We start from the raw sequence: 288,358 nt of genomic DNA, 5'->3' as shown, positions 1-288,358 counted from the left end.
TAATCATTGCTTATGCCATCCATGACAGTGGGGTTACTTGGCTTGGCAATGTCAATTGGTCATTGTCAACTACATGTTCAACAATGTCATTAACAATATCAACAGCAGGAGTTTCATGTTCTTGAGTTGGTGGAACGATCTCCATGTTACTGCAAATTTGATCATGATTATACTGTGTTTCACATACGGTTTCATCATCTTCATCATATAAGTGTCATTGAGAGAGGGAAATCATATTGCCAACTGCAACCACATCATCTTGGTCATCTACTTCTTGCACTTCAACACCTGTTCGGGCATTCCCTTCTTCCTGGCCATCCACATGAAACGCCTGGCTACAACTAATATCATGCATAAGAGCCTCATAATTCAGTGTCCATATTCCTGTCCTCCTAAAGCCAACCTTGATATTTGATGATGTCAAAGCCCTTTTAAAATCTTTAGTTGCAAGCTCTGCTAGCTCGAACCTTTTCACCTCAACCCCTGGATTCTTTGCCATCCATGCAGCACGCTTCGACCTGAAATAGTTCTTGAAAATAGTTCTTAAAGGGCCAAACGCACTAACATCAAGGGGTTGCAGTCTATGAGTGGTATGAGCGGGCAATGTCAACAAGTCGATGCCTAAATTGTTTTATTTCCTCAATTGTTTGTACAGCCATGTGGCTCCCATGGCCATCGAATATCAATAGGTTTATGTTATTAGGTGAGACACCACCTAGTATTGATGTAGCAAAGTGGAAAAGCCAACTTAAAAACAGATCTTTAGTCATCCATGCATGGGGATGTGTAGCCATGCATGCACCTAGTTCACAGTTCTGTATATAGTTTTTTAGTTGATTCTTACCTTTGAATATATAAAATCCTGGGATTGAAGTACCAATTACATTGACACAACATAAAATAGTTATCCACTCCCTACTCTTAGGCAAAATCTTTGGCACATATCGGCTCCCTCTCTTGGAAATTACCCGCATGCCACAATTCCTCCCTACCTGTAAACATGTTTCATCACGGTTCCATATATGGTCTGCTCCATAAGAATGTCTATCATAAGCACTAGAAAGTGTGTCATAGAACTTCTGCACAACTGCAGGGGCAAATTTAATGCTTTGTCTCTGTCAAGGCCCTCAGCAGTATGCAATACAAATTCAGGATACCTTTTTTTAAACCCAAACCACCATGATTTCCCAAGAAACACATCTTTGAATGGGTTTGGCCTCCCTTGACAGATTTGAGCAACTGGGGATTTGAGTTGTATCAAATCTAACCCATGTCCCAATTGGGCCATCTCTTTACACCACTCAACCACCTCGGCCTCCTCCTCCTTAGTCATAACTGTAAGAGGCCCTCTACGTTTTGTATGAGTCTGTCCATTTATCCAATAATGTATTGATGAGGGAGGAATACCATGTTTTTTTGCAGATGCCCGAACTGAGTATACATTAAACTCTATGTCGTCAATTGCAGCTAACATTTCTTCTTTTTTCATCCTCTTATAGTGCTGATATTTTTAGTTGAACTTACCCCTTGGACTGTTGTTGACGATGGTTCTGTGGGTGATGTTGTGATAACATCAGCTTCAGTCGCATGGTCATCCTCAACAACGTTCCTTGGGGCATTGTTGACATTGACATCACCTATCCTATCCTCATCTGACGATGGGCATCGCAGCTGTGCACTCCTTGTCACTCTCCTGCCACTTCTCCTTGTACGAGAAACATAACTAAATCTTGCCATAGATGCAACAACCTATAGAATTATTGCATGCATTTAGATAAGAATATTTGTAAATTATGCTTTCATACAAGGAAAAAATACTTCTGCTTTATTACAGGAAACTATCAGCATGTATGTTAGTATCATTGAAAAATCAAATATATAAAATCATTTTGTTGTATGTCTTCAAAATTATCAGTGGTTGTTGTTTTGATAACTTGTCTTTACACTTAAATTACCATGATTGTATTGATCGGTTTTGTTATGCATTTCCCAAGAGTGCCTCTTGTTCGGTTTGACTACTTCAAATATCATTTTGTTGCTTTGATAACTTGTCTTTACACTTAAGATACCATGAGAAGATCTCGTAGTTACTGTTGTTTGAATTAATTTGTTTAGACTCCTATATGTTATCGCAATTGAATTCATTCACGACCCCTCGTTGTCTCACCAAGTGGACTTGCATAATGCCTTCTAGGTCTGTTCTAGGTCTGTTATTCGATCTTCAAGAAGACTCTTTGCGGGTTCACAAAATACACAGAGAGACTCTTTGCTGTTACTAACTCCTTGATTAGGATTTCGGCTTTCATGCCCAACATTTGATTTAATGTCTTAAGGAGCTTGGTCCTGGGAATGCTTATGATTTTTGAAGAAATGAAGCCAAAGCAGGACTTCTCCTTGATTAGGATTTCGGCTTTCATGCCCAGCATTTGATTTAATGTCTCAAGGAGCTTGGTCCTGGGAATACTTATGATTTTTTATTTATGATTTTTTGATGTGTTATGCTTATGATTTTTTATTTATGATTTTTTGATGTGTTACACTGCTCTAGTATTGATCTGATATTTCAAACATATATATTGCATTCATAGAAACTTTAATCTCTTTGTCAATTGCAGAATAATTGTTTTATGCATCTTCCCATGTTCTTGAAATAAACTAGGTGATTTCTTATTTAGGTTTAGCATTTTTATTTCTCACATGTTTTAGTACTACTCCCCATCCAATATTGCTTGCATATATTTCCACAAGTTTGGGTAAACCATCATCTACAACATGTAAAATTGGAAGTGTTTTTTACCTTTGTTTTGATGTTTTACACCACTCTGGTATGTACTAGAGTCCATGGAGGAGGATCCCTTTTTATCCTATCATTTAAAAAATTTCTATCATTATCATGGTCCTTGTAGAAGTGGCCCACATAGTTAGACTATCTATAATTTTTGGATTTGTGTTTTGTCTGTGATCTTGTTAGGGAAATTGTCAGTAAATTCTCCAACATGTTGTAGTATCAATTGACCATTTAAGATTGTATGACCAAGAAACCTGATCGAGGTTTTAAATTATTCCATCTTCTTTTTTGAGACAACCAATCCATCAACCTAAAATCTTGAATTTATTCCATTATTAATTTAATGTCTCATAGATAGTTCACACGGGGTGGACTATTGTTGTATTGTCTTGACAATGAGACACTTCTTCCATTCTCTTGTGTATTCAAGCCTCTAACAATGCTTCTAGTTAACATGTGGATTTTATACAATGCACTCAAATTTTCTTCATTAATTTCGATTGTTTGGACATGCATGCCACCAATAAGCAATGCTCACTGCATGCCTTACATTTATCACTAGCCTCAAATTTCCTCCCACTACAACCTACCCATCTTAACATTCATTATCTAATTTTTTTTCTATAAGGATGCGCTTCTCCATCAATGGATCTCTGGTCCTCAAGGAGTTATCATTGGCCAAAACAAGCATGGTATTTAATTTGACCAAGGCTCCAACTTGGGACCCCCTGAAGCACTCTTGATCACAAAATGAAACTGAAAGAACTGAAACTGTGAGAACTGTGAGAAATGAAAATAGAACTGTAAGAAAAATGTGTTGTAATTGAAATAACTAACCTAGATATGCTAGCAATTGTTCTGTGATGTTTTTTCTCCAAGATTGGTGAATAGTTTGAAAGCATAACATGAAACTTCAGCAGTGATTGAACTTCTTTTATAGTTTTTGGCACTTGAATTTAATTGGTGGTAAGGATGGACATGGATTGCAATGGCTTCATTTTGAATGTGTGATCTGGATTTAATTTGATGTGATCCAATGGTTGGGAATCTTTTATTTGTTGATCCATGTGCTTTGATCTATTTTAATGAGCAATAGAATGGGTTGGGTGCCATTTATTGAAGTTATTGGGTTGGGTGTCGTTTATTGAACAAAGTGGGTTTAAATTTTATTGGGTTGGATGTCATTTATTGAACATAGGGGGTTTAAATGTTGAACAAAACAACAATTATGCTTGTCATACATTCACTTTTATTATGTGCAGGTATGGATATTTATTTGGGATACATAGCTTCAGTTCTGATGAGTGGGGGCTAAAGTGACTGCAACTTTGTACTTCTTGAATGGACCATTTTGGAAGGATTTATGGTTTTATCTGTTTTCTAGTTGGGTCAATATGGTTTGCACTCTTAAGTAGTAAGATACTATTTATGGACAATTGTGGGCCCAGTCAATGTTTTGGGAAATTTTGGACATAAATTAATACTTATTTGCACTTAATGTTATTTATTTTTGTTTAATATTGGTTGCAAAAGTCTCAATTTCTGGTGGTTTGGTGGGACCAGTACTATATTTGTTTTGGAGAATTTGGTATCTATGGATAAATACCAATTCCCTAGATAAGTAGCCATATCTAGAACAATAGTTTAAAGTGTTTTAGTCTTTTCCTATAAGAAATAAATAAGATGAGAAGATGAGAAGACCTACTTGTAGTTCCACTTTCCTCTCGTCTCCTTTGTATCAATCATGTCACTCCTTCCCGTACTTAATACACTTGAGAAGTACCTGTAAACAAAACAGAAAAGAAAAGAATTGATCAAAGCAAAAGATCTATTGAATATAAGTGAATGGAATCAGATACATTTCACACATATAAGCATTATAAACAATACAAACATATGGGAGAAAGGTTCAAACACTTTATTGTATAGAAGAAGGAATTACAACCATTTGTGTCTGATTCAAAACCATTCCTACAGCTTGGATCCCAACCACATCACATCAAAAGCATGACAAACTTGTAGCATTACAATACTTGCTTCAAAGCCAAATCTCATAGCAACATTATCTCCTTACAATTCAACATAATCCAGCCCCTGATCACTTAGATGAGTGGTCAATTTATAGGAAGATGAAGGAGGTTTTGTCATAAATGGTGGCATTGAATGGCCTTCCATACTTAGAATTAGTTCCATGGAGGAAAGGATGAGAGGATAGGATGCATCTTAGCTCATTCCTCATCCATTTTCGAGCTCATAGGATTTGATAAGTGAGGGAACCTTCTAGATGACTCCAAAAGATAAGAATATTCCCCAAACCCTATGTGAATTTCACTCAATCTCGCCCAGTGCAGGAGAAATGAAGCCTAAGTGCTCTGCAGATCACCCTGCCATGGACTTAACTGCTCTGCAGCGCACCCTTACATGGGCCTACCTGTGTTGGTCCCTCTAGAGGCTATTTCTGGATGTCTTCAAGTCATGAAACTATCTGGGAAGGAGGCATTCAAAAATGTGACTTGTTTAGGGCATGTAGCAACTGAAATTAGGGTTTGATGAGCCCTAAAACACTAATCTAGATGATGGGATTGATGTGCCCAAATGGATCTGTAACAGCTACCCCCCTGAAGAATGAAGTTGGAAAAATGCCAATGTCAAATGAAATGCTTTACGATGTGATGAGGAGGTATCGAAGTGGAAGGTGACCTGCATCAATTACAATACATATATCATGATATTTGATTTTACGTGAATTTCTAAGGGAAGGCATACCCATGCTCAGCTTATAAACTTTCATTACATGTACATAAACAGTCATCTATAGATATAGACCCATGATCGAAATGACCATCAATGTAAAGCCATTGTACATATGATTTAGTACTCCTAAAATCACAGCCCGGATGGATGAAACTAGATCTGGGGTCTTCTATCTCGTTCAATCGTTCGCTCAAGTACGAGTCTAACCATGTGAATATGTGATTTGAAGTCGAACATGGGAAGACACCATCTGATTACCAGCCAATGATGTAATTTGTTAACAGATGTGAGAGAAATCACCGATAATGATAATGATCCTCAAGGTACTACAGTACATTTTGTATGGTGTGAATGGATGATTTGATGTCGAACACCATACAAAGTCTTTCGTTCAAAGGCCATTGATGTTAACCTATTGTCGGAAGCGAGAAACTTGCGATTGATGCATGCAAGCCTCAAGGTACCTAAAGGGTGTTTCTAAGTCAACTTCTTGGATAATGTGCCGATGTCAACAAGAAGCGACTCATCGCATGAGGACCTTGATGTATCCCACATCAATGACACGAAACGAGTGTAGTGATTTTGGAGATGGAATTTGACTGATGACACAAGGTTCAGGAATGGCGGTCATGAAAATGAAGGTTTATGGTATTGCAAAGGATGAATTTTGACTAAATGACTTCTCTTGAACATGACGGCGACACTGAAATGAATTGGTAGCATTGACCCAAAATAAAGTGATGGATTGTATGATAGACCAACAGTATGATAACCATCAAGCTAATAACCCAACCCAAATAGTCATGGTGATGGAGTGAAAGTGTCATGTTCAAGAGCGACCTGCTACCATAAATTGGTTTTCCCCTTTTTCCCATTTTCCCCAGTCATTATTGACCAGTACCTCTTTATTTTTATCAAGATTGAGGAGGATAACATATGCTTGTTGTATAATTCCACCATTCAGGTGAATCCATCACATTTGATGTTTTAACGAGTCTAGCGAAAGTGAAACTCGGTCTTGTCTAGATGGACAAGTTTGTCGCTAGTTGATGTTTTTAACGAGTTTAACGACAAAGATAACTCAGTCCTTTCATGTTTAGAGAGTTTAAAAAGGGACACAAAGAAAACTCCACAAGTTCTTTTTCGTAAATTAATCTCTCAAGCCCGAAAAAGCGTAAAATAATACAAGAGAGATATCGTTTCCAATCCATTAACGAGCTGGAAAGGACAAGTGCTCGAAGATATTTTCATGTTTAGAGAGTCTCAAAAGAGCTTAAAGAGGACTCCAAGGGGGTTATTTTTCGTTTTTAACAGAGCTCTAAAAAGAGATAAAAGTGTGCTTTGTGGTCAAAGGTACAATTTACAATCGAGCACGTTGAATTATGTAAGTCATTTCCAAAGCCTACTCAAAATACCACCAAAAGGATTAAAACTACCTGTTTCATAGGCAAAAATAGGCAAATACTAATGTTTACTCGATTAATGAACATGAAATAAACATAAAACAAGTTTTTACCATGAAATTTTTACCATTTGGAACTTACCATTCAGTTTTGTGCTCTGAGCTAGTTTTTTACCTCGAACTTCATTAGCTGATTGCGAGAGATTCTGTGGACCATTTCTCGAGTCATTTGGACCAGGTAGGAGTTAAACCTCTCTTCTTTCTTTTTAGGTCATTCTTTTTTCATTTAATGCAAGTTTTAGGGTTTTTTGGGGCCCCTGGGGTTTCATTTTTTCGCCCTGGGATCAGCGCAGGCTTTCACATTGAAAACTACGCTAAAGAGCACCCAGATAGAAGGTTGCATGCTCTACAGTGCACTGTCTTTGTGCCTGGGCTGCGCTGGGTGATTTTCCCAAGTTTGATTTAGCTGTTTGCTCCAAAATTTGTCATGTTTTTTGCATGGAAAGGATCTTAACTAAGCTTATGATTGTGTTTCGGGCTTTCATCGGATTAGAATGTCAATTACATGCCAAGAAAGAGAGCACAAAGAACAAGACATGGATGCCCTAAACTATCTGGGTATAGTTGAGGCCTTAAAAAACTATGGGTTACTCAAATACTTCAAGTAGTCTGGAATGAGGCAACAAATAGAACTACTTCAGTTCCTTGTTCATGCATGGGATCTGACAAATCAGAATTTTCACATTAGGGAAAAGATGGTCCCTATTACCATTGATGATATTTACTTTCTTACCAGACTGTCAAGGTGAGGTGCCCCCATCTCACTTTCTAGATTTGCCCGTGGAGGTGAATTGGTGAGAGATTATATTAGACAGTTTTGTCAGCCAGGTACATAGCCTAACAAGGATGGGAAAATAAACATCAGGGATGTAGGTGATTTTCCTTTGAGAACGATCCTCTTCACAATCGCAAAATTGGCTGGCAATGTGACACTACATCTGGCGAACAGATCATATATGCAGTATGCATTGGAGTGTCTAGAGCCAAAATTTTTCAATTGGTGCGAGGTTGTGATTTCTTCACTGAAAGAACAACTGACCAAGGTAAAAAGTGGTAAGACGAAGAATTTTTGCTATGGTTCGATCTTAATCACTTTTACCTTAGATAGAATCCCATTGATGCAACCACAGCATGTATCACTGGGTGTAGCTGGTCCTAGAGATCCACGTATGCAAAGGTGGGTTGAATTGATGGCTCAACATGCGGGTCAGTCAACAATCATTTTTTCCACTGCATTCTTCAGTTGGCTCGAGCAACAACACCTTGTCATCGAGGAGCATCCATACTTAGGGATGGATTTCCATGGAGATCCAGATTTGATTCTACCAGTTGGAGCACAATGGGGTGTTATGGGTAAATTGTTTGACCAAAAGTGTTTTTTTTTTTTTTCAAGTTTCTACATGTTTTTTGTGTTTTTAATGTTTCCAAGACTAAACTAAAATCATTCTTATGCATGCATATGTGGGTACTATTCGACCTGTGGGGCACCAACAGGTTGCAGGTGGGCCAGCGTGGAGAAACATTGGGAGAGCAGTTCTCCAGGACTTATATTTGGCCAAGACCTTAGCAGAGTTGCAGGATCACATAGAGGGATTAACCCTTGGTATTCTGGATGTATGGACCGAGGAGTTACGTATGAGGCCGCAACGCCATACTATTGGTGTTCCTAGCCGTTGGACGAGGCTTTTGTGCATGATAGCACAGGTTGTGACCTGTTACCATGAGCACCACTAGATCTACTTAGGATTTTTTGCATGCATTTTGAGTTTTTTGGGTCAGATGACCAAACGTGTCTTAGACACAAATTTTGTAAAAAAAATTAAAACACCTATCTATTTTACTTTCAGAGTTTTCTATGATTATATGCAATCCTATTCAACTGATGATGTGAATTGAAAATATTACTTTTACATGTGTCGCAAATGTCTATTTAACACATAATCCGCTAGAGAATCAGTTAATGTGTTAATATTTTTGGAAATATGTTGATATTGAATGTGTTCAAAATGCCTTTCCAAAATATGAACTCTCAAGAACATACGAAAATTGTTGGATTTCAGACAGTATAAATGTTGTTAGTTGTAGTACAACGAGTTGCGAGTCCATCCTAACGATGAATCGGCAAATGCCAAGTGAAATGGCATCAGAGAGAAGTTCAATCAACGCGCTATACTCAGCGATGTTGTTCGTCACAAATCCCTTGAAAACTCACTAACTCGCCACTTGGAGCGAAAATAGCCCATGCTGCAGAAGACAAGTTCTGTGTACTACGACTAGCACCATCGGCATAACCAACAAAAGGTTCTGAAGACTCTGACATCTGCAACAAATGCAAAGTGGATTACTAACCAGATAAAAACTCTAAAAGATACACACACACATGCAATGAAAGCATATATACAGTGAGTTTTACTACACTCAATCAAGCATAGTAACGTTTGAGGTACAGCCCGTTTCGGGGCTGCGACAATGGAATCCCATCATAATCTACTAACTCGTAGGCACCTTTTTCCATAACACGCTTGACAATATAAGGACCCATCCACATTGGTTCAAATTTCCCTGCTCCAAGTTTATCAACTTCCTGATCGTAAAGCAAGACCAGGTCTCCTTCTAAGAAGATACGAGGCTTGACATTTCTATCATATTATGCCTTGATTTGTTTCTTATGCGCTTTGTTAGCCAATGAGGCATCATGCTGGGTTTCATCCAAATGGATTAATTCCAAGAAACTCGCTTCTTCTTCAGAAGTGTCAGGTAACGGTCAATTGCGAGTTTGAGAGATGAAATTTCGCATTGTATCAGTAAGATTGCTTCCAAATCATTAACCAACTGAAAGGGCGTGAATCCAGTTGCATTTCTTACCGAGGTTCGATATGCCCACAAGGCAAAGTAGAGGATTAAGTGCCAATTTCGCTTATGAACCCTTATCATTCTCTGCAACATCCGCTTCAAGACTTTGTTGATGGCCTCAACTTGTCCATTCGCTTGCGAGAAATAAGGGGTAGAACTATCATGTGACAGTCCTAACTTAGCATTCAACTCAGCTATCATGTGATTGCGAAAATGCGACCCATGATATGTAACTATGGCTTGTGGTACACCAAACCGGGCAACCACATGGTTAAAAAAGAAAAGAGCAGTGGTTTCGCCACTATTGTTCAATGTTGGCATCGCCTCGGCCCATTTGGTAAAATAGTCAATGGCGACTATAATATACCCATTCCCCCCAGCCAAGGTGGAGTTACATGTCATGAAGTAAATGCCCCATTTGGCGAATTGTCCAACAGCAACGACTAGATGCAATGGTGCAGGTGGCAATCAGGTTTTTTAGTCATATATCTGACATGCATGACAGCTTCAGACAGCAATAATACAATCTTTGAATATTGTTGGCGAGAAGTAACCAGCACGGAGAATTCTCTGTGCGGTTTCATATCTAGATAAGTGTCCATCGCAGGCACCTAAATGGAAATCAATCAATGCTTTCTCGACTTCCTCATGCGTGAGGCACCTCTATAAAATTGTATCGATACCACGATGGTAAAGAGTGTTGCTAATGATCAGATAATCTTTGGCTTGGTATCAAATACATCGTTGTTGCGAGCGAGAGGTATCAAGTCGGAAAGTTTGGGTCTAGAGATAGATCAGTGTATCTCCATACCATGCGTCAGATGACGATATGAGAAACAGAGACTCATCCAAAATCAATGGTTCAAATGTTGAATCAATGGAGTTCGAGGGAAGGTCGCAAAGTAACTCTGCGAAAACTAGATATTTCTTTGATTTGGACTTGATGAATTCCAAATCAAACTCCTGCAAAATGACCATCCATTTTGAGTATTTGTGATCTAGGATGTTTTTGCTTATAGATGTATAGAAAAGAATTACATGTAAAATTGCAGCTTAACACACCAATGTTCACATGATGAAGGAAGAAGTAAACACATACAAGGCACAAAAAGAAGACACCAAGGCTTGATAACGGAGTTCTTCCAATTCGGACTATGTCTCCAAGCCTAGCTCAACAATGGGGAGTCCTTTCTTATTAAATGGCATGAAAGAAACAAATTACATTCATCAAATTGTCCACAAAGAGGCTTATACCTCCAATTTGCAAGATGGCTATGAAATGAATGCCTGATGATGGAGAGGTAAGCAACACCAAAGCGTCTTGCAGCAAAGAAAAGGGATGGATTATGTAAACTGTCCAAAATAGGGCCTCCTGCGAAACAACGTGCTGCCACCAAAATTTTGCCCCCGTTCTCTTTCCATCGACTGTGTTTTATAATGGGTTCTTTAGACAGAATCCCATTCAAATCGGGGTTGTCTGGTTAATAAGAGAGGTCGGTAAAGTGGAAGGATCGGCGGGTGCAACCGCCTCTCAAAATGGCCCTTTTATCGTTGCATTGATAAGGCTTCAAAATCTTGAAAACACTAAGAAATCTGCCTAAAAACCATATACTTCGACTTCATAAGTCATTAAATCAAGCTTATAATATGTATCGAGTCCACGATGGGGTCGCAAATCAGCATATCGGGGTGTATCTGTCCTGGTTATCGGGAATGACCGATCGTTGATCTTCAATCGCCAATATCAACGTCGATCGATCGCATTGGCATCCCCACATATGTCACCCCGGGTGACCAATAAGGGTTCCACCGATCTGGTTAATCGTCGATCGCACTTCTCGCTCGCCGATATACATGTAAGTCCTCCAATTGCGATTGCCTCCGATCCACCAATTTGATCTAATCGGAGATCGGCAATCGGGGGTTCTATGTCCCAAAGCTTAAATCTGCCCATATGCAACCTCCGATTGCAATTTGGCCTTAAAGTCTTAAGACTCCTTTTCAAAGGAAATTCCTAATTTTCTTAAGGATTAAAGCATCCTTCTTCGAGCGATAACTTCATCATCCGGAGTCAGATTGAAGTACCGTTTGCATCGTTGGAATCGAGAAGATTAGATCCCTGCTCTGGTCCTGGGTTGACTTCATTCTGCCCACTTGGATTTCTGAGTTTTTCCATGCCCGTGTATCTGAAGATCCACCTGGATCAATCCTCCCCATTGAGGAGCTTTTGGACCACCAAAAGCTTTTCATTAGTCAATTGGAAAGTGAGGGAATTGTTCCCTCACTTTCTCTTTCTCCTACCATCTGGCCTTGCTAGGATGCATTCCCTTGAATCCAAGTCGAAGGTATTCTACATCTCCTCGCCGTGAAGTCCAGGTTCTTCTATCAAGGATGATGTCTTCAGGCAACTCATCGTGATATTCTGGTGCAAAATCATCGATGGTAGGAACTGTGCCCACCTCATCATTGTCCATGATCAAAGGTGGTTCATACAACTCCAGGTTCTCCACATTCACTACTGAGTACATATGCATATATACGGGCAAGTCAAGACGAAAGCCATTGTTCCCAGTCTTCTCCAATATGGTGAATGGTCCATACTGGATTGGCCGCAACTTCTTTCTTTCTCCCTTCAATCCTGTCTTTGCTGATGTGGAACCATACCTTATCGCCCACTTGGAATTGATGGTCGACCCGGTGTTTATCATGTCGAGCCTTATAACGGGCTCGACTTTTTTCCAACTGCTCTTACACTACTTAGTTAATCAATTGGATTCGCAGAATGAACTGGTGAGCTTTGTCCTTATTATTAGGTCCACTAGAGCCATCCTCCCTTCCAAAGACCATATCAAAAGGGTCTTTTGGCAAGTAACCAAAGCATGTCTCGAATGGTGAACGCTGCGTCGATGAATGCACTGCTCAGTTATAGGAATGTTGTATATAGGGGAGATTTTCATCCCACAACTTGGGATGTTTCCCACAATAGCCTCGTAATAAGTGTATCACAGTACAGTTAACAACCTCTGTCTGTCTTCGGTCTGTGGGTGAAATGGCGTGCTTCTTTTCAATTTGGTGTTTATCATCCACCACAAGTTGGTCTAGAACTCCCTAAGGAAGCGAGAGTCTCTATCTAACACAATTGATGTGGGTAATCCAAAGTGGACCCAAACATGCTGAAAGAAAAGAGAAGCAGTCTGCACTGCAGTAATCTGCATTTTACAAGGCATAAGAATACACATTTTGCTAAAACGGTCAAAAACGACATACAAATAGTCGTGACCCTTCTTAGACAAAGGTAAACCTCCTAAAAAGTCCATTGACACATTTTCCCATGGACGACTCAGAATAGGGAATGGTGTGTAGAGCCCAAGTTTTATATTAGAGGGCTTTGAAATAGAACACATCACACACCCCTTTACATAGCAAGTCACAATTTTTTTCATATGAGGCCAAAAACAAAATCTTTGTACATGACATAAAGCCTTCTCAACGCCAAAGTGTCCAGACATAAGAGAGGTGTGGGCCTCTCGAATTACATGCACTCTTTCTCCTGTGGGAATACACAATTTACTAAGGTGATACAACAATTTCCCCTGCAAGTGATAGTTGTCCACCTGTGAACCATGGGTTAGTTTTGCATAAACCTCCTCAAAGTCATCATTGTTAGCATATTGTTCAGCATAACTTTCAAAGGACAATGAAGCATTATGCAAAATAACCGAAGCAGAAATAGGAGGGCGAGATAGCATATTGGCCACTTTATTGCTAGTGCCCTTCTTACACTTTATTACCAGATGAAATTGTTCAAGAAAGCCCATCCACTTTAAATGACGAGTTTGCTGCAACTTGGTTTGTGAGTGAAGGTACTGCAAGGGCTGATGATCTGTATGGATGATGGTCTCCTTGCCGATCAAGTAGTGTTTCCACTTTTTCACACTCTGCACCAAGGCATAAAGCTCCTTGTCATAGGTGGGATAGTTTATCACAGCTTGAGAAAAATTCTTAGAATGGTAACAAATTGGCTTCTTTTGTTGCATCAGTACAACTCCCATGGCATAACCGCTGGTATCGGTTTCAATCTCAATGGCTGTTGGAGATCGGGTAAGGCTAAGACTAGCGTGGTGCTAATTTTTTCCTTCAATGTTTCGAAAGATCTTCCTCCCCACTGGAAGACCTGTTTCACACTTGTCAATGTGTGCAAAGGTGCTACAATAACAGAGAAATTAGCAATAAATCTCCTCCAATATTGGACTGCACCTAGAAAGCTGCGAACCTCATTTACGCTAGTAGGCTTAGGCCAATTTACAATTGCTTCAACTTTAGCGGGATCAATTTTTAACTGACCATGACCAACAATATGACCTAGGTAACCCAAATAGGATTTCCCAAACTCACACTTTGACAATTTTACGAAGAGTTTTTCCTTTTTCAGCACATCAAGCACTTTCATTACATGGATCATATGTTCAAACCAACTTTTGCTAAAAACTAGTATATCATCTAAATATACGAGAACAAACTCATCAATGAAAGGCTGAAATATATTATTCATAACCCCATAAAGGTGGTTGGAGCGTTGCAAAGCCTGAATGGCATCACCATCCATTCAAACAGCCCCTACTTGGTTTTGAAAGCGGTCTTCCACACGTCCTGCTCCGTAATTCTAACCTGGTGATACCCACTGCGCAAATCCAAAATTTTGAAATATAATCATTTTTTAATTGATCCAATAAATCATCTATGCGTGGGAGGGGATAGCGATTTTTCACTGATATTTTCTTAAGTGCACGGTAGTCCACGCACATCCTCCAGGTGTCGTCTTTCTTTGGCACTAGAACAATCAGTGAACCACATGGAGAAAAGCTCGATCTGATTACGCCTTGGTCCAGTAATTCCTGCACTTGCCACTTGATCTGCTCCATTTCAACTATCGACATCTTGTACATGCCGATATTTGGCAGCGGGGCGTCATGCAACAGTTGGATTTCGTGTTGGATTTCCCTCTTTGGAGGTAGTCCCCGCGGCTCCTGAAACAATTCAGTATAATCAGAAATTAATTGCATTAATTCCTGTTTAAGCTCCCCATCGCAGCCCTGGAACGCGTCCGCGAATTTGGCCTCCTTCTCCCTTACAACCATAAGCATGCATGTCTTGCTAGAATTCACTAGCCGTTTCATCTGCCTAGCGCTTACGAGGCTGGCGTTAATCTTGTTTTGATGAGCCTGCACTATGTATTCTACCCCATCCTTCGTGATGTGATATTTATTCTCATGGCAGAAAAAGACAGGTTTTCTGTCATACAGGTAGGGGCTCCCCAATACCATGCCACAGATGTCCAGCGGTATAACATCCATCTCTACTTCATCTACCAGCTTAGACGCAATCACAAATTTTACGTTGCACTGATGGGTTACATTCAAATTAGCTTTATCATGTATCCATACCAGCGGGTAAGGCTTTGGGTGTGGTTTTGTTTCTAAGCCAAGCTTCTTTACCAAGGATTCTGCAATTAAGTTTGCTTGGGACCCCGTATCAAGCAGACTTTCTACTTTGGTATGATTCACTACAACTCTGATATGAAATAATTCAATTCTTTTTCTATCATTCGAAAGGGACTCATCTACAAAACTAGTGCTTCCCTATGATTTAGAATCAACAGGAGGTGTAAGGGTACCTTTTGTTCCTGCTACTGTAACCAGCACTTCATCTCCCGAATCTGATCCAAGGTTTTGTTGTGTTGCTGCCATTGTTTTTTGCTTCCCTTTTCCTCCATACTTCTTTGGGCGTTTTTCTGGGTGCTGCTTCCAACAGTGATCATCATCGTGGCCTTCTTTCTTGCAATGATTGCAATAAGGCCGCTCTCCCTCTTTGGTTGCTACTATTTTCTTCTCCCTTTCCATTTCGCTTTGGATTTTCCATTGATAGGTCTAAACAATGGCTTGTTGGGTTGGTCCTCTCTTTCATTCTTGCCCCTGTTCTCAATATGAATTGCTTTCACACTAGCTGCGTCAATAGTGGTTGGTTCAAACAACAATAATGAATTCTGAATATAACTATGCAGTGGGCCAATATACTTAATTACAATTTCAGGTGTATCAGTACAATACCCAAATTCAGTGCTTGCTTCCTAAATTCTTATGTAAAACTCTGAACATCCTACCCTTTGCGTTGCCTTAAATATTGCTAATTCATCAAAGCTTTTTGTTTGTATCCTAAGGGATAGAATTGTTCCTTTAATGCAGAAGTAAAATCAGACCATGAGGAAAAGAGCTTACCCACATTTTTACTGCTCTGCAATTTACTCTCCCACCAAACAAGAGCTGCGTTGCCTAGCCGTAGAGAGGCCAGCTGGATTTTCGCCTCATCCTCTATGATTTGTTGAATCCTACAATAAACCTCAATATGCCTGATCCAATTGTTAAGCTTTTCTACGTTACTTTAACCATTAAACACAGGAAGGTCAAATTTAACATCTAATTTAAAAAAGGGTTTCTTAGATGCGTCCTTTGGATTTCTCTGATTATGGTGGTGAGGGGAAGAAGAACCTTCACCACTAGAAGAAGAAGGAGGGGGTTCTTCTCCATCATTCCCATATGCCGAACCTTGTGCTTCTGGATTCCTCTCTTCAGCTTTTTCCAGTCTTATAACCAGCTGACTGATATTCTCTGCCATTGAATAGAAAGTCTTTCTGAAATTGCGCTCCTCTTCAATACGAGCTTCCTCTTCAGCCATGTCTCTTCTTCAAGGTGCACGCCTTGCATCTGGATCGAAAGTTTCTAGATTCCCTTCATCTCTTTGAATCCTGCCTCTTGTTAGCATGCAAACATGCAATTCACATCTAAAAAGCCCTGCTCTGATACCACTTGATCCAGGATGTTTTCGCTTATAGATGTATAGAAAAGAATTACATGTAAAATTGCAGCTTAACACACCAATGTGCACATGATGAAGGAAGAAGTAAACACATACAAGGCACAAAAAGAAGATACCAAGGCTTGATAACGGAGTTCGTCCAATTCAGACTACGTCTTCGGGCCTAGCTCAACAATGGGGAGGCCTTTCTTATTAAATGGCATGAAAGAAACGAATTACATTCATCAAACTATCCACAAAGAGGCTTATACCTCCAATCTACAAGATGGCTATGAAATGAATGCCTGATGATGGAGAGGTAAGCAACACCAAAGCATCCCGTAGCAAAGAAAAGGGCTGGAGTATGTAAACTGTCCAAAACAGACCAACATGTGCTCTCAGCCTCCTGCGAAACAGCGTGCTGCCACCAAAATTGCCTCCCCCGTGCTCTTTCCATTGACTATGTTTTATAATGGGTTCTTTGGATAGAATCTCATTCAAATCGAGGTTGTCTGGTTAATAAGAGAGGTTGGTAAAGCGGAAGGATCAGTGGTAAATGGCCCTTTTATCGTTGCATTGATAAGGCTTCAAAATCCTGAAAACACTAAGAAATCCGCCCAAAAACCATATACCCGGACTTCATAATTCATTAAATCAGGCTTATAATCCGTATCGTGTCCTCGCTGGGGTCGCAAATCAGCATATCGGGGTGTCTCTATCCTAGTTATCAGGAATGACCGATCGCTGATTGCCGATATCGACGTCAGCCGATCGCGTCGGCATCCCCCACATATGTCACCTCGGGGGACCGATAAGGGTTTTGTCGATCCGGTTAATCACCGATCGCACTGCCCGCTCGCCGATATACATGTAAGTCCTCCAATTGTGATTGCCTCCGATCCGCCGATCCAATCTGATTGGAGATCGGTGATCGAGGGTTCCATGTCCCAAAGCTTAAATCCGCCCATATGCAACCTCTGATTATGATTTGGCCTTAAAGGCTTAAGACCCCTTTCAAAGGAAATTCCTAATTTTCTTAAGGATTAAAGCATCCTTCTTCAGGCGATAACTTCATCATCTGGACTCGGATTGAAGTACCATTGGCATCGTTGGAATCAGAAGACGAGATCTCTGCTCTAGTCCTAGGTTGACTTCATTTTTCCCACTTGGATTTCTGAGTTTTTCCATGCCATTGTCTCTGAAGATCCACCTAGATCAATTTTCCCCCCAGAAATTGACGTGACAAAATGTATGTCATAGGGTTGCAATCTGAAATGACAGTAGTTTTCCAGAGCAGGATGTAATGGCGAAATCTTTGAACAGATTGCACAGCTGCCAAAGCTAGTTTCTCGACATAAGAGTATTTACTTTCTGTATCATTGAGATTATGGCTCAAATAATAAATTGGATATTCAATCCCAATTTCCTCTTGGACTAAAACCATGCCAACAGTTGTATCTGCAGCAGCGAGATATAGGTAATAGTCGTTTTGATAATTTGGAAAATACATTAATGAAGCTCTAATCAAGGTATCTTTAAGAGCATCAAAGGAAGCTTGCGCAACCTGATCCCAATGGAAGGGTATCTTCTTTTTCAAAAGACGCGTAAAACCTTTAACCATCTTAACATAATTAGGAATGAACCTCCTCATAAAGTTAGCCTTCCCTTGGAGTCTATGTAACTGTAAAAGATTGGAAGGTGGAGGCAAATCAAGAATTGCTTGAACCTTTAATGGATCGAGTCGAATCCCCTCTCTAGACACTAAAAATCCAAGCAATCGACCAGAACCAACACAAAACACACATTTTTGTGGATTGAGTCGTATCTTGTAGTGTCAACACCGTAAATATATTGCTCTCAAATGTTGTGGGTGATCAGTCCGCTTTCGTGAATCAGGAAGTAAATCATCAAGGCAAGGTTGAACAATGTGCTTGATTTCATGGAAGGCATAGTTCATTTCCCTCTGAAATGTTTCCCCTACATTCTTCAAACCGAATTGGAGTTTCATATATGTGAATGTGCCCCATGGACAAATAAAAGTTGTTTTAGATTGGTCCTGTGGGCGAATATTGATTTGATTGTAGTTGGAAAAACCATCCCTAAATGAGAATATTTGGCATCCGGCACATTTGTCAATAATCTGGATGATAAAAGGAGTAGGATAATTGTCCTTTGGGCATGCCTGATTTACATCCCTATAATCGACACACACTCGAATTGTCCCTTGTTTCTTTATGATAAGAACAATGTTGGACACCCAGTCAGTAAGAGGTACAAGGTAAATGAAACCAGCGCGCAAAATTTTTTCAACTTCTGCTTTAATTGCAGCGGATTTCTTTGGATGAATAGGTCGAAGCCGCTGTCGTACTGGCTTGACATCAGGGTACATTTTGATTTCGTGTTCAACAATACTAGAGTCAATGCCTAGCATCTCCTCGTAAGACCATGCAAATATATCTCTAAATTCACAAAAGAGAGTACGGTAACTATCGAGTTCTAATGGAGAACAAGATTTGTTGACATGAATGTTCTCTACAACATTAGGCTTGGTCGAAATATTAATAGAAATCATTTCTTCAATATTTGACAGGTTTTGCTCAGATTCTACTATGTCTATGAAAACTGAATTCGAAAGGAAATCAACAACTGAAGGGTGGTTTAGTTCATTTGAATAATCTTTGATGTCATCTGGAAGATGGGAACGATGATGATAATCTTCCCAAGGTTCTTCTCCTATCATCATTGATTAGACGATTCCTTCATCCGTAGAATGTATACGTGAGAAAGGATCTGAAGAAGTACCATATTCTAACGAACGGTTTACCCATACAATTGGTGAATGCGAATTTGGGTTTACCGCACAAGCCCGAAAAATTGATTGCTATGCTAGCTCAATGGGGCTTAGCGGCATGACCTCAATATTAATATCAACTTCAGAATTTTTGGAAATCCTCCTTAAATCAGATGAGGTGGAGGAAATCATGTTGTAAGTCTCTACTCTTGCTACTTACGCCAAATCAGATGGCAAAGATAGTGTAAAAGTACCCATTAGGGAAGGATCTTTAAAGAGACCTACTCCAACACTTTGAAGTGACAATGGGGGTCCGTGTACCAACGGAATGCTTCTTGTGGTCTGTGAACTATTGGCAAAGAAGGCAAGTTGATCGATCATTGTGATTCCACCCTTATGAGGAAATGCAATAGTATGAAAGTACGTGGAAACCACAGTGGCCATAGCATATACCCAAGACCTTCCTAGTAAAATGTTGTAATCGAGGGGTCCATCAACTACCTCAACTTCAACAGTAATTGTTTTTCCCCCTAGTTCGATTTGCAGGTTACTCAAAATCCCACAAGGAGTATATGTTCGTCCGTCAAAAGCTTTTAATGTGGTTGGTGATCATGACAATGGCGGTGAACCAAGTGTTTTCCAGCAGCTCATTGACATAATGCAAGTAGATTCCCCCTCATCAATAATAGTTCGGTGAACATTCTTATTGAGAGCTTTTACTTGAATTAGGAAAGCTAATTGCACCGGTAACTGTGGTGTATATCCCGCATGGTTAAAAACCACAAGATTGGAATCCGTAGGGTCTATTCTGCCAATTGCTGACAGTAAAGCCTGCTTCTGGGAGGGATAGTTTTGTAACACCTCGAGTGTCGACATAGCAGAAGGTGATTGAGCAAGATCTTCCACTATGTTATAGTTCTGAGTTGCTCGAGCTCGAGGGTTAAATGTTGATTTATGCACAACTCCCTTTGGTGGTTTTATTGTCAATTTTGGTGCAATAGGTGGTGGAATATTTTCAGATGAAGTCGAAGTCGAAGGATTAGGTTGATCAATGGCCTGATTATTCGACGATGACGGTGGATTTCTGTAATATTTATTTCTCATTGACACCAAAACTTCATTTTGTGGCTTTGTGATGGATAACATGAGTACTTGGGATGTGGAAGCATGGTCTGTCGCAACCAAATGTGTCTCCGGGTTTGGAAACGGATCAGTTAACACTGCAGATGTGTTAGAAGTCTTTAGAAGTTTAGAGACCTCTGAGCGATGTGGACAATCTCTTGTAAAATTCTCATCATTACAGATTAGACATGGATAACGAGGTTTCCTTTCCGAAGTAGAGGAATCAGATGATTTCTCTTGAGGGGAATTATCTTGTTTCTTCTTGTTTTCCCCTTCTTCTTGCCCCCTGGTTGCTTTTGACTTTTGCCTTTGTCAGATGACACGGCATTAACTTCAGAAGCAAGAGTGTTTTCTGATGCATTGGTAGTTTGATTTGTGATAGAAAGAGTTTTACTAGATGGTATTCCTATCATTTACGTGCTCGAAGAACTGATCACACCATTGTCGGCATGAGAGTCCTTAATCGATTGTGGAGGAGGAGGAACAGTGAAAGTTGGTCTAGGTGCATTGGGAATCTTTTCGTAGAGTGTGTCAGATTGTGTGTAAATCAAATCCAAGTATTGGGCACAAGAAATTACTTTCTCTTCTGTGACAATTCCACCTTTTGCCACATCCTCGGTGATTGATGGCAACAAGGGTTTTATGAACCACTCAGCCAAAAGTTGTTCAAGAACATATGTCATAACCATTCGACGACGACGCCGCCACTCATGAATATGATTTGATATATGGGTAGCAGTAGTTTGTTTAAAGTTGGTTAGGAGTTCCGTTCTAGTCTCATATATGATAGGTAACTAGAAGTGGGTCAGAAATGTGGTGGCTAAAGTCGTAAAGTTGTCGAAAGAAGCTCTTGGTAACTCAATGTACCATTTAGCAGCCATACTAGTAAGTGTTCTTTGGAAAAGACGAAATCTAACTGAATCATCATTTAAGGAGTTTGATGAACACCACAAATGAAAGGTCATGACATGATTTGATGGGTCTTCTTCGAGATTTCCATTGAATTTCGGAATGTTAGAAGGTAACTTATGTGGAATCACCGGCCACCAAGGTGCATATAATATTGGATCATTAGTGAGCCGATATAAATCTGGTAATTCTGAAGTTGCTACAAATGGCAACTATCAATTCAGGTCAGGTTGAGCATACCCAGGATATGATGGAATTTCCTGAGCAATAGGTCTTTGCATACCAACATAGGGCATCTACATTTGGTAACCTTGATAAGGTTGTTGTTGAAAAAATCCGGCATAAGGTGGTTGTTGATAACCAGGTTGAATTTGTGGTTGTCCATAACCTGCAAAGCCTTGTTGACCAGGACCTTAGTAAGATTGATATTGTCCAAACCCAGGTTGAGCCTGTTGGGCAAGTCCAAATTGGGGTTGGAATTGTTGGAATTGAGGTTGTTGAAATTGGGGCTGCCACGATTGTTGAATCAATTGTTGTTGTTGTTGGTACAATTGTTGTTGATTTAACGGTTGTTGTTGCCAACAATGAAAGGTTGGCCAAGTTGTGAATAAACTATACCAGTGTAAGCTTGGGTCAGTCCAGATAAGGGTATACTAACCTAAGGTTGTTGAACCCCGTACACAAGCAGTTGTTGTACAACAGCCTAAGAAACTTGAACTTCTTGACCCGAAATTTGTGGTTGCATGGTAGAAGGACTAGTTTGTACCGGTTGAGATACAACAGTTTGAACTTGTGACTATGGTACAGTAGTAACAACAAGTGTAGTAGGAATAGTTGACACAGCTTGCATTGGTTGTGTTGGATACACAAGCCTTGGTTGAATTGGCATTGTTGGTTGCCATTGACAAACTCGAATTCCAGGCTGACCTGAATACTGCAGGATATTACCATATGATGATCCTCCGTAGGGAGGATAAGGTGAATAAGCATATTTCTCTCCATATAGAGGCAATACAATATTTAATGGATATGTAGGTCTTTGTTGACTAGATTTCCTAGCTTGATATTGATATGCAGGATCAAACTATTGAGTTCCCGTTAAATAAGAACCGGGTAGAATTCTGGTTGAGGACACGGGTGATGAGCATGGTGTAGAAGCAACCCCTGAGTGGGTTCCAGATAAAGATTGGTAACCAACCGGGACGAACGATTCACCATACAGGTGCGACTCAGGTGTGGTAGAAAACATCGAAGAGATTGCAATAGAAGATTTTGTTGCATCTGCATCAAATAATACAAGCTAGGATGTTGACGGTTGTTCAACCATAGTTAACTAACCCAAAAGTTGTCCTAAAGAATCGATGGGTACTTGGAAATGAGCAAGATCAAACGAAGCAGTAAAATGAGGAGTATGAGGGTAAAGATAAAGCCCAGTTCCAAAGCAGAATGGGGTTATAGGTGTAGAATCTTCTTCCAATTCTTCCTCAACGACAATTAAACCAGGTGGAAGAACTTCACCGTCTAGTCTGTAAAAGATTTTTGGTGTTGATAAAGTGGAAGTTTCAATAGTTACTAATGTATGAGGGGTAACCGGTTGATCGTCTTCTGGTAAAGTAACAACTTCTGAATGTTCAAATTCGAAGTCCAGATGTTCAGGTAAAAGAACAACAGTTTCAGAAAGAGGTTCCTGAACAACTTCAGGTTCAGATGTAACTTCTGTTTGAATTGTGATAGGTTCTGGATTAACTTCTGGTTGAACTGATTCAAGTTCAGAAGTAATTTCTTGTTGAGCAACTTCAAGTTGAGGATCAACTTGTTGTTGAACAACTTCGGTTACTGTTTCACTAGGATCCGTGCTAATGTCCTCAAGTAATTGTGAAACTTCTTCCTCAAAAACAGATATACCAAAAATAGTTGGAGTAACTGGAGTCTCAGTACTTACCGAAATAGATGATTCGTGTAATTCAGATGAAGAACTAGGAGTTCTTGATGGACTTGACTTAGTTAAGCGAGACCGCTTTGACCGAATAGGTGTAGCTTCGGGCTGCAAAGGCAGTTTACTCGCTATTCTCCGTGAACGACAGGGTAAAGGTTGATGTTCCTCCACGATTGCTAATTAATTTTATTATCAAAAAAGAAATAAACAAAAAGAGGTAAGCTAGGCAAAAAGTTTACCAAGCAACTGTGAACTGCAAAATACCTCCTAACTACCAAGAAGTACAGGCAGGCAATCTCCTCGAATGATGTGTTCAATGTATCACAGTGTACAAGGCAGTTGACTCGGTTACCTAAGGATGGATAGCAACCTAGTGTTGTCCTCCCATATATACCTGAAGGTACGTGGAGGCCCAGTCCGTATAAGCATTGTCTAATGCAAAACCGCACAGTGAGAGCATTCCCATATACTTTACGTACTGTAACACCGCCTTATATACCCGAAGGTATGTGGACGAGCTATGATATACTCACGTACATGGAATGAGGTATCACACTCGAGATGTATTGCAGACAAGTTAGAGACATTTGCTTTGTTTTACGATGCCGGAACACGTCTCTAGCCTAGAACCACTAAATGTTTTCGTTAATGACAATGCTCCATTAGGTAAATTGATGTTAGTTTTAAGTTGATCTTGCTTAGGAATTTGCCTTTCAAGTTCACCACGTGATGTATTCTGAAATTCTTTGGAATGCAACTATCATGATAAGCATTCTTTCCATTCAATTTAACGATGAAAATCCTAGCTACTTAGGGATAGAGCAATCAGATTTCTTTCGATCAAAGAGTAAAGAGCACAATCTAATGCAATTTCCCTACACTATTCCTATGAACACACACAAACTTTTTCAATGCAACATGCATATATTTCTTTTCTATTTCCTTAATGTGAATATGAACAAAAAGAAATATGCACATACAATCAATCAATCTTTGATAAGAACGAAGACTTTTATGACAGTTATGTTTCGAAGAAAAAGAAGAGTTTACAACACTTTCTTTCAAACAAAGATTAATCAATTATATTCTAACTTTGACTATAGATTGATAATGACAAAGAAAACATTAATCAATCAACTCAAAGTAAGGCTAGACAAGGAGATAAAAACTTTTTCTCTAAGACATAACATTCATTGATCAATCAATAAACAAACAAACAGAAAAAAGTTGGCAAAAACACTTTCCAAAGGTGGGAAACTGATCCTAGGAGGATCAACACAGCCCTGAATGGGAGATAGTGCGCTTCAGAGCACTGTCCCTAAGCCAGGGGTGCTCTGCAGTGCACTGTGTCCCTTACAAGCCTGCGCTGGTGACAAGGAGCCATTTTAAGAGGAACTTTGACACAATTTTGACCAAATTTTCAATGCAATGAGTTGAATTATAATCTATGAACACAAGTAAGGTCTACAAGGATACCCTAGGAGGTGGATAAGCTACTAGGAAAGAGGATATTCCCCAGTGGAGTCACCAATTTGTTTTGGAGAATTTGGTATCTACGGATAAATACTAATTCCCTAGATAAGTAGCCATATCAAGAACAATAGTTTAAAGTGTTTTAATATTTTCCTATAAGCAATAGATAAGATGAGAAGATGAGTCATCATACGCAGATTCATGAGGCCATCGCCACCGCACAAGAGCTCCTACATACTCTCCATACCAAAAAACAAAAGGGCCTGATATTAAAGGTTGACCTGTCTAAAGCTTTTGATAGAGCCAACCGGCTCTACATCAGGCTTCTCCTGACTCACCTAGGCTTTCCCTATAGCTACACTAAATGGATAATGAGCTGCATAACTGATGTTCCCTACAGTATTCTTCTCAATGGTGAAGCCACATCCTTCTTTACCTCAGAAAGAGGGCTCAGGCAAGGATGCCCATCATCTCCACTTCTATTCCTCCTTATCATGGAAGGATTGAGTCGGCTTATCACATCTGCCCGAGATAGGAATCATCTCAATGGCATCAATATCTCCGAGAATTTTTATCTTACACACCTCTTGTTTGTTGATGACATTCTCATTTTTCTTAATGGTTGCACAGGTGACACGACTTCTCTCCAGAATATATTTGCTCTCTTTCAACAGGCCACAGGCATGCAGATAAATGAAAGCAAATCTACAATAACGGTTGTAGGCTGCTCTCATCATGAATATTCCATTGCACTACAGTGCTTCCCTTTCATCTCATTATCATTAGCTGACGGCATCAAATATCTAGGGTACAGATTAAAACCTCTTGGCTATCGGATTGCAGATTGGTCTTGGTTAATAGCAAAGGTGGAGAAAAGACTGCAGGTTTGGTATCACAGATATCTTTTCAGAGCTTGTAGATTGACTCTAATAAAAGCAGTCATTGAAGCCACTCCAGTATACTGGATGACCTTGGCATGGATACCCCGCGGCATCCTGAACAAATTACAAAACATATGTGCCAGATTTTTATGGAAAGGGCATCACACTGGCAAGCAATTTGCCTGGGTGAAATGGGCTACCATAGCAAGACCCAAACGATGGGGCGGATGGGGCATTAAGAACCTCGACCACTTTGCCAAGAAGCTGGCTGCCAACTTGGGTGGAACCTCTTGACCACAGATAGCCTATGGTCTTGTGTCGCCCACGTAAAATATATCAAGCCAATGCACCTTATGGATTGGTTCCGCCTTCAACACAACCCTGGCCGCAACATATCAAATATCTGGAAAGTTATCCTCCAATCTTTGCCGCTTTTGAGGGAAGGCATCACCTGGTGCATCAATGAAGGAAACTGTGTTAGGATTGGGGTGGATCCGTGGGTCGGGTGCGGCAATTCGCACAGGTTATCTGATGAATTATTAGCACACCTCCATAACAAAGGCATCACGCATATCAAGCATATCGGAGACAGGGCAAACACCACCTTTCTGCAACAAGCGTGGGCAACCCCCCGTACCTAAGAGATACCTGAACAATGGCATCCAGAATGGCGGGCTTATATTGATGCTCTCTCGCAGGCGCACATACGACTCACTAAAGGCCCCGATGGCATTATCTGGGCAATCACATCCCATGGTATCTATGCTCCTAGGTTGGGATATATAACCCTTATGGAGCCTTACAAGCCCACGGAAATTCTCCCCATCTGGAAAGAGCTCTGGAAGCTGGATGCAGCCCCTCGCACTCGACTCCTTATGTGGAACATTCTTTTTGATAAAATTCCAACAGGTACCAACCTCATGAAACGAGCATTCCACGGTCCGTTCAGATGCCACCTATGCTGTTTAGGTGAGGAAAGCACAGCGCATCTGTTCCTATTTTGTCAGGTCACTAAATCATTTTGGCAAAGCATTGCTTCACATTATCCATCCCTCAAAGTCTGGCAGGGACAGAATCTCATGGAAGCGTGGAGCGAATGGTGCCGATCTCACACAGGCAAATCCATCAACATGCCTTTGCTTGTTTGCTGGGCAATATGGATTGCTCGAAACCAGGTTATATTTCAGAATAAGGCGCCTCATTGGCCTGTCATCCTGAGCCACACCATTGCAGATTTCGAATTACTCCCTACAGCTATTCCAAAAAATCCTACGCGCACCTTCAGGCATATTAATCTGGATAAATCGATACCTTGGGCTTTCTTCGACGGCTCAGCCCAAGAAACAGGTTGTGGTGGAGGAGCGCTGCTATATCTCAGTGATGATCATTACTATAAAATTCAGATTAATCTTGGTCGTGGCACCAACAATTTTTCTTAATTATGCACAGCAAAGCATATCATCCATTTTGCCATACAGAAACATTACAGTCATCTTCAGTTATTTGAGGATTCACAAATTGTATGCAACTGGTTGAACGATGCAACACACTACTATACTTTCTCTCTGAGTCACATTCTCCAAGAGACAAAAAGGCTGATCGCATCACTTGAATCCTTCAAATGCAGCCACATATACAGGGAACAGAACACTGAGGCGGACCAGCTATCCAAAGCAGCAGCGCAAATTCAAAGGGATGACTGGCTAATTCAAGAGGTGATTGATGGATCATCCCATCAATACTACCACAGACCATTTCATGATTTACCTTAGGATTGGGCTTTAGACCCACATATAATCAGTGCACATTTCTTGTAGTTTTCTTGATTATTGTTTTTTTTTGTATAACATCTATGTAGCTGAATCAGCAACTGCTGGGCTCTCTGCGCAGAGCCGGAATGTAAGCTGTTATTTCAGGCATATTCAGCCTTAGCTGTTAGGACTCCCTATCAGAAGACATGATAAACGAGGCACCTACAGAATGGTTACCGTCCCACAATTATGAATGCAAATGCATCTATAAAATGTAATTTCTCCATTAATAGAAATTACGACTTTTTCCTTATGAAAAAAAAAAAGATGAGAAGATGAGAATACCTACTTGTAGTTGCGCTTTCCTCTTGTCTCCTTTGTATCAATCTTGTCGCTCCTTCCCGTACTTAATACACTTGATAAGTACCTGTAAACACAACAGAAAACAAAGAATCGATCAAAGCAAAAGATCTATTGAATATAAGTGAATGGAATCAGATACATTTCACACATATAAGCATTATAAACAATAAAAACATATGGGAGAAAGGTTCAAACACTTTATTGAATAGAAGAAGGAATTACAACATGTTAGGTCCCTATAATACTAGTGATTCCCCCATTACTAGCGTCGTTGTATCCCTTATTATTATTGTTGTGCCCCTATTGTCCCCATGTTGTTATTATTGTGCCCCATAGAATCCCTATATTTTTATTTTTGTGCCTTTATATTATTATTTTTAGGTTGGATTGGTTATATTGTGATCCCTTAGACTCCTATATATAGAAAAGAGGTTTTGTCATTTGAATCATCCAATAATTGTTCATTTGTGTAATGTAAACGAGGTTTCCCCCTTTAAGAGGCTGAATTCCAAGGCGTTGATATATCTTTTCTATCTTTTTGTGAGCTGGTTTCATAACATTTGGTATCAGAGCTTTCGATTCTAGGGTTTCGTTGCACCAAACAGGTCATCGTGGAATTTTTGCTATAACTTTTTTTTTTGCGACATTTCAGAAGCTAAAAAGAAAACCCCATTTGTGACTAAATTGCGTTGAACCTTAGGTCCAAATTTCAGATTTTGTCACTATATTTTCGGAGATATGATATGAGGAAGTTAGGGTTTTTGCAACCTCTAGAATTTCATCTAAAATAGGTCATCGTGGACTTTTCCCTATAACTCTTTCACTACGAAGTTTCAGAAGCCAAAAAAAAAATCATTTGAGAAGAAATTGGTCTGAACCTCAGCTCCAAATTTCAGATTCTGTCTCACTATATTTTCGGAGATATAATCTGAGGAAGTTAGGGTTTTTGCAGACCCTCGAATTACATTCCAAACAAGTCACCTTGGGAAAATCGTCATAACTTTCGCTCTGAGCATCAGATTGAATTTTCGTAAGAAGTTACAGAAAGAGGACAGACTGTAGTTTTTTTGGGTATCATTTTTAGAATCTAAGGTTGAAACAATGACCCGCGGCACGTCGTGCAAGTTCTCTCTACTGAACCAGTCTATACTCAGGGTCATCGTGGGGGATTTGGCATAAATCTTCATTGGAGAATCCAATCTTGATCAAACTTGTGGGGTTAGAAAGATTACTTAGAGGGTTACTGCAGGAAGAAATTTCAGACCTGGGAGATCGAAAATTACAGAGATATATCAGATTCAATATCGAGCTCCTACAAAGTGAAAAAAGGTGTGTAGTTTTTTTTAAATTTTTGCATAAGTTTGGTTTGAAAAATTAGTTTGAAGGAATTCAAAGGGCATAGTGAAGCATTATTATCGGTAATTGATGCCCTGGAGAAAGAAAATGGAAACACCTAGTAAGAAACCTGAAAGCTCTAGCATGACTCATGAAGAAGAGGAAGAAATGCAACATGATATATCAAAATTACGAGACCAAGTGCAACAAATTTCACTCGCACAAAAAGTAATAGAAAATAAGATGGATGGTTTAAAGAAAGATGTAGAAGCTAAGATGGATGGTTTAAAGGAAGCTAAGATGGATGGTTTAAAGAAAGGTGTAGAAGTTAAGATGAATGACGTGGAAGCTAAGATGGACGGCGTGGAAGCTAAGATGGATGACGTGGAAGCTAAGATAGACAGCGTGGAAGCTAAGATGGATGATTTAAAGAAAGACATGGAAGATTTGAAGACAGATTTGACAAAGTTTCTACAAGAAATGCTTACTAATGGTGAAAGGGTAGTAAAGGAAACTCGTGATGAGAATAAAATAAATTTTAATCATGATTTCATAGACTCTAATGTTGGATCGAAGAACCACCATGTTCCAAAGATAGATATGAAGAATTTTGATGGCAAGGATCCTGGAACGTGGATAATGCAGATGGAGAAATTTTTCGATCTCCATAATGTGCAAAACACACAAGAGGTACACATTGCAACTTTATATTTGGAACCAACTCAGTTTCTATGGTATACATGGCTTTGCTCTTATAAACAAATTGTCACTTGGGCTATTTTTACGGATGAAATGATAGCACATTATGAGGATATAAAAAGAAACACTTTTTTTAGCCAATTGATAAAACTCAAACAAAAGATTCTTAGGGAATTCCACACCTCTCCCTTAGGAGGGCACCCAGGATTTCTAAAAACCTACCACAGTGTTAAGAAGGATTTTTTTTGGGATGGCCTTAAATCGGATATTCAAAAGTTTGTGGCGGAATGTTTGGTTTGACAACAAAATAAATTTGAAACAATTAAGACCTCGGGACTATTACAACCTTTATCCATTCCAAGCCAACGTTGGGAGGAGGTTTCAATGGATTTTATTACAAGTTTACCCAAGTCCGAAGGAAAGAGTGTTATCATTGTGGTAGTTGACAGACTTACCAAGTATGCACACTTTTGTGCATTATCTCATCCATTTAAAGCGAGTACAGTTTCTACTACATTTATGGAAACAATTCAAAAGCTACATGGAAACCCAAAGATTATTGTAAGTAACAGAGATCAAATGGGTCAAATGGTTGCCTCTCGCTGAATGGTGGTATAACACTTCCTTCCATACTACAACAAAAATTACTCCATTTATGGCACTTTATGGATATCATCCACCATCCATGACATCATATTTAAGAGAAAATTCTAAGGTTCAAGCAATGGAAGATCACATCGAGCATCAACAACAAGTTCTCCAACTCTTAAAGGATAACCGCACCTTGGCGCATAATAGAATGAAATAGCAGGTAGATCAATATCGCAGCGAAAGAAGTTTTGATGTAGGTGATTGGGTATTTCTACGGCTACAACCATATAAACAAATGTCCCTCAAGCAAGTTAAGAAGGATAATAAATTATCCCCAAAGTATTATGGTCCATACAAGGTGTTGGAAAAGATAGGTACTATGGCATACAAATTGGAGCTTCTTGCAGCTTCCCGAGTGCACCCAGTTTTCCATGTTCCATGCTTAAAGAAGGTTATAGGTGACAAGCTTCCAGTTCAAACAATATTGCCAGAGCTTGATGAGGAAGGAAAAATCATATTGGAACCTAAAGCAGTCAAAGAAACAAGAACTCGACAACTATGAAATCGATCAATTTCAGAGTATCTCATCAAGTGGAAGAACTTACCCATTGAAGATTCCACATGGGAGGATGAGAATTTTATACATAAGCATCTAGAACTACTCAAGCGTTGAGGACAACGCTTTTTTGAAGGAGAGGGGCATGTTAGGTCCATATAATACTAGTGGTTCCCCCATTACCAGTGTCGTTGTACCCCTTATTATTATTGTTGTGCCCCTATTGTCCCCATATTGTTATTATTGTGCCCCATAGAATCTCTCTATTGTTATTTTTGTGCCTTTATATTATTATTGTTAGGTCGGCTTGGTTATATTGTGACCTCTTATACTCCTATATATAGAAAGGAGGTTTTTTCATTTAAATCATCCAAGAATTGTTCATTTGTGTAATGTAAAGGAGGTTGCCCCCTCGAAGAGGCTGAATTCTAAGGCGTTGATCTATCTTTTCTATCCTTTTTTAAGCCGGTTTTGTAACACAACCATTTGTGTCTGATTCAATGCCATTCCTCCAGCTTGGATCCCATACACATCACATCAAAATCATGACAAACTTGTAGCATTACAATACGTGCTTCAAAGCCAAATCTCATAGCAACATTATCTCCTTACAATTCAACATATTCCAAATCTTGATCACTTAGATGAGTGGTCAATCTATAGGAAGATGAAGGAGGTTTTGTCATAAATGGTGGCAGTGAATGGCATTCCATACTTGAATTAGTTCCATGGAGGAAGGGATGAGAGGATAGGATGCATCTTAACTCATTCCTCATCCATTTTTGAGCTCATAGGAGTTGATAAGTGAGGGAACCTTCTAGATGACTCCAAAATATAAGAATATTCCCCAAACCCTATGTGAATTTCGCTCAATCTCGCCCAGTGTAGGTGAAAGGAAGCCTAAGTGCTCTGCAGAGCACCCTGTCATGGACTTAACTGCTCTGCATCGCACCCTTACATGGGCCTACCTGCGCTGGTCCCTCTAGAGGTTATTTCTGGATGTCTTCAAGTCATGAAAGTGTCTGGGAAGGAGGCATTCAAAGGGGTGACTTGTTTAGGGCATATAGCAACTGAAATTAGGGTTTGATGAGCCCTAAAACATTGATCTGGATGATGGGATTGGTGTGCCCAAATGGATCTGTAACAATATCAATTACTAGTCCCTGCACAACATTAGACATCTCTCCCCTAATCGATTCTACATTGCAAAAACATTGGATTTTAACATTTGTATAAAGATGTGTCTTTTTCAAACTTTAGCCACCACAAAAGGCTTATGCTTATTTTGTACCAACTCCATAACATCTGATAACTACACATCGAATTTTTCATTAATATAATTAAAATTTTCTTCAATAGATTTACAGTTTGTCGGTTCCAATTACTTTTCCATGTCGAGCCAGCGCACTAGCTTGGGTGAATCGAGTGTCTCGCCTTCATACGAGAACCAAATATTTTCCATTTTGGAGTGTGTGTATATATATAAACAAGGTGGCACAGTTAGAGTTCGAAATTTGAAGTTAGCCAATTAAATGTTTTTTAATGTATATTTTTTGTATTTTATAAATTGAATATTGTTTATGGTTTTCTGGGATCATAGATGATGAACACATGAATACTTTTAAATTTCCTTGTAATCTAATTTCCATTTAACCATATAAACTTGTAAACACACAAACAACAAATAACTTAAATGTCTTATAGGTAATTGTTTAGAATAATTAGATTAATTCGACAAAATAAAGTAAAGCATGCCACATTTCTAAGAAATGCTTATTGAAGAATTGGACAAGATTGTAGAATTGGTTTTGTAAAAAAAATGGTATTATTATATTAGAAAGAATCATACTATCAACACTAAAATGACATTGCCCTTTATTGTAACATTTTCTTGTCAAAGGAAATGCTACAAAAATATTTCAAAATTTCCATTTTGTTTAGTGGCTAGTGTTCTAGGCATATGCAAAATTTTATTACTTTTGTAAAAAAATTGCATTTTTTTGGGTCTAAAAATTGGTCCATAATGGTCCTCATGTATGCACACAGGAGGCATCTTAAATTTATAGAAGAAGAGTAGATTGAAATTAACTTATTTATTTTAAAACTTATTCCATTGTTATATGCATTTCTCCCTTAGCATTAAATATCACAATCATTATTTATTACTATGTGTCTCACTTTCAACAGAAGTTTGAATTCGTTAACAAACATTGTAGGGTTCGTTTTTGTTGATAACCTAAACACCATATGAGGAGAGTCTTTGGCTTAAACATAGTGCACACTTTAATAATTAGAACGAACTTTGAACATTTTGAAGCTTTTAAATATGCGAGCACAGTTTAATTCCAAATAAACTTTGACAACAATATAATTATAAACTCTTGAGTTATTTGGTTTTTTTTTATTAAACTTTGACAACAATATAATTATAAACTCTTGAGTTATTTGGTTTTTTTTAATTTAATAATTACAAAGTTATATAAAATTGGAAAGATATAAATAAATTAAAAAGGTTCATGACGTGTTCATAATGAACAATATTTTTTTGATATTTTCTGATTGACCCAAATTCACATTAAATATTGTTGAACCATGTGAGAACTTTTACGATGTATTATGTAGCAGTTCGAGGGTTGTTGGGTGTCATATGAATAAGCTTTCATTAATTCCTGTGAAAATCGAGATATTTACATCCACAAATCACTAGAAATATCCCTGTAAAACCAATGCATCTTCTTAAATGTTGACATCGATGAACATCGATCAAAACTTTTTTTTGTAGTGATATAGGGATTTGTCTTATTTATTAAACTACAATATGTTGTACTAATCTATTCATTGGAAAGTTAATTGGAAATATTTCCAGACAGTGTGGATGATATTTGGTACTTCTTACAGGCAAACCTACGTACGATCCGGCGGCGGTATCATCATTGCCAAATAAGAGTCGAGTGCTCTGCACCAATCATAATGTAAATAAATAAAAATATTCTTTTATAAAAAAATAAATTATTTATGTTTTCTAATGTAAACTTTATATAGTATTAGTTTAATTTTTAGTCAACCCTACTTAATAGCAGGGTCAACGCATTACCAAATGCGTTGTACCCTGCTTCCGCATAGATAATAAGGTGGGTTGTGGGGCAACAAGTCCCTACCTTAAGTAGTTGACTGCAACCCGTATGCTTATTTGTCACTACCACGGCCCAATACATAGCTTGTTGGCCGAATGAAAGCAATTGATCCGCGCAACTTTAATTGAAGCACTTGATCCTTAACCAATTGATTTAGTTGACTAAGTAATTGATCCAACAGCAGCATAGTTCCCAGAAAAGGCAAATACAAGTATAACTAAGTAAATCCCAAGAGAGATTATTTTGCACTTGTGGGCATAGTAAACAACTAAATTCACCGAGTCGACATGAGCTAAGCAATTGATCCAGTAGCTTTAATTGAAGCGCTTGATCCTTAACCAATTGATTCGGTTGACTAAGTAATTGATCCAATAGTAGCATAGTTCCCAGCAAAGGCAAATACAAGTATAACTAAGCAAATGTCAAGAGAGATTATTTTTCACTTGTGGGCATAGTAAACAACCAAATTCACTTGTGTTAAAGAGAGAGTCCATACAGGTTGGTAGAATTTTATGTTTGTGGAAAGACTTGTGAACAATTTTTGAAACCAACGTTTCGGACTAGCTTAGTGAGTCCATCATCAAGGCAATGTGATTTTTATTTTGAGAAGAGAGAGCGTGAAATTATGGAGCTAAAAATAGTTATTTGAAAATTATTTGATGTCTTTTTTAATGTCGACCTTGAAAATTATCTGATGTCTTTTTTATTTTCTAGGTCGACATTAAAAAAGACATCAAATAATTTTCAAATAACTATTAATAGCTCCATAATTTCACGCTCTCTCTTCTCAAAATACAAATCACATCGCCCTGATGATGGACTCACTAAGCTAGTCTGAAACGTTGGTTTCAAAAACTGTTCACAGGTCTTTCCACAAACATTAAATTCACTTGGTCGACATGAGCCAATTATATTGAACTTTGCCAACTTACAAAGCACTGATGGAGCTATTGTATTTCCACTTCTGCAGTTGTCGCTATCTGCCATACACACCCAAGTAAGAAATAGTCCATAACATAGAATTATACTGAGAAATTCTCTAACAAGCCCTCTGCAGAGTATCACGCTTAATTTGTTGGGTGTTAATACTCCTACAGACAAAAAAAAATCAGCATAAAGTCCATATACACATGGGGTCATTTCCTAGCATCAATTGAGTTAAAATAGGCAAATTTCATTTACTTAATTCACATCATTTGCCTATTCCTTTAAAATAGACAGACCCAAATTTGATTATTGTTTAACCTTTTAGCTCTTTCTTCTTAAATGTAGTCGATCACCCATTTCAAATATCTTGCAGATTGATACCTAGTATATAATATATATGACAATAATTATGCAAATTACCAAGAGGTGGAGGTTTGCGTGAAGTGACCCTAGACTACTATACACAACAAAATAAAATGCAGGGGAAGCTTACTTGGATTGTGGCCCATTGGAAATGTGCGGGAGACTCTGAAACAACTCAATTTTTCTTTTCTAGATAATGGTATAAAAAGTTTCATGGGATAAATCTTAGAATTTGAATAGGAATGTAAGCAGAAGATAGGAAAAATATTCAAAAAGTTATGGATGGACCCCCTTGAGGCCATGAATACTCCACATTTCACGTCTAAGAATTTTTTTGGCACCATTCTAAGTGTATAAGTAAGGAATTGTGAAAGGGAAACTACCAAGGGTCGAGTAGAAAATTGTTCCAAAATGATCATTATCCCACCCGGAGATATCCTCGCCAATTGTGTAGAAATATTCTTCCGAGCTAATGCAGGGGAGCATATGTAATGCTTGAGGTGTGTCGTTGGCTCTCTTGAATGATCGAGGTGTGCCATAGGCTTTTCAGTCTTGAGGGACAAAGCTACTCTCAAGTGACCTTTCTGGGGTTGCAGGGTAGAGGGTTTAAGCAAGAACACTAGGGTTTAACATGCAGGTGGTAGAATGAAAAGGAAAATAACGTAGCATATTAGTGTTGGATCTAGATCATCTTGAGATGGAAGGTATGTTGATGACCTAGTTGGCTTTGGTTGGCTGGTAGTTGGCTTTCTAGTTGTCAGTTTGTTAGGCTCACTAGCTACTGGTGTCGTTGGTACTATTACTGGAGCTTACAAAATAAACTTATGACGCTATAAGCCTGTGCTTACTTTGCCCAGGTAACTACCGAGTGATCCCACATAGATGGCAACTACTGTTATAGAGAGAGATGCCTAGATTGCTACTTGAAAATCCCATAGCTTACCTAGTCAAAGAACATGATTCATACTCTGGCAGAGTCTTTTGTTCAAGTTCACTAGCTTAGGCAATTGTGGTAAAGCTCGCAAACCCGCAGGTGCTTATTGTGAGGCCTTCGTTCCTAGGTGTTTATTATATGTGGTCTGCGTGCTCATATAGATATGTTATATATTGTGGGGCCATCATGCACAGGCATATTTTCCAATGTGGGTTAAGTGGCTGGAGGGCCCATATTATAAATACAATATAATTTGTATATAGTCTAATAAAAATAAAAATAGATTAGTTGATAATCCCACTCCATGGTAAGAGTATGGGGGACACGTGACTCCACTGTGAAACGAGGAATGGAATTGGAAACAAGTGTCAGTGAGAAAGGGCGCTTGGGGCCCATGTGGCTTCAAGAGCACCACATGGTAGAGAGAGCTATGCAATGCAAAAAGTATATATATACTTCCCCAAGCCTTATGGTTATTATTGAGATGAACGTTACTCTGAGGGAGATGATGGTTTTGGACTTTGATCTTGAGTAACTTGTTGGAAAGCCCTAAGCTTAGGTTCTAGACCAACTATAAGTTTTGTCTGTTAGGTGGCTTGGAGGGTTCCTGGAACCTTGCAACAACATTTATGTTGGGTTGGCACCTTGGAAGTTGGTTTGGAGGGTGCCTAGAGCCCTTGAGCAGCATGTCTATTGGGTTGGCACCTTGGTAGTTGGCTTGAAGGGTGTATGGAGCCTCAAATTAGCATGTTTGTTGAGTTGGCACATTGGCAGTTGGGTTGGAGGGTGCTTGGATCCCTAGAGCAACATGATTGTTGGGTTGGCACCTCGGCTATGGATATATGGATGTTTTCAATAATCATTTCTCATGGAGTTGTAACCCTGACTCGGGGGTGACCAATGGTTGAAATTATTGAACCATGTGGTTTATGGTAGGGCGGAATGTAGAGAGTCTGTAACTAGTTTCTCTTCTATTTAATATAAGTACCCTATGTGTGATATATGTGCCTTCTCTATCTTTATGAATTCTAACGGTAAACCCTAGTTTCATTCAATGTCGTTTTTACTGAATGTAATATGAGGAATATTTTTATATAAATGCATATGTGAATTGTAGTTAGGGTTTGGACCTATTGTGCTTAAATATGAAGAATTAACTATAATCTTGTTGTGCACATTGTTATTGTTTCATTACATGACAATTCTACCATAATTGTGTGTGAATGCATTATTCTATGGTGTCAATATTTAATCGATATATATATGCACAATTGATAAGTAAGTATGTGTGCATTTTTATGTATTTATGTACTCGTTGGGTATGTTTGTTGGGCATATAACTAAACGTAATTATCTCATAATACTTTGAATTAGTGTATGAAGCTCTAATTATTGTGTGAAAATTAATGGGTGAAGAAATGCTCTAATGAAACATTAATTATACATGATTTTAATGGATTTAAGTTAGGATTAATGCCTAGGTTGAAAATTACCAGGACTTTGGCCATGAACCAGGGTTTAGTAAATGATAATTATGAATTATATGTGCTTACGTAGGAAAATTTGGTAAATTAATTGGTGGAACCTAGGTTGTGGTTATGTAGTGTTGCTCGACTAGAGGTCAAGGACATTACATATGTGCTCGTAAGGGTGAGCAATTGAAGTTAATCATAGAGGCTCACACCTCTAGGGTTGTAGGGGATTTTGGTGTAGGGAAGACAATGACTAACTTACAGAGGTATGTGTACCAGTCCAAAATTTACATGTAGCTAAGTTCATAAGAGGATGTTTTCTTTATTGTACCAACAAGACTAATAATAGGAAACAAGGTAATAACATCCCTTATATGTATCCACTTATCATTGGGAAATAATTTCCATGGACTTGGTGGGGGGTTTACTAACAATTAGAAAGGGACACGACCACCTATTTGTGGTAGTTGAAAGATTCAACAAAATGTGTTTTCTCATGCCTTATAAAAAGACCGTGAGAGGAAAAAAGGAATAACCTTATTCTTTGCACAAGTCTTGGTGCACATTGCGATACAAAGGAACATCATTTCAAATAGGGGCACTAAATTTCTCAATGCATTTTGGACTACACTGCAAGAGAAAATAGACACCATTTTGAAAAGGTATACAACACTCCATCCACAGATAGATTGGATAACATAAGTAGTTAGGGGGGATTTTATGCAACTTTTGAGGGGTTACAGTCAGAAGCATATGAAGAGCTGGGGTGAACATCTAGTATATATACAACACTCTTATAACAAAGAAATACACACTTCTATTAGTAAGTCTCCATTTGAAACTTGGTTTGGATATTTGTTAAGGCCTTCACCTTTTCATATTGCATTTGGAAAATAATAAGGAGTGAGGGAGGATCTCATAGGGAGACACTTGAAGTATAGATTTTTTTTTAGAAAATTAAGCAAGTCCATTTGCAAGTACAAAAGAGGATAAATAAGTCATAGGAAAAGTACAAGGTTGTGCATGATCAACATTGAACAGAGAATTCATTCAATGTGGGAAACAAAGTATGGTTGTAGTTGAATAAGGGGAGGCTAAAGGATCCTGGTAAGGAATCAAGGCTTTACGATATGGTCCTTTCAATATATTCAAAAAGGTGGGAGATAATTCCTACAGACTCAATCTACTCCCATACATGTAAATTTACTCGGTAACGAAAGTGAAAAATCTCATATTGTATGAGCCTTCCATGTTAGATTAAGAAGAGGAGTGGGTCCTGTCTTCCATAGAGGATCTAAATCCGAATGCTCATTTAGAGTTAGCAGAGGTCCAAAACTAGAAGAGAGGGGTGGCATGACCTTTGGAAGATTCGGTTGAAAGGATAGCTTCCAAGCAAGGTTAAATGGTATTCTAAGGAGAAGGTAGAGAAAAAATTTCATCACCTCATTTAAAATCTTTTGGGGACCAAAGTATCCCAAAATGGGGAGGTATGATTGATATATGATCATTATATTATTTTTCATCCATGTTGATCCTTTTAGAGTGGAAATATTTGAGGAATCAACTTATTGTAGTAGTTTTTTTTGGCAGGATCCAATTTGGAGAATTGGGTTATGAAATATTTTAGGGGTCATTTTGACACCTTAAATAACACTTTTTGGGGGTAAAACTTTCTTTCAAAAGTGTTGGGCCCCACGATACCATTCTACACTTAGATACCTCTCTAGGAGTGCAATAAATACATTAATTGGAGTTCATATGCAAGAGTTACGTGTCCCGGAAGTTGAATCATCATGATTAATCATCATAATTTGAGAGGATGCCACATTAGCCATTGTTACTCATGGAAAAGGGGATAGTCACATAAAGACTATGGTTAAGACTCTTAAAGGGTCAAAGTTGTAACGCTAGTTGAGACTTGGAGTCAAACTTAAGCCCTAGTTGGATATCAGGCTATTTTACAACAAGATCATTAGGAGAGAAAGGGGTTGCATTCATTTTGAGTATATATTATTCCACATTAGAGAAAAACAACTTGGGAGTAGGAGTGAGAGATCATAACAAAGGGGTTTTAGTGTATGTAGTAGTCTATTAGGTCACAAGTCTCATGTAACTCCACAGATTGTCTCCTCCTTTGTAGTTGCATTATTTACATTCTAGAGAAAGAGAAAGTAGAGTAGGCACACCTTTTAGTTGGGTTTTTTCTTGTAAGAGTTTCCTAGAGCATATCTTGTGTTCATTGTGGTTGGTGTGTGATTGTATTTATTGTTCTCTATGTTTCACATTTTATTTATTACACACATAAGTAGAAAATAATAGTTAATAGATGTAGAATTTAAGGAAAATAATCCTCATATTATAAATTTCAATCTATTTTTATTATATCTATTATGACAAATTGTCTAGTGGAATATCCAAAAAAAATGTCGATCAATATCTAAGAAACAAGAATTACCAAAGAGGTTGATGCTAGAGATGATGCAGAATGTTAGTGAAGAAGGTAGAAGCTAGAAAGGAAGCCAAGATTGATGTAGAAGCTAAGAAGAAAATGAAGAGAGAGGTTGAACACAAAAGGAAATAAGGAATAAAGAAGAAGTATGAGGAAAATGTTAAAACTAAGAGAAAGAGATTCGAAGTTGAAAAGGAGAAAGGTGGAAAAAGAGAAGAAGAATTGGGAGTTGAAGTTGAAACATAATAAATAAAGCAATAGAAACTAGCTAAAAGAGATGTTGAAGATAAAGTTAGAAGAGAATAGAAGAAAAAAAGTATGCCACTCAAGTTGAAGAATGAGAAGAATTAGTTGTTAAGACCAAAGCCAATGACTTACATATGTAGCAACAAGATTCTTCACCGATGAATGAAATATTCACTACTAAATCCTTTGCAACTAACTTTAGTCCCGGCATGGTCGTAGTGGGTGACGGCCCTTTACCAACACTAATTGATGAAGTTTCAAATCTGGAATTGTTTATATTTGATAAGCAAATGAAGCAAGTAATAAGGAAGAATCACAAACGTAGGGTAATTTCATTGGATTATGAAATAATGCTCATTATTTAGACCATGGTGATGGACACAAATAAATTGAACCTGTTTTGTTTTCAACTACTAGTTTAGCTATTGTCCAAGCTAATGTTCATAAGGATAGTGACATTGAGAATAAGATAAAGGATTATGAGTGCAAAATCACCTTGCTAGAAATTTAGGTAGACATATATAAATCTAACAAATATATAGCTTCTAATTTCATTGATTATGCTTTGAGGATGCAAACTAATTTAAACAATATACAAAGATATTTTATGATAGAGCATAATATCTATAGGATCAAGGCCAAGAGATAGTTGAGTTCATGCCATATCCAGGCATGAGAACTTTCCTATTAACAAGCTCAGTGAAAAAGTTAAAGACTGGGAATGCTCCCTACAAAAAGTCTCTCATGAATTCTCTATTTTCACTTCAAAATCCATATAAGAAATGAATTTCGTCCTAATATACCATAAGTAGATAACACATAATGCCCTCAATGGCATTTAACATGAAATAAAATTCTTTTGTAATGTGACGGGTCATAGAAAATATGGCAAACAATTTCCATTCACCCTCTTTTGGACCCAAAGATAATTTCTTTGCACAAGCATAAATATCATATATGAAAATGGAGGATTGTATTAGCACAAGGAGAAAAGATAATATACCTCTCTGTCGGGTTCATTAAGAAATTATCCAAATGTTTAAACCCCCCAGTAAGGATATAACATTTATCAAGACTTTATCGCTTAAGTTGGAGAAATTTGAGAAAAGAATAAAACAGAGTATTACAAAATATGAAGCCTCCTTTAAACAACATAACTATCCTTAGGGGAATGCTCTCAATAAAAATTTTTGGGCATGGACAACTCATGTATGAAAATGGAGAAAGCAAAGAAGAGGAGCTTCATCGATCCATGTGCACCATTCTCCTAAAAGAGGGGATTCAAACAACTTGGAGAGGTGGGGGGTGGTGTGAGAGATTTGAGAAAGAAAGAGGAATTGAACTCTCAAATGGGACAAAATGACAGTTTGTTAGGAGAACACAATGATCTGAATTTAAACAGGAACACAACAAATTATAGATATAACCATAAACATAGAGATGTAGCAAAAATAAAACCGCATTTCATTAATATCAAGGAACTAAAATATGCTTACATATAGAATGGAAATAAACTAGCTCGGGCGATGGTAGCTTATTTTTGAGAAGAGATGTGGCAGCTACATGCCTTTGAACTCTGTTACAATGAGGCTTGAGGGCCTATTTATTATTGAGAAACAATGGAAAACCCAAAACATTCAAAAACCTACCCCTAGGAGATGAAACGCCAAACTATGGGCCCTGTTGGGGTAAATTGGTACATCAACTCCCCGGGGTCGTAACTTTGGCATACGATCTCCGTTTGACGCATACGATACCTCACTAGAAAGATCTATCCGAGGACTACAACTGCTGACAATGAATAACAAGTTATGTTATTATATTTTCTACCTGTGATTTTCCAACAACAAAAAAAGTTGTTTAGGGACTGAAAATGGCTCCGGAAGTTCACAACCCGAAAAACTGCCAAAAATAGTAAATTATGCTACAATTAAGGAAACTGAAAAACTAAAAGAAATAATGATGGGGTTCCAAGTGGAATAGGCGAGTGGCCACCAATATCCACTTGGATCATTCCTCCCCCCTTAGGAAGAAATGGTCCCCATTGCGTTGAGTTCCTCCATGAGATGAGGAAATTTTTGTTGAACTTGGTCCCTGGTGAGCCACTTGCCTTGGTGAAGGAGTTGGCCTGCTTTGACAACTCGATATAGTTGTATCCTTTGTTGTTGGGTGTTCTTAATCTGTGTGTTTATGATCCAATCAATTGTGGTTTGTTCCATGCAGTCTGGATTTAACTCTGTAGGTGTGATCTGTTCTACAATGTCTGATGTGTCCAACAATGGTGGGAAGTACGGTTGAAGGCAATCCACACTGAACATTGGGTGCAGGACAAGGAATGGGGGAATGTTGAGCTCAAATGCATTGTCTCCCACAGGCTTGGTGATGGTGTAAGGACCATATCGGAGTGGTCTAAGTTTTCGATAGGCTCTGGTAAGTTGTTCTTTCTGCAAATGCAACCAGACTTTGTCTCCCACCTAGAACTTGTGTGGCAGCCAATGTTGATCATGTCGTTGCTTGTACTTAGCATTGTCTCTGTCCAATATGTCATGGACCTGTTGGAGGATGTGTTGAAAGTGCTTAATGAAGTTTTTTGCCTTGTCGGCTTCGGACTGGACATGAGCCAAATCTGTCTGAGTAGCCGCAAATGGTATGGCCACATCAATGGGACATAGTGGTTGGAATCCCATGCCCACCTGAAAAGGGTTGTGGCCAGTCGAGTTGTGGAGAGTCTGGTTATAGCTGTGCTAGACATAGGGGAGGCTCTCATCCCATGTGTGTTGATACTTTGAGTTGTACATGCACAAAATGTGTACGATCATCCTGTTGATGACCTCTATTTGGCCATCAATTTGGGGATGGAAAGTTGTGGACTTAGTGAGCTTGGTGTCTAGCATCGACTAGATACTGGACCAAAATGTACTAAGGAACCTGTTTTTTTGATATGAGATGATAGACTGTGGGATCCCAAAGTGTACCCATACTCATTCAAAGAAGAGTTTAACAGTGGCTTCTGCTGTGATATTCTTCTTGCAGTGCACCATAATGGCCATCTTCGAGAATCTGTAGATGACCACAAAACACAATCGTTTCCATGCTTAGTAGAAGGAAAGCCTGACATGTAATCCATGGAGATGGATTCCAGAGGTCTGCTAGGGGTAGGAAACAAAGTATAGAAGCCTTACTTCTTGATGGTTGGTTTGGCAATGGCACAGGTAGTGCAGGATCTGATGTACTTCCTGACATCATGTCGAAGATTCAGCCAATAGAAAGACTTATGCAATACTACCACTATTTTCTTGACCCTGAAATGACCAGCTACCATACTGTAGTGTGCTTCCCAAATCATCTTGGCATGCTCGCTTGAAGGAACACAAAGGTGTCCTAGGTAGCATAACAGTGCATCCTGGAGGTGAAAATCTGAAACTTGTTGACCCTCCGAGAGTGTCTTGTATGTGTGGCCTAATTCTGGGTCACTTTTGAAAAGAAGTGGCCAATCAGATGTCTCATGCCCACAAGAGTTGAGGACAGTGGTTAATGCCATGATCGGTGGTTGGCTGAGGCGGTTTGCAACATTATTGGTGTTTTCCTTCTTGTACTTTATATTCAAATGGAATTGTTGTAGGTATGTGGACCATTTCTGATGGCGATCATTATGCAACTTCCCTTGCGTCTTTATGAACTTTAGGGGTCGGTGATCTATGTGGATGATCATTTCCTTCCCCAAAATGTAATGCTTCCATTGTCAGCATGCCTGCACAATGGAATACATATCTTTGTCATAAGTGGGATACTTCTGGACTGTGTCCGAAAGTGATTCATTGTGATATGCCACTAGATGTCCCTCTTGAGTAAGGACTGCCCCAATATCATAGTCAGAGGCATATGTCTAGATCTCAAATGATTGTTGTAAGTATGGTAATGTGAGAACTAGTGTAGAGTAGAGGCGATGTTTCAACTCTGTGAATGCCTTCTGTTGAGATTCAGACCAAAAGAATTTTTCTTTCGCTCCTCCCTCGGTGATCAGGTGCTCAAGTTTATGCTCAAAAATCAAATTGTCATAATCTTGTTAAACTCGGCTTCAAATCGAAGATCTCGTCATTTCGAATCCAACGGTGCGAACAAGACTCAAATTCGAACTCGTATACAGAATTTAGAGCAAGTCAAAGTTCAAGTTTGACTTGTCTACATCACAGGATTGGATGGCATGGTAAAATCCTTCAACGAATGAGGAGGCACCAAGTGGTAGGCTTCCATTGGCCCCCACATATCACAAATTGCAGTCGCAGGCAGAAAGGTGTTTGAAATCTGCCCTGGCACAGACAGGTTGCGATGTGATCTAATCGTAATCACATATCGCAGGTGGACGATTATTACAGAATTGGCTCCCGATGAAACCCGGTTGCGATGCGATTTATCGCATATTGCAATCATAGAAAAGGGTTGTATTTGCGATGGTTTTGGCAGTAATTGTCGAATTTCGATTTGCGATGGACTACCTAGACACGATATTTTATATATTCCAGTTAATACTCTCGTCGGGTCTGCAATATCATTATCACAACATCGTCGCCGTGTTAACAAGACCTTTAGCCCACCAAACTTTGTCGTTGGCGATTTTCAATACAACCGACACAATATAGCCCGCCACACAGTGAAATATTCACTTAGTTGGTGGATTTTGGAGCAAATTTGCGGAATTATGTTGGTTTTGGAGCAATTTGTGGAACAAATAGTGGGAGAACTAGGAGAAGTCATAACTTCTTTAGTTCTTATCCAAATTGGATGCAAAAAGAGGCTTGATGGCCATTTTTTAGCATTCAGAACTCATTGAGACAATTTTTAGAGGCATTTGAGCATTGTAAACACACTTTTGTTGTCATTTTGAGCATAATAGAGAGGCCCAAGTATTGGAAGCTGGACCAAGGAGACGTAGCCCAAGAGGGGTGAACTCCTAATCAAATCTCTGTGTTTTGTGTTGTATTTTGATGTTCTTTGCTGTTATTTTGTTGTTCAACATATGTTTTATTTAAATTTCTTATAACATTTACATAAGAAACTCTCATGGGAATCAATTAATTAAGCAAACATGGTGAATCCTTAAGCACTTTATAAGAAAATGATAAGCATCTTGGGTTTTATTCTGAATGGGGAATTAGCACAACATTACTAATCTCCATTTTAGATCAAGTTGGTATCAAAGCATTGGTTTTTTCTTACTAGGTTTTGCTTTATGAAAGAAGTATTTAATTGTTTGCGAGTTTATGTCATGCTAACAAGGTTAAAACTCAAAATAGGAGAAGGGAAGTTGATTGAAAGCCCTATAGTTGGCTCAAGGGGAAGAAGAGCAGGGTTGTTAAAGTCCTCTATGCCAGTACATCCTCAAGTTGCAAAAGTTGCAGTTGAGTCTTCAGAGACCATGTGTCATGAAGGATAACCTATCATGACAGAAGATGAGAAGACCTTCAGAAAGGCTTTCTTTGATATGACAGATATGGTGAAGGTCCTCTGTGAAGAGAGGAATATTAGGTTGCAAGGAGAAAGTTCCAAACCTCCCAAAGGAGAAGGCTCTTCAGGAGGAGGTAATGGAAAAGGAGGTAATGGGAATGGAGACAAGCCTCCACCCTCTCCACCATCTTCTTCATCTTCTACTTCACAAGCATCTTCACACTCTTCCACTAAAACAACCCTTACTCATACTCATCATCATTCTGCAAAAGGAACTAGTAAATCACCTTTTCTAAAGCTTGATGTTAAATTCAAGTTGCCTATGTACAATGGAGAAGTTAATGCAAAAAAGTTGGATAATTGGATTCGTTAGTTGGAGGTGTATTGTAGAATTCAGAACCTTCAAGAGGATGATATCAAAATTCAGTTGGCTTCATTGAGAATGGAGGGTGCAACACTCATTTGGTGGGAAGCAAGGACTCAAGACGAGATCAAAAAACATGGTAAGATCTCTATTACTTGGTTTGATTTCATTGCTATTATAAAAAGACAATTCTACTCTTTAGCCCATATGCAAAAAGCTATCATGAATTGGAAAAATTTTAGACAGTTAAAAGGTCAAAATGTGCAAGAGTATACTCAAGAGTTTAGGAGAAGAGCTCTTATGCTAGGAGTAGACTTGCAGTCACAAGATACTTTGCTGAAATATATAGGAGGTTTGCATAGCTATCTTTGACACACCATTCTTACGTTTAATCCCACGAATCTTGATGAGGCCTGTGTTCAAGCTACACACCTCAAAGCAAGAGGAAAAAATGCACAAAAAGAAGGTAAGAAGAACCCATTCCAGAGTGGTGAAAAAGGTAAGAAACTTAAATGAAAGCAGAAGAAAAACGCTTTTGTTAAGAAAGAAGGGGAGAAACCCATGTGCAAGAATTGTTCCAAAGAGGACCATGATGAAGCACATTGCTGGAAGATTCATCCTGAATTATGACTGAATAAATTTAACAATAACAAAAGACCAACGTTGTTGTACAACAAGACTTGGGTTCTAACTCAAGTGATGAAACCAAGATTGCAACCATAGTCACTAAAGGAAAAGTCATGGCAAAAGCAAGCAAAGAGGAAGCCATGGCATGCACCAGCGCAACAAATAACTCCAACAATGTTTTAAATGAGGAAAAGAGAATTGAGTTGTTCCACATCCGAGTTATTTCTAAACACACCAAGATTGATACGTTGTTTGACAGTGGATCCCAGGAAAATTTAATTTCTACAGATTTGGTCAAGAAATTGGATCTGGAAATCGTGCCTCATCACAAGTCGTATCCGTTGGGTTGGATAACCAAGGATGCCAATCTTCAAGTCACACGGAAATGCGTTTTTAGGTTTGCAATTACTGTCAATTTCGTTGATGAAGTCGAATTAGACGTAGTGCCGCTAGATATTTCTAAAATTGTGTTGGGAAGCCCGTATTTGTATGACAAGAAAGTCATTTTCCATAGATTTGAGAACAAATATCATTTGTTCAAAGATGGAGTGGAGTATATTGTGAGAGCCCATCGTAGGAAGCTTAATATGTCTTTGCTGGGCAAATGAAGCGATTGGTCAATTCCAGCAAGAGTCTTGTGCTCCTTATGATCAAGCAGAAGAATGACACGGAGCATGAATCCTTTGCAGGTTGTGACGTGAAGTTGAAAGCTTAATTGGTTGATGTGGTCAATCAATATGGTGACATGTTTCATGAACCAAAGGGGTTGCCACCAAAAAGGGGAATTCAGCATGAAATTCAGCTACAACAAGATTGTCCACTCCCAAACATCCGTATGTATCAAATGTCAATTCTGGAATGTTTAGAAGTTAAGAAACAAGTCCAAGAATTGTTAAATAAAGGTGTAATTCGTCCCTCTACTTCGCCATGTGGTTCACCAATTGTTTTGGTACCCAAGAAAGATGGAACCTAGCGCATGTGTGTAGATTATCGAGCTTTGAATAAAATTACCATAAAGAATCAATACCCACTGCCCAGAATATATGATTTTCTAGATCAGTTGAAGAATGCAAAATATTTCACTAAATTATACTTGAGAAGTGGATATCATCAAGTTAGCATAGCTGAGGAGGATATTTGGAAGACTACTTTTAAAACCAAGCAAGGATTGTTTGAGTGGCTAGTTATGCCTTTCGGTCTTTGCAACGCTCCAGCTACATTCATGAGAGTTATGAATGATGTTTTAAGATCCTTTCTTGATGAGTTTGTAATTGTTTATTTAAATAATATTTTGATATTCAACGAATCACAAGAAGAGCATGTCAAACATGCGAGGAAAGTGTTGGATGTCTTGAAAAAAGAACAATTATTTCTAAAGATGTCTAAATGTGAATTCGGGAAAACTTCCTTAGTGTATTTGGGCCACATAGTTGGAGGAGGTGAGCTGAATATTGACCCCTCTAAAGTTTCAATCATTGTGAATTGGCCAATACCCAAATCAGTCACAGAAGTAAGGAGTTTTCTGGGAGCAGCACAGTATTGGAGGAAGTTCATTGCCAATTTCTCCTCCATAGCAGCTCCACTACATGCTTTGACCAGCGTGAAGGTTGTCTTCCAGTGGGGAGGCAAACAACAAAAAGCATTCGATGCTTTAAAACAAAATATCAGTTCAACCCCAGTTTTAGCATTGTCGGATTTGAAACAACCATTTGAAATACAAACAAATGCAAGTGACTACACCATGGGTGGAGTTCTTTTACAGCATGGTAAGTCCATTTCATTTCATTCTGAGATTTGTAATGGCAATGTTATTAATTATCATACATATGATAAAGATATTTACGCATTGGTCCAAAGTGTGAAGAAATGTAAGCATTAATTGATGGGAAAAGAAACCATTATTCACACCGATCATCAACCTTTGCAATATTTACAATATCAAACAAAATTGCAACAATTAAGGCACTTTCTTTGGATGGGATTCTTACAGAAAGTCCACTTGGTAATCAGGTACAAGAAAGGTATTTATAACAGAGTTGTTGATATGCTTTCTAGACCGGTTGTTAGTGTAGCCATTTTACTCAAGAATAATTTTGTTTTGCCTGAAATTTATGTTGAACAATACGCACATGATGCTGACTTTCAAGAGGTATATTCAAACTTGAGTCAATGCCACCAAGTTGAGGAATTAGACTACCATGTACATGATAATATGTTGTATCATTTAGGGAAACTTTGTGTTCCACACGGAGAGAGAGTAAATGTCACAAGGGAAGTGCACACTTCTCTTATTGTTGGACATTTTGGTGTAAGTAAAACATTGGAAAATCTTCAAAGGTATTTTTACTGGCTTCGTACACTTGAAAGTGTGTCACGTTTTATCAGAGGTTGTTCATTGTGTGCAGTCAGTAAGCCTAGTAATAGGAAACTAGGATTGTACACACCACTTCCAATGCCTTCACGTCCATGGGAGAGTGTTTTTATGGATTTTGAGTCTTCCTTTATCAAGAAAAGGTCATGATTATTTGTATGTAGTTGTGGATAGGTTCAGCAACATGTGCATGTTAATGCCTTGTAAAAAACAAATTACAGCTGAACAAATAGCTTAACTTTTCTTTCAAAATGTATGGGTTCATTTTGGATTACCTACTTCCATTGTAAGTGATCGTGATTCCCGATTTGTTGGGAATTTTTTGTCAAGCTTATGGAACTTTATGAACACCAAGTTGAAGAAAAGTATAGCCTTCCATCTGTAAACATATGGTCAAACTGAACTGGTTAATAGGACAAGTATTCATTTGCTAAGAAGATATTGCAATAAACATCCTAAGTTGTGGGATGAACAATTGCATTATATTAAGCATGCTTATAATCGAGCAAAACACTCTTCTACTCTAACTTCACCTTTTGAGGCATGTCTTGGTTATTTTCATAAATCGCCTTTAGATTTCATCTTTGAGAAAGATGTAGTCGTAGATGGAAATAACAACATAGAAAAAGCAAAGAAATTCATTGAGCAAATTCAGTTGATTCACCAAACAGTTCAAGAACAACTAGAAAAGAGTCAAGGCATGATAAGCATCATGTGGATCATCAGTTTCAAGTAGGTGATGAAGTTTGGCTCTACATTAACAAGGAAAGGCTTCAAGGTGAAGGTAAAAAACTGAAACCAAATCGTTATGGTCCATTTAAAATTCTAGAAAAGATTGGTAATAATGCTTTCAAACTTGATTTGCCTTCATATATGTAAATTTATTCTGTTGTTAATGTTGAAAATTTGAGATTGTATGAGCCTCCTTTGATTGAAGATCAAAGAGAAAGTGTACAGATTCCATCAATTGAAGATTTTTCTCCATAATTTCTTGATGAGCTTCAAAAAGACACCATACTTGACAAGAAGAACAAGGTCATCAAAGAGGGGAAATTTTGATTATCTTCGAGTGGGTCTCAAACGTATAAATCCATCACAGGCCAAATGGATTGAAGAGGGGAAGGTGAAGGAAAAGTACCCTCATTTGTTCAATAACTGAATATAATCTTTTAGGGTCCAAAAGGCTTCCAATGGGGAGGAGTGATAAGGTTATTAAGTTTATGGTCAAAAGTAAAATTGTTAGAATGTTGTTAAACTTAGCTTTATATCAAAGAGCTTGTCATTCTTAATCCAATGGTGCAAACGACACTCAAATATGAGCTCGTATGCAGAAGTTAGAGCAAGTCAAAGTTCAAGTTTGACTTGTCTACATCGCAGGATTGGATGACATGGCAAAGGCCTTCAACGAATGAGGAGGTGCCAAGTGGTAGGCTGCCATTATCCCTCTCATATCGCAAATCGCAGTTGCAGGCAGAAAGGTGTTTGAAATCGGCCCTGGCGCAGACAGGTTGTGATGTGATCTAATCGTAATCACATATCGCAGGTGGATGAGTATTACAGAATTGACCCTTGGCGAAGTTCAGTTGCGATGCGATTTATTGCATATCGCAATCATAGAAAAGGGTTGTATTTGCGATGGTTTCGGCAGTAATCACTGAATTTCGATCTGCAATGCACTGCCAAGACGCGGTATTTTATATATTCCAGTTAATACTCTCGTCGGGTCCGCGATATCGCTATCGCAACATCATCGTCGTGTTAACAAGACCTTTAGCCTGCCAAACTTCTTTGATTGTGATTTGTGACACAGCCAACACAATAAAGCCTTCCGCGTGGCAAAATATTCACTTGTTAGTGGATTTTGGAGCGAATTTGTGGGATTATGTCGGTTTTGAAGCAATTTGTGGAACACACTGTGGGGGAACTAGGAGAAATCATAACTTCTTCAGTTCTTATCCAAATTGGATGCAAAAAGAGGCTAGATGGACATTTTTGAGCATTTGGAACTCATTGAGATAGTTTTCAGAGGCATTTGAGTATTGTAAACACACTTTTGTTGTAATTTTGAGCATAATAGAGAGGCCCAAGCATTAGAAGCTTGACCAAGGAGACGTAGCCCAGGAGGGGTGGACTCCTCATCAAATCTTTGTGTTGTGTGTTGTCTTTTGATGTTCTTTTTTGTTATCTTGCTATTGTTTAGCATATGTTTTATGTTAAATTGTTTATAACATTTACATAAGAAACTCTCATGGGAATCCGTTAATTAAGAAAACATGGTGAATCCTTAAGCACTTTATAAGAAAATGATAAGCATCTTGGGTTTTATTCTAAATGGGGAATTAACACATCATTACTAATCTGCTCCATTTTAGATCACTCGGTGAATTGACTAAAGGGCCAAGTGATATGAGAGAACCCCAACACGAACCTGCGGTAGAAATTGGTAAGACCCAGAAAGTTGCGGAGTTCTGTTAGAGTGGTTGTGGCTGGCCAATCCTGAATGACTTGGATCTTGGTTGGATCCACATGCACCCCCTATTCATCAATAATGTATCCCAGATACTGAAACTGGGTCATGCCAAAATTGCATTTCTCCAAATTGGCACACAGTTTGTGTTGTCGCAGTGTTTGGAGAACCTGTCAGATGTGGTGGAGGTGCTCTTCCCAACTATGGCTGAAGATCAAGATGTCATCCAAGTATACGACTACAAATGAGTTGGTCAATGGCCACAATATGTCATCCATCAGCCTTAAGAAAGTTGCAGGAGCATTTGTCAACTCGAAAGGCATAACCAACCATTCGAAAAGGCCCTCCTTGGCTTTGAAGGCAGTCTTCCACACGTCAGAGGGTTCGATTGGTACCTGGTGATATCTAGACTTCAAGTCAATCTTGCTGAAATATTTTTCCCCTTTGAGTTGGTCCACAAGGTCATCAATCTAAGGGTTCGGGTACCTATTCCTAACAGTGATCTTGTTCAACGCTTGATAGTCAATACAAAGTCTCCAAGTCCCATCCTTCTTCTGTACCAATATGATCGGGCTCCCATAGGGCGATGAACTCAGTCGGATCTGACCTTTTTGCAACAGCTCCTGAATCTTCCTCTTGATTTCATTGTTCTCCAAAATAGAGCGCCGATAGATTGGTCCATTAGGAAACGACACACCTAGGGTTAGATCGATGGAGTGCTTGACCTGACAATACAGAGGCAACCCTGTGGGGGAGGTGAATATTTCCTCGTACTCCTCCACGACCTTGTCCATATGTTGTTGTCGTGCGGAGGGGCCTTATTTGGAGGTCGTAGCCACCGTCTTCTTCTTTCCCTAAGGGCGTATCATCAAGAAAACAAATTTCTCGGTTTTGGAAATGAGCGTACTGCATTGTTTTGTAGTAACCAAAGAGATGGCGGTAGGCGGTGCTACCTCCGGTATCATGTACAACTTATTTCCCAGGGCAATAATAACAGTGCGATGCCTTGACTCATACACAACATGTGGCTTCCACAAGTATGGTTAGCCTAATAATACATCACAAACATCAAGAGGAGAAACATCACATAATACCTCATTCGTGAAGAGGTTGATGTTGTATGGAAGGCGACACTATTGGCTGACATGAAGATCCCGTCCTTGGTGAAGCCACCCGATGGTGTACGGTTGTGGGTGTGTTGTGGTAGGTAAGCCTAGCCGCTTCATGACCTCTGCTGAAATGAGGTTCTTTTGGCTCCCGCTGTCACCAATGAACTATAGCAGGGAACCCTTTATCCACATCTAAGAGTGGAAGAGACGCTCCTCCTCCTATGGATCTTCGGGTTCCTCCTTCTGGATCTTCGTGGTGGCAATGGTGGCATTAGGCTTTGCATCGATAATATGCTTCCCTTTCCAATTCCCCTTGTCGGGTTTTGACTCAGGGTCGGAACATGCATCTGATTCAGAAGCCTTCAACTCGTCCACCAGTGACTGCTTAGCCCGACACTCACTTGAGTTGTGAGTGGAGCTCTTATGGAACTCACACCACTTTCACGTGTACTTCTTTGGCTTTGCAGTCTGTTCTTTACTTGCGGCTTTCGTGGGTTGTCTTAGGACGCCTCGCCTTGGCATTGTCCTTTGTTCTACGATTCAGGGGCACCTTTCCCTTGGTTCAGATTCGCAAATCCAAAGTCTTGCTTTTTCTGTTTAAGCTTATGCTCAATCTTGACAGTGTATCAGTACGCTGCACTAAGCTAGGCAATGTCTAGGAACTCCATCTCATCTTGGATGTACCTGTGTGGGCAACCACGGTACTTGAGTACCAAATGTTTCTCAAAATCCTTTTTACCCAACTTCGTGTGAAGGGTATGAAAATCATTGATAAACTCTGACATGTCTTGGTCCCTTCCCTGCTGTAGCATGGTCGACTTTATGTATTTATCCTCATAGCTCCCAACAAGGTAGTACTGCTCCTTGATGGCATCCTAGAACGAATTCCAAGTGGGTGCAGTTGAAAACAGTGATGACGTACTTTCATCCTTCCGCTCAGAGTAGGTTTCCCACCGGTCCTTGACATGGGGGGTGACTTTAAGAAGAGCAAAAGTAATCTTTTCCCAGCTGGAAAAATCATGAACATAAAAATATTCTTCTAGAAGATTTAACCATTTATCTATGACTTTTACATCTATTTGGCCCTCAAATATGATAATGTCAAAGTTTATTTGTACCATAAAAGGAGTGGCGCCTCTAGAGTGGGTGCTGGATGTGGATGCGCCGCTGGTAGGCAATTGTTGAAGGATCTGGACAAAGTTATCAATCATTGCATTCATTTGTTTCTCGAGGGCCTCCTCGAGCAATACTTTGATAGGATCTCCTCCTCCCTCATCTTTCTTTTTCCCCTATGGGCGGACGTCAGGGTTTGCGAGGCTGATCTTGCAAAGGTTCATGATGCAGGTCTACCCTGCAAACCCAGAATCTTTACTCTTCTCATGCATATAAAAACGCATTCCCAAATTCAACATCCCGCCTATGACTCGAAGTCTGGCAACCTCATCATTGTTATATGCGGAAGCTTCTTTTTAAATCCCTCATTATGGTTATAAACCCATTGCATAGCAAAATCATGTATCAAACTCTCAATCCAATCAACATTCATATATGGCTGGATTTTAAAATCAAAGTTCAATAAAAAGGAATGTGCCCATGCTTTAAAAACTCAACCTGGCAAATTCATACCCCACACATCGACCTTTGGCTTCTCGTCATCTCCATTGGACGCTCTCTGGCTCTGCACCGAAACAGAGTTCTGCAAACTCACCACAGAATCGCTCAGTAGCTAAGACCTTCACTGTTCAACGCCTTCGATTTGACAATCAAACTGGGTTTTAAAACCTCACTGTCCTTTGTTTCAGACCTGTGCTCTACGCATTGGTTTATTCCAGCGTTTGGGCAACTGCATCTACAATCATTTGAATGGAGGAAACTGATGGTCAAACTCCATAACGACCAATCCAACAAACGATCGATGGCTATACATACTCATTTATCACAGCAAAGAACCAAACCCCATATCAATCAACACAACAAACAATCGATGGCTATCACATACACATCGATTTCTTTTGCCAAAACGATTATGTTCAGCTTATAACAAAATCGGTCACAGATTTTTTTAACCAGTGCTATTCTCCGATACACCACCAATTTTGAATGTATAACCACTGACTATACTCACACCAATCAACGATTCTACGCAGGGAAAAAAAAACACTTACAGTTTACAGATGAAACATATACTGTTAAGAACCGATTCACTCAGAGGTTACTCCTGCGTACATTCCAGAACTAACTCCATGTGCAGAATCACATCACAAAGGTTATTAAAACCAAGCATATTCATACAAAATCGAATTCAACAATGTGCATATGACTCAAAAGTCAAATTCTACAGAGATAAAAACAACAATTACAAAGAGCCTCTTGTTCATGGCCAGATATTCAAAATCCATGGCCCTTTCAGCTGTTCATAGATTTACAGGAAAACCCCTGTCTCCTACCTCTCTCCCCCCGTTCTATTCTACCAAAAAGGGAGTTATACATCAGTCACACCTAACTACTTCTTTCCACACAAGAAAGAATTAGTTATTCAGTTATAACTCAACATTTAACTAAACTAGACCACTTTTAATTACCTACCCTTATTGAAATTAACACAAACTTAACAACTAAGTCTTCCTCAAGTCTTGCATTTAGCCACAACATGTGACCACCCCGTCACATTGCTGGCGCAAGTCTAGATGCTCATGCATCAGTTCAACCAGATTGAGCCCTAACTCCTTACACCCCGACCTCGTTGGGGAAATCCAAAGAAGGATCGAGAAAGAGAAGACCGCTCTGATATCGCTGGTCCAAGAGGAATGCAACAAATTACAAATATAACCATAAACATAGAGATGCAAAAAAAATAAAACTTTATTTCATTAATATCAAAGAACTAAAATATGCTTACATATAGAATGGAAATAAAGTAGCTTGGATGATGGTAGTTTATCTTTGAGAAGAGATGTGGAGGCTACATGCCTTTGAACTCTGTTACAATGAGGCTTGAGGGCCTATTTATTATTGAGAAACAACGGAAAACCTCAAACATGCAAAAACCTAACCCTAGGGGATGAAACACCAAAGTATGGGCCCTGTTGGGGTAAATTGATACATCAACTTCCCGGGGTCATAACTTTGACATATGATCTCCGTTTGACACATACAATACCTTGTTAGAAATATCTATTTGAGGACTACAACTGCTGACAATGAATATTGAGTTGAAAACTCATATTCATCACTTATGATTTTCCAAAATAAATGTCGTTTAGGGCTTCAAAACAACTCCAGAAATTCAGGACCCGAAAAACTACCAAAAATAGTAAATTGTGCTACTATTAAGGAAACTGAACAATTGAAAGAAACAACAGTGGGGGTCCAAGTGGAATAGGCAGGTGGCCACCAATATCCACCTTGATCATTCCTCCCCTTTAGGAAGTAATGGTCCCCATTGCGTTGAGTTCCTCCATAAGATGAAGAAACTTTTGCTGAACTTGGTCCCTAGTGAGCCACTTGCCCTGGTGAAGGAGTTGGCCTGATTTGACAACTCGATATAGTTGGATCCTTTGTTGTTGGGTGTTCTTGATCTGTTTTTCTATGATCCGATCAGTTGTGGCTTGTTCCATGCAGTCTGGATTTAACCATGTAGGTGTGAGTTGTTGTACAATGTTTGATGTGTCCAACAATGGTGGGAAGTATGGTCGAAGGCAATCCACATTGAACATTGGGTGTAGGCCAAGGAATGGGGGAATGTTGAGCTCAAATGCATTGTCTCCCACAACCTTGGTAATGGTTTAAGGACAATATCAGAGTGGTATGAGTTTCTGATAGGCTCCGGTAAGGCGTTCTTTCTGCAAATGCAACTAGACTTTGTCGTCCACCTGGAACTTGTGTGGCACCCGATGCTTATCATGCCGCTACTTGTACTTAGCATTTGATCTATCCAATATGTCATGGACCTATTGGAAGTTGTGCTGAATGTGCTCAATGAATTTGTTTGCCTTGTTGACTTCGGACTGCACATGAGCCGAATCTGCCTAAGTAGCTGCAAATGGTATGGCCACATCAATGGGACATAGTGGCTGGAACCCCAAGCCCACCTGAAAGGGGTTGTGGCCAGTCGAGCTATGGAGAGCCTGGTTATAGCTGTGTTGGACATAGGGGATGCTCTCATCCCATGTGTGTGGATGCTTTGAGTTGTACATGCGCAGAATGTGTACGATCATCCTGTTAACGACCTCTGTTTGGCCATCAATTTGGGGATGGAAAGTTGTGGACTTAGTGAGTATGTTGTCCAACATCTACCAAAGACTGAACCAAAATGTACAAAGGAACCTGTTGTTATGATATGAGATGATAGACTATGGGATCCCAAAGTGTACCCACACTCATTAAAAGAAGAGTTTAGCAGTGGCTTCTGCCGTGATATTCTTCTTATAGGGCACCATAATGGCCATCTTCAAGAATCTGTCGACGACCACAAAACACAATTGTTGCCATGCTTAGTAGAAGGAAGGCACAACATGTAATCCATGGAGATGGATTTCCAAGGTTGGCTAGGGGTAGGCAATGGAGTATATAGGCCTTGCTTCTTAATGGTTGGTTTGAAAATGGCGCAAGTAGTGCAAGATCTAGTGTACTTCCTGGCATCCTGTCGAAGATTCGGCCAATAGAAATACTTTTGTAGTATTGTCACTATTTTCTTGACCCCGAAATGTCCAGTGATCCTAATGTAGTGTGCTTCCCAAATCATCTTGGCACACTCGCTTGAAGGAACACAAAGGTATCCCAGGTGGCATAATAGTGCATCCTGGAGGTGAAAATTTAGAAATTTTTGACCCTCTAAGAGCGTTTGGTATGTGTGATTGAATTCTGGGTTTCTTTTGTAGAGAAGTGGCCAATCAGAAGTCTCGTGCTCACCAGTCCTTGACATGGGGGGCGACTTTGAGAAGAGAAAAAGTAATATTTTCCTGGATAGAAAAATCATGAACATAAAAATATCCTTCTACTAGATTTAACCATTTATTTACGACGTCTGCATCTATTTGGCCCTCAAATATGGGAATGCCAAAGTTTACTTGTACCTTAAAAGGAGTGGCACCTTTAGAGTGGTTGTTGGATGTGGATGCACCGTCGGTGGGCAACCGTTGAAGGATCTGGGAAAAGTTACCCATCATCGCATTTCTTTGTTTTTTGAGGGCCTCCTCAAGCATATTTTGATAGGATCTCCTGCTCCCTCATCTTTCTTTTCTTCCCCCATGGGCGGTCGTTGGGGTTTGTGAGGCTGATCTTGCAAAGGTTCAACCAAATCTAGCTCTAACTCCCTATACCCCAACCTCATTGGGGACATGCAAAGAAGGATTGAGAAATAGTAGATCACTCTAATACCACTGATTCGAATTTAAACAGGAACACAACAAGTTACATATATAACCATAAACACAGAGATGCAACAAAAATAAAACTTCATTTCATTAATATCAAAGAACTAAAATATGCTTACATACAAAATGGAAATAAACTAGCTCGGGCGATGGTAGCTTATCTCTGAGAAGAGATGTGGCGGCTACATGCCTCTGAACTGTGTTACAATGAGGCTTGAGGGCCTATTTATTATTGAGAAACAATGGAAAACCCCAAACATCCAAAAACCTAACCCTAGGAGATGAAACACCAGACTATGGGCCCTGTTGGGGTAAATTGGTACATCAACTTCCCTGGGTCATAAATTTGGCATACGATATTCGTTTGATGCATACGATACCTCGTTAGAAAGATCTATTTGAGGACTACAACTATTGACAACAAATACTAGGTTGAAAACACATCGTTGCCACGGTGACTTTCCAAAAAAAATGTCGTTCAGGGCCGCAAAACGGCTTTGGATGTTCGAACCCGAAAACCTACCAAAACTAGTAAACTGTGCTATAATTAAGGAAATTGAAACATTGAAAGAAACAATGTTGGGGGTCCAAGTGGAATAGGCGGGTGGCCACCAATATCCACGCGGATCACCCAACAACTAGGAAGGATACTTCCCTCATGTATGAGCAATATGACTTAATTTGCTCGTCTATAGCCTTAAACATAATACTCTAATCAATTGTTTGTTTTTAAACATTTTCTAGGTTGTATCTATTATTATACTTACGGATACACATGTTATATTGTAATCATTTTATAGTAAAAAAAAGTTTGACCTTCAATCAGTTTTGAAAATTTTAAACAATTTTTATAAAGTTTATTAAAGTTTTGAAAAACATAAATATTAAACTGAATATTTTGAAAATTAAAAATAATTTTTGAAGTTTAAATTTTTATTTTCTTATTGACTCATATAGATGAAATGACTAATTTTACAGGGTTATAAATAGATTTTGTCAAAGATATAATTTATTTCAAATATAAAAAATAAAAAAGTTCCGATATGCCACCACAGTGTCATAACAATAAACACATCAATTCACAATATCTTTGAAAAACAATACACACACCAAATCTCAAATCTTAGTTTTTTTGCAAATTTCATTTCTATATAAGTGCGTCATTAATTGAAATGAGATTTTTCTTCTTCTTTTTTAAATTGTCAACTCACCATGCTTTCCAACAACTTTTGGGAAAAAAATACTCCTTAACTTTATAATGTAGAGATGCAGGGCATCGATCCCCGTACCTCTTGCATACGGAGGCAATAAACTTTCTCAAGAAAAGCGTGTCCAGCCGTTTAAAAGAATTTATAAAGTTAGCTCATATAAATAATTATGCTACGTGTTTGTTTTATTCTTTACGTGCACAATGATGAGTTAAATAAAGATGAACATTATTCATTAGGGGAATTTTGAGGTCTAAAATGGGCCTCCTAAGGAAATTATAGTATAATAGTGGAAATAATAAAATAAGATTAGATTGCATCATCAAATTTTAAAGGGAAAAAAGAAAAAACTATTTTTTCAACTTATCTTCCAATGGGTTTACTCAAATTTTGAGCAGCAACACTCATTGGATGCAGAATTTGATTACTCATCCAAGGAGTACCCATGATGCATACATTTGATGGACCCTACTACACAAAAAATGAGAAATACATGAAAAACGTGATTGCAATCACGTTTTTTTCATGTATTTCTCATTTTTCATGTAGCACAGTCCATCAAAAGTATGCAACATGGGCACTCCTTGGCTTAAGAATTAAATTTTGCATCCAATGACTACTCCCACTCAAAACTTGAGTAAAACTTTAGAGAGATAAGTTTAAAATACAACTTGAAAAAGTAGTTTTATTATTTTATTATTTTTTAATCTTTTTACTTTTTTACTCCAAAAATGGTGAATCATCCCCCATGGTTGACATCATCATCTTGAATTCTATTGGTTCTTATAAAGTTTATTTTAGTTGTACATTTTTCTTAGGAGACCCATCTTAGGCCTCAAAATTTCCCTTATGTTTAAACAATTTTTTTTTATAGGGAATTAGCAACATCTCTAGATATATGCAAAAACATGCAAGCCACATATATCAAGAACTCATAGTTCAACCTAGGACTGAGACGTCTAGAGACCATCAGAACTGGAGTCGGGATCCCAGACTCCAATAGGACGCATATCTTTCCATCTTTAGTGTATGTGGCCTTTTTATATTAAATATCATTCGAGCCTCCAAAGTTGTAAAAACCTAATAATGTGATGGTTTGGGAGAGGGATCAAGTTTCTCGATGTGCAAATCTTTTTCCAAGTTTTGCACTTAGAAAATATGTTTTCACCTTGAGAGATTTGATCCCTCTTGGCGCTTGATAGATCTAGAGTTAAGATCCCTCTTGACGCATAGAGAGAAAAAAAAGTGACTAACAATGATAGAGAAAAGATAGTGCATGATTCTTTTAAGTTTTTTATCTTTGTATTTTCTTTGACATGATTGATCCAAAATACAAGTTTAATATTTTACAACCAAGTGTGTTTTTTTAATTTAGATACTTCCTTAAATACAATACAATGGGATCGAATTTAAGAGACAGAGAGAGAGTGAGATGGAGGGGGAATAGAGTAGTGGAGAGAGAGGAAAGAAGAGAGATGGGAGGGGAGAGAGAGAAGGAGAGATGGCAGGAGAGAGAGATGAATTTGGAGGGGGAAAGAGAGGGAGGGAAGAACAAATACATTGAGAGATAGAGGTGGAGAGGGAGGGAGTGAGAAGGGAGAGATGAAGACGGAATGAGGGAAGAGAGAGAAAACGAGAGGATAAAGATAGGGAAAGAAGGGGAAGAGAGAGAGATGGAGACATAGATATGGGGGGGGGGAGAGAGGGGGAGAGGGAGAAGGAGAGAGGGAGGGATATAGTGATAGATTTGGAGAGTGGAGAGAGAGAGTGTGATGTGGGGAGAGACAGGGGGAGGTGGGAGACAAAGGGATACAAATGAAGGAAGAGAGAGAGATGGAGTTGGAGGGGATGAGAGAGGAAGGGAAGAAGAAAGACATAGAGAGGGAGAGGGAGTGAAAAGGGAGAGATGGAGAGACGGTGGGGGAGATAGGAGAGCAGGAGGGAAGAGAGAGAGAGAGAGAGAGAGAGAGAGAGAGGGAGGGATAGAAGGGCAAGAGAGAGATGGAGAGGAAGAGGGACGGAGATAGAGATAAATAGATATGGAGAGAGATTGTGTATGCTTTAGGGGTGAGAAGGAGAGACAGGGGGAGATAAAGATATAGATGGAGGGGAGAGAGAGGGAATGTGAAAATTCTATCACTGCAGCAACTGATTTACTTTTCCTACTTATTTCATCATAAGTTATTCATGAAATTACTTCAACAAATATTAAAATAAATACTGCTACAAATATCACATCATAATATAGGAACAAAAATATGCACACATTGACACAGTTTTTTTTTACTAATGTCCCCTGAAAAACCCAATGTGGGAAAACTGGTGCAGCAAGGGAGGATTTTATTATTCAACAATTTTCTTGTACAACAGGGTGCCAAACTGGCTTACCCACAGATAGAAAAACTTCCAGCACTTTCCTAAACTTGACGTAGGTCCTACTGACCTATGCTATAGCCTGAAACCCTCTGTGTCAGCCTACTGAGGCTTTGCGCAGCCTCTCTGGGCTTCTGCGTCACTCCTGCAGCCTCTGCGTGGATGACGCAGACCCTTCCCGCTCTGCACAGTCTCTACTGGCTCTGCTTGGCTTCCTCTGGCTCTGCATCTACCTCTTCTACACTGATCACCCATCTCTTTGTTCCATACTTGCTACCTCTTGACTGCTCTCCAGACCACTTGGTTCAATTTCTCAGCAAACCCCTCTCCAGAAATTGAACTGATTGGTCTCCTTCAGTGTGTTTACCAAGTGCCCCTTAAGCCTCCTCTTATACTTTTTCTATTGACATCTTAACGGCTGAGATTATGTCCCTAATCAATGACTAAGATTAGATCTGGCTTGACCCATGTCTTTTGGACCATTCTAACACATATTCATATTAATACACATTAAGATTTTATTTTCCCTAAGTTTAGACTTAGGGATTCCATTAAAAATATTAATTATTTTAATATCTCTTGATATATTTAGAATCTACCCAAACACTTTTTGGGTATTGGATATCTCATGTGCCCCAACCTCTCCACCAAATTTCGTGGCTAGAGCACATCCGATGCTACCCCAAATCAACACTCCCTCTTAGCGAGGACTGTGCTCTAGCAATACTCCTCACTGAGTATTACTCTGATCATCCGGCATTGGTACCTGTGCTGATGCTAGGCCTCCCTGCCCAACATCCTCTTCATTGTTGCATCCTGTATTGCTGCCCATGGTTCTGCCATTGCCACTGCTGCATCTGTATGACAACTCCCTCTACATCGGTGCTGCTACTGGTCCTTTCTCCTAGCACTGCATTCGCACTGCACCTTCCTCTGCATCTGTGTTGTTGTTGGTCCTTTCTCCCAACACTACATCTGCACTACAACTCCCTCTGCATATGTGCTGTTGTTGGTCCTTTCTCCCAACACTGCATCTGCACTGCAACTCCCTCTTCATTCATGCTACTAACACACTACTTCTAAAAGGGGTTCTTTACCATCCCCATCTTTTCCCTAAAGCAGTCAAATTTTGACTTTCCAAGGGCCTTGGTGAGGATATCTGCCACTTGTTCCCCTGTAGGAGTGTAGCTCAATTGTACAGCTCCACGTTGGACACAATCTATGACAAAGTGACACCGGATATCAATATGCTTTGACCTATCATGAAATACTGGATTCTCAGAGAGTTTGATGCAACTCTGATTATCACACATGATCCTAGTCACCTCCATATTTCTTTTGAATAGGTTTACCAATAGTTTTCTAAGCCATATGGCGTCACACAAAGCAATGCTTGCTACCATATATTCTACCTTAGACGAGCTCAGAGCCACAAACTTCTGTTTCCTACTACACCAGGAGGTTTTTCCTAATTCAATGTTGAAACGGTATCTAGAGGTACTTTTCTGATCCACTGAACTTCCTGCCCAATCTGCATCAGTAAATCCACTCAACCTGATATCCTTCCCCTTGTTGTACAAGAGCCCATAATCAACTATTCCCTGTAAATACTTGAGAACGTGACGTAGCAAATATCTGGCCTGGTATTGACTAGATACATCAGGGATCCTATGAGTTGTCGGTATAGGGTGGGATTGACATCCTTGTCTTATAATGCATCAATCTTCTTCCAATTGGGGATCAATGGCGTAGCCATAGGTCTACAGTTTCCCATCTCGAACCTTTTCAAAACTTTTGTAGCATACCTTCCTTGCCCAAAGAAGATTTCTCCTTTATGCTGCCAAACTTCCAACCCTAGAAAATAGCACATTCGTCCCAAATCCTTCATATCGAACTCTGTGGCTAGATTCTTCTTGCATTCTTCAATGAGTCTGGGTGATCATGTCAGGAAGAGATCATTCACATATAATACTAAGATAAGTGTCTCGCTTTCTACGACCAGATAGTAGAGATTCAGATTCGCGTCACTCTTAACAAACCCCATCTTTTGCAAGTTGCCATCTATTCGTCCTTACCATGCTCTTGGTGCCTGCTTCAGCCCATACAAGGCTTTCTTCAGTTTGCATACATGAGACTTCTTCTCATGAGTTTCAAAGCCCTCTGGTTGTTCAATGTATGCTTCTTTTTCTATTACCCTGTTCAAAAATGTTGTCTTAACATCCATCTTATGGATCTCCCATCCCATCTAGACTGCAAGAGATATCATGGTCCTAATAGATGTATACCTGGCTACTGGGGCGAAGTTTTCCTCATAATCAATCCCTTCCTTTTGAGCATACCCCTTAGCCACAAACCTGGCCTTGTATTTTTCAATACTGTCGTCCGCAACATATTTGATCTTGTAGATCCATCTTAAACCTACCACATATCTGCCTTGAGGCCTTGACACCACCTCCGAGACATCGTTTACCATTATGGAGTTATACTCCTCCACCATCACATCTAGCCAGACTTGATGTTGAGCTGACTCCTTGAAGTTGGCAGGCTCTCCATCCTGAGCTACTAACACCTGATACCCGTCTGGCTGTTTTCGCTCCCTTTTACTGTTCCTTGGCTCTCCGATGAAGTTCTCTACATCACGCAGAATCTGACAAAGTTCCCTGTTGGTTCTTCCTCTACCAACAGGGGCTTCTGTTTGCTCCTCTTTCTCATCCTGAGAATCTTCCTGATCTGAGGAAGGATTCTTCACTTTCATTGGTTGAAGAGGCATGACCAACAGATCCTCTTTCAACTACTCCTTGGAAGGCATTTCATGAGATCTTCTGAAAGCTTTGTCCTCCATGAACTTTACATCTCATCGTACTACTACCTTCCTGCTCCCTGGAAGATAGATCTTGTATGCCTTAGCATTCTCGCTATATCCTACCAGATACCCCTTTTTTGCAGCTTGATCCAGCTTCTTCCTCTTTTCTTTGGGTATGCAATAATATGCCAAACTCCCAAATATCCGGAAATGACCGACTTCAGGTATCTTCCTAGTGAAGACTTTCTCTGGAGTAATCTTGCCGAATGCCCGATGAGGAGTCCTGTTCTGAATGTAGACAGTTGTGTTGCATGATTCTGCCCACACGAATTTTGGCATATCTTGATCATACAACATGGCCCTAGTTGCTTCTATATTAGTCTTGTTTTTCCTTTCCGCTCCCGATTGTAGGGAGCTGTCCACTCTCTTATGATGCCCTCCTTAGTGCAATAATCAATGAAGTCCCGATCGACATATTCTCCACCATTATCTGAGTGTAAGACTTTTATTTTCTTCCCTGTCAGATTCTCCACGAGAACCTTGAACTCCTTGAATCGACATAAAACCTCATCCTTGGTTTTTTAAAAAATAGATCCAAGTTTTCCTTGAGTGGTCATCAATGAAGGTAAGGAAATACTCGGCACCGCTAAGAGCTTTTATGGACACAGGTCCGCAGATATCTGAGTGTATCAATCCTAGTACACTCTTGGCCCTGTGGTTGCTCCTAGGAAATGTCGCCTTGGCATACTTTCCTAGAGCGCATCCCCTGCATACATCATCTTGTTCCGTACTCAGATCCAGAACTCTTGTTACAGTGCTCCTAATAATTATCAGAGCTCCATGGTGCAAGTGACCCATCCTTCTGTTCCATAGTTTATTCAAATCTTTGTCCCCGTGAATACCTATTAGTGCCATTGTAGATTCTAGTTGTAATCTATATAACTGATTAATTTTGATCCTGATCTGTACTTTCTTTTTCTAGCTCGGGTGTTTGACGTATACCTTTTCCTTGATGAAGTAGAAGTCATAGCCCTTGCCTTGTAGTTGAGACACAGAAAGTAAGTTCATCCTCAATCCTGGCACATGTAGCACATTTGTGGCACATAATCGCTCTCCCGATTATGTCTAAAAAACTATGGTACCCTTTCCTACTGGAGTACACTTTGCCTTGTTCCCCATGGTGATCTGAAAGTTCATCTTCTCTTCTCAATATTTTGAGAAACACTCCTTGATTCCCGTCATATTCCACAAGGCTCCACTATCTATATACCATACTTTTGATGATGCAACACTAGTCATGCACACCACTTCTTCTTCCAACCTGGAAGCCAACATAGAGAAATCGAAATCTCTCTCTCTTATGCAATCTTCTAAAAATCCGCATGAGTCCCCTGAGGTGGATGCCTCTGCATTGTGTTCTCGACGCATAACTGATTTTCCCTTTCTATCTCTGATTACTTGCTCCGATACCATGTGAAAAATCTATCACTGCAGCAACTAATTTACTTTTCCTACTTATTTCATCATAAGTTATTCTTGAAATTACCTCAACAAATATTAAAATAAATACTCGTGCAGATATCACATCATAATACAGAAACAAAAATATGCACACGTTGACACAGTTATTTTGGATTAATGTCCTCGGAAAAACCCAATGTGGGAAAACTGGTGCAGCAAGGGAGGATTTTATTATTCAGTAATTTTCTTGTATAACAGGGTGCCAAACTGGCTTACCCACAAATAAACAAACTTCTAGCACTTTCCTAAACCCAATGTAGGCCCTATTGACCTATGCTACAGCCTGAAACCCTCTGCGTTAGCCTATTGAGGCTCTGCGCAACCTCTTTGGGCTTCTGCGTCACTCCTGCAGCCTTTGCGTGGATGACGCAGGCCCTTATGGCTCTGCGCAGTCTCTGCTGCCTCTGCGTGGCTTCCTCTGGCTCTGCGTCTGCCTCTTCTGCGTTGATCTCCCGTCTCTCTGTTCTGTACTTGCTGCCTCCTATCTGCTCTCCAGACCACTTGGTTCAATTTCTCAGCAAACGCCGCTCCAAAAATTGAACTGACTGGTCTCCCTCAGTGTGTTCTCCAAGTGCCCCTCAAGCCTCCTCTTATACTTTTTTCTGTTGACATCTCAATGGCCGAGATTAAGTCCCTAATCAGTGGCTAAGATTAGATCTGGCTTGATCCATGTCTTTTGGACCATTCTAACACAAATTCATATTAATACACATTAATATTTTATTTTCCCTAAGTTTAGACTTAGGGACTCCATTAAAAATATTATTTATTTTAATATCTCCTGATCTGTTTAAAATCTGCCCAAACCCTTTCTGGGTATTAGAGATCTCATGTGTTGGAACCTCTCCACCTAATTTCATGGCTAGAGCACACCCGCTGCTACCCCAAATCAACAAGGAAAAAGAGAGAGGCAAAGATAGGGAGGGGGGAAGAGAGATATATATGGAGAGAGAGAGAGAGAGAGAGTATGTTCGGGGTGTGAGATAGAGAGACAAAGGAGGGATAATGGGATATAGAGATATAGATGGAGGGAGTAGAGAGGGAAGAAGAGAGAGACAAAGAGAGGGAGGGAGGAAGAGAGATCGATATGGGGGGAGAGAGAGAGTGTGTATGTTTGTGGGCTAATATAGAGAGATAAAGAAGGAGAGATAGAGGGAGATAGATATATAGATGGAGGGGGTGTGAGAGAGAGAGAGAGAGAGATGTGTTTAAGGGGGTGAGATAGAGAGACAAATAAGGAGAGATGGATGGAGGTATCGATATAGATGGCAGGGGGAGAGGGAGAAGAAGAGAGAGATAGAGAGAGGGAAAGAAAGGTGGAGAGAGAGAGATGGGGGAGAGAGAAGGAGAGATGAAGGGAGATAGACACAGAGATGGAAGGTGGAAAGAGAGGGAAGAAAAAAGAGACACATAGAGACAAATACATACATAGAAGTTAGACCTAGAAATTCATGAATATTATGTGTTTTCACTAAAATAAATGTATTGATTAGTGTAGTCGTTGATTTCTAATCCTATTTGATTGCTTGCATTAGATGCATTGATTTCAATGTAGATGTCGATTTCTAATCCTATTTGATAACTTGCACTAGATGCATTGATTTCAATGTAGATGTTGGTTTCTACTTATATTTGATTTATTGCACTAGATGCATTGGTTTCAATGTATATATTGATTTCTAATCCTATTTGATTGCTTGCACTAGATGCATCGATTTCAGTATAAATGTTGATTTCTAATCCTATTAGATTGTTTGCACTATATGCATTGATTTCAATGTAGACATTGATTTCTGATTTGATGCAACTAGATGTATGATGTACATTAATTTCAAAGTAATTAGATTATTATTGTGCATTGATTTAAGTGTAAGCACATAAAAATTATTGATGACGTGCATTGACTTCTATGTTACAATAATTCAACCATAAATATAATACTTGAATTTTCATCCTAAATAAAATGTTCACTTACCCAAAATGATTGCTTCCTGGAATTATAAAATATTTGTAATTGACTTATTTCTTATTATTCCCATTTTCCATCATTCAACATTGTTAATCACTTTGCATTCTAATGAGGTAATAGAAAACAACTTATTTTCCATCATTCAACATTGTTAATCACTTTGCATTCAAATGAGGTAATAGAAAACAACTACCATTGAAAATTATTTGGGGTTTAACACTCCATAAGTCACAATGATTGACTTTGGAGAAAGCTACTATTAATATTGGAGAGCAAGAGAGACAAGGTATGTTTACTACAATAACTCGAGTTAAATATTTGAATGGTTTATGATTTCAAGTGCCCTTTTCATATATTTGATATGAAAAGATGACAAAACTAATAGGTGTGACAATAAGAATAGTAGAAGAAAACAGTTTGAGATTGATCACAATGAAGATTGTTTGTAATTGACTACATTCTTATTATTCATATTTTCTATCATTCAACATTGTTACATTGTCACTTTGTATTCAAAATTTTTTATTTCATCATTAAGTTATTAAGAGTCTCTCTCATCTCAACAAATTGAGGTAATTAAGCAAATTTAAAATTAAATTGGCCAAATTAATCTTAGACATATTTAAAATATTTAAAATAATCAGAATAATTAGATGTTCAACAAATTTTGTATGACCACGTACGACTGAAGCCAACGTAGATCCATCTTAAGCCCAGAGCTATCAAGCGTTGAGAGGGATCAAAACTCTCGAGGTGCAAACCTTTCCTCGAGTTTTGTATTAAAAAAAGAGGTTTGCACCTCAAGAGATTTGATCCCTCTCGACACTTGATAGATTTAGGGTTAAGATGGATCTAGGCTTGATAGATCCGAGGTTAAGATGGATCATTGGTTGCTATCCGCTAATGTAGATTGACTCATCACTGTTATTTAAGGAAAACCATGCCACATGTAATTACTTGCTAGTGGTCAGTAAGGGGGTAAGATTTCACTCTTGCCATATGACTCTGAGTCTTGGGTAGTTACTTACATCCTTAGGAGACGAGCTCTTAGCCAAACAAAAGTAGTTGTAGGACATACTCATAAAAAACAACAACCATAACTTATATTTGAAGATATGTTCATATAACAGTACTTTTTTTAATTAGTTTATTCAATTAAAATGGTATAGCTATTTAAAAAAAAACTCAACCTTTTTGGTTTGTAAGAGCACGTACTATCCCTTGAGCATTTTTGTAGAAGGGTGGGGATGCAAGTCAATATTAGCAAAATGAAAGTAGTAGTTTTCTTTAAAAAAGAAAACATAACGATCATAAGTTCTTTGAAGGCAACATTCTGGAAGAAGTTGTGGATTAAAAATACCTCAGAATTGACTTCAACAAAAATGTACGCTAGGATGACTGTAGAAAGAAAATAACTTTGGGGGGTTGGAAAGCATTTTATGCTTTTCAAAATAGGTGTAGAGAGGTAGAGTTATGGGATTAGAAAACCACTCAAACTCTTTTTGGGCTTCTAGTGATTCCGATGATTCTCTATGGTTGTGAATTGTGGGCCAACAATACATCCAACAAGCAGCGGAAACAAATTGAGAAAATCCAGAAGCGTTTGATTACAAACAAATCCAAAATTAAAAGTACAGTTCCTTATGCTATCTTATTAAGTGAAACATGGGCAAGTCCTATTGAAGCAATTGTTATGGTGCGAGTCATAAGGTTTTTAAAAAATTGAGCAAATGGAAGAGGGTAGATGACCTGAGGTTCTCTTTAATGACATACTGTGTAAAAGAAGACTTGGATGCATCAAAATAATAAATGGTTTAGTAAATGGGGTATTTGCTTGAACACGTGTCCCATGAACATTAAAGAGATAAAAGCTTTTATTATGGATAAGTTCCACATGCATATTTGGGATAAGGAGCTAGGGAGAAAGAAAAAGTACTATATTGAAGTGTTTAATCCCACTCACAATCATCAACAAAAGTGTACATAGAGGCCAATATTTATTGGAGAGACAAAATTCTTATAACTTAGTTAAAGACTAATTCTCATCAACTCCGTTGTGAAACAAGGCACTGGAAAAGGCCAAAAGAAGTGCGGGAGGAAAGAGTATGTATTTTTTGTTCTTCTGAAAAAGTGGAAACAGAAAAGCATTTCATTTTAGAATGCGAAGCCTTAAAAGACAACATAGAAAGTTATGCAGATATTCTGACATCTAGCTCTTGGGATAATCTATTTAGCGAGGGGTTTGTCGAGAAGCTAGGAGCGTTTATTGTGAGGCTTCACAGGGAAATAACCAAATACATCAACCATACAAAAAAGCAATCTGTCCCATAGACTATCTTTAGCCTCATAAATATTCAAATACCTTCTTTCTTTATAAATATTATTAAACAAATTCTAAAATATGTAGAGATTAAATCCTTATCATCTATCTAATAATCATTCGTAATTAAATAAATTATTCGTAATTAAATAAATTATTTATTTTAATCATTCGTAATTAAATAATTTTTTTATTTCAAAATAAATAGTCCTATTAATCCATTTTCTAAATGTCCTTGTAATAATTTATTCAACCCAATTCACTCATTCAAAACCTCCAAAATGAACTAAAATGTAGAGTGATTCATAAAATTTGACCATAGCCGGGCGGCACATTTTCCCTACACTACCATACAATATATAGTAAATCTTTAAACGTAATAAGAAAATTCCAGTATATGGAAGATGAAAGTGGTTAAAAAGGCATTAAAACAAAATTTATAAAAAAATCGTTTTCATTAAGGAGATCGCAGTGTTCACTATTTTCTCGATGTTGTCTCAGGCCTGAATTTTAATGCTGCCACAAGGGAATTATACTGATTTGCTAAATCTGCTGCCTGCCCAAGCAACGAAGGAATTGCTGCTTGCACAACTCACGGAATCGCTTGCCTTTAAATTGCTGCTTGCGTGCCTGAAATCGCTTGAAGATACCAGCAATCTTGTGAGCCCTGGCGAAAGCTTGCTGGTGGATGTGTATTGAGTGGGTTGAAGATTTGAAAAACTGAAGCCGAACAACAACCAGAGATCTCAAAGGTGTTCTCGGATTTTGCATTGCCATCTTTCTGTCTTCTTTAAGGTGAGTAGAAGAATTGCCAGAATATATTTTAAATTCTTAGGAAGAGGTCAGTGCTGGAGTTAAATGTTTTGCACAAGCATCCCTTTAGAACAGGGCATTTAAAGCCGTATTCATGTTTCTTGGATCATTTTGGCATCGGTTTTGGCTGATGTTATGACCCATATTATTATTAAACCTCAGATTGCCAGAATAACTAATAAATATGCAATTTTTTATGTGACTTGCACCGTATCTCTGTACAAATTATGGCTAAAAATGGCTGGATTTTTCACATAGTATTCATGCCTTTTTGGGACTGTATTGTGATACTTGTAGTTTTCGGAACATACTGCGGAATTTTGTCATATCATTTTGCACTGCCGAATTTTATTGGAATTTCGTTAACCTAGAATTTGAATTCGAACACGAACTCTAAACAGGTGTAGGGTAAAGGAATCCAGAGCAGAAGGATAAATAGCAGAAACTTCAAACAAGGGCAATAGGACAAGGAGGATAATTGTCTCAAACGCGAAATACAACTACAGTCTACCACACTTTAATCCTGAATTCAGCAAAAAGGCCCACATTTGGATAGTTCAGCTAGACGAATATATTGACCAAAAGATTGCACAAATGACACTAAAATGTTAATGATGATTGCCAACTACATGGAATGGTGCACAGAGAGAAGTCAGGGCAGGTTGGGGAAGATCCCCATTACTTCATGTTTGTTTTTATGTAACTCTTTGTGTTATATACCAGCCCGCGCATAGAGGGGGATCAAAAAGAAATTGAGATACAAATATCTTGCTGCTTAAAAGATCCCGAGTTTAAGATGCATCTACGCTGAGTGTTTATGTTACATACCTCATCATACTCACTGCTGTTTTTTAATTTCTTAAAAATATTATATTGGGTCAATATATTTCATGTGTCATGTCCGCGTGAGGCACAGACATTACGGATTTTCCTTATATGGGGCTGTACAATGCGTCTTGCTTCTCTTGGTGCAATTAATTTGTCTTTTTGTGTAATGCTTTGTGTTACATGTAGGACAAATTTCAAATCATTGTCACTGTGAATGAAGAAGAACTAACTTGTGCAAATACTTCTTACGTGGGTTAAAGCCTCTTAACTCAAAAACAATGATTTTTGCCCTTTTCAAGCGAGTAAATTTTGTAGGAAAGGTGGATGGCAATGCAATAAGCGCTGAAGGAACAAGAGTCAGAACACAGTAACCCCAGGACTATGCCAACTTTTGCCAATACCTGGACATAAATGGCAAGAGATATCAATGCTTATCATTGACTCCCTCAACAAGAAGAGATGAATGTGATTTTATGATTTTCATAATTGTAGTTAGACTTGCAAAGCATGCTCATTTTCGAGGAATCTCACCAGTGGTAACAGATAGTAAATAACATAAATATATGGCAAGGATAGGTTTGTCGGTTTACGAAAGCAAAATATGATTCAGTTTTGTAAACCCAGCAACTAACAGCTAAAAAGGAAGATTCTATCGAGAACTCTGAAGAACTTTATTGGTTCCAGTAAATAAAGAAGAAGAGAGAAGGCAAATAGATCCAGACCTCTATTCACTGGTATTGCACTGCTTTTGAGTCCATTCCTTCCTTTCCCTTCTTTGTGATTTCTACTCTGCTTATCCAAGATGCTTCTGACTTGATCTCATCCTTTATCCTTCTCCTTTGAGTTGTCATAGGCCGTGACAATTTCATTTTTTTTGTCTCACATATTTCGTAGAGATAGCTGGAGCTTGCGGGAGTTAGAGGATCCAGAGTTCTTGGTCTCATTCATCCCATGGTCTGCTGGCAACAGGCACTTCGATTGGGCTGAATGTTTCCTTTTCTGCCTGAAGCTGTTTATTGTCATCTAATTTTTGCCTTGTCTTTGAATACCCGAGGAAGCATATTACCATATTTTGGACAATTAAAGTTTATATTTTGGACTTTAGTTCTTTGAAGCATGGGATATGGACCCGAGCCAGAGCTCTATAAGATTGTTATGTGACCATGTTATTTCACCTTGTGCTACTTCTTCGTGGTTCATACTATTGAATATGTTTGGATATCAGTGCTGATTCATATGAGCATCCTTTTTCGATTATCCATTGAAGGAATTGCATGTGTTTTATTACTATGCTGATTATGGCATCGTCTATTCACTGCAAATTCCTTTAAATTTCCAATGGATTGTGTAGAAGATTTTCAAGATTGTCATAACATTAGAAATTGAATTTGAGCTTCATGAATCCTTCTCTTTGGGGATTTCATGATGTTGTTGTTTTTTTTTTCCTTAAAAGAAAAAAGCTTGTAATTTTATTAAGAAACAAAATTACATTTTACATGTGCTTAATGCATGCATAGCTTAGCTGTTTGCACTAAAAAAGTCTACTAAAAACTCAAAACCAGAAATTACATTTACCCAGACAAACTGAGCTTCTCTTTTTTACTTTTTCTTTTTTGAACTTTTTGCCATCTCCCATAATTTGGGTTGGCAGTTACTATTGCCATTTCTTCTCCTTTAGACTTTGATGGCACATCTTTATCCAAATGGGAACTCTCAGATGTATGTGTTCTTTTTGTTCCGGCCGTTCCTTGACTACTGCATGTTTCCTCATGCTGTTTTTCTGGAGCCTGGATCACTGCTAACTCAATGCCTTTCTCGACTTGTCTTTCGAGTTCATTCTACTTCTTTTCCCCCTCCTCCACTTGGGAATCTTCTTGGTTTTGTTCTTCCTCTGTTTGACTTTTGGAATTTTTTCTTTGTCCTTTTTTTTCTTGGGGGCATGTATTCTGTAAATGCCCTGTCTAAAGACAAATCCGACATCTGAAAGCCATGTTTTCAAAGTCCAATAACTGGGTCCACTTAAAATCTTTATGAACCAGATGGATGCGATTTGGTAGACCTTTACTAAGGTCTATTTCTACGCAAATCCTGGCAAAAGTAAAAATATCTTTTTCCATTCTTTCTTGATCTATCTTCAGAAACTTCCCCAGTGTGTTTCCAATACCTTCTAAAACTTGGTGATGCCAGAAAGGGAGAGGGAGATTGTGAAGTCTCACCCATACCAACATCTTCGTAACCACCATTGTTGTAGCATCAAAAGATGGAAACCATGGAGTTACGAAGAGGCCCGCCCTTCCCCAAAACCATGGTCCCTCATTTAAAACAAAATCTAGATCTTCTTGATTATCAAATTGTACCACAAAAAACCCCTTTGAACACAGGTAAATATCACATTTATTGGTCCAAGTTGTGAAGATCCACTGATGTAGATCTTCAGACTTGTGCCAAAAACCATTATATCTACAAATAAGAGCCTTGCCTTGAAGAAATGTGAAAAGACCACTTATTTCAAATAAATTTATTGATAGATCTGGTGTGTTTTCCATATGCTCAACTAGGTAAGGGCCTGGGGTTGATAGGTTTGGGATCTGTTTGTCTGGTGTAGTAGCTTTCCCTTTCACGACATTCTTGAACGAAGTTGGACCCTTAATGTTTTTGGCAAAAGAAGTCGATCTAGATGGATTGCCCATTCTTGGAACTCCACCCTACAACCTCAAGTTTATAATAATTGTGGAGTTAAGCTGTATGCCGTAGTCTTTCAACTCAATGGCATCTTGTAATAATTTGCCTTCATTAAGTACATTTTGTATATTTCCCAGAATGCCCAATTTTTTCTTCAACCTTCTCTTTAAGATCTTTCACTAGATCTAAGGTCCAAACCCCTAAAAGGAATGATTTCCCATTTAGGGATTTTACAAAATTTCGAAAATGCTTCTCTCGATCCAAATTCTGAAGATCATGCCTCTGGATTAAAAAGGGGTCCATAACACAAAACTGGGGCGAATTTGATTCGAAATCCTACGTTTCAAACCATCCAACAATTGCATGGTGTAGCGATCCAATACCAGGGCAACTGAAACATGTGTAAAAACCCTGACGGATCTTCCTTCCTTGTCACACATCAGAACTGTGCATCGCCAAGCAAATAACCAGAGATCCAGGTCGGCATTTAAAAAATACACCAATGATTTTATGGAGATCTGATCAACATTTATTATATCTGTGGGAAAGTTGGGTGAATCGAAGCCCCGAGTGTTTGATCTTTGTTGACAAGGCTCCTCAAGATAAAGATCCCACACAATGTCTGCCACCACGTCCCCCACATGCTTCAGAAACTTTGTGAGCCAGAATAGTGGCTCTCAAGAAACCTTGCCGTAAAAAATCGTTGAAACGAATTGCAACTCGACGACGACTACAGAGGATTCATAATCTCCCTAGCCATTGCCTCATGGTGTCATCTCTAATTTGTAGCCTCGCTCGTGTCTCCAACTCTCTATCCAAGAATTTCATGATGTTATTTATATGCTGCTATAATTGATAAAGAGAGAGTACCACCCTTTATAAATAAATGAAAGAAAGCTACTTAAACTTCTCATTTATGTTGGTCCCAAACTGGTCTCTAAACCAGACTGTTCACTTAGTTCTCAAAGTGAACTAGTCATGTGGGACAGTGTGTCTTCTAAAGCCAAACCAAAAAGAATTGAAGGAAAGAAAAGACCCCACTTCCCAAACCCTAAAAGCATTCTATATAATGACCTCCCTCGTATCTATCCCTCACGTCTCCCTCATTGAGTCATTGTAAAGTTGTGGTGAAGACTCAAGAGACTTGATACTTGATTTGGAGTGAGCATTGAGAGGATTTGGCATCTACATCAATGGTCTAGTTATCATCTACAAGGTTAGAGGAGATTCGAGACTGGATTGTTCTGCCAATTCAAAGGTATGTCAAGAACATTTCTAACCCTCATTGTCTTGTTAGAACAACAAGTTCATCGCACCTTTGGATCTTTTTGAGACAACGAGTTGATAATCGAGTAGGAGAGTCAACTGAGAGGTCATCCGGGCATTCTGTCTGTTGGTTGACCATGGTAGTGGATCGTTGCACAGGTAGAGGTGAAATCAAGGAGTTTGGTGCATGCCGTAGCCCATCAAAGTTAACCATGTCTTCCTCACTTCAAGGGATTGAGTTAGACTTCAATGCTATATATAAATGGTCTTATGGATTGATCTACAATGATTTTTTTTTTGTGTTTTATGTATGTTGAGCTATGCTTACTTGTGTTTTAATGTTATAATGAGGTCTTTAGACACCACCTCTTCTTAGAATCTATAACTTATCGACCTACTATTTCCTTGGCTCCCCAACATCGTATCAAAGCGATTGTGAGACTTACCTTGTTGTTACAAGTTGTTTGGAGGTTGTTGCTTCCACGTGCTCTTGTTGAGTTGGACACCTCTGGTAGATTGAATGAAGGCTTTCACTTGAAGACTGAATTAGGGTTTAGTTCTCTATATCAAGATCATGAGTTCCAAGTAAGAATTTATGGGTTTGAATGACCACAATTATGGTATGTGGGCACAAGATATGGAATGTTATTGAAGAGTAATATGCTTTGGAAATTTACCAATACTGTGATTCTAGTTCTAACGAAGGATTAACATAAGTTTCTTGTCAACGGGAATAAGGTCAAGGCTATGGAAGTTGTAATGACCTACATCTTTCGGGAGATTCACTTTAATACAAAGTTGTAATGACCTACATCTTGTAACGACCCATCTAAACTGATCCGCTATGTAAAATTTTAAACTTTATGATAAAACAAATATGATGAATTTTTAACAATAAATATGTTACGTTTTATAAATATAATTAAATTTTATAAACATATATAAATTATATTTTATAAAATATAAAATTTAAACTTTATAAACATATATAAATTATATTTTATAAAATATAAAATTTAAACTTTATAAACATATATAAATTAAATTTTATAAATTAAACTTTATAAACTTATATAAATTAAAACTTTAAAACTAAACTATATGCTAAAAACCAAAAATCATAAAGGACCCTTTTAAAAGGGGGCGCTTAAGATCAACAGAACATTTATAGCAGAGCGCTATGTCAGCAGGGAAATATCTGAGAGCCATAAGTGCATGGAGGCGTGTCGGGAGGAGGAAAGGTGGTGGCTGCAGGTAGGAGGGCGGCCACCGCCAGACTCGTAGATAAAACGGGAGGCTTGAACCGAGAGAAGGGGGAAAAAAACAAGAGAGGAGCAGAAGGAACCAGAAGAAGAAATTCACCAGGAGAAAACCAGGAGAAGATAATTACCCATTGGAAGAGCTTTAAGCCGTCTGAGGTTCTGGGCACGGAGGGACAGAGAGCTTCTGTTGAGAAGCTTTCTGGATTGAGCAGCTAGGTTTGCTCAGTCTGGTTGGGTGGTATTGGTCTCCCGAAGATTGGATCAAATGGCCACGACATCACCAACAGAATCAACAGTTCAGTAGCAGAATCAGCAGCAGTTAAGGTAAGTACAAATTTAAATTCTTCAGGCTTTCTGTATTTCAGATTCTAGTTACTGTGTTTCAGGTTGGGACAGGTTAGAAGATCGAGTGATAATAGGACCAGAATTAATCCATGAAATGGAAGCTCAGGTCAGACAAATTAGACAACGATTAAAGGAAGCACAGGATAGACAAAAGAGTTATGCTGATACCCACCGAACTGATAGGAGGTATGAAGTAGGGGATCAGGTCTTCATCCGTATCAAACCAAATAAAAGTACTATTCGATTCGGAAAAGGGACAAAGTTGTCACCCCGATTTATAGGACCATTTAAAGTCGTGGAAAGAGTTGGACCTGTTGCCTATCGTCTTGCCCTGCCACCTCACCTGCATAGAATTCATAATGTATTTCATGTTTCTGTATTAAGACATTATATAGCTGATCTATCTCATAACCTCCAGTGGAAAGAATTGCAGGTATCGGACGAGGGAGTCATAACGGTCGAACCGTTACGTATACTGGAGCGTAGAGTTCGACAGCTGAGGAACCGCCTGGTGGACCAAGTTAAGGTCCAATGGGACAAGTATAGTCCTGGATCAGTAACTTGGGAGAATACAGACGACATATGTCAGAGATACCCTAATTTATGTCCATTTTGAAGAACTTTACACTATGTTTAGTATATATTTACTTCACTACAATCAGAGACTCAGAAACATTTTGAATGATTATGGATAAACATGGAAATTTGTGACATAATATATGTTTAATTCCTGCTGGTACATGGATACCAAAACAATATATGTGGTTCATTTTTTTTATAGTTGCCGAAGTAAAGTTAAGACAGTTGAATAATTTTTCTTCTGATAGAAATTAAGATATTATAGATCCGATTTACTTATTTATGTCAATATGATCAAAGGGATAGCAATCAGGGAGTGAATGCATTCTAGATGAACGTCAGAAGACATGCATGGGATATGGCAAAATATGTTGTACTGTAGTATCATAGATGAATTCATAAAGGAATAAAATGTGAGTTATTTTGAATATGCTGATGCACATTTTACAGATGCATGGATAAGTGTATGATTGCAGGTAATAAGCAGTTACCGGGATGACCACGTGATGACAGAACCTCAGAACAATTAAAGCTCCAAGTGATTCTATGATAGGGTATTAACCCTAAATTCTACTAGGAGGGGTGGAGGTGTTGCCCACCGTTTATCCTTCGAACCCTGGAGTCATGGGAGGACTGTGCGGATCACGCTCCCCTAGACGTGTGATGATGACTGCCGGATGCCTACTGGGAATCAGGTCGGTATAGCCGACGCTGTCACCTTAGAGTTTATGAATGGGCAGGTCAGTAAAACTGACGCCATGGCATACTCCGGTAGAGGACGGATAGGATGGGAGTAGAAGAGATTAGGGAGGATAGGATGATTTTGAATAGCTTGGGGACCTGGATAGAAAAGGTCATGTCCATTAAAACCTTGAACCTAAAACTCTAACTTCGGGACGAAGTTTTCAGAAGGGGGGGTGTATGTAACGACCCATCTAAACTGATCCGCTATGTAAAATTTTAAACTTTATGATAAAACAAATATGATGAATTTTTAATAATAAATATGTTAAGTTTTATAAATATAATTAAATTTTATAAACATATATAAATTATATTTTATAAAATATAAAATTTAAACTTTATAAACATATATAAATTAAATTTTATAAATTAAACTTTATAAACTTATATAAATTAAAACTTTAAAACTAAACTATATGCTAAAAACCAAAAATCATAAAGGACCCTTTTAAAAGGGGGCGCTTAAGATCAACGGAACATTTATAGTAGAGCGCTATGTCAGCAGGGAAATATCTGAGAGCCGTAAGTGCATGGAGGCGTGTCGGGAGGAGGAAAGGCGGTGGCTGCAGGTAGGAGGGCGGCCACCGCCAGGCCCGTAGATAAAACGGGAGGCCTGAACCGAGAGAAGGGGGAAAAAACAAGAGAGGAGCAGAAGGAACCAGAAGCAGAAATTCACCAGGAGAAAACCAGGAGAAGATAATTACCCATTGGAAGAGCTTTAAGCCGTCTGAGGTTCTGGGCACGGAGGGACAGAGAGCTTCTGTTGAGAAGCTTTCTGGATTGAGCAGCTAGGTTTGCTCAGTCTGGTTGGGTGGTATTGGTCTCCCGAAGATTGGATCAAATAGCCACGACATCACCAGCAGAATCACCAGTTCAGTAGCAGAATCAGCAGCAGTTAAGGTAAGTACAAATTTAAATTCTTCAGGCTTTCTGTATTTCAGATTCTAGTTACTGTGTTTCGGGTTATTACACATCTCTAGGGAGATTCACTTTAATACGAGCAATATCAACTATCATAATCAAGTCTAGAGGAAGTTGACGATTTCATTTGATAAGATCGATGAAGGTTAAGTTATGTAGATTGAGAATTAATTGATCTTCCTTGATCCTCTCTCCCTTGATATAAATGAAGATTACTGGGCTCGTGTGAATGAGCTTTAGTTGAAATTGGGTGAATGGGAAATAGGTTTTTCCAAGAAAGATGGTTATCTCATTGAACTGATCTTGATGAATTTGAAGAGACCCTATGATGTATTCAGTTTGATTTTCCATGTTAGTTGGGCTTCCACAAAAGAAAGGATGGCAAGGATTATTCTCCTAATCCTTCCCATGCTTTTTTAATAAGGGCACAAGAAAATTGCCCAATGAAGGAAAACTTGAAGTTAAGTAACAAGTCCATTTGCTTAAAGGGAAAGGTCAATAGAACTATAGAGGAAGAGGTCAAGTTGGCAATTGAGGGAAAGAATAGGATTGCTTTGATTAGACTATTGAGAAGAAGCATGATGATTGGACATTGACTAAGAAAGGTAAGAAAAAGAAGACTTCCCAACAATGTTGCAAGAAGCAGGGACTGGAAGCGAAGCATTGGAAGTGTGATTTTCCAAAAATATTCGGAAGCAAAGTGTCTCGAAAGCACCTATTACACACACACACATATATTTATATATATTTTTGACATTTATATTAGAAAAAACATCCAAAATACCAAATTAGTTGTAGAAGATATGAAAACATGCATATTTGTACATCAACCAAGATAAATATCGCATCCATAGTACATCGATGATTAATTATTCGAGCATCAACCACCTAGATTCTAGCCTTTACAAACGTACATTAAATTTTTAAGCATATCACAAATAATAGAACTTATAGAAGGTTGAAACTTAGAAAGTATCAAAATTTTGAGCATATAATAGAAAGTAGACATTTAGAAGATAAAACATTCAAATAACTTATCTAGCATAGTAGCAAGTGAGCAATTGGCAACATGAGTTATGACCAAATAATAATGTTTACAAAATAGGCCATGTGACCACCACCAACTGCACACTAAACTAGGAAGACTGAAAAGTTCAAATTCACAACACTAAAGTCTAACACTCTAATCTATCATCTATAGACTTTGGCAAAAAAAGTAGTGAATTGTGAATCTATCTACTAATGTCTCCTCCTTACACCACCATGACCACTATGTGAGCCTTCATGTGGTGGCAATGAAGAAGATGGTGGCTGTGGAATTGAGGATGAAGCCCTTGCTGTTGCTGTTGAAGATTGGAACATGGGACCATGGCACTGTATGGGGGTGCTGTCTTATAATGATCATCATCACCCTCGATAAGAGCATCCTCTAATTGCTCTAAATGCAACACTCCATCCTCCAAATTGGCCTCCTTTGGATTTTTGTCCCAAACCTTAAAGTCTTTATTTTTCTTTGCCTCCTCACAGTAATGGGACAATAATTGCAAGTTTTAATGAACATAAAACAAGCTCTCTGCCCGATTTACATTTAACCTATCTCTTTTAACGCTGTGGATGAAACTATAGGTGCTCCAACACCTCTTTGCAGAAGAAGTGTTCACCACCTGCGAGAGCACTCGTATTGCCAAACATTGTAGATGTGGAGTAGCACCTCCATGCATGTTCCACTACTTAAGAGAAGACAAATTCCCTCGATCTCTAATTGCATGACTGGTTCCAAATGCACTATTGGCAAGGATATAATTGCTCAGTTGTTTCTATATGATGTCACACTCCTCATTAGTGGCTAATTTATCCAATGCTTTCTTATAACCAGCCAGAACCTCTGTATCTTGGTGTGGTTTTCTCTTAGTCCCCCAACCAGGTGCTAGTGTTGAAATCCATTATACATGATAGTATTTAGGTGTAAGAACATATGCTAAGGCATGCAATGGAATGTTTAACATTTCCCATTGTTTTCCCACCTCTTCACGAATATAATTGTACAAGGTTATATCTCTAGGCTCAACAATGTCTTTAATTTGCCCCGACATGCTATGCATCTGCTCATACACCTCCCCAATTATTGGCCAATTTGAATTTGCAAACTTGATCATGTAATAAATTGGCTTGGTGAATTGCAAAACATATTTAACCTGTGACCAAAAGTAACTCTCAAGAACAATGTCCTTCACTACATTATCACCGTCTCTTTCAATGCTCATCTCATCCCATGAATCACATGTCATCATAGCGCTTAAAGCTTGTCCCACCTTCACTAGGCACCTAAAGGTGAGGTAATAACTTGCAAATCTAGTTTTTGAAAGCTTAAGCAACTGCAACTTGGAGTAAGTGCCATAGAAGTAGTTGACCCTTGTATTCCCTGTGACATATTTAATCAATTGCTTCCCTCTCTTATATTGTTGATTAATCTGTCCACATTCTTTATGCTTCACAATATCATGCATCAAAAGGTTCAATGTGTGCACCAAGCACCCAAAAGATGTGTGGATGAGTCCGCTCAATTATTCTTCTTGCTCCCTTACAATTTGCTGCATTATTAATGATCACTTGAACCACATTATTAGGACCAACATCATTAATTGCTTTCAATAGGAGATTTGCAATGTTTTGAGAAGATGCAGTGATGGAGGAGGAGTCATGACTTGCAAGAAACATTGCACCACTAGCAGAAACACCAAGAACATTTATCAAATGTTGGTTTCTAACATTTGTCTAACCATCTGATATAATGGATACCTTGCAATCTGCCCACTCATCTATAAATTGTGTCAAAGCTCTATGAATCTTTGCCTTTTTCTCTGTCTAATAACAAAATTCTAGCATTCTCATAGTTGGGGCTCTTGTACCCTTTTGGTGCTTCATTGATGGCCTTAACCAAATCATGCCAATAGAGAGAGCAAAGCACATTGGTATACCGCAAGCACAAGGTACTCATACCACTTTTGCATCCACATCATCCCTCCCACCAATATTCAAGAAATCTGGTATTGTTCTTCTAGATTCATAGGTTCCAAAAGTACCAAGAGGAGATGAGGCGTGGCTACAAAATCTAGAGGTTACACTTGTATTGGACTGAGGTTTTTGTTTCTTACTTTTCTTTTGTGCAACTCCCTCTATTTGGATGTATTTTTTCCTTTGTTCCATTGATACATTAGGGCAAACTGAGATCCCTATGGCACCCTTTTTTTCTTCATTGTCCATTACCCCACAAATATGCCTCCTCACACAGGTATATGAACCACTATAAGGTTTTCCTCCATGACAATCATGAGGGCATAAAAACTTGAAGGTTCCACCACCTCTCCCCCCCCCCCAAGTTTTGTCACAAAATTCTACAAGGGTCTCAATGCAGCTTTCCCCCCTTGCATTTCAGTGCCCTCTTTATCCCCTTCCTCTTCAAACCCTTCCTCTGCAAACCCTTCCTCATCATGCATTAGTTCACTATGAGTACGACCATTATCCTCTTGTTCCATTTCTTCTCTTCTATGCCTACCCCCTAACAACACCATGAAAACCAAAAGTGGAATGATAATCTAAAAGAACACCATGTTAGATGAACAACTTGCAATAACATAAGCAAGAAGAAAGAATGGGAAAGAATAGGAGAGGAGGATGGCAACCCTTCTTCACTCTTTTAAGCTCCTCCTCCTTCACTCCTCCAACCTCTCCTTTGCTCTATCCTCAAACCTCTCACAAATTTGATCTCAAAAGCTTGCTATCTCCTCTCTTCTCCAAGCTCAAGCCAAAGATGTAAGAATGAGGAAAAGAGAGGCGGAAGAGGCCTTTTAACCTCATCTTCCCTTTCCCCTAACTCATCCCTAACTCACCCTAGGTCCCACTTAAACCACAGGTCAATAAAAATAAATAAATAAAAGTCACTCGGAGAACCATGCGGGGGGGTTTCAGAACCGCTCGGGAAATGTGGCTTCGGCTCGTGAAACCACAAATGGAACCATCATGGTTCCGAAAGTCCAGGGGGTGTGTTTTTTCGAGCGATCTGCGGTTCCAAAATTTTGGTTCCCATTTCCATCCGCAATTTTCCCACGGATCTGCAAGTTAACTAAAAATAAGTGGCTTAGCTTTAGCTAACTTCCCTATCTTTAGTTTTCTTTACTTTAACTCAAGTACAAGTCATAAATTTAGCTTGCTTTACATGCACATCTCATGTATGTCACATGAAACACATTTGCATGCATGCAACTCACTTGCACACTTTGCATGTCACATGCAAGCTCTTAAAGGGGAAAATCAAGGTCCTTCTAGTCAAGACACAAGGCTAGAAGTACCTTTTGAGCTACAAAAATCAACACTCCCTCTTAGCGAGGGAGGGACTTTTAGAAGAACCTCCTCCACCTGGACCTGTCTCCAACACCACCACATCATCTGCTACTGTAGCTGCTCCCTTTGAACTAGAAGACTTCCCTGTTACCTCCTTCGAAATTTGTTATGAGGAGCTATTACTTCCAAGCTCCTAGGATCCTGCTCCTGAGCGTCTAACAATGTCATTCATACCAGTTGAGGCTCCTTGCGGTACCTGAAGAATCACTCTTCCTTGTCACTTGCTCCCTCTTAGTAACTGACATTGTTCTTGTATCTAAGATTCCCTTGGATATACCCATAGGTTGTCCCAACAATATGTATGACTGACCTTGTCTAATGCCAAGCACTACTACTGCATCGAAGGTCGCTCCCTATGAATATAGAAGCACTTGTCCATCCCGGAACAAAACTCTATCCATTATCCTCCAAGGCTGATACTGAAAGCTTGTGGAGCATCAACCCTGGAACAAACCACATCCTATCACCTCCAGAAATCCTCTCGACTCTCGGTGGAATTTACACATCCAACCCCCTTCACTGCATGCATGGTATTAGTCCCACTAAACACATTGCAATTTAAGCCTATCTCTGAAATACTGTGGAGAACTGATCCCCATCATGTGACTGGACGCTCTACTGTCCACTAGCCATAATTCACTGTTCTCATACACAACAATACTACTATTGGAGTATAGGCGACAAGAGAAAATTCTTTCTCAAATTTCTTTGTAAAGTCATCAATCTCAGTTGATGTTGATGCAACCACCTGATCCTCCTCCTCCTCCTTTTTCTTGTATGGACATTGACTCGCATAGTGACCAATCTTGCGACATGCAAATCACTTCACTTTGCTCATGTCCTTCACGGAAGTAGATCCCCAATTCCCTTTATTTTGTTTTTGCCCTTAACAATAGTAGGAAAATTCTCCTCATCACCTCCACCATCATGTTGGCCTACATTTTTGGAACGTCTCCTTGTCTCCTCCTATGAGAAATCATCCCACAATCTATCCCAACTAGGCAGATTCTCTCGTGCAACAATCCCATCAATTAAGACATCCCATTTCAGAGGAAAGCCACTGAAGGCTATCTGACCAACTCTTCACTATCAATAGTTTCCCCCACTGCTACCTGTTAGTTTTTGGTAGCAGTAGACAAGTGTTCTAGTCTCTATGGTGTCTAAGAGGCTAAAGAACACCGGCTCTCCAAAACCCATAAAATGTTTATTGAGAGAAGCCTTAGAAACACCTCAATTAGATTAACTAATCAATAATTAAATATTTCCTAAGTTTAACTTATGAAAACTAGTTAATTAAATCAGATTAATTGAGAGAAATTGATTTTGCTCTAGAGACTTCCGGAAAAAGTGAGTCGATGGAGTTAAGATGAGCTTAGCCATCAATTGAGATGTGATCATGGCTGTTGGTTGCCCAACAAAAGATTAAAAGAGTAGGGTTGATGGTGTTGGAGAAGACACACAAGACACAAAGAGAGGCAATGCGAATATCCAGTTGCAGAGAGCAAGACACAGTTCCAGCCAGAGAGAGTCAACCACGAGGTATTCAACAGTGAGAATTTCCGGAGAAATTCTCAGGAGGGTTTCCAGCATTCTAGTGATAGGAAAGGAGGTTGATTTTTCTAGTAGAGGAGGTCGAGACAACTAGTGCGAGTAGCTGGACCCCTAGTGCGAGTTGCATGAGCAGTATATTACTTCCAGTTGCTGGGAGAGTTGTCGGAAGGAGGTGCGAGTAGCTTCAAGAGGTAGAGGTAGGAAGAACGACTTGTAGGGAGGAGTCCCAAAGGTTGTGCGAATTTCCCAGAGGTTGTAGTGCGCATTCCTAGCAGATAGTGTGAGTGGTCAAGAGGAGTACAAGTGTCCAAGAGGGGAGGCCAGATCGATTTGATGGAGGGAAAAGGGTTTTCCTAGATATTTTCCAACGAGATAAAATTGCTGGAGCTTTGCCAGAAAGGCAAGCAGTTGCAATTTTCTATTTTGCTGAAGATAATAATGTAAACCCTCATCTGTTGCACTAGTTTTCCCTTCGGGGTTTTTCTAGGGACTATTGTCCAAAAATAACGGAGTCAAAATTATTGTGTGTGCATTATTTTCTCAGTTCCAATATTTTATTTTCCGCAACGTATTTTATTTGTGAAGAATTGCAGTGTGAGTTATTTGATATTTGTCGTTAATAATTAATAGAAGACAAATAAATTGCATAAGTTAGGAGAATAATTTCCAGTTGCTGCAATTCGTGAAAATTTCATGCGGTGTTAGAGCAGATTAGATCATAGCAACTCTAGAGCGAGGTTGGTGTAGATAAGAGGGAGATCTGAAGCACTGAATTACAGATCTGCGCAGGCCAGTCAACCAATGCATATAACAGAGGCAACAATTTGATTTCTAGTCCAAGGAAGTGATCCAGAGGAAGTGCGAATTGTCTCAATGAGTAGTAGAAGGCAACAAGGTTGCTGGAAAGGGTTTCCGGAGGTAGATCGAATATTGCAGAGCAGATCTAGCACAAAGGGTTTGCAATAAAAGGGCTTTGCGGTAGCAGATCAATGCAGGGCCTAGAAGTGAAAGCGCACGAGGGTTTCTAACCAGTTTATTGATTTCTCTATATTTTTGAGTTCACAGATTTTCCAAATGACAGTAGTAGGATTGAGAGATCAAGACAGGTTGGATGGAGCCTCTAATTTTGGTATATGGAAGGCTAGGATGTTGTCGCTATTGGACGAGCATGGTTTGAAGGAGTTTGCTACAACAATTATTTCCATGTCAACAAATCCCATCTAGTTTCATGAGTACAGAAGGGACAATGCCAAAGCCAAGAGGATGATCCTTGATGGGGTCAGGGATCACACCCACATATTGCAAAAAAGGGAACAACGAAGAAGATGTGGGATGTAATGACTGTCCTACGTTAAAGAAGTTAAAGAGTCCTTACCGAAACTGTAAAGATTACTGAAACTGTGAACTGCATTAACTTTATTCAAATGCACCAGCAGTAGAATGTGTGAGGTTTAAGGTTTATGTGATGGTTCTGTTCATGTATGAGGTAGGCATGCAACAACAGAACTAGCCTTCAAACAATTGTTAAAGATGTTCCTAAATCGCGTCAATCCAACAGTGAAGAATATATCATTACAGAGCACCATTGATTATAAAAGGCAAGAGCAGATTCTAACCATTCAACAACTTGTGGTTTCTATGCAAGATAGAAGAAGACAGGTTGAGGAGTGAGTCCCCTAGTAATTATAAAGGAGGATGACTAAACAAAATGAATATTTAGAAGTTTGTAAGAATATAAACATCATTACCACTTGTTTGTCATTGGAGTATAAATAATAGTAAAACGAATCCATCCAAGCCAAATTTACAATTACAAGAGACTAATAATAATTAAAAGCATAATATCAAAACATTCAAGAAAGTACTTATCTCTAGAGAATAAGTCAACTCCTTTTCGTTCAACTCTTCAAGGAGTTAATCTCGGCCATATTATCATCAGCAGGAAAGGCTAGTTTGCATCATCAGGTGGAATATCCTTCAACCATTCTAGATCAATGCTGCCAATGTCTGTGTGAGGCATCTCAAGAAACCGTTTTATTCTTCCTGCAAGAACGTTGTTCGTCCCTCGGTCCTTGATGGCATCTGCAGTATCTTCAAGATCAGCATATCTGACTGCATCCCAATTCACAGCATCCTTGGTATTTGAGTCCCTTTCTCTTTTAATCTACAATTTTCTACATTTGTATTCGTCGATATAGTTTCCCAATCAAATTTGTTCTTGCTTTCTGATATATTCAGGTGAATATTGAAGAAATCTGTTATATTTCTTCATTCTCCTTCCATTATTCTCAGTTTTCAGATATGAAACATATAGATATGGCCCATTCTACATCTTAAATCCCTAGGGAGGCAGTCAAGACCTTTCGCATGGAACTGCAGACTCTCTCTCTCTCTCTCTCTATATATATATATATACTGATTTCTTCATGCCACCTCAAGATAGTCAAAATTTGCTCAATGGACTATTCAGTTTCACCTTAGGTATACTTGGGATTAGTTTATTTAAAAACAGGGATTTCGAATTGAAGTACAGAAGCACAAAACTGCATGTATTGACCTTATACAGTGCATAATTTAGGAAATATTGTGTATACTTTTCAGCACATGACACTAAGATTAAGGAATAGAAGTCATTCCCAAATACATCTAATCAGTAGATCGTAAAACTCCAATTTGGTCTAGTACACACTTCTATGCCCTTTATATATACAACATATATTCTTTTCAATTGTAAGAGCTGGGTTTTCAATTAATGGTAAGCTCACACTAAGAAATAATCCTGTCTAAAATAGAAGTAAATATCGAAGCCATCACAGTGATTCTTATAATTCAAAACTGAGTCTTATTTTAAGAGAGTCTGGTACAAGGAATGAGGAGTAGGTACTTATCAGTTTTAGCAAAAGCAATTCACCTCAAGCAAAATAAGGATAATAAATGATGTCCCCATAAGAATTTCCAAAATAGTTTTAAAGTTCAGCACGCTGACAGCTGCATTTAGCGCCTTTATCAAAGAAGCCCTTTAGTGCTGTATATGTCCATCAGGAATATTACATTCTGACCCTTTTTTCTGATTAGATTACATGGGGATCCAAGTGAAAATGGTATAAGAAACAATACCTAAACCCTGTGGGTTGTTATGGTTGTATCCAGCATGGAATCATGTCCTAAAGGCTAATATTATTAGTTATATTTTCAAACTGATGAACAGTTTTATAATTTAATTTTCTATGTTTCTGATTCATAATATTTTTTTGATGTGTGTGTGTATATATTATATATATGCCATATCCTAGCTGTATCACAGTCAAATGGTTCAAAAAAAAATAAAAAAAAACAGGGAAGGATAGGATGATTTTAGAATAGCTTGGGAACCTGGTTTGGGAAAGGCATGACTATTAAAATTGGAAATCTATCAGCGTTCAAAATCTCAAAATTTTAAAGTGTCCTCAAGAACATAAATGAAAATTCAATCACATAATACAATCCTTACATACCTTAAAGGAATTATCAATATACTTTATAAACCCTTAGCTTCGGGACGAAGTTCTTTTGAAGGAGGGGTGTATGTAACAACCCATCTCAAATCCCGAACAACATAGCAATATTAGCATGCATGTGAGGCATGCATGTGATAGCTACATATGCATGCATCATATACAATGCACTAGTATAAGTATATATATATATATACATCGACTATATATCGACTATTCATGGAGAATGTCTATAAGATAAATGAATTAATTATCAAAGGTGTAACTAAATACCTAATTCTCGTAAATAGAAGAAATATACACTCACTAAGAAATATAGTTGAGTTTATTCATATGGTTACATATATATAAACCAAAAGGTGTACTAATAAAACTAAACCCATAAACCTTATGATTAAACCGGATATTTTATAAGACATAAAATAATATGTAATATTTAAATCATCATGGTTTTATACTATTTAAATTAAAGTACCATCTGTCATAAATTAAAGTGACACCATCCGATGTTGTGAAAATCTGATTCTATTAAAGACAAATATCAAATCTGATTCTATTAAAGGCAAATATCAAATCTGATTCTATTAAAGGCAAATATCAAATCTGATTCTATTAAAGGCAAATATCTTGACAAAGCAGTCACCGCCTAACAAAATCTTATCCTTTCATAAAGGCGGTGAACTGATGCGTAGAGAGGGAGGAACCTCTGCTATAAAAGGGGGGGGTGTTCTATGTCTCAGGGGGGGAGGTTGTATTGACTGTGAGTGGGAAAACTGAACCGGGGGCTGTTGAAGGACGAAGGAGAGTGCTGAAGGAGAGGAAATTATCCATACTGCTTATAATTCGAAACTATTGAGCCTTACTTGTTTTGAAGTCTCTGGGCACGGGGGAACGGTATGCTTCGGTTGAGAGGCATACTGGATTGAGTATCCAGGTATACTCGGTTCGGCTGGGTGGTTTGGTCATTCGGTAACGAGAGAAGTTCTGCAGCAGATCATCGCAACAGCCGTAGCAGATCAGGTAAGTACTCCATCAAATCAATTAATACAGTTCACAGTTTCAGTAATCTTTACAGTTTCGGTAAGGACTCTTTAACTTCTTTAACGTAGGACAGTCATTACATGGGATGCCATTGTCGAGCTGTACCAGGATGTAATAACCCGACTCAGAAAATTTCTCAGTTTACAGTGTAATTCTGGGTTTATAAATTTAAAATCTCACTGTGGACTTTCTTCGAACAATTTGATTGAATAGTGCTGTAGATGACTGATAAAAAATTTCATGCCCAAAACAATTTTTCTCAAAGTATTTTGTGCATCAACAAGCTTCAAATCAACACAAAATTTAATAACAAACACAAGACTCAACAAACTGTTGATATAGCATAGTAACATCCATGGGAAAAGACCATTTTCTTATTAAAAATGGAGTATACAGAGAGCAGATTGGAAGGTGGAACCTGGTAATTGTTAGCAGCGCTGAGATACACCCAAATAAACATATCAGCGCTTCAAACAACTTGTCCCAGCCATTAGTTAAGGAGATACTCCTAAGAAATTAGCACACTGGTCCAGATCTACAAAAATGACTCTTTCACTACTAGCTACCCACAAATAATATAACCCAAAGATGGCGCGTTGTCCAGAAGTGGCATTACAACAACATATGCACACTAGATAAGTCTCGCCCTTTTAAATGCTGATTTTGGAAGTGATAATCAGGAGCAAAAGAGGGAACTCGCTCTTTGAGTCTCCCACAATGGCACACACAAGGCTGTTGACTAGTACACGACCCAGTAAGGAATATACAACTTGGTTCTACTTAGATAGACACCAATGTTACAACATTCAAGTCTGCTACCCATACGCAACCCAGACACAATAAAACTCGTCTCACGACACGACCCCCACGACACGACCTGATTCACGTCTCACCACTATCGGCTGCTATGCCCAACTACGTCGCCCTCTGAGCCTTCGTTGTTCATCTCTACTTCGAGTGCTTCTTTATGGCTGGTTGGTCAGTCGACTTACGGACTGGTGGTTGGCTGGGCTGTCGGTCACCCACACCAGTCCCCTTTTTTTATTTTTTTTCTTCTTAAAAAAATAAATTCCTTACTGAATAAATTCTTTTTTCGACCTTTTAAAAAAAAGGCCCTCAGCTGTTCCACTGATTTACTTCAACCACTATTTTTGTTTTTGGTTCATATGAGCCCAACCAACCTGGCTCCAACGATTTGATACAAACCTGGTACCTGTGATTCCAAGATCGATTCAGAGTTGGGGTTGTGATACCATGTTAGAATTTTATCGAACCCAAAACCTGGTATTCGGTTCCCAACAATTATTAATTGAACGAATACCCAACTAAGTTCTTAACACAAAAAATATAGTGGAAGCAAAGTCACTCGATCTGAATCACATACACATAAATAGATTTTTGTCCAATCAACAGTTCTCCATTAATAAATAAATCACATAACTTACTTGGGCTCCCATCCTGGGATAATGGCCCAACTGAGAAAATATAGATTACAAAACTGATCACTAGCCTCTCTGCACTCTCTTAGACCCAACACATGCTCATTGAGAAGCCTCTCTCAATCTTGTGTTGCTATTGTGTCTTAGCCTTGACACTTAGGGTCAATTTATAACTTTCCTAAGCTAGGATTGACGACCAAAATTAGCTTGTTAAGTTAACTGAAGATAAGTGACTTAACCTTAGTTAACTTTCCTATCTTTAGCTTTCTTTACTTGAACCCAAGTACAAGTCATAAATTTAGCTTTCTTTACATGCACATCTCTTGCATGTCACATGCAACACATTTGCATGCGTGCAACTCACTTGCACACTTTGAATGTTGCATGCAAGCTCCTAAAGAGGAAAATCAAGGTCCTTCTAGTGAAGACACAAGGCCAGAAGTACCTTTCAAGCAACAAAAACCAACAATCTTAGGCATTGGTTGAAGAGCAATGCGGTTAACATGGGAAATATATAAGACTATACAATGGAGGATATGTGGGTAAGGTCTTGAGAGTTACTTGTCACAAAATGGTATCTCTTGGTAGAGATTTGTACCTTACACATCTCAGGGGAATGGGGTTGTTGAAAGAAAGAATTGAATCTTGGTTGAAATCGTCATGGTGTTTATTTTAAGCCAAAGGAATATTGACTATGTTTTGGGTAGAAGCTATCTATTGCTCAAGTTACTTTCTAAACCTCATTTTGACTAAAGCTATATGGAACATGACTTATCTTGAGAAATAGATTGGTGAGAAAATCCTTGGTCGAACACCTTAGAATGTTTGGATGCATAGCATATATGATGCAAAAAACCATGCTTGTATCATGATGGGCTATTCCAAAGAGTTGAAGCCCACAGGTTGTTTGATCTAGTCAAACATGAGATTAGTTTTAGGAGAGATGTTATCTTTAATTTGAAGACTTCTTGTATTACTTTGGGTTGTTAAGTGCTGATCCTCTAGAAATTTTGAAGAATTTTAGATCCATTGATTACTACACAAGGGTATCAATTGGATTTTCAACTCATGGCAAGTTTTTCTATCCTAGGTTAGTCAAGTAATGGTAATTTTGATGTAGGAACTTCTTCAACAAGGGATATTTGTTTGCTTAGAGGGGTGACTCAGGCAATTGAAGTCACCAACGTTGACGTAGGAGATATAAATGACTCAAGAAGAACATGAAGGTAGAAACAAGGTAGCATTGCTCTAATGGCATGTGATCTTGATACATATGTAGACGTACATGGTCGACCTGAATGGGAGAATGTTATGGCTTATGAGCATCATTTTGTGATGAAGAAACTTGGGATTTAGTTCCTTAATTGTATGGAGAGAATGTGGTGAAATGTTGATGGGTCTACAAGATGTGGTGAAACGTTGATGGGTCTATGAGACCAAATTCATGTTTGAAGGTGATTTTGAAAGGCCAAAGGCTCGCTTGGTAGCAAAAGGCTTTTCTCAACAAGAAGGAATTGACTACCTTGAAAACTTTTCCTCTATTGCAAATATGAACTCTATTTGACTGTCTTGCTTTGGATTGGAGGTGTTATTGCTCATATTGTATGAGGGGATTTTCAAATGCCAGTGGTAGGTTATGATTGATATCTATTGAATTTTGAGCAGATGTGGGGTGATAGTTTTATGGACACACGCACTTTCATTGGAATTATCCTTTTGGTAGTTCAATCACTGACTGCTTGTGGTAATGTAATTACTAACTACCACCCAACAATGGATATTGTGGTGTCTAGAGGAAAGTGGGAGCACAAAGATTTATGTTTATATCCCTAGGTTTCTATTATGAGCACTATTATTCTAGTGATGTGATATTTTAGTTGGTAATTGCTATGATATCTTCAAATTAATTATTTATCACTGGAACATGGTGGATGAGATTGGTCACATGTTTTTCGATATGATGATGTCTCCTAGCATAGTGGATGTATCTCTCTTATGATGATGTCATGACGTGATAGTTATTTATCAGTGGATGCTTTTCACATGACCCAATTCATGTTGATTCATGGATTATTTTCAAGGGTTTGATGATATTACACCTAGTGAGAACACTTTGGTTCTTGAGCTGATCATGATGGTCACATCTTGATGTTTGGTGTATCTACTATGGTTTTTCATGCTATCCCTTGCATTCATTTTTATGGTGATATGTTACATTATTGTGGGTTGACCTTCTCCCCTCCTACAATGTATGGACCTCATTCTAGAGCACTTTGTTTCATTGGCATATTTTGATATTAGAGATGCACTTTTTGATGGAGATATACACTGCCTATTTTGAATGCTCCCCTAATGCACATGTGGCAACATCAATCACTTGATACTATTATTTTCTTTTTGGAGAGGGATTGTTCCATTGTTCTTCAAGGTTAGTTGGACTTGATTTGACTTGGCACATGCTTCACGGTGACCTTTTATTGCTAGTCAACCTCTTTTTCATTGGAGCCATCTTGTTTGACTTGGTTTGAGAAGGTAGTTATGCTTGGGAGGTGGTTTGTAGTATGTACTCTCCTGGAGCCCACAATTGCCACTTTTGGGGGACAACTCACACATTTCATAAACTTGGACTTAGATAACCACTTACATGTGTTTACCTTGTTACATCCATTGGCTTGATTTAGTGATACGTTGGAGGATTTTAAGGGGAGGACCCTCCTTTTCACTTGCTTGGGTTACATGTGTGGTTGTCATGGAAGCTAGAATCTAGCTGTTTGGTCTATAATTTATTTGTGGCATATGATCACCTACATGGTCGATCAATCCTTGGCAGAATTGTCTTCATGGTATTGAGTCTTCATATCATTTTCTACATGATTTGAGGGGAGCGTCCACCTTATTGAGTCATCCATGGCTTGGAGATTGTACATGTGGTATTATTCAACCATACTATATCATTTGTTGACCTGTACTCTCAAGTTAGTGGAGGATATTAATAATTTATCTTTTCCTAGAATAGATCTAAGGATAGTTATGGATTATTATTATTGTTTTTGTGGAGTAGTTGAGCAAAGACTATAAATTCGAAGCTCCTCCAATTGTAATGGTTGTTGAAAGTGCACATAAGTTTTGGAATGAAATTACTCTTGTTACTTGTTCAAGCTCTTGTGGAATGGTGGTGCTTTCTTGTTGATGTGTGGTGATGTTCTTGGTGCATATGGGTGACTAACGTTGTAAATTTGTGGATTACAAAATTATTTGAAGGAGTTAGAGAGGGTCAACATTATCATATTAGAAAATGTTATGTGTGATAATCCCTACTCTTTAATCTCTTTGTTCCTTTGTTATGAAGATGAGAACTTTATGCTTTTGATATATAAAGAGTTACTACATTGATTGAAATCTCTTAGCACAGCCACCCTTGTATCTTCTTGAAAGTGGATCCCCTTGAGACCCTTTCCTCGTGTAATTTTGTGATGTTTACTTGCCAAATTTAGAGTTGTTGGGGCATGCTTTTTGCGGCTCAATTAGTTCCTTATTGCTGCAAAATCTAGCTAGTCTTGTAGACGGGTACTCGACAAGGAAACCACTAAACCAAGTGACAATAGTGAGGTAAAGGGCCACTGCCACCACAACCAATACCCCCTGCTCTTTATGGATTTTCACCGATGTGAGGAGTCCTGGTATAATTGTCACCTACAATAGATATTCTAGGCTTAGAGGTTTAAGGTGACACAATAGGCTTCCAAAGGATGGCTCAACTGAAATACAAGGTTCAAACAATGAAAAGTAGGCAGTGCACATCCCTTAGAGAGGCTTGTTGACCACTCAAATTGCACTTGAAGTTTTGTCAACCATTCCTTGATCAAAGGACATTTCAGAACATCCATAATTTTAGAATTCACCATCATCATTCAACTTTTGGTTATCATTTTATTATAATTTTTGTAGTCCTGTGGATTATAATGATTCTAGTATGATGAAAATAAAACCATGTAAAAGGCCTAGGTAGCTTAGGATTTTGCTAGAGAGTTTTCACTCTAGGGAGTTTTTTTTCCTTAGCTAATTATTTGTGTTTCTCAACACTAAATAATTAGTTAAGTTTTTCTCCCAAATATCCCCCAAAGTTGGAGTGAGGCTTGATGGTAAAGTCTTAGGTGAGTCCTAGTGTCTAGAGTCGATGTAAATTGCCATACTAGATCATCTTTAAAGTTTCAAAGTGTCAGTTTTTAATTATTAAAAATTTCCCACTAGTCGGGATTTTTAGTAATTATTTGATGTAAAATGTAATAAGTGTTGTCTATAGAAGTTGTAGGGGGTATGAGTAATCAAAATTAGATCTCTACACCTCAATTTTGTATCTAGACACACTTTGAGGGTGGAAAAATGTCTTTACCCCTCAAGAACCCATTTTTATATTTTTTTGGCAAAACATGACAAATAATTAGCTAAAAATTAACATAAAATAAAATGATAGAAAAATAAAAAATTTCTCCAAGTGAAAATTATAAAAATAAAGATGGAAAATCCCAAATTTTAGAGTCAAGTCAAAAATTTGTGGGAATTCCATTTACTAAGAAGAAATGGCCCAAGGAAAAATTCGATGGTCCAGAAAATAAGTCAATGACCTAGCAAAATCGTTTTTTTAAAGGAATGGTCCATGATTGTTATTTTGAATGAGAGTTTCTCGAGGAGAAAAATGAAGAAAAATATTTTAGTGGTCCAAGCCACTCTAGGACCAAAATTTGGGTCAATCCAGCTCCTTCTTCAAGGCAAACGTCTCTCCTCCCAGAGATCTGTGCAACTCATCAAGGGATCAGTTTTTTTTTTTACATGGATCAAGTAGTTGGCTCCTTGGATCTAGTCGTTTGCTCAAGGGATCTTGTTGTTTTCACTTGGAGAGGCTCCTCTCTCTCATTTTTTGTATTTAAGGAGGCTCTAAGCTACTCACATGTAACATGAATGATGTAACCAAGCTCTTGGCCCTGGAAGCTCTACAGACTTTGTATTGGAAATTTTTTGGATAATAAAGAAAAGACTTTGGGGGCAAATTTTTGTGGCGTTATTCTTCTGCATCTATGGTAATATCTTTCAAAATTTGTTCTTAATGCTCTACTAGTGTTAATTGATTTTTGTTAGTTCACTTGCCATTTTGGATCTATTGGTGTATAGGTATCTTGCATTGATATTTGAATTAGAGAACTACTCTAGATCTAGAAGCGCTAGTGGGTTTTTGGTTGGACCCCTAGTCTTCTTTTTCATTGTATTATCTAATTCCTTGTGAATCTAACAAGTTTATTCTAAGTGTGTAGAGATCTAAAATTTCTGAAGCATTCTTAAGCGTTGGGTAAGTTTTTGGTTGGACGAACCAACTCTTAAGAGAATAGAAGTGGAGGAACCCACATTGATTCTTCCAAAGGCTTTATCAAATGATTTATTTTGAAGGGAGTTTCCTTGCCATTGCTTGAAAGCATTCTATATTTCAAGATCTATTTCTCTTTTCTAATGAGCTTTCACTGAATAATTTAGCTATTTTAGAGCTTATATTTTGCTACCCAAGAGCGGAGTTGTACTCACACTCTTTGGGCTAGTAGATTTGTAAATTTTGTATATATTTTCTAACCCTTCTATAATATATTTTTCTTGTACACACCTTGTATATATTTTTGGATTTTCTATCTATTTTCTTGTAGATATGAAAGGAGCAAGTGTTTGTCTTGGAAAATCTTGTTTTGGATACCTGTCCAATCCTCAAGGAGTGTTAGTCAACAAGATTACTTCCTATCTAAGATTTTATATCCTCAAGGAGTATTAATCATAGATGCTTATCCAATCCTCCATTCTCCATTCTTCTTCCATGGCCTTCACCAGACATACAACTGTTAGTCCTGGCCTAGTGCATGATACATGAAGAAGAGAATACGAATGTGATGTTCATCATTATTCCCTCTTGACCAAATAGGAGATCCTCATTCCTTCTTGATTGGGGAATTGATCTTTGCTCCTTTGTCAAGTATTCAAGGAGACTTATTTACTCCCTCTAAAGCATAAAGAAGATTCTTTACTTACTTCCAATTGGGAAGTCATAACCACAAGCTGTTTAGCTTGTCTTCATAGATACATTAGCTACTGCATGGCTCCTCCTTTCTTTTGCATCTCATCATATTGAGCTTCTACCTTCTTGGATATTATGGAGCCATCCTCTTCCTTTAATCTTGTGACAGGGTTCAAACCATCAACCTTACATATCACTTTCCTTTAGATATCACCAGTGAAGGCATTATATTGAGCCTATCATAGCTCCCTCTAAACATGAAAATGATCTTCGTTGTTATCGAAACATGAATATTAGGTTATCCTATTATACTGCTACCTCTTAACCCCAAGATGATGTAAATATCTTGATCACACAATCCTTCAAGGATTACCAAAACCATCCACTCAATTCATATGTTCTTTGAATTGAGTTCAAAACCAACAGTTGTACTTGCCTTAACTGCCATTATACATTTTTGCAATAACTTTCCAAGTAGCAAAACAATATGTCAACCAGATAACCAATACCAAAATATTAATATCAAACTTACCTTATCAGAATGGCCCTTTCATCAAAGTCTTTGTTTATTTGAATCCTTTGAGATCAACATCATTCCGCATGATCCATCTTCACATTATACAAGAGTCCTTCTTCATGCATTTACTTTTAATCTAGGTGCCCATGGATTGAATTACAATATCTTCCTTGGAGTTGTCATTATTAACTTCCTCTCTTTCTTTCGGAGATCATACTTGATGTTAATCAATATTGTTATGTTTATGCCATGCTATCTTGTGGTAGGGTCTTGATCTTTAGCCATTCCGAAGCATACTGAACTTCTTCTTCCAAGCATCGAGCAACCATGTGGAAGACTTATCGAGCATACTTTTATAACCAACTCTTTTTGTAAGATTCTTGTAGACATGAACCTTACCCTAGAGAAGGGTTACTTTAAGAATATGCATACCTTTTGCTTCCATATGACCATATAGCCATTTTTCCTTGAATGAGCTCACTTTATCAAAGATAAGCTTTCCTTTCTTAAGAGTAGAAGGACTTTACTTCAATCATCTGCATGCCTTCATCCTTTAAGACTATAGTTTCCATACTAGATGGAATATATACCACTCATAATGCTTCTTCCAAGAACCTTCCTAAATGATGGTTCTTATTGGAACTTGATGATCCCTTTTTGCAAAATGACTATCTCTAACATTTTGTTAGAAAATGCTTGGATGAACTAAAATATGCAACATGGTCCCAATCTTCTTATTCTTAAAAGCTAGATGGTTCCTACCAAAGTAACTTGATCATGTAGATTTTAATTCTTCTACTATCATATGCTTTTTTCTACGATGCCATGCTTCTATTAAAATCAAGACTCTTCTAGAGAATGTAACAATGCATGCTATTCTACTTTCTACTTAGTAAAAGAAAGAAAAACTGCATAATGAACTTGTTAAAGAAGGAGCTTCCTTCAATAGTAAAGATCCTTGGGATCTTCTCTTTTTAATTTCTTCTCAAGTTCTCCTCTTTCCTTGGCTATGTGAGCTTCACTCCTTTCCTTCCTTTTGTTATTTTTTCTTGTTTGGACAATCCCTCTTAAAATGTCCATACCCATTGCATCCAAAGCATTGAATCTTGGACATATCTTGTTTTCCCTTAGACTTTCCAAACTTCCCTTTCTTCTTCTTCTTGGATCTTGCAATAAAGGCTTGAAAATTTTCATTTGATTCAGTGTCATCCTTTGCCTTTATCCTTGTTTCTTCCAAGATACATTGAGCCCATAACTCATCAAAAGGAGTAGTATCCTTCTTTGAGTAGATACTAGTTGCAAAACTGCTCCAATTAGGTGACAAAGCATTTAATACACAAGTAGTCATTTTTGAATCTTCACCAAGCCCTTGCAACTGGTCTCTTATTTGTGAAATCTTCATAAGATAAGTGAGCATGTCTTCATATTTTGACTTCCTTATTCTATATGGTTGATTCCTCAAGGAAATCTTCTGACCTGATGTACTTATAGAGTACAATTTCACCAACTTATCATACATAGCTTTAGATGTCTTCAAATCAGCAACAAAGGGAACAAGATGATCTTTAATGGATTCAATAATGATCCTTTGTGCCCTCACTTCTCCCTTCTTGTATTTTGCTAACTCTTGAGTCTTCTCTTTGTCTAGTACAACAACTTCACCAAGAAAATATTCCATGAATTCATTTTCCATGAGAGCCAAGTCATTCCTCTTCTTCCATGCTAGGAAGTTTGCCAATCTAATGAGCTTGTTGCTTTCCTTACAAAATGTAGCCATTTGATATGTAGGTTGAGACGTAGAAGACAATATGATATTTACTTGTCAACGAAGAGTCCTCTTTTTTTAATGATGTATCCAACTATCTTGATGCTTTCAAGATCTTCAAAGAGACTTCAAGGATGCCCTGGAATGACGACTTCTATGATGCCTTCAACAATAGTGTCTTCAAACAAGATGCCCTAGAATGATGACTTTTAGGATGCCTTCAACAATAGTGTCTTCAAACAACTTCAAAGAGTGCATGATGATCTCAAGATTCTTTGATGCTTCTTTTTCTTCAAGATGATGGAATGCACTAGAGAGCCTTCAACAAGAGCTTATTCTTCCTTCAGTGAGGGCTTGATCCTTTTTGAGATGACAAGTTCTTAGATGTAGTAACCTTCCTTTTAGGTCAATAGGTCTTCTTCTTCTATTCTTGTGTCCTTTTGCAAATGATTCTCCTTGACAAGCAAACCCTTCTTATGTCAACAAGATAATCTTCAGGCTGCCTACTCTTCCTTCACCTTAGCTCTGATACCATGTTGGAGAATTTAGTAGGGTAGCTATTAATTCAATTCTCCTTATCCTTGATAAAATCTTGTGAACTTATGTTATCATCTATCTTCTTATGTTCTTTGTTAGATTATTTTCATCAAACAATTATCAAGAGCATAAACTATGAATATCATAAAAGACAATGGACAAAATATAGGCTCCAAGCCAAGGCAAAAACCCCTCTAAGGGGAAAACCCAGAAAGAATCTCTTCTCTTCTTATAGAATCAGTTCAAATGAGAAATCCAAGTCCCTAAGACCAAAGTCAAAACCTCCTCCAAGTACCAAGTCAACCATTTAAGAATTTCTTCCAAACAAGTCAAAGTTTGACCAAGTCAACAAAGGTCAAACCTCTTCATATTTGCTTCACTTCAGAATTTCAGCCTTCTACTTCAGATCTGCAACTTCAGTCCCTTGGAACAATATAAATCCTTCTTTATGGCATGTGTCAATCTTCCAAGAATTCTTCCTCAAGCAAGTTGATGTCTCCAAAGTCAATGAGAGTCAAACTAGGTCAAAAAACAGAGTTTCAACCCTCCTGCAACTTGGATTTGCAATTCTCGACCTCCTGCTATTCAGACCTGCAATTCTCGGCCTTCCAGTAACTGCAGAAACCCTAACCTTTGCACATGTGGACTGAAATTAGGTCTCCTTTTTTTGCTTGGTCTCTTCCTTGTCTTCTAGCCCTTTAGCTCTTCTTTTCTTCCTTTTCTTGCTTGAGATTGAACTCTTCTTGTTTCAAACCGAATTTTGTGCTAAGGAGGTCGAAGCTGCTCTTATATATACCAATTTGAGGAGCTCGAATGGCCTTGTCTACGCTGACTTGTCACTAGAAGGGCTGACTTGTGCTTGGAGTCTTATATTGACTTTTTGAAACAATATCTTTTACATGTTACAACTTGCCCAATAGGGTCTTATACAAATTATAAACACTCTTTTGACTCAAGAAAAATATTCTTTTGACTTGACAAACCCTAGAAGCATGAAGAACATGCTTGACCTAGTTGACCAACAAAATGGAGCATGAAACCCATGCTTAAAATAATATTTTTCTTTCTTTTTTTTCTTGTAACATAAGATATACATAATGACATGAGTACATTGACAATTATGAAGACCGAAACTAGTTACATTTTCCAACAAGCTTCTTGGTTAGTTAGTCTCTAGTTTGTTTTCATTTCTTTGCTAGCTTAGTCATTAGATCTAATTACTAACCTGTTCCACTTTTGCATTTGTCAGATTAGTTTTCTTATTCTAGTTATATTGGCATTTCTAGATCTAGGTCTAATCTTATTTGGTAAGTAGCTCCAATCATTTATCTTGATTTAATTTTCTTGTGCTCATTGAATAAGTTCATTGGCTACTTGATTAAATTTGCATTGGAGTAATTTGATCTAATTGGCATCTCTATTGAAGTAGTTTTAATTCGCTTTGTTTCATTTGGAGGTTTTCGTTTGCTTCATTGATCATTGGCATAATCTAATCTCATATTAATATCCTAACTTGTGCTCAAGTGCTAATTTCTAATTTGATCTTATAAGTGGAATGGTATCTTGCTATTGATAGATCTTAAGGTATTTCACTTTTGAATTGTATCTCACTTGAAGCAATTAACCTTTTTATCCATTTGCATTTCTAAAATTTACCTCTAAACATAAGCTTGGTTGATAGAAATTTAGTACAAACTTCCCTAACTTTCATTCAATTTCCTAAAATATTTGAGTTTGGACCAAAGGTTAAAACGTGTGACCTCACAGTTCTCTTGTGGCAGAGTCCCTTGTAGGAACAAAGACACATGGGTTGTACTGAAGTCCTAGGGGGTATTGTTAATGAGGCCTTAGCCTTCTCAACTAGCACTTATTGCAACTACCTGCTAATCCTTACCAAGTTGAAGTAATTGAGGGGAAGTCAAACTTTTTTTTTCTAAGTAATGCTATTCTATTAATGTAAATGGTAAAATTACAACGAGGCTTCGGCCTCTGCGGTGCTGAACATAGTTAAATCAGTATGAAACCAAAAACCCAAAAACATGACTGCCCACCGAGGGGAAACCAGTCTGAGTGTACCCAAAATCAAAGCCCATGCAGGGGTCCCAATTCATAAACAAAAACAAGTAAAGCCCACACAGGGGTCTTGAGTAAGATCCAATCAGAATGAAACACATGGATTGAAAAAACATTAGGAAAGAGCCCTATGAAAAAAACAAAGAGTCAGAACCTGGCTTGCACAGCTGTCAAGCGGAGCTCACTAGGCGTCTGGTGGATGCTCCTCCACAACACGACAGCCGTAGTCATCCCAGTCCACTGGCTCTTCCTCGATTCGACAGCTGTAGTCATCCTCCTTTGCCATCGCTGCAGACGTGCCACCCTGGCTGCCACCGACCTCTTGCGTGCCGCTTGAACAACCATCGACTGCATGCTTGCCGCCAGCCATTTCCTTGCCATGCAGGGTGCTGCCATGGCCATCTTTGTGCCTAAGCGAAGCTGTCTTTCTGTCCGTGTTGTCTCCAGCTCCTGTGTCTTGCGTCTCCTCGGCCTTTTCTTGCTTGCTGGTCTTCCCTTTCTTTGGTTCAGGTCCTTGAGTCCGTGTAGCTTGCTCCTCTTGCTGACTCAGTTCTTTGCTGAATGCCACTGTCATAGTGGCAATAATGGCGGGTCGATGCAGCGTGCTTTGAAAACGAAATTGGGTAGTGTGGTAAGAAGGGTGAGGGGGATCAGGAGGGCCAGTCGTGTGGGTGGTAGCATTCGCTCTTCTGGCCCCATATGCCTGTGCTCGGCCTCTGCCGTTGCGGGAATTCGGGTAATTGCCAGAGAGAGGACCTCTAGACTGATCAGAAGAAGGGGTGGATGAAGGGGTCTCCAGTTCAGGGGGAGGAGGCAAGGCTGGGCGAGTGCTACGACCTCGACTGCTACCGCGTCTGCTGCGCATCTTGTGGCGAGTCCGCGTCATTGCGTGTCCGGTAGGTTGGCTATTAAAGTTTTGGGCTGGGATGACAGTGGCATAATCAGAATGGGATGACAGTGGCATAATCAGAATGTGTAGCTGGTGAGGTAGAGTTCACTCTGGGATTACTGACGCTGTTTAGCCTAGATGCAGAGGAGTTCTATGTGGAATTCAAAACGCAGTGAGTGGTTTGGGTGAAATGGATGCCATTTCCCAAATCCACACAGCTAAGAAGCCAGCAGCGTTGCCCTGTGATTGTGCGGATGTTCGGCTCCTCAGCTTGAGGGGGGCAAGAGCATCTAAGCAGGGAGGGGGAGAATGGATTCTGGCCAGCGTTTGCCATGGCCTTAAGCCTGTTGCAGTTGTCTCGACTTGACCACTAGATTAATGGTGCCTGCAGGTTGACTGTGTTGTGCCATAAATTGGCATGGAAGAGGACGTGGGTGGCCATGTGGCTCGGTTGCCAGCTGTTCTCTTGTCTTATCTTCATTAATTTCCAATTAATCGCCCGCATCCGGGTGAGGGGAAGTCAATCTTTAGATTAGGCATTTAATTAAAATTTACCAAGACCACTTAATTTCACACACTCACTAATAATATTGTCTCATTTTGCGTTCAATTGGTTGTTGTATAATTTGGATTGTGAGCTAATCACTTACTTGCAAGTTTCCATTTAATATCCTTGTACTTGTTTATTTCAATTTTATGCTCATTATCTTTTAATAATTGTGTCATATTGGAGCATCTCTCTTTAAGTACAAGCTTTCTTCTCTTTCAAGTCCTATTTTAAAATCTTGTTGCTCATATTTCTAAATGTTCATAATCAATTGTGGTTTCAAATTTCAAGTCACTAACACTTGTCTTGCAACACTGCTCTTCTTGTAGCTTGAAAATCATTTTTTAGTCGCAAGTATCATAATTTCTTATTGAGCATATTGTTTCTTGCAAGTTATTTCTAAAGGCACCGGTCTCTCATAGAGTCATACATTATCTTGTTGGATATCTTGTGATCTCGTTGAATCTATCTTATTGATATTCATATGCTCATTAACATTTATACTTGCTAATTAATGTCTATAATCAAGTTACATTGAATGGTGTTGCCTTGTCTATATCTCCTAGACCTTGTTACCCTTAACAAGTTTTCCTTTAGATATTCTTTAGGGACTACCCCACTGAGCTTAACTAGGAGAGAGCCTAAACGGAGAGAGTTAGGAATAGGTGACAACCCCTTCTCTAAGCGTTTCGCCTCAAGGCTACACCTGGTGAGATTGGGGACTATTCCACATTAAGGTGTGCATCCTAGACGGCAACAAGGCCAATCTAGGGCACACTAGACCTAGGGCTTGAATGATAACATCCAAAATGGGATATCGTAAGGTTAAAGTGCCAAGGAAAAGGTTTCCAACAATGAGTATTATCAATCCAATGGAATATGAAACCTTCAAGAAGCCCTCAAGTTGAAGCTTAGCCAAGCTAGGGTTTCCTTATGGCAATTTTTTTTTTGGAGGAAAATGGAGAGATTAGCCACCAAAAGGAATGCTTTTGAGGCAACCACTTCTACTCTTGATGTTGAGTCCTTCCAATGCCCAAAATTCCTCTTCTAGCCAATTTTTCTCCAAGCCCTAGTTAGGCCGCTTATCCTTAAGAGGGCCAAAATAAGAGAGAGAAAAGGTGCAAAATTCAATTTGTGGATAAGATAAAGGTTGATCACCAATTAGGCAAGGCCAGTGCCTAGTTCTTGGGTGGATGGAGTCTATGGAGGTGATAGGTGAGCCAAGTCTTGGAAAGGAGTAAGGATGTTTTGATGCCCTAACACAAAACCCTCAGGAGTAAGGATGTTTTGATGCCCTAGCACAAAACCATAACTATTATCTTTGTGAGGGATAATATTCACTTGGGAGAGCTAATTAAAAGATTCACCAAGGGGATCGTTATTCACATTTTATCCATGAGTAATGCATACAATGATGATATCTAGCTTCTATACAATTGATCTTCAATAATAACGGTGCAATAGAAAAATCCTAGATTACCAATACATTCCATACATTAGACATAAAATCAGAAATTTATCAATGACAAAGCTCACTTACAAGACAAAAATGCATGAACAATCCTTTCATTTATCCAACATAACTTCTCCAAAGCCAAGTCAAGAGATCCAATAAACAAAGTACTCCATATATCACATCTTGCCAAGATGCAAGAGGCTGAAATTATTCTATAGAGGCCAAATTAGTCCAAGTGATGCTGATTGAAATGAAAAGTCCTCTCTTTATATGAGGAGGATGAATCATAATATTATCCTAAAAGCCCCAACTAACAAATTAAATCACAAGAAGCCCTTGGGTTACAAGCCAACCCACTAGCTTTTAAACATAAGTGAAAAATAAAATCCACACGTGTGAGCCGCTAGCCTTCTAGGGCTGACGTCATGCATGAAATATGCTCCAAGTGGCATCTACAAGTCCTATGAGGTGTCCAACGTGGTGTAGTAACATGTAAAAATCATGATTTGACCGTTGGACTTGAAATCCACCTCAATGGCTCTCCGTGGTCTCGAAATCTAGCTGGCGAACGATAAAGTGGTCTCCATGGGTCTCCAACTGCTCATAATGTCCATCTCTAGTTCAACATTGAGGGCTTTCCAGGTGCTACTTAGCCCTCCCAAGTCTCTGAACATGAGACCATTCTCATTTGGGCCATGAATCAACTGCCATCTCTCATAAGGCGCTAAGGTTGGCCTAGGGGCATGTTGAGTCCAGGTTTTTCATCTTGAAGAATCATCAAATCTAGTGCAAAGTGGCACAATGTCCTAGGTGCAAGAGGTGCCTAGGGTTGTGTGTGATGTGTTGTTGCTGCTGGGATGTCCGAGGCTCTCAATGCTTCACTTGTTAGTGTCAATATACTTCTCTAATGGCCTAGGTACCGGTGGAAAGGCGCCCTAGACATGGGCTGCTGAACCACATGACAATCACAACAAAATTCTAGTGGAAACAACCTGTCATTAGGGACAAAAATCATTATTGCATCTATGTGAACCAAGCTGGAATGCAATGGGATATTAAATACTTCAAATAAAGGTGCCTTTCCAAAATCAAGGCCTGAAGCTTGCAATCGTGTTTCCTCCCTAGGTAGGAGTGGCTAAAGGACAACCATATTAGGTGTTTCCAGCCCCTAAGGCGAAGTAACATTTCATTAGTCCACCTTTCAATTGATAGGTGTTAGTGAATAATAATGATGGTACGAATGGGAGAAGACTTCATGGCCAAGTGCCATGGTCAAAGGGATCAGCTGATGGCAATCCACATCTTGAATGTATAGATGTGAGGAGGGAGTAGTCATTGATGCACGAGTTACCAACTCAACCTTTGTTTTTCCACCCCTCTTGTGCGCCTTTTACTTTTTCTTGATTTTTCTTTGTATTACTGCTCATAGCTCAAGGGTTAAAGCTTGCTTTGAATGATATAGCAATTGTATTACCCCTTAAGGATGAGTCATTTCATTGCTCATCGGGGTTGGGACATGCAAGGGTTCCTTTTGATGATGTAATGGAGCAACATGTGCTTAGGAATCAGGTGATGGCCATAATGAGTGAGGTAGAGCTCATGCTAGGATTTTTCCCATGTGCTAATTTGTATGTCTCGACCATCTTTTGCATTTTGATATTCTTTCCTTTAATTTTATTTTGTGGCCATGATATGCTCTTTTTGTTTCTTTTAGCTGCATCAACCTCCTAGGGCAAAAATTTCGGGCCCTACCCAGTTATGTAAATGTATGGGTGCCAAATCCCAAAGAACCAATGGTCAGTTGAACCTGAAGAATGGATGTAATATAAGGGCTTGTAATGTATGATGGAAAGTGTTAAGTATGATGCAGGGATAGATGGAACTACACTATCTCAATCAGGGCTTCCCAAGTAGTGCCCCTCCTATACCCATTGAGCCATTAGGGGAGGTCCCATTGAACTAGGATCGAAGATTAACAAGATCATAGTCAAAACCCCTCCTTCGAAGTCACCCCATTATCCATATCAAATGCTTAAATGCAAAAAAGCATAAGCACCCAATTGCAAAATGATTAAAGTACCTTTTGATTGAAAACCCACCTTCATCCATGTGCTCATGCTGGATGAGTGAGAAATATATGGCTGATGCAAGTGGCGGAGGTATAAGGGCATGTCATTAGCTAGTGGTGGCTGTCTACATGGGTGGTTGACTGCCTATCACGGATAGGAGAAAAGTTTTCTCCTATAGGGTTACCCATTTTGGTGGGTAACATTCCTAAATCCTTATTAGAACATCCCTCTAAAGAAGCCTACTTGACCACATAGCCCAATACAAATATAAGGCATTGATCTTCCCCTTTCAACAACCCAAAAATCTATAAAATTTATGAACTTTATTATTGTTTTCAACCAGATCTGGAAATTACAGTTCTTAGTCCAGATTATTGTTCAAGTCATATAAAATCCAAATAACCATCTTAGACCTTGACTTGAAAATTTTGAATGCAAATCACAGATTTCCACCACTTATTTCTCTTTGGATTTTGCTAAATTAGCCAAAGAAAGGAGGCCAATCCCAACGCCCAATGACCACTAGCCCAAACAATGGAGACGAATAATGGGAAAGTTGGAAAGTGGCAAGTATAGAATAATCATGAAGATGCTACTTGAATTAGCATTTCCCCAATAATGCTCTTCCTAAAACCCTAAGGCCTTAGAGGAGGTCCCACTGGACTAGAGTCAAAGACTAGCCTCCCAGGTGAAGTGAGGGAACAAGAATACAGTCAAGATCAGTCAGTTATTCAGTTTGCCCCTTGAACCATATTAGTATGCCCATAACATTAAGTGAAAGCACATGATTGCAAAATGATTAAAGTGCCTACCGATGGATGATCCACTTTCCTTAAAGAAGGGATGCTGGATGGGAGAGAGAAATCTGATCAGAGCAAGAAGTGGAGGATCCTAGTATCATGTTATGTGTTGATCATATAGGGCTGCTGGCTGGCTGGCTAGCTATTCAATAAGGAGAAAACTTTGTCCTATGGGTTACCCACTTTTTGGTGGGTAATAGGCACCAACAACTAAGGCCATGAAATTTCAAAACCAGCAAAGATATAGCTGCATAGCTAAGGAAGAAAAATAGATGAAAAACACCTTGCATAATCTATAAAAGATATATTCATGGATGGAATAAGGTAAGAGCAATATGTGCTTTGGGAGAGCGAGGTGCCCAACATTCTTCTTTTTGGCTTTTTATATATGCCACATTACTAATCACGGGAGATGAGTTAGCTTTATGCCACATGTCCTAACTTGATTCTTCCCTTTCCTTATAGCCCCCTCTCTTTCCCAGTGCAGTCATTCTTATGTTCTTTTATATTTTTCTTTTGTGATTACATCATGTCTTTTTGTCCAGCACAGGAAAAATATAACCTAAGCTAATTATATTTTGTAAGAGATTATTCTTTTCACTTTAGGAGCTATTTTCACACTATGTATTGACACTGGATGTACTTCAGTCCCATTGACCTGGCTATTGTGGTTATTCCTTGGACATGAATAAGATTATTTTATCTTATCTATCTAGGGAGGCCTTGGCCTGGAGTTCTCATTAGGAGCACAACAATATCATGCAACTTCCTATGAGGTGCTATTCATGAAATCTACATAACTGAGTATAGGCAAAAATCTTTATATGATATTTAATCATTGGACCATGTGCAAGGGAGGGGTACAAAAATGAAGTATTACGCTAAGATTGTTACACACGTCATATTATTAATTTAGCACAGTAGAGTGCCCAACTAGGAATGGACATTACATTTTTAAAACAACTCCAAGGTAGGATTATTTAGATTTGAGGGGTGAAAACTTCCAGTATTAATTTGTTAACTGTTTTTCGTTTTGATGTCTCCCTATTGGAAGTTTTAGTAGGATTGAAACTAAACTTTTTGTGGAATTGATGTTGGGGAGTGATTTTATAAGTATGCATTTGTTTGTATCACGCATGATATACTGGCCTAACAAATCATTTGAATACTTCTAATTTTTTGATGTGTGTCACTTTAAGACACCTAAATTGATTAACTCTGTATTGGATTGTAGAATAACAAGCCAAATATGAGGCGCCGAGCGGGAATATCAGGTCTTCAAAATGCTGCTGCAGCTCGTGTACGTCTTTCATGTTTTGACTTGCTTCATACACATCTTTTGAAGTTGTATTCTTATTCCAGATGTGGGCTGTGGGAATGTATCATACGTAGCAATTTTCTGGGCTTAAGAAAATGGATTTACTTCTGTTTTAATGATTATTCTGTGTGGAATTTCTTTCCTAATATTATGAAGTTACTCACCATTCAAAATCTTCTCATTCATAGGATAAGTATAGGGAGCTTGGGGAGAATGTAGCTACCATACGAAAAGACCTTATGAAGGAGCAACTTGCAACTTTTAGGGCACAGCTCGAAGAATTTGCTCGCAAACACAAGGTGTGCAGATAGTTTTAGTGAGCAGTAGTTATTTAGTATTATGGAATCTAACTCCAAATTTGTCTATGGATGGCGAGTTGAGAGATTATAATGACCACCTTTGTTTGCCTTTACCTTTTGAGAGAGTTGTTTCAAAATAATTACTCATTTGCTTCCAAATGCCCATTATAGCATTGGAAGACAACTCTATCATCAGATTTTAGGAATTGTTTACTTGGCCAAAGGTGAGATGTGTACCAAAGAATTAATGTTCTAAATATGTATCTTTTACTTGTTTTACCTTCTTCGATGATTACCTTGCAGCTATGGTAGAATATATCTATTTCTCAGCTTGGCATGGTTGAACTCTTTGCCTTGACATTGCAGTCTCTAAGAAATAACAACAGATAGAAATGTGGTGCTTCTATTGGTGATTGCAGAATGATATAAAGAAAAATCCTGCATTCAGGTCACAATTTCATGAGATGTGCGCCAAAGTTGGAGTGGATCCACTTGCATCAAACAAGGGATTTTGGGCTGAACTGTTAGGAATTGGCGATTTCTATTATGAACTTGGTCTCTCTCTCCCCCCCTCACTCTCTATATTACCTAGTTGCATAAATTAGAGAAATCATCTCTCTCTCTCCATATTGCTTAGTTGTATAAATTAGAGAGATCATAATTCACATGTGATTAATAGAAAATGTGAAAAAGTGCAATTGTGGAGAATATTGTTCGTTTCAATGGGAGAAACATAATGAATCTAACTACAAGGGAATATGTGTAGCATCAGTAGATGAAGTAAGATAATTTTATGAATGTCCAACAAATGACTATAAAAGTAGGACAGTGGAACTAAAAAAGTACATCCAGAGTAGGTAATGTTGCCTCAAAATCTAGCAGGCCTTGTGAGAGGCCTCACAAGGTAAGGGCCAGACTACAAGGGAATATGTGTAGCATCAGTAGATGAAGTAAGATAATTTTATGAATGTCCAACAAATGACTATAAAAGTAGGACAGTGGAACTAAAAAAGTACATCCAGAGTAGGTAATGTTGCCTCAAAATCTAGCAGGCCTTGTGAGAGGCCTCACAAGGTAAGGGCCAGACCTTTATTGCAATAATGGGGGAGATTGCTGCTGTCACATCAGCAGTCTCTTTCCCACTCTTTAGTGGAATGGCACCAAACGGGAGACTTCCTAGTGATCTCCTAAATGATATCCTATTTTATTTGGCTCAAGGTGATGTAGATGTAGACTAGATAAAGGCACTCTTCAGTTGACAAAGGCACAATTATGTTTGTACAGGAGCAACATATCGTATACCAAGTCCTAAAAGAGGCATGTGTGACCTAGGGTTTCAAGATATAGATCAACAAAAGAATATCTAGGCATATAAGTACAGAGGAAAGGGTTTGCAAATGATGTAATCCACAAAGGAGAAGACACTCTCAAATTAAGCCCTAAGTTGAAGCCCTAGCTAGGATTGGGGTTATTCTAGAACAAAAATTGCTTAGGGAGGATGATGTCTGCCCTATTAAGGCAAATTCAACCATGTGAAATGCAAGATTTTGAGTTAAAAAGTTCATAAGGTAAAATTCAAGCCAATTAAGCTCCAATGTCCATCCAAGAATTTCCCTAATTGAATTCAGCCCTAGAAACTAACCCTAGCGGCTTGCCTTGAAGGACTTTGAAAAGTCGAAGACTTGAAATTATAGAAGTTTTTTGTATTTTTGACCAACAAAAGGATTCCCCATGCATATTTATAGTTGGATGTTGGAGTCTTTAGGGCTAAATTTAAGAGAAGGTGAATTAATGCTTGGAGTAAGGGGGAAAACCCTAGTTTTCACTTGATAAACCCTAGCTATATTTTTTGTGAAGGGAGAAATTAAATAGGGGAAGCTCTCTAGGAGATCCCCTAAGGATTTCAAGGAAGATAAATTTTACATGCAACAATCAAGAAAGATTTTCCATAAATAATATGCATTTAGACATGGAATAAAATCCCTAGCATTAATTAATCACACGAAAAACAATCAAAATCTACAATTAAACGTACAAATTTTCCAAGAAATAGCCTTCTTTGAATCCCAAAAAGAAATCTCCAAGACAAAAATAATTTTCAATAGCAATAGCTTCAAAAGGATCACATCTCCACTAGTAGTAAGTTATGCTACGCTAAGTCGAGCTCTCTAAAGGCGGCCAAAATCCAAGTGTTATGATGAGAAACAAGAGTGAAGTGATCCTCTATTTATACGAGGTCAATCACTTTCATTAATTTGCTTAATAGCGTTATGACAAGTTCAATTTTGTGTGTACATGAAGAAAATGGGTCATAAGCGAACCCAATAGCTCAATACAATAAAATAAGTGTTAATTTTTGGTATGTTCTATGCTTAGAGCAATTTATTTCAATTTTTTCATTTAGCTCAATATCAATTCCAGATTAGCAATCACATCAGCATGATAGTAAATTGCAGATAGAACGTAAACATAAACATCAGAAAACAAGCCAAGACAAGAGGACATAAGATGTGTCGCCAGCGAGGGACAAACCCCAATGTGGGGAAACCCTTGATCAATTCTTCTTATATATATTCTTCAATAGTTCAGTAGAGAGAGAGATAGTACATATACATCAGAAGTCAACATTTTGACTTTGTCATAATAAGAGCAGAGATCTTCTCTATGAAGATAACACATGAGGTAGCTGATCTGAACTCAGATGAAGGCATATTGCTTCAACTAATCCTCCAAGGTGACTCCATCACCATGCAACACCCATCACTGTGATGCACCTCATCATCATGTTGCACCCATCAAGCTGCTCTTCATCATCATTATGCTGCATCCTTCATGCTGCACTATGCTGTACCCTTCATTGCACTATGCTGCACCCAAATGCATACTGCAATACATCATCATCATGCTGCTGCAATACATTCTTGCTACTGCTATACATCCATGCCCATCATCACTGTGTTGCACCATGCAACACCCATCCTCACTGTCACCTATATGCTGCATACTGTTACTGTGCACCAAGCTGCACCATCACACACTCAATGCATACCAACCTTCGCTGCTTGCTATGGCTTACAACCTAGTAGAGCAACTAGGCTATAGTAGCAGACTCCTTCAACAGGTTCCATTCATGCAGTGATCCATTCATCCTTTAAACAACAACCCCACAACTTCTTATATTATACTTATGCCTAGGATATCATACCAAAACATAACCATGCTGTCTCCAACAACAAGTGGCTAGATGATTGTGCAAGACTTCTTACAGGACAACAACCAACCGCTTGTGACCTTCTTGTAAACAATGTGTAAAGTCTACCTCGAACAGTCCTCCTCAACTGCAGATTGAGGCCTTTAATGATTGCGTCCTAGTGCCTATTTAAATGTTGTTGTTTGGAGCCTCCTTGAGCTGTCTATACCACCCTCCTTAACTATGGCTTAGATTCTTTCATGGACTGTGTATGCATCTCTTTCTTGACTGCGTCAGGGCTTGTCAAGGGCCTCCCCTTGCTGCATCTAAACCCTTTATGAATGCAGCCTAGGACAACATATTACTGCTATATGTAAGTGTCCCTTCTTGCTGCCTTAAGTGTTGCGGCTAGGAGACTGTGTTTACTTCCTTACTGCGGCTAGGGTAGGATAGATCCTTCATGACAATGTTTAGCATTAGGATGGAAACGTTTAGCATCAGGACTTCATGACAATGTTTAGCATCTATCCTTGATGACAACGTTTAACATCTATCCTTCATGACTTCATTTCAATTAGAACCAAATTTAGGGCATATTATTAACTGTAAGTAGGGCTTCTTCATTTTAGCGTGTAGGGCTTATTTCCATGCCAGCATAGGTGTTTCTCCATGATAACAATAAGGCTTCTTCCATGGCTGCATTAGGCTTCTCCATTAGGGCAGTGTAGAGCCTTGTCCATGGCAATGTAGAGTCTTCTCCATCACAGCTTCTAGGGCATCTCATATTAGGGCATCGTATCACCTAGGGCACTCCTTCTAGATCTCATCTTCATCAAACCCAAAACATAATCAAGAGAGATCACAAGAGTGTGTGTGTTGGGCATGGAATCCCCCCAAGGCATGTTTTGGGGCTTAAAGCCCAAGTTTTGACCGAATATTTTTGTAAAAGCTCCATGAATTGCTGGCGCGGGGCGTGAAAGTATAATAGTCGCGAAAGTATAATAGTCACAGGGTTGTCCACCCTAGTTTTTGTAATGTAATGTTGGCCGGATAGACCTACCCATGGTTCGTAGATCATGGGATTGTATAAATAGAGCGAGGCCCTAAGTTTATAGGATAATGAATAACGAATGGAAGAAATGCATGAGAAGTTTAAGTGATTGAGTCGAAGTGTAAAGTGTGTATGTCGGTCGTAAAGTAGGAGAAGGCTCTGCAACTGAATGCGCAGAGGCCTAGTAGTCCGCAGCTAAGTGCGCGGACCCCTGCAGCTGAGTGTGCAGGGCAGGTCGAGTCTGTAACCGTTGGGAGAATCAATAAAGAGAAGTTTTGCTATAATTCTGTGTATATTTTCCTAGTTTAATGCATGATTGGATATAATTTGCAAGTATATTGTTTATTTACTGCGCGATCGTGTATGAATGTTTTGTATTGCTAATTATAACTTAAGACATTCAAGTAGGCAGAGGTAATTAATTAACAATGGAAGATAAGTACGACCTCGGGTAATAGTGCAAAGTGCAGCATAGCCCCGGGTTAGGGCTATGCGAAGGTAGTGTATCAGGTCATGAGGAATGGGAAGTGTGCGAAGCGACCTGCATGCTGGAACATACAGAGGACCAGTCGTACCTCCCAGACATCTCAAGGGTGCGGAAACCTGGTTCTAGCACCCTCCCATACTACTTCGGGTGAGACCTCACTCCGCGCTTCGCGGACTGTTGCCAAAAGGGGCAGTAGTACAGGGATTTGTTTGGCTAATTAACTCCAAACCTGGGTCAACAAGCCAACAAATGGTTCTGTTGCCGGGACCGAGATCTGCATAGAGATGTTTGATGTCGTATCACTGGAATTCGACAAAGAAATGAATTGAAGATTAGTTGGATAGAAAGATTCACGAGTTAGCGGCGCAGGAAAACAGGAATCCACGACTATCAAAGGAAGAGTGGTTAGATTGCTACTTGTATATGGAGATCCACGAAATTTTCTTTGCATCCTTCCCCACTGAGTTGTACGAGTGGATTGCAAAGTTAGCAGATAGCCAAGGAAGGTGTAAACTCAACAAACCTATTGTGTGGACTCTAGAATTGGTGCGCGGATTGGAAGCATTGGAAGATAAGATCGCGCGCACTGTCGATCACTGGCTCGATCGAATCATAGGAGGATTCATCACCGAATTTGCGGTAGATACTTCAGTCAGCTATAGTGAGGCAGAATGATGCTTCCTCAAGGGACCATGAGGTAAGTATGTTAAATCTTTGAACACTTGGATTAAAATGCTACTGTGTGAAAAGTGGGTTATGCGAATAAATTAATGTTTGGGGCTACGCGGAGTGGGAGAATATACAAAAACGAAGGTAGCACAAAACTAGAAACTAGCCCCTTGATTTCACCTCCGCGAGGGGGCAAAGAAGAGCTCGCGAAGGTCTCGCCAAGAAGTGCGATCAATCTGATAAGGTAGAGAATTCCACGCATACCACCCCCACCCACACCACCACCAGTTTCACCGTCTTCACCCTCGTCTTCACCCATACCACCTCTGCCACCACCGCAAAGCAGTATGGCAAGCGCGATAAAGCTACCAGTGTTCAAGGGAGTAGGGAATGAAGATCCGGACCAGTTTTGGTTCGTGATAAAAGTTGTATGGGAAGCACAAGGTGTCATGGACGACAATATAAAGAAGGCAACGTTGGTCAGCGCTCTGCAGGATCGCGCGTTGACTTGGTACATTAAGCATTCCAATGACAATCCGAATGCGGGGATCGCAAATATCCAAGCTGTGCTAAACAAAGAATTTAGCAGGCCAAAGTCCGAGGCACAGTCGATCATTGGATTCAAGGAGATCACAATGCTACCAGGCGAAACCCCGTGGGAATTGGATCAAAGACTGAAGTGCACAATTTGCAAAGCGAACATGACATTAACAAATGGGCAACACCGCGAATGGTTTGTGGCATCGTTAACACCGCATCTACGAAACGCACTATCACAACAAAGGCTAACCACTTAGGCTGAGGCTTTGGAGGTCGCGATGAGATTGCACGAGACTCCGATACAAGATCCTAACCTAGGAGTTTAGCAGATTCACGCGCAGTTGAAAAACTTGTGCTTGGAGATGCAAAGTTTGAAACAAGACAGGACAACCCGCCCAGAGATGCGCGATGAGCTATGGTGCGTAAAATGCAAGGGTTAGGGGCACGACAAGGACCACTGCCCGGTATTCGGGAATTAGCTTGCGGGAGGAGGGTCAATGCCACTAAGACTGGAGGCATAAGCAGGACCAAGCGCGGCGCTTGCACTTTGGTGCGCGCTTTGTCAGATGTAAAATTTTCTGTTTTCCCACCCCGGTTTTCAGTTTCACCTTATTTCTCACATGTAGTTAAATGCCCATTCCCATAGCCATACATTTAACAAACTGAAAAAATAAATATGGCTGAAAACACAAATTCTGGAAAATTTTCAGAGTGCTGGAAATTGCAGAAATAAAAATCAGCAATTAAAAACAGCCATTAAAACACATTAAAACCCTGATATTTTTGGTCAACTTGACCCTGGAAAAACCCCCTACAACTCTTGGGGAAAACCAGTTTGAGAGCTCTTCTTTATTTTTGGAAAATGCCTTTTTACAGAGAAAATTTTTCAGCAAATAAATTTCAGAAAAAACAGAAATTTCCAGCAAGCAAAACTTATCTGTTTTCAGCCCAACAGACAATCTGAAAAGTGCTGTACGAGCTGTACGGACCGTACGGATGTAGGGACTGTACGGACGTACGGACCGTACATACCGTACGGACTGTCGTATGGACTTGTACGGACAGACCTCGAAAAATGTGCAGAAAATCGCCTCCTCGATATTCGTGCTGAAAATTAATTTTTCCACTGTTTTGCTCACAAAAACTGCCTTTTTCTGCTTGTTCTTTATGCTGTTCGGATTTGCTGAAGTGCTGCCTGTATGTGTGCCAAACTGCTGCCTCTTTCTCCTGCTTGTCCAGAAATCTCCTTTGCTCTCTTGCTCACCTTCTCCCAATCTGCTCATGAAAGAATAGATGATCTTTTTTCTCCTTTTCCTCCCTTAACCCAACCCTAAATGACTTTTGGGTGATCCCTAAATCCAATGGCTGAAATAGATTTAGATCAATGGCTGAGATTAAATGCTCATTTAAATCTCACTTTCTATTTTTTAATTCACCCCACTTTAATAAAGACCCACTTAGTCATTTATTTCCAAAGTCACTTTTCCTTTCTAATTTTTCATTGACTTTATAAAAGTCACTTTAAAATTAGACTTAGTAACTTTATCACTTAAAGTCACTTTCAAATTAGATTTAACTTTATAAAAAAAATTATAAAGTTACTTTAGGAGAAAAATTAAATTCTTTTGGACACTTTTCCCTAGGCCAAAGATCAAAGCCTTAGGGAACCACCTGTCCTCCGGTACCAAATTTCAACACTCCCTCTTACCGAGGAAGGTGTTCCTCACCACACCCATCTTGTCTCTGAAGTAGACATGCTTGCCCTGTGGTAAGGCTTTGGTAAGAATATCTGCAACCTGCTCATCAGTGGAAATATACTCAAGCTTCACAGCTCCCTTCTGAACATAGTCTCTGATGAAATGATATCTGATCCCGATATGCTTTGACCTGTCATGAAATACTGGATTCTCCGTGAGTTTAATGCAACTCTGATTATCACAATAAATCACTGAAGGTCTCAACGGCTGACCAAATAAGCCAAACAACATCTTGCGAAGCCAGATGGCCTCACAACTAGCTAGACTGGCTGCCATATACTCTGCTTCCGCTGAACTTAGTGCTACTGACTGCTGCTTCCGGCTGAACCATGACACTACTGCTGAACCCAACCCAAAACAACACCCTGAAGTGCTCTTCCTATCAGAAGCACAACCTGCCCAATCAGAATCAGTGTATCCTGCCAATCTCACTCCATCTCCCTGCCTGTAGTCCAGACCATAATCCACTGTCCCCTGCAAGTACCGCAAAATGTGTTTTGCAGCCACCCAGTGAACCTTCCTAGGCTCACACATAAACTGACTCATCGTGTTGACTGCAAAACAGATATCTGGTCTAGTGTTGACCAAATACATCAAGGAACCAATCAGCTGCCTGTACAATGTGGGATCCACCAACTCGGAATCCGAAGCATGAAGCTTCTTCCAGTTGGTGATCATCGGTGTCGACATGGGTCTACAATCCTCCATGTGGAATCTGCTAAGGATGTCCACAATATACTTCCCCTGCCCCAGGAAGAAATGCCCCTCCTCCTGCCACACCTCCAAACCCAAAAAGTAATGCATCAAGCCGATGTCCTTCATCTCAAACTCCGCCGCAAGATCTCTCTTGCAGTGCTCTATGAGTCTCTCTGCACCTGTAATGATCAAGTCATCCACATACAACACCAGAATGAGAGGCTCCTCACCAATCACAATAAAGTAAAGGTTCGGATCTGCCTCACTCTTTGTGAAACCCATCCCCTGCAAGTATGCATCTATCCTAGAGTACCAAGCTCTGGGAGCTTGCTTCAGGCCATAAAGGGCCTTCTTCAATCTGCACACATGGGACTCCTTCCCATGCACCTCAAAGCCCTGTGGCTGCTCAATGTACACCTCCTCCTGTATGAAGCCATTGAGAAATGCGGTCTTCACATCCATCTGGTGGATCTTCCAACCCATCTCTGTTGCTATCGATATAATGGAGCGGATCGAAGTAGATCGAGCCACGGGAGCGAAGGCCTCCTCATAATCAACTCCCTCTACCTGGTAGAACTCTCTAGCCACAAACCTCGCTTTGAATTTCTCAATGCTGCTATCTGCAGCATGCTCTACCTTGTAAAGCCATCTGGAAGTAACCACGGATTTGCCCTCAGGCCTCGGCACCACCTCCCAAACATCATTCTTCATGATAGAAGAATACTCCTCCTGCATGGCCTCTCTCCAGACCTGCTGGCTAGCTGCCTCCTGATGTGGCATCTCTCAAGGTGTCCTGAAGCCACTTGGGCTGCCTCTTCCCTGAGCATGCTTCTCCCATAGGAGAATGAAACTCTTCCTCCTCATCACCATCAGTAGCCTGAACTCCTGACTGTCTGTCTGCTGTCCTCCTGCCTGCACCTGAACCTGTAGAGGCTGAGGTACCGTGTGAACTGTCCATCAGTGGACTCCCTAGTGAACTGCTCTGCATGCTGCCCGGAGCACCACCCCTCTGGCTCGGCGAGCCACTGCTCACTGATGGACCTGACATCCTCATAGATGTACCTCCGGATCCTCCTGATCCCTGCCCACTGGATCCCTGCGACTGACTCAACTGCTGCTGAGGGTCTGGCTGATCCAGATACTCTAACTCCCGTGACCTCCTAAAGGCCCTGTCTTCCTCGAACTTCACATCCCGTCTGACAACAACTCTCCTCTCTGCAGGAATGTAAATCCGAAAGGCCTTTGAGGTCTCACTGTAGCCCACAAAGATACCCTTCTCTACGGTGGGCTCTAGTTTGGTCCTCTTCTCCTTGGGTATATAGGAGTATGTAATGCATCCAAAGATATGAAGATGACCAAGATCAGGCTTCTTCCCAGAGAAAGCCTCCTCCGGAGTCATGTGCCCCAAGGCACGATGCGGACTCCTGTTCTGCAAGTAAACAACTGTGTTGCAGGCCTCTGCCCACAAGAACAATGGCAACCCCTGATCATGTAACATGGCTTTAGCAGCCCCTATGATGGATCTGTTCTTCCTCTCTGCAACTCCGTTCTGCTGGGGGTTGTAAGGAACAGTGAACTCCCTCCTAATGCCTGCCTCCACATAATAGTCAACAAACTCTCCAAGGGTGTACTCTCCTCCATTGTCCGACCTCAAGGACTTGATCTTTCGACCTGTCTGAGTCTCCACAAGAGCTCTGAACTCCTGAAACCGCTTGAAGACCTCACTCTTGGTCTTCAAAAAATAAATCCAGGTCCTCCTGGAGTGATCATCAATGAATAACACATAGTACTCATATCCACTCAAGGAAACATGAGACATCCTACCGCTCACATCGGAATGAATCAAATCAAGTATCCCCGTCGCTCTGCTGTCACTGCTGGGAAAAGGGGATTTGGCAAACTTGCCCATCGCACAACCTCTTCAAGTATCAAAGTGATCAGTACTGAAATCTGGCACACCTGTAGTGATCTCCCGCAATGTCCTCAAGGCTCCATGATACATGTGTCCCATCCTGCAGTGCCAAATCTCACACAGCTCAGAACTGCTAGCTCTGCTGTCAGTACTACTGCTCAATGCCAAAAGGGGCTGGAATGCAAACTTGTACACCTTTGCATGGCGTACACCTATCACTCTAGCTGAATCAGCTGGAGTGCCCCTGGGATACATCAACACCTGTCCTCCCCTGAACAGTACCTCATATCCTCTATCCTCCAAAGCTGAGACAGATATGAGGTTCTTCCTCATCCCTGGCACATAAAGAACATCTGACACTTTCAAGGGAGGTCTGGACTCCCTCTGAAATGTCAGTGTACCCACCCCGACTGCTCTAACAACTCTGTCATCACCGAGTACTACCTCAATATCAGTGCCACTCTCTGAAAGCTCTGAGAAGTACTCCCGGACTCCTGTCATGTGGCGTGAAGCCCCACTGTCCACATACCAGATACCTGTAGATGCTCCGCTAATCGAGGGAAAAGCATGCTCCCTCTGAACCTGTGTGGCAGGTGATCCTGCACTAGAGGACTCACATGTAATGAACGCAAACTCCCGGTCAAAACGACCTGCAAAGTCCTCAATCTCAGCTGAAGCTGCCACATCCGGGTTCTTCCCCTTCTTCTTCTTCTTCTCCGGACACACAACTACATAGTGTCCCATCTTTTGACAATTCCAACACTTCACTTTGGAATAGTCCTTCTGTGAGTTACCCTGTTTACCTTTACCTTTGCCTTTGCCTCCACCACCGCTTGTGGAAGCCTGCTTCTTCCCTTTGCCTTTCTTGCCTCCTGCCACCAGTGCTACGTCCTCATCCTGCTCAACTGGCTTGGCTGCCCCAAGCTGTCCTTTCCTGATCTCTGTCTGAATACAATCATCCCAAAACCTCTCCCACGTGGGAAGGGTCTCACGTGCACAAACCCCATCAACAAAGTTCAGCCATGAACGGGGGAGGCCATTCACTGCAATACGCACCAACTCAGTGGATGGAATGGCCTCTCCAATCGCTGCCAACTCATCTCTCACATTGGTAATCTTTGTGAGATATCCAGCTGCACTATCATTCCCCATCTTAATGTTCTTCAACTTCTCCTTCAGGACCATCTTCCGGTTCTCATTGGTACTCTGGTAGAGATTGGACAATGTTGTCCACATCTCATGGGCATTGCTCTTTCCTCTCACATGAGGAATGCAATGGTCTTTGATTCCGTCTAGAATCAGCCTTTTACCCTTGTTGTTCTTTCTATTATAAGCTGCCAACTGAGTAGCATCAGTAGGCACAACAACAGGGTGCTGTGCTGTATGCACCATGATATCCCAGACTTCTGCCTCTTCAAAGATACTCTGCATTCTCTCCTTCCAAACGCTGTAATTTGTATGCCCATCCAACCTATCCTCCACCCTCAATCCCAATGACATCTTGCTGTCCTAAAACTGAAAAATAGCACTGCTGTGGTAAAGATAAAACTGGTGTTTATGAAAAATCAGCTTGTTGGAATTTTCTGAGTGAAAAAATCAGCAGCTGTCTTTTTTTTTTCTTTTGCTGTCCCAAACTGCCCTTCAGCACTCAAGCTCCGATACCATGTAAAATTTTCTGTTTTCCCACCCCGGTTTTCAGTTTCACCTTATTTCTCCCATGTAGTTAAATGCCCATTCCCATAGCCATACATTTAACAGACTGAAAAAATAAATATGGCTGAAAACACAAATTCTGGAAATTTTTCAGAGTACTGGAAATTGCAGAAATAAAAATCAGCAATTAAAAACAACCATTAAAACACATTAAAACGCTGATATTTTTGGTCAACTTGACCCTGGAAAAACCCCCTACAACTCTTGGGGAAAACCAGTTTGAGAGCTCTTCTTTATTTCTGGAAAATGCCTTTTTACAGAGAAAATTTTCAGCAAATAAATTTTAGCAAAAACAGAAATTTCCAGCAAGCAAAACTTATCTGTTTTCAGCCCAACAGACAATCTGAAAAGTGCTGTACGAGCTGTACGGACCGTACAGATGTACGGATTGTACGGACGTACGGATGTACGGACCGTACGGACTGTACAGACGACCGTACTGACTTGTACAGACAGACCTCGAAAAATGTGCAGAAAATCGCCTCCTCGATATTCGTGCTGAAAATTAATTTTTCTACTGTTTTGCTCACAAAAACTGCCTTTTTCTGCTTGTTCTTTATGTTGTTCAGATTTGCTGAAGTGCTGCCTGTATGTGTGCCAAACTGCTGCCTCTTTCTCCTCCTTGTCCAGAAATCTCCCTTGCTCTCTTGCTCACCTTCTCCCAATCTGCTCATGAAAGAATAGATGATCTTTTTTCTCCTTTTCCTCCCTTAACCCAACCCTAAATGACTTTTGGGTGATCCCTAAATCCAATGGCTGAAATAGATTTAGATCAATGGCTGAGATTAAATGCTCATTTAAATCTCACTTTCTATTTTTTAATTCACCCCACTTTAATAAAGACCCACTTAGTCATTTATTTCCAAAGTCACTTTTCCTTTCTAATTTTTCATTGACTTTATAAAAGTCACTTTAAAATTAGACTTAGTAACTTTATCACTTAAAGTCACTTTCAAATTAGATTTAACTTTATAAAAAAAATTATAAAGTTACTTTAGGAGAAAAATTAAATTCTTTTGGACACTTTTCCCTAGGCCAAAGATCAAAGCCTTAGGGAACCACCTGTCCTCCGGTACCAAATTTCAACATCAGATAGGAGGAAAGCATGCTACAGATAACTGCCATCTATTACAGAAGTATACGCAGAATTCACGACAATTATTCTATAATTTCTACAGGTCAGTAGGACATGATGAGTGCACTTGTAGAAGTTATGAGCTAATGATGGATCGAACTCCTACTCACAGAGTTCAGGCCGAAACACAGCTCCTCGATCAAAACGCAGGAATGGCGCACACAGGATTTCAGGGGCGCGGACGAGGCCGAGGTGGAGGGGTGCTAGGAAGAGGTCGTGGACAACTGATATGTTACAATTGCGGAGGGCCAGGGCATTATGCCCGCGATTGTACGAATCCAACGCGACCATCGTGCTTGTATTGCACGTTGTTTGATCATGAGACGAAGAATTGTCCTACACTGATAGCAAGGTTGCGCGATAAAGGAGCACTCCAACCTCCCCCAACTAAGAACCTGCAAATGATGAGGTCTGAGTCGCGTGAGGAAGACCCCAATGTAAATATCGTGCTCCGAAGTGGTATTACGACAGGGGATGACAAAGGCAAGCAAGTTGAAGAAAGTGCCTGGGTTCGCAAGGCTCCAATGAAGGAACCAGAATTTGATTTGGAGCGCGCTAAGGAGACCTTCATGGAAGCTAAGAGGAGCTTTGCTGAAGCCTCCACTTCAGGAAGTAATAACAGACTGGAGCCGAAAATGGACCCATTGATGCTCACTACGTTCTTGGAGACATGCATGAAGCTGCTGCGCGACAAGGCTGTAAAGGGGCTGCAAGAAGTCATAACTAGACGAGCTGGGATTGCGCTAGGAGAACCGCGCGTAGTCCGGAAGCTCGGGAAGCACATGACGTGAACATGAAGGGAAATGAGATTGACCGCGTAGATTGGGGAATATGAGATGGACCAAATGATTCTGGAACTAGGATCAGACGCGAGCATCCTGCCAAAACAAACATGGGAGCGCATGGGCAGGAAGCAGAGGTAGAAGAGGGGGGTGTGGACCCACAAACCGCGTCCACATAGTTGAAGTGCCAACACCTAGCCGAGTAGACAGGGTCGCGCAAGAAGGTCAAGGCATCGAAGTTGACTATTGACCCAATCATCGTCGCTGAGGGTGATCTGAATGACATCGGCGAGACAGTGCGCGATGTCACCTCTGAGGCCCTCCAAAATTTCATGCAGGAGAACCAGATTGTGTTGGGGGCCCTCAGAGCGCAGCTACATGAGTTGCAGGTGCGCACTCCTCAGGCTGGTACGCTTTCAACCAACCTCGCAGTCGGAACAATGGCAACAGAATAGATGATGCACGCTCGGGTGACGAATACTGTGGTGCTACCAGAAGGGGCACTAATGACAACAAATGAGGCCTATAGGCCTGTGATTAGCGTGCTGAAGGGTCTCGGCATCAACCTTGCTGCACTCCCGCGGGACACCTTATACGTTTTGCAGGATGGAATAACTGCAGAGCTGCAAGCTAGGGAGAGCCGCACATTGCAAGTCCTCAGCGAGCAGAAAATCAATATGGAACAATTGAGCTTGCAGCGCGATGAAGTGGTGTCGCAGAATCAACAGCTGGTACAGGTAATAGACGAAGCTTGCCAAAGCGTCCCGGAGCTGGCCATCCCAGTAGACATACCAGCAGAGGCGCGCATCCACAGGTTAGCAGTAGGGGTGCGTGAGGCGCACATCCACAGGGTAGCAGCAGGGGTGCGTGAGGCGCGGGAGGAAATGACAAAGGTTCAACTAGAGTTGAACCTTCAGATCGCCGAGCTGCGGTTAAAGGCACAGCTGTCCACCCCTCCGGAAGTCAGAGAATAGCACGCTAGCACTATCATAGTGGGACTGGACGAAATTGGCAATGCAGTGCGAGACTGCACCAGCATGTTGGAAGAATCATTTGAGGTCCTCACAAATTTGCAGGAGGACCCCAACATCCAGTGCTTAGAGATAGAGGCGCGAGAACTCCAACAACAGTATGACAGCGTCAGAGGAACTACGCAGACGGTGGCCTTCACTCAGAGGCTCGTGTGGATACAATAGGCTAAAGCGTTGAAAGAGTAGGTGGACGCAGCACGACACAAGGAAGCAATCCCGAAGGTGCGCGTTCAGCCTTGGATCGACGAGGCCTTCACCATCACAACAGAAATTGAAGGCAAGCTTGAACACATGCAGGGGATGCACGCACTGATGCAGAGAAGCACTTCCAACACAGAGGTCTCGAAACAACAGATGCAACAAATCCAACAAGTAGTAGCTCAGTGCGTTGTTGACCTTGCCGCAGTTTGAGTCACTCGAGGGCGAGTCACGATATTTGTGTTGGGGGCCTGTTGGGCATGGAATCCCCCCAAGGCATGTTTTGGGGCTTAAAGCCCATGTTTTGACCGAATCTTTTTGTAAAAGCTCCGCGAATTGCGGGCGCGAAAATATAATAGTCACAGGGTTGTCCACCCTAGTTTTTGTAATGTAATGTCGGCTGGATAGACCTACCCATGGTCCGCGGACCATGGGATTGTATAAATAGAGCGAGGCTCTAAGTGTATAGGATAACGAATAACGAATGGAAGAAAAGCATGAGAAGTCTAAGTGATTGAGTCGAAGTGTAAAGTGTGTCTGTGGGTCGTAGAGTAGGAGAAGGCTCTGCAGCTGAGTGCACAGAGGCCTAGTAGTCCACAGCTGAGTGCGCGGACCCTTGCAGTTGAGTGCGCAGGGTAGGTCGAGTTTGTAACCATTGGGAGAATCAATAAAGAGAAGTTTTGCTATAATTCTGTGTATATTTTCCTGGTTTAATGCATGATTGGATATAATTTACAAGTACACTGTTTATTTACTATGCGATCGTGTATGAATGTTTTGTATTGCTAATTATAACTTAAGACATTCAAGTAGGCAGAGGTAATTAATTAACATTGCAAGATAAGTATGACCTCGGGTAATAACGCAAAGTGCGGCACAGCCCCTGGTTAGCGTTGTGCGAAGGCAGTGTATCAGGCCGTGAGGAACGAGAAGTGCGCGAAGCGACCTACGCACAGGAACAAACAGAGGACCAGTCGTACCTCCCAGACATCTCAAGGGTGCGGAAACTTGGTTCTAGCACCCTCCCATACTATTTCGGGTGAGACCTCAGTCCGGGCTCTACGGACTATTGCCGAAAGGGCCAGTAGTACAGGGATTTGTTTGGTTAATTAATTCCGAACCTGGGTCAGGCCCCAACAAGCCAACAATGTGTGTCAAATGACTTAAAGTCCTCTTCTATTTATACTAAAACGTGGAGGATAAGTGGGGGCAATTTGGTTGTTGGTCGACCTTGACGAATTGTCCCATAACACAAATAAATTCACATTTCTGTGAATACATGTCGAAATCGGATGATCTTTAGATCAATCCTACACCTCTCGACAAGAGGAATCCAAGAAAAATATCAGCTGCCATAAATAAGATGACCCACATGGAGTTTGGCCCTAGTTGCCAATTTTAACACTCCCTCTCAACTAGGGAGAACTCCATCTGCTAATCCATCTGCCAGACTGTACTATCTCTGCCATCAGTGCCCTGCACTGCTCTGCTCTGTTGAACTATGAAGAAGAAGAAATGATCGAGAATGTATCATACCATCCTCTACTAACCCGAAGTCAGTCCCATATAAAAGAGAGTGTCTCATACCACTCTTACTGACCTGAAGTCAATTCCAATAAAGAGAGTGTGTCATACCACTCTTACTAATCCAAATTTAGTTCCAAACAAAGAGAGTGTATCATACGACTCTTACTGAATATCACTCTTACTGACCCGAAGTCAGTTCCAATTGATCCCAGATCAATATCATCCTAGCATAGGGAGTACAGTAGTAACATAATGCGTCCATCGGTACTACTATGGTCCCTATCCTCATTTCCCTACTCATTGTCTAGATGAGAGGTACTTCCCATGAGTCCCAGATTGCATGGGTAGGATGTCTCAGCAGGAGAAGGACGAACCACTCATCCTGCCTACATGTCGCGAAGGGTATCCCAGGGGAAGGCTGAACCACTCACCTTGTACACAACAAATCACTAGTGGAAGGCTGAACCACTCACCCTATGACTGTGTCTCAACAGGAGAAGGATGAACCACTCATCCTTCCTACATAGCAGACCACTAGGGGAAGGCTAAACCACTCACCTTATGGTTTCTCATCGCTCCAAGAAGTACCCCCAAGCCACCTAAGCTCCTAGAGCTTAATGTCCATATCATGTAGGACCCTTAGGAGAGAGTCTCTCCACGACTCCTGGTCGTTCTTGGAAAGTCACAAATTTGACCTTTCCTAGGGGTTCGACAGAATGTTGGCGACCTGCACATCAGTCCCAATGCGATGGAGCCTTCTTGCTCCTCGATGTACCATATCCCAGATAAAGTGGTACCTGATGTCTATATGCTTGGAGCGATCATAGAACACGGGATTCCTCAACAATCAAATCCCCCTCTGGTTGTCATAGAAGATCACGATGATATCCAATACGTGTCCAAACAGCTCACTGAAGAGCTTCCACAACCAGACAACTTCACACGAGGTCATACTCGCAGCTATGTATCTGGCCTCATCGGTGCTCAAAGCAACCGACTTTTGCTTCCTGCTCATCCAGGATATCGAAGCAGATCCCAAAGAGAACCAACACCTAGAAGTGCTCTTGTGATCCTCCACACTGCCTGCCCAGTCAGTATTCGAATAATCATGCAGCTTCACATTTTCGACAGTGTATCTCAATACATGATAACCAACACCTAGAAGTGCTCTTACGATCCTCCACACTGCTTGCCCAGTCAGTATTCGAATAATCATGCAGCTTCACATTTCCGACAGTGTATCTCAATCCATGAGAGATTGTGCCCTAAAGATATCTCAAATGATTCTTGGCACCAATCCAGTGAGGCTCAACCATATATGAGCTCAACATGCTAACTGCAAAACATATATCCGGACGAGAGTTCACCAAGAACATCAATGCTAGTATGAGTTTACGAAACTCAGAGGCATTTCTCAAATCAGGTCCGACATCACTACTGCTTAACCTCTTAAAGTTAGGCTTCATCGAGGTAGTCACGGGCTTGCAATTCACCATTCCAAATCCGGAATCCAACTCTCTCGTACTTTTGTAAATGAGAGGGTCTGCACTAGTCAAAAAGAGGTCATCCTCATAAGGTACCAGTATGAGAGGTCTATCATCCACAACTTTTAAGCAATGGTGAATCTCAGCTTCATCAGATAGCTGTTTTTCCTTTCATACCAAGCCCTGGGGTGCTTGCTTCAAGTCATAGAGGGATTTCTTCCACTTGCATACATGAGATTCCCAATCATGAATCTCAAACCCCTCAGGGTGTTCCACATCTGAGGTCTTGCTACATGAGGGGAATGGTCCCCTTGTAAGTTTTCCTTCAGTACTTCTCAGACATGTACCTCCATGCTCTTCTTGAATTCAGGCATCCCTGTCACCATCTGACTCACATCGGGTAGGGCTCCATAATAAGCAGACCTTCGGTGCTATAGAAGAGGTGTCAACTGACATGGTCCCCAATGGACTTCCTGCAACTTGATACAAATTGCCAACCTTGAACCCAAGAATAAAAGCATCTTGAAAAATTACTTTTTCAAACATGTACCTTTTCATCGATGAATGTCACCTTGAAACCTTTGACTTCCATTGCTGAAATGGACACCAGGTTCTTCTTGAGATCAGATGCATAAAGAAATTCTTGTAAATGAATTGTGTTACCCTCATTCAATTGAGGGGTAACATTCCCTACACCCTTTCCGGGATAGGGGTAACATTCCCTAAGCTCCACGATTGTTTCCTTCTCTTTCAAATTAGAGAGAACTTCCTTCTATCTGATGAAGTGCCTTGAAGCACTACTATCAATAAGCCAGATTCCCAAAGAGTCTGGAGGAGAAGTAGTGGAGAGGGCCAATATAAGATAATACTCCTTTAGCTTATCACAAACAACATTTGATTCTTCATAATTGGAGTTCCTTGCTTTCTTTGAAGAGTTGGCCATTTCCTTGATGACCTGCATTCCTTTTTGCCATTGTACCTATCATTCCTTCGATCATTGAAGATGCCCCTGGAATGATTGTTATCATCATCAAGTGATGTGTCCCTTCTATTTCGACACTCCCTCACATAATGGCCAAACTTATTACAAGCAAGGCATCTGCCTTTCCTTTCACCCTTAGATCCGGACTTCCCATTGAAGTGATCTTTAGGTAGGCCATCAGATGCTTCCGCTGCGCCACTCGGATAATATTCTCTGCTTCGACTTCACCCTTGGTGAATTTGACGAGGGATGAGGAACCCATTGAGCCTTTTTGTCCTTTCCAACTGTCTTTGGTGATTGCTCTTTCACTCTTGCTTGGGCTTTGTCTTCGCCTCACCTCTGATACCATGTTAATTTTTTGTATGTTCAATGCTTGGAGCAATTTATTTCAATTTTTTAATTTAGCTCAATATCAATTCCAGATTAGCAATCACATCAGCATGATAGTAAATTGCAGATAGAACATAAACATAAACATCAGAAAACAAGCCAAGACAAGAGGACACAAGATGTGGCGCCAGCTAGGGACAAACCCCAATGTGGGGAAACCCTTGATCAATTCTTCTTATATATATTCTTCAATAGTTCAGCAGAGAGAGAGAGATCGTGCATATACATCAGAAGTCAATATTTTGACTTTGTCATAATAAGAGCAGAGATCTTCTCCATGAAGATAACACTTGAGGCAGCCGATCTGAACTCAGGTGAAGGCATATTTCTTCAACTGATCCTCCAAGGTGACTCCATCACCACGCAACACCCATCACTGTGCTGCACCTCATCATCATGCTGCGCCCATCAAGCTGCTCTTCATCATCATTACGCTGCATCCTTCATGTTGCACTATGCTGTACCCTTCATTGCACTATGCTGCACCCAAATGCATATTGCAATACATCATCATCATCCTGCTGCAGTACATTCTTGTCGCTGCTATACATCCATGCCCATCATCACTATGCTGCACCATGTAGCACCCATCCTCACTGTCACCTATATGCTGCATACTATTACTGTGCACTAAGCTGCACCATCACACACTCAATGCATGCCAGCCTTAGTTGCTTGCTATGGCTTACAACCTAGTAGAGCAGCTAGGCTATAGTAGCAGACTCCTTCAACAGGTCCCATTCATGCAGTGATCCATTCATCCTTCAAACAACAACCCCAAAACATAACCATGCTGTCTCCAACAACAAGTGGCTAGATGACTGTGCAAGACTTCTTTCAGGACAACAACCAACTGCTTGTGACCTTCCTCCTATAAACAACGTGTAAGGTCTACCTCGAACAATCCTCCTCAACTGCGGATTGAGGCCTTTAATGACTGCGTCCTAGTGCCTATTTAAATGTTGTTGTTTGGAGCCTCCTTGAGCTGCCTATACCACCCTCCTTAACTGCGGCTTAGATTCTTTCATGGACTGTGTATGCATCTCTTTCTTGACTACGTTAGGGCTTGTCAAGGGCCTCCCCTTGCTACATCTAAACTCTTTATGAATGCGGCCTAGGACAACGTATAATTATTGTATATAAGTGTCCCTTCTTGCTGCGGCTAGGAGACTATGTTTACTTCCTTACTACGGCTAGGGTAGGATAGATCCTTCATGACAACATTTAGCATTATGATGACATCGTTTAGCATCGAGACTTTATGACAACGTTTAGCATCTATCCTTCATGATAGTGTTTAACATCTATCCTTCATGAATGCGTTTCAATTAGAACAAAAGTTAGGGCATATTCTTAACTGTAAGTAGGGCTCCTTCATTTCAGTGTTTAGGGCTTATTTCCATGCCAACGTAAGTGTTTCTCCATGATAACAATAAGGCTTCTTCCATGGCTGCATTAGGCTTCTCCATTAGGGCAGCGTAGAGCCTTGTCCATGACAACGTAGAGCCTTCTCCATCACAGCTTCTAGGGCATCTCCTATAAGGGCAACGTATCACCTAGGGCACTCCCTCTAGATCTCATCTTCATCAAACCCAAAATATAATGAAGAGAGATCACAAGAGTGTGTGTGTCATATGACTTAAAGTCCTCTTCTATTTATACTAAAACGTGGAGGATAAGTGGGGGCAATTTGGTTGCTGGCTGACCTTGATGAATTGTCCCATAACACAAATAAATTCATATTTCCATGAATACATGTCGGACTCGGATAATCTTTAGATCAATCCTACACCTCTCGACAAGAGGAATCCAAGAAAAATACCAGCTGCCATAAATAAGATGACCCACATGGAGTTTGGCCCTAGTTGCCAATTTTAACAATAAGCCACTAAAAGCTCACACATGTGGGTCAATACTCCTCTATAACAAGACGTCATGCCCTTTTAGGGCTAATAAATCAAGCCTCAAAATATTTCTATATTTCAAAACCCAGGTCTAGGTGCCCTATGTCATCTCTAAGGGGGTCATCAATACAAAGTGGTGCAATCTCTCTCAAGCATTGAGGCTGCATGAGGTGGTATAAACCCTCCCTAGTCATCCTAGGGATGACCATCATCGTCTGGACTTTGGATCAAGCCATGCCTATCAAACAGTGTCAAGGCAAGCCTAAGGGCATATTGGGTCTGCTGGGTACATCACCAAGAATCTCTAACATAAGCAAAGTGAGCTTAACGTTTCAGCATCTAGGGGTGCTCTGAAGTGTCAATCAATTGTTGAAATCATCAATGTACTCAACACTTTCCTATGGAGGGGTAACAATGCATCTACAAGGTCATCATTACTTTCCAGAAGTGTAGTACAACTTGGTCATCATGTGGAGTAGGCATGGGGTGGGTGCCCTCAAGGCCTTTGCTGATTTGTGAAGGACCACCTAGCAAAACCATCTCAAATCCAAGTAAAAGAAATCATTCATTAGAGACAATGACCATAAATGCATCAAAGTGGACCATTCTTAATTGTCAAGGGTAATAAGACTTCAAACCAGCATCACCTTCAAATATCTAACTAGACCAAGTCTCGTAAAAGTGTTCACTACCTTGTTAGGGGTGGCTAGATGATCAACCCTATTAGGTGCTTCTAGCTTCTAAGGGGAAGTAACATGTCCAAGGTGAACCCTTCAATTCACAGGTGCTTATGGTAGTAGTGGCAACGGAGGTGAAGACTTCATGGCCAGGTGTCATGGTCATGAGAATCACTGGTGGAGGTCCATCATCTTGAGTGTACATATGTGTGGAGGGAGCAATCATGAAGGCACGAGTTACCCCTTTCCTTGGCTTGCTTTTTCCACCCCTCTAGTGCGCCTTTTATTTCTTTTTTGATAATGCTTTAATAAGGAGCATAACTTTGGTGGCCAAGCTTGCTTTTAATGATGTAATATTTATTTACCCCTTAAGGATGAGTTGGTTTCTTGCTCACTGGGGTTGGGACATGCAAGGGTTTCTTTTTTATATGATGGAGCATCTAGTGCTCAAGAACCGAGTGATGGCTAGTGAAGGGGTTAGAGATCGGTCAATTATCAGAATCACCCCTTTATCCATGTTAGAATGCCCCAAACATTAAGTAAAAGCACTTGATTGCAAAATGGTTAAAGTACCCTACCGAGTGGTGACCCACCTGCCAAGAGGAATGCAAGATAGTGAGAGGTGTATGCCTGGTGCAAATGGAGGAGGGATGTGGCATATCATCATAACTGAGAAATGTGTAGGGCTGTTAGTTGGCTGGCTGTCCAAGATAGGAAAAAAAATTCTCCTATGGGGTTATCCACTTTTGGTGGATAATAGATACCAAGTGGGAGTGCGAAAGCAACTCGTAGAACAATATTGAAAACATGAAAATATAAAGAATGAAGTGTCTAACCACAATTTAAATGTTTAACTAAGAGAGATATTAAATAAAGTGAAAGTACAAGAAAGATGCTAGAAATTGATGAGTCTTGGTGTTGATCAAATGAGAGAATGTCAAGGCTTGATAGAACTATAACTCGCTGCCGAGGATGAGTGAGTGAGCCTTGATGTAGGCTCCTTTGAAGCCATCAATAATTGTGAAAAGGCTAATTCATTGTTGAATGATATCCTCTGAGGAGTGTTTATGGCTATATGATATTGGGGCATGCATAGGAATAGGGAAGCTTGGGCCATGGTGAAGAAGTTTCGGATGGAAACTTGGGTACTCAAACTAACCAAATGGTGCACTATATGGGTGTAGCCTGACTTAGAGGCCTCTCGGATTTGATTTGTCTATTAGTTTAATGGTGTATGCCCTGTATCTTTGAACATTAGCTCCTTATGAATTTTGTAAATGTCAGTCCACTACCCAGGGAGTCAAGAGGAAACCCAAGCACACATTGATCTAGAATTTGAAGTATCATAGATCTCTTCCTGTCACATGCTGCCTTGATTGGTGGGACAACTTGGAAGTATGAGGTGATCCTCCTAGAGAGTTCATATGGGATAAGACATGTAGAGACTGAGATCCATGCTTGAATATGTCATGCATGAAGAGAGCAAGGCATCTTTGATTGCGGTAGCAGAAGAAAGTGGAAGGGGAGCTCTCCAAGTCCTGAAATAGGTAGTGGTATCTTTCTTTGATCTCATAGTAGATGGGCATCAGAAAATGAGGTGCTCCTCCATTGTTGGCTCGTATAAGTGACATAACTAGCAAACCTTGTCCAACCTTGGGATGTCATGATCTGTCTCAATTTGGAGTTTGTGGGAACCCACTTGAATCTGGCCAAAGGGGATTGTAAAGTTTTGTAGATGTTCTATGCTAAGAGCAATTTCACTTTTCTCACAGCAATCATACAAGCAGATAGAACATATAGAACATATAAGCAGATCTTACAGAAGACGAATCAGAAACAAGAAAAATGTATGTGTTTGTTTCGGCGGTCAACAGGATGCTTCAACCAGCAAAGTCTCCTTTGGTCAGCCAGCCCAGCATGTGTCACAACAACCCTCCAACCAGTAGATGAGTCAACCCAAGTCAGTTCTACAAAAGTCAACGCTGTTCTGAAAAGTCAACGCAGGGGCAGCAAGCTAAAAGTCAACGCAGAAGCAAAACGGTCAACCTTTTGACCTTGATTTCTGTGCCAGGTAGTATGGCCTTCAAAAATCGAACCTCCCACAAGTTTTCAGCTTGTTTGGACCAAGCGTTGACCAAAGTCAACGCTGGTCAAACTTCTGCGAAACCCTAGCAGCAGAAAAAATCCTCTTCGTCCTTCCCACGTGTGGCTGAAATTCGTCATGGTCAACGCTGGTCAAACTTCTGCGAAACCCTAGTAGCAGAAAAAATCCTCTTCGTCCTTCCCACGTGTGGCTGAAATTCGTCCTCCAGGTAGCTCGTACTTTTTAGGATGAGAGAGGAAGATGTGAGTTGTGTTGTGATCAAATTCTCTCCAACTTTTCCTGTATATATATATATCCATCAATGAGGGTGTGTGACACATCTGTTGGGCATGTGAGCCTACATTACAAAACTGGCTGACCTTTGCACATATAATTTATTAAGAATAATAAATTCAAAATATAAGTTCTGCTCATCGGATTAAGACTATTTTTATATGGATTTTACACCTCTCAGAAAGAGGAATCCAACAAAAATATTAGCCTCTTAATCTGAGCATCAGAACATGGAGTTTGGACCTAGTTGTCCAAATTTAACACTCCCTCTCAACTAGGGAGAACTCCATCTATTAGTGCAATTAACATCGCGAGTCATCCCGCCGAAACTTGCTTTGCTGGCTTCTTTATTTCAGAACAGAAGTGGGTCAGTCACAAAGACATCATTCCCCGACTGACATAATCAGTCCAGAGGTCCCAGACCTCACAAATCTTGATCCCAGATCAAGTGGTTGGACCATGCCATCCTAGATAGAGAGTACGGCAATCTCTGATGCGTCCATCAGTCTTTGCTAATAGTCTCTAGCTTTTCCACACCTCATTGGCCAAATGAGAGGTACTTCCCATGAGCCCTGAACTCAATGGGTAGGATGCATACGGGGCACAGATTAAATGAGTGGCGAACCAGCTCAATAATCACAAGGGTGGGGCAGAAGCATTATGAGTGCTTATAGCTCCGAGAAGCTATCCCCAAAGCCCCCCAGAGCTCCCAGAGCTCATCGTCCAACAGGACCCACATCATAGGGTCTTTCCACGACACCAAGACTCTCACGAAAGGTTAGGAACTTGACCTTCCCCAGGGGCTTAGTGAGAATATCCGCGACCTGCTCATCAGTTCCTATATGATCGAGCCTTACGGCGCCTCGCTGTACCATATCCCGGATAAAGTGGTACCTGATATCAATATGCTTGGATCGGTCGTGGAACACAGGATTCTCAGTCATACGAATCCCACTCTGATTATCACAGAGTATTACAGTGGTATCTAGCACATGTTGGAACAGCTCACTAAAGAGCTTCCTCAACCAAACTGCTTCACAACAGGCCATACTAGCAGCAATGTATTCGGCCTCCGCGGTGCTCAAAGCCACCGACTTCTACTTCCTACTCATCCATGAGATCGAAGCAGAACCAAGATTGAAACAGCATCCAGATGTGCTCTTACGATCCACCACACTGCCAGCCCAATCGGCATCAGTATATCCCCGGAGTATCACACTCCCGGCAGTGTATCTCAGCCCATGGTTTATCGTGCCCCGAAGATATCTCAAAAGATTCTTGGCACCAACCCAGTGAAAATGATGAGGCTCAACCATCTGTTGACTCAAAGTATTCACTGCAAAACATATGTCCGGACGGGTGTTCACTAAGAACATCAAAGCTCATATGAGTTGGCGATACTCAGTAGGATTGGCCAAGATAGGCCCTGCAGCGCTGCCACTCAACTTCTTAAAGTTGAGTTCCATTGGTGTCGACACGGACTTACAGTCCACCATCCCAAATCTTTCCAGAAGCTTCACAATATACTTTCCTTGAGAAAGGAAAATCTCTCCAGGTCTCTGCCAGACCTCCAGGCCTAGGAAATAGTGCATCAGTCCTAGGTCTTTCATCTCGAACTCAGCAGCAAGCTCCCTCTTACATTGATGAATGAGAGGGTCATCACCTGTCAGGAAGAGGTCGTCCACATACAGCACTAGAATGAGAGGCTTTCCTTCCTCAACCTTAAAGTAAAGGTTTGGATCAGCATTGCTTCGAGTGAAGCCCAGCTTCATCAATTAACTATCCATCCTCTCATACGAAGCTCTGGGTGCTTGCTTTAACCCATAGAGGGCTTTCTTCAACCTGCAGACATAAGTGTCTCGATCTTGAACTTCAAATCCCAGAGGTTGTTCTACATACACCTCTTCCTTTATTGCACCATGCAGAAAAGCGGTCTTGACATCCATCTGATGAAGACTCCATCCTTGCGTGGCAGCAAGGGCTATGATGGATCGGATGGTGGTATATCGAGCCACAGGTGCAAATATATCGTCATAGTCAATTCCTTCCTTTTGAGAGAAGCCACGGGCAACAAATCTTGCCTTAAACTTTTCAGCACTCCCATCAGATCCATGTTTAATCTTGTAGAGCCATTTAGCGGTGACAACAGATTTGTCCTTCGGTCTCGGGACCACATCCCAGACATCATTCTTCATAATAGCCTCATATTCTTCATGCATAGCATCCTTCCAGACTTGATGCTTGATGGCTTCTTCAAAAGATCCAGGTTCAGATTGTATAATAGTACTCATGGCAGCTAGATACCCTTGGTATCTACACGGCTTCTTGCTTTCTCGGAATGTTCCCCTTGGGGCAGCGTGACCCTCAGCATCTTCGAGGGTGTCCCTAAGCCATGATGGCCTCTTTCCTAGAGAAGGGGAAGGATCAATAGGGTCCATTGGCCCTTCAACATCAGGCATAGTCTCATCCTGGGGTTCTTCCAGATTTCCAGGTCTTTCTTCATGGTTTTCTTCAGATCTAGGAAGATCTACTACTTTCTTCAGGGAAGCATCTTCGTCAAAAGTGACATCATGGCTTATCTCTACTTCCCTTTGACCAGGTACATAGACTCTATATGCCTTAGAAGTCTCACTGTAGCCCACAAACATTCCTTTCTTCCCAGTAGCATCCAGCTTACTTCTCTTTTCTTTCGGCACATGAAAATAGACAGGACATCCAAAAATTCTAAAATGTGAGACATCAAGTTTCTTACCAGAGAAAACCTCTTCGGGAGTTTTGGAGTCCAAAGCGGAATGAGGGCATCGGTTTTGAATGTACACAGCAGTATTTGCAGCTTCTCCCCACAGAAACTTTGGAAGACCCTGGTCACATAGCATGGCACGGGCAGCTTCCACAATAGTCCTATTCTTGCGTTCAGCAACACCATTCTGCTCAGGAGTATATGCAGTGGTAGTCTCCCTCTTAATGCCAGCTTCTCTGCAAAAGTCTTTGAACTCATTTGACTCATATTCAGTGCCATTGTCAGTCCTCAAAATCTTGATCTTCTTTCCGGTCATATTTTCCACCAAGGCTTTGAAGGTACGGAACCACATGAAAGCCTCATCCTTCTTCTTCAAGAAGTATATCCAGGTTTTGCAAGAGAAGTCATCAGTAAATGTCATATAGTAAGAAAATCCCCCCAGGGATGTTACAGGCAACATACCGGAAAGATCAGAATGGACCAGTTGCAATATCTCAGATGTCTTTGTGACACTTGAGGGGAAAGGTCCCCTTGTATGTTTTCCTTCAGCACAGCCCTTACATACACCTTTATGATTATTTCCAAAATCAGGCATCCCTGTCACCACCTTCCTTGCTTCGGGAAGAGCCTTGTAATGAAGGTGTCTAAATCTTCGGTGCCATAGTTCGGTTTGACGGATAGTATCACAAGTCATAGCTCCCAACGGACTCCCTCCAACCTGGTAGAGTGTACCAACTCTAAAACCAATTGAGATAGCTTCCTTGAAGCTCTTCTTCCACATGAGTACCTTTCCATCAGAGAAAGTTACATTGAATCCTTTGTCTTCCATGGCAGATACAGACACAAGGTTCTTCTTCAATTTGGCTACATAGAGTACATCTTGTAGATGGAGGACTTGTCCTTGAGACAAGTGGAGGGTCACAGTCCCGGTCCCTTTCACAGGATAAGTGGCATTATCCCCAAGGATAATTTCTAGATTAGTATCCCTTTCAACCATGTCAGAAAGTGCTTCCTTGAATCCGGTGATGTGTCTTGAGGCACCACTATCGATTAGCCAGACATCCATAGTGTCGGGCGGAGATGCAGCTGAGAGAGCAGATATTAGAATATACTCATTTCTTTTATCAACAACATTAGACTCCTCATACCTGGTATTTCTGGTCCTTTTAGAAGGTGGATGGTTTCCTTCAAAGTGAGCCTTCCTCTTTCCTTTGGATTTGTCATTTCTTTGATTCCCATTCCTTCGGTTGTTGTTGTTGTTGTCACTATCGGGAGAATTCTTCTGGAAGGGGCATTCTCTAGCATAATGTCCAGTCCTATGGCAGGTGAAACATTTACCCTTCTTCTTTTGAGTCTTAGTCCTTCCTTTGTCCTTGGAACCACCAGAGTTCTTCTTTCGGGAATGAGCAACATAGGCATCATTTCTTTCATTATCAAATTCCTTCATCCTTGTTTCTTCTTGCATACATCTAGACAGAAGCTCATCAAAGTTAGGGATGGTATTATTGTTGAGAATGGTAGTTGTGAATACTTGCCATTCATATGGAAGTCCTCCAAGTGCGGTGAGAACCATCTCACGATCAGCTATTGTCTCCCCAATAGCTAGCAGATTGTTCCTGGTTTCGGTCAACTTCATAAAGAAAGTTTGAATAGACTCGTCTCGGCCCTTCTTCATATTCTTCAACTTGTTCTTGAGGAATAGCACTTGGTTCACATTGTTTACTCGGAACATAAGCATCAATTTGTCATACATCTCCTTGGATGTGCCTAGTTCAGATATGTAGGCAACCAGACTCTTATTTATGGATTCCCTGATCAGCAGTTTTGCTCTGATTTCTCCCTTCTTATACTTGTGTTTAACAGCAACAGAGGCATTTGATGGAGGTTCTTGAATCTTCCCTGTCACATGATCTAGGAGATCATGATCTTCTAATTTGAGATCTAATAACATCTTCCAGGCATGGAAGTCATCACTTCCAGTCAGCTTGTCATTCTCCCTGAATTCAAGCTTAGAGGAATCCATTTCCTTCGATGATGATTGCTATAGATAGAGTTTGTCTTCACCTCAGCTCTGATACCATGTAAAGTTTTGTAGATGTTCTATGCTAAGAGCAATTTCACTTTTCTCACAGCAATCATACAAGTAGATAAGCAAAATGCAGATAGAACATATAAGCAGATCTTACAAAAGACAAATCAGAAACAAGAAAAATGTATGTGTTTGTTTCGGCGGTCAACAGGATGCTTCAACCAGCAAAGTCTCCTTTGGTCAGCCAGCCCAGCATGTGTCACAACAACCCTCCAACCAGTAGATGAGTCAACCCAAGTCAGTTCTACAAAAGTCAACGCTGTTCTGAAAATTCAACGCAGGGGCAGCAAGCTAAAAGTCAACGTAGAAGCAAAACGGTCAACCTTTTGACCTCGATTTTTGTGCCAGGTAGTATGGCCTTCAAAAATCGAACCTCCCACAAGTTTTCAGCTTGTTTGGACCAAGCGTTGACCAAAGTCAACGCTGGTCAAACTTCTGCGAAACCCTAGCAGCAGAAAAAATCCTCTTCGTCCTTCCCACGTGTGGCTGAAATTCGTCCTCCAGGTAGCTCGTACTTTTTAGGATGAGAGAGGAAGATGTGAGTTGTGTTGTGATCAAATTCTCTCCAACTTTTCCTGTATATATATATATCCATCAATGAGGGTGTGTGACACATCTGTTGGGCATGTGAGCCTACATTACAAAACTGGCTGACCTTTGCACATATAATTTATTAAGAATAATAAATTCAAAATATAAGTTCTGCTCATCGGATTAAGACTATTTTTATATGGATTTTACACCTCTCAGAAAGAGGAATCCAACAAAAATATTAGCCTCTTAATCTGAGCATCAGAACATGGAGTTTGGACCTAGTTGTCCAAATTTAACAGGGATCCTAAGGGTGTGCATCCATTGTGTATGAGTGCATTGTTGGATAATGTGGTTGCTTCTCAGCTCCAAAAGTGCTCAAATTAAAAGATCATCTTTGGGCCATGTTATCATGCAAACTTGCACAAACAAATGTCTTCTAGATCGCTATCCTTGTCACTGTTGGAAGCCACTTCAATTGGATTGGCAATAACCCAGCCTTAGGGGAGTGTCTTTAATAGGTGTATGATGTTGTCTAAAACAATATTTTGCACGTATTTAAAGGATGATCAATTCACTAGAAATCACTCTTGGGTCATTCAAAAATAGTCCAAAGTGAGGATGAAATTTAATGATGTTTTTAGATGGTTGAGATTTGATTCCAGAGATTCTAATGACACTGAAAATAAATTATAGATGCATGAAAGAAATGTGCTTTAAGTGAACTAATCTTCAAAATAAATGTATAAAACTATGCTACCATGAATACAATTAATTTAACATAGCCAAAAGATTTAGAGAACTAGAACAAAGGTTAACTATATCAAATCACACATTACCTGGGAGACTGTCTCTGTCATTATGAGTGATAGGTGGCAGTCTACCGTTGAGCTCCTTGCTTGTACTGTAGGTGGTGGTCAAGATCCTGTGGATGAAAAAGCAAGAGGTTTTCCATTCAGTACTATCTCAAGATGAACTGTTTAACTTGTGCTTTGTCTCTCAAATCTGCATATATAGAACCCCCACCTCCCCCTCTCAAACCCTAGTCACCTAAATGCTTGAGAAGGATAGCAACAAAACACATAAAAGCCATAAGGCTATGCATGACATGACACGTGTCTGATTTTGCCTTCTGTAAAAAATGTTTTCCTCCTTTTTGTTGTTCTAGTGGGATTTTTCTAAAACAACTCTTTCTTTCAAGGTTGGCCCCACTCCATAAGTCATATCATTCCTTGTTGCTATGCCAGGAAGCTTTTCTTGCTACTCTGGGCAAGTTTTATTGTGCAAAAAGGTGGTTGTTTGAATCATTTTTTGTGACCAAGAAATCTACCATTTGTGCTATTTTCTCATGATAAAACAATTCACATACCCACCTCCTTTTCACTCATACACTAGCCTTTCCAGAAAGGTTGTGCAAATTCTCCATTTCTGACCACATAGTTCCTTTCCCTCAACAAATTTGACTGCAACCATATTGGGATGAGTTTGAGACAAGGGGTTTAAGCTTTGCCCTTAATGACTTTCCCATTGTCTTTGCTACATGAAATTTGGTACTCCGTACAACATTTGGATCCTCAACCTCTCACTGTTCAATGCCTTGCAACCTATTGTAAGTGGGATAAAATTTAGGTGATTGATGCTATGACAAAGAATGCCATAGCCTTATTTAGACCTATTAGTGTGGCATTATCATAGCCCTCAAGCATTTCTTCTTTGGGGTAAATGATTGTTTAAGAGCATACTTGATAACGGTTTCTTAAGGCATCTCAGCTTGGATGAAGGGTGTTGTCATTTTTGAGAAGAAAGGTGCATTATAGCCAAGCGAATGACCACCCTCAGGTGCTATCATTGCCTTAGTTGTGATGTTGACCTTTTCACTATTTTAGGGGACGACCAATTAGCCATAGACTTGGAGCAAGCCCTACTTTAAGATTCCATGAACTAAATAAAATTTTCCAGGGCATATAGCCTCTTCTCATGGCACAAGGCTGATCTTACTGTTTTGGGTACCAGATTTTAATAGATATCATTATGTGGGTTATTATTCACTTTTCATTCCAGCTAAAATTTGAAGGCATGGCCATTGTAGAACTATTTAAGCTTCTTGGGGGAAAAATGTTTATTTGCACAGTTGGACACAAACTCCTGCTCAAGATTTTTCTGTAATCCTCGCTCATGTCCTTGGCTTTAGGATTTTTTTTCTAGGTGCCTATTAACACACAAACGAGCACCTTTGCTCGAAGTCCCGAAGATGGGTGCTAGCCTTGTCGAACTCGAGAGTTTGGCTACTGTCACCTCACCAACTCTCCTTGCACTTAAGATTGAGGAAATGTTTCATGGTCAAGGGGGATTTCCCTATGGGTTAACTAGGATCACTTCGTGTAGTAGGAGTAGGAGTAAATAGAACATAGAAGTAGGATTGATGTAAGGAATGAAAAATGTGATGGGCTTGGGGTGGTGAGTAAAAAGGAGACCATGCGTACCTTGCTTGGACTATGGGGTCATGCTTGGCCTCTCTCAAGGCTTAATCCTTGTGTTAAGCCTTGGGATTCTAGGAAAACATGAGTGTACCTAGTAGATTACCCCAAAAAACACTTAGATGCTTCAAGATAGTTGCGGTGAGAAGAATGTGTACTGGATCTTCTGAGTAAGAAGAATTAGCTCCTATTCTATCCCAAGGTAGGAGCTAGATATCAAATCAAGTTTTGCAAGGCTCTATACCCTAGATCTAGAAATAAATAATGAAAGACTCAGGAAATAACTTTACTCCATAAGCTCTTCCAGCTATAACAATATGCACCTCTTGTGGCTCCTTGTTAGCTCCTTCATCCACTATCATGTTACATACAAGCACTCTTACTAGCCCTTTACAATGGAACCCTCAAAAAATTACTAAGGTAGACATATAATGCAAACATGATTGAGACAAAGGCTTTTCTCTTATTCTCTAACTAATCCAATCTACCTTACAAATGGAGTGAGCAAATCCTTATACATGTTTGAGCTCAATCACCCTTATATGATAAACAATGAATTGTTTCCTTAGATCCATTAATCCTCCAAGGAATAATGATAAAATAATTCTTTCTAACCTCCTCAACAACTTCTTGTTAAAGATACACAAGAGTTTGTTGAGATCCACAATCTCCTCTAGGAGGTTACAATAAAATAGTCTAGAAAACAATTTTCAAGAATCTCACATCTAACTAACTCCAACAATTCAGTCAACAATGATAGAATAATTGAGTTGGTTGCAATTTCTTTCCAAAATTGTCAAAAGACGACAATTTCCTCCATGTGGTTACTTTGACTTTGATACTTGCTCCCAAAGATCTTACGGGGAATTGTTCCATTAACTTTTACTAAACAAACCATAATCCCCATGGGAGGCATGTATGACTAGTTCCAAGTACAAGGCATGTCCATCGAGCATAATGTAGAAATTGTTTCAAATGGAAGCTACACTAATGCGTCAAACCACATAGTAAATTGTTGCATGAGAATGAGGGCTCGACTAAGAAACCATATTTGTTGTCACCCCCCCAATGTCCCGAATCCCATGAATCGAACACGATTCTCTAGGACACGTGTCTGATTCACAAGTCTAGGGTGACCTGGCGCTTAGGATTCAATGGGCATGCGGGTCGGATTCGAAGGGCACGCGAGTCTTGATTTCAAGACACGTGTCCCTCTGAAATGTGTGCCACACGACCTTTAAAGCCCAATTTGGGCCCATTTCTCACTCATTGTTGATTGTCTCTCTTGTTGTGGGTGTGTGGGAGCTGTTGATCACTGAAATGTACTTGAAGATTTAATGACTCCATGCCCGAGGATATGTCAGAGAGTTTATGTACCATCAAAATTTTTAAACTCTATCTTTTTCTTCTCATTCTTCTTCTATGTTGTACTTACATTCTGTGAGCCCTATGGGGATGTTGTAAAGTGATGCTAATGTGATGAATTGAGTCATATAACATGCCTAGGTAACTTGGGACATTGTCATCAAGTGAGTTTACTTTGGGAGGTTTTTTTAACTTGGTTAATTATTGAAACTTTCTAGCACTTAATAATTAATCGAGTTTTTTCGTCCAAGCAACCCCAAAGCCAGAGTGCGACTTGATGGCAAGGCATTGGGTTAATCCTCATGTCTAAAGTCATTGTATAGCACCATACTAGATCACTCACGAAATTTCGCAAAATTTGATTAGGTCTAGGTGTCAGTTTTTTAATTTTTATAATTCCCCACAAAACGAGATTTTTTAACTATTTTTTATGTAATGATGTAAATAAATGGTCCTAGGAAATGTCTGGGGCGTGTGACTACTCGAAATTCATCCTTGGGCCCGACATTATCCTAGGATCCGCTTTGAGGGTCAAAAAACGAATTAGTCACTCAAAAGTCAAATTTTTTAATACTAGTGGCAAAAATGAGGGAAAAATTCAAAAAAATTCAATAATTGGAAAAATTTATAAATTTTTCCAAAGCCAAAGAAAGTCAAACAAGTGACATGGAAATTCCAATGAAAGTCAAAGATGATATGGCAAACATGTGGGGCCCACCACATGAAACACAACTCAAGTCAAAGCAAGTCAACTGGTGGTCAAAAGGCAGTCAACATGCACCACGATGAGTTCATGAAGCAATGAAAAAGTTTGAAGTTACTTTTGATTTAATTTAAATAAAATGGTATGGAATCATTGTTGCATGAAGCGGGGATGTTTTTTGGAAGTGGATCCGCGGAAGCGTCATTTCCCAAAAATCTAGGAAGCGAAGCATCTACTATATATATTTATATTAAAAAAAGCTCCAAAATACCAAATTAGTTGTAGAAGATATGAAACATGCATATTTGTACATAAATCAAGACAGATATGGCATCCATTGTACATTAATGATTGATTATTCGAGCATCAACCATCTAGATGCATCAACCAACTAGAATCAAGATTCTTTTCCTCTTGTTTAGCCTTTGCCTCTACCTCAATTGTCTAGGGATATTAGTCAACATTGCCCAATTTTGATCAAACTACCTAATCCAAGCCTTAAAATATGGTAGAAAAAGCTTGACATGCTTGATCGATGATTTTGACTTGATTGAGAGGTAATTTTTTGCTAAGAGCATGACAAAGGTGTTCGACAATTAACGCCACCAACACTAGGGTACAAATAGGCTTGGTGCTCTTGATTAAATGCCAATCGCATACCCTGATACATGATATAATCTAATGAAATGCCACAATCTCATTGATCTTGAATTCTTGAAAACTGTTAAGTCTGTTGAATTTTGAATAGGATATGAAATTCTATTTTCTCCATATGAAGTCCAATGAGGCTGGATCTCAAACATCTTGAGTCATTTTATGGTAATGTTAAAAATTAAAGTAAAAGGATGAAAATGAAAGATAAAGGAGAATGTCACTTTTACTTTAAGAATTTAACATTACCATGAGGGAGCATCTAGGATCTAAGGAGCATCAAGACAGCACCTTGGGAGTGTCCGAGAAGCCCCAACTCAACTTAAGTCAAACTAAAAAAATAAAATAAAATTAGAACCCTGTGGAACCGCTTGTCTCCCTTCGGATCTGTACGGATTCATGCTCGATCTACCGCATATTTGGGGTGGATCCGTGTTTGATCTGCCACAGATTCGGGGTGGATCTGCTGTTGGATCCATGGTTTAGAAATTTGGAACCGTGGATTGGGCCGACACGTTTTCGAATTTTCAGGAACCGTCTTTGCCGGCTTGATCCACGGTTCCAGATTTCTGTAATATTCCTAATGAGCCATGGCTAATTGGAATATTCGATTTTGTTCAATTTTTGCCTTCTAAAGTTATTTGTAAATAAAAAAGTGAGGAAGGGGGACATAACTCACTTTTAGAATAAAAAGTCACTTCCTAGTAGCACAACATTGTGACTTAAAGGGGAGCCAAGGGGTCAATAGGGGACATAGAAATGGAGCCCACGGAGACACATGGAGGGACTGCGCAAGAGGGAAGGAACATGTGGCAAGAGGGGAATCACGCAAGAGGAGGTGAGCCTTGAGATTGAGAGAGGCAAAGGCTATAAAAGAGAGGGGAGCCCCCTCATTTTGATCATTCTGTTATGAGCATTTGTGATAGTCATTTCGACTTAGAGAACGCTGGCTGTTTAGTTAGTCTGCAGCACTGTTTAGTGCATTGAGTGTCTCCGTTCGGAGATCTCACCCTTAGCCTCGGGGGACTTTGAGTGCCTGCTCGGGCAAGGTATTTCCATTGGTGTTTCAGCAGTAGTTTCATCAGCGTTTCAGCAGCAATTTCATCAGCGTTTTGGAGGATTGCACAACACTGGGAGAGGGATGCAGTTCCTTTTTGCAGGAGTACTGGGTTGAGGGTTTGCAGCAGGATTTGTGCTAAGAGGTAGAGCAGGGGATCAACCCTTGCATATTGGAAAGTTTTGGCAAGGGTTTCAGGCAGATTTCTGGAGGGTTTCATTCAGTGGCAGTGTAGAGCATTGAGGGACTACGCAGAACCCCAAAGGGGTGATTTTTGGGGGTCGGCCATTTCAGAAAAGCTTTCTGGGCTTTTCTGGGTTTCTTGAGTAGAGTCCGATTCCAAAGTTTCAACCTTTTCTGAGGAGGGGAGCAGCCCCAAATCCTCATTTGATTTCTAGCAGCAGCAGCAGCACGACAGTTCTCTAGCAGCTTGGACGCAGTTCAGAGAAGGGTCATTCCTTTGCTATTCTGAGTGTATTTCTTCACTTGCATGGTGCATGTTGAGGTGCCATCTTCCTGATCACCTCCTGTACTCATTCTATTACTTAGTATAATAAAATGGCTCAGCATTCTCTCTGCATTTCTTGAGTATCTGCTTATGGTTATATTGTTATATGTTGCATCATTGTTATTTGTATCTCTTTGAGCATTCTCAGCTATTATACCACTTGTGTATTTCTCCTATACTCTTAGACAGAGTCTGGAAAGGGCTAGGTAGCCTCCGGATCTCATCCTCTTTTCAGAGGCAACATATTTGGTAAATGCCCTCCCAATCCATCTTTGGTTGGAGTTTGCTTGTGTTTGAGGAATATTCGTGATAAAGGATATTACAATTTCCGAATTGCGGATCCGACGATGGATCCCCCACGGATCCGTACGGGACGCAGTTCCTGGTTTGGATCCTTGGGGGGGGGGACATTTCGTGCAACATTGTATGGAATTAAAGTGTAAAAAATATATAAGAGCATTGGGGGTAGACCCCACCTTACTGCATGGTCTACGTATGATAAAATTCACACATGCCAAATAAAGACTCCACGTTGGACTGATTTAGATCCACACAAGCCCAGTTAAACAATAGTCAACGCAAGAGTTTTTATATCTTTCTAACTCATAGTTTTGTTAAAATTTGAGTGGGGACAAAGCTGCCACATGGGACAGTTCTTGTCTCCCACTAACAACCAGTCACAAGAAGATATGGAGAGCATGTCTGGCAGCCCATACACACAGTTCATTCCAGCGTCCTCGCAGTCAACACATCAATTAACTAGCAGCCTACGCACAGCTCAAAGGAAGACAATTGTAATCATAGCAGTTGCTGTCAATTGTGATTAAGTTAAGAAGCAGTTTGCAAAGGGATTTGTCCCCCTCATACACCAGCACTTGCACACTTGTTCAATGTACTAATACGCTGCCAATCCACTTCATGATCCACGCACAGCAAGATCAACCTTCATGCTGGCAGCCACACACACATTTGAGGAGTAGACTTGAGTTCGATGAACAAAGGTGTCATCATACAAGAGTTTGTGATATTTTGTTGAAGAATTCCTCTTCAACCACTTCCATTCACCACTTGGTAGGCACCACAGAAATGCACATGGGAAAGGATGTACACTGGTCTAGAACAAGGAGTAATCTGCCCATATTTGATGTCACATGCAGCAAGTCGATTTACACATGGAGCAACTCTCATACACTTGGAAGTTGACTTGCTAGCATTGAGATGGTCATTGCTACACTTGTCATTTGGCTTTCTCTTGTGATTTTCTCCCACAATTCTATAAATTGTAAACCCATGGCTCATTGTAGTATTCTTGATACTAGCTATTGTGCTTATGGAAGTGCTGTTACTTTGTACACTTTCAAAATGTCAATAAAGACTTTGGGGTTTCATTCATGAGAAGTTCTTCCTTCTTGGAGCATGGTATGATCTTGTGTTTATTTTCCTTCTATATGTGCTAATTATTTTATGCTTCCATATACTTTAGAAGATGTTTTGATGTAGAGCTATCTTGCATCAATACATGATTTAGAAATTGTGCTCTAGATTTAGATAGTCCTAGTAGATTTCACATAAATCTCTAGGCCTCCTTTTCATTGCATATTTTTTGAATCTATATGTGGAGCTAATCTTGTGTTTGAGTTTTGTAGAAAAAAAATCTTTAAGTGGATTAAAGATCGAGTGTGAGGGGAAGTCTTTGGAGAGATCAACCCACTCTTGATATGCTCTTGAAGAAACTCTCATTTGTTCTTTGAGCCTCAGTCTAATTTAACACATTGTATTGCAGGGGTTTTAGCCGTAACTTGTATACAAGGCAAATTATTTTCAAATTTAAATTATTTTTCTTAAATCTTGTGCTTCATTGTTTCAAATTTGCTATTTAAGAGCTTGATGATGGCTAAGCAAAGAGGAGAGTTTACTCACACTCTTTAGCTTAGCCCTTGTGAATTAGATTGTACATATACATTTCATTTTGTTGATTTTTCACTAATATTTGACTTGTCTTGCAGCCCTTGTTTGAAGTGCTTGCTAACTCCCTTTGTGGCAGATTTTGAGGAGCAAGTGCTTGAGACATTTAACAAGTTGTTTGCAGGACCTTTTGCACATGTTTGGGACTGAATTTTAAGAAGGCCGTGGGCATTTAAGACACCAAGTTTTTGCACGACCAAGTTGCACTTGAGGGCAGCATCACTCTTGACTTGGCCATGGGCTTTAGGAGGCTCATCCTCCCTTGTCTAAGCGCAATTTTCCACTCTTTGAGGCTGATTTGTTGCTGCAAGAACAGTCCGTTATATTTTTCAGTTTTGAAGGAGTTTCATTTGTAATTGTGGTGGTTAAGTTGTGCCTAGTCTAAGAAGGAGATTTAGCTCTTATAAGTCACACCTTTGTAAAGTTTCTCCTTCATTCATTTGGCGGTCTTTGAGAGACTTCTCCTCATTGTAACATAACTTTAATAAAATCACCTTTTTTGGCTTGAGGGAGCTTGGGAAATTCTCCCATGGTATCCCACCTCCTCATTTAGAAGGAGGGCTCTATTGGGTGGATTGATTTGCATGTTCTAGTTCTTAACTTTCACATCTAGTTTACTTGCATGCATATTTAATTTGCTAATCTAATTCACATGGTTAATTTTTAGATTTAACACAACACTCACATTTCCTTTCATTTGCTAATTTAGACTAATCAGGGTTTCTATTTCATTACTTGAGCTCTTGCATTGTTCAACTTATTGCTGCTTAAGTTACAAGATTTGTAATTTACTTTTGAGTAACTCATTTTATGTGCAAGCACTTTACATTTTTTGGGCAAGCTTTGATTTGTTCACTAATCCATCCCTTTTTTTACTCAACTTGGTGAATTGTTTCATAATTAATTTGGGTACATGCTTCATGATTTTTGTCAACTTATGCTACATGTTATTTTGAATATTGTTGATATTCCTTGGAGCATTACATTGTCATCATTTACTTTAAGCAATTTACTTGTCAAGTTTCACTTAGGTCATTTACTTGCAAAGAATTGGTGAAGTACATGATTCTATGTAATTCTCAACTTGTGAAGTAACATTGAGCTAGTTCCACTCTATTTTTCCATTGAAGTTATTGGTGCAATTTATTTTGAGCATTATCTCACTTCACTTATTTGGAACCATTGCTATCAACACCTTCTCTTTGGAAGCAATAACATTTGAACATTTCATTTAGGCATTCTAGTTTAGATTTGCACATTTAGAACTTACCTCCAAGCATAAGCTTGGTTGTATAGACATAATGGGACAAAGTTTTTCCTTGAAAATTTCTTCCATTTGGTATAGAGTAAGGTAAAGTGTGTGACCTTGCAGTTATGAAGGTGGCTTTGTCCCCTTGAAGGAACAATGACACACATGATTTGTAAGGATTAGGGGAAGGGTATCGTTAATCACAGACTTTGTCTCCTCAATCCCTCTTCCTTGCAAGTCACCCAAATCTTTACCCTTTGGTAAGAACTTGAAGGCAAAATTTCTCACTTTAGAATAGACATATAGATTAAAATTAACCAAGATAATTGCATCTCACCTTAGCTAGTTTGCATATCATTCTAATTCACTTACTTTAGAGCACTTTTCAAATTTACTTGCAAATTTATTTATCTCATGTACTAGTCATAATGGATGGCCTCACTGTCTGGTAATGTTATTATCTCTTGTTGTTGAGCACTTACTTTAGCGAGTGCAACATCTACTCATATTTTGCAAGTAATACTTTGATCCATTGAATCTCATTTGCAAGTAATACTTTGATCCATTGAATCTCATTTGCAAGCTATTTTCTCTCAAGTAGCATATTGCAAGCAGTGTAGATTTTCATCTTGCCATCTTTACTTGACTTGCCAAATTGCTATTACATGTGCTTGATGTTTATGTTTATGATCATGGAATGATAGTATCTTTACTTGAACATTTCTTTACAAGTACAATTTGTATCTTGCAAGTGATATTTCATATTTCCTCTGACATTGTTCTATATGTTGCAGGACTACTTGTCATTTTACTTCGAATATCTTTTTGAGCAAATATTTGATTATTTCATTTTGAGCAATTATTTACAAGGCATTGGTTGACATTCTTATCTCTTGAATGTTGCATTGATTATCATTGAATAGACTTCTTTATATTGCTCATTACTCACAAGCTTGTTCATATTTTAAAGTAGTCCCACTAACCTTAGTCTTCTAGAAACTCACATCTCACTCACTAACTTTCATTAGAGACCACCCCCTTTAGCTTTAAGTTTTAATTAGGAGAGAGCTTTAATGAAGAGAGTTGGGAATAGGTGACAACCCCTTTTCTTAGTTTTCCACCAAGTCACACCTTGCGGGGTTGAGGATTTTTCTCACATTAACCATATGTGCAAGTGAGGCAGAAACATGAGCGACTAGCAAAGGGTTTGGGAGCATTTTGGAGGCGATTCAAGCAACAAGTAAGTGCTTTTTGCTTCTATTTTTTTTGCATTTTTTCTACAGCAGTTTGCATGTCCATTTTTTTACAAGTTTGTGGCATTTTTCTAATTTTTTTACAACATTCGTTGCTCAATCAAGGGCAACAGGGAAGGGGCAAAGGAAGGGAAAGAATGTACCCATTGGTGATGCCCCTCTTGTTCCAATTTCATCAGGGTTTGCAAGTGTTCTCTCTATTGGAAGTGGGGTTGCAACAACAACTTCAAATGTTGAGGGCAAAATAAATTTAGAAAGACAAAAGACTCAAGAAAGAAAATATCCCTTGTGGCAGTATGTCATAAAAGATCAAGGGCCAGACAAAAAGTTGAAGGGAGGAGGCAATGTTGCTTGGAAATGCAACTATTGCAACAATCATTTCAAGAGCGCTTATTACTGTGTGAAAGCTCATTTGTTGGCCTTACCAAGCTGTGGAATTGGAGCATGTGCACATGTGGTTTTAGCTAAGAGGAAACAAATGGAAAAAGAGGCCAATGTTGGTGTGGCAAGGGTGGTTGCATCATCTAAAAAAACATGATTGCTAGTCCCCTTCCATTCTTGAGGAAAAGAAGCAACAAATTTCTATTCGAGAGTTTTGGTGGGGTGTGGGTCAAGCAACAAAAAGAAAGGCAGTGGCACTTGGTCCAATGGACAAGATTTTTGAGAAAGATAGATGGGAAGAGCTTGATATCACCATTGCATTCTTTTCAATTTGAACTTCATATCCTTTAATGTTGCATGTTCACCTTTATTTCTTGAGATGTGCCGAGCTCTAACTCAAGGGGATCCATCAAGGTATGTGCCTCCTGGATCAAAGAAGCTTAGAACCACATTGTTGACTAAGACAAATAAAGAGGTGGACAAATTGTTTGAGTCTATTAAATCAACATGGCCAACATTTGAGGTTAGTATTGTTTTTGATGGATGGACAAATCCATCACGCCACCCACTCATCAACTTCATGCTGTCTTCCTTGAATGGACCAATTTTCTTGAAATCAGTGGATGCACTTGGACAATACAAGGATGCACAATATATTGGTGAGTTCATTAAATTTATTGAAGATGTAGGTGTTGATTCTTGTGTGCAAATCATTACAGACAATGCACTTGTTTGCAAGGTTGTTGGCATGATTGTGGAAGCTAAATATCCATAAGTATTTTGGACACCTTGCATTCTCCATTCCTTGAATTTAGCACTTAAAACTATTGCTTCCAATGTGCCTTGGATTGGAAATATTATTGAGGATGGACGACATATCCACAACTTCGTACAAAATCATACAAATTCCCTCACAATCTACAAGGAGTACACCCTTCTATCATTGTTGAAGATTGCAGATACATGGTTTGCCTCTTCATTCATCATGTTGAAGAGCTTGAGGGAGGCCAAGACCGCTCTTTGGGCCATGGTTATTTCAGAGTTTTGGTCTTTTTGGTCAAGGACAGTGTTAGATGATGCTTGGTGGGAGAGGGTAGATCTCACTATTAAGATCATGGATCCTGTCATTGCTTTGCTATGATTTGCAAATACAGACCAACCCATCCAAGGAGAGGTTTATGAGGGATGGAATTCCATGATTTGTTGAAGTTTCTAATTTTCCTTAGTTAGAAACCCTTCATGCACTTTTTCTGATTTTATTCCTACCTACTTGTTATTTTTTCTCTTTAGCAAGTTATTTACAAAGTAAATACTGAAAATAGACACCAGTGCATGCTCAACATATTACAGATCAACAACTAAAAGAAACAAGAACAAACACACCACATGACACCATTATTTTTGGACCATTGTCCCCTGGAAAAACCCAATGCGGGAAAATCGATGCAGCTATCTGAGAGTTTTCTTATTAAGCAATATCAGAGTACAATCTGGGTGCCGAAATTGGCCTACCTAACAAAGAATGTCCTTAACAGCTATACTTCACAGTTTGAGAGAAATCTCCTAGTTGAAACCCCGGAAAATCCTTCTGGCAGCAACTCAGCACAAAACTGCTCTGCAACCCCAACGTCTGCCAAATCTGGACTGCATCAGCCTCTCCTAGCCCAGCACTGGCCCTGCGTCAGCCCCAGGAGGCCCTTCGTTAGCTCTGGGAGCCTCTGCGTCAGCTACACTGGCCCCTTTGGTGCTCTGTGCAGCACTTGGCTGCCTCTGCGTGGCCCTGCGTGAGCCCTTGCTGGCTCTGCGTCACTCTCCATGGCTGCTGCGCTGCTCTCCCGACACACTCTCTGCTTTCTCCATTTCTCTGTACTCAATGCCCCTTAGCTGCTCTCCCGATCACTGATTCTACCTCTCTTAGCAAACCCCACTCTAGAGAATAGAATGACTCATCACTCTGGTATGCTCTCCAAGTGACCCTCAAGCCTCCTCTTATACTTTTCCTGTTGACATCTCAACAGCTGAGATTAAGTCCCTAATCAACGGCTAAGATTAGACCTGGCTTGATCCATGTCTTTTGGACCATTCTAACACAGATTCATATCAATACACATTAATATTTTATTTTCCCTGAGTTTAGACTTAGGGACTCCATTAAAAATATTAATTATTTTAATATCTCCTGATCTGTTTAGAATCTTCCCAAACCCTTTCTGGGTATTGGAGATCTTATGTGCCCCAACCTTTCCACCAAATTTCGTTGTTGGAGCACATCTGATGCTACCCCAAAGCAACACTCCCTCTTAGCGAGGATTGTACTCTAGCAATACTCCTCACTGAGTATTACTCTGATCATCCAACATCGGTACCTGTGCTGATGCTAGGCCTTCCTGCCCAACATCCTCTGCACTGCTGCTCCCTGTACTACTGCCCATGGTTCTGCCACTGCCGCTGCTGCATATGTACGACAGCTCCCTCTGCATCCGTGCTGCTGCTGGTCCTTTCTCCCAGCTCTGCATCTGCACTGCAACTCCCTCTGCATCTATGCTGCTGCTAGTCCTTTCTCCCAACACTGTATCTGCACTGCACCTCCTCTCATCAAGTTGCATTGTGCTACCCACTGCTACACTGCAACTCAGCTACTGAGAAGTAACTGATCTCCCAATCTGACCTCCCTGTTGGGCTAGAAACACTCCTGATGCTGAAGCTCTCTCTACTGCTAACAAGTGCTCCCTCTATTGATCTCTGCGCTGTTGCAACAACTTCCTGCATCTCGCACCGTTACAACCCTCTCTGTGCTGTCTTGCACTGTTGCAACATTCTCCGTGCCTCTCGTATTGTTGCAGTCTGCTAGCTTCGCGCTGCCTGGGGAGTCCTGCATTGTAGCTCTCTCTGCCATTCCATCTGCATCCGTCTCTACCCACTCAGCTAGTCTTGCTACTCCTCGTCGGGGCTTCCCTAGCAAGGTCTAATCCAAGAGGCTGGGTACCTCAAGGATACTGCCCCTCATCACCTGTAGTCCACCTGACTACAGCTTGATGTCTCCCCACTTCTGCTCAAGTGGCATGTGTGCACTCATGGCACAGTCATCGTCTGTCAAAACTTCCTTCTCTGCCCGTGCTGGTGCTACCTTAGTCTCGGAAGGTTCTCCCTTACTCTTCTTCCTTGGGCACTGGGTTGCATAATGACCCATCTCCCCACAGTGGAAGCACTTGATGTTGGAGAGATCTTTCTTCTTTCGCTTCTCTTGCTTTCCCTCAGATGCTAGGGCCACATCCTCCTCCTCCTGCTTGACCTTGATCCGTTTGCCGTTGCTACTTGTCTTCGATTGCCGTCTGATCTCTTCCTGGCGAAGAGTTGCCCACATCTCGTCCCAGGATACTTTGGACAAACACTTCCCAATCTTCTGAGACAGGATTCAGGGTTGTCTTGACCATAAGCTCCTGAACTAGTGTCGCTCCTATAACAGTCAACTGGTCTCGAATCTCATTAAGTCCTCTGAGGAAGGTGTCAATTGATCGACCCTTTTTCATCTGATACAACCTCATCTAGTTCTCGAGCAACGTTTTTCTCTGCACAGAAGCATGCTGGTACAGGTTCTTGAGAGCCTCCCACATTTCCACTACTGTTTCCTTCTCGGCTATATGTGGTACCACATGATCCTTGACCCTGTCAAGGATAATGCACTTGGCCCTCACCATGGCCTCTTCGTACTTGTTGTTATCATTGGGGTCGATTAGGATAGCTATAACCTTCAAGGCGAAGTTCTTGACATGATTCCTGTCAAGCACTGATAATATTCTAGCCTTCTAGATTGCGAATTTCGATGCTCCGTCCAGTCTATCCTGGTTTCTTACCCCGTGTAGTGCCATGACGCTCCTCTACTTCCCTCCTGGAAGTTCTCTGTTCGACTCCTCTGAGTCTCTACTTCTCGTTTGGAAGTTCTCCTCTGGACTCCCTCTGAGTCCTGATTTCCCTCCTGGAAATCCTCTTGCAGCTTGTCGAGATGCCCACTACTCTGATCGTCTTGTGCAACTGCACTATTGATCTAGGTTCCTCGGCTAGAAACCCTCGGTAACAACTCATTTGGCACTGCTCTATCAGGTATTGTTCTGACTACAATACCTCACCAGCTCCACTCTGCAATATTTCTGCAGCCTTCTAGACTCTAGCAACTGCCTCTCTGTGAATTGCGTCAACCCCTCTCTGCCTCACGCTGGCTCTGCGTCAACCCTCTGGCCCTCTGCGTCAGCAATGCTAGCCTTTTTGAGGCTCTGCGCAGCTCCCGACTTCTTTTGCGTGGCTCTGGCTAGCTCTGCGTCACACATCTTGGCTTTTGTGCTGCTAGAAACAACTTCTGTCACCTCGGGACAATTGTAATCTGCTGCTATTGCTCCGCTTGACTGATGTCTTTTAGTCCCCTTGTGATTTGCAATCATGCTCTGATAGCATGTTGAAGTTTCTAATTTTCCCTAGTTAGAAACCCTTCATGCACTTTTTCTGATTTATTCCTACCTACTTGTTATTTTTTTCTTTAACAAGTTATTTACAAAGTAAATACTGAAAATAAACACCATTGCATGCTCAACATATTACAGATCAACAACTAAAAGAAACAAGAACAAACACACCACATGACACCATTATTTTTGGACCAATGTCCCCGGAAAAACCCAATGCGGGAAAATCGATGCAACTATCTGAGGGTTTTCTTATTAAGCAATATTAGAGTACAATCTGGGTACTGAAATTGGCCTACCCAGCAGAGAATTTCCTTAGCAGCTGTAGCTCACAGTTTGAGAGAAATCTCCTGGTTGAAACTCCGGCAGCTCCTTAGCACAAAACTGCTCTGCATCGCGAACATTTGCCCAATCTGGATTGCGTTAGCCTCTCCTAGCCCAGCGTTGGCCCTGCGTCAGCCTTCCTTGGCCTGCGTCAACCTCAGGAGGCCCTGTGTCAGCTCTGGGAGTCTTTGCGTCAGCTACGCTGGCCCCTCTGGTGCTCTCCGCAACACTTGGCTGCCTCTGCGTGGCCCTGTGTGAGCCCTTGCTGGCTCTGTGTCACTCTCCTTGGCTGCTGCGTTGCTCTCCTGGCACACTCTCTGCCTTCTTTGTTTCTCTGTACTCAATGCCCCTCAGCTGCTTTCCCGATCACTAATTCTACCTCTCTTAGCAAACCCCGCTCTAGAGAATAGAATGATTGATCACTCTGGTATGCTCTCCAAGTGACCCTCAGGCCTCCTCTTATACTTTTCCTGTTGACATCTCAACGACCGAGATTAAGTTCCTAATCAACGACTAAGATTAGATCTGGCTTGATCCATGTCTTTTGAACCATTCTAACACAGATTCATATTAATACACATTAATATTTTATTTTCCCCAAGTTTAGACTTAGGGACTCCATTAAAAATATTAATTATTTTAATATCTCCTAATCTGTTTAGAATTTGCCCAAACCCTTTATGGGTATTGGATATCTCATGTGCCCCAACCTCTCCACCAAATTTTGTGGCTGGAGCACATTTGATGCTACCCCAAATCAACATGATTGAGTTTGTGAGGACCATTAGCTTACAGAGTGAGTGCCTTGAGTATGAGACATCATCAAAGGCCTTCTTCACCACCATACAGGATATCTTATCAGCAAATGGGATGAGAATTGCACACCTTTGCATTGTTTGGCTCACTCATTAAACCCAAAATACTACAGCCATGAGTGGATGAATGGTGGACCTTCCCACTGATTCCCTCCTCACATGGATGATGAAATTTCACAAGGGAGGAAGGATGCATTGAGGCGGATATTTCAGGATAGAGCATCCCTTGATGAGGTGGAGGATGCCTTTGCAGAGTTTTCCATTAGCAGTGGGCGATTTCGATTTGCAGGCTATGATGTGATTAGAGACAGAGGGGCTAAGAAGCCCTATTCTTGGTGGGCAACTCATGGGGCAACAAGCCCTCCTCTACAAAAGTTAGTCATGAGGCTCCTCTTTCAAGTGACTTCATCCTCTTGTTGCAGAGGAACTGGAGTACATTTGGGAATTTCTATAGTGTCAAGAAGAGCAGGCTTGAGCAGTCCAGGGAAGAGACAATGGTGTATGCGCACACCAACCTTAGTCTTATTTACAAACAGAGAGATGAGTGGTTGAAGGGAAAGCCAAAGATGTGGGATGTCTTTCTTGATGATATGGGTTTGGACAACAATGTTGAGTTGGCATTGGCCAACTTGGATCTTAATGACCCAGTGCTAGAGCCTGTCACTTTTGATGATGGTGATACTCTTGAGGGGTCATCCTCCACACTAGCAGATGCAAAGATTACATTGGATACAGAGGAGGAGGATGCAACAGAGGAGAGCAATGGTGACCATGATAGTGATTTTGATGATTGATGAACCACCTACTACCTTGTAGTTGTTTTGTATTTGCTATTTCTGTTTGCCATTGACATTGCTACTACCTATGTAACTCATTTTGATTTTGATGACTTAATGAGAAAACTGCAATTTCTTGTCTTTCTCCTATTGGATCATTGATGAATCTGTCACAATTGTATTTGTATGCATAATGTTACATTGTACAACTTACAAATTTTAAATTTACAATGTAGAATCTAAACATATGTACTTTTGATATTAGGTTGTTGAGTCTGATACTTTGGACTATTAGGCTATTGGGTCGAAGTTTATGTTATGAGGCCTGAGTGCCTGTGTAGCCATATTAAAATAAATTGTGGGGCCAACGTGCTTGGATTTATATGATTCAAATGGCTAAGTGGTTTGAGATCCATATTGTAATTATTTTTGCTCAATAATAATAATAATAATAAGGTTGGCTATGGGCCCCACTCCATGGAAAGAGTGGGGGGCAAAACTATGGCAAAAAGGCAATAGTTGGATGGATTTATGGTGAAAAGTGCACTCTGGGGCCCATGTAGTTTTGGAAAGTGTTGCATGAAGAAAGCTATGCATATAAGAAGTGTAGCTTTTTATTCAATTATTGACTTATTCATTCCAGGTGATTGTGGAGTGAGGGAGTTCGAAGGGTTGAACTCTGGAACTGGCACTGGTGTAGTTATTCAGCTAATCGAACCAAACGAAATGTATCCTGGTTTTAGAGCTTGGTGCTCTGGTTTACGAACCTTGGTGGTTTTGGGAGCAGGTGGTTCTGAGAGCTTGTGCTCTGGTTATGGCTTGGTGACCTTGAAGTTATGATGGAAAAACTCGGTTCAGAGATAGTCAAAGAGCCTTGGTTTGGACTCTGGCACTGACTGAGGGGTTTTATCTCGGTTCGACTATTTGACACTTGGACATCGGGCAGCGATAGGTCTACTGGAGTCGCAAGCGGAGACTGTCCCGACTAGCCATAAGTTTCCCTGGAAGGTAGGCACTGCCGAGGGTTTTGGGTTGCACTACTTGGGTGTCGGTCAGGGGGGCATGAGCCTATGGCTGCAGACAGAGGCTACTGGGGTTGGTGTCATGGCTTTGGATTTGATGTTATTTGCCAATTGTTACATGGAGTTTCTGCCTCATCTTGGGGGTGATTTGTGGTTGAGCTTATGAACCACACAGTCTCTGTTAGGGAGGAACGTGGAGAGCTTGCAATCAGTCGTTGTTTTTATACAGATAAGTATTCATGCTTACATGCTATATTAATGGTGCTTGTGTGCAATATTGTGCTTGAACCCTAGTTTCGAGGTTGTGCTTCCACTGAAAGATTGATTAATTGAATATTGTATTATGTTGGACGAAATGGCCATAAACCCTGAATTTTGGGTCATGTAATTAACTGTTGTCAATTCTGTTGATTTTGGGTTTTTGATAATTTTGCACTCAAATACAATCATGCATTTTATATGATAAATAATGTTGTTTTGTGTACAAATGTTTGTTATTATTTTGCTGTTCAATAATTGATGATTATCTGTTATTTGAGTTATACTTATGTGCATAAAGAGTGTTAATAAATTATGTGATTAAATAAGGTTCCGTAGGAATGTTGATTAAGTATGGATAGAGTTTGGCTTGAGGTGATGTAGTGTTGCCTGGCTGGAGGCCGGGGACATTACAGTTTGTAAACCCTAGAAGATTTGAAAGGTATGTCTTGAATAAGGATGTTGCATACTATTATCCAAGAAGATGTTGTAAGATCACTACCTCACAACCAATGTATGTACAACCATTGTTCTATAGTCTTGTAGTAATGACATCATCTCAATTTTGAATTTGGATTATGGTTTAAAGTTCGATAAGGCCTTCTAAGGAGGATGGACCAAGTGTGTTCCATACACTTGTGATGGGATAGTCTGGCATCCTGAAGTGTGATATGTTGATTGAAGTTATTGTATAGACTTGTAGCAGGATGTTGTTGCAGAGATCTAAGCCTCTAGAATACTAATGCCATATACGTTGGACTTCTATGATAGTATCTCTTATCACTGAATAAAGGCTCTTGTCAAGTATGTAGAAGATGTCTTGCATTGTACTGATGTGATCATGATTGTACTGGGTGAGTTATGTTGTTGGTACTAGGGTGCCATTGCCTAATTTTGGTTGTTGATAGGAATCTGAGATATGATGAATTTGATTTGATTCAAGAAAGATTTGAGAAAGAAATGCTTTCACACATAGAGCAAAAGAAGTCATAACACTACTACTATGAGCCCTTCTTGGAAATCCCTAAGGGTTTGTGAACAAAACCTTAAAGCTAGACTCAAAATATTGAAAATCGATGATTCCGCTGAAGAAGAAACCCTAGCTCAAGGAAGAAAAGGAAAACCACATGCTGATAATGAGGATGAGGATGATGAATTTGCAGATGGGTGTAGGAAGGCAATGCTCAAGAGGGAGATTCTCTATAATCCTCAAATGATAAGTAATTTATATATCTCTTCCTTGATTATTATTGTTTTGCCATTAGTTAGTCCCTTGTCTTTGTTTCTTTTGTTGGGTTATAATTGTTCTTCCATGGGCCTCCTAATGAGGATTGCAGGTACATTGTGAAGGCCGCCAAGGCTTTGGCATCAGGTGGAAGTATTGGAAGAATGAAGCAAAATTTGTGGCAAGAGGATTCTCCCAGGGTTAGTGATTTGTGGAGGGAGAAATTGTATTGATATCTATAATTGTACCTGATGACTAAAATAGCTCCTAGTTTAGAGGGAGCGGGAAGGGCAACAAGTTTGAAGGATGTCATTGTGTTGAGATCTGTGGAAAGTCAGTGATGACTTCAAAGTGGATTTACAAGATCAAGCATTTGGTAGATGACAACATAGAGAAGTACAAAGCGAGGATTCTCCCAAGAAGAGGGAGAGGACTATGAGGAGACATTTGCTCTAGCTGTCAGGAGGAAATGTAAAAAAAAAACCTTTGGACTTTGAGGTACATGAGAGGGGATCTCATGTTTGCAGACTAGAGAAAGCTTTGTACAAACCTTGGGCTTGGTATGGATATTTGAGAAATCTTGGTTGATCTTGTTTCGTATGAGAGAGTAAGGACAAACTTGTCAGAGGGAGTAGCAGTGGCAGGAAGATTTGCTTCTGTGATAGAGGGAGTAGCAGTGACAAAGGGAGTTGATCTCTAGGATTGAGATGAAGGATCTTGGTTGGATATATTACTTGGGACTAGAAGTGTGGCTGAAGCTGGGTGAGATCTTCCTTGTTAAAAAGGAAGTGTATTATAATTTATTACGACACTTCATAGATTTGGGATGATGGACAACAAGTCCATAACCATTCCCATGGTATCCAATTTGATGAAGCTTAGTGGCAAAGGGAGCAGCTTGGATTGTCTCAACAGAATTTGTTTCAGTGTTAGAGGGAGCACCCAGTCAAGGTGACTAGAAAGCAATTGTGGTGATGGATTCAAGCTGGTCAATTTATGGTTGAACCAAGGCATGTGGCACAACATGTGTTGAGGTACCGACATGGTACAGTTGGATATGGATTGAGATATGTCTCATATAGCTGTTGGGATTCACAAATTCAGATTGGGCTGAGAATGCAGGAGACAGGAAAGGTACATTAGAATGACGATTCAACTTGGGGTCTGCTATGATGGGCAGGAAGTTGGCAATACTACTAAAGTAGCAGTATATTACAGTTTGTTTGGCGAGTCGTGAAGCATTGTTGCTTTAGAAGCTACTTGCTGAATTGTTTGATGAAGTGTGGGAGACGACCATGATGACAAGTCAAAGCACGTGGTACAAAATGAGCAATGAGGCTCCTATTTATTTCTATAATCGAGTTGGTTATTGACATTCTCACAAAGTCTCTGTCCCTGCATGAAGTTGGCATATTTCTGGGACAAACTTGGAGTGATTGAGAATGCTTCCCTTGGTTGAAGGGAGTGTTGATGTTGTAGCATCAAGGGGTGGATAATCTCCCTTAGGTCATGGGTATCGACCGGGAAGCCATCTAATATGGCTGGGGAGATTGCCCTAGTAGCATTAAGGCCTGGATTGCTCCCTTGCTTAGGGGCTATCTAGCCATATTGCCATGGCTTTTGGCTAAAGGGTTGAGCTTATACGTTATAGCATCGGGCAAGTATTTTTACCATTCAATAGCATGTGACAACATGTGGGAATGGTAAATGGGCCCTGGGTTTCACCATGGGTCAGGTGGGTTCTTGACAAGACTCCAAGTGACGACTTGGTAGATTGGTGACCCAAGGACTAGTCTTGTGTCAGGGGGTGCTTGACCTGCCAATGGGTATTTGGCTTGTGTTTGACTTGATCCTTTGCAAATGAGATGTGACTAGTGGGTTATTAGATCCCTTTGCATGATGTTGATGTGAGATGCTTTCTTCATGTAGTGGATGGATTCATCAACATAACTGAGCCAATTCAACCTTTTCTTGCGATATAGAAATTTTTATTTAGCAAGAGAACATTTGGGAAAGTCAATATGAATACCTCCCTAGCTAAGAGGGAGTGTTGAATTTTTGTAGCTATGGTCAGTCTTCATAATTTGTTTTAGCCCTCCAAAGCAAAGTAAAGGATGAATGCAAACATAAAATTCAAGCTGGCTTCAAAAGAGAGAAAATCAATTTTTGAAAATTGAATTAATTGTCTCCATAAGGTCGAGTCAGCTGCAACTATTCAAGTTGGCTTAGCCAAACAAACACACCACTTGGGGCTATATAAAGGCTACTCGTCCTCCTCCTCCTCCTCAAGGTATCAATTCATATTGCAATATCCTCTGTTCTTCGTTTCATTTATACAAAGGAGAGACAAAAGAAGAATTTTGATGTTTGACCATAACTATTCAGTGTTGATCGAGCCTCTGTTTGACCTCTGTTTGACTTCACATGTGTGGAAGGAGGCTAAAGTTCTTCTATGCAATTTTTGGAGTAGCAGACTGAATTTTGTGGAGGAGCAGGATGTTGAAATTTGGCCTATTCTTGAGTAGTTTGACCTCAGTGGACTGAGGCTACTTGTGGGCAGTTTGACTAGGTTTGACCTAGGTTTGGTTACTGGTCAGTTTGACTTTTTTTTTTACTGGAAAATTAAGATTGTATCTTTTGTTGAATTGGATAAATTTTTGTATGAGAAGGTTGTTGGGTTTTACCCTAGAAGCGGGTTTTCACATGGTAAAATTTATGTCTTTTGTGTTTGGCTTTCTCTTCATGATCCTTTTGTCATCATTGTTTTTACTATTGAATATTTTCTATGTATAATTGCTTAATGATGAATGTGACACAAGATAAACTAATAAAGAAATCATTGGAAGTAATTATCAGTCTAGAAAATCATGAAAAATCAACACTACCTCTCACTAGTATTAGTTCCTTGATTTCCTTATCCTTGAGTAGTGGCCTAGAAACTTTGCCATAAGAGATTGATACAATAGAAAAAATAGAGAGCATGTGCCATAATGTTAAAATGCAGGAGATTGGCAAGAATAAATGAAAGTGTGTGAACAAAAGCCTAGCCTGAGCTCTACCCCTATCTTTAGCCGCACCTAGTTCTTGGCTAATGCATGAGCTATCCAAATAAAAGGAACTTTGAATATCCCAGCCCTAATGAGCAATGGAACACATTATCTTCGAAGGGTCAATTATGAAACAATAAAAGCTTGTAAGCCAAGCTATATCTACAAAAGCAAAGGAAAATCATTAAAGAAAAAGGCACACAAGAGGGGTGGTAATAATAGGCTGAGGAAAGAAGTAAATAAAGACCCATGATTGCTCCCCCTTCATATCATAATGCTCAAAGATGTTGGAATTTCATAGCTAGTACATCACTATGGTATCTTCCACGAAGTAAACCCCATACCATGTCATTGGTCACTTGCACCTATTGATTGATAGGACAACCTAGAAATGTTCCTCCCTTCAGGGTTGGAAGCACCTAGTAGGGCCTTATGATAACCCTTTCATACCTAAGCATGGTAACGTGTTTACAATTCATAAGCTAGAAAGACATTTCAAGATGATGCTTTTGTAAGTACTTTGATGCCTTATACGTTAAATATGGCCTACTCTGATACTCCTATGGTTTGTGCAACTATGATGTTGGTCTCTCTTGATTTTGTGAGTTGTACTAGATGCTTGGTCCCAGTTATAGTTTCCATCCCTTGAGGGTCGTATGATGCTTCTCCGACACTTTAAAGGGGAGGTGCAACCCCACTTGATGACTCCACTAGGTACCAAAACCAGGACATTGTCCACTTTTTGAAGAGTGTTGAACTTGGGATGCATTCAACACTATTGATGACACTTTCCCTCTAGGACTTGATATGTTGCACAACTAAGTTAGGATGTTGCTTAGAAAGTTGATGTACCCCAGAGATGACAGGCCTTTCCTAGGCTAGCATTGCACCTTTTTGATGGACATTTCCCTATTTCTGAGATGATTTCATGATGATGATGACTTGAGACCCTTCTGGAGGGGATGGTACATTGCTCTGCATGATGACATCATGCTCTAGTTCCATGATGTCCCTTTCATGTGGCTTGGATTAATGATGGTAACACCTTATTGAGGGAGCCTTTGCTTGATGATTGGGCGCCATTTGATGAGATGTGACCTTTGGAGTGAGGAGCACCTCTTTTAGTCATCCATGGCACATTTTTATGAGACACCTTTTAGAGGATGACGTCACTCTTGGAGGCCTTTTATCTCACATCACATGTTTAAAAGAGGTTTGTTTTTATGATTTATCATTGAGTTAGCTATCTTTGGGGATTGACTTGTGTCCTTTCCAACTTATAATCACATTTTATATTATTTTCATGTTTTTATTCTAATTTTAGGCTAAATCGACTTGTTTGCCCTTATATAGTAGAGGGAAGTCAATTTAGTCTTGGAATATTGTCACATTCACACTTGAGAGAGTGTGTGCTAGCTTGTCTCTTTTCTCTTGGTTGTTATGAGCATTGAATGATCAAATTGTTGTAGGGAGGATATTGTGATTGGATGGTTCTTTTTGTTAGATGATAAAGGTGATTCTATGGTGATTTTGTGCAATTTTCTTGCAAGTATCTTCTTCCATCTTGTGTTTGTTGTAGAATTAGGGTTTTAACGAATTTTTCACCAAAGTATTTTTGATCTTCATTTGGATCTAACATCTTTTTGACAAGATTAAAATCAAGTTTCTATTGAAGAACCTAGATGTAGTTTCGTCACAAATAGTCTCCAAGTTGATTGAAATATGCTAGGATTTGAGGAGTAGATAAACTAAATTGTAGCTTTCTCTCTCTTCTTTGAATCGCTTGCACTAGTCCTCTTCAATAGATTTTACCCTGAGACTCCATTAGCCCTTGATTGAGAAAGACACTAGTCCACTCTTGGGTCAATCCCATAAAAATAAAACCCTAATTTTATTTTATTTTTAAAATGTTTTCTAGGGTAAATTAGGGTTATGTTATGGAAATATATTCATTTTCAGCTTTATTTACCTGAGACCACATAGTCCTAGGGTTAGACTTTGCATGCATTAAATTGGATAAGTATAAATACTGTTTTACATGCATTTCTTAGCCATTAATTAGGGTTGATGTCTAGGATTTTTCTTGTTGTTTTTATGTATTTTTAGCCTTTGAAAATTGTTGTAATTTATTGCCTAGTTTACTCATTAAATATTCCTCATTTTTCACTTATCTTTAATAATTGTTGGGCTAATTTTGTATCTTTGTTATAAATATTTGCATGCTATAATTGAACTGATTAAAACCCTAGTTTATAGCAACATTTGTAATTTATAGATAACATGTGTTTGGGAACCAATTTGATCCTCTCCAGGACTTGCTAAGCCCTCTAGATTTAGCCATAGGGGACCTTTGAACTCATCTTGGAATTACATCTTATCTCAGTTGAAACTCGAACTATTGAACATTTATCCTTGGGTGTAGTTTATAACAGAACCCTCAGGGGTATTTACCCTGGGGTAGTTGGGTTATCTAATCCCTAAGATTTGTTGGGGAAGCCTCCCTTGTGGAGATAGTATTCGACCAAAGAATAGCGGGGGAATAGTTGCGAAGGTGACAGTGGTGAATGATCCCTTTGTTGCTCTTAATCCAAAGTGCTTCGTGAGACTTTGCACTAAGGTGCTAGATTTCACAGTAATAGGGACCAAGCATGGGGGAAACTAAAACAAATAACATGATTAAACAAATCAACAATACGGAGTTGAGGGAGCTAGCTCGTTGGCTTAGAAGCTCTCCTCTTAGCAACCTTGCTAGTGCTCATGACCTTAATTTCTCCCCTAATGTCATCGAATGAGAAAAGATAGCTAAGAGAAATTGGGGGGGGGGAGGTGATATAGATAGGGGTATGTGTGGGAATATTATAAAGGGGGAACGTATCAGAGAACATGCACAAGGGGTCTAAATCCTGGTGGAGAGTGGTATTTCTAGGGAAAAGGGGGCACCAAAAGGTTTTGGGAGAATGGCAAAGGGACTCACAAAGCTTGTGTCTTTGCAAGGAAAGAATGCTTTCCTTTTATGGGGGAGGTGAACTTAGGCTTTTCAAAGGTGGGGAAAGAAGTGGGATTTGTTTGTAAAAGCAGCCTGAGATGCATGTGATGGAGGTTGCATATTTGGTCGAACCAATGATTCATGGGTTAGAATCTTGGTGTTGGCATGTGGGTAGACAACTAGATGGAATGGGGATTGTTAAATTTTCTTATCCTAGCAAACTAGCAATTAGTTCTGAGAAAATCTATGTCTTTTGAATAAAATCAACAACTAGGGTAATAACCAAATAAATTAGCAGAAAGCAAATAGTATTAACCTCAATCACAAAAAAAGTGACACAACAATTTTTTCCCAATCAGAGTTCTCCATTAAGTTCTGAACTTACTTGGGCTCCCTTCTTGGGAAAATAGACCAACTGAGGAATGCATACAAGATTGGATCTAATCCAGTTGATCAAACCTTCCTTGGTTGATCTGGATCTCCTGTTGCCCCTTCCTCGGACCCAACACACTCACTAAGAAGCCTCTCTCAATCTTGTGCTGCTATATGGTGTCTTCACCTTCTCTTTAACCTTGCTTTTTTAACTTTACATTGAGCTAAATCCCTAACCCTAATTTTGAAAGTGATTGACGACTGAGATTCGATCTCACGTCACTTGAGGTCAAGGGCCGAGATTAAAATATATTCACTAAAATAATTTACTTTACTTTTTCTAAGTTTACTTTAGCTCAATACATCAACATAATACTTATGTGTTTTTCTTAAGTCTAACTTAGGCTAAGTTACAAAAACACCTTGCTCACACTAGAGAAAATGTGTAGGGAGACTTTGGGTGACTTCTGCATGCTTAGACAAGCTGAAGTGCTTGCCTGAGATACAAACATTAACACTCCCTCTTAGCGAGGGAGGTACTTTTGCCACCTAAAACTGACTTTGATCTTGTATTTGCTGCCTTGGCTGCTCCCTCTGAACTGGAAGCCTTCCCTGCCATTTGGTCTGGAAACATTCTCAAAATCTTGCTAACCTTGGCTTGGTTCCTAGAAGCCTCTTGCTTATGAACATCCTGTAAGGTCATCTCATACTAAGAGACCTTCTTGATAGATTTGTAGGAATTTGTCAATTACTCCTCCCCTCCTGAATTTGGCTAACTCCCTTTGAGCCGCTCAACCTTCATATATGCTCTAACTCCTATGACATGTCCCTCATCAGAGCTAGATATATTGGGTCTGAGCAGTACTTTCTCATCCTGGAAAGAAACACAAAACCCTTTCTTCTCCATCATGGAGACTATGAGAAAAGTCCACCTAGGTTTCAGCACCCACAACATGTCCTTTGCTTCCATCCCACCTCTTGACTCAAGTTGGAATATCATTGTTCCAACCCTTTTAAATGCTTGTTTGGTATCACCACCAAACTCCACATACAGGTCTAAGTCTAAGTCCCACTCGGTTAGGGTATCAAACTGTTCACTTGTTTCTGTTATATTCTTTGTGGCTCAACTATGAAGTAGCCACACACCCACTTGTAACGTGCTTTAGGTAAAGTAGGAAACAAGTACGAATTTCGTCTCAAACTTCCTGGAAAACTCCTCCTGAGCTTCTGTCGGTGCAACTACAGCTGGCTGTGTGCCCTTTCCTCTTTTCTTCCTCTTCAGACACTGTGAAGCATAGTTTCCCATCTTATGACAGGCAAAACACTCGACCCTAGTCAAGTCCTTCTTCTTCTTCGACTATGAGGTTGACTCCTCACTTCTGCTCGAACTTCCTTTTCCCTTTGTTCCCTTTTCCTTGTCATTTTTTTTCTTTTTGATTTTTCCCTTTGAATGTAACCTGATTTCCTCTTGTACACAATCATCCCTTAGGCTATCAAATGTGGGTAGTTTATCTCAAGTACAAACTCCTCTGATAAACGAATCCCATGTCTTTGAGAGCCTGTTCAATGCCACATTTACTAGTTCCGAGTCTTCTACCTCTTCTTCCACTGCTGCAAGCTGATCAGGATTCTACACAATTTTCATTATATAACTCTTCACAGAGTCAAATTTGGTCATTTGTGTAGTCTAGAGCATATCTTTCAATATCATCTTCTTGCTTATTACCCGGTTATGGTATAATCCTACCAAGGCTTCGAACATCCCCATAGTTGCCTTCTTCTCAATCACGTGAGGGATCAAATGATCCTTCATGGCATCCAAGAGTACCCTTTGTGCCTATATCTCCTCCTTTGCTAGGGTGGCCTTCTCCTAAGGATGTGACGACTCTGGAATGTCGGTCTCAACAATCTCCCAAAGATCGATTTTCTTAAGAACTAGGGTGACCCTAGCCTTCTAATGTAGGAAGTTTGATGGTCTTCCTAACCTGTCTTTGTATCGAAGACCAATTGCAACAATTTTGCCAAATCTTGCTGAAAAATTTCCATTTTTTTTTAATTGATGTTGGTTATTGTGAACCTGTATGCCCCCTATATGGTTTGGATGTTATGTGTGGCATCACCCATGGCACACTATGTGGCTACAAGTTCAGTGTCCTTTGTCCTTTAGCAATTGTCTTTGCCTCGATGATTGACTCGATTTGTAGCCCGCATAGTATTGAAAACCCTGCACATTACCACTATAGCAGCGATTGTTTTTTGTTACTTGTATAGGCATGTCTACCTGCACCTCGGGCGACTCCGCTCACTCTCACTCGCAGTGATCCTTCGTAGCTGGCCTAATCTTTGTCAGCATGTTGCTTCCTTAATGCCATGCTATGTTTCACCCCCTATTTCTTGCGTCTACTTTGTTGGTGTTGGATCAACAAACGACTATGTCTCTGCCAATGTTGTCATGGTTTGGTATGTTCAGTTCTTGTTCGAGGGCTGAGTCTGACTGCCCAATGATTGTCGGATACCCACAAATCTCCTTTTTTCCCTCTTTTCAACACCAGTTGCAGTTGCAGGCTAGGCTATTGATAATTGAGCCCTGTCGCCCACTAACTTTTGTCATGTGCCTAAAAATATTTTGGTCCCTTCTTCGAAAAGAAAAAATAATTGCTTCAGAGGCAATTGCGCTGTACGATCGATTTCTTTAGCCTCCTTAAAAAATTTCCGCTCGTACGATCACGAACCTGGCTTCAACAATCCAGTATGAATCTGACACTTGTGATTTTGAGATCAGTCTTCTTCAGAGTTTATGCTATGATACTATGTTAAATTTTCTTACCCTAGCAAACCAACAAGTAATTCTGAGCAAAAGCACTTGCTAGGGTATTAACCAAATAAAGTGATAAGCAAATAGAAGCACTTGCTATGGTATTAATCAAATAAATTTAGTGTAAAGCAAATAGTACCAATCTCAATCACGAAAAAGTGACACAATAGATTCTAACCAATTAGAGTTTTACATTAAGTTCTGAACTTACTTGGGCTCCCTTCTTGGGAAAATGGCCCAACTGAGGAATTACATACAACACCGAATTTGATCCAGCTAATCACACCCTCCTTGGCTGTTAACTTTAGGTATGTTCTATGCTTAAAGCAATTTATTTCAATTTTCACAGTTAGCTCCATATCTTTTCCATATTAGCAATCACATTAGCATTAAAGTAAATTGCAGATAGAACATAAACATAAATCGCAGAAGACAAGCAAAGACACTATGTCTCTGCCAATGTTGTCATGGTTTGGTATGTTCGGTTCTTGTTCGAGGGCTGAGTCTGACTGCCCAATGATTGTCGGATACCCACAAATCTCCTTTTTTCCCTCTTTTCGACACCAGTTGTAGTTGCAGGTTAGGCTATTGATAGTTGAGCCCTGTCGCCCACTAACTTTTGTCACGTGCCTAAAAATATTTCGGTCCCTTCTTCGAAAAGAAAAAATAATTGCTTCAGAGGCAATTGCGCTATACGGTCGATTTCTTTAGCCTCCTTAAAAAATTTCCGCTCCTACGATCACAATCGAACCTGGCTCCAACAATCCAGTATGAATCTGACACTTGTGATTTTGAGATCAGTCTTCTTCAGAGTTTATGCTATGATACTATGTTAAATTTTCTTACCCTAGCAAACCAACAAGTATTTCTGAGCAAAAGCACTTGCTAGGGTATTAACCAAATAAAGTGACAAGCAAATAGAAGCACTTGCTATGGTATTAATCAAATAAATTTAGTGTAAAGCAAATAGTACCAATCTCAATCACGAAAAAGTGACACAATAGATTCTACCCAATCAGAGTTCTTCATTAAGTTCTGAACTTACTTGGGCTCCCTTCTTGGGAAAATGGCCCAACTGAGGAATTACATACAACACCGAATTTGATCCAGCTGATCACATCCTCCTTGGCTGTTAACTTTAGGTATGTTCTATGCTTAGAGCAATTTATTTCAATTTTCACAGTTAGCTCCATATCTTTTCCAGATTAGCAATCACATTAGCATTAAAGTAAACTGCAGATAGAACATAAACATAAATCGCAGAAGACAAGCCAAGACAAGAGGACACAAGATGTGGCGCTAGCCAGGGACAAACCCCAATGTGGGGAAACCCTTGATCAATTCTTCTTATATGATCTTCAATAATTCAGCAGAGAGAGAGAGAGAGAGAGATAGTATGTTTACAACAAAAGTCAACACTTTGACTTATCTAGATAAGAGCATAGATCATCTCTAAGAAGATGATACATGAGATCAGTTGAAGACATGTTGCTTCAACTAATTCTCCAAGGTGACTCCTTCACCTATCGTTGTGCTGCATTTCGTCATCATGCTGCACCTCACCGTGCTGCACCCATCATCACTATGCTGCATCTCATCACACTTCATTAATCATGACTGTACCCATCACTGTACTGCATTATGTGCCATTACTGCACCATGTTGCCATCCTGACCTATGTGTTGGCTGCACCTTGCTTGCTTGTTGTCCCTAGCATGCTTGTTGTCCTTAGCATGCTTGTTGTTGCATGCTAGTTGTCCCTTGCATGCTAGCTGTAACATTGCATGCTTGGTGTATTTGCTGCTAAGTACCATACAACTATCCCAATGTTAGTTAGCTGTCCCTTGCATGTTGTTCTCCTTCAGAGACAGATGCTTTGACTGTTTTGGCAGTTCCTGACAGTTCTGGCTGTTCCTGGAAGTTCCAGTTGTTCCCGACAGTCTCGGGAGTTTTGGCTTTTCCGGCAGTTCCTACTTTTCCGGCTTTTTCGACTTTTTTGGCTTTTCTGGCGGTTTCAGCATTTTCGGCATTTTCGGCTTTTCCGGCAGTTCCGTCTTTTCCGGTAGTTCCAACATTTTCGGCAGTTCCGGCTTTTTCGGCAGTTCCGACAGTTTTGGCTTTTCCGGCAGTTCAAGCTTTTTAGACAGTTTCGGCTTTTCTAGCAGTTTCGGCTTTTTAGGCAGTTCCAGATTTTCTGGCTTTTTTGGCTTTTATGGCAGTTCGGGCTTTCTACCCTCTGGGTCAGGGCAACGTTATTCCTTAGGATCTCTCCTCCTACTAAAACCCAAAGACAAGTAGAGAGAGGAAGAGATCCCAAGTGTGTTGAAATGACTTGAAGGCCACCTCTATTTATACTAAAACGTTGAGCACATGTGGGGTTTATTTGGTTGCTGGCTGACCTTGATGAATTGTCTTATAATGCAAATAAATTCATAACTCCATGAATACTTATCGGAATCGGATATCTTTAGATCAATCCTACACCTCTTGATGAGAGGGATCCAAGAAAAATATCAGCTGCCATAAATAAGATGACCCACATGGAGTTTGGCCCTAGGTGCCAAAAATAACATTGGCTGATTTGGATCTCCTTTGTGCCCCTTCCTCAAACCCAACACACTTGCTGAGAAATCTCTCCCAATCTTGTGCTCTCGTATATTGTCTTTTCCTTCCTCCTAGCCTTGCTTTGATAGCTTTAAGTTGAGCTAACCCTAACCCTAATCTCCAATGTGATTGACAACCGAGATAAGATCTTGCCTCACTTGAAATCAAGGGTTGAGATTAAAACATATTCACTAAAGTAATTTACTTTACATTTCCTAATTTTACTTCAGCTCAATAAGCCAACATGATACTTATGTGCTTTTCTTAAGCCTAACTTTGGCTACGTTACAAAAGCACCTTGCTCACTTAGGCCAATGCAGAAGTACCTAACCAAGCTACAAACATCAAAAGGGATAAGAGTCAATAGCAACATCCCAAATAGCCATAAAAACGTCATAGTTGGCTGATGCTATCTCATGTGACAAGAAATGGCAAAGAGGAGGAATCAATTGCTAGAAGCGGGTGGTGTACAAGTTGTCATACTTGCTATTAGTAGAAATGTTCTCATGTCATCAACATAGAATGTGTCCATAGCTCCTTTGCATAGGAATTTGTTTTACAACCTTTCAAGTTTTATTATGATTATAATGAAAATCGTAGCAATACTTGTCAAATTTTTTCGAAGGGAAAAAAATATTTGTGAGATATCTTTAACATCAAGATCTCCTTTTAAGTAGTGAAATTAGTGTTTGAATGAATTAGTTGATATGCACATTTTCCAAAATAGGGGTCCAGATTGTTGATATTTGTTTGGCCACACGATCTCACAGTAGAAGGTGGTGTATGTGCTGGTATACTTTCTATCAATAGAAATGTTCTCATGTCATCAACATAGAATGTGCCCATAGCTTCTTTGTATAGGAATTGGTTTTACATTCCTTCAAGTTTTATTATGATTGTAATGAAAATGTTAGCAATATTTGTCAGATTCCTTCCAAGGAAAAAAATATTTGCAAAATATCTTTAATATCAAGATCTCCATTTAAGTCATGAAATTAGTGTTTGAATGAATGAGGTGATATGCATATTGGCCAAAAGAGGGGTACAGATTGTTGATATTTCCACACGATCTCACAATGGAGGGTGGTGTATGAGTTGACATACTTACTATCAACATAAATGTTCTCTTGTCATCAACATAGAATATGCCCATAGCTCCTTTGTATAGGAATTGGTTTTATATTCCTTCAAGTTTTATTATGATTGCAATGAAAATGTTAGCAATATTTGTCAGATATCTTCCAAGGAAAAAATTATTTGTGACATATCTTTAACATCAAGATCTCCACTCAAGTGGAGAAATTATTGTTTGAATGAATGAGTTGATATGTACTTTTTCCAAAACAGGGGTCCAGATTGTTGATATTTGTTTGGCCACAAGATCTCACAATGGAGGGCTGATTGAGCTAGAGGAGCTGCGATCTCTTCTCTCTAAGAGGCGAAGATCATCTCGTGAAGCTATATCAGAAGATGATTGTTTGCGTGCCATTAGTAAACTTAAGGTATGGGAATGCTTTTGCTTTCTTTATTTTTTTGGAAAATTTCATTATCTAAAAATATCCAAGATTGCATGTTTTTGTTTCGATCTAGTAAAATGTTACCTAGCATCCAGTATTGTGTTATAGCTTAAGTTGAATTGCTGTGGCTTTTACACCTTTGTTGGGTGGTTTGCAGGCGTTGGGCAGTGGATTTGAAGTATTTTCTGTTGGGAAGAAGAAGCTTGTTCGTTCTGTTCCTACAGAATTAAATAAAGACCATAATGAGATTCTGGAAATGGCGCAGGTATGTTTTACAAAACGTGGTAGTTTTCAAACAGAAAGGACAGACTGGTTACATCAAATAAATTATGTTTTGTTCTTTTGTATTATATAAGAAAAGTTCAATTTAGTAATTGAATTTGACTTCATATTCGGTGATTAATTGAATGATACAATCCTTGAAGTTATAGTCTCTTTGTATTTTTGGGGATTGCCAAGTTTTCTGTCAAATATCAAACCTCCTGTCATTTCTATTTTGCATTAGATTTTTCCTTCCATCTTTTCTGACTGCATCCCTAAGATTTCCAGACATTATTAGTTTTAATTTCAAGGTAGACATGGTATTTTCTGTAGGTTGAGTAGAGGAGATTATAAATTAGAAGCATGTATTTTGACAGTGGAACTTAATATCCAAATAATTACTGTTTTTGGATATTCTACCCATTGTCATCAAATATATATGATTTTAGAACCTAGAAATCTTTAAGAGAGAGTTTCTGACTACATCCCTGTGATTTGTAGACATCATTGGTTTTACTGTCAGGGTAGATACACCATTTTTTTATGGTTCAGAACAAGGAGATTTTAAAGTAAAAGTAAAACGAAACATTTTGGCATCTGAATTTTGTTGGTGATTGCTTTTAGCTTTATGTGCTTGATTGAATGGTTAAATCAAAAACAAAATTTTAACTCAGTGGGAGATTGTGAGGGTACAATAGCTATGATTTTCACTGCTTAATTTTGCATATAAGCTGTCCTAAAATAGCATGTTGGTCCGGAAATAATTTTGGCTAATTAGGAGCTCTATAAATCCATGGAGGTTTCCATTTGCAGTTATGTATGTTGGTTTTATTTATTGTTCATATCTCTGATTGATTATACAGGTGCATTATTAGTAAGGTTTGTTGGGAGTAGGTTCTTGGATGATGCATGGAGTATGTCATAGTCAAGGATTCTTTGGGCATGTTATTTATGGTTGGGTACTATACTACTAAATACATTTCAGTTGTGTTTGGATAATGGTTTTATTGCACTAGGGGCAGAAAGCAAGGAATTCTTTTCATGTAGTTCTCTTTCTTGTTGAAGACTCCCTTCACCAATGTTAGTTATATTTTGGCTTAGTCTCTGTAGTGACAATAGCCATGCTGTATTTTTCGTCGCTAGTCAAATTAATTCAAGTTTAATGGAAATTTAATTTAGATGAGCTAAGAATGTGGAAGCACCTGCAAAAATGAACATCTTGGAAAGTACCTTTGAGCCCAACACATACACTACCGTGCCTTGAGATCAAAATATCTTAAGACGACTTATTACAAATTCAGCTATTAAATAATATAATAAAAATAATAATTGTAGGATTAGTTGTGAAAATTATATCCATAGGATGAACTGCCCTTAAACCTGTTGATATAACTAAATACATGTATACTACAAGTCTGTAATGGACCCACTTGATTGTTAGCTTTGGGGGTTATGAAGCGAACAAAGTTCCTTCTACAAATTAATTACTCTAGAAGACTTGGAATATAAAGATATCCATGAAGATACAAATATTATATATTAAATATATAAATAAGAATGAGAATGATTGATTACAATGAGAACAAGAGGCTTGCTTATATATCAGGCAAGTGTCTCCTCATGGAGAGTCATGTCCTATTTAGACATGCTTTTTCAACCTAATTACTAGTTTAACTAATCATTATTTATGATTATTATTGTTTACATTATTTATATATATTTTATTCGTAACATTGCCTCCTTCCTCAAAGCTTGTCGATGAAAAAGGCTTGATCTCTTTTTTGGCTTCGAACGTCTTTCTCTCTCGGAATAGTCATCCTTGTCGATACAAGTTGATATGATCTTCTTAGTGACAAACAAAATTGTTGCACTGAGAAGGGATCAGACCATCCCAGATTAATCTTCTGTATGGTATTCTGATCATTGGAATTTTGTAATGACTTGTTAGCATAAGACTGGATTGATTTTACATCACTATTATCTGGAACATCAGTTTGTTGTTTCGGTTCTAAATGGTTCAGAGATGTAACATGGCTGATTCGTCTATTCTCATGATTCAGATGCTAATATGGGACTTTACTTTCCCTTATTGGGCATGTGTCAATTTTTAAATTTTCTTTTGGCGAAGATGTTGTTGAGTTGGTTATGGAACATTCACTGGGGATGTTCATTGTTTGAACTGCAACATCTAAGCGTGTCGTTTCTTCAATTGACTTGTCTTCTTGAGTAGTCATATTCATTGGGTTAGTATTTGTTCCCTTATTTTCAACTTGAATTGTTGCGACTGGAAGTTTTGATACTTCTTGAGTGAATTGTTCTAACTTATTTTTTAATGCCTTCTTATCTTCCTTAAGTTTCTTAATTTGAGTGAGTAGACTTTGATTATGGTTTTTCAGTCGTAAAAGTTCTTTGATTTCTGATTTATCAACCTTATTTTCAATGTTTTGAATTTTAAGATTTTCATCTTTTAGATCTCTGATTTGTTCTAATAAATTTTTATTAAGGTTCTTTAAACGCAAAGTTTCATCTTCTTGTTCTGATAAGTGCTTCTTGAGTTCTTTCTTTGTGACCTTAGTCTTCTTCACTTGCGCCAGTAATTTTTCGACGTGGTCCTTGAGACGAGAAATTTCTTCGTCCTTTTCCATTATTTCTTTGTAATGCATATCCACAAGATCTTTATGTTCGTGTTCTAACGCTTTCTTATTTTGTTGGATTTTGGCTATTTTGCCATTCTCTTGATCTTTTAGCTGCACCTTTTCGGTACAATGGATTACATCATTCTGTGGGGGTGATGATGGATGTAGAGAATGGAAGAAGGATTCCATTCTCTTTCTCTCCTTAGCATATTGTCGCTCAAGTATTGTGATTACTTGTTCTACATCTCTTTGGAATTGTTTTTGTTTATTACTTAGTGATTCCATTTTTTTTAATTTAATTTTTAATTTTTAATTTTTCAATATATATATATATATATATATATATAAATTCTATTTCTTTTATATATTGAATTTGTTTTGTTTTGTTTTTTGTTTTTTATTTTTTTTATCTAAAATATATATTCCTTTAGATTGAGTCACACAAAGGTTTTAATGACTTGAACCTTTTTTTTTTAGATACAATTTTTTCTCTTTTTATATATATCTAAGATGAAATATTTCAAACCCCTTTTACTATAATCTTAAGAGATTATCAAATGTCAATGGTTAATGGAGGGATAGGTTGTATGGGCCCGACTATTTACTGCACTCTTTTTTTTCTTTAATATTATCCCTTACACTTTGTACTTCAACCTGTCTTTTAACCTTTTATAATAATATTTATTTATTTATTTATTTTTCTGCTTATAATATTTCCGTTGTATTTTTGTTTGAATTTTATATATCACTCAAATGACTTTGGTGAATGGTGGTAATTATTCCCTTTTTTTTAACAAATTAATTTAATAATTTATAAAGTTATATGAAATATTTATAAAACGATGATCTAAATCCTAAGGTTTCAATGGCCGGATAGGGGACACAGAGGAAAGGTCGCGGTCAATTGAGACGTCGAATGGCTGAGTTGGTGGCTCTATGTTGATTGGTGAGAAGGCGGATGAAGGGAGGACGAGCCTTGGCGGTGTGAAGCAGTCGGTGGCGGTGGTCTATACTGTGGGCAGAATGAATAATGTTTTGAGTGCATTCAATTGGTGGTTTGCAGCTGGAACTTGAGGGCGGATAGGTATGGAAAATGTTGTGGAATTACGAATGTTACGAACAGGGTAACTGTGGTGGTGACCGACGGTGGTACTGTCGAAGGAGGGTGATGGCTGCAGGCGGAGAAGGTCGAGTATGTAGCTGCGAGCAGGTAGAGATGAGAAGCAACGAGGGGGCTGCGGGGAACAAGGAGCAACGACAACAATGGAAAATCGACTTGTGCGGGGAACAACGTGGCAGATTGGTGTGCAACTCACAATAAAAGACGTGCTTGGATGTTGTTGTGCTAGAATGCGGATAGGGTAGATTGGCCATCAATCGAGTTGCGGCTGGTCGTGTGACAAAGATTTTGTGCAGCAATTGGTAGCCATCGGGCTGGTATGTGGCCGCAGACTGGCCGGTTAACCGTTTTATGTTTTTATTTTCTCTTATATTTAATTCTGGTCTTTATTTATTTTATTATTGTTTTTTTTTTTTTCGAGTCTTTTAAATGGCCAAAGGCTTGACAGTAGTATGGAGAATCTCCAGAACTGGTAGCGAAACGCTTTAACGACAACGACGTTGACGAATTTGATGGTCAAGGACCTGGATTGGAGAACGAGCTCTGTGCACCGGTTAAGCAACCTAGAGGACCGAACTGCTATGATACCAAAAGAAGCGAACAAAGTTCTTTCTACAAATTAATTACTCCAGAAGACTTGGAATATAAAGATATCCATGAAGATACAAATATTATATATTAAATATATGAATAAGAATGAGAATGATTGATTACAATGAGAACGAGAGGCTTGCTTATATATCAAATGTCTCTTCATGAAGAGTCATGTCCTATTTAGACATGCCTCTTCAACCTAATTACTAGTTTAACTAATCATTATTTATGATTATTATTGTTTACATTATTTTACATTATTTATATATATTTTATTCGTAACAGGTTACTTTTGAAAGTGTTTATAGCAAGTTCAGGGGTGCTTCATGTGATGAGTGGATGGTGTGTTGACTACCCTTGGATGTATTGTAACAGACATACACATGGAGATAACTAACTCATGGATTACTATAATTTGACTTGATGCTTATGTGATGCACTTCCTTAGGAGGTTGGAGATCTATGTTAAAAAAAATGGCATATTGATGTTTTTTGTGAGGTCCACATGAAGGTCTTGGTTGCTTGCTTGGGAGGAGTACCTACTTGGAGGAGCATTGGGCATTTAGGAGGAAGCCGTTGAGCCCTAGGTAGCATAGGGCCATTTGGTTGTTTACATCGAGGTTGTGCTTGACTTGAGGATTCTTGGGTTAAAGAGTGCTTATGAAGGTGTGGTGGACCTAGAAGAGCATATGGCTTAGGAGGGACTGTTGGAACATTGGAGACCTTTGTTGGAGTATTTGACATTTCTTTTGGAGCACTCACCTCGGGACTATTGCTTGATGGATGTGCATACCTTGGAGCTTCACATGTGTCACTTAGAGTTAGAGTGCTTTACGTGTGGATCTATCTAGTGATTAGTTAAATTGCTTGCCTGTGGACCTTGTCTAATTTATTATTGTCAGCCTTTGTCACCTATCATATATGTATATATATAGGGAGGAGAGTCTTTTGATCTTTCATATTGATCACATTCTTGTGTTAGAAATGTGAGAGCTAGAGTGAACTTGTCTCTTTCATATGTTTTCTTCTTCTTTGTAGTTTTCTATTTTGTCTTGAGCACTAGGGTTCTTTTGTTGATGCAAGCTATATGTTAGGGTTAGCCCCTAAAAGACAAGGGAAGCTATGGTTTCGGTAAAAACCCCAGAGGAGCAAAGGGAGCACTTGTTCTTGTGGTTCTTATGAGAGAAGAAGACTAGTGTACTGTAGCACTGAAAACCCTAGTAGTACTTGAAGTGCTTGATGTGGAGAAGCTAGAGGCAAACTATCTTGTTTTGTCTTGTACACTTAATGAGATGCAAGTTAGGTGCCAAAGAGAATTTCTGGTGTGTAAGCTTGCTAGTTGCACATCTTTGGCGGAGCAACTAGCTCTAGTTGGGAGTGATGTTGAAGAATGTAACTAGTGTTGGTTTTCATAATTGTACTTGAGTCATGATATAATATATTTGTCAAAAAGAAGAAAAATAAATTTCTATTATAAAAGTAATTGACTTATTAAAGCATGGGTTTCATGCTTGGGTCAATAGTCAATAGGTTAAAGCACCCATTGAGTGCTCCAAGATTCTTTTGTTGAGTCAAAGTCAAAGTTTTATGTAAGAGACCCTTCTTAGGGCTCATTATGTCAAAGAAAGTTTTTTGTTTTTGTTTTTGTTTTTATTGTTAAAAATTAAGTCCTATTCCTCTTCCATCAAGTCGACTTCTTCAACAAGACAAGTCATCTTCTTCAACAAGTCAAGTCGGCCTCATGATCAAACTCGTCCACTTTGCAAAGACCATATATATAAAGCATTCGACCTTGTGAAGTAACACCGGATTTTCATCATCTTTGATCTGCAACTTCAACAGAAAGAGAAGTTCGATATAAAAGGAAGTCTCTTATGATTACAGGACCAAAGTTTCTTATGGTTACAGGACCGAAGTCTCTTATGGTTATAGGATCGAAGCTCTCTATGAGTACATAATCAAAGTTTGTCAAAAGATTTGCAGGACCAAAGTTATTTATGGTCGCAGGAGCAGAAGGTACAAGAGAATAAAGAGGGCCGAGTATCCTGAAGAATTATTTGATGTAGACTTATGAAGAAATGAATCAACAGATGGTTTACTTCTTGAAAGGATGACTTGATGGATGGAGGATGTTCTTAGTCTAAGTCAAAAAGGTCTTGGTCATCTCAACTTGATATTACTAGTAGAAGAGTTTGACTGGGTTTTCCCCTTGTTAGGGGTTTTGCCCTGGCTGAGTGCCTACATCTTGTGTTCCTTTTTCTTGTGTTTGTGATCTTCATTTCTTTTGGCATTTGTCTTGATGATGGAAAGAATAATAATATAATGAAAAGAACTAGAAGACATCACAAGAACTTGCCAAGTTAAGAGAAATTATTTAAAGAACCCTAATCTAAATGCTACCCTAAATTTCTCAACATGGTATTAGAGCTTTGGTTCAATGACATAAGGGTAGTTAGAAGGTCACTACAATAGTAGAAGGCTTCAAGACAAGAGAGAAACGTTAGTTACCTAGGACCGAGCTCCTAGAGGAAAGAAGAAAGTCTAAATTCTGAGCACTCTAATTATAGTGATCAGGCCACAAACAACAAAGAAAATAAAGCACTCTTTTTGGAAGGCCGAAAGGCTAAGGAAATAACCCTCTCAAAAATGATTTCCTTGAAGAAAATATCAAGGTTCTGAATATAGCTCATTAGTTTGAAAACACTCCAAAATATGTGTCTGAATTCTGTGTCATCTGGTGCAAGAAATACATGAGGTTTTGGAAGAGCCTATAGGGTCTGTTTCAAAGATTAGTTTTCTAACTCAAATAAGTCCGAGCAGATTGACAAGTGGAACGAAGCATTATACATAGGCTAGAAGGCTTGAAATTGTCACCTAAAAATCCGAAATCTCTATATTCTAGGTACATTTGTGGGTGACTGAATCTTTGTTTGGAGGATCACATAATGAGCTTGAAACAATACTCAAAGCTAGTGAAGCAAGCAAGCAAGTTTGAATGGGTTGAAGGTCTCTTTAGGTCTACTTGGAAGAGTGAACATGAAGCTACAACTATTCTGGAAAGAAACCTAGATTCCTTCTTCAGTTCTGGGCATAAGTGCCAAAGGTAACAATTATCTTATTAGAGGATCAAGACTCGTCCCAGCCCTGTGCATTGAAACGACTAATTGTTTTTAAGTCTATTTTTGAAGACGTGCAAGCTCACTACAATCTTGAAGGAGAAAATGCAAGTTTTTATAGTAAAATCCACAAGTTTGTAGCAACACTATGGTACACATACATATATATACAAAATCCAAGGCTAAAACTATGAGGCTGACCTTAAAAGCCTATACTAAAGTCAAAAGAAAGCATCTACCATTTTGAACCTGGTAAGTCAAGTAAGTGTTGTGTTTGTTCTTTATCTTTATCATCTAACAATAAGTTTTTAAGTTTACTATGAAGAACAACAAGTGGAACATCAAAACAAAGGTATGTAATTTTGAGGTATGTATAACATGTTTTTAAAGTTTGGATACCTATATGATTCCAGGGTTGGCTAGTTGTTGATATTTAGAGATTGTAGACCCTAGATAGTACATATAAAGAAACCCTTATCTTATTTGCTTGTTCCCTCTATGAATCTCTAAATCATGATATCTAAGGTCTGTAGGTATATGACAATTCCTTATGAAAATAGAATTGTATGATATTTAGATTTTGACATAATACTAGTTAGAACCACTTCAAGGTAATATATTCATTCAAGGTTAGAACCCATTCAAGGTAATATATTCTTGGATTTAGATCTTAAAAACCCTAATGTATTCTTGGTAGTACTTGTCAAGAAATATTGCAGGTATATGGTGACTTGGTAAATCAAATCCTTAAAGCACAAGTTGACAAATAAGGAGAACTATGAAGATGCTCATTGCTATCATATTTTAGAGGTAGTCCTTCATTAAACTTACCAGGTTTGTAAAAGGAGTAACTCAAGGTATGTATAAAGATTTATAGTAAATCTTATTCATATTACAAGGTGCATCATTTTTGAAATTTGTTCTATATTACTAACTCTTTCATGTCTAGGATTTTGAATCATAAGGATTCTTGTTTGGGTGATTAATCTTTAGATTGAATCTACCCTTATCATATCTTGTTGTTTGCTCATTTTGGTGAAACCCTAACCTTTAGGGTTCATTGTAAAACCCTAGTCTCTTGTTGCTTAGGGTATGTTGACAATGAAACCCTTAATCTACTTAGGGTTTGTTGATAAAATCTAGAAATGAAATTCTACTCTTAATGTTTATGGTTTGTTAATGTTATGAAACCCTAGTCTTTTGGGGTTTGTTATTAATGTTTAGTATATATAATGAAACCCTAGATTCTTATGGTTTGGTAAATTAGGGTTTATGAACAAAAACTCTTGTAATTGTTAAAAGTAATGTCCTAGGAATGAAACCGTAGGTGTATAAGCTTCCGCATAATTGAAACCCTAGTGTGGTCAAAATTGTTCGGATTTGATGCTTGTATCTAGGGTTTACAATAAAAACCTAGTAGAGATTTATATAAGAATGAATCCCAAGATATAATATGCTAACTTGATTGATGATATATTCTCATTGATGAAATCTAGGGTTTGTAACAAAATCCTAGTAAAGTTTGATATGAAATTCTAGGTCATAATATTGAAAATTTAAGGTGCTATGATTGGATTGCTAACTTGATTTAGTTGCTGATGATGGAATCTAGGGTTTATCTCTAGCAAATTGTTAAAGTGCAGAATATAAAAGATGTAACCTTTGTTGACTATGAACCTAACTAGGTCTAGATATTTTTGATGCTTCCATTGTAATGACATAATTTTGACTTCATGCTCTTGTACGTACATATTTATGTTCGGTTGTACTTGTTGATGAAGATATGCAATTACATAGTCTTCAAGATGATGAAGATGCTTTCCTCGTATTTGATGATGATGTTGAGCATGGTGGAAAGGAGTTATAAGAACCTTGATAACATTAAAGTCTACATTAAAGTTCGATAGATGACCTTGTTTCCATGTGAAGGAATGATGAAGTTTTGAAAGGTCTAAAATTCTCTGATAAATTGTTGATGCAAAAGGAAGAGCTGATGTGAAGAATCAAATAGTTGATGGACTTGTCCCCTAGTTATCTCCCTAGTTGAGAGGGAGCCTGAAGAGAAGTGAATGACTTGATGAAAAGGCCATGAGTATGTTTGAGATCAGAGAATAGCTAAAGCACTACAGGCTGGTTGTTCACGATAGATGAAGTTACAAACAAAACTTGGTTACATTGAAAAGTGTTGAGGCTGAGTTTGGTGTTGCTAGAAAAAATTGAAGGAAACTTCCAATGAGATGTATTTGGATAATGTGATGATGATTTAAGCAACATCAATATAAATAAAGACCTCGAAGGTTTGTGCTAAACATATATGTATATATTGAAAGTTTATTATTGATTGGGGTTGTGATTAAGCATGATCTCTCCATAAGAAGGTTGAACGTTTGAAGCATGCTTGGATTGGTGGATATATTTGGTTTAGTTGATAAGGAGAGATGAATAATCTTGGGGTGACAAGATGCTTGGGAGGACATCTGGCCAACTCGTGATGATGTCTAGATCCCGATGTAGGGAGGGTTGCGTTGGTCTTGGAGCTCCGACCTTGAATACACAGATAGATCCCTGGGTTGGTGTTAGAGCTAAAGCTTGATGGTACCTGAGTGTCTAAAGCTTGGAGCACACCTTAGCCCCACCCGATTAGAATACCTTGGTTAGGTATCTAATCTGTAGCACTACGTGTGCTGTGAATCTTCGTAGAGTACATCATTTTGAGATTTTCCATGTACCTTTGTATACATGTAATTATGAATACCTCCCTAGTTAAGAGGGAGTGTTGAAGAATGTAACTAGTGTCGATCTTCATAATTGTACTTGAGTCATGATATAATGTATTTGTCAAAAAGAAGAATTTTTTTTTAATTATAAAACTAATTGACTTATTAAAGCATGGGTTTCATGCTTGGGTTAATGGTCAATAGGTCAAAGCACCCATTGAGTGCTCTAGTTTGTTGAGTCAAAGTCAAAGTTTTATGTAAGAGACCCTTCTTAAGGCTCATTGTGTCAAAGAAAGAAAATTGTTTTATTGTTAAAAATTAAGTCCTATTCCTCCATCAAGTCAACCTCTTCAACAAGTCAAGTTGGCCTCATGATCAGACTCGTCCACTTTGCAAAGACCATATATATAGAGCATTCGATCTTGTGAAGTAACACCGATTTTTCAACATCTTTGATCTGCAACTTCAACATAAAGAGAAGTGCGATATAGAAGGAAGTCTCTTATGATTACAGGACCAAAGTTTCTTATGGTTACAGGACCAAAGTCTCTTATGATTACAGGACCGAAGCTCTCTATGAGTACAGAATTAAAGCTTGTCAAAAGAATTGAGGACCGAAGTTATTTATGGTTGCAGGAGCGGAAGGTACAAGAGAATAAAGAGGGCTGAGTCTCCTGAAGAATTATTTGATTTAGACTTATGAAGAAATGAATCAGCAGATGGTTTACTTCTTTTGAAGGCTGACTTGATGGATGGAGGATTTTCTTAGTCTAAGTCAAAAAGGTCTTGGTCATCTCAACTTGATATTACTAGTAGAAGGGTTTGACTGGATTTTTCCCCTTGTTAGGGGTTTTTCCCTGGCTGAGTGCCTACATCTTGTGTCCCTTTTTCTTGTGTTCGTGATCTTCATTTGTTTTGGCATTTGTCTTGATGATGGAAAGAATAATAATATAATGAAAAGAACTAGAAGACATCACAGTAACTTGTCAAGAGAAATTATTTAAAGAACCCTTGTCTAAATGTTGCCCTAAATTCCTCAATAAGTGATTCCTAGCGATGGGGAGTTGCTGGGTGGGGTTTTCTATTTATAGTGGCTGCCCTAGTTAAAATTTCAAGAGCTTAACTTGTACCAGCTTGTATTAAGCTGTTGATATGCACTTGTAACTTCATCTTTGTATATATGAAGAGTTCCTTACTGTCCAAACTTTGTGTACTTGCAAATCTGATTTTCAATTTATGTTCTCATGATGATTGAATAATTTCTAAAGCTTGTTATGCATGCTGATTTTAGTTAACAATGAGCAGATTTTGTTAAGTGATTTGACGAAAATATAGAAGCTAAGTAGGAAGATTTATGGCTGCAATAATTCTGCTGCATTAAGGTAAATTTTTGATCTGTTGCATGTTGGGAAATGTCCTCCTTGATGTACATTTGTTCGATGTTTATTTTCTTCGGCTTCCTCATGTAATTGGTTGGACAGAAGTGAAATATAGATTACTGTAATTTATATTTCATATTCAGCTCTAAGCCTGAAAATTTACATGAAATAAATCTGGGGAACTTCAAGGTTGAGGTGGAATTTCTGCATTTGCATTAGAAGCCATTCTAGGAAATTCCAAAAATCATTTCCATTACTTAGTGTTTTATCTCACACAATGTTTCATTTTCATAGATATTGCACCATTCTGTCCTTTCAAAGTGCATTTGCTGGCCCTGAAGGTATGGGTCAAGATGGAGAAGAAAGAGTGATCTTAAGCAAAGTTGATTACCCCTTTTTGTATTTCAATTGTAGATGAAGGAGCTTTCTCTCTTTCATTTGAACATTCTCCCTATACCGGTTTCAATAGTCTGCATGTCTGGGTTTTCTCCTCAAGTATTGTATGAAACTTTTCATATGTAGAGTTATTGTATCCTTGGGACCCTTGCTTTGGACACAAATTGTTTATAAATAATGGATGGTTGAGATTGAGTAGCTTCTTATTTGAATATGTGAACCTAGTGAAATGTCAACTTATTTTGTACTATCTGCAATGTAAGGGGAATGGATGGAGCTTCTCTGGTCTTCTCTTCTAAGGTACAAAAGTAAATTGAGAAAATTATGGAAATAGATTCCTGGGTTTCTACATGAACAGTGGAACTGGATTCCTTATTAATACAAGGGATGCCTGTCTTGTTTTCTTTGTATGTTAGGAAATTTGTTTATTAGCTTTGAATTATTATTTCATTATTTGAAATGTGAAAACTCCCACCCCATGACTAGCACCCATCAAATTGTTTTTCACCCTCAACTAACTGCCACTGTACTCATAAGCACATTATAAGCACCGAAATTTGTTGACACTTACATCTAGAAGTTCACCACAAAGCCATTGATGAATCTTGCTATAGTCATTGGGTTTGGGAACACCCTATATTTTGGTGAGGTACAATAAATAACTGGTAGACTTGGAATTGGGGGCTGCAGATCAAAAGGGTTGGCTTGCTGGTCCCTCCGGAATCTAAACTCACAGAAAAAGAGTCAAGCTGGTCAAGTTAAATTAAAAATAAAGAGTAGATAAAATTTATACGTTTCTTGTGTAATTTCCTTTATAGGTTTTATATACTATTTTGTTGTTTCGATGCCCCTTCTGTTCTGATCATTCAAGGTGAGTATGCCACCCCATAACACAGGACTAGGTGTGCCTGTGCGGCTCTGCCTTTGGACATAGGAGTGCGGTTTGGACGCAGAGGTAATCATATCCTAAATAAAGAAATCTGGCTTTGCATTTAATCCAAAATCATGATTAAATCATAAGTTAAACCTATATGATCTTGATTTTTTATACATTATCAGTTTCCGTAGACCTGTATTTTCTTATATTTAATTTCATGTTTTATATCTTTTGTACTTTCATGTTGTAACCAATTGGGTTTGAATCTATCAAAGTTATATGAAGACAATATATAAAATGTGAAAATGCTGCAGATTGCCTTTTGCTTTCTTTTCTGCATTTAAGTATATCATTGGTGACTCGACACGTCTTCTGATTTCTTGAAGTGACATGTTTGATCATTTTTATCTTGTTAATTTTGTTACTGGGTATATGGTAGCGTCTGCATTACAGTATTGGCATCATCCAGTATAAGATGACACTTATATCTTCTCTCAGATAAGTCCAAAAGTACAGCCACGCTCCGATGTTTCCTTCTTGAAAAATAGCAACTAATGTCAACAGTATTCCATGTTTGAATTTTCATTGTTCCTATTATTTTCGACGATGAAGGTTCAAGGTTATGTCATGGCTGAGGAGGTTGAGAGGAGGCTATCTTGGTCATCAGGTCGTGCTGCTGATGCTCTTGAAACTCTCCTCAAGGTGAACAGACAAGTGATGCAGTTAATGTTTGTGTTTTTTCTAAGAGAACCAACGTTTTGTCCATGTGTTCTGTATACTGATCTTCTACAAAAAATATTCATTATGCAGGAAGGCCTTGCGATGATAGATGATGGCCATCCTGATGGTAAGAGGCGATATTGGTTCCCATGCATAGGCTCTTCCTTATCTGGTGCTCTTGATGCTGATGTCCAATCCTTGGGCAACTAATACATTTCGAAGTTTTGGCCAGACAAATTAAAAAGCTCACTGATCTCTGAAATTGTAAAATGAAGGTTTGGGCTCTTCTTCAATTCACCAACAGCCGTAATAAACATGATCAAAGAATCTAGCATTCAAATTCCTTCGGACAGAAGTCGGATGACTTCGGGCTTTTGAGGTGTATCTATATAGCTGAATGCCAACATTGTTTTTGTTTTGAATGATCTTCCATTGTAAAAGCAGCTCCGAAGTTTGAGAACAATATATCATCTTAATCCCAATTATGCACAGATATTTGTTTCTGGTCTTATTAGTATGATTCTTTTACTGCGTACAATTATCTTGTCAAAAATTATTTAAGTTTTACCCATTTATTTTTAAATTCACCATTTTCATGTTCCTAACCTGTACTCTCACATATTTATGGTACTGATGTCTTTGTTTGACCCATCCGTCTTTTCAATCACTTTGCTTTTCATTTCTTTGAATTCTCAGATTCTCAAAAGAAAAAGCTACAATTTTGTACTATAGGTATCTGTATTGGGTATATGTTGTACGCAATTCGTCATGGATATCAATTGTGAGACTACAAGTGGTTTATGAGGTATTCCTTATATTAAAAGCTTTTCCAATCCAAAGGAAAAAGGTTGGGGTGTGGTATTTGGGTCAACGGTATAGCATTTTCCCTCACCCCAGTGCTAACGTACCTGTACTAATTATATACGTAATTACGTCATTGCTACTTACGGAGGTGGCTTATCAGCCTTCTTAGCATGCTTATCCCTACGGCGCTGCTCCCTTTGTAGTTTTTTATCAGACTTCACCTTTGAACCATATGTAGGGTGCTTGAACTGAGGAGGTCTTTTCATTGGAGATTCAGTCCTGCGTAGGCTGAATATAACCCTAAGAATTTGGCCATTTTCTCTTGGCGGAGGTTAGGGAAGTTTGACTTCTCATTTTCTCAGGCACTCCTCTCCCTCGTAACCCATCCGAGTATCCCAGCCCAGCATTGACTCTGGCAGGTAGAGTGAGTGGTTCCTGTATGCGAGATAACCTCCTCCGTACACAAGCTTTACCAGAGAGGTTTCTCTCTTCCCTTGACGAGGACTAGATAGAATACCTTATTTTACTCCGAAATGTCACATGGTTCGGGTTCAAATTCGAGTTTCGACAATGTCGATTCAAATTCGAATTTTCTGATAAAGTAAGTTCGAATGGGGTTCCCCGTTAAATTCGAATATATATATAAATAATGTTTTTAATATAATCCAATATAATATTTATATATTAAATTTGTAATCCTTTATATACACAAACATTATTATGTTTAACATAAAATTTAATTGAACTTAATATGCATCTCATTATAATATTAATATATTATTTTTTAATATATGTAAAAGAATAATAAATAAATAAAATAATTTTTTTATAATACAATTTTAATGAGAAAAGATATTCAAATAAAATTTAATATATATATATATATATATATTTAATATGTATAAAAGAATACGTATCTAAAAGCAAATTATAAAATTATATGAATGTGATTCAATTTTTTTTAAAAGGGGCAAAAATGAAAAAGTTAAAAGTTTGTTGACTAACTTACCATCGTGTCTCTCTTGGCGAGGGCATAACCTACCGAAGTTGCGTCTCTAAGCAATTGCAGTTCCGTCAATGGTATTTTTTATTTTTTTTATGTACAAATCATCGAAGGCCGATACGTTGAAGGCTCTCTTATAACAACCCACGTTTTCTGGGAGAACCGCCCGATGGCTTCTGAAACTGTCGGATTTTTCACGATGGCTCCCATACAGGATATACTAGATGTATGCGCACGTTTTCATTTGCATGCTGGACAACCCAAACGAAAAGGGATTGGAACTCTAAAATTGAAATATGGCGGGCAAACCTTGTAACGCGAAGAGATTGGAACTCCAAAGTTGGAATACGATGGACCCTGCAATGCAAAATAAGGCGAGCAAAAAATCGAACATGCACATAAATTTATTGAACTTAACACGTAAAATAAGGCACGCAAAAAATCGAACATGAACCAAAATTTATCAAACTTAACCCGAACCTGAAATTTTTTTTGAGGTTTGCCGAATTTCGAACCTCAAAGTTCAAGTTCGACGAACCCTGTGACACTTAGTCTTGACTTTTAGGTTCCTCTTGACCTGTGATTGTTATATATGTGATTGTCCATAATTGCAATCTACTTTAGCTTGTGGTTGTTATCTACAAGAGTTTCTTAATTACATGGATAATAGATAAGGATGGCCATTAATAACAAGTACAATAAGATTTGCTTGAATGCTGCTAGTGTTCTTCATAAACTTTCTTCAAAGTGAAATCATTAATGTTTATCCTCATGCTTCAACCTGTTATCCCTTGTGTTTTTCGCAATAACAAATCCAAACACAATAACATTTTGTAAAGAAAGCTTCGAAGTAAACTATTTAATTCGTAACAAAGATGGCTTCGAAGTAAACTATTTAATTCGTAACAAAGATGGATTGACAACCAAAATATTAATGAATATATCGCGTTCTAATTGAAGATTTATTCCTTGTATTGTGATCTATTTTTCAAGTATTTTGACAGTTTAATAATTAAAAAAAAATCAATCCAAAACCCTTTTTTAATTACGCTGAAGGCGTTTTTAAGGGGAGGTTACTTTGGAGAATTTCGTCGTCTGTCCATAGCCTGTAAGAACATGTCACGTGTACGCATGCCATTTGATAGTAAAACTCTTGTAAAAACATGTCACAGGTAGGCCATTTGCCCAGTTGCTGGTAACATTCCCGCCCCATGTGACCAACATGCTTGAGAACTCATGTGATCTCAGCTCATACTAGTGTTGCCAGTAACAAGATACATGGCTTTCTCAAAGATGGAAGCAATAGATAGTGGAAGGGAAGGAGGAGCGATACAAACCTTTATGCGTTGTATGGTGGTAAAGCTGGATGCTTGTAAGAATTCAACGAACGGGCGGTTGGCAATGAGATCCAAGAGGGCTTCATGTTATTAAGTAGAGCTTTCCAAGTGGGACACAGAGTAACTACTGAGGAGTTACATGAGATTAAAATAGAATTGAGAGGAGGCTCCTAGTAAGGGCAGCTTGAGGCTGGCGGTCTGAGTAGATTCTTGTTGCTTGTTACTCACATTTGGCTGGAGAGAAAGCTGCGATTTGGGAAAGAAAACATTTAGGTGACGAGCGTATTATGGATTTTTCCAGTTTATAAAGATTATTTTTGTTTTGGCATTGAGTGCGTGCAGTGGGTATGATGGATGCAGTGGTTTGTTTTGGTGGACTGTTATCCCAGATAGTTAGGTGCTTAATGGCTGGGGGATTGTAGTTTTTTGGGAGCCTATTTGGTCTTTGATGTTATTCATGGATTGTCTTCTTATTGATCTCGATTCGTTCATGCTTTGAGGACTGATGATACTTTCAGGGCTCTTATTGATCGCCAAGAGGCATGGATGCGGATAAGATTCATATAGGATATTTTTCTAGACACTTTTGTTTCTATGTTCTGGGATGCAGTTTCAATCGCTAAGCATAATTGATTGAGCATAATTGATTGATTTGGGCCACAATTGACCATTGGATAGTGCGAGGCACCCACCTGCTATTTTTCTATGATACAAGTCTACATAGGTGGTTTTTGATCCTTGGAAGCGGTTTCTCGATTGCATAGATGTTGGCTTTCGAGATGATATTAATCTAACCATATCTGGTTTTCTAGACTAGCCGATGTTTTCTGGATATCTTTCCCTTCTTTCATGGTCGAAAGGTAAATTGATGCATTTATGTGACTTTTCAAATTTCCTGGAGGTTAGTGGACTACTTAAAGCACATTGGAATTGACCACCTATCCTGACAATTGAATACTATCCTCCGGACATGTTGACACCCTCGGATTGGCACCAATGACATAAATTCCCCATAAAAGAGCAATTTACCAATTGGTAACAACTTAATCCTTGAGGTAAATTGTTGCTTTATTTTCACGTGTTTGACAAATTTTTGCCGCTGCACTTTACTAACTAAAAATGACTAAATTTCAAATCATGATATATGCAAAAGCAATGTGCTTTCAAATTATGATATATGCAAAAGCAATTTGTTTTTCCTGCAGTTCTTGTGCGGCAAAACCTATGAGAGGTCAGCCAGGTCGATGAAAGCAACGCGATGCTACAGCCCCCAGTAGGGTTTAATTTCTTGAAAGTGGCCAGTGCGCGAGAGACTTGAACCTTGCAATTCTCCCATGAAAGAACAATTAATTTACCAATTGGTAACAACTTAATCCTTTAAGTGAATTGCTGCTTTATTTTCTCCTACTGTTCTTGTGGTCATAGGCGATTCCATCCCTTCTTTTTGTGTGGACCATTTTTTACTATTATTATTACTCTTATTATCTATTAGCTTGAGCATTTGTTTTTGTCATTCGACAAAACCCACGAGACGTCAACCTGGTCGGTGAAAGCAGGGTGATGCTACAACCCCCACTAGGGTTCGATTTCTCAAAAGTGGCCCTCTTATTATCTATTAGCTTAAGCATTTGTTTTTATCCTATGACAAAACCCACGAGAGGTCAACCTGGTCGGTGAAAGCAGAGTGATGCTACAACCCCCACTAGGGTTCGATTTCTCAAAAGTGGCCCTCTAAATATCTATTAGCTTAAGCATTTGTTTTTATCATCCGACGAAACCGACGAGAGGTCAACCTGGTCGGTGAAAGCAGGGTGATGCTACAACCCCCACTGTCACGCCCCCAGGCCTACGGTAGTCTTCCAACCGTGTCCGGCGAGGTGCGGCACCACCGTGCACTTTCTTTTTAACAATACTTGTACACATGGACTACGCCTTTCCACATTAACATACTTAATTTGTGTTTCGCAACCAAGTAAAATGCATTAGCCTTTATACTTAATGAATCCCATACTTATTCATTATCCAATATGTAATTAACCAAGAGAATAACAATTGCACACAAGTATAAAGGGAGGGGCAACTCCCGAACAAGTCTGCTCGATAACAATATATTATGATAATCTTCAATAATACATCATACAAGTGTGCTTGGAAAATTCCAAGCCAACACTTAGAAATATTTACAATCAAGGCAAAGACAACCTTTTACAACCATGTGCCAACCGTCCACGGTAGGAGGGTGCTCTCCCGAGACACCAAGAACTCCTCCTCTCGGTTCTGCACAAAATTCCAACTCAAACCGTATCTCTGCACCTAAACTCGACCTCCGGTAAAGACTGCGCACTCCTTGGTAGAGCGCATGAGTTATGCGCACTCTACTTAAGTACGCCTTCTTTTACCCCTTCGCAGATATAGAGAGAGAGATGCGAAGTGTTGATGCTCCAAATGAGCTCTGCGCATTTGTATTTATACACATTGTTGCTCATTTGTGAAGGGGTGTCAACCTTTAAGGCCGACCCCATAAAACAGTCCAAATCGCCCACACTTCGATCCATTTGCAAGTCGGCCCATCCTCATGCAAATCCTCCAACGCATGGGTATAACCTCCATTCGGACTTCGCATTATTTCATTAAGTCTTTTGTTCGTCGCATTTTTCTGTCGCACTGTTCGTCGCATTGTTCGTCGCATCACGCCCGCTCGCCGGGTGACCGCACCCGCGCCCGCTCGCCGGGTGACCGCGCCCGCCCATTGTCGAACCGCGCTCGTTCGCCGGGTAACCGTGCCCGCACCCGTCTGTTTGTCGAATCGTCAGCTCGCCGGGTACCCGCACCCGCTCGTCGGGTGACCGCGCCCGCTCGTCGTGCACGGGGCGCCCGCCCATCGTGCAAGGGCGCCCGCCCGCCGTGCGTGCCTACCCGGGTCGTGCCCACCGCTCGTCTGTCGTGCAAAGAGGTGTTCGCCCATCGCGTGAAGGGGCGCCCGCCCGTCGCGTGCCTGCCCGAGTCGCGAGGGCCTTACATCTTCCTCCACCTGAAATCGTTGTCGTCCTCGACAACACACCATCCTGGTAGCTCTCCACCAAGATCATCATTAACCGTGATGTAGACTCCTCCATATAAGGCAAACATCTCTGCAACATATATAAAGCTCCATCTCCATCATGTCTTCATCTCCATGTGCAAAACTGCCCATGATATGTCAACAAGTGCTAACACATCTCAACCGTGTGTTAACAACTCATCTCCACAATATATTAATAGTCATCTCAATGATCATCATGTGAACTCATGTCATGATACTCCAGCATAATGTCAACACATCTCTGTACACTTCGCGACCCCATGTCTGAACTAGTTGGGTAGCTAATCCAACCATCACGCCCAATCCATGAGAGTGAACATTCTCATGTCTCCATCAACTGTTTCTCAAACATCAGCCACATCCTCAACTCATCAAGAATCCATAATCCCATGCTCAGGTCCATGGAAACTCCACCCATCTGCAACATGTCACGATGCTTGATGCCAAGCCATCCTTGCGCCATCAATCATACCTGCTCAACATGTTTAAGGGCTCACTGCCATGAGCAACTAACAATGAGCCCCATCTTCTATGTCATCTAAGAAGATATAGAGGGAGAAGAGCCTGAAGGCTCTCCCTCACTAATCAACTCAATCCATCTGTCAGGATCCTCAATCTCCATCCTTTGTAGATATGCCTCCCGATCTTCCTTCTGGATATTCGGCCTCACATATACCTCATCAACATCATCATCATCGTCCTCCACTAGCTCTAGCCTTCTTGACAAGTCCAAGATGCTATCTGAAAGTGATCTGAGGACCAATGACTGCTCCACAAACTTTGTCTCAACAGTGGACAACCGCTTGTTCACCTTCTCCTTATCCTCCATCTGCATTCCTCCTAATTTATGATCAGGTTTTGTCACACCAATGGTTGGAACACCAATGGGTACATCTTCCCTTCCATCATAAATGAAGAGTTTCCTCAAATGTGGTACAACCATAGCCTCAAACTGTTTCATGAATTCCATCCCCAATACAGCTTTATAGTCATCAAACCGCACTATAGTGAAGTCCACCTTCCCGGTCCATTCACCAAGTGTAGTGTCCACCTTTTCAGCCATACCAAGAATTCCCATAGGAGGAGAATTCACTGTCTTCATTTGTGCCTTCACCGGTACAAATTTCAGCCCAATTCTTCTCGCAGTATCTTCACTCATGAAGTTGTGTGAAGCCCCACTATCCACCATAGTGAGTACATCAGCACCTCCAACCTTTATCTGAACATACTCCAACCCGTTTCTTTCCAGATCTCTTCTAGAAGTCACTTCTGTAGTAGTAGAGGCACCGAGTATCTGCATCATCCCCACAGAAGCATTATCATCATCATCAGATTGTGCAACAGCGGCCACCTTCGGTTTAGAGGGACAATTCTTCACCACATGTGGTCCTGCACATATCCAACATTTCAAAGGCTTCTTTGCTTTCGGACTATCATCTGATTTCGAAGCATCATCCTTCTTCTTTTCTTTTGGCTTGTCGGACTTCTTTTTCTCATTAGAAGTCTCATCGTAATGATCCACCAACCTATCAACCGCAGCAAAGGCCTCCTCAAGTGTTCTAATCTTCTGCCTCTTCACCTCATTGCGTGCCCAAGGCTTCAACCCAATAATGAAGTTGAACACCTTGTCCCTTTCCGCCATGTCGGGAAGTTCCAGAGCTGCACTTGAAAACTCTCGCTGGTATGCTTGTAGGCTTCCGGTTTGTTTTATGAACTTGATCTTCGTCCTTGCTTCCCATGTTTCATCCTGAGGACTGAAATGGGTCTGCAAAGCCTTCTTCATGTCATCCCATGAAGTGATGTCATCAGCACTGCCATTGACAATCTGATCCACCCTCCTTCGCCACCACATCTTAGCATCCTTTGTCAAGAACTGAGCAGCCACCTTGACTTGTGTCTCACCATCAGGTAGACTCAATCGTTCCAAGTACTGTTCCATGTCCCATAGAAAGTTGCCAAGAGTCTTTGCACTCCTTGTACCATCATAAGATTCCGGTTCTTTGACTTTCACATGAGGCACTCCTCCAACTGAGTTATGCCTCACGGCCTTCTTCAATACCGCAATCTCATCCTTGGCTTCATCAAGAGATTTGTTTACCTTGTCAAGAGTTCCTTTCAAGTTCACGATCTCTGCAAGACCCTGATCCCTTGCTTCTTCAACTTCCTTGAACCTTACTTCAAGTTGTGTACACATGAGATCAGTGTACTCATACTGTGCTCGGAGTTCATCATGTTGTACTCGGAGTTCTTCAAGCTCTTCCTTGGTCTCCCGCTCACTAGCAAGTGAGTCCATCTTCTTATCCCAAGAAGTCTCCAAAGCCTCCATCTTTTCAATCACCTTTTCAATGAACCCAAGAGTAGTGTCCTTCATTGTGTCCTTTGTGTGACTAGACCCAGCCTGAGAATCAGCTGCCATTTCTAACAACTTCTTGCTCTTCTGCAATCTAGTTTCAACCATTCAACAGCTTCCCCAAGTTACCTGCAATAGAACCAACCCTTGTTTCACTTCGTGTGAAACGGTTTCCTTCACCTGCAAGAACTTGTCACGAGCAACCCTGCTCACCAGCTCTAGACCGAGCTCTGATACCACCTGTCACGCCCCCAGGCCTACGGTAGTCTTCCAACCGTGTCCGGCGAGGTGCGGCACCACCGTGCACTTTCTTTTTAACAATACTTGTACACATGGACTACGCCTTTCCACATTAACATACTTAGTTTGTGTTTCGCAACCAAGTAAAATACATTAGCCTTTATACTTAATGAAGCCCTTACTCATTCATTATCCAATATGCAATTAACCAAGAGAATAACAATTGCACACAAGTATAAAGGGAGGGGCAACTCCCGAACAAGTCTGCCCGATAACAATATATTATGATAATCTTCAATAATACATCATACAAGTGTGCTTGGCAAAATCCAAGCCAACACTTAGAAATATTTACAATCAAGGCAAAGACAGCCTTTTACAACCATGTGCCAACCGTCCACGGTAGGAGGGTGCTCACCCGAGACACCAAGAACTCCTCCTCTCGGTTCTGCACAAAATCCCAACTCAAACCGTATCTCTGCACCTAAACTCGACCTCCGGTAAAGACTGCGCACTCCTTGGTAGAGCGCATGAGTTATGCGCACTCTACTTAAGCCTACGCCTTCCCTTTTACCCCTTCGCAGATTTAGAGAGAGAGATGCGAAGTGTTGATGCTCCAAATGAGCTCTGTGCATTTGTATTTATACACATTGTTGCCCATTTGTGAAGGGGTGTCAACCTTTAAGGCTGACCCCATAAAACAGTCCAAATCGCCCACACTTCGATCCATTTGCAAGTCGGCCCATCCTCATGCAAATCCTCCAACGCATGGGTATAACCTCCATTCGGACTTCGCATTATTTCATTAAGTCTTTTGTTCGTCGCATTTTTCTGTCGCACAGTTCGTCGCATTGTTTGTCGCATCACGCCCGCGCCCGCTCGCCGGGTGACCGCGCCCGCCCATTGCCGAACCGCGCTCGTTCGCCGGGTAACCGTGTCCGCGCCCGTCTGTTTGTCGAATCGTCAGCTCGACGGGTACCCGCACCCGCTCGTCGGGTGACCGCGCCTGCTCGCCGGGTGACCACGCCCGCTCGTCGTGCACGGGGCGCCCGCCCATCGTGCAAGGGCGCCCGCCCACCGTGCGTGCCTACAGAGGTCGTGCCCACCGCTCGTCTGTCGTGCAAAGAGGTGTCCGCCCATCGCGTGAAGGGGCGCCCGCCCGTCGCGTGCATGCCCGAGTCGCGAGGGCCTTACACCCACTAGGGTTCGATTTTTCAAAAGTGGCCAGTGCACACTGCTTTATTTTCTCCTACTGTTCTTGTGGTCAAAGGCGCTTCCATCTCTTCTTTATGTATGGACCACTATTTATTTTTATTATTACTCTTATAAACAATTAGCTTAAGCATTTATTTTTATCATCGGGCAAAACCCACGAGAGGTGAACCAAGTCGGTGAAAGCGTGGTGATGCTACAACCCCCGGTAGGGTTTGATTTCTCAAAAGTGGCCAGTACGCCCACGCAAGGGATTTGTTGATAAGTCGTGTAGCTTGAAAAGTAAAAATTTTCAGTAAAAATCACATCATCAGAGTTGTCTTTTTCGAACCATCCAATGTGATTCATTGTCACGACAAGATGAAGAACCAAATCTTGACATAAAGTTAAATAGATGAAGATAATTTTTTTATAGCCATCATAGATTTGACTAAATAAATAATATTCTAATATAAAGAAATAATTGTTAGAATAGAATTGTTAATATTGAATTAAGAAAAATTATTAATCCAAAGGATTTTTTTTATAAAATGAATTTCTAAAAATAAAAATAATATTTATGTCGAACCTCAATAATAAAATCAATAAAACAATTAATAAAATCAATGTAATAATATAATAAAATAAAAATAATATTTGGGTCAAACTTAAATAATCAAAACAATTAATTCTAATTTTTTTAAAACAAATAAAAATAATAAATGGTCAAACTTAAATAAAAATATTTGGGTCAAGCCTAAATAATCAAAACACTAAAATAGAAATAATATTTGGGTGGAAACAATTAATTCTAAAAACATAAAAATAAATAAAATAAATAAAATAATAACTATTCAAACTTCAATAATAATAATAATAATAATAAAACAAGTTGATAATTTATTAGATTAAATAACTAACTAAATAAATAAATCAATAATGAAGAAAATAAAGTAATTGATTGGCTATTAATAGTCAAGATAAAATTACAAATAAATAATATAAATTAAGAAATTATATATATAAAAGAAGAAATGGCAGGGATTCAACAACTGCTAATTTTCTAGCCATCGTCTCTATTTAGATTGCTTGGCCTCCTTTCAATTTCTATAGCTTCCCTAAACTTATGGCGATGAAAATGATCTATCTTAGCAATGACTCAGGCGTTTTCAATGCAGATGTGGTGTTTTGTCTTTTCCGCATGTTCTGCTAATGCTGAGGAGTGGGTCCTCCCATGTTTGATGTCTGCCGCATGTTCCTGAATCCTCTGATTTATTGAGCAACCAATTTCAACAACAAAGGGTGTTCCACATGAACAAAGGATTACATAAACACCTTTCATATTCTTAGGGTCCACTAGGTCTTTTACAAATCTTAGGGAACTTTGAATGGTGTTAAGGGGCTTAAAGGTTGAGGGAACCTTGTGCTTTCTTAGGATCTTTGCAATCTTGTCAGTGGTCCCTTGTATAAAAGGAAGGTGTACCCCAAAAAATCGATGATTGAGTTATTTTTTAATCTTGGAACCCATGCCAACTTTAAGGAAATCCCTAAGACATTGGAGCTTATTATAACCATCATTTTTGAAAACCTCGAGGAGATGGGTTTTCTCATCTTCAAGGTGACTTTCATCACAAACTCTAAACACACGAGTGGCTAAAGTGTTGAGAACACCCAACTTTTGAGCAGGGAAATGCTGATACTTAGCATGGAGATACTGCTTTGAGTGAGTTTTCTTCTGAAAGACCTGGTTGACATGGCCATTAAGTTAGGCTCGATGGTCACATGCCTCACAAAGTGTAAAACATTGCTCCACCTCTTTCGTTGGTGTTGGATACACGACACTTCATGCACTAAGGAAGCATCTTCAATCCCAATAAAACATCTTCAATACTAACACGTAGCAAAAAACATATGGCTTTCTATTGTTTGATATGGAATTACTATTTTTATTAGATGGAAAAATACTAGGTAACAATTACAATTTTAGATGTTAGTAGTGAACTAGGGCAACATTCAACAAATTTTCTTATTTGTTGAAATTTTTAGATAATTGGTCAAATCTTTGTTTTTTTTTATAACAAAAAGTTGCTTGTTCATATGATTATCTAAACGATTAAACTTAGAAAGTAGTTATTATGAAGGATAAACTAGCTGGCTTGATGAAAGGCAGTGACTATTTTGTGCTATAGATTTTGAGCTTTTTGTGCTTTCTCTTAACTTGTTTTCTCCTCAATTGAATCTTCCAAGTATGCAACTAGCATGTGGTATGTACCTTCTTGAAAGACTAGCTTACAATAATATTCATGAATTTCTTGAAGCGACAATCTATTTCAACTGTAACTAAACAACTAGGTCACTAATATCAATAACTCGACTTCAAGGAATAGTAAAGATAACATTTAATTGCAGCGAAGATTCTATTGTTAAAATTTCAATAACAATTAAAAACCCTTCTCGTTGTCATTCTACTTTTGCATGTTGTAAAAGGTAACTAGGTTCGGTCTTCATAATGACATGTAATTATAAATTTGTAAATGATGAAAATAAGAGAATAATTATCTTTGTGATGCTTGCTTCATGGGTTTCATGAGCAAGAGATTTGATCTAGTTGGCTCCCATTGAGAGCCTTAGGATTTATCATTAGAGTCAAAGAGTCAATGTCATGTATGAAGAACCCTTCTTGGGATATGTCAAATGTATATGAGTCTATAATAGCCCTCCAATGACAAGCACCAAGTCTTCCTTTTCATGTCGGCTTCTTACTATGGAGACATAGTGGTTCATAAACTCATGTCGGCTTCTTACTATGGAGACATAGTGGTTCATAAACTCATGTCGGCTTATATATACAGACATAAAACTATAAATAGGCACCTCGACCTATTCCTCACAGACATAAATTCATACATCCTTCTCTGAGTTTTTCAGATGACTATGGTGGGTGATAAATTCAGATTATCTCTAATTCACCTAACCATTTCAATGAAAGCTAGAATTCAGTGAAGACTACAGTTTAGTGTGAGGAAAGGGAATTCAGATCCCTATGAGATTTAGGTCACTATGACAACGAAGAAGTGTCAAGTTTGGATAGAAAAGGAAGAGATAGCAAGGAAGAAACGAAGGGGCAATAAGGGTTGATCTTAGTCAATAGAAGTTCGGATTTCTTAATGAGTTTCAGATGAATACATTGTAGTGACAAGAAGAGAAGTAAGTTCGCATCACAGTGAAAAGGGTTCATTACTGTGACAAGGAAGAAGGTCTCGATGGCACCAAAAAGAGGCAGCGACTTTGGTTCAGAATTTGGTGTTACTGCTAAAGGAGAAAATTTGGTTTTCTTGACAAACACAATGATCACAGTTGGGTGTCATCACATATAGTGTGAAATTTGATGTATAAGGAACCGAGAAAGAATGAACGAGAAGATGGAAGAGGACTTGTGTCTTGGTCGTGGAGGGGTTATTAGGTCAAGGGTCTTGGTCTTGGTATTCGTCAATTGGAATCATTAAAGAAGAATTTGTGCGGGTTTTCCTCTTGAAGAGTGAGAGGTTTTGGCCCTAGCTCACAGCCTACATGTTGTGTCTCTTGTGTATTTATGTTCATGCATTGGTTACTGTTCGTTGAAAAAGAACACTAATAATATAACATGAAAGAGATCCTAATCTAAACAAGTAAAAAGCATTCACACACAGTCACTAATAGAAGAGAAATCACCTAATGCTAATGCCCTAGATTTCTCAACATCGCAATCCCATTTGAACACATGATATCTTATGGATTGTTTATAGCCGTGCCATTATGTTCCTTTGAAATGATTTGAACTACATTACTGTGACCTTTTAATTAATAGGTTTAGTATTTCCATCCACACAAGCATCGGTAATGCTTTACTAAATGTGGGACCTGCAACGTAGTGGATTTCTATTTTAGAAGAAGTGCGGTCTGTTGAAGAATCTAGGACAAAGTAGTGTAGTGTTATTCTTCGTTACTTGATAACAATTTGTGGAGTATTTTTACTTTTCTTGTTAGCTTATTATTCTTCTTCTTATTAGTGCATATGTGTGTACTTCATCAAACTGCTATCGAAACATAAAAACAAGAACAAAAGATGTTGGCTCTCTGCCAGAGCCAAAACCTCTCTTCTCTTGAGAGGAAAACCTTTTAGTGAATTTCTCTTATTGAAGCTTCTTTTGATCAATGCAAAACCCTAGACCCCTGACAATGAGATCCTCCAAGCACAAGTAAGGTCTTCTCTCCTTTCTGCACCATGTACTCCGACACTTATTCCATCACTTTGTTTCCTGACATTTCGTCCTCCTTCCTCTGACACTTCGTTCTTCTTTCAACTTCTTAGTAACCTTGTTGCACTTGCTCTAGAGAAGTTGTCTTTCCCTTATGACGATCCTTCATTCTCCAACCAAATGAGCTCCTTCTTCAAAGTGTAGGTGCAGACTAGAAGTGATTGTTTGGTAGCCCTAAATTCTCGCACGTGTGACTATTGTAGCCTCTTTTCCTTCTTTGTTTGAGTGCCCTTCTTCTTCGCTTGGGGGTCATTCTTCCACGCTAGAGTAGTAGGCCTAGTTTTAGCCCCAACCGAGGGTGGATGTATAACTGTGGTTTACTTTTGTCGTAGTCGCAAGAACAACTCTCAGATTTCCGCACGTGTGACTGTAGTAGTCCTTGAAACAACCTTCAAGACTTCGATGGTAAACCTTATCACTTTGCTGCCTTTGGAAACCACCTCCCTTCGTTGTGCTTACCTTATTCTTCGTTGATTCCAGAGCTCTTGTTGTTCGTTTTATGAGGAGTGGACAACCTCTATAAATAGAGGCCTATCCCTCCTCTTTAGGCCGATTAGACAGTCTTTTAGGCCTACTTGTCTCGCTGCTTGTAGGCCGACTTGTAGAGTGGACTTCAGATGGTTCTTTGATGGAGTAGAGAGCTTGAATGATCTTATTAATGGTGCCATTGCTAGGAGGAGACTTGTGACTTTGCTTGGAGGTGTTGCCTTGACCATAATACATACAAGGTATAACATGCCCTTAATGTCTTCAACTTATTCTTTTGACTATTTGACTCACCTATAACACTTTAAATAATGCTAGACCTATTTTCAATGAGCAAGAAACTCATTGGCGTATTTTATAAAAATAATATTTCTTTTTCTTGAATAAATACAAATATCAAAAGTACATTTATGAAGACGAACCTAGTTACCTTTCCTTCAACACTCCCTCCTAACTAGGGAGGTATTCATACAACATTACAAGGTGTTTGGCTATTATCAATCTTGAAGAATTCACATAAGAGAAACCGGATTAGGAATCCATCTGTTATAGCATCATATCCATCAGCATTGTCCTAGTGCAAGGCCTTGACTAACAACTCAACCTCTTTACGAGACCATGAGCTACAATGCTGTTGAGACCAATGATTTATAGACACCTGGTGAGCTCCAGTATTGTAGCAATAATGCTACAACTCCTGGGGCTTCCTGTCTCTCATTTTATCAACTCGGTAGTTCGTACAAACTTGGAAGCGACGGTGCTGTATGCACAAGTACTAGCTCTTGTTGCAACTGTCACTTGGTCAGCTGGCACAAGTCCGCTAGGGCTCAAGCCAACTTCTATAGGCTCACAGAAGAAGCTTTATCAATGATGGACGAAAGCTAACTCAGAGAAAACTACTCTACTTGGCGAAAATGATCTGAAAGCAAATCAAAGCATGTAAACCTAGGAAACCCTAATTTAACTAGTCTAACCTCTATACTGCAAGGAATGTGAAGGAAACTTCTACCAATGCTGCTGTTACCTCTAATAAGTGGAAATGCATGGATCTAAGCTGTTTGCATCATGAAAGACATGTTTTTGTATTTTCCCTTTAAATGTGTGGAATGATTGTGATTGTGTGCTAATTAGGGTTTGGTTGTGCAGATGGGATGGAGAAGGAAGGAAAGCGTGGGACAGGTTGGGAAGGCTAGGGGAGGTCCCTAAGGATCCTTAGCATCCATCCACAGAGGTTCCTCGCATTCAGATGCTCAGCAACCGAGAGAGTGGCCTCCTACAGGATGGCTGTGGAGGATCCTACAGGATACTCTGTTTTCTACAGGATGTCTACAAATGGCTACAGGATGACCTACCGTGAGTGGTTGGAGTGATGGAGGAGTAATGGAATGGTAGGGGGAGATGTGCAAGGTGGGGATGAGGCTGGTGATGGATGTAGAAGTGAAGGAATGGGATAGGGAGTGAATGAAGGGAGTAGGTTGGAATATGGAGGACTAGGTCAACAACGAGGGCTAGAGAATGGAGCTATGCGAGGAGTGAAAGTCTTTGGAGAGATAGCAGAGCGGAGTGAAGGTCAAGAAGATGTGTGTGCATGTGTGATCAAGGTGGAGGAGAAGGTAATGGGCCGAGAGGGAGAAGTGTAAATGTAACAAATGCTTATGACTGTTATCAAACCGAAAGTGCATCAACCTAACTACCTGTGCTCATAATTCAATGATCAACAATCAAAAACGCGAAGGAGAATGTGCATGAAGCTGTGGTAAAGGAGTGCAGTGCATGAGTGGATGACAAGGAAGCATCTAACGTAAAAGTGACTATATTGCAGCAATCATCAAGTGAAGAAATGCGTGTTTTTGGTGGCTAGCTATGGGCTGCACCCCAATCTTCAAGAAAGATGGCAGTGAGTCCTAACAGCCTTTTTGTTGGAGCTCCAATGGACTCTATCTATCCTCTGCTACACTAAACGACTGTAAACAAACTCACCATAAGCAAATCCTATCTACTCATGAAAAAGACCAACTCAACAACCTGTAATTCGAATTGCATGTACAAATGAAAAGCTCAAAGTGCTGGAAATGAAATGGGAACAACACTACAGCAGAGGGGATCTATGGCTCTCAGGTTGGGCCCTAACCTGAGAGCTATAGTCTCCTTAAGAAACTCAGAACTAGATCACAAACTGTCTTCTTTATTCATAATCTGATATCATGCCAAATTGGCTTACAAAAGAGAACGAAACTTGAGCTGTGCTCCAAAATTACAATAGTAACACGAGAGTTTCAACAACCTAACCAAGGCTAAGGCCTCTATACTTATACAAAACGATGCTCCAACAAGTATCCATGATTCTAGGAGCTCGGCTGTTCAATCTATAGTTTAACTGCTGATCCTGTAGGATGATCATAAATGCTGTTTCCTGTAGAGCAGTTTTGAACTGCTGTTCCTGTAGAACAGCTGGCCGTGTATTAAGCTCGGAGGGAGGATGGAGTGGGGCTCGGAGTTCTTGGTGAGGATCCCGAGGAATGTCCCCCAAGACCGTGGACAACCTCTCCTTACGTCAGCAATGCCAACTCGTTGTCTCCTTGCCACCTTTTCGTTGTCTTTTGCTCCCTTTTAATGCCAAAACCTGGAATCACAATGCATTAGCTACGTAGATAAAGTGCCTATCCTTTCTCCTACAAACAACATGAATAAACTAAGAAGTGTATGCATAAACAATAAAAATGAATGGTTTGAGCAAGCAAAATAGGCCAAAATGAGCCCAAATTGTACCAAAATTGGGGCTCATCATCACCCCCCAGCTGAACCATTTGCTCATCCTTGAGCAACCTTGCCCCTGCTCCTCGTCCTTGGCCGAGGACTCGGGACCGGAACAGGCTGTTTCTTTTCTGCTTTTGATGGCCCTGCCTTTTCTGCCCCTGATGGTGATGAGGGTGATGCTTCCTTCCCTTTTTCTATTTCTTTGAGTCGGGCTTCAGAAGGCGACTGGCCTATCTTTCGTGTCCAGGAAGTTATTTTTGGGCTCCCCTTTTCGGGGGTAGCTGATGGTTTAGAGGGGGTTCTTGCACTGGGTGAAGTAGGTACGTCCCCTGAAGTGGTATGGCTGCTGGGTGAAGGCTGTGGCTTGCTCGGGGACATCCTCTTGCTTCTCCTGGATTCAGGTGGCAGAGGGGTCTCCCTCTCCCTTTTCTCTTTCGGTTTTGGAGGTGTGCTGAGGGCAGCCAGTGCCACTGCTGCCTCCTTATCGAGGATGTCAGCCTTCTCTTTCTTGTGTTTTGCTCCCTCGGAGCTCCTTGTAGAGGGTCCCTCCTTTTTTGATTTCAGGCTTCCTGTGGAAGACCCTGCTTTGCCCGCTTCCGGGCCTCCTGTAGAAGATTCTTTCTTTGTCTTCGAGCTCTCTACAGGAGGCTGTTTCGCAATGACCTTCGGGCCTCTTGTAGAAACCCCTCTTTCCAGCCTTGTGATTCTTGTAGGAGCCCCTGTCTCTGTCTTCGGGCTTCATGTAGAAGCCTATGGTTGTACTGTCGGGCTTCCTGTAGAAGCCTTTGTCTCCGTCTTTGGGCCTCCTGTAGAAGCCTTTGTCTCCGTCTTTGGGCCTCCTGTAGAAGCCTATTTTCCAACAATTTTCGGGCTTCCTGTAGAAGCCTGCTCCTTACTGATCTTCGGGCTTCTTGTAGAAACCTTTGTCTTTGTTTTCGGGTTTCCTGTAGAGGCCTGAGTTTGCGTTTTCGGGCTTCCTGTAGAAGCCTGTGATTGCGTTCCTGCAGATGCAACTCTCACCACCTTCTCTTGCCTTGTTTCGTGGCTTTTGCGTTTGGCTTTGACTGCAGAAGCTGACAAGGTGCTTGGGCTGGCAGGGGCCACCTCAGCTTTGACTGCCCTGCTTTTCAACCTCTGTTCCCTTGCTGATAGGATGGGGGTGTCCTCTTTGACTTTGTCATCTTTTCCCTCTTCCTTCTTCTTTCGTTCCTTTTTCTGTGCTGGAGCCGGAACTTTTTGGCTTTTTCCTTTCTTACTCCCGGCTGCTGGCTCTTCTTCTTCTCTGTTAGAGGATTCCGCTTCTTCAAGCAACATTTTTATGTTCCCCGTTCTGGATAAGTTCCTAAATGATTCCCAAGCGAGGGGGACTTTATATGAGCAGAGAGCATCCTCCACGAGGAGCTTGACTAGCCCATGGTGGGCTATCTGGTCCGAAATTCCATCCTTGAGCTTGGTGGAACACTCCATTAAGGACTGTAGTAGAAAGTAAGGAATGCTCAACCTCTGTGCTGCAGGGAGGTCAATTTGGTGTCTTAGTTCGTTAAGTAGCCTGAAGTGATACGCATATACAATGCTATATCGACCCTCACAGGTGATATATTTCATAATTTGTAAACTGACTTCGTTCCATGGCGGCAACAGGCTTGCCCTTTTGACTCCATTTTTGTCTTCGGTGAATGACTCTTCCGGTGGGAAGAACTCCTTCTTTGCTTGCTGGCTCATCTTCCGCTCTTCTTTGTCCCACGGCAGACCCATGGGCAGCTCTGTAATTCGACTGATATGCTCTGGGGTGAGTTCGAGGCTGAGACCTCTGAAGGTTACCGTGGCCAATGTCTGTGATTTAGGCTGCAGAGCCTGCAAAAATTCCTCGGCTACTTCATCATCGTAGCCCTGTAGTTTATCACAGAAAGGCATCCATTGCGCTCTAGTGAAGAGCTCAACCACTGCCGGGTTTATCCTTAATGCATTTGAACTAGTGGGCTCTCGCCTGATAAACCTGCCAGGCATGATGAACACAGTGGTTTATACCAGAGGTGGTGGATACACAGGAAATTCGGTCTTAAAGACAGAACATGCAATGAATTTTCAGACCACAGTTGATTATACAGCTATCCTGTAGGAGTGATAGTATAGGCACGGCAATCCAATTTTTTTATGACCAGCTGGTGAAAAAATGACTTTGCCACCTTTGGAAAACAATTGCGGAAGGAGTTGCAGGGTTACCTCTTTTCTGCCACCTTTTTTTACGTGAAGACTTCACCTTCCTGTAGAGCCGCGTTCCTGTAGAAACTGCTTCGTGTAGGACGACGTTCCTGTAGAAACTGTTCCTGTAGGAGCAGTGCGCAGGCTTCGGGAAGAGCTTTAGTTGGCTGGCGGTCGAGAGGTGCTTTACCAGCGTTCAGGTAGTCGAGAGCTCGGCGTATCAACATGCAGAGGTAAGCAGAGGATCGACTCGAGTTTTGAAGTGAGGTTGATGGAGATACACGCTTAATCGAGCCGATTAGATTTTGAATCGGCGCAGCTCGTGGCGAGGGGGTGAGCTGTCCCCGCCGGACCGTTGGGTGACGTCACCCATCATCCGCCTGCACATTCGTTTGTTGCCGCATTCATTCCCACAGATCTGCCGCCGCCCTTTTCGGTTAAACTTCATTTCTCGGTTGACGGGACTGATCTTCACGTGCTTGCTGCGTGTTTCTTTCGTCGTGGCTGCCACCTCGTCCTCTGACTATCCCTTTACTAACCGACGTGGCCAATCACTGGCCTTTAGGCCGCTCAACCATTCACCTTTATGCCATGCAAAACAAATCGAAGTAATAATCATGCAGTTTGATGGAGAGAAGGATTAGAACACTTACCTGCGCGCGGCTGCACATGATTTCCAGTTTTTTTGAGCGATGGATCTACCTGCCGCATGTGGCTGCACATTCCTGTAGGCTCGTGGTTACAGGATGCTGGCGATGGAGTGAATGGTTCTGCGTTCATGCGCCCGTGTTTGATCTCAGATGGCGGTGCTGTGAACGGTCTTCACTTGAGCAGGTTGAACTGTTACAGGATCCCCGCGAGGGGTCTTGTCACCGTGCTTTCTCCTCGAGTGTATGCTGCATGCTGGCGGTTCTGGCTTCTCGATCACGATCCCAGCGCTTCTGATGTATCAATGTGGATGTGGTATGGTTCTCGGTGCCTAGTTTTTCTTTGACAGATGCTTTCTCACGAGAACTGATTACTTTGTTGTGCTGCTGCAGGGATCTTGGTTGCATGGCGACGAGGATGGTGGAGGACGATAATGGCAATGTTCAGGGGTGCCATCATTGGCATGCATGCATTCAATCCACTCCTCAGTCGCTAGATCTTCATTTGAAACACATTTCGGCCATCGTAACCTTCTACAGGAAGTTTCCTGTAGAACACAGAGCTTCCTGTAGAAAATTGGCACTCTCCTGTAGAAGATCCGCGTCTTCCTGTAGGAAGACTGTCTGTTCCTGTAGAAAAACTGTATCCTCCTGTAGAAGATCCAAAGCATGATAATAATTGCACATACCTTAAAAAGCATTGCTGTTCTTGGAGGAGGTGCTGATGACATCCTTTGCTAGCATGATGAAGGCCCCTGGCTTGGAGTGGAGAGGCTTCTTCTTCTCCATAGAACATCTGCATGCAAACCTTTTATGGTGCTGATTGCCTTTTCCTTTTTTCTTTTTTTTTTTTAGAAAGACAATAGGAGCGCCTCAATGAGGTTTTCACCCCTACTGCCTGCCTTGGGCGCCTCAGAGAGGTTTTCACCCAAGGATCTTTATTTTTCTCTCTTTTCTTTTTCGAAAGACAATAGGAGCGCCTCAATGAGGTTTTCACCCCTACTGCCTGCCTTGGGCGCCTCAGAGAGGCTTCACCCAAGGATCTTTATTTTTCTCTTTTTTTTTTTGTGTTTTAGATCCTTCAGGGTATGCCCAAAGTGGAGGCAGAACCCTTCTCTATGACCAAAACAGATTTCTCCATAGTGCTGATAAACTCTTGTCTTGAGAGAGGTCTTTTGTAGATCTTCAATCGGTGCCCATTGACAAGCATGGGAATGGCTTCCTCATCAATGGTTCGAATGAGGACTGATCCGTTGTCATGGCATTGTTCCACCACATATGGTCCTAGCCATCTGGTCCTCAACTTCCCCCTGAAATCTTTGAATCTGGAGTCATACAACAAGGCCCAATCTCCCGGCTGAAATTGCTTGTCATGGAGACGTTGGTCATGCCACACCTTCCTCTGAAGTTGAACCACTTCTGAGTGAAGGAGGGCCTGCATGCAGTGCTCATCCAGTCCATTCAGCTGCAATAACCTTTCTTGCTGTGCATGGCTGAGATCTAGGTCCAGCTGAGCTGCCATCCTCAAAGTGTTATACTCAAACTCAATGGACAACAAAGCTTTCTTCCCATAGACCAGCTCATAAGGTGTGAAGCCGGTGGTGGTCTTCCAAGTGGTGTTGTAAGCCCATGTGGCCTCAACTAGGCGATCTGCCCAGTCTTTTCTGCTGCTGCTCACCACTTTGGTCAAGATCCCTTCTAATGCTCTATTGGTGACTTCCACCTGCCCATTTGCTTGAGGATGATAGGGGGTGGAAGTCCTATGCTTGATCTTGTGATGAGCTAGTAGATCTTCAACCAAGTTGGATGTGAACTGGCTCCCTTGATCGGTCACCAGCTCTCTTGGGTAGCCAAACTTGTAGAAAATGTTCTCTCTTAAGAACTCGACCACCTTCTCTTCTGTTGCTGCTTTGATTGCTTTAGTCTCTGCCCACTTGGTCAAGTAGTCAGTACACACAATGATGTAGGATCTCTGCCTCGAAGAGGGATTGATTGGACCCACAAAGTCCATGCCCCACTTCTCAAATGGCTCAAGAGTCACTTGAGGTTGGAGAGGCATCTCATCCCTTTGGGTAGGTTTCCCCATTCTTTGGCATTGGTCACACTGGCTGACATATCTTCTGACATCTTGATGAAGTGTGGGCCAATAGTAGCCTGCCTGCAGGATCTTGAAGGCAGTTCTCTTTGCTGCAAAATGTCCTCCACAAGGCCCATCATGACAAGTGAGGAGAATGTCAAAGACTTCCTCCTCCCTTACACAACGCCTTAAGATCTGATCAGGGCCAAGCTTGAACAGGTTGCCCCCGATCCAAGTGAATGAGGCACTTTTTCTGATGAGTTTGCTCTTCTCCTTTGAAGAGAGGTGCGGAGGAAACTGAGCTGAAACAAGATAGTTTGCTATATCAGCAAACCATGGAGAGAGTACTGAAATAGCAAATAGATGCTCATCAGGCATCTGGTCATCCACCGTCTCATCTTCACCTGCAGACAAATCCAATCTAGATAAAAAATCAGCAACAACATTTTCTCTTCCTGGTTTATCAACAATGGTTAGATCAAACTGCTGCAATAAAAGTAACCATCTAATAATACGAGCATTCACATCTGGTTTATTCATCAAATATCTAATAGCAGCATGGTCAGTATGTACAAATGTTTGATATCCGGTAATGTAATGACGAAACTTGTTTAGTGCATGCACTACAGCTAAGAACTCTTTCTCGGTTACAGTGTAATTCAGCTCAGCTTTGGACAAGTTCTTACTAACGAAGTAAATGGCATATGGAAGTTTTTCCTCAATTTGTCCTAAAGCTGCCCCTATGGCTTTGTTTGAGGCATCAGTGTGGATGTGGAAAGGTAGGGCCCAGTTTGGACCTCTCAAGATTGGTGCTGACACCAACTTGTCCTTTAACTCATTCAAACTCTTCTGACAAGCGTCAGTCCACTTAAACTCCACATCTTTTGCCAACAAGCCAAACAATGGCGAGGCGAGCTTGCTGAAGTCCTTAATGAATCTCCTGTAGTATCCCGCTAATCCCAAAAAACTCCTAACATCCCTTACTTTTTGAGGAGGTGGAACCCTCTTGATGAGAGCAATTTTGTTAGGATCCACCTGCAATCCTTGGGAAGAAATGGTATGGCCTAACACTGTCCCTTCAGTCATTAGGAATTCACATTTCTCAGGGCTAAGGGACAAGTTCATCTCGATGAACTTGGTTAGGACCTTTCCCAAGTTGGACAATGCTTCCTGGAAGTTGGCCCCATAAGGGGTAAAGTCATCCATGTAGATTTCCACTGCATCATGGACCAACTCCGAGAAGATGCTCAAGACAGCTCTCTGAAAAGTAGCATGAGCATTGCATAGCCCAAAGGGAAGGACTCGGTAGGCAAAGGTACCCCAAGGACAAGTGAAGGTGGTCTTATCTTGGTCTTCCGGGCTGATTTGGATTTGATTGTACTCGCTGAACCCATCCAGGAAAGAGAAGAACTTCTTTCCTGCCAGTCCATCCAACACTTGATCTATGAAAGGTAGAGGGAAATGGTCTTTCTTGGTAGCTTTGTTCAGCTCCCGGTAATCTACACAGATCCTCCACTTCCCATTCTTCTTGGGAACCAACACTAGAGGGGACACCCATTCACTATCTGAGATGGGGTAGATGAATCCGGCATCTAACAATTTTTGCAATTCTTCCTTGACAATGTCTTTAAGGGATGGATTCATTCTCCTCTGCGGTTGCCTAACCGGTTTACAGTCCTCTTTGATGTATATATGATGAGTACAGACCGAGGGATGGACTCCTTTCATCTCCTTATAGCTCCAAGCAAAAGCATCTAAGTGGCTGGCCAACAGGTTGCACAGCTCCTTTTCCTGAGAAGGAGATAGGGAGGAGCTGATTTTCAATGCTCTCTCAGGGCCGAACTCCACATTCTTAACTCTGGGAGTGACAGGGTTGGTTGTACAAAGATCCACTAAGGTGCTGGCTTGGGCATCCTCCACCAATTTTTCTAAAGGTAGTGCACTGGTAGGTGGGTTTTGGATCAAGTTCTCGATCAAATCATCTTCGGTTGGGGGATTTCTTCTATTGGTTTCTATGGTACATAGAGGTGCTGAATACACCTCGTCTTCTTCTCCTTCTTCCAACCAGAGTGGTAAGTCATGCTCTAAAGAGGGTTGGGCAGGAGGGTATAGGACAAGTTGCTTGGACATAGGACCATTTTTGATGGTCATATTTCCGGCACGACAACTGATATAGGCATCTGCAGTGGCTAACCAAGGCCTTCCCAAAATGAGGGGATATCCAGTAAGCTTTGCCTTTGGTTGCAGAACCAGGAAGTCTGCAGGATACTCCCAAGAGTCAATAGAGACCAAGACATCCTCCACAATTCCTTCGGTGGTCACAGTGGAGCGATCTGCTAATTGCAGTACTGTCAAGGTCTTCCTCAAGGAACCTTGAAGATTGAGCTTGCACATGGTATCCGTGGTCATTACATTAATGGCAACCCCCAGATCAATCAGGGTGTGGGGTATGATGGTGCCATTGATGTGGACATCTACTACAGGACTTCCAGGATCTAAGTACTTTGGGCAGATGACTTGTCCTAGCATAAGGTCAGACAGTTGTCCTATGACATTGATAGTTGAAGCATCTTTCTTCCGTCTGCCTGGATGTTTGAAACACTTCTCCTTAACCAGCTTGTTATAGATTGGCACATCCTTGATGGCCTGGAGAAGGGGTATCTTCACACACAACTGCTTGAGCTCTCCCAGAAGCTCATCTTCCTCCGGGTTGGGTTGTGTGGAGGCTGTAAGTCTCTCAGGAAAGGGTGGAATAGGCTTTGGTTCACTTTCCTGATGGTCTTCCTCCTCCTCTGGGGGAGGAGGTTGGCGATCTAGAAGAGTCTTTCCAGATCTAAGATTGATCTCCTGGATCTCCACAGCATAGGTAGGGCATGAGGTCTCCCCAGTATATACCTGCTGAGCTTGTCTATTGTTGGGGTTCGGGTTCGGTTGAGCAGGCATTTGAGGTTTCCTTGGAGGAGCAGGAGGTAATGGTTGTGGCTGAACTGGAGGTGGAGGCAGAATGGCGGGAGGATTGTTGTATTGAGGCCTCCACCCCGACTGAGGTGCACTCCATTGAGGCTGCGACTGGGTATGTGAGTGATATGGATGAGAAGTAGGTTGAGTAGGGTACTGAGGTGGATAAGACCATGGAGGAGGCATGGACCAGGAAGGATGAGCAGGGGGACCCCAGGAAGGCATGGGAGTCAAGTGGTTGGGGTTGTAATAAGCTTGAGATGCCCCTTGCATCCCCTGCTGATAAGGTCTAGATCCTTGAGGCCTCCTTTGGTTGATGAAGTAGAGAGGTTCAGTGGGGGCTTCAGTTCCTTGGTACATGGCTTTAAACCCAGGCAAGGTTGGACACTGATTTGTTGGGTGGTCATCCTCACAAACGAAACACACTTCAACCGAATGCAATGGACATTCGTTCTTAGGGTGTCTTCTGGTGCACCTAGGACAGAAGACAGCCAAGGCTCTCTCAGCTTCCTCTTTCTTTTGCTGGATCCTGAATGTGTCCAGCTGCATGGCAATGGTATGTCTCACCTCACTCTTAAGATCTTCTAATTGGTTTGTAAGCTCATGTTTGGAGAAAGGGACACCGGTGGAGAGGAGGTTTCCTCTACCTCGTTTTCTAGCTGCCCTGGAATGATTTCGAAACACAGTCTTGATGTCCTCATAAGGCAGTTGGTAAATGTCCCCCCCAGCTAACATGTGAAGGGTATCTAAGAGATCTTCAGGTACTCCTCGGAGCAGAACCAAATTAAGGGATTCAGGGTCAAGTGTGCACCTGGCCCGCTTGTAACTAAGTTGGAACCTTTCCTCATAGTCCTCTAAAGATTCATCGTTTCCCATGGTCATCCGAAAGATTTCCCCCTTTGTTTCCTTGGACCTACAATAATCCCGGTACTTGGTGTTGAAGGCTTGCTGCATCTGAGCCCATGTGGTGATACTATTCCCAGGCAAACCCATGAACCAACGTAGTGCTGCATCCTTGAGAGTAGAAGGGAAAAGTTTTAGCTTTTGTTCATCCTCAGTTTAGTCATAGGCTCTACAGAGGACAACAAACTCAAATAGGAAGGTATCAGGATCCTCAGTGGTCATTCCATGGAAGTGAGGCAAAGCAGAGGGGCTAATGTTTTTCATTTTCATCTCACCATTGGTCTCTCGGATGGGGAAAGCTCCTTCTATCCTCTCATCCTCTCTATTGTCAGCCATAGCTTTAGGTGGAGTGGTCTCTAACTCTTCTTCTTCTATAGGATTTCGGTATGTCTTGGGATGTTCACCTATAGTTTCCTCTGAATCACTGTCACCACCGAAGAGTGAAGGGTGACTAAGTGATGTGGTGGGGGTGTTTGGTAGGAATTTGCCTGATCTATCTCGGTTCCTACGAGGCATGAAATGGAAAATAATTCTCTTTTTTGATTGCTTTTGTTTTTCTCTGTGCACCTGCAAAAATGAAACAGATTGATTGCAAAATTTGAAATTCTAATCTACACTTGCAGAATCGAAAGTCTAATCTATGAAAGCAGGAAATGCTAAGCTATGAAAGCAGGAAATACTAATCTATGAAAGCAGGAAATGCTAATCTATGAAAGCAGGAAATGCTAAGCTATGAAAGCAGGAAATGCTAAGCTACTTTTGCAGAAGGGAAATGAAATAAACTACTAAGCAGAAGTAAGAGTACGAAAGTAGAAGAAAAGCAACAATTACTAATACTCTGACGCTTCCCCGGCAACGGCGCCAAAAAGATGGTGAGCTCCAGTATTGTAGCAATAATGCTACAACTCCTGGGGCTTCCTGTCTCTCATTTTATCAACCCGGTAGTTCGTACAAACTCGGAAGCGACGGTGCTGTATGCACAAGTACTAGCTCTTGTCGCAGCTGTCACTTGGTCAGCTGACACAAGTCCGCTAGGGCTCAAGCCAACTTCTATAGGCTCACAGAAGAAGCTTTATCAATGATGGACGAAAGCTAACTCAGAGAAAACTACTCTACTTGGCGAAAATGATCTGAAAGCAAATCAAAGCATGTAAACCTAGGAAACCCTAATTTAACTAGTCTAACCTCTATACTGCAAGGAATGTGAAGGAAACTTCTACCAATGCTGCTGTTACCTCTAATAAGTGGAAATGCATGGATCTAAGCTGTTTGCATCATGAAAGACATGTTTTTGTATTTTCTCTTTAAATGTGTGGAATGATTGTGATTGTGTGCTAATTAGGGTTTGGTTGTGCAGATGGGATGGAGAAGGAAGGAAAGCGTGGGACAGGTTGGGAAGGCTAGGGGAGGTCCCTAAGGATCCTTAGCATCCATCCACAGAGGTTCCTCGCATTCAGATGCTCAGCAATCGAGAGAGTGGCCTCCTACAGGATGGCTGTGGAGGATCCTACAGGATACTCTGTTTTCTACAGGATGTCTACAAATGGCTACAGGATGACCTACCGTGAGTGGTTGGAGTGATGGAGGAGTAATGGAATGGTAGGGGGAGATGTGCAAGGTGGGGATGAGGCTGGTGATGGATGTAGAAGTGAAGGAATGGGATAGGGAGTGAATGAAGGGAGTAGGTTGGAAGATGGAGGACTAGGTCAACAACGAGGGCTAGAGAATGGAGCTATGCGAGGAGTGAAAGTCTTTGGAGAGATAGCAGAGCGGAGTGAAGGTCGAGAAGATGTGTGTGCATGTGTGATCAAGGTGGAGGAGAAGGTAATGGGCCGAGAGGGAGAAGTGTAAATGTAACAAATGCTTATGACTGTTATCAAACCGAAAGTGCATCAACCTAACTACCTGTGCTCATAATTCAATGATCAACAATCAAAAACGCGAAGGAGAATGTGCATGAAGCTGTGGTAAAGGAGTGCAGTGCATGAGTGGATGACAAGGAAGCATCTAACGTAACAGTGACTGTATTGCAGCAATCATCAAGTGAAGAAATGCGTGTTTTTGGTGGCTAGCTATGGGCTGCACCCCAATCTTCAAGAAATATGGCAGTGAGTCCTAACAGCCTTTTTGTTGGAGCTCCAATGGACTCTATCTATCCTCTGCTACACTAAACGACTGTAAACAAACTCACCATAAGCAAATCCTATCTACTCATGAAAAAGACCAACTCAACAACCTGTAATTCGAATTGCATGTACAAATGAAAAGCTCATAGTGCTGGAAATGAAATGGGAACAACACTACAGCAGAGGGGATCTATGGCTCTCAGGTTGGGCCCTAACCTGAGAGCTATAGTCTCCTTAAGAAACTCAGAACTAGATCACAAACTGTCTTCTTTATTCATAATCTGATATCATGCCAAATTGGCTTACAAAAGAGAACGAAACTTGAGCTGTGCTCCAAAATTACAATAGTAACACGAGAGTTTCAACAACCTAACCAAGGCTAAGGCCTCTATACTTATACAAAACGATGCTCCAACAAGTATCCATGATTCTAGGAGCTCGGCTGTTCAATCTATAATTTAACTGCTGATCCTGTAGGATGATCATAAATGCTGTTTCCTGTAGAGCAGTTTTGAACTGCTGTTCCTGTAGAACAGCTGGCCGTGTATTAAGCTCGGAGGGAGGATGGAGTGGGGCTCGGAGTTCTTGGTGAGGATCCCGAGGAATGTCCCCCAAGACCATGGACAACCTCTCCTTACGTCAGCAATGCCAACTCGTTGTCTCCTTGCCACCTTTTCGTTGTCTTTTGCTCCCTTTTAATGCCAAAACCTGGAATCACAATGCATTAGCTACGTAGATAAAGTGCCTATCCTTTCTCCTACAAACAACATGAATAAACTAAGAAGTGTATGCATAAACAATAAAAATGAATGGTTTGAGCAAGCAAAATAGGCCAAAATGAGCCCAAATTGTACCAAAATTGGGGCTCATCAACACCTTCATCATTGTCTCTCAAGGTACATACCCACTCGGGTGTTCTCTGAGTATGACCTTCTAGGACTATTCTTATCTTGGGTTCCCAACCCTCAAAGAATATCGGTCCTCTTGCCTACTCTTGTCTTGGATGCCCTACACATCCTCAAATAGTACCAGATGCCAGATGATTACCTAATCCTCCCATTCTTTCTTCCCAAATGAAGACAATAATGTTGTGTCTATCTTGTGTCTACCTTTCCATTCATGGCCTTCATCTAGACTTATGACTATTAGTCCTGGTCTAGTGCATGACCCATGAAATGGAAAACACAATAGTCACTCCTTTATAATCAGGGGTGATCCAAAACTCCCTCTGATCAGGGATCTGTCAGATCTCCCTCTTAACTGGGGACTCTTTCCTTCATCAACAACTTCTTCTTTGTGGGTTCCTTAAGCTGCTTGATATCCTTTCTTTCTTGATGACATGAAGTCTTTGTTCGAGCTTCTTCTAGGTATGGCACCATCCATCGATCACTTTCCTTCTTGGTTTGTCATGTCATTGCTTCGTGGAAAGTGACTACCAGGTTTTCTTGTCGTCTTGGCTACTCCTTTGTCATCTTGTCCATGCTTCAGAATACTCTTCTCATGGATGCTTCATAGTACTTGCTAGGTTTACATGCTTTGACCTAGTAGCCCATCATGACTTCATCCTAATATTGTGTTATGCTCTTAACCTGCAAAATGATACCCAAATACAAAATATGCGAAGAAAAGATACCCAGAACACAGAATAACAATGATTTTATTATTCAGAGAGTAATGTTCACTTGCCTCTTCGAGGGGGCAACCTCCAATAGAGCAGAGCTCAAATACAAAATAAGACACGATGCTCCTCGCAGGGAGTCTCTATTCTTTATATATGACTCATACATGCAATACCACGGGCCAATACCGTGGGTTTTATTAATACCATCTATCTAATACTACGACCCATTTGCAACTAACTGTGGTTCCGTCATTAATTGCGGATTAACCACTTACAATTATTAATATGGGCTTTATTGACTCTTGACTATGACGTGATCCCATTACATAAATAAGGGGGTTAGGGTGGGACCCTAACATGCCCTCCCCCTTAAGACTAGCCTTGTCCTCAAGGCTGAAGCTGTGGAAATTGCTGAAGAATAGTGGTTGGTTCCCAAGTTGCATCTTCCGGAGAGGTGTCTTTCCATTTGACGAGGACTTCCTTAATCATGCGGCCGCGCAGTTGCTTGTCTCGTGTGTCTAGGACCTGTTCGGGTTGAAGCCAGATGGACCCTTCTTCGTCCAATTCAGGTAGACTGGTCTGAATTTTGCAATTGTTCCCAATCACTTTCTTGAGGCATGAGACATGGAAAACTGGATGGATTTTTGCAATAGGTGGCAAGGCCAACTTGTAGGCCACTTCTCCAATGCGCTGAAGTACTTGATATGGTCTGTAGAATTTGGGAGAGAGTTTCTGACACCCCTTGTCTTTGAGTGATGTTTGCTTATATGGTTGGAGCCGTAAAAAGATCTGATCCCCTTCTTGAAATTGGCGCTCTGAGCGATGCTGGTCTACCTGTTGCTTCATGCGGTTCTGAGCTTGATGAAGATTCTCTCGAAGATGGGCGAGCATGGTTGCGCGATGTTGTAGGAGTTGATCCACTGCTTGTACTTTTGAGCATCCCTTGAGATACGAAGTAGGTGAAGGCGGGAGTTGACCATATACTGCTTCATAGGGAGTCATTTTGGTGGTAGCATGATAGTTGGTGTTATACCACCATTCAGCCAGAGGTAGCCACTGTACCCAAAGGTGTTGCTTTTCTGAAGTGAAACACCTAAGGTCGGTTTCTAGACATTTGTTGACGGCTTCGGTTTGACCATCTGTTTGCAGATGATAGGAAGTACTGAGTTTTAGTTGAGTGCCTTGTATTCTGAAGAGTTCCTGCCAAAAATTACTGGTGAAGATCGGGTCGCGGTTGGACACAATAGAAGTGGGCATGCCATGCAATTTGAAGCTCTGATCCACGAAAGATTGAGCAACCAAAGTTGGTGTAAATGGGTGGGGTAGGGCGCAGAAATGAGCATACTTCGACAGTCGGTCCACAACCACCATGATGACTGACTTGTTCCCTGACTTTGGAAGACCTGTAATGAAATCCATAGAAACCTCCGTCCAAATTGATGCTGGAATGGGCAATGGTTGTAATGTGCCTGGTGTGTTGACGGTTTCCCCTTTGTGGCGTTGACAGACATCGCATTCTGCTACGAAATTAAGGATGTCCTTTTTCATGCCTGTCCAAAAAAATGATCTTCTGGTGCGAGCATACGTCTTCTGAAAGCCCGAATGTCCTGCAATGGGAGATGAGTGCAATTCTGCCAAAATGCGACTTTTAAGGGTGGATGTTGGTGATATTACGACTCTGTCCTTGTAGCAAAGAATATCATCCTGCCACGAGTAGCCCTTGGTGGAATTTGGATCTACCTGCAATTGAGAAATGAGTTGGGAGAGCCCGGGGTGTGAAAACCATTCCCTGCGAGCCTCTTCAATCCATTCTGGAATGGGGAGGGAAATTGCTAGTAGAGTACTTTCCTCCTCAAATTGGCGAGATAATGCATCTGCTACACTATTGTCTTTCCCTTTCTTGTAAATGATCTCATAATCATATCCCAGCATTTTGGCTAGCCATTTATTTTGTTGTGGGGAGGATAGGCGTTGCTCCAAAAAATATTTAAGACTGTGATGATCTGTGCGGATTTGGAAACGTCGCCCCAATAAGTAAGGTCGCCAGGTCTCGACTGCATGTAAGATGGCCATCATTTCCTTCTCGTAGGTAGATTGGCCCAGATTCCTCCCACTGAGTTGTTGGCTTGTGAAGGCCAACGGTCGCCCTTCCTGCATTAAGACCGCCCCAATACCTGTACCCGAAGCATCACATTCAATGGCAAAAGATTTGGTGAAGTCAGGTAGTGCTAAGACTGGAGTGGAACACATGGCATTTTTTAGAGCTTTAAAGGCCTGTTGTGCTTCCTCATTCCAGAAGAATGAATTTTTCTTTAGGAGTTGGGTGAAGGGCTTCGCTCTGCGACCATAGTTGCGGACAAATTTACGATAATAGCCCGTGAGACCCAAAAATCCTCTCAAGCTCTTCAAGGTCTTAGGTTGAGGCCATTCCTACATTGCCTGGATCTTTTTGGGGTCCACCTTGACACCTTCACGCCCCACAATGTGGCCCAAATACTCTACTTCTGCCATGCCAAATGAACACTTGGACATCTTGAAAAATAATTTATGCTTGCGAAGCAGTTGCAAGAGTAGATCTACATGTTGAAGATGTGCGGCCCAATTGCAACTATAGATGAGGATGTCATCGAAGAAGACAAGGACAAATTTCCTGAGATATTGTTTGAGAATGTGGTTCATAAGGCTCTGGAAAGTAGAGGGGGCATTACAAAGACCAAATGGCATGACCAAGAATTCATAATGGCCTTCATGAGTTCGGAAAGCAGTCTTGGGGATGTCGACTTCCTTCATGCGAATTTGGTGGTAGCCTGAGCGAAGATCCAACTTAGTGAAGAATTGAGCCCCATTGAGTTCATCCAGCAAATCATCAACCATTGGGATGGGAAATTTATCTTTGACTGTCAACTTATTGAGGGCCCTGAAGTCGGGACACATCCGCCACTCCCCATCTTTCTTGAGCACCATGACCACTGGGGATGAATAAGGACTAATGCTGGGACGAATGACACCTGCTTCCAAAAGTTCCTTGATGATTTTTTCTATTTCATTCTTTTGGGTGAACGGGTATTTGTATGGGCGCACATTTGGGGGTTGGGCCCCTGGAACCAAGATGATGCTATGATCATGTTCCCCTCACGAGGGTGGAAGCTCATGAGGCTTGTCAAAGACCGGCAGATGGTTATTTAAAATCTGTTGCATCTCAGGATGAATTGGAAAAGGCTTGGTTTCGACTGCTTGGATGGCATTAAATTGAGCTACAACTCTATGATTGCCCTTTTTTAACAATTTTTCCATCCTATGCGAGCTGATGATAGAGGGGGCTCCCGCCTGGAGTCCACGGAGGGTATGTGTGTAGTTGTTCTGCTTAAAACTCATATATAACTCCTGGAAATCCATTGTGATTGGCCCAAGAGTGCGGAGCCATTTAGCGCCGAGGACAATGTCGCAACCCCCCATGTGTATGGCAAACATGTGAGTTTTCAACTGATAATCCCCCATTTGAAGTTTGACATTTTCACAACGGTCTTCACATTTCATTGTGCCTCCATCCGCAATTTGAACTTGGAAGTTAGAAACTGCTCGTACAAAACAATGCACTGCTTCTGCGACTTTTTGATGGATGAAATTATGTGTACTTCCACTATCAATCAAGACTACTACTGGGCGATGTTTAATAAAACCTCTGATTTTGAGAGTTTGAGGGGAAGAAATCCCTGCCAAAGCATGCAACGAAATAACTGGTTCATCAAAGACATTGTCCTTTTGGTTGTCTTCTTCTAGCGGCTCATGTTCCTCCAGTGGTGGATCTTCCTCTGTTGAGCTGTAGCCAGTGGCATCAATTTGAAAAAATTTGGGCTCCTTGCATTTATGACCTGGGGAGTAGTTTTCATCATAGTAGTAACATAGGCCTTGCTTTCTTCTTTCGGCCATTTCCGCAGGTGACACCTTTTGGACCTTAAGTGTTTGAGTCGTGTTGTGAGCCTGTGGGGGGCGACCTTTAGTGGAGAAATTTGGGCGACTGTATTGGGCTGCCAATGCACGTTCCACGTTACGAGCGACCTTGCAAGCCTCCGTCCATGTGGGAGGGTGGTGCAGTAGGACTTGGGATTTGATAGCTTCTTTAAGACCGCTGATAAAACATTTCGTGTAGAACACATCTGAGAGACCCCAAGTGCGGAAGGCTAAGGCTTCAAAATCTGTAATATATTCATCCACTGTACCAGTCTGTCGGAGCTTAGTAAGACGACCCAAAAAAGATGATTCCTGGTCAAAGCGGTCTTGAAGAGCTTTGGTGAATTTGGTCCAAGTCTTAAAAGGTCCAGTACAACGTTGATGCCATTCCCACCATTGCCACCTTTCATTGTCCAAGTACATGCTCCCCAACATAAGCTGAGTCTCATCATCGAAGATGCGATTCAGTTTGAAATACTGCTCCATTTGTGCTATCCATGCCGACGGGTGAGAGCCGTCAAATTTATGCATATCCAACTTGGGAGGTCGCTGACTGGGTGGTGGGTGGGTGTGCCAAACGTGAGGAGAGTGGCTAGACTCACCCTCATTGTGTTCAGTGCCATTATACTCCTCCTCGTGGGCTTGCTCCTTGCCCTTCGGGACTATTTTCTTGACCATGTTACATAGTCTGGTAAGCTGAAGGTGGAGGTTGTGCATTGATTCTTCAAATTTGTCCATCCTTTCATTGGCCATCGCTTGAGCTCTAGTTTCTACCATACACCAATCGGGTTTTTTTTAAAATTGGGACCGCCTAAAAATTTTTCACTAAGAAGTGAATGGTACCACCATGCTCAGCTTGTCGTCCTGATTCTAATGGGCTAGATCACCAATAAGCACCCCGAAAGATCCCAGACTTTTTTTTTGAAAACTCCTAACGAAGTTTTACTCCTTCCTTATCAATACTGCGATGGCCAAATCCTCAAAATTTCAATGCTGCCAAAAGTCCTGCGAAAATTATACCCCGGTATAGGAACCCTTCACAACGACTCCGATCTAGGGGATCTGAGAGATCTGAATGGCGGAACAGACTGCTTCTGCGGATTTGATGGATCTAATAGATCGGAATGGCTGATCTGCGAACTCAAGACTGCGGGACTGATGTCTGCTGCTGCTGCACCCCTTTGCACAGGCGGATTTGGAAGAGATGCTATGTGATCCCCCGATAGAAAAGGGAACTAAGGTCTTGGGGAGTGTCAGGTGCTACAGATCGCAATATACATAAGGGTCTGGTAGTAGTACTCGGCCCAATGTTTCAGGGCTCTAACTAAGGAGGATCGACCGTACCCTTAGCCGTACAACCTGACTACCCTATCGTACGGGCGAGTAATCTCCCCGAGTGCTGTTCTCGGTGTACTGTAGCCGCAAGACGGCCGACGGTTTATCTATGGCGAGGTTTCAAGGGAGCCTAGGGGGCTTCTGATATACCCAGAGGGTACGTGGAAGACAATCTGTGCGCGGTTCTGTCTAATGCACTACTACTCGAAGGGGTACCCACAGGGGTTACAAGGGAGTCCAACAGACGTGACCACCTCTTGTATTTCCTGCGTGCATGCCTCCCCAAATCCGCAGGTTTATGTGCTCAACGACAGATCCCGTGGTTTAAAGACGCCGGAACACGTCTCTAGCCAATTTTTTTTTTTGCTAAGAAATGGAGATCCCACCAGCCCTGGAAAGTGCTCTGATACCACTTGTTATGCTCTTAACCTGCAAAATGATACCCAAATACAGAATATGCGAAGAAAAGATACCCAGAACACAGAATAGCAATGATTTTATTATTCAGAGAGTAATGTTCACTTGCCTCTTCGAGGGGGCAACCTCCAATAGAGCAGAGCTCGACTACAAAATAAGACACGATGCTCCTCACAGGGAGTCTCTATTCTTTATATATGACTCATACATGCAATACCACGGGCCAATACCGTGGGTTTTATTAATACCATCTATCTAATACTATGGCCCATTTGCAACTAACTGTGGTTCCATCATTAATTGCGGATTAACCACTTACAATTATTAATATGGGCTTTATTGACTCTTGACTATGACGTGATCCCATTACATAAATAAGGGGGTTAGGGTGAGACCCTAACATATTGCTTCAACATTGCTTTTTCTTTTGTTGGACGGCTTCTTCATCACGACATCTCTGTAGAGTAGAATCAATTATCTACACCTTTTGTATCTCCAAGGCCTTCATAGGTGTCAAGGGTCCTTTCTTTATCAGAGTTGTCCTACCTTCTTTTGGGAGATATCTTCAAGGCCTTTGTTAGATAGTGATTCTCGGTGATCATGGTGTTCTTCACATGTTTGATCTATTTTCTTCATTTTCTTCTCGTCAGATAGATAGGTCAACCATCTAATGCTCCTTGTGAGAGAATTCCTTTATTGCTTGCTTTCTGGACTTGTCAACATTTCTTCTTGCTTATTAGTTAGCAATCTTATGCTCCTTATGGGAGCATATTATTTTGTTGACCTTCATCACATTGTAGTGCATGCCTTCGAGCATCTCCTTGGTGAAAGAGATTCTTTCATGCTTGATCATGTTATATAACTATACCTATGACTCAATAATATACAAATGATAACATGACTTAAAATTTGATGCATACATACCTCATCCTGATTCTCCTTTGATCATCCTTGCTTCATTTGATTGACCTTGGTGTGGCCTTCTTGCTTCATCTTAGCTTCCCTGCATATCATCCTTTTATCTTGAATCCCATGAATGGGATTCCCAATGAGACATCTGCCTTGGTTCAAAAACCTTCTTTTGAAGGTTTCATCATAGGATCTTAAAGATCCTTGCCTTGCAAATGTTTCCTTTCTTTTGATGATGTAGGTCTTCTAATATTCTTGTCATGATCTATTTTCTTTCATCATGTATGAGGTCCTATACTAGGTATGCTTCTTCTACATGAATATCTTGAGGTATATTTTCCATGTTCCTATATTTTAGAAGATATTTCTACTGATGCATTTTTGTTCTTATCATAAATGCTACATCTACATGAGTGTCTAGAACTCTTTGTACATCATGTTGCTAGATTCTAGAGGATGCTTCTAGCCATGCAGTTTTAATCTATTCCTACATGTTCCTATCCTACTCAAAACTTTGAAAGAAGTCTAGAAGTAAAGAGTTTGACCTAGTCATAGTAGAGATCTGGAGGATCTTCCTTCTTTTGCTTCTTTCCTTCTTCTTTCATCTCTTGAGTTATGTGAGCTTCTTCCCTCTTCCTTTTGTTGTTGTTGTCCTTCTTAAGCTTAGGACAATTCCTTTTGTAATGTCCATATTCTTGGCATCCAAAGCATTGGATCTTGGACATGTCCTTGTTGTTTGTTTTTCGTGGACCAAACTTGCCAAATTTACCCTTTCTTTTGGCCATTGTAGCAAATTCTTTCTCCTTTGATCCCACATCTTCTTTTGCCTTAAGTATGGTTTCCTCTATTCTGCATAGAGGCCACATTTCACTGAGAGTGGTTGCTTCCTTCTTGGAATATATGCTAGATGTGAAGTTTCCCCACTCCTCAGGTAGAGCATTAAGTACAACAGTTGTCATTTCTCTATTAGACATGACTTCCCCAAGCTCTTGAAGTTGATCTCTCATTTAAGAGATTTTCATGAAGTAGGGAGCTATTCATTTAGAGATATTACTTCTCCAGTTGTGGAATTCATTCCTCAGAGATATTACTTCTCCAGTTGTGGATGCCGAGAATCGATCTACTGGCTTATCATAAATTGCTTTTGATGTCTCAAACTTGGAGACATAAGGAATGAGAGAGTCTTTGATTGATTCTATCAGAATCCTTTGAGCTCTTGTATCATCCTTATTGTACTTGGCTAAGGCTTGAGTCTGTTCCTTAGAAGGGATAGTGATATTTTCTTTGACATGCTCTAGGAGTTCATTCTCCTTGAGTAGTAGACCAATCCTCTTCTTCCATACAAGAAAGTTATTGGTACCTACCAATTTATTGCTTTCCTTGCAAAAAGACATTGAAGTATATTCAGAAGGGGACATGAACTTACTTGATATATTTTGAGATGTAATGGATTTTATTCCTCCTTGAAGGTTTGATGGTTTGTCTTCCCTGGATCTTGATGTTCTTCAAGTTGTTTTCTCCAAGTGTACTTGCTTGGTGATGAGGTTTTCTTGAAGACTTGTAGCTTGATGTAGGTCATGCTTCAATCTTCTCTTCTTTGTAGGTGCCTTTATATAAGGCTCGTCTTCTAGCTTTGTAGACCTTCTTTATGAGTAATGGATTGTATATCCTTCTTGTCCTTGAAGTGATTGAGACTTTTAGGCTTGATGCTTTAATCTTGTAGATGTTTCTCCTTGATGAGTGTTCTTGAGTTGCCCTTTCCTTGATGTGTCACCTTACCTCTGATACCATGTTGAAGAATCTAGGGCAAAGTAGTGTAGTGTGATTCTTCGTTACTTGATAACAATTTGTGGAGTCTTTTTACTTTTATTGTTAGCTTATTCTTCTTCTTCTTAGTGCATATGTGTGTACTTCATCAAACTGCTATCAAAACATAAAAATAAGAACACAAGATGTTGGCTCTCTGCGAGGGCCAAAACCTCTCTTCTCTTGTGAGGAAAACTATTTAGTGAATTTATCTTATTCAACCTTCTTCTTTTGATCAATGCCAAACCCTAGACCTATGACAATGAGATCCTCCAAGCACAAGTCAAGTCTTCACTCCTTTCTGTACCATGTACTCTTACACTTCTTCCGACACTTTGTTTCCTGGCATTTCGTCCTCCTCCCTTCAACACTTCATTCTTCTTTCAACTTCTTAGTAACCTTGTTGCACTTGCTCAAGAGAAGGTGTCTTTCCCTTATGATGATCCTTCATTCTCCAACCAAATTAGCTCCTTCTTCAAAGTGTAGGTGCAGACTGGAAGTGACTGTTTGGCAGCCCTAAATTCTCGCACGTGTGACTATTGTAGCCTCTTTTCCTTCTTTGTTCGAGTGCCCTTCTTCTTCGCTTGGGGGTCCTTCTTCCACGTTAGTGTAGTAGGCCTTGCAGGCCTAGTTCTAGCCCCAACCGAGGGTGGATGTATGAATGTGGTTTATTGCTATCCTAGCCGCAAGAACAACTCTCATATTTCCACACGTGTGACTGTAGTAGTCGTTGGAACAACATTCAAGACTTCGGTGGTGAACACGCTCACTTTGCTGCCTTTGGAGATCTTCTCACTTCGTTGTGCTTACCTTCTTCTTCGTTGATTTTTGAACTCTTATTCGTTTTATGAGTAGTGGACAACATCTATAAATAGAGGTCTATCCCTCCTCTTTAGGTCGACTTGTCTGGCTTCTTGTAGGCCGACTTGTAGAGTGGACTTCGGATGGTTCTTTGATGGAGTAGAGAGATTGCATGAGCTTATTGATGGTGCCATTGCTAGGAGGAGACTTGTGACTTTGCTTGGAGGTGTTCTCTTGACCATAATACATATACATACAAGGTATAACATGCCCTTAATGTCTTCAAATTATTCTTATGACTATTTGACTCACCTATATCACTTTAAATAGTGTTGGACCTATTTTCAATGAGAAAGAAACTCATTGACATATATTATAAAAGTAATATTTCTTTTTACTGAATGAATACGAATATCAAAAGTACATTTATGAAGACCGAACCTAGTTACCTTTCCTTCAACACAGCCTTGGAGTTGAAGGGTATTGTCTTGATTTCTATTATTTCACCTTTCATTTCATGGTTTTTGTGCATTTTTTGAACCTTAGAAATATTCTCCCTAAGATTTAATCTTTTCATTTTATTTTAAGTTTTCCTTCCTTAGGCTTAGGCTTATTGGTTTAGTTATTAATTTTAGTCCTATTCATTAGTTCGATTTTTGTAGAAGATATGCGTATTCACTTTGTAACTGTGCCCATAACATTTCAAAATCATCCTCCTATCAAATCATGCAAATTTCTTTGCGACACGATATATTACACTACTGAAATTATTAGTTGCTTTGAAAATGTACAAGATGCAAGTTAACCGAGCATGTCATTGAGCCTTAGAGAAATGATATTTTTTTTTTGTAAGTTGAGGGTCTATTCATTAATCAAAAGGAGAGTACATAGATATCAAAATGCAAGTAGTGTCACCCTGACAGGGTTTGTTGACCAAAGCTATCACCATATTACAAAAAAAAACAGAAGCAAAAGCATATTAGAAGTCCAAAGTCTGACAAGCCAAAAGCATCAAAAGACAAACATAACTAGAAGGAAACCTGTGACCATGCTCAACCATCAGAAGTAATTGATGATGGATTATCTGGCCTGGTCACTAGAGGGGGAGGGGGGAGATATGAACACTAAACATGTTGCTCAAAGTTGGCCATCCATGTTTCCAGCTTCTCGACCTTCTCTGTGAGCAGATTTTGCCCCTCCCAAACCACCACAATCCTTTCTATGACATGGCATTGAAAGTAATGTAACTGATTTAGCATGACGATGAAGGCCTCATTATCTTCCTTTCTAGTCCTATCGTATGCTTCCAAGCGATCAAGAACAGATTGGAGCAGGTCATGGTAGGCAACAAAGTGAACCTGTCGGCCAACAACTCTTGCGCACCCCTGCTTACAACTCCGACCCCGCACACTTGCTCCAACCCCATGAGAAACACTACCTTTCTTACCGCCGCCAGCTAAATGTCCACCCCACACGGACAATGCTCTGTTCACACCACCACCAACACACCCTCCCCGCTTGGGTATTTCAACAACCCTATCCCCCAACGCCACCTTCAACTTGTTACTGGAACCACCTTGACTGGTCGAGGCTCCCCTCCGCATGGGTTGGGAGCGATAATTACACAGTACAGGTCGCATGGTGAGTGCCCAGGAAGATGCCCCCAATACAAGATATACAACTTTCTTTAGAAACTCCCAACAAGTTGCGAACGAAAGCGAGTAGGACACTAGCCCCAAATTATCTAGACGAAGCCTTTTCCTTGTTGGAAAATGTAACTATGTTCGGTCTTCATTAATGTACTTGAGAGTCATCATGTAATGTATACTTTTCAAAAGAATAAAGAAATTTATTATTATTATTATTGTGATTTATTAAAGCATGGGTTTCATGCTTGGGTCACCATGTTTTAGGTCAAAGTCCCCATTGAAGACTTCTAGGATTTATTCTGAGTCAATAGAGTCATTGTTCTTTTAAAGATACCTTTCTTGGGCTTTTAAATCATGTAAAAATGTTAAGTATTGAGTCAAATATGATTTATGTACCCTCCACACCATGTCGGCCTAGAAGAAGATGAAGTCGGCCTAAGGACCCTATTCGACCTCACATGGAGCCTATAAATATAAGCTCATCAAATTCATTTGGAGCATCAATCTCTCACACAATTTCGATATCTCTTGTAGCTGGGAAAAAGTGCGAAGTTCTTTTGTAGCTGGGAAAAGGTGTGAAGTCTGTTGCCGAGAAGCCGAAGTGAATGCGATTTTGAGGAAGTCTAAGGAGAAAGGAAAAATTGAATTTTTGGTGCTTATCTCTCTCTCTGTTTCATGGTTTGGATTGGGAGATTGAAGTATCTTAAGTTTCGTTATTGCCGGAAGCCGTCTATTGTCGGAAGCTGCTACCTAGTCGAAGTTGCTAGAAGGGGTCAAAGATCTGGAAGGTTGAGTTGGTGTGGAGGGAAGGTCTGGTCTTGGTTTAGGGTGAAGAGTCTCAAATAATACTATTGAAAGGAAGAATTGTATTGACTTGGTTTTCCCCTTGAGGGGGTTTTTCCCTGACATAATGCCTATATCTTGTGTCTATTGTTTTGTGATATTCATACACACATAATATGGTAATTTCTTGATGAAAGATAAGATAATAAAGAAGTAAAAGAAGCCAACACATTCACAGGTAATTACCAAGAAAGGGAATTAAACCCTAATATAACTACCTTGATTTTCTAACATGGTATCAGAGCTAAGGTTAAGAAAAGTTGAAGATCACTTTGTTGACATGGATTCTCTCTCTATGATGAACTACATAAGAATAGGTTTCAATACCGCTGGAAGCTGGATCAAGAAGGTCATCTACTACTTGTTCAAGAAGGACAAGAGTCAAGGATTCTTGGTTTCTCTTACATGTTCTCTTACTGATGACAATGCATGGATCGTTGATAGTGTAGCATCGTGACACATGCCAAGTGAAAGTAAACAACTTCATACACTATCAAAGGAGCCATCTTCTCATGCAGTGTAATTGTGTGACAACAAAATATATGATGTTAGAGGCTTGGGATCAACATCGTTGAAGCTGGATAATTGATCGAATCTGCATTCTATATGTTCCAGGATTGAAAAAGAATTTGTTTTTTATTGTTTAGAAGATAAAAGAGAAAGAATTGTTTTTGTTGATGGAAAAGTATTGTTTTGGGAAAAATACTCTAGTATTGATAAAGCTAAGGTTATTGGAGTTTGTGAAACTAGGTCTAGAGATATTATACCCCATCCATTCTAATGTGTGTTGGCCCATGTCTGACAAATCACTTGGAGGTTGTCTCTACTATGTAACATTCATTGATGACCATACTAGAGAGACATGAATCTACCTTCTCAAGACAAAAAATAAAGTATTTGATAAGTTCAAGGAGTTTAGGGTTGAAGTGGAAATAAAAACTATGAGGTCTGACAATGTTGGGGAATACACTTCTAAGGAATTGATTGCATATTGTAAGGAAGCATGTATTAAGAGGGAGCTCATTGTTCCTTATTATCCTGAACAAAATGGATTGGATGAAAGGAAGAATAGGTCAATTGAAGAAGGCATTCGTACTATGCTCCTTGATCGATATCTACCAAAGTTCTTATGGGAAGAAGCAATGATGACAACGATATACATTCAAAATAGAAGTTCTCATAAGAGTCTTGATAATACTACACCCAAAGAAGTATTCACAGGAAAGAAGTCGAGTATGGATCACCTTCGAAGCTTTGGAAGTCCAACATGTATTCATGTTTCGAAAGACATCTGCTATATTCTCAAGGAGTATCAAGGAGGACCTCTCATGACAAGGTTTGCCAGGGAACAAAGGTTTGCTTTAAATACACCGATTTTTGTATATTAAAAGGACTATTCATTTGACGGTGTATTAATAACATTGTTATGTCTAGCTATATTGAATCATAATGATTCTTGTTTTGGGTGATTCATCTCTTGATAAATTTACCCACCCCACTCAACTGATTTAGTAGAACCCTAGACATGTTCTGGAAAACCCTAATCGAAGGGTATGCTAATGTGAATTTCTGAAACCCTAAGTTTCTTAGGGATATTGTTTGAGGTTTTATTGATGATGTCATGTTTGGGATTTTGGTATGATCAGAAAAACCTAACTTGTTAGGGTTGAATGATAAGGTCTAAAATCCTGAACCTTTGAAGTTTTGGTAATGATGGGTTTCCTATGTCTTTACATTGAAACCCTAGCTCATTAGGGTTTGATGGTATGTGTGATCAAGACCCTTATATTGTCATAGAAATGAATTTCTTAGTATGGGTGTGTTTGTCTTATCAAACCCTAGTCTAATCAAGTTTATAGGTCTAACTCTTATTTGATATTATTTGTGAAATTGGGTTTGACTAACACATGATATGAAATGTATTTGCATGATGATGAAATCTAGGCATATATAGATATATCCTTTTGGTTGAATCCCTAGCTTGGTCTAGGTCATATGTATTAATGTTATTAGACATATGATATGCTTATGTATGGTTATGAATTCCTAGATATGTGTGTTGACCTAGGTATTGATGGTCATAAGTCTTAGGATTTTAATGGAAGTCCTTGTATGAGATTCTAGGATGATGATATTTGGAAATCTAAGGTTCTGCAGCTAAACCCTAATAGTAGTTAAATTGTCTAGTATGTGTGATATAATAATATGAGATCTATTTACAACGATTGCTAAGATTGTGAAAATGGAATTCTAGGGTTTTGGAGTTGAACCTTAATAGAAGTAGAAATTTTTGATGTATGATGGCTATGTGATAATTTGAAATTTGTGTAAGATTGTTGAAATCTGAGTTTTTTGGTTGGGATTGATAGTTGATCAGAAATCTAGGGTTTGCAAATAACCCTAGTGGAAGCTGGTCATGTTAGTGACTAAGCTGTGATTGGTTTTGATTGATTCCTTTGTATGAAATCTAGGATTTGTATGAAACCCTAGTGATAGGTCTAACTTATGATGTTTGAAAGGTTGTTGGATGTTTTATATTTGTCTGAATTGTTTCTAGGGTTTTCTATATGTTGTAGAAAGGTATATCATACCTTTGGAAGGAACATTGAAACCCTATGGAATGAAAGTTGTTATGAAGTAGTCTAGGGTTTATGACAAAGTCCGTAGCAAGATGTTGAAGAGTATGTCTCTTATTTGTAATTAAGTCTGGGTATCTGATTTGTTTAAATTTGAAATGCTTCTGTGATTTTGATATGACTAACTTCATGCTTCTATAGATTTGGTTGTACTTGCCATCTAAGTTGCGTAGGTACACAATCTTCAATATGGTGAAGATGCTCAATGTGAAAAGCACGATGAGGATGATAATATCTGTGATGAAATGGTTGGAAGCCATGAAAGATTCTCCGATGACAAAAAGAATAAGCTGATCTCCTTGAGGAAGCATGAATAGAGGAGATCTACCTAAGATTAAGAGGCAGTCTGGATAATAAGATGCTCCCTGGTTGAGAGGGAGGGTATAGCTTGGTTTTAATTGAAGAATGAATTTCGGAAGATATGTTGCTACATGAGAAGTAGGAAAGCATATGATTTAGGAATATTTTGTCAAATATTAGGTTGATAGTCCTACTAAGTTGAGGAGCAGCATTTAGAACAACCCTGAAGGTTTTTATTTGATTATATACATGTGAAAGTATATTATCAATTGGGGTTGTGTTTGTACATGTAAATCTCTCAAAGGTTTTTGATGGTATGATGGTTACTGATCAATTTGATCGGGAGAGATTTGTGGTCCTTGATTTGGTGGATCAAGGGGTGTTGAGGCTTTGTGAGTGAAACATTGCTTGGGAAGACATCTAGATGACACTTTGTGTTGATGTTTGGGTTCCAAAGTTGGAAAGGTGGTGTTGGTTATTGAGCTATTTTTGGATACACACCTGGATGTTTGGGTTGGTGGTTAGCAAGTAATCCCGATGGTACCTAGAGGGGTTGAAAGCTTGAGTCCATCTTATTCCCACTTGGATAGATTTCCCTGGTTAGGAATCTAGTCCATGGCATTGCGATGCCTAAATGATTGAGAGATCAATGGATAGATTGCCTTGGTCAGGAATCTAGTCTGTGGCATTGCGGTGCCTAAATTGTTGAGAGACCAATGGATAGATTGCCCTGGTCAGGAATCTAGTCCATGTCATTGCAGTACCTAAAGTTCTTCATGGTTCATATAGTTTGAGATATTCCATTGTATTTGTACATTATTAATACCTCCCTAGTTAAGAGGGAGTGTTGGAAAATGTAACTATGTTCGGTATTCATTAATGTGCTTGAGTCATCATGTAATTTTCTTGTCAAAAGAATAAAGAAAATTATCATTATTATTATTATTATTGCGACTTATTAAAGAATGAGTTTCATGCTTGGGTCACCATGTTTTAGGTCAAAGTCCCCATTGAGGACTTCTAGGATTTATTCTGAGTCAATAGAGTCATTATACTTTTAAAGAGACCCTTCTTGGGCTTTTGAATCATGTAAAAAGGTTAAGTATTGAGTCAAATATGATTTATGTACCCTTTGCACCATGTCGGCCTAAGGACCCTATTCGACCTCACATGGAGCCTATAAATACAAGCTCATCAAATTCATTTGGAGCATCGATCTCTCACACAAGTTTGATATCTCTTGTAGTTGGGAAAAAGTGTGAAGTTCTCTTGTAGCTAGGAAAAGGCGCAAAGTCTATTGTCGGGAAGTTGAAGTGAATGTGAGTTTGGGGAAGTCTAAGGAGAAAGGAAAAATCAAAATTTTGGTGCCTCTCTCTCTCTTTTTCGTGGTTTGGATTGGGAGATCGAAGTCTCCTAAGTTTTGTTGTTGCCGGAAACTGTCTATTTCCAGATGCTGTTGCGTAGTCGAAGTTGTTGGAAGGGGTCAAAGATCTGGAAAGTTGATTTGTTGTGAAGGGAATGTCTGGTCTTGGTTTAGGGTGAAGAGTCTCAAAGAATACTGTTGAAAGGAAGAATTGTCTTGACTGGGTTTTACTCTCGAGGGTGGTTTTTCCCTGGCATAGTCCCTATATCTTGTGTCTCTTGTTTTGTGATCTTCATACACACATAATATGGTAATTTCTTGATGAAAGATAAGATAATAAAGAAGTAAAAGAAGCCAACACATTCACAAGTAATTATTAAGAAAGGAGAATCAAACCCTAATATAACTATTTTGATTTTCCAACACCCCTCAGAGCTGACAATCACCACACACCAGCCAGGAGGGAGGCGTTCTCACTTGACACCAGAGCACAAACACTTGAGAGGCGAACCCAAGCCAATTAAAAGTTGAAGCAAACTCCACCAAACCTCCCTGCAACCTTCGAGACCAATCACTGCTCACCCAGTTATGCGTCTTAGAATTCCAGAATAAAACCACAGAGAGAGGAGTAACCAAAATATTTCCAACAAACAAAAGACCCAGGCACCATCCCAAACACAGAAAACACTCAGGGGAAAAACTATCGAGCAACGCATGTATGGACACTAAGACCGGCCATCTTACCATTCAAATTTCCCTCAACCCGTTGGTAGAAGTGAGGATCCAGTTACTAGTAGAAAAACTTGAAGCTTTTTCTTTTCGTTCACAATGGAGGAAGTGACATGTCGTTTTCTCCACCACTCCTAGACTACCCAAGGGCCGAAGAACCCAGACATACTAACACTGCTCAGACCAAAATTTGCCAGCCTCCACACTACCAACGCAATATAACATTCCATAACCCCAATGTTCGCCATTAACCATCTTGCCTTACCAACACACATTCCCGCAGAGGATGGATGAAGTCTCGCATGCCACACCGATTCTCTTGCCTTACACCTTACATAATGGGAGGACAAACAATCTATCCTCCTTCCCATCTATTGTATGTTAATTTTCATTGCACATGCGTCGAGCATGTCTCGGAGTTCGTCACCCTCATCGGGGAAGAGAAATGATATTTTGGATGTCACGTTATATTTAGATTCAACGCAGTGGTCATGAACTTAGACATTCTAAGACACTTCATTTTTTAATTGATTTTTAAAGCTGAGATAAATATGGACATGTTCATAGGTTTTCTATCTTTAAAAAGAGAAGCAATTAGAGTCCACTATATTTTTGTTGTAGTGTGTGAGAGATAATATAAACTGAGGTGCATTTATGTAAATATTAGATGCATTTAAAAGGATACTAATACCAACTCTGAAGTGCATTTATGTTAATATTAGATACAAAGGGATTATAAAATTATATGTATTATATTTATTACATTTTTGAAAATAGTGTTTTACATTTTCTCGGGGGGTGAGAGGTTTTCTCATCTTTATTTAAGTTACATGTAATACAAATGCATGCAATATTCTTCATTGTTAATTTATTAACATTACCTTGATTTATGTTACATGTAATACAAATGTATGCAATATTCTTCATTGTTAATATAATGCCATTACCTTGTCATACAAATGAATGTAATATTCTTCATCATGGACATGTTTTCAATACCTGACATTTATTTAGCCAAATAAATAGATTTTGTTTTTCACATTCTATAGACATGTTGAAGTAGAGGTTCCTTGGATGTTTAACCACAAGAGATGTGTGAGCTTCATCATTGAACCATGTCATCCAAGATTTTTTTTGGGATATTTTTTTTTACTTCTTTTCACTATGTATGCTAGTAACTATAATGGAAATATTGTGTCCATGGAATAAATGGACTTAAAAAAAAACAAAAAGAAGATTAATAATAATAGTATAATCCTATGTATAAATAAAAAGATACAAAATAAATTTATTCTATAACAAATACACTTTGCTTTATGTTTGGCATTCCCTCCCCCCACTTTGAGGGTATGTTAGTTTCTTAGTTTTTTGTTGTTGTTGTTATTTTCTTAGTTGTTTTTGAATTATAATGTAAACAGTTTCATAGTTACTAAACTCTTGGCTATAAATGTTATTATCCTTAATTATATATTAAATCCATTTTGGTTATAATCATTCAATTCAAATACATGATGAATAAGGAAATGTGTGAAAAAACACATATTTGAATTGATTTCTCTGAAAGGAAAAGAAAAGCTTTTGATACGTTTATCACAAAACATGCTAGGTTAAATTGGCTTCATGAGTGTACAACAAGATTTGTAAAGGAAATTAAGAGAAACCAACAAGTGGATGGCAATTTCTCATCTATCTAGGATTGAAACATAAATGTATTATATACTATCCTAGTTTCTCTTGCTTCTTAGAATGATGAAGAATTGAAATCTCCTTTTTAGGTCTCCCATGACTAAATTCAACCTCAAAATTCGCCTTATAAGTGATTCCTACAATACAACTAAACTCTGTAAAACATTTGACATCGTTGAACTTTTAGCACTAGATTTGATTTATTTTTCTCACAAGTATTTATATCCAAAAATATATTTATACTCAAATTAAATTATGAAATTGTGAAAATAAATACACTGGTGTCCTCAAATTTTAAAAATTAAATGGGAAATCAACAAAAAACAACAAAAATATTCTCCCAATAAATATCCCATCACTATATAAAATCTAGAAAATCTAGGGCCTAGACCCACAGAGAAATTACATAGAAAATGCAACAATGGAACCTGTAGTAATTCAACCTCCCCACATAAATATGACTTGCACTATTTTAGCACCCCTTTAGCAACTTGCCCCACATGCTAGAACTCCACCTCTTATGGCCTTTTCTTATATGTGACACACCCACAACCTGCTATAACTTGGCCCCTCTTAGTTGTTACAACCTTCACCTTCATGTGACATACACTTGGCCTGCCCACATATCACTTTCCAACCCTCTCAACTTGCTTGCAAATCACTCTCAACCCTCTTAGCCTGCTTTCTAGAACTCAACTTGTATTGATTTTCCTGTTGAAACTTAAATCGTGAACCCATGCTCATTTGAATATTGTAGCTACAACCTTTTCCCCTTTCTCCTTAGTCACTTGAGCCTCTCATTCGTGAGAACATCACTTCCTCAACATGCAATATTTGTCTCCATCCTCTTCCTTAGGTTCTCTTTATAATTTCACTTGAGCCAAATCCCTAATCTCCAAAGTGATAGAGGGCTAGGATTAAATGCTAATCCACTTATATCAACAATGGAGATTAGATCTAAGTCACTTAAATAATTAAATTATTTATCCTTAGAAACTTTAACACCCAACATGAATCAATTAAATTAATTAATGTGTTTTTTCTAAGTTAAAGCTTATGAAATAAATCGTATTATGTGCTCCTCTCGAACAAGCAGTTAAAAATGATTTCTCTTCTGCATGCTTGACACTTAGTCTTGTTGAGAAATATAGGGCATTCAAAGTTAACAATTTCTTTGCTTGATACTTACTTGTGATATACTTTTACTTCTTAACTTATAGTCTTCTCTTTGTTAGCTTATTTATGTGATCTTATCATCAAGACAATTATCAATATGCACAATAGAAGACAAGTGACACAGTGTGTAGGCTTCTCATCCAGGGCCAAAACCTCTCACATCTTGAGAGGAAAACCCGATTAAAATTCTTCTTCTAGATCTTCAATTGATAAGTACAAAGACCATGACACAGATCCTTGACTCTAGTATCCTCCCAAGAACCTTGTCACTAACCTTGATGCTCTACCTCTTCTCCTTCTCGAGAAACTCGGTCTCTATCCTTCACTTGCTTCTTCTCGACTTCTCTTAGAGAATCTTGGTCTCTAGGCTTTCACTGGTCTCTAGAGAAAACTAAGTCTCTAGATTTCGGTCAACCAGAATAATTCTGCTGCCCTAGAAGAAACCTCGTCCACGATACCCAAAAGAATCTCTCCTTCGCAGATCCCAAAAGAATCCTCCTTCGTTATACCCATAAGAATCTCTCCTTCACAGATCCCAGAAGAATCCTCCTTCACTTTCCCATAAGAATCATGTCTTTGCACTACCCAAAGGAAACATTCTTCTATCTTCTTTGCACTTCCTTAAAGATTATTTCTTTCTACTTCTCTTAGAGTCCTTCTTCGCACTTTTATTTCCCTCCACCTTCCCACTTCTGCTTATCGAAGTCAAGTCGAGTTTCTTGATCGAAATGTGTCTTCAAGTGAGGCCGAGTTGGGATATTTATACACCTCCACACATGTCCTTTAGGTTGACATGTTCACTTGAGGTTAGGCCGAATTCATCTAGTAGATTCCCCTATCGTTGTAGGCCGACTTGAAGAGGATAAGTGATAAGGTCTTGGAGGATACTCTAAATAGAAAAAATTGACTCTTTTACAAAGTGGAACATAACTTCATTACATGACAATGACTATAACATTTTATGACTAGATGACAAATAACTCCTAAAGACTCTCAATGTTAGTCTTGACTCAGAAATGAAATCCCTTGCCCATGAAACCCATGAAGCAAGTCAATAAAATAATTTCGTTTTTCTTATTTACATCTCATTACATAAAATCATATTTACATGTCATTATGAAGACCACACCTAGTTACACTTTTCAACAAGTCTATGCATAAGACCTTTTGATGCTATAAAATCAACACTCCCTCCTCGCAAGCAAGGGATTCTCCACCACCCCCAACTTTCCATGTAGAACACAAACTTGCCCTTCACTGGGCGCCTAGTGAGAATGTTTTCCACATGCTCATATGTGGATATGTCTGGACCTATCACGAAACACTAGATTTTTTGAAAGTTTGATGCAACTTTGACTATTGCAATGAATCATTGTGGGCTCCATCTAAAGACCAGATCAACCCAAGAGAATTTGGTGAAGCCATATGGCCTCACAACTTGCCAGATTTGTAGCCATGTATTTAGCCTCTGTTGAGCTAAGTGATACTGAGTGTTTCTTCTTGTTGAACCATGAGATCATAGCTAGCCCCAAGTTGAAAAAACCAAAAGTACCCTTCCTATCGATTCACTCCATGTCCAATCTAAAACTATGTAGCCTTGCAACTACACTTGACCAAATTTGACATATGAAAATTCATACTCCATTGTACCTCTCAAGTACCTAAGCACATGTTTCAGTACCACCCAATCAACCCTTCTTGTATCCACCATGAGCTAGCTGAGTGTGTTCACAACAAAAACAATATCTAGTTTGGAATTGACTAGATACATCGAGGACCTTGCCTATATAAGGTGGGATTTACCAACTCACTCTCAATGGCATTAAGCTTCCTCAAGTTGGTAATCAGAGGTGTCTACATCGACCTGTGATCCTCCATCTTAAATCTCTTTAGGATACTAATCACATACTTGCCCGACTCAAATAATATCTCTCCTGGTTGCTGCATCACCTTCAATCCCAGAAAGTAGTGCATCATCCCTATGTCCATCCCGAAATTCAAAGCAAGGTTCTCCTTGCACATCTCTGTGAGCCTCTCAGATCTTGTTAGTAAGAGATCATCCACAGAGTACCAATATGAGTGGTTCACCATCAACAAGTACATGACACAAGTTGGAATCTTCACATCAATCTTCACCTCCTCTCCATTTTTGAAGAAATGGAAATAACCACCCTAGTATATGCATATCTAGCAATAAAAGAAAAAATATCCTCATTATCTACTCCTTATGGACAAACCCTCTTGCCACAGACGTCACCTTATACTTCTTGACATTGCCTCATTTCCACCCTTATGCTTCCACCAAACAATGACTCCTCCCAAATCTCCTTTTGAGGGAGTCGTCCCATAGCCTATTCCAATTAGGAAGATTGTCATGAGCTACAATCCCTATCACAAAGGTATCCCATTGTTTGGAAAACCCACTCAAGGCTATCTTAACAAGCTCATCCTTTGATAAAAATTCCCCAAAATCTACAAGCTCTTCTTGAATTTGTTGAATCCTAGTGAGGTATGATGCCATTGTGTCTAATCTATTCAACTATTTCTCAATTTCTCTCTCAGCACCATCTTTCGGTTTTGGTTATCACTTCGGTAAAAATTTGTCAAAGTTGTCCACATCTCATGGGAAATGTTCTTTCTTAATATGTGAGGGATCAAATGATCCTCTACAACATCCAAAGTGATGCATCTAGCTTTCATATCCTTCAAATTGTGAGTGACCTAATAATGTAGTAGCATCTGTGAGGTTGTATATCAGTACCAAAAAATTCCCATGCTTGTTCTCCATGAGAATTAGTGGATTTCTCTCATTCCATGGATTGAAATTAGTGTCCCTTCTATTTGGTCTTCAAATATTAACCCAATAGAGGTTATTTTTCTCATATCAAACCTTTAGCCACAAAACCATTTTACTGAAAATAAAAATATGATGTTATAACCCTTGTGCTACTGATCTCCCCTTCAAAGTTTCTAGTTCTCTTATACCATGTTGAAATTTTAACACTATTTGATTTATTTTTCTCACAATTATTTATACCTAAAAAAATATTTATACTCAAATTAAATTATGAAACTATGAAAATAAACAAATTAGCGTTCTAATCTTTCAAAAATAAAATATGTAGTAGAAAATAAATGGGAAATCACCACAAGATAGCAAAAATATTTTCCCAATAAATCTCCCTTCACTTTATATTAATATTTAGAAAATATAGCCCACGTGGTGTAGAATAGAAAGATGATGGGGTGTAATGTTAAGTCACTTTGTGATGTCAAGGTCACTGGTTTGAAACTCCATGGGAAAAAATCCAACCATGTTAAGGGCTAGTGTGACCTAGGCCAAGTGCGATCCACAAGTGATTTTGATGTCTTAGATTCCCCTGAGTCTTGGTTTCGTAAGCCATAGGTCAAGCTTGAAGTCAAACTCATACAACTTGAGAACCCCCCCCCCCCCCCCCCCACAAAAAAAAAAAAACTGGAAAATTTAGGCCCTATATCCACAAGGAAATTACATATAAATGGAGCAATGGAACCTATAACAATTCCCCACACCCCCCCCCCCCCCCAAAGAAATTTGACATCCATGGTTTTAACATCCTTGTAGCAACTCACCTTTCCTGGTGGAACTCGGGTTTGATTGCTACGACCTTATCCTCCATGCGACACATGCACATAACCTACAATAATTTCGCCCCTCTTAGTCATTACAACCTTCACCTCCATGCAACATACACTTGACTTTCCCACATATCGATTAGCCCTCTTGGTCTACTTGTAGATCACTCTCAACCCTCTCAGCCTGCCTTCTAGAGCTCAACCTGTCTCGATCTACCTATCGTAACTAGATCTGCCAACCTGTGCTCACTTAATCCTATAGTTATACCCTTTTCCTCTTTCTCCTTAGTCACTCAAGCCTCTCATTCATGAGAAAATTTATTTTTCAAAATGAAATGGGTCTCTCCATCCTCTCCCTTAGGTTCTCTTTATAATTTCACTTAAGACAAATCCCTAATATCTAAAGAAATAGGGGGCTAGGATAGATCAATGGTGGAAATTATATTTAAGTTTCTTAAATAATTATATTCTTTATCCTTAGAAACTTTAGCCTAATAGCCAACATTATTCAATTAACTTAAAATGTTTTTTTCCTAAGTTAAAACCTAGGAAATAAATCATATTACTTGCTCCTCTGGAACAAACACCTAAAGAGGACTTCTCTCTTGCATGCTAGACACTTAGCTGATGCAAAAGACCTTTCAATCCCATAAATCAACAAACACCATTATTTCAAAATTAATCAATGCTTATAAAAATCCGTAATATCCTATCAATATGTCATATCCATATAATCTACTAGTACAATGTCTCTTATGAAAATATACATGTAAGTTGAACACTCAAATGTTAAAGATCACCAATTAAATATATGGAGCAATGTTTAAATTATGTTTTAAACATTTATGGTGGTTGTTTTTTATTAGCAGTAAATTTTGATGGGGAACTAGCGACCTATATAGATATATGCAACATCCCGCAAGCCACATATATCAGGAACTCATAGTTTATCCTAGCACCGAGACATTCAGAGACCACCAAAACTAGATCCAAGATCCCAAATTCCAATGCGATGCCTATATTTCAACCTTACTATGACGAGCCACGTATCCGGGGACTTGAACCCAAGTGGATGGGATGGAAAACCACCATCCATACCACTCAAGCTAAGCACCTATTGACACATTTATGGTGGGTTTTGAAGTAACAATGGTAGTAAAATGAAAGGTTAGCCATAAAAGTGTGAGTCATTTACTAACATGATTAATATTGTTAGGGGTGTTAAAAGCGTGCTACAAAATCAGAGTTGAGTTTAGCCATTCAAGATCACAAAATATCATATCCTGAAGAAATTATTCCTAAGGACCCACACTTTCCAAGTGAGAGACACACCAACACATTCATTTCAATAGAGTAGAGTTTGTGATCCACTAGAATGGCTTGAACATGCATCTAATTTCAACAAAAGAAGGATAGAGTTAAGGGTAGGTCTAGCTTAGGATTGACAATGCTCCAATAACTAGTGTTTGATTATATTTCTATATTGAACTTCATATAGGACTCTCAATGCAAGGATGTTGAGGTTGAGTTCGATGGCTTTATCGATATGATTTCTTTGGAGACAACAAAAGTTGAAAGTGGAGGGAAAGGGGACATTTTAGAGGGTTTTTATTTAAAGTGTGGTCACATATTTGTGCTATTGTGTATTATATGTATGGTAGGATGACGGTATTATTTCAAATATTTTGTAACTTGTTAAGCCTTAATAATCATATGAATATTGTTTTTCTACCATCCAAATTGTATATTCTTTTCATCGTGTATAATTTAAGATATTAATGCACTTATTTCTTCTTGTCCAATATAAAGATTGTATTTATTTTCATCTTCATGACATGATTGATGATGCTAATTTGTCTAGTCAACCTCCAATTATTCCCTACTTTTAAATTTTCCTCAAAAGGATTAAAAACTTATATCAAAAGGACAAATTTCGTATTTAAAAAAAAAAATTCTGAATAACTAATTACCATTATACATAGACTGTTAGGGCCTTGAGTCGACATCACCGTCCTCGGGTGAGTCGGGCGCCCAACACGACCGCACATAACCGAAAACGTGAATTGGGCATGACCGAGCGACCCTTGTGCGACGGTGATTGTACGATAGGAGGGCGTGACCCGGGATGATTGGGCGACCCAACATGGGCGATGTACGATGGGGGTGTACAACTGTCACGTATAAAACCGAAGTGCGATGAATTGAAATGCTACTGAGTGTTGAGAGAGGCGTGATGAGCCCGACATATATGATGTAAAGGACGAACTTGACATTGGGCTTACACATCACATAGGCGTGTGTCTTGCTTGGAGGGCAGGTCGACTTGGTGGGCCGACGCCCCAAGCGATACAAACCTTCATATTTCGAACACGGAGGCAACATATATATGGAGTTCGTTGAGCGGAGGAGAAGGATCATCAAACTACAACATAGTTCGCAGTGCGAAGATAGGAGTTCAGTGTATGAACAAAATGCAGAAACATAGCAAAGGTTGGGTATGAGTCTGCAGGGCAGGATGACTAGGTAGAAGCTGTGGAGTTCGGGGGTGGGTCGGGTGTTGGTTGCAGGGAAGGCGGACCACATACCCACGTATTACAGCGGCATATTGGTGAACGTTGGGTGTAGCGGTAGGGCGTGGCAAGGCGCTACGACAGGTGCAGTCAATGGTGCGATGGTGAAGTGTTGCGACAGGGTGTGCAGGTCAGACAGGGCTGCGAACCGGTGGTTGGGTGGCACAAAGGAACATGGAACAACGACATGGAGGGAAGAGCCTAACTGAACGCCGAATTATTGTATAAATGGGTAGAGGCTGAGTTTGGTGAATCGACCACCCCGATGAAACTGTAAATTATGAAAAGCATAATTTTATAAATGAAGTTATAAAATTTTTCTATCTCGTGTTGGTTTCTTTTCACATTGTTGTTATTGCTGTAAGTTATGATATTTCCGCACATAACTGTAATAAAGAAAGATGAAGATGATGTTTGTAGGCGTAGTATAGAAAACATGAATAAAAAAATAAGTATGAATGTTTAGCTGGTGTTGCACAACACTCCAAATGGGAAAACTGATTTGGGGCCGTGATAGATGGTATCAGAGCTAGTACAACAAAATGTTGCAGAGATCAAAAATGTATGCAGGCCGAGGTCTTGGAGAAAAATAAAAAATTGGCTGCATAGTTTGGGGTTTCTTGACTTGGAGATTCATGGAAGAACCATCCAAGCCTTGGTGGACACAGGTGCCACACATAACTTTATGACGACAGGGATAGCAAAGGAAGTTGGATAGCAGATTATTGCAACCAATGTGGAGTTCAAGGAAATGAACTTGAAGGCTAAAGTGTTGGGATTGGCAAATGAAGTGCCAGTTTTAATTGTAGATTGGAAGGGTTGTTTAGACTTCACAGCGATGGAGATGAATGACTTTGACATGATACTGGGGCAAGAATTTCTGAAGGGTAACAAGGAAATTGTTGTCCCCTTTTGCGACGAGAGTATGTTGATCAAAGACACACAAACTTGGAATTTACCTACTCACTAGTAGAGAAGGGAAGTGAAGATGAAACATGTGTCTATACGAAGTATGACTAGGGCGATGCAGGATTCAGATGTTGAGACATATGCGACAGTCATCAGGGAGGTTGAGGACGATGATGAAGTGGGGATGCCTATTCTAGCTGAGATTTCCGCTGTATTGGAAAATATGCTGATTTGATGCCCGATGAGTTACCAAAATTACTTCCACCAAGACGTGCAATGGACCATAAAATTGAGCTAGAGCTAGGGAAGAAACCTCAAGAAAAATCTCCTTATATTTTGTCAGGACCGGAGATGGAGGAGTTGAAATGACAGTTGAAGGATTTGGATGATGTAGGTTTCATATGACCTTCAAGGTCATATGGTGCTCCAGTATTGTTCCAGAGGAAGAAAGACACAAATGAGATGAGTATGTGCTGTGATTATCGTGCTCTTAATAAGGAAATGATAAAGAACAAATATCCTTTGCCACTTGTTGCGGACTGCTTTGACAAGCTTGCGAAAGCCCGAGTGTTTTCCAAGCTAGACTTGAGGCATGGATATTATCAGGTGTAGATAGCAAAGAGGGATGAGAAGAAGACTGTGACTGTGACAAGGTATGGGAGTTTTGAGTTCATTGTCATGCCATTCGGGTTGTGCAACACTCCTGCTACGTTTTTCACTTTAATGAATGATGTTTTGCATCCATATTTGGATTCATTCATGGTAGTATACTTAGACGACATCATGATATTCAGTTATAACATGGAGGATCATAAGAAGCACTTGGATTTGGTATTTGAGGCACTAAAGAAGAATCAATTGTACTTGAAGAAGTCAACCCAGATCGAGATTTTGTTCCTCGGACACATTGTGGGCCCAGGTCACATACAGATGGAGCTAAGAAGGATAATAGCTATTGAGGATTGGGCCGAACCAAAGGATGTCCATGATATGAGGGTGTTCTTAGGGATGACCAACTACCAACGAAAGTTTGTAGAGGGGTACTCCAAGGTGACTGCACCATTGAAAAACCTTCTAAAGAAGGACAAGCCATGGAATTGGATGGAGAAGTGTCAAGCAACATTTGAAGATTTGGAGAAGAGGATGGTTACAACACAGATACTAAGGTTACTTGACTTCGAGAGACCATTTTAGGTGCACGCTAATGCTTCAGATTTTCTGATAGGGGGAGTACCCTTGCAAGATGGGCATCCGGTGGCATATGAGAGTTGGAAGTTGCAAGATAGAGAGCGATGGTATATGGTTCATGAGAAGGAGATTACTGTGATCATCCACTGTTTACATGTGTGGAGGAATTACTTGATTGGGAAGCCTTTTGCTGTCAAGGCTGACAACATTGTAACAAGTTATTTTGCATCCCAACCGAAGTTGTCAGCGAAGTAGGCTCACTGGCAGGACTTCTTGGCAGAATTCAACATGACTATTGAGTATAGACCGGGGAGACTCAATGCAGTTGCATATGCCCTCAGCAGGAAGGGACAGTTAACTACACTTGAGGAGGGAGAGGATCAGGCTGAGCATAGTAGGAGTTGAGTATAGATGACCAATGAAATACAGAATAGACTTTGAGCTAGTGTGGAGACCGATATTGAGGCGAACTGAATTCTGAAGTAGGTGAAGGAGGGGAAGACTCAGAAGTTTTTCCTATGAGATGGAATCTTGTTCTATGGGAACCAAATTTACATTTCGAAGTCATCTGGACTTAGGAGGCACATCTTCAAGGAGTGCCATGATTCTCCATGGGTTGGCCACCCAGGGTAACGTCTTTCTTTAGCATTGTTGGAGAGAGGGTCCTTTTGGGAGAAGATGAGGGAGGATGTAGAGGCGTATGTACATACGTGCATCATTTTTCAGTAGGACCAATCGAATAACCAAAGATAGGGAGGATTGTTGCAGCCTTTACCGATTCTAGAGAGACCATGGATGAGTGTTTCGATGGATTTCATCACTCAATTACCGCAGGTGCAGGGGTATAATGGAGTTATGGTCATTGTTGATCATTTCTCTAAGTATGTCGTCTTCATTTCGATGAAGATACCTTGTGGGGCCAAGAAGACTACTGAGCTATTCTCCAAGAATGTTGTGAAGTATTGGGGAATGCCATTGAGTATTGTATCTAGCCGAGATTCACGATTTAAAGGCATATTTTGGACCACTTTGTTCAAGTTGGTTGGGACATAATTGTTGTAGAGTTCGAGTTACCATCCATAGACAGATGGGTAGACTGAACGGATTAATGCACTACTGGAGGACTACTTGAGACATTATGTGAGGGCTAATCAAAAGAATTGGTCTGAACTCTTGTATGTGGCTCAATTTAGCTACAATATGGAGAAGATTTTCGTAACCAGGTATAGTCCATTTGAGTTGTTCAATGGACATGTCCTAGTTGCTCCACACATTGAGCTACCGAGGGGATTTCTGAGGAGTCCACATGCAAAGAAATTCTTGACAACATGGGAGGAGTCTTTAGAGTTAACATGGGTGCACTTGCATGATGCTGCAAGGAGAATGAAGAAATGGGCAGATAAGGATATACGAGATGCACACTTCGATGTTAGGGATATGGTTTTCTGAGGATCACTGGAGATCAGTTTCAACCACTGAAAGGGATTGTGATATCTTTGACAAGGAAGTATGAAGGGCCATTTCGAGTGAAGAAGTGATTTGGGGAAGTTTATTATGAGTTGGAGCTTTCAAACCACATTCATTTAAAACATCTTGTGTTCCATATGAGCCAACTCCAGAGATGTAGACATGATGCACATCATCCTGAGAGGACAACACCACCGAGAAGACCAACCATGATTATGGGAAGGCCACACTTGATTTTGGATAAGATCTTGGATCCTGGGACTATAGGTGTTGGGTGTGGTGCACAAAGCGAGTTCTTCATTCGACGGAAGGATACACCAGAGGAGAGTGGTTGGGAAATGAAGGATTCGATATGGAGATGGAAGAAGGAGATTGTTGAGTTTGATGATGAGTTGATGCGATCGATAGGATTGACATGACTCATGGTGAGCGAGGATGTGAGGACCTCGAGTCAGCATCACCACCCTTAGGTGAGTCAGGTGCCCAACACGGGCGCACATAAACGAAAACATGAATTGGGTGCGACCCATGTGTGACAGGCAATTGTGCGATGAGCGAGCGTGACTTGGGGCTATCATGCGACCCAACATGGGAAACTTGGTGAAGTGATTGACGATGTGCGATGGGGGTGCACACCGAACACACATAAAACCGAAATGGGTTTGAGTGTTGAGACAGGCTTGAGAAGACCGACATATATGATGTGAAGGATGAACTTGACATTGGGTCGACACATCACATAGGGGTGTGCCTTCATTGGAGGGCAGGTCAGCTTGGTTGGAAAATGCCCCAAGCGGCACAACCCTTCATATTTCCAACATCGAGGCAACGTATATATGGAGTTGGCCGAGTGGAGGAGAAGTATCATTGAACTCCAACATAGTTCGCGATGCGAAGATAGGAGTTCACTATATGAACAGAACACAAAAACGTAGAGGAGGTCAAGTATGAGCCTGCTGGGTGGGCTGACTAGGTAGAAGCTGCATAGTTCAGGTGCGGGTCAAGTGGTGGCCGCAGGGCGGGTAGACCAAAAACCTGTGTATTACAAGGACACGATGGTGAATGTTGGGTGCAACGACAGGGCGTGGCAAGGCGCTATGGTGGGTGTAGTGAATGGTTGTTATAGACAATTTTGTGCCTGGCAGCATCGGGCATGAATTATCAATAATCCAAGGGATCCAAAGTCCCTAAACATGATGTTCCTACCCCTAGAGGAACAAGGTCAGCAAACCAACAGCTCTCAGATCAGTTCTCCACCTGAAAACACTCAAAAACAAGTAATCCTGAAATCAAAGCAGGTGCTCCACTAGGCTTCTACGCTGAAACTCAACTCCTCCATGGTGTACCTGCGTTACAAAGCAGGTAGAACAAAGGCCACCTGCGCTGAGCGAGATGGGACAAGTGGCACACTGAGTCATTGCTCTGGAATCTTCCAAAAATGACACTTGGATCAGGGATTTCGCCTTGTGATGAGTCAGAGGCTCTGTTTCTCCAAGTGGAAGCAAGGTTCTCCAAGTGGACTCAAGAACTGAAGATCAACTGAAGAGAGAGAGGACACAAGGCAGCTACACATCAGTTGCAAGCTGACTCATCCTTTCTCAATTCATCTATATATTGAGCTCTCTCCTATGAGCTCAGGAGGCTGGAATTTTGTGCAAAGTAATGATATGCTGTTGGTTTCACTATAGAACTATTGGGTGATTGCTTGAAGGAGGTGAAGAGGAGAAATTCTTTCTGGTGGGAGGTGTTGCTGGATTGGGGCCTTCAATGGTTGTAACACTCTCAGAACTTTACTTCTTCCATTAATAAAAGCTATTGAGGTTCTTCTATATGCACTTGTTTCAATGATGTATTGTGATAATTGTATATTTGATTTATGCTAATCCTTGAATCAGTTATGATTGCATGCTTCTTGTAGTTTCCTTCTTTGTTATTTTGCAGGATCTCATTGTAGTTGGGCCAGCAAAAGAGCAAGGAGCTGGGAGCAAGCAGCAAAGAGAAGAGTTTGGATTCGACATTAAGAGCAAGGCAACGGTTAGTGCATTTCTTCATTCTCTCTTGCTTTCGTAATGAAGTAAACCTTAAGTAGTTTTCTTTACAGTTGTTGCTGAGGTACTATCACCCTTAGAGTGGGATAGGGTCATCCGAGTCGGATACTTTTCCCTACAACAAACTGGCGACTCCGCTGGGGATCGTATCTGTTTGATTGTTTGTAGTATTTTGCTATTCATTTCCTGAACAAAAGAGTACCAAATCGAAAAGCTTTTGACTATATCAAAAGCGAAGTAGAGGGCAGCTACTCTAGCTCATTTCTGAGCATGTTCATGATTTGAAGAGCTGATCTACAAGGATCCTTGTAAGCTCTTAGTGATAGCTTTTCATCTTCCTTGTCATCCCTTAGTGTGTGCTTGACTGATAGCTTCTGATTTGAGCAAAAACTGTGAATTTTTGAGAAAATTGTGACCCGGAAACTGAGAAAACGCAACTTTCGTTTTCCAAAGCAGGTAGTACACAGGCTACCTGCTTTGCAACGCAGGTCCCGAAGGGGCTACCTGCGCTGAGAGCCAGACTAGCTGTGCAGCACCTGCGTTGGCCCAATTTTGCCTTGTGCATTTGGGGTTTCCTCCCTTTTTCTTGCCTGTTTTCACTATAGATTTTGCAGCCAGTTACCAGTCTTGTACCTGTTCTGAAACCAACCTTACTTGCCATCATTCCGCCTCTGTTATATAACGAAATTGTACTTGTTCTTTTGTATTTCTTACATCATTTACAATTTCCCATAACGAAAGTGAACTAGTCTTGCTTTTGGCCTCTTAGATCTGAACCTGTGTTAGGCATTTTGCTGGTCTAAAGAGTTAGCTTGTTTGCTGTCCATAGCTGATTAGTCTTTTTACTTTCGTCATTATGGTTTGATTTCATGCATTTCCAGTGTTTAAACGAGTAAATCTTAAGGTGTCTTTTGATTTTGGACTAGCTTGTTTACTTTCGCTTGAAATCGAAATCAAAGTTATATAACAACTTTCTTTTTGTAATACATCAACATTAAGAAAGGGAAAAGAAAATACATGCATTGTGCGTTTTGCATTTGACTGTTTGCATACTGATTTAGGAAAAATTGCATTAGTGTGTGCTCTATGATCTATGTGAAAAGATTTGTCTTTCTTTTCCCTCAGTAGTTAAGATTTTCAAAGTTGAAAGATTGAAAAGTTTGCTTCTCATCTTAGACTGCATTCAGGAATTTGTTACATACATCTCGTGGTGATCCTTAAAGGCAAACTGCTAAACAAGATCAACATTAAAATAAATTCAATTTACATAACAACGCTTTGTAACATAACACAAACACATAGAGGTCTAGGTAGAGACGTGTTCCGGTGTCGTTAAACATAGTGACTGTCGATCTCTACGAAGGTGGGTGATTCCTCCTGAGAGTCGGTGGCACTAATACGGACTTGTGCTCCCACGTACCGTCGCGTATATATTGGGAGACCCCTATAGGAACAAAGCCTTTATCCATAGGAAGCCGTGTCGGCCGCCCTACTGATCGCGATGCAGTGAACACAGCATTCACGAAGATCGACCACCCGTACCGTAAAACGTATTCTGTGGTTTCGCGAAAAGTTTGGCACACCCTCTGCCTAGAACTCCAGAGAAGTTTCTTTTGGCCTTTTTCAAACTCTATAACTGAAAAAGTCCATCCGAGCATTTGTCACTTCGGGCTCGTTAAAACATCGAAGGAGACTAGAGTCATCTTTAGCTTTTTCTCGACTCTTAAAACATGAAAAAGCAAAGTTGTGTCTAAAGCGTCGTTAATAAAATTTATTTTAATCGGAACATAATCACCTGTTATTCCCACGTTGAAAAGTATGGAGCCCACCAACCAAGGAAGTCACCTTGGTGGAAGCCCCAATCCCTTCTCCTCTTGGGGAGATGTTGGTGCGCCTCATATGGCCACATTGTCACTTCCAGGATTGACAATTGGCCTACCTGTATGGCTCTTTTCAACTAATGTAGTTCAGATCACCACTAATCCTGAGCAGTCGAATCAACAGTCAGACCAGTCTAGAACTACCCACCAGCCTTCCACTTCTTACAATTCTTCCTCTGATCCTTCATCTTCGCAAGGTAGAGCCGGCAAAAGTCAGCCTCGCATGGAGAAGAAGGAGAAGAAGAAGAAAGAAAAGAAGCAGAAGGAGCCTAAGGTGAAGGCGACTGGGGGCAAGCAAAAGACATCTGACAAAAATCCACACACTGCACCGACCGGGCCTAAATCGCCATGTGTCATTTGCAAAGGGACCCACTTCCACCGTGACTGTCCTTGTATTCCCCGGATACTAAGGGACTAGTCCCCCAGGTTGCACAATCCGGTAGCATCAACCTCTGATAGACATGTTGATTGCATTCTGTCAACTAGCGAGAGTGAAGGACAAAGAGGGAGACCAAGATCACCCTGCAGACTGTGTGAAGGCGATCACGCCATCCACCGTTGTCCATTCTTAGATGAGGCGAAGAGAGTTTTGGAAGATCGTCCGGTTTCACCGTTACGACTTCCTCCTGGATACCAAAAACTCGTGCCAAGTCCCTCGATAGTTGAAAATCCAGCTGGCCCGATCAAGTGGTCAGCTGAAGTGTCGGTCATTGAGAATGAACCTACTGAATCCAGACCAGACGAAAGTCTAAAGGTCGAAACGGCAGTTGACCCGGTTCTTCCTTCAGAGGTTTCATCCTCAAATGACACCGTCGTTGAAGATTCATCTTCAAATGACACCCTCACTGAAGAGAACAAGGATGACACCATCCAGATTCTTTTCATCAACACAGACTCTGATGAGCATCAGGGCAACGCGCCCATTCCTTTATCGCAGGAAGGAACATCGTCAGGGTCGTATCCGGCCGTGTATTCGGTCCCACCACCAAGCAACCTGGTTGTGTCCTTTGATTGGAATCAACTAGGCAGACCCCGGTTACCAGCCAGTATCCCATTCAGAATCATCGTCCAAATCTACAGAATGGTGATGGTTGGAACTATCATTGATGAAGGGGCATCTGTGAGTATCCTTTCCTCTATTGCTTGGAAAGCACTGGGTTCCCCGGCGCTTTTACCTGAGATGAGAAATCTATCAGGTTTTGATAAAGGAACCAGTCGCCCGTTAGGGATTCTCCCCAATGTTCCCGTTACATTGAAGGGGAAGACAGTTCATATGAACGTCATGGTCGTCCAGGGACCCTTGGTGTATAACTTACTCCTTGGACAAGACTATATATATTGCATGGAGGCGATAGTGTCCTCACTCTTCAGAGTTATGTGTTTTCCGCACGAAGGAAGAATGGTCAAGCTCGTAGACCAACTTTCATTTCCAGGATCACGCATCGCAAATAGTCAAATACCATCCCTTAACGGTTTATTCACTCAAGGAATGCCTCCACCCCCGGTTCTACTTCCCGATGAATGCGAGTGATTCGGAAGAAAGAACTGGGACCCAGGGGGCATGCACCCTGGCCTGCCTTGGGCAGAGAAAACCTTGGGTATAAAGTTAATTTCCGCAGAAGAATATGACTAGTCCGTACCCCGTCCGGCATGGAAGAGAGGGTTGTTCTAGGATAAAGTTCTTTTGTCAAAGTTATGTGAGTGAGATAATTAGCTTCTCGCTCCCCTTGTCTAGGTAAGTAGGATGCCGAGGGAGGAGATCCATTTGTGGCGGCAAGTAGCCACCATCTTTGAAGGCAAGCCTCACCCATTAAAACATATGTTTTGAAGGATAAGTAGGGGCAGCCTCCAAAGAAAGAGATGAAATTGCTGCAACAAGTGGTCACCATCTTTAGTAACCTAGTAATAGACATCGCCGGAAAAAAGAGTTTAGTTTGCGGCAGCGAACAAAACCATTTTTCGGATAATAAGTAAGAAGCAAACCTCCCTCCGTAACACCAATGTTTTATCTGTTGCGATCTTGCAAAAATCAAAAAGTGAACTGATGGGAAGACAAGTACCGTCGGCACCGAAAAATAACGAGAAGACAAGTATCGTTAAAAATATAGCAAGACGACAAGTAGAAAAAACAGAGGTGGGACAGAGGAGGGGTAGCCTTGAAATTATACTTTATACCTGGGGGCATGCGAAAAAGGAATTCTGGAGTTGACTTTATGTACCTTTTCAGACTCTCTAAAAATGAAAAGGACCGAGTTATCCTTGTCGTTAGACTCGTTAAATTCATTAAATAGCGACGAACTTGTCTTTAGACGAGAACGAGTTTCCCTATCGCTAGGCTCGTTAAAACATAGCGATGGGCTTGCCCGAAGGGCAGGTTATAGAACAAGCATATGTTATCCTCCTCAAGCTTGATAAAAATAAAGAGGTACTGGTCAGCAATGACTGGGGAAAAATTGGGAGAACCTCACAGCTTTAATGGTAGCAAGTCGCTCTTGAACATGACACTTTGTCCTCCGTATCACATCGGGTTGGGTTGTTTCATTCACCGGTCTCATCACCATGGTCCTCGCCACACCATCCACATTTGGGGTAATGCTACCAATCCATCACATCAGTGTCGTTATATGTTCAAGAGATGTTGTTCTGCAAAGAGTCAACCATGTCCCATCCACTGCCATACATTGTCCTTCATCCATTTCATGACCGCCACCCTGAATCATACATCACAGTTTGTTTTCACCTCATCACAATCACTAGCTCCGTTCCGTGTCACTGATGTGGGATTCATTAAGGCCCTCCTTTGACGGATCGCTCCTTGTCGACATCAGCTCATTATCCAAGGAGTTGATCTAGGAACAACCCCTTCAGTACTTTGAAGCTTGCATGCCTCAATGGCAAGTTTCTCACTTCCGGCGACAGGTATACATCAATGACCTTCGACCAGAAGATTTTGCATGGTGGTCGACGCCAAGTCCTTTATTCCCACCATGTGAATTGTACTGCCGTACCTTGAGGGTCATCATCCTTATCGGTGATTCCTCTCGCGCTTGTTAACGGTTTACATCATTGACCGGTAATCAAGCGATGTCTTTCCATGTTCGACTTCAAGAAATTCTCACATGGATCGACTTGTACATCGAGTGAAGATCGGAAGAGATTGAAGACCCCGGATCTAGTTTCATCCATCCAGGCTGCGATATATATTCAGGATATAAAGACATTTGATATGTACATCATTACAGCAGATGATCATCCTTCTCAAAGGATGATAATTTCAGCAGAGAATTATCAGTCTATCATCAGACGATCGTCTGTGCTATGTACCAAAATGAATTTATAAAGCTGAGCATGGGAATGCCCGCCTCAGCTAGATCATGAAAAAGAATGAAAAATAATGTATTGTATTGTATCTTATTACAGGACACTTCTCAGCAGATTGAATGAACTTCGGATCCTCCTAATAAAGCATTTCACCCGATAAACGACCTCATACTTTAGGGGGCATCTGTTATAGACAATTTTGTGCCTGGCAGCATCGGGCATGAATTGTCAATAATCCAAGGGATCCAAAGTCCCTAAACATGATGTTCCTACCCCTAGAGGAACAAGGTCAGCAAACCAACAACTCTCAGATCAGTTCTCCACCTGAAAACACTAAAAAACAAGCAATCCTGAAATCAAAGCAGGTGCTCCACTAGGCTTCTGCGCTGAAACTCAACTCCTCCATGGTGTACCTGCGTTGCAAAGCAGGTAGAACAAAGGCCACCTGTGCTGAGCGAGATGGGACAAGTGGCACACTGAGTCATTGCTCTGGAATCTTCCAAAAATGACACTTGGATCAGGGATTTCGCCTTGTGATGAGTCAGAGGCTCTGTTTCTCCAAGTGGAAGCAAGGTTCTCCAAGTGGACTCAAGAACTGAAGATCAACTGAAGAGAGAGAGGACACAAGGCAGCTACACATCAGTTGCAAGCTGACTCATCCTTTCTCAATTCATCTATATATTGAGCTCTCTCCTATGAGCTCAGGAGGCTGGAATTTTGTGCAAAGTAATGATATGCTGTTGGTTTCACTATAGAACTATTGGGTGATTGCTTGAAGGAGGTGAAGAGGAGAAATTCTTTCTGGTGGGAGGTGTTGCTGGATTGGGGCCTTCAATGGTTGTAACACTCTCAGAACTTTACTTCTTCCACTAATAAAAGCTATTGAGGTTCTTCTATATGCACTTGTTTCAATGATGTATTGTGATAATTGTATATTTGATTTATGCTAATCCTTGAATCAGTTATGATTGCATGCTTCTTGTAGTTTCCTTCTTTGTTATTTTGCAGGATCTCATTGTAGCTGGGCCAGCAAAAGAGCAAGGAGCTGGGAGCAAGCAGCAAAGAGAAGAGTTTGGATTCGACATTAAGCGCAAGGCAACGGTTAGTGCATTTCTTCATTCTCTCTTGCTTTCGTAAAGAAGTAAACCTTAAGTAGTTTTCTTTACAGTTGTTGCTGAGGTACTATCACCCTTAGAGTGGGATAGGGTCATCCGAGTCGGATACTTTTCCCTACAACAATGGTGTGACGGTGAAGTGCTGGGACAGGGTGTGTAGGTCAGACAGGGCTACAAATTGGTGGTCAGGTGGCACGATGGAATGTGGGACAGTGACACGGCGGGCAGAGCCGAATTGAACACCAAATTATTGTATAAACGAGTAGAGGCCGTGTTCGGTGAACCGACCTCCTCGATGAAACTGTAAATAATGAAAAGTACAATTTTAGAACTGAAGTTATCAAATTTGTCGATCTCGTGTTGGTTTCTTTGCACATTGTTGTTACTGCTGTAACTTATGATATTTCTACACATAACTGTAATAAAGAAAGATGAAGATGATGTTTGTAGGTGTAGTCTGGAAAACATGAAGTAAAAAACTAAGTATGAATGTTTAGATGGTGTCGCATGACACTCCAAATGGGAAAACCGATTTGGGGCTATGATATAGACGGTAATGGATGTGGAGTGAATAGAGTCTGCGTTGAGGAGAGCAAAAATGAGTTCCGCTAGGGTTCCCTTTGGTGTCAGGATATCAGGATCACCGCAACAGTGTGCACAAAGGTCACTCCATTTGCTTGGAGTCCAAAAATTGTTCAAGAGGTGGCTTTAAGCCATTTTGTCAGGAGTCTTGTAAATCTCGTTGATTATTGCAACCATTCTCTCCAGTTGGGCTCGATGGTATTTTTATCTTCAAATCATTAAATCGCTTCTCTGCAAGTATCATCATCTATTTATCTTGTTCAAACATTGGATCTATCTATGTTATGGAATTTGCAGACACAAAGTCCTACTTTTGGATAGATATATCATTTATCCATGTGGATCTGGGGTTCTCGGCCATGATGCAACATCCCTGTTTTTGAATATTCTCTCAGATCATTGATGTCGAGGTTGTAAATGGTGTCGAAGATCATGGGCGAGGCTTCTTAAGTCGCAATCTGGTTTTTAAGTTCATGGGTAGATGGGATCTGTTGTCAAGAGATGGTCGCATACCCTTGTCTTGGCTTTAGAAAAATTCCAATAACCTCGTAGATGGATCAAAGGATATTGTTCCTAGATATAAGGGTGTAGGTGGCGATATCGACAGCAAAAACCTAGATCCGACAACAATTTTTTTCCAAATTTTTGTTAAATCCATTGATGGGAAATTAGTCATTGTTCAGATCTGGGCTAGGGATCAGGTGAAATATTTAATGCAAAATATTCAAGATAGGTTGGGGATTCCAAGAAATCTCCAAAGTATGATCTATGTAGGGAAATCATTGTAGGACGACTCTACACTGCTATATTATGAGGTTATGTGGAGAATGTCCTGGATCCAATATTCCCAAAGGCCCAACCTCTTTCAAATGTGGTAAAAGGGAAAGTTGAAACACATACATGTGCTAGCCACCTCCCCAATATGCTTGGTCCCTATATTTTAGAACAAATGAATCAAGTGCTAGTTTTGACAGTAAATCTGCAAGAGGTAAATGAGTTTCACTCTCAATTTCATTCCCAAGCATTCATATGCAAATTTAATGGTTTTTTGCCCAAGAAGGAGGATTTACATCAATGGATATTTTCCAACTGGACAATAAACTGTGATATTCACCTATGCTTGAGGGAATTTTTAATGTCAAATTTGGTAGAACAAAAGATTTGGATTATGTTTTAAAAGAAGGACCATGGTTCTGGGGTAGTGTGGGTCTTTTTATGATGCCATGGTTTCCAGGTTTCGATGCAAACACAATGGTGGTATCCAAAATTGTTGAGAAATCTATGGAATTCAAAGTTAAAAGATTTATTTGCTTGATAATTGCTTGTGATATACTTTTACTTCTTAGCTTATAGTATTTTATTCATTTTGTTATTATTGTACTCTCTTCATCAAGAAAATTACCAATATGCACAATAAAATATAGGTGACACAGTATGTAGGCTTCTTAGCTAGGGCCAAAACCTCTGATCTCTTGAGAGGAAAACCCGATCAAAATTCTTCTTCTAGATATTCAATTGATAAGTACCAAGACCATGACATAGACCCTTGACCCTAGTATCCTCCCAAGAACCTTGCCACTAACCTTGATTCTCTGCCTCTTCCCTTTGCTTGATCTTGAACTACTCTCCTTGATTCATTCTAGAGAAACTTGATCCCTATCCTTCACACTACTTCTTCTTGACTTCCTCTGAAGAAACACAACCTCTATGATATCACTAGCTTCCTCTAGAGAATCTTGGTCTCCTAGAAGAACCCTTCCTTCGCCTCCCTAGGAGAATTCTCCTTCGTCGTCTCAGAGGAAACCTCCTCTTCACCGCCCCAAAAGAATCTCTTCTTCACTGCCGAGAAGAATCTCTTTTTCGCTGCCCAGAAGAAACCTCCTTCTTCGCTTGCCCAAAAGAATCCTCCTTCTTCGATTGCCTAGAAGAATCCTCCTTCTTTTCTTGTCTAGAAGAATCTTTGCTGCCCCAGAAGAAACCTATCTTCGTTGATCCCAGAAGAAACCCTACTTTGAAATACCCAGAAGAATCTCCTTTGATATATCTTCTTCGCAATACGCAGAAGAATCTTCTTCGCCATATCTTCTTCGTACTCCTATTTCACACTTCTCTTGACCCTTTCTTCGCACTTCTGCTTCTCTGAATTCAAGTCGAGTTTCTTGCTTCAAACGGAAACCAATTGTTCTTATATATACACTTTATTCCATGTCCTTTAGGTTGATATGACTGCTAGAGTTTAGTCCGACTTCTTCTAGCATGTTCCTTCATCGTTGTAGGTCGACTTGAAGAGGATAAGTGACAAGGTCTTGGAGGATACTTTACATATACAAGATTGACTCTTTAAAAAGTGTAACATGACTTCATTACATGACAATGACTCTATAATTTTATGACCAAATGACAAATAATTCCTAAAGACTCTCAATGGGAGTCTTGACTCAAAAACACAACCCCTTGTTCATGAAACCAATGAAGCAAGTCAATATAATAATTTTATTTTTCTTCTTTACATCTCATTACATAAAATCATAATTATATGTCATTATGAAGACTTAGCCTAGTTACACTTTCCAACACTCCCTCTTAACTAGGGAGGTATTCATAATGGTACTTGGAATTTATCAATATGAAGAATTTATCATAAGAAGAATTCGAATTTGTAACAACATTGTTGCATAGCAAGGCCTTGACTAACAACTCCTTATATCCACAAGATATGAGCTCAATGTTGGCGAGACCAATGATTTATAGACACCCTCATCATTGTCTCTCTCAGAACATACCTTGCCTGGGTACTCAGGATATGTCCCATGTGGGCTATTATTATCTTGGACTCCCCAGTCCCACAAAGAATATCGGTCCTCCATGACTACTCTTACTGTTTTATGCCCTATCTCATCCTCAAAGAGCATCGAATGCCAAATGATTACACAATCCTCCATTCTGTCTTCCTATGTGAAGACCAGAACGACATGTATATCTCTCCCTCTCAAATCGGGAGGAAATATTTCAATAAAGGAATGTACTCATTACTATCACAAAGAAATGTACCTAAGCTCCTTGCTTATGAATTTCCAAGTTTCTTCCAAGTAATAAACTTCTTTTTCTAGCTCCCTCTTAACTAGGGACCTACAACAACTCCTCATGTGGAACAACTAGCTGCTTGAAGAACTCCTCTTTTTTTGATGTCATCAATTTCTTTTGTCATTGAGTCTTCATATTTTGGGAACTTCTTCATAGGGCATGTTATCACCCTAAAATTTTTGTTTCTAAGCTTTGGAAAGTTTGCCTTGTTTCTAGTCATAGTCTTATAGTTTTTGAGTCATCTCATCTTAATAAGTGTCATTCTCTTTTCCAAAAAAAAAAAGTTTCACAGCCTCATTCCATGTCCTAGAAGCCTCACCATGTGTTTTGACATCAGTTTAATTCCAAAGGATTGATGTTAGTCTTGGTATAATCTTTCCATGGTTGCTTTAGTGTCTAATATCTAGAAAAGAGTCTTGTTGGTATGGTCAAATAGGGTCAACACTCCCTTCTTGCCCATCATTGGCCCCACATCACACCTAAAATTCAATGTGTCAAACTTGTGTCAAGGTTTTCATGCACTACAAGCTGCCTAGGAGTTTTCGTAGCGCAAAACCTAGAATTTTCACTGGCCGCGCTACGAAATCGTGGATTTTGAACTAGGAGTTTTCGTAGCGCGCCCTGAAAAAACCTGTTTCAGCATAAAAAACTCTGTTTTCTGCTTTTACTAGTCAACTTCCAGAAGGGTTTCTGAGCAGTTGAGAACTCAATATTGAAAACTGAAAGAGGCTTTTCTTTCTAACATACTGAGCTAAAAAAACTCTTTTAGTTTCTTCAAATTCGTTTTGAGGTGGGAGGAATTTAACATGCGCTACGAAACTGTTGAAAGTCAAGCTTTGTCTTCTGGTTTTAACAGTATTTTTCAAGATTAGTTTCTGGTTACATGAAATGGTATTTTGGAATTCTGATGGAGGTTTCTCTTCACCAATTCTCCATCTACAATAACATATTTCACTTTATTCACAAGTGTTTTCAGCTGGGAGATACTAAGCTTTCTTTGAAACCCTAATTTCAGAGAATGGATTTTTCCTGTTTGACACGTGTTTTTTAAGGACAGATTCTGGACAGCTGGAGAGGTTTTTTAAAAAAACAAGAAAGGTTTTTGTTATAGACAACATGGACTACAAAAACCTCCTTCATTTTTTTAAAATATGTCATGGATGAGAAGATAAAGGCTCTGTCCCACGTGCTAATTTTCAAAGATCCTAAACCTAAGAAAAGGGAAACATGTTCCCTAATTTCTAGGGTTTGTCATCAGCAGTAAGGTGACAACGTGGGAGGCTTCATCAAATTCGACTTCATGAGGTTGCAACTGTCAAATAATGCTTTCAATGTTTAGATAAGGTTGTTGTAATCATAACAAGGAGTTGTACTCCTAATTGTATTAGGACTCTAGGACTGCTAGTTTGCTGTCATTTGTATTTAATAGTTTGTTTTATGGTTAGAATAGGTGTCACTCATAGCAAATTCGAATTCTCTTGATGAGGGATGAAGGAATACATGTTTTAAATGCTATATATAGAGCAAGAGGTCGAATTAGCAAAGGGTTGGAGACTTTTTGGCTCAACTGCTACTCTTTGTGCAGACTGTGTATATTTTTAACCTAATGCAGAATTTCTACTTAGACAACTCAAGGTTCATGAAGAGTTCTTGTATGTTCTTGTTTTGATAGCATCTTCCAATACTGACATTGCAGTGATGTGTACTTATGATACTCAGAATTCATCAATGATGCTCTGACTTCCTTCATAGATAAACTAACTGTGTTTCACTGTTTTATATTTGCATTTCTGCACTTGAACTCTATAATGCCTTGACTTCCATGCTAGGTAGAATGTTTTGGTTTCACTAATCAGGATTCAAAGAGATTTTTTAATGTCCTATTGTCTCATGGCTTTTCTCTTTCACTTACTTGCAGTGGTATGAATACATGTTACTTAGAACTCATCAATGATGCTCTAACTTCCTTCATGTATTTATAAACTATGTTTCCTTGCATTGTATCTTTGTTTTGTTGATGTATAAAAACTCTCTATGCCTTGACTTCATGTTCAACTGATCTTGCTGTGGTACTGAACATACTTTGACTCCATAGCCCAATGGTAGCCAGCCTTCATCTTTCAACCTATAAACATATAAAATCACAAACCATAGAGTTAGCCATCTATCTTATTCTTTAATCAAAATCATTAACCCTTTGAGAGAGCCCTCTCAGGCTGAGGAGGCTAAGCCTTAGCTAAAAGATTGGTTTGAAATAGTTACACAAGGCCTTCCTGATCAGCAGCCTATCAGGGATGGGTTTTGAGATAACATTTTGGTGCGTCTGCCAGGAGTCTGAAGATTACTCATTCCCGAAACTAAGAAGTTGAACTTCTGAAGGTAGCAGGAGCTCAGAAATTTTTTGAGGCTGCAAACTACATTGGCGACTCCACACATCAAATAACAAATTGGAAGGTGAATCCACTGCTAGAAGATCAGTAGCTTGATGAAGTTTCAAAATGAATTCCATTGCAAGAATGAATGCCAGGTATGCCCCTATGAATCAGTCTCATATCCCTGGTTTTCCAAATCCCGTGCCAAAGGTTGATTGGTTAGAGGATCTTCCAATATTCAAAGATGAAAAGAAAGACAATGCCACTCTTCATTTGGTTAGGTTTCATATGCATGTACGCAGTCTTAAGGTTCAGTTCCCTGAAGATTGTCTCATGAGGATGTTTATGACCACTTTAGAAGGAAAAACATGGTCTTGGTATAAAAGCTTGGAAAATGGTTCAATATATTCGCTTGCTAATTTTCATGATGAATTCTATGAGATGTATAAAGAATTTCATCCTTCCTTATTGCTGGTCAAAAATTGTTGTAAACATTCTTTGAGTCTTATTCAATATTTGGAGGATTTTTATGGTGATGAGGAATTTATGGATGAAGAAATTTTAGAGGCTCTTCATAACAATACATTTCAACACCAAGAAGAAAGAATAATATCCCATGAAATGCAACATGAAGATCAACGGGGGTTTACTTATGAAAATCATATTACATCCTCTGAGATTGATGTGAAGATGCAGCAAACTTGCCAGTCTTTTGATCATAAAGAGTATGAAAATGATTACAAACACCAAGAAGAAATATTGGAAGAATTTTTTTATAACCCTCAGGTAGAGGAAAAGGTTGTTCATTTTTGTAATTCCTTGCAGCATCTTACATCAAAGAATGATCATAATAATGAGGAAAATTACATTGTTTGTGGGAATCATTCAGAAAAGCAGTTGGATAGCATATCATATAAATGTTGTGTAGCTGAGGATCAGTTGTTTGAAGATATAGAATGTTATGAGAATCATCAAACTAACCATGTGTTTTTTGACCCTATAGCTGACTACATGGAAAATATTTACTGTTCAGGCTTCCAGTTATATTTTCATCTTGAAGAACAGTTACACCTCATGCTGCCTTGGTTATTTCAGTATCTGGTTTATTTTTGCTTCAAGCATAGTCAAGAGATTCAAGTGTCAGATCAGATCGACGACTGGCTTCATTGAAAGTTTCATGTTCCTTGAGCTACAAATGGAGATTGCAGCGGATAGGGTAGGTAGGGATGTGCAAATAAGCTCAAGGTAGGTTGATTGAGCATCTGTTTCAGTAGGTGCAGTATTGAATTCTTCTTTCAGAAATCATTAAAGGTTTGAGGAGCAAATTGGGCAGAAGTTCAGAGTTTTATTCTAGAGGATGGATAGCGGCACTGGAGCTACAAGTTCTTAGTATACCACAAGGGCACACTATCCCTAGTGGAGCCACTGTTATCACCCTAAAATTTTTGTTTCTAAATTTTGGAAAGTTTGCCTTGTTTCTAGTCATAGTATTATAGTTTTTGAGTCATCTCATCTTAATAAGTGTCATTCTCTTGTCCAAAAAAAAAAAGTTTCACAACCTCATTCCATGTCCTAGAAGCCTCACCATGTGTTTTGACATCAGTTTGATTCCAAAGGATTGATGTTAGTCTTGGTCTAATCTTTCCATGGTTGCTTTAGTGTCTAAGATCTAGAAAAGAGTCTTGTTGGTATGGTCAAATAGGGTCAACACTCCGTTCTTGCCCATCATTGGCCCCACATCACACCTAAAATTCCATGTGTCAAACTTGTGTCAAGGTTTTCATGCACTACAAGCTGCCTAGGAGTTTTCGTAGCGCAAAACCTAGAATTTGCACTGGCCGTGCTACAAAATCGTGGATTCTGAACTAGGAGTTTTCGTAGCGTGCTACGAAACCCCTGAAAAAGCCTGTTTCAGCATAAAAAACTCTGTTTTCTGCTTTTACTAGTCAACTTCCAGAAGGGTTTCTAAGCAGCTGAGAACTCAATTTTGAAAACTGAAAGAGGCTTTTCTTTCTAACATACTGAGCTACAGAAACCTCTTTCAGTTTCTTCAAATTCGTTTTGGGGTGGGAGGAATTTAACTTGCGCTACGAAATTGCTGAAAGTCAAGCTTTGTCTTCTGGTTTTAGCAGTCTTTTTCAAGATCAGTTTTTGGTTACATGAAAAGGTATTTTGGAATTCTGAGGGAGGTTTCTCTTCACCAACTCTCCAGCTACAATAACCTATCTCACTTTCTTCACAAGCGTTTTCAGTTGGGAGATACTAAGATTTCTTTGAAACCCTAATTTCAGAGAACAAATTTTTCCTGTTTGACATGTGTTTTTCAAGGATAGATTCTGAACAACTGGAGAAGTGTTTTAAAAAACCAAGAGCTTTTTTTGTTATAGACATCATGGACTACAAAAACCTCCTTCATTTTTTAAAAATATGTCGTGGATGAGAAGATAAAGGCTCTGTCCCATGTGCTAATTTTAAAAGATCCTAAACCTAAAAACAGGGAAACATGTTCCCTAATTTCTAGGGTTTGTAATCAGCAGTAAGGTGAAAACGTGAGAGGCTTCATCAAATTCGACTTCATGAGGTTGCAGCTGTCAAATAATGCTTTCAATGTTTAGCTAAGATTGTTGTAATCATAACAGGGAGTTGTACTCCTAATTGTATTAGGACTCTAGGACTACTAGTTTGCTGTCATTTGTATTTAATAGTTTGTTTTATGGTTAGAATAGGTGTCACTCATAGAAAATTCGAATTCTCTTGATGAGTGATGAAGGAATATATGTTATAAATGCTATATATAGAGCAAGAGGTCGAATTAGCAAAGGGTTGGAGACTTTTTGGCTTAGCTACTACTCTATGTGTAGACTGTGTATATTTTTAACCTAATGCAAAATTTCTACTTAGACAACTCAAGATTCATGAAGAGTTCTTGTATGTTCTTGTTTTGATAGCATCTTCCAATACTTACATTGCAGTGATGTTTACTTATGATACTCAGAATTCATCAATGATACTCTGACTTCCTTCATAGATAAACTAACTGTGTTTCACTGTTTTATATTTTCATTTCTGTACTTGAACTCTATAATGCCTTGACTTCCATGCTAGGTAGAATGTTTTGGCTTCACTACTCAGGATTCAAAGAGAGTTTTTAATGTCCTATTGTCTCATGGCTTTCCTCTTTCACTTACTTTCAGTGGTATGAATACATGTTACTTAGAACTCATCAATGATGCTCTAACTTCCTTCATGTATTTATAAACTGTGTTTCCTTGCATTGTATCTTTGTTTTGTTGATGTATAAAAACTCTCTATGCCCTGACTTCATGTTTAGTTGATCTTTCTGTGGTACTGAACATACTTTGACTCCATAGCCCAATGGTAGCCAGCCTTCATCTTTCAACCTATAAACGCATGCAATCACAAACCATAGAGTTAGCCATCTATCTTATTCTTTAATCAAAATCATTAACCCTTTGAGAGAGCCCTCTCAGGCTGAGGAGGCTAAGCCTTAGCTAAAAGATTGGTTTGAAATAGTTACACAAGGCCTTCCTGATCAGCAGCCTATCAGGGATGGGTTTTGAGATAACAGGGCACACACCATCCATCACTTTCATCCATGAGTTAGTCATGTCCTCAAATTATTAGAAAGTGATCCATCAATTTTCCATCTGGCTTTGCTTCATGTTATTCAACTTTCATGCCATATTTTCTGGAAGGATCTTACATCCTTCAATATGGTCTTCTTGGAAGTCATCCACAAATCTTCCCTTTTACAGTCCTACATAATCCCATCCAAATATTAGTTCAAAAATAATAAATGAATGCTTAAAACATTACCTTCGTGATGGTTTTTCATCATGATAACTTCCTGTAGGCATCAATATCTGCATGTAGATTGACACATCTCCTTATTCTCAAGAGTCTTCATCTTTTTCCGACTCCTATTAGAGTCTTCATATTTTTCTGGGAGATATTCTAGTCAACTCTTCTTAGTCTCAGATGTTGAATGCCTTCTATTGTTTGTTGCATATTTTCATGATCACTTCCACACTTCATTCCGATGAGCTTTCAATCAGAGTTCCTTAATTGTATTAATCTCCCTCATTATTCATATGAGAACATATTATGTTGAATTCATATGGTGTGAATTTATGCTTTGCTGCAATATTTCAGAGGAGGAGATCCTTTCTTCTTTTGATCATATTTCCCAAGATGGAAATAGTGATTCATATTATCTGCAACCATATGACATGATGTCATTGAAATCTATGTAAGCATACATACCTCATCCTCCTTTCGGTCATCGAGACTTCCTGTAGAATCTTCATTTGGAAGAAATTTATCCTTTAGACTTGATTTCTTGTTAAGTCATCATACCATCATCCCTTGAATCCCACGATTTAGAATTCCTGATGAAACATTTGCTTCCTTTCTATATCGGTGAATCCTTTGATAAGGATTCTATCAGATAGACTTTAGGATATTTCATATCCTCACCCAACACATGTTTCCTTGTATGATGATCTCAGTCGATTATGACCTCTACTTCTTTCTATAAGTATCAATGAAGTTTTTAAGAGCTCCCATTCTTTATAATCAGTAGAATTTGTACCAGACATATTTTCTGCTTCCCATGTCACACACTCTTACTTCTAATGCTTCTATCACAATGCTATTTATAATCTGATGCATTCTATCTTATTTGTACTGCATCCTATCTATAAGTGAAAAGTACCTTTTAATGAAGAATATTATCTCAGTCATAGTAGATATCTTTTACTTCTTCATTCTTAAGTTTCTTGGCTCAGGCTCTTTCACTTCTTAAGTAATGTGGGCTTCTTCTCTATTCCTCTTGTCCTTATTATGTTTAGGAAAATCTCTTCTATAGTGACCAAGTTCTTGACATCCATATCATATTACTTTATCCATGTTCCTCCTTTACTTTTGAGAACCAAACTTTTCAAATTTCCCTTTTCTTCTTGTCATAGCAACATATGCTTTATTCTACTCATTTGGTCCAACATGAACCTTTGCCTTTAGTCTAGTTTCTTCGATCTTACAAAGTGACAATAGATATTGAAATGGAGTAGTCCCTTTCTTCCCATATAAAATTGAAGTGAATTTACCCCATTCTTCCAGTAGTGCATTTAGTACCATTGTGGTCATCTCTCTATCAGACATGACTTCTCCTAGTTCTTGTAGTTGATCTCAAATTTATGATATCATCATGAAGTATGAAGCTATTCCATCTTCCTTGGATATATTCAGTTTGTAGATCTCTTGCCTTAATGAGATTACTTCTCCTACAATAATTACGGAAAACAACTCTACCAATTTGTCGTATATAGCTTTTGCAATCTCCAACTTTGATACGTATGGGATTAGAGAGTATTTTATAGATTTTATAAGAATCCATTGGGCTCTCACTTCTCCCTTCATGTATCTAGCATGTTCTTGAGTATCTTCATTTGGATGCTAGGTTATTGGTCCCTTGATGTCATCCATGACCTCATTCTCAATAAGATTTAGGTATGCCATTTTCTTCCATGCAAGGTAATTTATAGCCTGAAACAATTTATTACTTTCCTTGCAAAAAGACATTTTGATATTATCAGATATAGTCATAGACTTACTTGAATGATTGTTTCTTGCTTCCTCCTTAATCTTGATGTTGATATATGATCTACTTCTTTAGTGATTGATGAGAGAGAGATTGATTCACGAACCTTCTTGAATGTTCTAGTCTTCCTTCTTTCTTGAAGAGCTTCCACTCCTTTGATGATGTATAGGTGATGATTTCAAAAGTGCTTCTAGGGTTTCAGTCTTTCTTCTGGCTTCCTTCTTGAAGATAATTTCAAGAATCTTATAGGTGTCGATTTATTTGATCTAGGGTTTCGGTTTGATGAAGATCTAGATCTCTTGCTTAGTGTTCTTTGACTTTCTTTGATCCTTCTTTGAAGTTCAATTCTCACATGTATACTTTATTTTGATTGCCCCTTCTTGTCTTCAACACCTAAGCTTCGATACCATGTAGAGAAATCTAGGGCATTAAAAAGATTTCTCTTCTTGATAATTGCTTGTGATATACTTTTAATTCTTAGCTTATAGTAATTTCTTCATTATGTTATTATTGTGTTCCCTTCATCAAGATAGTTACAAATATGCACAATAAAAGACAAGTGATACAGTATGTAGGCTTCTTAGCCAGGGCCAAAATATCTCACCTCTTGAGAGGAAAACCTGATCAAAATTCTTCTTCTAGATACTCAATTGATAAGTACCAAGACCATGGCACAAACCCTTGACTCTAGAATCCTCCCAAGAACTGTGTCACTAACCTTGATGCTCTGTGTCTTCCCTTTGCTTGACCTTGAACTGCTCTCCTCGGATCCTTCTAGAGAAACTCGGTTTATATCATTCACATTACTTCTTCTAGAATTCCTCTAGAGAAACTCAGCCTCTATGATATCACTGGCTACCTTTAGAGAATCTTAGTCTCTAGATCTATATCTCGGTTTCCCAGAAGAATCATTCATTTGTTTCCCTAGGAGAAACTTCTCCTATGCTGCCTCAGAATAAACCTCCTCTTCGCTGCCCCAAAAGAATCTCTTATGTGCTGCCTAGAAGGATCTCTTCTTTGCTACCCAGAAGAAACCTCCTTCTTTTCTTTCCCAGAAGAATCCTCCTTCTTCGCTTGCCCAAAAGAATCCTCATTATTTTATTCTCTAGAAGAATCTATGCTACCCTGGAAGAAACCTCTCTTTGTTTATCCCATAATAAACTCTACTTCGCAATACCTAGAAGAATCTCCTTCGCTATATCTTCTTCACACTCCTACTTCACACTTCTCTTGACCCTTTCTTTGCAGTTTTTCTTCTTCGAATTCAAGTCGAGTTGCTTGCTTCAAATGGAGGTCGAGTGTGCTTATATATACACCTCATTCCATGTCCTTTAGGCCGACATGATTGTTGGAGGTTAGGCCGACTTATTCTGGGATGTTCCTTCATCGTTGTAGGCTTACTTGAAGAGGATAAGGACAAGGTATTGGAGGATATTTTACATAGACAAGATTGACTCTTTACAAAGTGTAACATGACTTCATTGCATGATAATGACTCTATCATTTTATGACTAGATGAAAAATAATTCCTAAAGACTCTCAATGGGAGTCTTGACTAAAAAACAAAATCCCTTGCTCATGAAATCCATGAAGCAAGTCAATATAGTAATTTTATTTTTCTTATTTACATCTCATTACATAAAATCATAATTATATGTCATTATGAAGATCGAACCTAGTTACACTTTTCAACAAAATTGTCAGTGTGGGTTAGGTTACATAATATGGATTTTTTGCATCACAAAGTGCTAGAAGGAATTGGTGATTGTCTGGAAAAGTTCCTAAAGGTGGATTTTGATAGAGTGTGAAAAGGAATTTTTACTTTTTCTAGGATTGTGTAGAAGTGGAATTCACTAATGGTCTACCTAATCACATTATTTTGATTCATAATAATTTACAGTGGTCTCAATCTTTTGAATTTGAAAATACAACTTTCAGATGCCATATTTGTCTCCAAACTGGACATCTTCAAAACTCATGTCATCAGGCAAAGAAATACCCCAAAAGGAAAAAGAGACAAGCCCAAAAGCCAAAGAAATGGCAGTTCTCAGATACATTGAATGAAGAAGCAAAAGAATAATAATCCCCAAAGAATACAACGAATATTGTTGATCAGAAGTCCCAAGAAACTATAGAGAAGAGGAGGGAGGTACAGGCAACTTCGGTCGTTCAAAATTTTCCCAAAGTAACCACGTCTACAACTCACCAAAAACAGATTAAGATGGTGATCCATGAAAAATAAGCGAGCAACACTAAAATAATTCATGCATCAGAGAGTTCAGACTCTAACAAACAAAGTTCTATTAATTTAGATTCCAGTCAAATGGCCATTTTATCTTCCACTCCCAACATTGGTGGTTGGCAAAAACTAGAGAAAAAGAAGGGTAGAAAAGAATAGTATAGCCTTTTTTATTTGAGTTTCTTTTTGATACAAGGTAAAGTTGATATGTTTGAATTCTTATTAGCATCTTCAAAATATAATTTTGTTCTTTTGAATAAAATTGCGATTTTTCCTTGGGAAAATTATACATAGATGGTAATTGAAATGCATAGTGAGTTAAAGGCATACATCTATAATGATTACATGAGAAAGGCTTTGTTGGGCCTCCAAAATGTCATCCAATTTCACCCTCAATTTCCATCATTTCACCCTCTTTCCATAACTCTAAAGCCCCATAACCTTACATTGAGTAACCATTTTCATCATCACATGGGTTTATTATTATTATTTTCCAAGTCATTTTTTGAAGTATTTTAAGTGAATTTGTGATTACATTGTTGGTCGTGGGATCCCCCAAGGGAAGTTTTGGGGCTTAGAGCCCAGATTTTGGTCAAAAGTTATAACCCCAATGAAAAGACTCCACATTTTGTGGGCGCGGAGCGTGTAGTTTGTAAAAGAGTCATAGGGTTGTTCGCCCTCAATTTTGTAATGTAATGTCGGCTGTAGAGATCTACCCATGGTCCGCGGACCATGGGATTGTATAAATAGAGCGAGAATCTAAGTAGTTAGATGGATTCATAGTCAAAGATGAAGAGTTGAGTCGTATCTGAAGTGTAAAGTCTAGTTCTGGGTCGTAGGGTAGGAGAAGGCTTTGCAGCTGAGTGCGTAGAGGCCTAGTAGTCTGTAGTTGAGTGCGCGGACCCCTGTAGATGAGTGCATAGGGTGAGTCAAGGCTGTAACAATTGGAGCATTAATAAAGAGAAGTTTCATATCCATTCTGCGTATTTATTTCCTGTTTTATGCATTTGTTACATTGAATATACATTGCACTTTTAATGCTTATATGATGCGCGAATACGTATGGATGTGTTGAATAAGTGAATGCAAGATAGAACATTTATTTACGTGAAGTTAAATAATATCTTTAAGAAGATAAGTAAGATACACGGTGTAGTTTGGGGAAATAATGCAGTTTGCTGTTATAGCAGTGCGAAAGCATCTCAGTCCCTGGTTAGGGCTCCGCGAAAGGCGATTATAATAGATCGTGAGGGTATTGAAGGTTAGAACAGTACGCAAAGTAACATGCGTGAAGATAGGCACAGTTGGACTAAATTGGCACCTCATACATCTCAATGGTGCGAAAACTTGGTTCTAACATCCCCCCATACTGCTTCGGGTGAGACTTCAGTCCGCGCTCTGTGGGTTGATGCTGAAAGGGCTAGTAGTGTAGGGATTTATTTGGCTAAATAAATCTGAACCTAGGTTAGGCCTCATCAAGCCAACAAATGGTTCCTTTGCCGAGACCAGAATCTGAATAGAGATGTCTAATGTCGTATCATTGAAATCCAATTAACAAGGAAATTGAAGGCTGGTTGGACAGAAGAATTCATGAGTTCGCGGGGCAGGAGAACAGGAACCCGTGATTGTCAAAAGAAGAGTGGTTAGACTACTACCTGTACACAGAGATCCATGAAATATTCTTCGCATCTTTCCCTAGTGAGCTGTACGAGTGGATCGTGAAGCTAGCAGATAGCCAAGGAAGGTGGAAACTCGACAATCCTATTGTGTGGATCCTAGAGTTAGTGCGAAGGTTGGAAGCATCGGAGGATAAGATTGTGCACACGTTGATCATTGGCTTGATCGTATTATAGGAGGATTCATTATTGAGTTCGCGATTGACACCTCAGTTAGATACAGTGAGGTAGAGCGACGCTTTCTCAAAGGACTGCGAGGTAAGTACGTAAAGTCTTTGAATACTTGGATTAAAATTCTATTGTGTGAAAAGAGGGTTATTCAGTTACCTTGATGTTTGGGGCTACCTGAAGTGGAAAAGATTACGTGAATGTAGGAAGTAAGGGACTCGAAGCTAACCCCTTGATTTCACCTCTACGAGGGGACGAGGAAGAGCTCACGAAGGTCTTGTCGCGAAGTGCAATCCATCTAATAAGGTAAAGAATTCTGCGAATATGAACCCCACCCACACTACCACTAGCTTCACCGCCATCAGCTCCATCTTCACCCGTACCACCTCCTCCACTCCGATTCAATATGGCAAGCATAGTGAAGTTTCCTGTGTTCAAGGGATTGGGAAATGAGGATTCAGACTAATTCTGGTTTGTGTTAATGGATGTATGGGAAGCACAAGGAGTTACAGATGAAAATATAAAGAAAACAACACCGGTTAGTGCCCTGCAGGACTACGCGCTAACCTTGTATATTAAGAACTTCAATGATAATCTAAATGTGGGAATCACAGATATGCAAGTAGCACTAAACACAGAATTTTGCAAGCCGAAGTCCAAAGCACAGTCGATCATTAGATTTAAAGATATCATGATGCTACCAGGTGAGACTCCTCGAGAGCTGGATTAGAGGCTGAAATGTATGATTCACGAAGTTAATATGAATCTGAGGGATGGAAAACATCGCGAATGATTTGTAGTTTCGCTAACACCACATCTGAGGAGTGCGCTATTGCAGCAGAAATTAACGACTTAGGCAGAGGTCTTAGAGATTGCGATGAGGCTGCATGAGACCTTGATGCAGGATCCTAACTTGGGAGTTCAACAGATCCACGTGTAGCTAAAGAATTTATGCCTTGAGATGCAGAGTCTGAAACAGGACAGGACAACTCAACCAGAAGTGCCGAAGAGGTGTGGTGCGTAAAATGCAAGGGTTAGGGTAATGATAAGGACCACTGCTCGATTTTCATAAATTACCTCGTAGGAGGGGGACTGATGCCGTTAAGGTCAGAAGCACAAGCAGAACCTAGCACGGCACCTTCTTTGTGGTGCACAATTTGTCAAATAGCTGGAAAACATGCCACAGACAATTGTCACTTGTTACAAAAGTATACGCAAAATTCGCAACAATTGTTCTCCAAATTTTGTAGGTCAGTGGGACACGATGAGCGCACTTGTAGAAGCTATGAGTTAATGATGGATAGAACTCCCACCTATAGAGTTCAGGCCAAAATGCGACCCCTTGACCAGAATGCAGGAATAACGCGAACATAATTTCAGGGGCGGGGACAAGGCCGAGGCGGAGGAGGACCTGGAAGAGGTCGCGGACAGTTGATATGTTACAATTGTGAAGGGCCATGACATTATGCCCGCAATTCCACAAATCCAACGCACCCGTCGTGTTTGTATTACAACTTGTTTGATCATGAGACAAAGTATTGTGCTACACTAATATCTAGGATACATGACAAAGGAGTGCTATCGCCTCCCCCGACTTAGAACCTGCAGATGATGAGGTTTGAGCCGTGCGAGGAAGATCTGAATGTAAAAATTGTGCTCTGAAGTGGAATCACGATGGGAGATGACAAAGGAAAACAACCAGAAGATAGTACTTGGGTTCGCAAAGCTCCAACGAAAGAAGCGGAGTTTGATTTGGAGCGCACTCGGGAAACCTTCATGGAAGCTAAGAAGAGCTTCGTTGATGCCTCCACTTCAGGAAGCAAAGATAGACTGGAGCCAGAGATGGACCCATCCATGCTCACAATGTTCTTGGAAACATGTATGAAGTTACTGCGTGATAGTAAGGCGGTGAAAGGATTACAAGAACTCATTAACAGATGCGCTGGGACCGCACTAGGAGAACCACGTGTAGTCAGGAAGATCAGAAAACATAAGACAAGAACGGGAAGAGAAATGAGACTAACCGCACAGATTAGAGAATATGAGATGGATAAAGTCATCTTGGATTTAGGATCGGATGTGAATGTTCTGCCGAAACAGACATGGGAGCGAATGGGGTGACATGCGCTACAATGATCTCCAATTCAGCTAAGAATAGCGAACCAACAGAAAATAATACCCATGGGGTGATTGCAGGGAATAATAGTGGACATTAAGGGAGCGAGTGTGCTAGTAGACTTTGAAGTGATAGAGATTGTTGATGACAACAATCCCTCCCCCGTGCTCTTAGGAATTGATTGGGCCACTGACATGAACAGGGTGATTAATCTAGAAAAGCGAAAAAATATTTTTGAAAAGAAGTCACTATGCGTAATTATACCCCTGGACCTTGCTGAAGGATTGTGCTATATGGAGCCAGTGCGCGACTATGAAAGTGATGATGATTTGGACTGCATCTATAAGATAATAGCGTGAAACCAGGACTGGGTGAATCCCACCGCGGATGGCTAGATTGCATGGGAGCGTGAAAGCTCTTGTACTTCGGATTCAGATAAGGAAACAAAGCGATGGAAAAATCGGTTACATGAGGTAGCTACACTTATTGTAATATGGTGAGAAGACCGTTGCGCTGCGTATCAACAGAAGTAAGAGACCTACCTACTTATGATGGTCTAAGTGAGGTAGACACCTTCTTGAATAAATTTGAAAGGGACGTGTCAGAAAAACAACGCTTGCAAGCCTTGGATTGGGTACTGCATGCTACGCTCGCGAGGTGGTGGGGTACACACAAAGGGAGCTTTGACGACTGGCACGAGTGTAGGGGAATGATGCCCTTACGATTTGGGAAGCCTAAAGTGCGATTGACAGACAAATACAATGGACGAGATAGTCCGCGCGCGCATCTGGCCAGGTGGGTGCAGGCATATGGAAAACAACCTATGCGGATGCACATGAACTCTGCGCTGAGAGGTATGGTCAATAAGCATGTGTTGGGGGGGAAATGAGAAAATGGCTCTTAATGTTGGGGAAACATTTTGTAGGAAGAACAATCGTGTAGAAGGTTATCTGCATAGAAGCATTCAACAAGGTATGCCACGCGCTGAACAAGGTGTATAATGCACAACGAAGTGATTGGGACCTGCGCGTACTCGCAGTATTATGGGCTTATAGGACGATGTGCAAGAAACTGACGGGACATACACCTTTTAGGCTTGTCTATGGAGTGGAAGCTATAATGTCTATGGAATACATCGTGCCTAGTCTGTGCATAGCAATGCTCACAGGTATGACGTACCGTGGAGCCCTTGGGGAGAGGCTCGCGCAGTTGGGGGAGCTCGAGGAAGAATGATTTTTGGCTGGATTTCACTAGCAGGTCCAAAAGCAGCACGGAAAGGCTTGGCATGATCAACATATTAAGTTGTGCACCTTCAAGGCGAATGATTTGGTGTTGTTGTATGATAGTAAGTTTGATAAAATCCCAAGGAAGCTTAGAATGCATTCGCTGGGACCGTATGTTATTAAGGAGATCATAGATAATGGCGCGGTGTAGTTGGTAAAGTTAAACGAAGAACTCTTCCCAAGAAAAGTCAATGGAAGTCGTTTGGAGGCATACATAGGTGGCTCGTCCATCTGACTAGCTGATAGAAGCACAATCTTAGTGCTCCAGGCAGCTAAAAGGAGGTGTGGGACTATAAAATACTCTACCTAGGAGCTGCGCAATGTCAGGTCTTCGCGTCGTAGTGAAGTGTCGCAGGGTCTGTGACAGCGCGAGGGTAGCTGCGCTGCCACGTTGGTTAGTTGGAAAGTGACCATTGCAGTCACTATTAACGATGTGATGCTTGGTTTGAGATCAAATGGAGTGGGCGACAGGCATTTAAGGCGAACTTTATGGGCTAGATACTTGAAAATCTGCCGCCAAGTGAGCATTAATGGACCGAATGTGGGGGGAATGGTCGAATTCAAATTCAAAAGGAACTATAAATTACAAAGGGGTGTCCAACAAACAACACTTGGTAATTTGAGAACTGAGCTGTTGTTCGATCTGTTGAAAGCAAATTTGTTGTTTGAGAACTTACTTGAACCATTGAGAGAATTTTGGAATAGCATTATGGCCGCGCTTGAGGAAGCCATGGATACCAGAACAATGACCATTGAGGAGGCTGCACAGGCCATGACGGTAGGAGAAGCCCCAGAAAGTGCCGAGATAGTCACAAAAATCCCTAAATCGTTGCATACGTTGAGACCCAAGAAAGATAAGAAGCCTATGGTACCAGTGCATGTGTCCCCTAGGAATCCGTTAAGGAATAGGATTACCATGGAAGAAAAGGGGAAGGCGATCAATTTGGAAGCTGATGAGGAGGAAGAATTTGAAGAAATCCTGGTAGAGGAGGAGGATGATGTAGAAATGGAGGTGGAAACCCAGGGTGTGGACCCTCTGACCAAGCTGTCCACATATGTTCCTTCGAGGAAGGGAGAACCAAGGGTGCCCAAAGATCTCGACGAGAGCAAAAGCTCTTTGCAGACTCCGCTACTCCCTGACGACATAATTTTTGAAGGAGCACACTTGGGGCTAGTGCTTGTACCAAAATTTGAAGACTGGGATCTCGCGAACCACGAGAAGTTCCCGCATTTGGCAACTGCGCAGCTGATGCGCCAGAAGAAAGACGCGTTGACAGGAATTATAGAGTTGGAGCCGTGTAAGTGGATGAGAGGTGTAGAAAAGGCAGGACTGTTAAATATGCTGGGTGCTGTATTACCATCGCGCCCCAACGACTATTTTTGTCATCAGGCAGCTGCTCTACCTGGTGCATGATGGGTGCTTGTGGCTGGAGGAGCCCATCTCCATCACAGACCACTTGATTCACAAAATTACCCTGCTCCCTTGCAAAGGGGAGGACCCAACGAATATCTCGGAGGGAAAGAGTGATGACTTGGAAATCACGGGGGCCATGAAGAAGAAGTTCAAGCTGGAGAAGAAGAAGAGAGGATACACGATTTCCAGCATCAACAACACTGTGGTCAAAGTCGCGATGCAAATATTAGCAGTAAAGGTTATGCGGAAGTTGCATGCGGATGGGGTGCCCGCGCCGATGGTTGCACTTTCCACGCAATGCGTAGAAGGGGTCCAGTTTAACTAGGCGGACTACTTGTGTAGAGAGTTCCTTGAGAACTGCCGTGAGGCACAGGAGCAGGGGAAGAATTTTCATTATGCGTGGTTGTTGTTGTCCATCGTGCTGGTGGCATGGGAATTTCCTGAGGATAGCCAGTTCTCGATGATTGCGCAAGACCTTCCAGAGGCAGTGAAGTACGCTTCACTGTGGGAAACTAGAGATGCGCAGAGAATCAAGGACAATAAGATATTCTGGGTGTTCATGGAGATGAACATCAGAATGGGGATTAATCGCAAGATGCGGTTATCGCCCACGGTCTATAACAGTGTGTAGAGCTTTGCAGAGTTTAAGGCAGATTTCCACCACGCATACATTAGGGTGAGGAAGGACCCCACGAAGACTTGGAACGAGCTCCCTTATCTGGTGACAGACGATGTCATATTCATCGTCATTGAGTCGTGGCCACCGGAGTGGTGCGCTCCAGCTAGTTTCACAGTGGAAGCAAAGAAGTCCACCACGCAGAGGAAAAAGAATGAGGCAAAACTGCGGATGGTGTAGTTGGCAGAGAAGAGAAGGAACAAAGCAGCAATAGCTAATGCACAGGAGGCACGTGATGCTGCAAAGGCGGCAGAAGAGCAGCAAAGGAGGTGTGCGATGGCCATAAGTCACCTTCACCCGAACATGAAACAGATATAGAGCAAGGTGGTGCGGACCCATAGACAACGTCCACATAGCTAAAACGATAACACCTAAGAGACTAGGTAGGGCCATGGAAGAAGTCAAAGGCTTCGAAAAATTCTTTCAACCCAATCACCCTCACGGAGGGGGATCTACATGAAATTGGGGAGACGGTGAGGACGTCACTGCGGAGGCCCTCCAAAAGTTTGCGGAGGAATACTAGATGGTGTTGGGGGCTCTCCGAGCATAGATACAACAGTTACAGGTGCGCACTCCACAAGTTGGCACTCTGTCAACCAGCCTCGCAGTAGGCACGTCCGCGATTGAGGAAATGCTGCGTGCCAAAATTACCAACACTATAGTGTTGCAATAGGGAGCACTTGTTACAGAAAATGAGGCCGACAAGCCTATGGTCAGTGGGCTGAAGGGGATCGGAATAAATATGGCTGCGCTCCCATGGGAGACGCTCTACGTTTTGCAGGACAGAGTTACTGCAGAACTGCGAGCCAAGGAGGGTCGCACGCTCCAGGTCATGAGCGAGAAGCACATCAACATTGAACAGTTGAGCCTGAAACGCGATGAGGTAGTGGAACAAAACCGACATCTTGTGCAGGTGGTCAAGGAAGACTGCCAGACGGTCCCAGAGTTGGCCATCTAAGCAGAGGAACCAGTGGAGGCACGCGTCTAGAATCTAGCAGTAGGGGTGCACGAGGCAAAGGAAGAGATGGCTAGGGTTCAACTCGAACTGAACCTTTAGATAGCCGAACTACAATTGAAGGCACATACTTCAACTCTGCTAGAGGTTAAGGAACAATGCAGCAGCGCGATTACAACAGCAATAGCGGAGGTCAACAATGTGGTGAAATACTTTACAAAGCTGTTCGAGGTTCTCACCACTCTGCACGAGGACCCGACATACAATGCCTAGAAAGAGATGCGCGTGAGCTACAATAGAAATATGATGAAGTAAAAGGGACCACATAGACGGTTGCCTTTAGAGGCTCGCGCAGATGCAGCAGGCAAAAGTGCTCAAGGAGTAGGTGGACGCTGCTTGACATAAGGAAACAATTTTGAAGGTGCGCTTACGGTCGTAGATTGATGAGGTGTATATCATTACAGCCTCTATTGAGGCAAAGCTCACGCAGATGCAAGGAACAAAAAAACATGTTCAGGGAGGCAGTTCAACTACAACGGTCTCTGAACATCGCATCCAGGAAGTGCAGCAGGCAGTTTCATAGTGCACTGCCGATCTTGCAGCGATCCAGGCAGAGTTGGGAGGTCTTCGCGCAAAGATCTCCACACCGACAGAGACTCGAGGTCGAGTCATGATGTTTGTGTTGGGGGCTTGTTGGGCGCGGGATCCATTAAGGGGAGTTTTGGGGCTTAGAGCCTAGAGTTTGGTCAAAAGTTGTAACCTCGATGTAAAGACTCCACATTTTGTGGGCGCGGAGCACGTAGTTTGTAAAACAGTCATAGGGTTGTCCACCCTCAATTTTGTAATGTAATGTCTGTTGTAGAGATCTACCCATGGTTCGTGGACCATGGGATTGTATAGATAGAGCGAGGATCTAAGTAGTTCGATAGATTCATAGTTGAAGATGAAGAGTTGAGTCGTATCTGAAGTGTAAAGTCTACTTTTGGGTCGTAGGGTAGGAGAAGGCTCTGCAGCTGAGTGCGCAGAGGCCTAGTAGTCCGCAGCTGAGTGTGTGGATCCCTGCAGTTGAGTGCGCAGGGCAAGTCGAGTCTGTAACAGTTGGAGCATTAATAAAGAGAAGTTTCATATCCATTATGCATATTTATTTCATGTTTTATGCATTTGTTACATTGAATATACATTGCACTTTTAATGCTTATATGATGCGCAAATATGTATGAATGTGTTGAATAAGTGAATGCAAGATAGAACATCTGTTTACGCGAAGTTAACTAAGATCTTTAAGAAGATAAGTAAGATACACGGTGTAGTTTGGGGAAATAGTGAAGTTCGAGGCTATAGTAGCGCGAAAGCATCTCAGTTCCTAGTTAGGGCTGCACGAAAGGCAATTATAACAGATCGCGAGGGTATTGAAGGTTAGAACAGTGCGCGAAGTAACCTGCATGAAGATGGGCACAGTTGAATTAAATCGACACCTCAGACATCTCAAGGGTGCAGAAACTTGGTTCCAGCATCCCCCCATATTGCTTCAGGTGAGACTTCAGTCCTCGCTCTCCGGGCTGATGCCGAAAGGGCCAGTAGTGTAGGGATTTGTTTGGCTAAATAACTCCGAACCTGGGTCAGGCCTCATCAAGCCAACATAAATGTTAGGAAATTAACATGTTTTCATATATAGCTAAAAGTGTTATGAGTTTTGTAATATTGTAGGTCTGCTTGGAGATTTTAGAAGGGTCCTACTTGGCCATCCAACCACAAATTCGAATTTCAAATTCCAACTCATGAAGATTTATGGAATAATTGTAGAAGATGTGGATCATTAACTATGCACATCCAAAGGAGAAGAATCATGAATGAGAGGATTTTGAGAGGATTTGTATCTTACATTTTTAAGAGATTGGTTGTAACCACAAGAGATAAATGTGGATTTAGGAGAGATCTAAGGATCTATATTAGTTATACTCATTTTTTGTATAAATAAGAGTGCACCCTTCATACAAATGGTTGTCAAGTTGTTAACTAGTTACTAATTAGGTGTTAGTTGCTACTTGGAGGTTCCAAGTTGCGTCCAAGATGTGATTTGTAAAACAAGGATAGATAATTCTTGTAATATCTTGTAACTTCATATTTATGAAATACATACTGCTACGTTGATCTTCAAGATGTGATATTTGTTTAGTGTTCTTGTTGAGGAATGGAGGGCCCGCATCAACCAAAGTTTGCACATATTTGTACATATTGGTAACATAGTGTAGTTATCTTATTTCAATTTAATTCAGCAAGTGTGTTTTCATTTTATGCAAGTGTGTTTTTCCTTTCAGCAAGTATGATTTCATTTCAGCAGGTGTGAGTGTGATTTCAATTATGCAAGTGTGGTGTGATTTCAATTCTACAAGTGTGATTTCATTTATGCAAGTGTGGTGTGATTTCAATTATCCAAGTGTGATTTCAATTTATGCAAGTGTGGTGTGATTTCAATTCTGCAAGTGTGATTTCAATTTCAAGCAAGTGTGATTTCCTTTATGCAAATGTGATTTCAATTTCTTTATGTTTGATTTGGTTTGGATTAGATTGATTTAAATTGTTTGGTAATTAGTTTTAATTGCATTAGATTAATCTATTCTGATAAATAAATACCTAGTACATATGTACAAGTATACTTCGTAAGTTCTACGAACCCCGGGTTGACAATTAATGATAGGGATTTAACTTACAATTAAATCACCCAACATTTTGGCGACGTTGCCAGGGATGTATACATAGGTGTTTATTTTGAAGTTTAGATCATTCATTATGGTTGCATTCATTTTTAGATGCATGATTAAAATCAGTTAGAATGCATATTAGATTTCAATAATTTTTCAATACTTTGTACTAATCTGTGTGAATGACAGGAAGTATCAACCAGTTGGAGTAATTCACAGACACTCAAGAGTTTGAAGAATGTCATTCCTAGAACTTTCTCAAATATTAGCAATAGCTGGGATATCTGCCTCTCAGGAAGAATTTATTTTAATTGCATACATAAACTTGTCTATCTCTCCACCTCCACAAGAGGATCTTCAAGTCTCTTTTGATTCCTCTTGTCAACCTGTTGAAGAGATTAAACAATCATGCAATACTTTTGATGGGAAGAACCACTAGAATCTAAGATTGATGAATGCATAACAAAGAAGGATATTCAATGTGATCTAAACCAATAAAGGAATCAAGAATGTCATGACCTTATTGAAAAATAGTTCTAATCAAGGATCAAGTCACATCACTCTTTCATTCTTCCTTACTTCTTAATTGTATTATCAAAACAACTAGTATTTTATGTTTTGATGTGTTTTAATGCACAATTTTCAGAACTAAGCATGAATATATTTTTACTCTTGTTACGCACATGGTTACACTAGAAATATGCGTACACTTGAAACAATTTTTCTATTTCCAGTAGAGTAGAGTAGGATATAATTAATGAATAAAAACCAAGTTTGGTGATGAGTTTTTTTTTTTAAATTTTTAAGTTAGATTTCATTTTATTTTCAATTTTATTTACTGGTGGTGCAGTAAGAGCCACCCAACTGTGGTGCAGTAAGAGCCACCCAACTCACTAATCATTTGGAGGAAGATGTAGAAAGAGAAGGAATGTTTGAGAAGAAGGAGATAAATAGAGTTTTGAGAGCCACAATTTGAAGTTAGAGATCAAATCCTTTCACTTTGTCTTTTTATTTTCATGTTCCAAATGAATAAAGAGTTTCAATATTGCTAAGTATGCTCTCTTTTTGTGCTCTTTGCGACCTGGAAGATTAGAAAACAAAACTGAACAAAGTTAGTTTGAAAATTTTGCAATAAAAATTGATAAGAGATCTAAAGTAATAATAAAAAGTATAATTACAAGCTTTTAGAAAACTCAAACAACAAAAATAATGTCTCTAATAGATCCAACATTGTCGAAAACCCTGTTTTGACTCTTTTTGCACCTCATTTGGCCAAAAATTGAGTAAAATATCACTGTTTTAAGTTTCAACCCAATTTTATTGTTAATAATCCTACAATTCGACCCAAACTTGACCTGTGCACCTTGAACGTGGAAACTACATGCAAATCTGGCATATATTCCCGATCAACGGTCGAATTTGTAGGACAGTTAAAATCCGCATTTAGCCCCAGTTTCGAAAATCTTGATCACATATGCACCATATGACTGGATTGCGCGCTGATTTTTGGGGGCTCTATCTGCTTGGCGCGCACCCTCGGTCATGTAGGTTCCGCATAGGACCTTGACTAGTGCTTAAGGGATGGTTCCCTCTGTCCTCTGAATGATGCTCCGACTAGCACTTGGTCACGATTGTTCGACATATTTCTCTACGGGCCGGTGCTATGGCATAGACGATGGTTCCGACGCTCGGTTCCATTGCTGCAGTGCTGTGGTGATGACTTGTGGGCTAGGTTAGGGCCTAGCCCTTGGCCCTCCACTCGTAGTTCCGTGGTACTGGTGTGGCCAGGGGCTAGGGTTTAGCCCCGAACCCTCCCCCAAATGGCACACGTATAAAACTTAAATACACGAATTGGGACTACAATTAACAAGGAATGAGATAGGGGAATTGGTAAAAGCGCTTTGCTGGTAGGTTAGAGGTCTCAGTTTTGATTTTTGTTGATGGAAGTTTGACCCTTAAGAAAATTTTGTCCACTACGAGGAGGCCATGTTGAAACCAATGGTTGGTCCACGTGGCACTCCCTCGTTGGGCCACCACACAAACTATTAACCACTAAAAAATTAACACGTGTCAACCAATCAAATAGTGCCAAGTGTCAAACATCCATTGGCCAATGAAGGTCAAATAAAAACTTGCCAAGTCATGATCCAATTAGCATACGAATGCTGACTGGGCATTCCTGCAACTCAAAATTCATTTTTTTTAGTTATTTCCCAAAACAAACATAACGCGATTTCGGGAGCTTCCGAAGTCGGTTTTCAGTGAAACAAATTGCATATAATTTAAAGAGATGATATCTACGCTTTGGCATTGGGTTTAAGTTGATCCAAGAATTTTAATTTTGAGCATTTTCTTGATTCACAAGATCATGGACAAGGGTGGAATGCTAGAGAAAAAAACAAACACAGTTAAAAGATTCAACTTTCATAAAAACCTGCAAACATTAAAATTCCAGTTGCGATAATTAACAAACCACCATCAGAGTCTAATTGCAAGTTGTAAAAGTGACAAGGCAATGCAACGATCCATATTTTTGGTAGCTGCAGAATCGACACAATTCAATAGCTTATGCAAATTTTGTTTATGGTCTATTGATGAAGGATTAAGTGTGTGTACAAGAGGTCTCGAGCTCAAAATTGGTTAAGAAGTCACCAACAAAACAATAATAGGCGATCCATGGTATTGATTAGGTAAAAGTGCATTTAATTTTTCGTTCTTGAATTTATTTTATTAGTATTATTTTTGAGTTTTTTGGTGTATATGCAAAATGAAGATGGACTAATCACCTCTGTCTTTTGATAGTCTTACATTTTATTGCAGAAAAATTGCTAAGTTTTTGCAAGTTCCTGGACGATGAAGGAAGATGAAACTATATGCACGAGTACCTTTTTAAAGACCAAGTTTCTCTAAGAAAAGCATGATCATTCAATGTAAAATCAGATCCACTACACCATTGTACTAAACACATACCAATTTTACCATTGATAATCATTCTAAGCCTGTAGTCGATCCATAAATTTCCATCTCCCTAATACCAAAAACTCATTTCCCTTTGCAATCTTCATATTTTCGTTCCTCATTTTCTCTCACCCTTAACCCAAAAATAAAGTCATTCAATTCCCTTACAAAGCTGAGTCACCCCATTTTCTTTTTCTCTAATTCAAATAAACCTTGCTTCAATGCAAATTTTCCATCTATAGTTCTTCAATTTAGTATTGTATACTCACGTTAGATGTTGGAGGATTCATTAAGGCCCCCCTTCTAACACATTTTGACCCATCGACTCTGACACATCATCTGGGATCAAAACTATAGATCTTCCAACTTGAGGCTTGCATGCCTTAATGGAAAGTTCTATAACCAATAAACAGTGGGAATACATCAATGTCCCCTGTTTTTCAGATCTCCTAGGTGACTCGACTTGGAAACATCTATTCGTACCTAGTAAGATGTACTTAGGCATCTTGAATCTCCTTGGCATCAATGGTGAATAGTCTCATGTTGGTTAATGACATTCATTAATGGCCAGTAATCCAACAATTTATTTTCTATGTTCGACATCGACGCATCTATTCACATAGATAAGAATTATGCCATCGAGTGCGAATGAATGAAGACTACATCATTTCAATAGTTTGCATCAGGACTCAATTCAACATGCATAACAGTAAAGATTCCAATCTCATCCTCAATTCATACAACCAAGAGAAAGAAAAAGAAAATCAGATTCTTTTACTTCATATTACATGATCCAGCAACAACTAGCCAAACTCTTTGATATACATAACTTGTCTACTTTTCAGGTAAGTGAAGGTGTGTAATTTTCTAATCTTTAATCATGTAATTCCTTAAATGCTAAAATTGTGATATTGGAAAATCCCTCACCTCATTTATATTCCATTTCTAATTTGCCAAAATCTAAAAACACCTTTAGTTGGGGGGAAGGGATATCAATTCATATTCACATTTCATGTCACATGACATATTTCATTTCATCCTAACCAACATATTTTTCCCAATCAACTATTATTGCATTTTGATTCCAAAAGTTTATATGTTTTGCAATGATCAATTAATGAGCACATTAAATCGATGACAGTCACTATGGGACTTAAAAAGGATTTCTCAATGTTTTCAAGTATTTTAATGCAAAAAAAATAACAAAAGTATTGTTACACAAGAACCAATACTCATAAAATTTTGGTTGTCACACAAGAACCAACCATAAAAAATATATGTTGCAATCAAATGTATTTCAAAGTACACTTTGAAAAAATAATAAAATTGTCAAATGATATGATTATGAAAAGTTAAAAGATAATCAATACAAAGCCAAAATTCATATAGAAGCAAAACATTTCAAGAAAATCAACTTATGATTAAGGAAATCAATGCAATAGTTGCATGAGGACATGCAACATATTTAGTTGGGGCCTCTAAAATGCCATCCACTTTCACCTTCATTTCCATCATTTCACCCTCATTCCATAACTCTATAGCCCCATAACCATACATTAAGTAACCATTTTCATCATCGTATGGGTTTATTATTATTATTTTGCAAGTCATTTATTTTAAGTATTTCAAGTGAATTTGTGATTAAATGTTAGGAAATTAACATGTTTTCATATATATCTAAAAGTGTTATGAGTTTTGTGATACTGAAGGCCTACTTGGAGATTCTAGAAGGGTCCTACTTGACCATCCAACCACAAATTCGAATTTCATATTCTAACTCATGAATATTTGTGGAATAATTGTAGAAGATGTGGATCATTAACTATGCACATCCAAAGGAGAAGAATCATGGATGAGAGGATCTTGCGAGGATTTGTATCTTACATTTTTAGTAGATTGGTTGTAACCACAAGAGATAAATGTGGATTTAGGAGAGATCTAAAGATCTATATTTATTGAATAGCTATCCTCAATTTTTGTATAAATAAGAGTGCATCCTTCATACAAAGGGTTTTCAAGTTGTTAACTAGTTACTGATTAGGTGTTAGTTGTTGTTTGGAGGTTCCAAGTTCCGTCCAAGATGTGATTTGTAAAGTGGGGATAGAGAATTATTTTAATATCTTGTAACTTCATCTTTATGAAATACATACTGCTACTTTGATCTCCAAGATGTGATAGTTGTTTGGTGTGCTTGTTGAGGAATGGAGCCCCCCATCAACCACAATTTGCACATATTGGTAACATAGCGTAGTTATTTTATTTCATTTCAATTCAGCACGTTTGTTTTCATTTTATGCAAGTGTGCTTTTCCTTTCAACAAATGTGATTTCATTTCAGTAGGTGTGAGTGTGATTTCAATTCAGCAAATGTGATTTCAATTATGCAAGTGTGGTGTGATTTCAATTCTGCAAGTGTGATTTCATTTATGCAAGTGTGGTGTGATTTCAATTATGCAAGTGTGATTTCAATTTATGCAAGTGTTTTGTGATTTCAATTCTACAAGTGTGATTTATTTATGCAAGTGTGATTTCAATTTCTTTAGTATATGTTGTTGGAATTTCAATGTAAAATAGAATTCTTTAACATGATAATTAATTTTTAACATTATTTTTGTTTTTTCTTATTTCATTAATCTTTTTGATCAAGCAACCACCATTAGAATGCAAGAAATCAAACACAAGAGACAGGAGACACCAAATATGGGCTAGAGGCCAGGGAAAAACCCCACCAATGGGGGAACCCAACAATCCTTTCCTTATAAGTCATAGGAAAATCCAAATCAGATACATATAATTCAATAACTAGTTATTTCCATTGCAAAGTCAATTTAGAGGCTTGTATTTTATAGAGATAGAAGCCACACGAGTTCACATATTATAACAAAATAATATCATAGAGGGTCTGAAATATCACAAGTGTAGAGTCACAGGAGGTCTGATATCTTCCACAGAAAGGTTCATATATCACCAAGAAAGATGCTCCCTCAGAAAAATTGCAACTTCTTAAGAACTCTAACTTCAGGAAACTCACATCATTTCAAAACCGTTAACTTCAGGAAACTCACATTATTTCGAAACTATTAACTTCAGGAAACTCACATTATTTCAAAACTGTTAACCTCAAGAAATTTGCACCATCTTTAGATCTTTTGTCTTAGGAAACTCACATTTATTATCATAGGAAACTTGATTTTCTGCCTCAGAGATGTCACAAAATATCAATGAAAACTTACTTTCCAAATGAAGGAGCATGGATGCCAATATATAGTTGATTTGACATACAAAATATGCCTCCTTAAACAGAGCCAACCTATCATCTAGGAGGGCTGACTTGGCATCTAGGAAGATAGATAATATTCATAAAAATTCAAATTTTACTTTCTTTCAAATGTCCAAATGGGATATGTACAAAATAATTTTTCTTATGACATATAAATGAATTCTTCATGCAATTATGAAGACCGAACCTAATTACAATTTCTAACACGTGACCATAAAATTTGTCACTTAGGAGTTACTTGGTGACAAATTTATGGAATTTGGAAGATTAAACATTGTTATTGAAGTCTTTTTTTCTTAACACACTTTAGGATGGTCAATGACCACCTCTAGGGGCTTCCCTATATGAAATCATCCTTTTAATTTCCCAACCCCAAGTGTATGATAACAAATGAGACATTGTTTACCAAAAAGGTCTTGTGATTACAAACTCATTAGACTACCAAATAATTAAGAATTTCAAGGTCTAAAATTGAGTTTTATATAGAGTGATTGTCTTAGGTGCAAACATAGAAATGAATATGGTCATAAATGGCATTCAAATTGATCTTTTATAACATTAATAACAATGTATTTTTTTTCAACTTGTTAAATATTCCACAAGAACACATTTTATTAAGATAATACAGTCAACAAATTAAATGGTATTTTTAATTATTTATTTAGGGAATACTTCTTGCTTTCTTTATGATAATGTAAGGTGGGTATGAGGCTGTCAGGATCACAGTTTGAAGGCCTCTAAATTTGATCCAATTCACCCTCGTTTGTTATATCAATGAAACATGTGAATTGGAGCTATACGATAGATTTATAAGGATAAATGCAAAGTAATTTCCAGATTTGTACTATGCCCTTGTAAGTAAGTTTTAAAGAGATTTTTTAAGTTGGTTGTAAAGCAAGACGAATTCCTATGTATTTTGTTTGGTAAATAAGGTTAAATGAAATAAAACCTCAAGAATATTTTAAATCTAAATCTCCATATGTAGGTGTATATCTCTACAAACCCTTGTTGTAATAAATTTCTAAAAATGCAGAATGAAACTAATAATGTAGATAGCTTTCAACTAACAAAGAACTCTAGTTTCTTTTCAAGTATTTCTTTCCATACAATGTAATCAAGAGAAGAATAACATTTCTTTCAAATAAAAAATCCATTTGATAGACACCAAAATAACATATAATATTACTTGGTTAGAGTTCTTGTTAGTGATCATGTCCCATGAGTATTGACATGCAAAAACTTGTAGCGAATTCCTCAAGTAAAATTCATCATTCAACCATCCACACTAATTCAAATCAAATAGAAAATAGAAATAAGAGGTCTCTACACATTCCTACAACCTTTATATATATAAACTGGGGAGGAAATGATAAAATATTGGTATTAGTGCCACCTCAATATAACAATTATTTTTTAATAATGACTTTTTACGACTATATTTTCTAATAACTACCAAAATTGGGGTGAATCACTGATGAATAAGGTCGACCCACATAGAAAATGATAAATTATATCTTTCATGCCAGGTTGAGCAATATGGACAAGATATATCATAAAATGGAGCTTCCACGTGTCCCATCAATCCAAAATAAGAAAAGTATGAAGCTACCATGTGTTATATGTTGTCCAACCATGGTTGTAACAACTAATAG

At 39.9% G+C, this 288,358-nt stretch overlaps 2 protein-coding genes across 2 annotated transcripts; both read left to right on the top strand.

Annotated features, from left to right (window-relative positions):
• Positions 1 to 26,612: 26,612 nt before the first annotated feature.
• Positions 26,613 to 27,260, top strand: LOC149250023 (uncharacterized). Its single transcript, XM_089453540.1, has one exon. It carries the CDS (start codon positions 26,613 to 26,615, stop codon positions 27,258 to 27,260), a length of 648 nt encoding a protein of 215 aa, XP_089309666.1.
• Positions 27,261 to 71,211: 43,951 nt separating this feature from the next.
• Positions 71,212 to 188,297, top strand: LOC149250022 (vacuolar protein sorting-associated protein 22 homolog 1-like). The gene is made up of 8 exons (XM_089458897.1): positions 71,212 to 71,388; positions 109,899 to 109,964; positions 110,171 to 110,281; positions 110,701 to 110,836; positions 173,801 to 173,955; positions 174,128 to 174,235; positions 187,679 to 187,768; positions 187,877 to 188,297. Exons 2-8 carry the CDS (start codon positions 109,914 to 109,916, stop codon positions 187,994 to 187,996), a joined length of 771 nt encoding a protein of 256 aa, XP_089315023.1. The 5' UTR covers positions 71,212 to 71,388; positions 109,899 to 109,913; the 3' UTR covers positions 187,997 to 188,297.
• Positions 188,298 to 288,358: the final 100,061 nt, after the last annotated feature.

Source organism: Pinus tabuliformis, chromosome 7, assembly GCF_031772625.1.
Source record: "Pinus tabuliformis cultivar Carrire ecotype Pingquan chromosome 7, CPIR1, whole genome shotgun sequence".
Taxonomy (NCBI): Eukaryota; Viridiplantae; Streptophyta; class Pinopsida; order Pinales; family Pinaceae; genus Pinus; species Pinus tabuliformis.
Note: the sequence above shows the minus strand (reverse complement) of the source record. Positions and strands in the feature narration are given on the sequence as shown.

What these genes read in the sequence shown, in the direction of transcription:
- LOC149250023 (XM_089453540.1), top strand. Translation starts at nt 26,613, where the DNA reads ATGGAGCCTTACAAGCCCACGGAAATTCTCCCCATCTGGAAAGAGCTC.
- LOC149250022 (XM_089458897.1), top strand. Translation starts at nt 109,914, where the DNA reads ATGAGGCGCCGAGCGGGAATATCAGGTCTTCAAAATGCTGCTGCAGCT. An exon ending in AATTTGCTCGCAAACACAAG is followed by an intron (nt 110,282 to 110,700) that starts GTGTGCAGATAG and finishes TGGTGATTGCAG; the next exon opens with AATGATATAAAGAAAAATCC. An exon ending in CGATTTCTATTATGAACTTG is followed by an intron (nt 110,837 to 173,800) that starts GTCTCTCTCTCC and finishes TTTCCAAAACAG; the next exon opens with GGGTCCAGATTGTTGATATT.